The sequence below is a fragment of the Sturnira hondurensis genome, unplaced genomic scaffold, assembly GCF_014824575.4.
Source record: "Sturnira hondurensis isolate 20B ecotype Veracruz unplaced genomic scaffold, ASM1482457v3 Scaffold0016663, whole genome shotgun sequence".
NCBI classification, from domain to species: Eukaryota; Metazoa; Chordata; class Mammalia; order Chiroptera; family Phyllostomidae; genus Sturnira; species Sturnira hondurensis.
The window spans coordinates 3078995-3365940 of NW_028089294.1; the positions used below are offsets into that span (position 1 = coordinate 3078995).

At 40.6% G+C, this 286946-nt stretch overlaps 2 protein-coding genes and 1 long non-coding RNA gene across 3 annotated transcripts; 1 reads left to right on the forward strand and 2 right to left on the reverse strand.

Moving 5' to 3' along the window:
• The first annotated feature begins 55427 nt into the window (after positions 1-55427).
• EML4 (EMAP like 4) lies at positions 55428-205774 on the forward strand. Its single transcript, XM_037066486.1, is given in 24 exon segments — positions 55428-55730; positions 112543-112725; positions 131769-131898; positions 135291-135464; positions 137506-137634; positions 138290-138315; positions 154976-155099; positions 156379-156528; positions 159075-159144; positions 160276-160386; positions 164958-165053; positions 171868-172002; positions 172117-172252; positions 180928-181079; positions 182636-182761; positions 182847-182978; positions 183648-183715; positions 189928-190016; positions 191354-191451; positions 199152-199239; positions 199739-199837; positions 202043-202173; positions 202999-203453; positions 203455-205774. Coding segments are annotated over 24 exon segments (2946 nt in total). The 5' UTR covers positions 55428-55705; the 3' UTR covers positions 203474-205774.
• On the reverse strand, positions 200242-218662 carry LOC119001216 (uncharacterized). The gene is made up of 3 exons (XR_005069516.1): positions 218651-218662; positions 201785-201790; positions 200242-201103 (listed from the first exon to the last, which is right to left on the reverse strand). It is a non-coding gene; the product is annotated as an uncharacterized LOC119001216 (long non-coding RNA).
• Positions 218663-221143: 2481 nt separating this feature from the next.
• COX7A2L (cytochrome c oxidase subunit 7A2 like) lies at positions 221144-230572 on the reverse strand. Its single transcript, XM_037066794.1, has 3 exons — positions 230426-230572; positions 223082-223213; positions 221144-221824 (listed from the first exon to the last, which is right to left on the reverse strand). The coding sequence occupies exons 1-3, from the start codon at positions 230495-230497 to the stop codon at positions 221684-221686; spliced, it is 345 nt and encodes a 114-aa protein (XP_036922689.1). The 5' UTR covers positions 230498-230572; the 3' UTR covers positions 221144-221683.
• Positions 230573-286946: the final 56374 nt, after the last annotated feature.

Sequence of the window (286946 nt, forward strand, 5' to 3'; positions counted from 1 at the left end):
TCTTAATGCTGCCCAACAGTCATATTTCCCTGGTCCATTCACCCACCTATGCTCTTAGACAACAGTTTTATACCTTATTTCCTCTTCTCAAACCCTTAACATTTTCTTCCCATTCTTACGCTCAGCTGCTAATTGGATTCTTTTTCCACTTGGCAAATAGAAACAGCCGGAAGAGAACTGTGCAGATCCCTCCCATCACAACTGTCCCCTGGGTGGCGGTTGCGTTTTCATACTTTTTCTTTCTACCTGTTATCAGAGGTGACCCATCCAGCAACAGCACATTCCTCCACTGTGCACTCAACTGAATCCCTCTCACCTACTCAGGGACCCTACTTTATCAGGTCTCTCTTACGGCAAATCGTCACTCTCCACTGGAGCATTTCCATCAGCACACACATGCTATTATTTTTCACATCTTAAAAAAACAGCAAAGCCTTTTAACGACTGCATTTCCCATGGCAGCCTTTGTCCCATTTGTCTGTTCCCCTTTAGAGCAAACTTCTTGAAGGAGTCATCTGCACTTGTTCTGCCCAGTTCCTCTCCTCCAGTTCTCTCTTCACCAGGTCTCGAATCAGGCTCAGATGCCCATCACGCCACAGAAATTGTCCTTGTTGAAGTTACCGCGATTTGCACGTTGCTGAGTCCAATGGTCAGTTCTCAGTACACACCTCATTGATTAATAGCATCTGATGTAATTGACCACATCCTCCTCCTTGAAACACTTCCTTCACTGGGCTTCCAGACATCTCACTCTCTTGGTTTTTCCTCCTATCTCACTACTCCCACCATCTCGGTATCTTTTTCTGATTCCTTCTCTTTTTCCTGGCCCTGAAATGTCAAAGCGCCCAGGGCTGAGACCCCAGTCCTCTGTTCTTCCTCATCCATCTCATCGGATGTTTACAAATAGGTGGTTTTAAACACCATCAGTACCACTCATGACCCGTATTTGTATCTTAGCCCAGACCCTTTCCCTGAACTCTGGACTCATCTACCCAACTCCAAATTCAAGATGTTCAAAACTAAACCCTTGATATGCTCCCTCAAACTGGACCTACATATAGCCCTTCCCCATCACAGTTGATGGCAACTCTGTTCTTCCAGTTGCTCAGCCAAAATACTGAGTCATCCTCCTGTTTTCCTCTCACGTGCGGATCAGATCAGGCAGGAATTAACTGAGTCTTCGAAATACGCCCAAAATCAAACCACTTCTTTATTGCTGCCGTCCTAGTTGAAGTCATTGTTGCCCTCACCTTGATTACTACCGTAGCCTGTCAAGTCTTCCTGCTTCTACTCTTGTCTTCCACACAGCAGCCAGAGTGATCTTTTCCAAATATACCTTAGAGAGGTCCCGAACCTCCAGGCCATGGACCGCTACCAGTCCAGGCCTGTTAGGAACCGGGCTGTACAGCAGGAGGTGAGCTTGAATGTAATGCATTTGAATCATCCTGAAACCACCCCTACCCCACCCACCACCAGCCCTGGGTCAGCGGAAAAATCATCTTCCACAAAATTGATCCCTAGTGCCAAAAAGGTTGGGGACTGCTGCCTTAGATCATAACAATCCTCTAATTAAAAGCCATCAGTAGCCTTCCTCCCCCATTTCTTTTAGGCTTACTCTTCAATAGCTCCTCATTCCTTTCTCACAGTATAAAGACCAAAGTGTGTACAAGCGCCCAAAAGGTGCTGCATTGTCCACCCACTCTGCCTCTCATCTCTCTGTCTCTTTCTTCTGATCCTCTCTCTCACTCATAGTGGGACCCAGCCTCCTTGCTGACTCTCAAACACACTGAGTATGTTTTCACGTTGAGGTCTCTGCTCTGCCTGAACACTTTTGCCCCAGAGATCTACCTGACACACTGTTTCATTCACTTAATCTTCAGATCTCACTTTCTCAATGAGGCCAGCCCTGACCACCCTGTTTAATACCAAAATGTGCCCTTTTCCCTACACCCCAACACTCTTGATCACCCTTAACCTGCACAACCTTGTTCTTTTCTGACCCCACGGCAATTACTACCTTATAACAAACTATATAATTTGTATAAGTATTGCTTATTATCTGTCCTCCTTCTGCCCCCTTTAGTGCCTTCTCAGTAGAGGATATTGCAGCACCAGATACTTGAGGCAGTCGCCGGGTCCATTTCATCCGAATCCTGCAGTCCTTGGATGCAGAGGGGTTAACAGCTCTGCTTGCTTGTTCCTCACTGAGTTCACTGGTGACAGGCCTTCTGGAGCCAGGCCTTCTGGAGCCAGGCCTTCCGGAGCCAGGCCTTCGTTTCCCACAGGGATTGCAGCCTCAAGGCAGACTGCCAACATAGTCTGTCTCCAAAGATGCCAGTGTGATGCAAGGAGTCTCTCTGCACCCAGGATAAACCAAGTGAAAGTCTCCTAAGGCCTTGCAGACATTTTCATTAGAGACCCTGGAGTATCAGGGTCTGGCTGCCCCAGGGGCCTTAGGGCCAGAGTGGACGCTTAGGCCAAAGGCTTTACCTGTCCTGAGGAGAAATAGAATCCCAGAAGCCTTCACAGTCGAGGCTTTGCCTTACAACATGCCCAGATAAACCCAAGCATCTCTTAGTTTTCAAAGGGCTCTGGGCAGAAGCTCCAGATGATCCCTCTTGACCAAGACATGACCAAACACTCAAACCATCTTGCCCCGCCCTTTCCCAAAAAAGGTGTGCTCAGTCGTACCTTGTGTCGGAAGAAATGTGTGTTAGAGGAGTACACTGATGGTCGTTATCTAGTCCTGAGAGGGAGGCCAACGGGCATTGAAACAGGGTGAGCCTGTGTCCTTTTCTCCATAAAATGGATAAATTTGTTCATAAGGAAAGATTCACATGTGACATGTGAATAGGGACACCCTATGTGGTTCAGAGCAAGCACAAAACAATAGAAGAAACAGCACTCTTGTAGAAAAACATGACTTAAATGAGTTAAAATGTTTACCCAGCCTCATGAGAAAAAGTCAAAGGGAGTGAATAAATTCTCAACAGCCAGTCTAACACCTCTTTCGTCTACTCACAGCTCCCTCATTGTGTTCCTCTTCACTCTCTTCACCCTCTGCACGTCCCTCTCTCTCTTTCTCTCTCTGTCTCACTTTCTCTCACACACGCACTCTTGATGCCTTTCCTCTCTCCCTGGACCTTTTCTTTTCTCTGTTCTCAATATGATAATTCCTGGCCTGCTCTGGCTTCTTTCAAGTGTGGCTTTTCCTGGTTGTTACTCTGATTAGCAGAGCAGCAGACCAGCTAAACTGGAATCTTCCCTAGACAGCAGTCCGGGGATGCTGTACATGGGCCCGTGGAGCTATTGTGGGATCCTGGGCCTTCCAACCATGTCTCTTTCTAGCCTCCAGAAGGTGGTGGTTTTAATATCCACAGCCTTCAGCATATTCTTCTAGAGGGAAAGAGAGAGACAGGGAGACAGGAGTGAGAGGAATCAGAACATGTCTGGGGAAGGAAGAAGGCAGAGGTTATCTTGATCTGTACACTCAGCTCAGATGCCTACACTGGACAGTGCCCAGATTATCAATAGATTCTGGGACATTCCTATGTTAGAAAAAGAAAGCTGACCATAGCCAACAACAGGTTAAGGCACAAAGTCGAAATAGAGGGGATTTTCTGGACCTCTGGACCTGGCTTGAAACATTTAATGTGAACACAGGAACCGAGAGAAAAGAGAAAATGTGGGATTATATTTTGTATTTTTTCTGATTACAATCAATGATATATGTTCAATGTAGAAAACAGAAAAACAGAAAAATTCAAGAAGGGAAAGAAAAAAAAGGAAATATTTGTGATACCACTGCCCAGCTATAACCAAGGTTGACATGATAGTTTATTTTTCCAATGTGGTTCCAATGAATAAATATTTTTAAATCAAGTTATGAACATACTTTTAGAAAAATTTTTCATGTCACAATATATCATAAATATTTCCTGTCATTAAATATTATTCTATAATATAACTTGTTAAAGCTATTTATGATTTTTTGCTATCCTAGATTTTTAAAAAATATATTTTATTGATTATACCATTACAGTTGTTCTATTCCCCCCATTCAATCCCCTCCACCCACACCCTCCCTCCCCCACCATTCTCCCCCCCCTTAGTTTATAACCACGTGTCTCAAGTTCTTTGGATTCTATATTTCCCCCACTATTCTCGCCCTCCCCCCTATCTATTTTCTACCTACCATCTATGCTATTTTCTGTGCCTTCTCCCCTTTTCTCCCCCTCCCACCCCACTGTTTCTAACCCTCCATGTGTTCTTCATTTCTATGGTTCCACTCCTGATCTAGCTGTCTTCTTGGTTTGCTTTTGTTTTAGGTGTGGTTGTTAATAACTGTGTGTTTGCTGTCCTTTCACTGTTCATCTTTTTCATCTTCTTTTTCTTATATAAGTCCCTTTAGCATTTCATATAATAAGGGCTTGGTGATGATGAACTCCTTGAACTTGACCTTATCTGAGAAGCACTTTATCTGTCCTTCCATTCTAAATGAAAGTTTTGCTGGATAAAGCAATCTTGGCTGTAGGTCTTTGGATTTCATGACTTGGAATACTTCTTTCCAGCCCCTTCTTGCCTGTAAGGTCTCTTTTGAGAAATCCGCTGACAGTCTGATGGGTACTCCTTTGTAGGTGACTGTCCCCTTATCCCTTGCTGCTTCTAGGATTCTCTCCTTCATTTTGGTTTTGGCTAATGTAATTATGATGTGCCTTGGTGTGTTCCTTCTTGGGTCCAACTTCTTTGGGACTCTCTGAGCTTCCTGGATTTCCTGGAAGTCTATTTCCTTTTCCAGACTGGGGAAGTTCTCCTTTATTATTTGTTCAAATACGTTTTCCACTCGTGGCTGTTTCTTTCCCCCTTCTGGTACCCCTATAATTCGGATGTTGGAACATTTAAAGATGTCCTGGAGGTTCCTAAGCCTCTCCTCATTTTTTTGAATTCTCATTTCTTCATTCCTTTCTGGTCGGATGTTTTGTTCTTCCTTCTGGTCCATTCCATTGATTTGTGTCCCCGTTTCCTTTCCATCACTATTGGTTTTCTGTGCATCTCCCTTCATTTCAATCAGTCCAGCCCTCACACGTTCCTCTAAGTTGTAACTTTGTTCCTCTAATTTGTGACTATAATCAACCGGTTCTGTGAGCATCCTGATAAATAGTGTCCTGAATTGTGCTTCTGAAAGGCTGGCAATTTCTCGGTCGCTTAGAGTTATTGGCTCTGGGACTTTGAGTTTTTCTTTTGCCATCTTTCTGGTTGTTCGTGCCTGTTCCATAGCAGGATCAGAGCCCTAAAGTGTTCACTAGAACAGGGCAACTCAGTCGCTGGGTTGTGACGTTGTAGGTGGGGGCGGGGTCAAAGAGGGACTCTGGCGTCCTGTCCTACGCCTGCCGCCACGGCCCTCACCGGTGCTGAAGGGCAACTAAGTCGCTGGGTTGTGACTCTGTATGTGGGGGCGGGGTCAAAGAGGGACTATGGTGTCCTGTCCGCTGCCTGCCACCACGGCCCTCACCGGTGCCGCAGTTGCTGCCGTCACCGGGCCCACGCGTTTCGTCCCACTGCATGCGAGTGTGCCACCGCCGTCAGCCCTCGCCCCCTGGGGCCTGCGTGGTCTGTCTCACTGTGCGCGAATATGCGCCCGCGGTCTGCCCCGCACCCCAACTGGTTCCCGTCTGCCTGCGCGCCTGGGTCGGGGGCCCTGTCCAGCCCGACCCTGCTCGCTGCTGGCTCCGCCCCTCTTACCGTCCCTGTTGAACAGTTAGATGTAGTCGGACTTCCGTATAATTCAATTTTCTGTCCTTTGGTTGTGTCTTTGTTTCTCCAAACCTTTGTTGTATTCAAACTTGGTTGTGGGAGAAGGCACAGTGTTTCCACCTATGCCTCCATCTTGGCGGAAGTCCGCTATCCTAGATTTAACCAGTCTTGTAGAGATGAGCATGTAGGCTGTTTCTGTGCATAGAATTTTAACTGGTACAAGGTCATCTACACCACCCATGTTGAGACATGCTGCCCTCTATCCCTTACAAGCATATAAGGATCCCTTTAAAGTTCTACACCCAAGAAGAACTCTTCTGTCCTCGTGTTCTTCAGAGGAAGCCTGGCATGAGGTAGGCCTTGAGCATCCTTGCCTCTAGATGCCAATGACAGACCATTCTTGGGCAGGTGGAGAGAAAACTTTTTTTATTCTAAGTCAGAGATTTGGCTTCATTGATTCAATGCATTATTCTTGAATATAGACTTGAATATATTCTTGAATATATAGAATATATTCTATATTCTTGAATATAGCAGCATATAGACATATGCTGCTCCTGAAGTAGATATTATAGAAGAAAATATTCAGTTTCTACCTTTCAGAAACTTGCAATCTTTTGAAGTTGACAAACATAGCTATGAGAGAGTTAGGTATTAACATAGACTGTGTGTGCTAACTGCTAACTCTGGTTCAAATCACAGGGGCTTCAGGAAGTGGGAAAATTATAAGCACAATGTGGAATTGAGAAGATTAAAAAGACTTCATTGAGGGGGTGGAGCTTAGAGGCAGGGTGGGCAAGGAGTGTGCTATGAGGAAGACACCAGCAGAGGCAGAGTTGAGGAAGCACAGGAAGCAAGAGGGAGACTCCTGTGATTAGAGCTAAGGAAGAAATGTTCAATCAGATCAGATAACTCCCATGTGGGCACATAGGCAGAGGGCCAAAAAGATGTTTGATAATTCTTTTAAATATAAATATCAAAGGCTGTAGATATTTCCCCTTGTGTTGGAGGTGTTACACTGAGAAAGGAAACATGGAATCAAACAAATTCAAGCTGGGTTTTTTGTCTTGTTATATTTTGGTGGTGGTGGGCATGACTTATAAGCAGAATTTCTCAAGCCTTTCATATTGCTGGTATGTGTGGCAAAGTCGAGACAGAGAACTAAGATTTCCCAAGAGTCCTGGACCACAGAACTCATGGGACATCTCTGGGGGTACTCCATGAGACTCAGTCAGGAGTTAGGAAGCCACTAAGAATTTTTGAGCTGGAAAACAACACATGGGGAAAATAAACTTTTGGAAGATGGATCTCATGGTAAAATGCTAGGTGAACAGGAGAGAAACAAGCTTGGGTTCAGGTAGTATAACTCAATAATTGGATCAAGTCTCAGGATAAGTGGAGAGGGTAAGAGCATAGCAGAGCAGGAATGGAGAGCAAAAGCATTGATTGAAAGGAGACTTTTGTTGGACTCTGGGAAGATATAGAAGTGTCCTGGGTCTTACAGGAGTTTCAATGAGCATTAATCAGGATTTTGATTGCAAGGGACAGAAATCAACTTGGACCAGCTTAAACAAAAAGAGAGAGTTTTTAAGGAAATAGGGATGTTTCATAAAGCTGGATTCATCTGGAAAGCTGGCCAAAAGCTTCCTGTCTGTCTATCAGGTCACAGGTCCTCTTTGTGTCCGTTTTATATTCTTTGCATTTTATTTGTCTCCTTGCCTCTCCTCTTCCTTCTTCCCTCTCTCTCTTCTCTTCTCCTCTCCTCCTTTCCTCTCTCCCTGCTGCCATCTGTGGAAGAAGATGGCTTCCCTACAGTTCATGCGTTTTCCCGTTACTCTAGGTTTGCATGTCACAGTTCCAGCCACATTAGAAAGCGACCGTCCATCGCTCCTTCCCAATTTCAGATTTGTAGTAGAAAGAATCTTGGGGCTCATTCCACTCTGACTAGGAGCAAGTTTTAAAATACAAACATGGCTACAGAAGACTTACCCTCTAAATTAGTGTGGGGCCCAGTTACCAGGAAAAGGTGTCTGCTGCAGAGTGACACCATATTGAAAGTATGCCCCTGGCAGAGCTGAGCAGGAGCAGACTACTGTTGAATAAATGAGTGACTTTAAGTTTTAAGGCAATTCAATAGAAAGTCCACATCCTCGCCTCTTACCCAAACTCCTTTCGTTCCCAAATCCTGGGAGAATCTACAGATGAGGGAAGCAGCATCGACAGCGATTAAAATCATGTGTCTGGGGTTAAACCGTCTGTATTTTGGAGCCTGGCCTTGAGGACTTGAGCAAGTTATGCAACCTGCCCTAGTCTTAGGTTTCTCACGTGTAAAATGGGTGTCATGAGGATTAAACACTAAGCACAACACACTCAATAGTGTTAGCAACGTAATATTTTCATGAAAATTAACTCATGGGGCTGACATTTATATCAGCAGATCCAAATATCTTTGATAAACTGGGCGAAAGACAGATGAATTGGCAGGGGGGCCAGTGGTCAGCTTGGTTCTCCAGACAGCCCCGTGAAGGCTGCCTCTGGAATAGGAGGTTTGGGGGGAGAAAATAAGCCACAGAGTTCTTGAGGCGCCAACGGAGACTTTGAGATCACAGTTCGTTTGTGCCAGTCACACTCCCTTTTGTTCTCAGAGATTTAATATCTACCTTCCTATTAGATGGTCATGATTTGGAGGAGAGAAGACAGGAAAAAGAATTGCTTTCAGCTGGCCCTAGTTTTTAAATAACCCGGGTACAGCATTTTTTACACACAAAGGAGACCATGTGTAAAACATTAGTAAAATTCAGATATAAATCTAGTTTTTGACCAATCCAGAGCTAATCAATATGCTTTTTTTACTCACTTTGAACTCTGAGTTTGCTGGCAACAACAAAAATCCCAAACCCCATCCAAAACCATCGTCCAGACGGCCCAGCTTCTAGGCTTCCCTCCCCCGTGTCACACACTGTTGACAGAACTACTCTCATTACCACATTCATTCCAGTGGTGACTCAAATTCTTCTGCAGAAATGGACTTGAAAGACAGAAAATTGCTCTTGTAATCACTTAATAAGGGATCCTGGACATGGAATACAGAGCCATGAATATGGATTTACTCTTAGTTTTTATGGACATATTTTTCTCAGTTATTTTCATTGAAACTCACGATGAACTAATTTAAATAGCAAGGTAAACTGAGATGGAAAATTACCCATAATAAGAATTTTGGTGAAAACATAGACTGGCTTGGTTTTAAGTACATCAAGGACGCTTTGTTTAAATTGCAAGCTCACATATATCTGAAACATGTTTGTTTAAATGTGTCACTTTTAGACAAAACTAAATTACCTTATGCCTTGCCAAAAATCAAGAATTTGCTTTAGAAAAAAAAAATTGTGCAGTCTGATGTACAAAGCAGAGGGGGATGAAAAGTATGCAGTGGGTGAGAAAGACCCACCCAAGGGCTGCAGCCAGCTTTTCCAGAAGATTCATGGCCATGCCTCAATGTTGTCCTGCAGGTCTTTCCAACAGACTTTACTGTAACTCTCAATCATTAGAAGTGACTGCTGCTGTTACCAGGACTATCCTTGCCTCAAGAAAGAGGAAAATTCAGGACATGCAAGATAACCCCTCACGGCCTAAGAGAGAAACCAGCCCTTTTGTCCTAGGAACTGAAAGCGTCAGTTCTCAATATTATACATCTTTTGTAACCAAAAAATAAAACAGTGAGCACACACAAGAGAGATGTCTGGATGCCACCGTGATCACGTGACTTAGGCTGGGTTAACTAGAACCTAGGAAAACCATTCTGTCGATTGCAAATCGTTAGAACAAATTACTTCTGACCCTTACCAGATATGTAAGTATTTCTGTAGGGCAGGGGTTGGTTTTGTCACCTGGAGAAGGTCATCAAGGTAGTACTAAGAGTGTTCCTCCCTTTGACTTGACTGACCTCTTCCCTGCTAGGGTCAACATTGCCTCACAGTGTCCCAGGGATGAAAGGATTTTGAAAGGTCATTTGCCTTGTGACTCAACTAGCAGCATCTGCGTCACTAGGGAGACGCTGGTCAGAAATGCAGAATCTGGGTCCACCCTACATTTACTGACTCTGATCTTCATTTTGACAGGATCCTCAGGTGAGTTACATGCACCTGAAGGTTAAAATATGCCGCTCTGGGTCATTCCCTTGCCTATGAGCCAACTGGGCACAATGAAAAGTCAGGTCTCATTCAGCCAAAGCTTTCAGGTCCTTTATAGTTTGTCCTGTTTGAGTCATTGAGAGGAAAGGGGAAATATACTCATTTAAGGAAGTCTTGCGAAGCATAACAAAGTTAGCAACTTCTTAAATATGTTCAAGTGTTGAAGCCCTGCAGATTAGGTCAAAGGAAAGAGAAGCAGAAAATGGAATGGGTTCAAAAACAAACTCTCATAAAGTAAGGGTAGGACAGAAGCTGAGTTGCAGAAGGGATGGGAGGAGCAATTTCACCAAATTATCAGTTCCAAAAATCATTTCTGTGCTCTGAGTGATTTACAGCCCTGGGAGCTTAAATGCTTGAGTCTCTTGCTGTATTTCATTTCAGATTAGTAATTTTTTTATCTAGTACTTCCCTACAGCTTACAATGAAGGCCCTGGAACATCTAAAGTGAATTTATCTGGTGTTTCTGTTATCCCATAGTTTTCAGATTTGTAACATACCTGGAATCTGGACAATAGAGAACTCTGTGGGTTATTAGCAGCCCAATCTCTGCACCGAGGACTGAAGGACTTAGGGTAGTTATATATGTGCTCCAGTGGTCTTCAAACTTTGCTGCACATTAGAATCACGTGAAAAACATTTTTTAAAACAGTATTCTTTAAACATTTGTCTCATTCATTGATTAGAGAGAGAGAGAGAGAGAGAGAGAATATGATCTGTTGTTCTCCTTACTTACGCATTCATTGGTTGAGTCTTGTATGTGCCCCGGCTGGGGATCAAATCTGCAACTTGGTGTATCTGGATGATGCTCTAACCAGCTAAGCTACCTGGTCAGGGCTTAAACCATCATTCTCGAGTTATAATTGATATACAACAAGCTGTGCATATTTAAGTTGTATAGCTGGACAAGTTTTGATATATGTTACACCCCTGTGAATCTATCACCACAATCTAATCACACCCCAAATTTCCTCCTGCTCCTTTATAGTCCCTCCCCTCAGCCTACAATGACTTACCTATTTTCTGACCCTATACGTGATTTTGAATTTTCTAGAATTTTAGATAAATGGAACCATACTCTCTTTTTTTGTTTTCTGGTGTGGGGTGGTTTTCTTTTCAGTCTGACTTCTTTCATTCTCATAATTAATCATTATTCTGAGATTTATACATGTTGCTGCATGCGTTGATACTTTGTCCTTTTCGTTGCTGAATAATATTTCATTCTATGGATGTGCCGCAGTTTGTCTAACCATTCATCATTAAAAGACATTAGGGTTGCCTCTAGTTTTTGGCAATTAGAATAACACTGCAATAAACATTTATGTTCAAGTACGAGCATCTATGTTTTCATTTGTCTATGTAGATACTTAGAAGTGGGTATGATAAAAGCACATCTAACTTTCAAAGATGCTAGTAAATTGTTTTCCAAAGTGGTTGTACCATTTTGTTTGACCACCAGAAATGTACGAGTTCCAGTTTCTCCACATCTTCTCCAGCAATTGGTATTGTCAGTATTTGTCATTTTCGCCATTCTAGTAGATGTGTAATGGTATAGTATTCATTTTCTTTTTCCTAATGACTACCAATGTTGAGAATCTTTTCATGTGCATCTTTGCCATTTTTACATCTTTTCTTAGGGAAGGGTCTTTCAAATCTTTTATTTATTTTTAAAATTGGCTCTTGTTTCATTTTCTTAATTGTTGAGTTTTAAGGGTTTATTATATATTCTAGACACAAGTCCTTTGTCAGATATATAATTGGCAGATTTTTTTGCAATCTTTTTACTCCTTTAACAGTATCTGTCAAAAAGAAAAATAGGATTTTGATAAAAATTTATTAATTTTATGAGTTCTGCTTTTGGTGATATATCCAGGAAATCTTTTCCTAACCTAAGGTCACACAGAATTTTTCCTGTGCTTTCTTCTAAATGTTTTATAGTTTTAGGTTTTATATTTAGGACTATGATCCATTTTGAGTTCATTTTTATACATGATGCAAAGTTTGGGATGATGTTTGCTTTTTTGCATGTGGAATCCAGTAGTTCTAGCACCAGGTATGAAAAGACTGGTGTTTGTACCTTTTTGGAAAGTCGGTTGATCATATATATTTGTGGGTCTGTTCTAAATTCACTATTCTGCTCCATTGATCTAGTTGCCAATCTTTATTTTAACATAACATTGTCTTGATTACTCTAGCTTTATTATTAGTCTTGAAAACTAACTTGATTCTTTTACTAAGAAAAATGGGAATTTTAGAATAAGCTGGAAGTTTAGAATGTTTGTCAACTTCTAGGCTTAAAAATCCCAGTGAGATTTTGATTTGGATCTCACGAATCTGTAGACCTATTTGGAGAGAACTTCTAATCTGTGAACACAGAGTACCTCTCCATGCATTTAGGTCTTCCTTTAATTCTCTTTAGCCTTGTTTTTTGGTTTATAGCTCTTATACTTCTTTGGTGAGGTTTGTCTCTAAGTATTTGATATTTTTACGTTCTTGTAAATGCTAATATTTATATAATTTCAATTTCCAACTGTTAAAACTACTAGAAATACAGTTCATTTTTAATATTTATCTTGTATCCTATAGCCTCACTAAACTCATTTATTATTTCTGTAGCTTTTTTTGTAGATTTGATAGAATTTTCTACATAGATAATTATGCTGTCTGAAAATACAGTTTTACTTCTTCTTGTCCAGTCTGGAATCTTCTATAGTTTTTTTCTTGCATTACCGTACCGGCTAGAAGCAGTACAATGTTGAATAGAGACAGTGGACAACCTTGATTTGTTCCTGGAAAGCAATCAACCTTTTCCATTAAATATGATGTTAGCTCTAGGTTTTCCACTTGAGATGCCCTTTCTCAAATGAGAAGTTCCCTACTTTGTTGACAGATTGCTTTTTTAAAATCAGAGATGGAGCTTAGATTCTGTCAAATCCTTTTTCTGGTTCTGTCGAGTTATTTGTATGTTTTTTTTCTTCTAAGTCTGTTAATATGGTGAATTACTTTGGTTGATTTTCAATATCAAACCAGCCTTTCATTCCTGGGGTAAACTTTAGTTGATTATTATTTATTATCTTTTAAATATATTGTTAGGTTCTATTTGCTAAAATTTGCTTAAGAATTTTTGCATGGAGCCCCTGCCGATATGGCTCAGTTGGTTGGTCATCGTCCTGGGAACTGAAAGGCCACTGGTTCAATTCCTGGTCAGGACACATGCCTGGGTTGCAGGTTGGGTCCTCCAGGGCACATATGGAAGGCAACCAATTGATGTTTCTCTCTCACATCGATGTTTCTCACCCTCTCTTTCTCCTTTCCTTCCCCTCTTTCTAAAATCAAAAATAAAATAAATTTAAAAAATAAAAACAATTTTTGCATCTGTACTCATCTGTGGAGGATTATTGGTCTCTAGTTTCCTGTAATGTCTTTGTCTGGTTTTGGTATTAGAGTCATGCTGGTCTCATAGGATGAGTCCGGATATGTTCCCTCCTCTTTAATTTACATGAAGTGTTTGTGTAGAATCTCTCTTATTTCTTCCTTAAATATTTGGTAGGATTCACCATCTGGGTCTGAAGTGTTCTTGTGGGAAGATTTTTCACCACTGGATTCAATTTATTTAACAGAGGTAGAGCCGCCCAGGTTAGCTACATCTTCTTCGATAAGCTTTGCTGATCCCTGTCTATCAAATACCTTTTCCATTTCCTCTAAGCTGATCTTAATACTGCTTTATAATAATTCGAAAATCTATAGAATCTATAGTGATATCACTTCTCTCGTTTCTAATATTACTAATTTTTGTCTTCCGTCTCTTCTATTATTTTTAAGATTTTATTTATTTTTAGACAGAGAGGAAGGGAAGGAGGAAGAGAGGGGGGGAAACATCGATGTGAGAGGGAAGCACTGATCAATTGCCTCCTTCGTGCCACCACCCTGGGACCTGGCCCGCAACCCGGGCATGTGCTCTGCCCAGGAATCAACTGACCACCTTGCAGTTTGCAGGATGACACCCAACCCACTGACCCACGCCAGCCAGGGCTGTCTTCTCTTTCTTCTTTTCCTGACCAGTCTGGCTGGAGGTCTATCAAGTTCATTGATCTTCTCAAAGAAACTACTTTTGGTGTCCTTGATTTTTCTCTATTGTTTTTCTGTTTTCTATTCCACTGGTTTCTTCTCTAATCTTTATTATTTACATTCTTCAGCTTATTTACATTTAACTTGCTCTTTTTCTAGTTGTTTAAGATAGAATATTCGGTCACTGATTTGAGACCTTTCTTCTAAGTGTTTAGTGCTAAAAATTTTCCTGTAAATATGTATGTAGTTCCAAATATTTTATAATTTTCCTTTTGATTTCTTTGACCTGTGGGTTATATAAAAGTATGTAAACTTTTTCCCCAAATTATTGGATATTTCCCAGATATCTTTCTGTTATTAATATCTAGCTTCATTCCACTGTGGTCAAAGAATATACTTTGTCTGCTTTGAATATTTTAAATTTTCTTCAGGCTTATTTTATAGCCTCGAATATAGGCTATATCTTGAAGTTTTTTCGGTGCACACTTGAAAATAATGTGTACTCTGACATTAAGTGGAATGTTCTTAAAATGTCAATTAAGTTAAATTGGTTGATATATCCTCATTAATTTTTTTATCCACTTGTTCTAGCAATTCTTGAGAGAAGAGTATTGAAATCTCCAGCTACAATAATGGGTTTGTTTCTTTCTGTTTTACACTTCTAAACATCCACTGCCAAAGCCACACATGATACCAATTAATTTAGAATCCCTGGGCGTGTGGCTGGGGCATCCGTGTTTTCATGAACTCCCCGAGTGATGCCAGTATGCAGTCAAGTTTGAGAACCACCGACTTGTGTGGTCCACACAATGGGTTCCACAGGTTCTCAAATGCATTCTCTTTCTAAATCTTCATACCTGCCTTTGAAGTACTCATTCTTTTTTTAAATTAATTAATTTATTTAATTATTGTTCAAGTACAGTTTTCTGTCTTTTACTCCCATCCCAGCCCCGCGCCCCCCCCCGCCCCGAGAAGTAGTCATTCTTCCTTCCCATGTTGCATCTTGGACACTTGTCCATGATCACAGAATTGATCAAAGAATCAGTTCTAGCTAGGATTGAAACCCAGGTTTCCTAACTCCAAGTTTAATGCTTTTAAAATATCTTTTTCTGTAAACTATGTATATTGACTTGAAGTGTATCTGTATTTCTTCTATTTAATCCCCCTAATATACTATTTTGAGTTGTGGGCAGGAGCCATGTCTAATCACAACCTTGTAATTTTCACTGGACCTACCACAGTCTCTGCATCCTGGTGATGATTCTCAGGTTTTTCTTTTTTCTCTTGAAAGATGTAAGTATATGGGCTCATCTGACCACATAGTAGTCATCAGTCTGCCTTTTTCATGGTCCATCTACAACCTAAGCCTTAAATCAGGCTGTGATTAACTCTGTCACATAGGTTCTTCTCCAAAACCCTTCTCAGGCTGCAAATGATCATTCCAGTAATATATGATTCCAGCAGCTAGGGATCAGATTTTGCCATGAGCTACCCACATAGGTTTGGTGCAAGATTATGAGGAAAGAGCATTCTGGGGTAGATGCATCTCCTATGCGTAAAGGCTGTTTTGTCTGAGTGCTTGCAAATGTTGGTACATTATGGTTAATTAACTTGGCCTAGGATTAATATTTAAAAATAGAGAATGATTTTAATTATTCCTCCAAGTGAATGGTTTAGCCGCATTGAGGGAAAGGATCCATTAAAAAAATGGACCAAAAAGAGAGAAAACTCAAAAAAATGGACCATTAATGTTTTAAAACATGCGCCTTCCAAAAAAATTAACAGAAAGACTAAGGAAGTGCCTGTTTGTCCGTCTGTCTCTTTCTCTCTCTCTCTCTCTTTCATGTATATTTTCTTTTATTTCATTTTGTATTTTGGCCTCAGATGTCTTCTTCCTCAATATAGACTAAGGAATAGATGTTTGTTCCTTTTCATAAATATTCAACTATGCAAATCTTTTCCCCCAAACTGCCTCCTTGGACCTATTTTCTCTATCTGTTATCCTCAGATGCTCTCACCTAATTCATCTCATTATCAATAAGTCACATTCCGAGCTCAAGACTTGATAGTGGCTGATATGACTGCCTCTGTTTTGAATGTTTTCTCATGGTCCAAAGTAAAGAACAATTACAAGGTAGGGGGCATGCGCATTCTTTTTTGAAAAAAAAATTATTTGCTACTAGCACTGGTCTGCAATAACACTGAAGGTGTTTAAAAACAGAAACATCACTCATTTTCTCACCACTTACTACAACCGCTTTCTCTTCTCCCAGTCTTCTTCCTTCCACTCTTTGGTCAGATACAGAAATATTTTACATAATTAAAAATCCATATAATTTTTGTGTTCTTGTTTCACATCACTTAACATTTCCATTGATCTTGCATAGTCTCCCTTTTTAATTTTTTATTTATTGATTTTAAAGAGAGAGACACACAGAAAGAAGTATCAATTTGTTGTTTCACTCATTTTTGCATCCACTGGTTGACTCCTGCATGTGCCCTGACCAGAGAGCTCGAACCTGCAACCCTGGTGCAGCGGGACAGTGCTCTAACCCGCTGAGCTGCCCCGCCAGGGCATGTAGTCTTCCTAATTATTACTTTTTGTGGCCATAGTTTTCCCTAGACGTATCACCATTTGTGTAACCATTCCCTACTACTGTACAATCAAGTTATTTCCAGTTTTCACTGTCATAAGTGACTCTCCCATAAACATTTAAGTACGTATAAAGATATGTCCACTTCTTTTTAATTATTTCTTTTGTACAGATTTCCAGGAATACTATTACCATGTTGAAGGATTTGAATGAATTTTAAGGGATGATGAGCCCTTAAAAAGGGTACCACAAAGTTCATAGCCCATGCCGTATCATGATTTTTTAATTCATCGTGACACAGAAGAGCTAAGATACTTCCTAAAGCATCACTCACTGTGTCCAGTCTCATCTCACAGAGTGGTCCAAGCAGTGCACTTTGAATGTTTCTCCATTACCTTGTTCTTTAGTGCACTGAAGGCCACTAAAAAATCCAAAATGAAACCATTTCTCCCACATTTTAAGTGATGAGCTTTGGGAATCAGTCTTTAAAACTCCAGAACAAAACCATGGGGCAAATCAACAATGCACTTCCTGAGATAAATTCTGCCTTAGAAATTAAATGAAGGCATAGAGTGTGTGTGGCAGCAGGGTGGTGGGGAGGGGATGCAGGTCAGATATGATCGGCACGTCAATGGCACAGTTGTCCCTTGCAAACTGGTCTCTGGGAGCTGGGTCAAGGCAGCCGAGTTGAAAGCCAAACACAGACAGCAGCTGTTGAGGATGTAAAGTCTCTGGCCAGAGTGAATAGGGAGCTGGGTGTGGTCACCCAGAGGCGAGTTTCCACCCCACCCTCCAGGCCCAGTGACAGGCTGAGAAGAGAGAACTTCCCAGTGTTGCATTCCAGTCCTCCTTTCTGGGCTTAGTGGGAATGCCTGTATAAGGCTGGAGCCTGGCTACAACTGCCCACTTGCACTGCACACATCTCCCTCAAGGGTATCCACCCCTGGAAGACACCAAGGCTTCTGAGAATGTCATGCCCAGAGAGCCAGGATGGAGGACTGACAGTCTGCCTCACAGTTCCAGCTGTAGCCCTGGGTATAAAGTACATGTAAATCCCACCCCTGTGGTCCTCGGGGAACTGAGCCAAACTGCAGGAGCTTATGGGTCTTTCCTGCATTGCACAAGTAAGTGCCGAGCTGCATGGGCAACACCAGCCCAAAGACTTCCCAGAATGTTTGACAGGAGCCCACCCAGCTACATCACTGAGCAAGGAATCTGCATTATTCATTTCAACATCACTTTTCTTGGAAACCCTGACTGCTCTACTCTCCAGAAATAATCCATCAGACTTTTCTTTTTGTGGAAGTCATACTGTGAAAACTCCCATAATCAAATTTCCCACATTAGGATCCCTGCTGATAATTATGTAACAAAAGAGTCAAGAGGGGAAAGAGTGGATCAGATGCTGACATCTTTTTTTCCTTTCTGTCTTTTAACTTTTTTATTATAAAAATTTTCAAACACGCACACATTTAGAAAGGGTGACGTAACGAACCCCCATGTCCCCACTACCCAGCCTGGACAATCTCCACATGGGCAAGTCTTGTTCCATCTATCACTCTTCACCCCATTCTCATCCCCTGACAATTATGCACACTTTTTCATTCGCATTTTTAAAAGTGAGTCCCAGATACTGTCATTTCACTCATAAATACTTCAGCATGCATCTCTAGCTAAAAAGGACTTTCTTTTTTGACATAACCTCTGTTGGCACTAGTATTTGTGAACTACTGGTATTTGTTTAGCATTTAATATTTGGCACAAGGTATTATAGTAAGACTCTTCACACAGTTAATTTTATGAAATTTCAGCTCAGCAGTGAAACACCTTGGAAATTCACAAACCCCAGGAGAAAGAAATGCCCTGGCTTTAAGAACATTGCTATTTGCTCATGAAGAAAACTGCACAACCAAGTCAAGGTGATCTGCAGCAAGGCTGCGGTCTGGGAGCCAGCAGAGCTGGGAACAAGAGGCATGTTGGAGCCTCTCGGCTCCATGCCCATGTGTATTCAGGGTATTAAAAGAGTATTGTTTCCTCATCTGAAAGCTGCCCTTTTTTTTACTACCTTACACTTACCACTTGAAGTTACATTGTCAATAAAGAAACACCCCACTCCTTGAAAAGGTTATGCCTTCTATAAGACACCATTCAAAGCAAGAGTTTTGAACATTTAATTTACATTTCTACTCATTGGGTATATATGCATAGGGAGCACAGGGAAATGGTTTCAGGCAAAAGCAACCTCTGTAGAACTATTTCTGTTTGCTGTGTACTGTTCCTTCATGATCCCTGCACCTCATATAAATATCTAGGCTCAGGAGATGGAGGCCGAGTAGCTACATTGGGTTGACTTACTCCAGTAAAGGTGGGGACTGCATAAGCAGAGCCCCAGGGTGAGTCTTTGCCTAAAAGACAGGCTGATAAACCCCGTCAATTAGAAAGATCCCACGCAAACTTTGGGCTTCTGCCTGCAGCCAGACCTTCTAGCCCCAGTGTTGTGTACTTAAAACCCCAGGTCAGCCCTCAGAGACAGTCACAGCCGCTGCTTGCTGGTTTTCCCTTGCGGTTGCTCTCCTGCAGGTTCTCATCACTACACAAGATGACCACAACCACTTCTCTCTTGGACTCAGATTGTCCCAGTGTGGACGTGACGCCCTCTTCAGGTCCAGTCAAATGTGGCTGGAGATTGGTACACTCTCTTCAGAGAAGCTGCCAGGAGCTGCAGTTGTGGGTAAGGGCTACGCAAAAGGTAAGGGATGGATGTTGTGAGCCTGGCCAGCTCTGTACATAGTGCCCACTAAAAAAATGAGCTGTTTTTATACACTTTGACAGATGTTCCCTCCACCTGAACCACCCCTCAGATGTCTCTGTGACTTGCCCCTTTGTCACTTTCACTTCTTTCGGGTCTCTGCACATTATCATCAGGAAGGCCTTCTCTGACCAGAACACACACCCGCTGCCGCTCTCGAGCCCTTAAATCTGCCCCATGTGTCTCTGTACCCCTTATCACAGCCTTGACACATATTTGTCATTCGTTGTCTGTTGTAGTCACTACATTATCCCCTGAACCTAGAACGGTGCCAGGCATACAGCAAGGATTCACAACATTTGTGCAGAATGTATGATCCCTTAAGAACGACATCTTGTCTTCCTCTACCACACACGACTGATCAGAGCGGGCACTGATGACAGACGAATCGGGGCTCCCCAGGAAATTCACAGGGAGATACACAGCAGCTTCCCACTTTCCGGTGAGAGCCACCACTCACCCCACAAAGCCAGTGGTTCTAATAGGAATGTCTGTTCCTTAATTCTATATTCTCAGTGACTTCTGTAGAGATTGTGACCACCAGCTCATACTTTGCTCTTGCCCATCAAGGTCTATGCGGGCCTTCCCAATGGCTTGACCCTAAACTTTCAAACACGTACACTTTAAGAACATGTCCTTCTCAGAGCTACACCACTGGAAGGTGTGCCTTCAACAACAGAAAGGTTTATTACTTTCTTCCCCCACAGAAAAACCACAAAAATATTTCCTTCTTGACTGCAGCACTGAGTTCCAAGTATCATTAAAGAACTGGCCAGATGCTTCCTCCTAACTTGTGTGGGAAGAAGTTAAGATAAAGAGCATTTGAAACTCTACCTCTGCACACCTGCCTCATACCTTATTCCCTTCTGATAAGTCTTCCTGTTTTCCCATGTTCAGGAATATAAGGCTGTGTGTGACCTGCCTCCCCAGACAGCTGGGGCCCTGGAAGCCCCCTGGCCCCTCTCCCTCGGATGTTAATAATAGATGGCTCTTATTGAATTGTGCACCTGCCATAAGCCAGGCCCTGCACCATAGTAATTGTTTCAAAGTCTTCACCCCCAAGTGGGAAAAGAGCTGTAACCTGAGTGTCTGCTGCCTGGGTAGCCCCTGTATTCATAATAGCAGAATCTGTCTTTCTGCCTCTGACCCCAAGAAGCACTTTCCTCCAGTATGTTTGCAGAGAAGAAGTCAGTCTCATCTCCAAAGCCAGTCCAGGCTGCAGTCTGTTCCTCTGCTTTTACCTGCTCCTAAACTCCTCTCTCAGCCAAGGTCTCTGCTCTTGTAGTGTGTGCGGGCCCTGCCATGTCTCCTGCTACTGCCATGTGTTCTGCTACTGTGACCTGACACTGAGGCAGCCTCAGGGGTGCAGGAGGCAGAAAAATGGCCCCTAAGAATGTCCACAGCCTGAAACCCGTGAATCTGTTACCTTACAAAGGACTTTGAATGTGTGATTAAGTTAAGGACCTTGAGATGGGGAGATTATCCTGGATTATCTGGGTAATCGTGTGTTTTTATAAGGGGAAAGAAGGAGGCAGGAGAATACATATCAGATAAGATGTGGTGGTAGACCCAGAGGTCAGAGGGATATGAGAAGGGGCCAAGGAATGCAGGTAGTTTCTAGAAGCTGAAAAATACAAGAAAACAGATCTTGGCCTTGAGCCTTCAGAAGGAATTCTCACCTTCAGCCTTGCTGACACCTGGGTTTTAGGTCCTCTGGACTCTAAGCCAGTAAGACAGTAAGTCTGTGGTATCTTGAAGTCACTCAGTTTGTAGGAATTTATTACACCAGCAGCGGAAAACTAATACAAGAGATGATGCCAGAAAGCCGTGTTTTCATTTACTGTCTTACCCCTGGATTCCACACCTCTATCACAGATGTGTAAGCCCCTTCATTGAAAGTTTGGTGATAAGTAGAAGGCAGCAAAAGAGCTGGGTATTAAATATGATTGTTCCCAGAGTCCAAGAGAAGGAAAAACCTTTAGCAGGGTCTGTTTGTGGGCATACCCCATTTCCCAGCCTTGCTGACCGGCTCCAAAGCCCACCCTCTTTTTCTTCTTTTCCTCTGTGAGCCAGCTTTCTCTTCTGAAAGGCAAAATTCATTCATTCAACAAGCACAGTAGCTACTGTGTCCCAGGCATTGTTCTAGGTGCTGGAAATAGAGCAGTGAACACAAAAGAGAAATAATGCAAGCTATCACAATGCTTACATTTCCTGGTATTCCCATACTACCCTTACCCTCTACCCCAAATAGGATACTCTGTAAAATATGGATAGTCCACAGCCATACATTTCTCAATGTATGAGCTACTCACTTAGGAATCATGCCATGTAATTAGATGACTCCCAGAATAATCCCTGCAGGCTTCGTTTCTGCAGTTCTTATTCTTGTCTGGGTCCCCCTGCTAAAGCCAAATCGAGATGTGCCTTCTCATTCTTCCTATGGTCTTCTGATCTGTGAGTAATTCTTAGATCACACACACGAACACACCCCAAAGATAAATCACCGACCTCAGTCTAAATCCGGATTAAAGAGAGGAAGGAAGAATCTTCCTAAAGGCCACATAATCTGCCCAACTAAATCAAGGCAGGCCTTTATTTTTGTTATGCAGAGCAGTTCCAGTTCCCCTTTGCTCAGGCCCCACCCATGCACCGTGCTCAGGGCCCACCTGTGCACCAGGAACGCTACCCGCCACTGTCTGTGCAAGTAGAAGGGCCTCTGCTCTTGACCATCATACACTGCTACCCAGAAAACTGGGAGAAGTTGGGTAAACGTGCGTTTTTTGTTATATTGAGCCTCAGCAAATTCCTACCCATGGTTTTCTCTACTAACAGACTCCACCAGGAAGTGAGTCTGTGCCCTCTGTCCCTTATCCATGGCAAGCCCTCAAGAGTTAAGCGACTTTTCTTCTTCTAGTTATAAAAAAGGAACTCTCAAGGGTGAGTACCTCCTTTTAATCACTTAAAAATGATCCTCTCCTCCTCTAAACAGCCTCTTCCTAACAAAGAATGTGCAGGCACCAGCAAGCAAATATTTTTGATTAAAGCAAATGTTAACTCTCTGGGCAGCGGGGGATTTCAAAAAGCATAGCTGTTAGCTGTAGATTCTGATTAAGCTGACCACCATTTGCTATACTATAATGTTGTGGAATAATTATTAAAGTATAATAATATGTGATAATGCATTTAGTGGGTGCTAGGGATTTTATTAAATGTTTTTCTTGTATTAGCTCATTTAGTCCTCACCTGTGAGTTAGGGCTATTTTTAAAACTTTTTAAAATTTATTGATTTGATAGAGAAAGAGAGAGAGAGAGAAACACTGATTTATTGTTCCCCTTATTGATGCATTCATTGGTTGATTCCTGAATGTGCCCTGACTGGGGATTGAACCCATAATTTTGGCATATCGGGACAATGCTTTAACCAACCGAGATATCCCACCAGGGCAGAGGTTAGGACTGATTTTTACCAGTACTTTACAAATGAGGTAATTGAGGCTGTGGGGGTTAAGAAAATTACTCCAAGGTCACACCTCAAGTTAGTGGCAAAGGCAGGGCTTAAACATGGGTGCCTGCTGGTCAGAACCTAACCACTCTGCTATACTGTTGTGCTGTGTTTAGCAACCAACAGACTATTCAGGGCAGTACCTTCATCTCCATTTCCATTTTTAAATGAATATAATAAAAGAGGAAAGGAAGGAAAAAGCAGGTTTTGTGAAGCAAATTTGACCACCCTGAAAATTAGAGATAGATGAGAAGAAACCTGAAGCCAGAAACAATAAATACCTTTAAATTACAGCTAATTGAGCAATGGGTAGGTTTGGAATTTGTGGTTTAGAATCAAGAGTAGTGTAGAGACTGGTGGCAACATTTATTTTGAAAGTGTCAAGGGCTGCCACCTCCATTTAGATGCCTTTAATAAATGAGAGTCTAAAATACTCTAAAGAGAATCTCAGCAGAGACGACAAGCCAAGAATCCTTGGCTTACAAAAGAATGGGGGCTGCTTCTTCCCAAGTTACCATGCACAGAAGCAAAACTTGGCAGAATCTGAAACAAAGGGTTTTGATCTTGTTCCTACCATTGCTTTCACAGGAGGAAGCAAAAAAAAAAAAAAAAAGAAGGAAGGAAAAGAAAAGAAGACACTGGATTACATCTACTACCGCTTCTGAGCACCAAGACCCTGCCGAGCACTCTTGGGAGAGAATCCCACCCTGCCCTATGCCCGGGGAAATCAGCCCCTCTGGAGTCAACCCCCCAAAAGACCTAAGTGCAGGGCCGGATTTTTCTACCCCGACTTCTTTTCTGCAGAGTGTTGTTTCTTGAGGAAACTTTCCACATAGAATTGAGCCACTGCTCTGACAACATTTTCATTGAGTAGTTCCTGGTGATGTCACACCAGCCAGGCACTAGGGGAAGCCCTGCTTTTATGGGTTGGCTCTTAATTTAGAAATTTTTATATTCTGACTCTCCTCCCTTTTCTGCTGGACTCCACTGCTTTTGAGCAAGATGCCTGAGCAGTGAAGTGTTGCTTGCTTTTGCAAAAAGGAATTCCTGCCACTTGTTGAGAGGCAGATGGTTGAGTGAAGGCAAGATGTGTGTCCTGTAATAGTACATCTTAATTGGAGAGTTGGCAAAAGAGGAAGGATGTGTGGGCCTGGTGTGGGCTCTGTGGCTCCTAATGGGGGTTTATGGGGCTCCACTGAGAAGATGGACCGGGGACAGTAGGACTCACAACCTTTCTCCTTGGTGCCACAGTCACGGATACCTGAGGAGCCCACCACCTCCTGCATGACACCTAGACAACCACATCTAACCCACATCCCCACCTTCCTCCCACGCTTCTTGGCGGCTCTGGGCAGTGAGCCGGCAAAGGCCAGCTTGGCAAACCTCGCCTGTAAAAGCCTAATCCAAACAGCATGTCCGCTGAGCTCAGCGGGGTGACTCATGTGCAGGGATGTGTGAGGCCAGCAAGCAGAGATTAGGATCTGGCCCGCCCGCCAGCCTACCCTGCACTTCCTTTGATCAACTCTGATGGTTTTTAATTCTGCAGAAGCAGCTTCCTGCCAGCAACAAGTACCTCTCCGAGAGGCTGGAGCCATGTCTATGCTGACCTACTTGTCAGGGGGAGAGGCTGGTGTATCCTCATGGCATAAGGACTGACACCCTGGGCTCACAGCCCACGTGGAGCCACTTGCGCAGAGGTGCCCGTGGTGACATCAGAAGCTTGCTCCTCAGCCAACACCAGCAAGGCCACGAGTGTGAGCTGCCTGGGTTCTGAACCTGATGCTGGCATTGGCTAGAATCACGGTGTAGTAAAGAAAAATTGCACTCTCTCTAGGAGACTTCCTTTTTTTTTTTTTTTTTTTTTGGTAAGCTGGGGCATAAAGGACAGTGTCTGGCACAAAATGAAGCACTCTCTGAGTTCTTCAGAAGTTCGTTTTCACATCTGTTTTGCTCAAAATGGAACACATTCAGAGTATATTACTTTCTTGAACTTTTTTTCCCCCTGCATGAGTGGAATGTGTTTGGCTCCCAGTTCTTCCAAATCCCCTCAATGACCAATGCCAAGCAGAGCACCTGAAACCAGGTCTCATTCTCTCTCTTTCCCTCTCCTCTCCCATCTTGCTGTCTGCTTTCTCTCACTTTTCTCAGAGAGTAAAGGAATGATTCTCAACCTTGGCTGCACATTAGAATGACCCTGGGGGCCAGGGGAAGGGTAACAACACACTTTAAAGATCCCCATACCCGGGCTCCACCCCAGAATAAATTCACTCAGTCTCTGAGGGTAGGACCAGACATCAAAGCTCCCCACTGTACAGGCAAAGCTGTGAATCATTTAAGTTTTAGGGTCCCCTGGTATCGGCTGCTAGCCCTCAGAATGGTTCCTACTTCCCAGACTGCCCTCCCAACCACCGTTCAGTTTGAAGGCCTTCTGGAGAGCGTTGTGTACTTTAACCAGGTTAAGGTCAGATGCTGTCTGGGTGGGATAACTACACTATTTATTAAAAAGAATTTGTTCATCTGACTCAAACTCTTTACTGTACAGCTGAGACTTAGCGCAGAGAATGAACTTAAGGAACTGAAATGCAGACTAGACGAGTCTCCCAGGGAAGAAGCAGGGCTCGTTCAGCACACAGAACAATGACCAACTCCATGGGGACTGTGGGGAGGCACGGGTGTATGTGATGGTGATGGGTTGTGAGTAGAACTGCCAGATAAAATAAGGACCAGTGTTTATATTCGAATTCCTGACATACAACAAAGAATGCAATATCTGGGTCATACTTACACTAAAAATTATTCATTGCGTATTGGAAATTCAAATTTAACTGTGTGTTCCACATTTCATTTGCTAAATCTGGAAATCCCAGTTGTGGGTGGCAGGTGAGAGAGGAGCATCTCAGGTATTGAGGGAGTGGTGACTCTTGCCTGGGTGGTTACTGCCCCCCAGGCGGTATTGGGGAAAATGTGTAGGCACTGGGGGCTGTCCCGATGACTGGAGATCGCTACTGGTGATTATTGGGTGTGAACCAGGATGCAAAATTATTGCTGTAGGTGGAAGAGTTCCAATAAAGAATTCTCATCTAAAATGCCAAGATCACCCAGACCAGTCCCACCTACTTCACCATTTTACTGAGGACTGACTATCGCCTTCACATGGTTGCTCCCCAGAAGCAATGCACTGCCCACTCAGAGTTCAGAACCTGCCCCCAGGAAAGAGCCAGTCTCACAAAGTCCCAGGTGCTTTCCCCAATGATTCCTATAGCCCAACGAAACCATGTAGCTAGTCCAATGAAATGAGTGCCTGAAACTAACTGCAAGCCCCCCCAAATTTACCAAAAGTATTGCCTCCTTACGGAAGCTTTCCTTGACTGCTCCAGTCTTCACTGATCTGTCTCCTCAATTCCTAAAACCATTATACTTCTCATTTAAAAGCTGAATGTATTCTAAGCATTGCATGTATGCCAGCCTGTAAACTAGTCTCTCCAGCTAGCCTGGAAACATCAGGGAAGTGAGATCAAGTTCTGGGTGACTTTAGTCACATTGCTGATTTATTGATTGGTTTTGCTGCTTGTTACACTTTATCTGCTTCTTTAAAATTCTGGTGTGTAATTAATGCATAAATAGGTGGAACAACAAACTGATGTTTCTCTCTGTCCTTCTCTGCCTCTATCTCTCTCCCTTCCACTCTCTCTAAAATCAATTTAAAAATAAATAAATAGCCCTGGCGGTGTGGTTTAGTGGATTGAGCACCAGCCTGTGAACCCAACGGTCACTGGTTTGGTTCCCAGTCAGGACACATACCTAGGTTGTGGGCCAGGTCCCAAGTAGGGGGCACACAAGAGGCGACCACACATTGATATTTCTTTCCCTCTCTTTCTTCCTCCTTTCCCCCTCTCTAAAAATAAAACAAATCAAGTCTTTACAAATAAATAAATAAATAAAAATTAAAAAATACAACTCTGGTGCAGCTGAAATTAAATGTACAGATAAGTGAGGCAGTTAAAGTAAGGATAAAAGGGGAGATGAGCAATTACATAGAGGAAGGGGAAGACCAGGACCTAGAGATAAAGATAACTTTTTAAATGGATATTAAATTTAAGTCTGGACTGCCTGGCAGTCAAAGCAAAAAGGGAAACACAAGATTACATCACCCCGATTATCTTTTTTTAAAAAAGGAAGCAATATCAGCTCATGATGAAACAATCCTTTTCCTCTGCTAAATTCTAATCGACATTTATCACATAGATCCTCAAAGACAGGACTCTGAGAAACATAACGAGTCTTCAAGAGATACCAAAAAAAAATGTTTTTTTTCTTATGTCTTATGTTTGCTATGTGAAAAATTTGAAACTATAGTATTGAACCTTGGCTCCATGAAGGCATTTTTGATAAGAAGCTAAGCTAATATATTTTAAGTGTATTGGTTTCCAGTGACCTGATTACTAAAGAGGCACTCAAAGTTGTTAACGGCCGGGAGCTTTTATGAAGGCTCCATGTGAGTCTCCCCTAGGAGCTTCTGACAGCCTTAAGGAAAAGGTGGGGATGCTGTATAAAGTAGGTGCGTGGTGAAGGGTAGAGGAACACGGCTGGGAATAGCCACATTTCACTTCCCGTCCGACCTTCCTCCCCGAAGACTAGAAGCTGACAGTTGGATTTACCCACCCTGCCCAAAAGGCACTTCCCAGCCACATCCCCAGGAAAAGGATAAAGGAAAACAGTGTGTCACCAGGGGCCCACCCCAAAGGCAGGATTCTGAGAATTCCAAGTGACTGCCTGACCCTGCATGTCGCCCTTTCACGAGGGCTACACTTTGGTGTTTGCTTGCTCCTCTTCTAAAGGCAGGGAACAAATAATTAGATGACTCAAAAAGTTTCCTTTTTTTTGGTTTTAGAGCTATTTTTTTAAACCAACACCCGAAATGGGTGGGAGACTAAAACAAACAAAAAATAAACCGCAGCCCCCTCTCCACCCCAGCCCCGTGCTGGTCAACATCTGGGAGAGGAAACTGTGGCCTGGGGCACTGAGGGGTTGCTGATTGATGCACATTCCCTCTCTCTACCCCAACTCAGATGCCAGTCCTTGTGCCGGGTGGCTAGCAGTGACAAAACCCAGATGAATCACTACATGTCAATATCCATAACTATCATAAGTCTAAGCAGCAGGTCTGGGATGAGAGGTCAAGGCCAAAGGTAAAAATCTCTGACGGTGGCTTGGGTCTTTTGCTTTTAGATGGTGGCAGCCTCTCTGTCCTTTCAGCTGGTGCAAAAGGATGACTGGAGTGGGCAGAGCTGATCCAGGTGCTGGTGGAGGGACTGCTTCAGCAGGAGTGAGAGCTCCTCTCCCTTCCAGGGAGCTCCCCACCCCCTCCTCTCCTCACTGAGGTGAGGGGCACAGCCAGGGACAGGTCTTTCCCTCCTCCCCTGACTTGTGCTGACCTTGCTTACTTAGTGCTGGAATGTGTATACTGGATTCATTTTCAATTCTGTCAGGCCAGCAGTATTGACCCAGGCCCTTCTTTGCACATGGATTAGAGGAAAGGGATTTAATCAGAATCATTTTTGATCACCCAGCATCTAAACTCCCTTCCCATGTTTAGAATATCTACCGCTTTATGAATCTTCATGTCCTAAGAGAAAGCCCCAATGGCCAGATATCCTCTTGTGCAGTCTCCTTTTCGACTAGGACATGGACACACAACCAAGACTTGGCCAATCAGGTGCACCTGCTCCATGTGGAATCCAAAGTCACTGGTACAAAGAAACAAGGACAGTGGAGAATCGTTTCAAGAGGGAGGCTTGCAAGACAACACAATTGTGCAGGCTCCCAGGTGGTGGTTCTCATGGGGGTACCCAGTGTCCAGGGCTGAAGGTGGCAGTGCAGGCCTTGGTGCACGAAGCCCGGGGCAGCGGCTGCACTGGTGTCCTCCTCTCACCCTTTCTGAGCTCTGATGGATTGTGCCTGTGGCCTTGATGTGATCCTGAGTTCCTAGTTCTCGTGTTTTTCTGAGCCTGTTTCTCCAGCCTTCTCAGTGGTTCTATGAGTTACTCCATAGCCTTTCAACAAATTCCTTTTCTGCTTAACTCAAGTCAGAGTTGGTTTCTGTTGCTTGTAAATGAGACCCCTGACTTTGTCCAACTACAACTGGTTTCAGTCAATCGCTTGCAGATGCCTTTTTTTTTTTCTTCACTGCCTGCATTCTTTATGCCTCTGCCTTCCTGGCAGTTCCACAAGTAATCCAGAAAAGGAGGAATGAGCATGCAGAGAATCTGACCACAGCTGGGAGGTGAGCCAAGAGAACTCTGAAGGACTTGACTATTAGATCCCTCACTTTGTTAGATGGGGTGGATGCAGGATTAATGAGACAGAAGGCTGTGAGCTGTTCATCATATTTTATTTTTTTAATCTCTAACTTGATTATATGATGATTACCCGTGGCACGTTAAGATCCCATGAGGGCGTGGGCCAGATCTGCCTGTTTTCCCCAGTACCTGTGTTATACTGCATACTCAGTAAATACCAGGAAAGGAATGATGATGGAAGTTTGAGAAAGAGAATTCAGAGAAGTTTAATATATCCTTCGTGTCTCTTTAAAAAAATAATAGTCTCAACTATGTGGGAGCTAAAGATTAAGCCTGTGAGCCGAGCCAGCATTGCAGATATTTGGTGGTGTTGACTGAAGAGCAAAAGCCTGGAGCTTTAGCCATCAGACTATCAAAGACAGAGACGACACACTCCCAGGCAGCCAGAGCCTGACTTGGGTGTAGCCCAGACGGAGTGCCGATCCATTTCTACTTGGAAGGGGGCCCCGAGAGCGCCTGCAAGCTGAACTGAGATGGCTCTCCAGAAAGCATTTTGAATCAATTTCAAATGCATTGACAGTACTTTAGTGAAACCCCAGAACTGGAGTAGGGGGAGGTAGGCAACGTTCAGCTACCTTACCCATAAGAGAACTCTGGTGCATCTGTTGTAGCGAGGCTGGTTTTGAGCAACACTTGTACTTGGATTTGGGGTCACAAGGATGCACGTGCTACAAACTGAGTCTGGTCCTCATTCTTGTTTGCGGGTCGAACCCATGAAACCTTACATTAGGCCAGCCTCTTAACTAACTTGTCCAAGTTTTCATTTCCCAATTTTAAAACCCCTGGCTTTATAACAGAGGGTTTGGACTACCTCACCCACCTATTTCCTATCTAAAATGTGGTATTTCTGTGATTTTCCTTAAGGACAAGAATCACATGTTTTGTTTTTTTAATATACCCTTCCGTCCAAGCATAGAGCTGGACACTGCAGGCACAGACAGCCTGCAGTGTGGCAGTTTTCCGGAAAAGCCTGGGCCAGACGCCTCTGAGAACCTTCTCAAGCCAGGATGTAAGGCTAGAAGTGACAAAGTTAGAAGAGGGAGAATGCTGGCATCCTCTGACCTGCAACTGTGATCTGTAACCAGTTACAAGACCTTCTAAACTGCTTATCGTGCTTAGATTTCTGCTGGCACCCACTTCTAGCCCTGGCCTATCTTTAAATTCACATAGAGCAGTAGAAGATAAAGCAGACACTTCCAGCACAATCTGGGACTGGTAAAACAGAGAATTGTGAAATTTCATACACATGTACGAGTGTATATGTTTTAAACCTGTACTGTGCAACTCCGTTTTAAACTGTGGAATCTATGGACACTATTTTTGCTCGGTGAGGATAACTTCAACTCTTTCAGCTCAGGGCTTAGAATGATAAGTAGATTTGCAGGTTGTGACCTGATGGTCATTGGTCATGGTAATTCCTGTTTCCTCCCTTGGGGAGCAATGAAAGGGCTCCAGAGAAAAGAAAGATGGGAAGGAAAACAAGTAAATCCCAGCGGGGAGGAAAGAGAATGGCAATGTGGGCGCTCAACTGCCAGCAAAAATCTGATGCATTGATTGCTCCGAGGAGAGGAGGCAAGTCTTCCCAAATCCAGGTGCCCCAACATGATTGTGAAAGCCACACCCATCGGCCCACAGACTGCCAGCACTGCTGCAGAACCAGTGAGACACCTTGGGGAGCTGGCCAAGTTTCTGGAAGCATCGCTGAAAAAGCTGTCTTTCTCCCTGGTGGGTGTTGGAACACAAGCATGGGGAGGCTCAGAGCTGCCACACAGAGCTGCAGATCTGCTTTTTGTTTTTCTAAGGCAAAGTTAATTTCAGAAATTTGATCCTAGGGCTAACTAACAGCCCATTCCCTCGCCCACCAACCAGTAGCCTGCGGGTTGACAGAGCAAGTGCGTAGAGTTTTATCACAACAGAGGTGCGCAGGGCAGGCCTGGTGGAAAACTGTGAAGTCAGCGGTTATCTCCGGCACTCCTCCCTTCCCCCTAGCTTCCCCTTTCTCCACCCATTTCCCCCCTATCAGCTTCCAGATTCTCATTTCCCAGGGGACTGTGGCACATGTGAAAACCCACCTTCAGTCTGCTTTTTTCCTCCAGAGTCTAAAACAAACAAAGGCGTGTATTCCATACATTTCCTCAGAAGGGAGATTGCACACAGAAACCTGGGCTTTTGTGCTCTCTCCGTTGAATCCCAAGTTTCAAACTGTCTTCCTGCCTCCTGGGGTTTTACAAAGATTCAAAAGTGCCTCAGACCGATACAGCTGCTTGGTTTATGGCTCAAATTTAAACCACAAATTATAAAATGATAAATCTCTGCTTAAATCTCTTCCAGGAAAGACTATGTTGTCAAGATTAAGTTACAACCTCATGGACGTATGAGTGAGTCTAGCTGTGACTAACTCTCACACTCATTTTCCTGCTGGAGATGTTTTTTCTTCGTGAACTTTCACTGTTTCTGAACGACTTTAAACAAAGAAAATGACTGAAGGCAGAAAAAACATCGGGGACTTTTTAACCCGAGGAGCTTTTTACATGCTTTATTATGTAACGGCTGCTTTCGGTTTGTGAGAACCGAAGGGAGTTTAACAAGTATCTTTCTTCTCGAGCCCTGAACTGCCAGAGAACCCTGAGAAATGGCTTCACGTGGGCAGCTACACACTCTCTTCAACCTCTAGCTGGAACATGCAGCGTGTGCTAACTCAAAGCCGTTTTAAGGAATTTGGGTCTTAAAGTATTTGCTCAGTGATTTGGACAGGATTGCAACATGAATTACTGTATTTTGTTCCCATGAAAATCAATTCTTTAGAATCCTCTTACAGGGTCTGGTCTAGTGACAAATCATTAAGCCACACGCATGCTTTCCTGTAATGATGCTCCTCTCTGCCAGGCTTTGGCTGGCAGAAGGAGAGATGAAATAGTTGCTTGCGGCACCGATCTTGCCTCCCAGCAGGGTCTGTCACACTGACCTCATTTTGATGACCTGGGGCTGCAGGAAGAAACTCAATGGTCCATCCTGTTCCTCACATAATGCCTTGGTTACGCCACTCTGACAGGGTTTCTCCCAGGACACCCAAGTCTTGAGGACCATCAGACCATGAGTCAGAATCACTTTAGCATTTACTCCTAAACTCCCTGCTGTTTATTTCACACCTCAGGTCCTTCGAGCTGTGTCTTTCTCGGGGCCTTTGGGTTTTTGTGTTCTGATGTCATTTCATGTCATCACCCACACCAGCCACTGCAGGCCCTGCCATGGCCACTCTTGTCTCTGTTTTTCTGAAGTCAGCCCTGCTATCATTACTGCTGCTTTTTCTGGGATACTTCAAGTTGTGGAGAGAGTTCTTTTCCTGTGATTATAGCTCTTTCTTCCAATTTCGACTGGTCTGGCGTCTCTATGATTATAGCTCATTAGGACTCCAGAGGCTACAAGGCATTTTTTTCCCCAATGCAGCCTTGTTTTTATTTTTTTTTAAGTAACATGTATTATAACGTTTTTGCACAAGAATATAACGATGAAAACAATGATGGTTATTAATCCCACAGTCCAGATAACCCCGAAGAGTACTTTTAAGAAATAAAAGTCAAAAATACACACAGGAAGATAATGAAAACAATTAAAAGAGGCACAAAAAAGAAAATAAAGTCCTGGCTGGCGTGGCTCAGTGGATTGAGTGCCAGCCTGGGAACCAAAGGGTCCTCGGTTCTATTCCCAGTCAGGGCACATGCCTGGGTTGTGGGTCAGGTCCCTGGTGGAAGGCGCACAAGAGGCAGCCACACATTGATGTTTCTCTCCCTCTTTTTTACCCTCCCTCCCTTTCTCTAAAATAAAATAAAATAATAATGCTTTTTTAAAAAAGAGGAAATAAAAGTTTCCTTTTCCGCCCCTGAATCCCCTTCCAAAATGTAACCATTATTACTATTTTTGTGTGTACCTATTTATGTAAATCCTTTAACACAATTTTACATAAAAGAGATATTATACTAATTTTGCATTTGCTTTTTTCACTTTAAATGCTGTTTTAGAGATCTTTCCGTGTGTGCACGGCCGCTACAAGCCCTGCTTTTAATGTCTGCATTGTCTTTGTTAGAAGAGAGTGTGCCCTTCCAATGAGAGAGTCACTCTACGACAATTGCTGGCCGCTCTCTGTCCCTTTGCCTTCTCCCTGAGTCCAGAGTGACTCAGCTGACTGACAAGTCTGGAAGAATAACTTAGACAGGCTAGGTCAGCTCTGCCCTTTCTCCTTAGGACTTAGTCGCCATCTACTCCCCTAAAAGTGAGAACTGTGTGACTATCTGCCCAATTCTCAGTTTCAGTACTAGGAAACCTGTTTGTCTTCGGTTAATGTGAGCTAGCATATGGTACCTTGCCTTTTGTCAGGGGCATTCAGGTCTTTGTCTGCCACTCCTTTGTTTTATTTTTCAATTTGTTGAGAATCTGAGTAGGGAAAGAGGCTGCTGTTTGTTCATTGGGCCTACGCAGGGTCTCCCAGTATTGTTCCTTACTTGGAACATCAAAATTTATTTAATCAGTTTCCTAATGATGGATGTTTAGGTGATTCTAGCTTATTGCTTAAACAAACAACGCCTCTATGAACACCTTTATGCAGACAGCTGGGTGTACTTTTTGCAAGCACTTCAATGGGAAGGGCTGGATCAAAGGTATGTGCCTTTGTGCCCCAAATAAAGGTGGGTGGAAAAAGCCTACCCCCAACCTTAGTGGGAGTTGGAAAAGAGATGCCTAGATAATAAACTAATAATTATAATGGCTCTAAGTGACATGTTTCTTTCTTGTTGTATGCCAGGTTCTGTGCTAAACACTTCATCCTTATTACAGTCTTAAGAGGTAGTGATTATTATGCTGAGATCAAAATTGTTAAATAACTAACCCAAGGTCATAAAGCTAGTCACGAGGAGAGATGGAATTCAAGTCTAGGTTTGTGTGATTCCAGAGCCTATACTTCTGACCACTGGACTGGAGGGTGTTTCCATAGCATAGAGTGATGATGGTAGCCTGGTTTAGCATTCGAAAATGTGTAAGGACCATGAGTTTAGGACTTAGCTTTCACATGTGTACACGTATTATACAGTGACGAAAGAGCATAGTATCTGTAACCAGACTCTGTGATTTCAAATCCTCGCCTGGCCCTTTAACAATGTTGTGATGTATACCTCAGTTTCCTCATCTGCAAGATAAAGATTTTTAAGAGAATTAATAAGTTATTCAATATTTGTAAAGCCCTAAGGGCACTGCCTGGAATATAGTAAGTCCTTTATAGTTGCTTATTGAGTAAAACAAATTCATTTATTTCACAATTATTTTTAATTCCAAAAGCAATATATGAATTCATATTTGTACTGCACTAAACAACTCATATAAAACTGAAGTATATTTAATAAAATCTGAAAGCCCCCTTTCTCCTTAAGCATCTGCCTCTATTTGACCCCATTTAATTCCACTCCTCTCTTTAGGGGTTAATGACTAGTGTCTATGCTTACAGACCTTGATACATGTATATATACATATACACATATATTTATGTAAATACGTATAGGTATATGTATATAGTTTTATTTATACACAACTGGGATTATACCACTGGGAGAAAAGTTTAACATAGTGATTAGTTAACAGACATTGGAGCAAGACCATCTGAATTCAAATCCTAGCTGGGTGACCCTAGACAAATTATCTAACCTCTCCAAGACTCTGTTTTCCACAATGGGAAAAAACCCATTTTTTTGGTGGAAATTAGGTGAGTTTATGTACATAAAGCTCTTAAAACAATGCCTGATGCGTGAAAAATACTCAGTAAGTGCTGGTCTCTCCATGAGTCGACCTGGGCCTCGTTCTCTCCCTCACCCGTCAGTGTGTCCTGCGGAGTGTTCCACAGCAGTGTTCTGTACATGGACAGACTTTGTTTTAAAAGTGGCTGGTACGGTGTTTCATGAAACAATCACACTGTGGTTTGTTTAGATGTGCCCCATTTCGAGCCATTTCTAGCACCTGGCTCTTTCTAGTCTGAGAACACAGAGTTCTGGAGTCTGTCAACACAAGGTCCACCTGTCATCAGTGTATTCCACTTTATTTACCTAACAAACACATATACTGTTTACTGCCTGACACACAATGTCCTGATTACCTCTAAAATGTTAACTCATTTAATACACATATGACACTACTGTAGTCCGGGCTGTTTAATCCTCGAATGACAGATCAGGGAGTGGAGAAACAGAGAGATGAATTCACCCAAGATCACAGAGCCAGGAAAGGGAGTGCTGGTGGGTCCAGCTGGACTCCCAAGTCCATACTCTTAGCCTTTCAGTCCACACTCTGCACCTTTATTCTTTATTATAAGACCTGCGGCATCACTTCAACTAGACCCTGAGCCTCATCTTGTCCATTTTTACACCATGTTGTGAGTGGGGATTCAGCCTCTTTGGGAATATGCTTAGGTATACAGGTAAGCTAAAAGGCAACATGATTTGCTAAATCAGCCTGACTCCTTCAACTACCAAGAGCCAGCGTTTCCAAGCACTGTTCCTGACGCTAGCCACCCAGTGTTGAGAAAGCCCTTCAACAGAGAGCCCAGCGTTTGCCTTCAGAGGCTCCTAGTCTGGGTTCTCCACTCTGCCTCTCTGTGCCAGGCTGGCCCCTGAGCAAACTCACAATACAGGTCAGCAGGCAGCCCTAAACTCACAATACAGGTCAGCAGGCAGCCCTAAAATAAACAAACCTGGTCGTGTTTTGCCTGGTTATGGAACAGTGCATATCCAATTAGGTGGTGCTAAACGCATATAAATAGTCTCTCCTTTTCCTTATTTCTGCTGTGTACGAGTCTTTCACAAGTGGCTTGGCCAACTCAGATTCCTAAAATGCTAAGGTTCAGAAAGTCTAGTCAAAAGTTTGCTGGTTTTTAAAATATAAAACCCCAGCTTCTCTGTCCTCCTTTACGGCCTCATCCCTACCCTCAAGCTACTTTAGCTTTTAGACTTGTATGTTCTAAATGCCTTTTTCTTTAAAGATATGTGTGAGATATTTCTTTTGGAGTATATCCAGACAATCTGGCAAATCCACACTTGACATTAGCCACAGGGAAACACATTAAACACACACACACACACACACACACAGAGGAACAAGACATAAAATAGGGCAGACTGTGGGCCTACTCTCTTTAGAAATCAGAATATCTTTTTAGAATGAAAGGCTTCATAAAACGAAATGGGTTTTTAAAAAATGTTTTGCTTTATTAGTTAGAGTTTAACTTTTCATTTCAAAAGTTATTGCTCCCCCCTAACATACAAAAACCTGTATTCTTCCTTTTATAAGTAAACTTCTATCTGAGTTCTGTCCTTATAGAAAGAACATATGTAAGGCCAGTTTTCTACCCATCTCAAAGCTTCCGTTCTGGAGCAAGGAGCCTCATATCCTGTTCCAGCTGTGACATATTGAAAGTAGAGCTGGCAGTTGTGCACGGCTTGCTATACTTTTTGAGCTTTTGCTGTGGCTTTAGCTTTAAGTTTTAGGAAACTGGGTGGAAAGTAGGGAGAGAGTGGAGTTAGGGGCTAAGGAGCTCTGATGGGAACAGGAAATAGGGTCTTCCCAGGAACTCCTGTCCAGTGCTTTATTCTTCACACCGAATCTTTACTACATGTCTTGTCTAACTCTTCTCACGAGGGGGGAGGTGAGCAAGGAGTTGACTGGGTTGAGATGGAACCATGGGTTTGTCTTACCCTTAATTACAATACATAAAGCTGAAGATTAAGGACAGGAAATCACAGAGTGGGGCAAAAGTAGGTTTACAGTTGTGAGTACATGCAATAAGGGGTTTATTCTTGTATTATTTATTAATTATTGTATTATATTCTATACAAACAACTGTAAACCTACTTTTGCCCCAACCTGTATGTCCTGGCAGAATTGCTAAGACCAAAAACAGAAGCTGATTGGAAAAGAGGTGATCCCTTTTTCATTCACAATATCTATCGCGCACACAAAGATCAGTCACCGTGCCCTACTGTCCCAGGAGCATCCAGTGGCAACTGCTCTAAGCCCTGGTCCCTGGTCCCTGGTGGAGAAGTAGGTCCAGCACCACGTTTTGCGGCATGTGATCCAACTCTCTAATTTCTCATCTTCTCATGGCTGATTGGACCAGTGGTGGGCACCTGATTCAAGGGCAGTCAACACATAGATTGATCTGTGTGTTGACTGTCCCAACTGCATTCCCATGATTTGCAGTCAGATTTGAAAAGATATGCTGGTCCAATCAGAATCCATTCTCTCAGACAGGTGGCATAAAAGCAAAGAGAGAAGTTACCAGTTAGTATCAGAACAGAAGGGATCTGGCTGAACTATATTTATAATGATGAAATACCATGAACACCTATGAATTTCTACTGGTGAGGCCTGTAGAACCACCTCAAAGCGAGGATTAGATTTTAGCACCAAGTTTCTCTGAAGCCAGCCCCTTATGGTACCTGTACTTGGGTTTCTGAAAGCTTCCATTATCTTATCATGTGTTTCTTGAAGTTCTTATACTTGAGCTAACTACAATGGGTTCTTGATACTTGTAGCCAAAAAAAGCCAAACCAAAACATTATCGAATAGGTGGGCAAAAATAGAGCCAAAATAAAGGGGACTAAGGAATCAGGAAAGTCTAAAGCAGAAGCAACAGACATAGGTGACTTGGTTAAGCCTCTTGATGCTGCAAATAGTATTATTAAGACTAACTCAAGTTGATTAAAAAAGAAAAAAAAAGAAATTCATGTATTTAGTGAAGGATGTTAAAGTAGCTCAAGGACAGCCAGGATTCTTAAAAACTAGTGTTAGTTCCTCCAAATGTTAATCACAGAGTCATTACCATATGACCCAGCAATTTCATTTCTGTGAAAACATATATGTACACAAACACTTGTATACTAATGTTCATAGTGACATTATTCATACTAGCTAAAGAGTGGAACCAATTCAAATGTCCATTAGCTGCTGAATGGATAGACAGATAGGTATATCCATACAATAGAATATTATTTGGTCATAAAAAGAAATGAGCCCTGGCTCATTGGATTGAGCTCAGTGGATTGAGCATGGGCTGCAAACTAAAGGGTTGCTGGTTCAATACTCAGTCAGTAACATGCCTGGGTTGCGGGCCAGGTCCTCAGTGGAGGCCATGTGGGAGGCAACCACACATTGATGTTTCTCTCCCTCTTTCTCTCTCCCTCTTTCTTTCTCCCTTCTCCTCTCTCTAAAAATAAATAAATAAAAAATGTTAAAAAGAAATGAAGTTCTGATATATAGGACAAATGAAAAAATCTTGAATAAGTGAAAGAATGTAAACACAAAAGGCGATATATTGTCTGGTTCTATTTCTATGTAATGCCTGAAATAGACAAATCCACAGACACAGGAAATAGATCAGTGGTTGATAGGGGCTGGGCAGGATGCAGAATAGAGAATGACTGCCAATGGGCCTGAAATTTCTTCTGGCGGAGATCGAAATGTTTTGGAGTTAGACAGTGATGATGCTTGCACTACTCTGAATATACTAATAACCACTGGATATACTACAATATTGGATACTTTAAAGGTTGAATTTTATGATGCAAATTATCTCAGCAAAGCTGTTATTACAAAAATTATATGTATGAAAACAGAACGAAACAAAACAAAATTTTCAAAAAGTAGTGCCATAGTGCCCAGAGTAGGAAACCAGGAAGAAACCATATAATTCTCTGTCTCTTTCTCTCTCCCTCTCTCTCTCATCTGTGCTTTTCCTGTGGGCGTCTGCTTCATTCTTGTCTCTACAAATCAGCTTTCTTGACTTTTTCATGCTCGTAGTAAGCAGACTATGAAACCCACAGTTCAAAACTTAAATGTTGTGACAGAGACTAAATCAATGGTCATTTACCCATGCTCTCTTCTAGCTGGATGACATTTCCCAGCATGACATTTCCAAGCATCCTTTGTGGTTCCATAGGGTCAGGCAATGAGTTAGTGGAATGTGGGCAGAAGTGATGCATACCATTTCTAGGCCTAATTACATACTCTGAACCCTTCCATCCTCTCTCTCATCCTTTAACTAAGTACTCAGAGAATAGTTGAGCCCCTAGATGGAATGAGCCTGGGTACTTGATAAAATTTGTGGAGCACAGCATTTCCCCATCTCCAATGACCTACATTGCACTGTGATATGATTGAGAAATAAGCTTACGCTCCTGAAATTTGGGGATTGGTTGTTATAACATTTAATCTACTCTGACTATATATATCCTCAAGACTAACCCAGATTGATTACCTAGCTCTTCATTCAATTGAAATCTTCAGGTAAGAAAATTGTATTGGCCCAAAGTGAATTATGTGGTCTAGTAAGTTCAGTCAATTAAAGTCAGTGCATAAGGTCACAGAGCATACACGTAGTCCTCTCAGGCCCCACTCATGGAAGCCAGTGGCGTTTCTCAGGGAAAAGATGTCTACCATGGTGGTTAAATAGGAAAGGTCGGTGTGAATTAGGGAGATGAATGCATGGTGCCCAGAGCAGCTTTTTGTTTCTCTCCCCAACACATTCACAGATATATAGTCATGCGCTGCTTAACAATGGAGATACAGTCTGAGAAATAGGATGTTAGGCAATTCCTTCACTGTGCAAACATTGTAGAACACAAACAAATGTAGATGGTCTAGCCTACTCTACGCCTAGGCTACAAGCTTGTGTGGCATGTTACTGTATAAAACCACATGAGATCAACTCAAGTTCAGGTGCAAGAGAAAGTGATACAGCCAATAGGCATAAACATGAGATATATGAGGCCGCTTCTGGCATAACAGGGCATACTGCTTTATAGCAAACTTTTTTATAAGTAGAAAGAGTGCACTCTAAAATAACAGAAAAGTAAGTACATAAACAAGTACCATAGTTATTTGTTATAATGATCAAGTATTATGTACTGTACATAATTGTATGTGCTATATTTTTATAGAATATATACAAACACAGCCTTGTATATACACCAGCATCACCACAAACACATGATAATGTATTGTGCTGTGAAATTACATCAACCACAGTGTCATGGGGCAATAGGAATTTTTAAGCTCTATTACCATATATTCTTATGGGAATATAATCACATATGCATCTGTCATTAATCAAAATGTCATTATATGGTGCATGACTGTAGCCATGGATGTGGATATGAATATAGATTATATAGATATGGATATTCTAGTTCTTAATTCTAAAGATAAAGTTCCTTTTAGGCAATTTGAAAAACACACATGCACAAAATGAAGTCACCATTTTTCAATTCTTCTTTCCTTCCTTTACTTTACAGTTATGTCCTTCCTCCAATTCCAAGAGGCACTGTAATGTAATAACTAAGTGGTTAAATCTTTACAATGAGACTAGCTGGCTATGGCCTTGCTTCACCACTTCCTGGCTCTGTGACTTTGGGCAAATTATCTAACTGCTTTCTGTCTTAATTTTCTAATCCACTTGGAGATCTTAATGATAGTACTTACCATTGAGGGGTCTCATGAAGATTGATAAGGTAATAAATGTGTTCAGTGTTTAGTATAGGGACTGTACATGGTGTGAACTTGTTTACTATTTGTTGTTATTATGTATCTGAACCTGTATTCCAAATTTGTTGATTTTTTTCTTGAATGTTCTAAGGATGGAAAGTGGGCTTTGTCTTTAGTGACAACTGTTTTTTATGTTCTTGAGGACCCGAAAGAGGTGGCAACCAATTGTTTTGGGGGACATCCTGAACCGGCAGAAGAATCCAAATGCAGATGTTTTAGATGGAGGTGCTGAGGTTTCTGTTTAATGATGTAAACAGCCGCTTTGATTGGGGGTGGGTATACCTCTGTCCATATAAATTGCAATGCCCCGTTTCCTCTGTTGAAGGTCAGAAATGAGAAGTTGGGGGCCCGCAACTTGTGCCAAGAGTACAGAGGAGACTCCATTCAGGAGGGTAGGGCAGGTTCCAGCACCAGAGCAGCCAGCTGAAAGCTAAGGAGCGGGACTGTCAGGTCCCACTGGGAGGTCCTGGAGAGAGCCTTTCAAGGGAAATTTAGGGGTAGTGATATCAATACCCACTTTTAAAATTTCTTTTTCTGCACTGTAATTTTCTCATGTAATGTATAAGTCTTCCTAAAGTTTGTTAAAATTGCAGCCTCAGGTCAGCTGCTTCTTGGGAAATAGAAAGAAGGTTTTCACATTTCATATAAGGTAGATATTAGAGAGCGACAGTCACCTGGAAAAGCCATTATGAGCTGGCCAGAGGTGATTGGCAGAGAGCCCTGGAGCAGGCTTGCTGAGTGTGAGGCGACCACTGGAAACGAGTGTGGATTGCTGGATATGTAAACACTGCTGAAGGTGTTCAAAAAATATCTGGAGAGATGACTGAATACCTTGTGGTCATACAAGATGGAGCAATGAGTTATAGCATAGGCATATGAAAAGAAGGTAATCCAGGAAGGCTGGACAATCTAGTTGCTTATCTCTCTCAATAGATAGACAGATAAAGAGATAGAGAGATAAATATAAACAGCAAACACACATGTTTGTGTGTGTATATGGATGTTCCCTACTGTCTGAAAACAGTGTTCCTATGAAAACTTTTGAAGCCAAAATGGCATAAAGTGAAGAAACAATTACCATTAATTTATATGGAAAAAATTTTGAGCACTCCCAGACCCCCAAAATAATCTCCCAAATCATACCAAATGCGCTTAATAACATCCAGTTTTGAGCTAAGTGTAAACACTTTTATGAGCTCTCTTAGGCTTTCCTGATACCTTAAGACACATCTTGCTAACAGATGCACAAAATAAATCGAGATAAAGCGCAGATGGTCACAGCCACAGTTCAAAGCCGCGGCGCTCGCTCCCGGGGAAGGAGCTGGCAGGGCACTCGCCCTGCTCCGGTGGGCACTGCCCCGATAGCAGCTGTTGCAAAAGAAATGCTGAAAGCTATTTGTGCTTTTCACCTTTTCTTTTTAAGTGAAAATCCTTTTTGGATTTGTTTGGGTTATTGAAAACAGGTCCTAGAGTACGTCTCTCTTATAAAAGCAAAGTGGCGTAACTCAAGCCTTTGAAAAGTGAGGGTTACCCGTACATACACAGATGTGTGTTGTGTGTGTGCATGTGTACATAGAATATATATCCCTATTGGGTTTAGAGGATCTATTTTTTCACTTAATTTTATATTATGAGCCTTTCTTAGTGTTCTTACATATTATTCAAGTACATAATGAATAATGGCCTCTCAGTAACACATGGTTATGAGTACACTATGATCTATCTAACTAATTTCAATCATGGACTTTTTTCAGTTTTTCACTTTTGTAAATAACACTGCAATGAATATTCTTACATAGTCCTGGACCATTAAAATTATTTCTCAAGATAAGTTCTCAGAGTATTTTCCCTGGGACACAATATGAACGGTTTTAGAATTTTTATATAGATTGATAAATTGCCCACTGGAAAGATGGTAGCAGAAAAACACCATAATCACTATGGGTGTCTATTTCACTCCATCTTCATGGAGTAACATGCACATTTGGGAGATGAAGTGTGTTCATTTAAAGAGGCTGAAGGTGACCAACACAGGAAGGCATTTGCACGTTACCAAGGGACTTCACCAAGAAAATATGTCTCCATGTCAAAACAATTGCTTTTCTTTACCTCTACAATAGTCTTTTTTTAGCAGGTTTGGCTGTGAGGAAACATAAATATTCCTTACAGGAAGAACTCTCTAGCTTCCCTTAAAGGGAACTTATTCTTAATTCTCCCCTTTCTTCTTTGAAGGTAAAGTGAAGTGATCCATCTTCTGGTGACGTGATTGAGGAAAGCTTTGTCTCTGACTCAAAGTTACCCCTACAAGTAGGCATCCTGGTTCTCAGTATATGCCAGGTTACATAACACAGTGACTACGACTTTAAATATAATTATTGGGAATATTAACTGGAAATGTGATGGGGGCATGGAGACCACTTACAGGACCAGACTGACTTATTTAATGTCTGCTATAACTTGAAGTGTGTCAGGGTGGACACAACATCACAGCTGTAAGAGGAATGTTACAAGTGATGTGCTTACACCATCTGTCCTGGCTCTCCCTTAAGTGCACCCCTCAGTTCAAGGGTAACCATGAGCAACTAAAAGTCTCCAGCACCTAACACGGGCAAGAATGTGCAGGACACAGTCCACTCGGGAATATCTACCCTTTTGCTGGCCCTGTTCCATGTGGGTCAGGGAAGGCATCTATGCAAGCTGTTCAATTTCTCTGACTATTAATTTATGGGAAGTCATTCTCTTCACTAGAGCTCTGTTCTGCACTTTAAAAACTTGACATTGTAAATCCTCCACTGAGCAGATACGAACACCAAGCAAGAAGTTTAACTGCATCTCCTGAATTGCACTTGAATCATGAAAGAACACGGACCAGTGCTGTACATTTCTTTTTACTTGTTTTTCACAAGTAGCTGATGGCCAAAGTAATAATGTGCATTGTAGAGCATAAAAAAGTACAAAGATTAAAATAATAATCACCCAGAACGCCACAACCCAGAGATTGCCACTGTTAAAATTTTGGTGGATCCTCCCCCCTTACCCATAGATGTTTACAAACCATCTCTTTTGTACTACTGAGCTCATACAGCATTATTCTATAATTTTCTTTTTTGTGGTAGGTAGTATTTGATTTTGCACCATTAAAAACAATAGTGTGAGGAGACCTTTTAGTAGATATATCTTTGCACATTTGGGCTAACTTCTCAGAGTGAAGTTGCTAAGTTAAAGGTAGTCACATTTTAGAGCTTTTGGCAAATGAAGTGTTGACCATTTACACACCTATTGGCCTTATATAAAACTGCCTGTTTACCTGCCTCATCCTCTACATTAAAAAGTATTTTAAAAACAAAGCTTTCCCAATTTGACTTCTAGCAAGTAGATCTCCTCATTTTAATTTGTACTGCTTTTTAAATGTTTCTGTTATCATGCAGAATTGCCGGTGATTTGTGCATGTCCTTTGTCATGCCCACATTTCTTGACCCTCAGCGAGGCTAACGTGGCGAGGCTGGTTTTGAACAGATGACTGAGAGTGGCTATTGCTCCACGCTGGTGAGAAGATGCCTTTCCTGCACCTTTAGGCCTGAGAGGCCTCCGGCCTCTTCCAGCGGAATGACTTCGCACTTGTGGGTGAAAATGCCCATCTCACACCACAGACTGTCTGTACCTGGATCACGTCTCACCACACAGCCTGGTGCAAAAATGATGCCATTTGGAAAAAAAGGTTTCAGGTATGAGGTAATCTCACATCATTTTAGTTCATAGATTAACAAATCCATAGATCCTCCCAAAATTTCAACCATCACAATTTAAAATCCAGGGTGGCCCTACCTAGAAATGACTGCTTAATTAAAGACAAGTCCCCAGGTACCCGAGAATGGAAAACACCACCTGTGTCTCGGAGGGCTTTGCTGATGAACATCATCGGTCTATGCAACCAGAAACACTGTGCTATTACAGACTATTCACACCTTGATCAAGCACTCTGTGTGGGCAAAGCCAAGTTTTAGACTAGGAGGAGGGTGACGAAGGATACAAAATACTTCTTGACCACCTATCTGGAGACACACACACACACGTATGTGCGCATAAAATTACTAGGAAATTATTAAGAAACAAACCTCAAGGGAATGAGATGATCAAAAGCAAATGATGTATTTTATATTTCATCCTGTCTTTTTCTAAAAGTAATTTTAGACTGCCTGAAGGTAAATTAATACAGTAACGCCCAGATAGCTTACTCCTCTGATAAACCTATGATAGGCATGCAAGGGCTGCCTCCCTAAAGTTTGCAAGGAAAAAATATTGCTTCTTCAATCCACTAGAAAAGCTTTATGTGCTCTAATTATATCCATGAAGAAACTAGGGATGGGAAGCCTCCAGGTCTTTAATCTTTTTGTTATAGTCCAAGTATATTGCTGTTAAGAACCACTTACGACTTTTAAAAAAAGATTTTATTTATTTCTTTTTAGAAGAGAGGGGAAAGGAGGGAGAAAGAGGGAGAGAAACATCTCTTTGAGGTGGCCTCTCACATTCCCCCAACTGGGGACCTGGCCTGCAACCCAGGCATGTGCCCTGACCCACGGGGAATCGAAAGGGCAAACTTTCAGGGTGCGGGCAGGCTTTCAACCCACTGAGCCACACCAGTCAGGTCACCACTTCTGACTTCGTACATTTCCAGCTACAATTTATTTTTTAAATGCCTGTTCTTTATCCAAAGACTTCTGACATTTGGAGAGAGCAAGAATGAAAATAAAAAGAGTAAATCTTACATTTAATTATTATTTAAACCAGAGGCTATTTAAATGGTAAGCTTTTATGTGTTTATAATGTTTTGATACTTTATTTCATTATTTTGTTATTGGATTTAAAATTTGGCATTTTAAAGGACTATAGAATAGTGAATTTCTAAAAATGTGCAATTGAGCTATCACATAATGGTACACCTAAAATTCAGTTTTTGGTTAATCAGATTTTGTTTTATTGGGTCATCCACAATCCATTATTGAAATTCTACTGTGGTATGAACAAAATAAATATGGATGAAGAATATTTGACTTAACTCCGTGTGGGACATAAATTAGTAAAAGAAACAGAATATTCTGAGAATAAGAAAGAAATAAGAATGACAAATTATCTAAGGAATGGCAATTATATTAGCTTATAGTACAAACGAACTAAATAGTGGAGGGAGGGAGCCGTAGTGGGATGCGGTGGGGAACAAGGATAACTAGGGGAGAATCCAGGAAGTCAGGTTCCGCAGCCCAAGGAGGAAGTGGGAGAGAGGATGTGATAACCCTGGCTTGCAGGCATTGTCAGGTGCACCCAATTCTGAAAATTTGCTCCTTTACCATACTTTACCCAAGTTAATTTCCTGCTTCTGCTCTTCATTGTCCATTCACTTATCAAATATTTATTGAGAACTTGTCCTATGCCAGGTACTTTTCTAGGAGCTGGGAATATGGCAATGAGCAAGACAGACAAAATCCTGCCAAACTTCTTCAAGCTGTAGGCTATATTTTCTCCTTCCACTTTCACACCACCCTCTTAGTCATTACCCCCCTGCCTCTTGGTTTCTTTTCCCACCATCATGATAAAATAGGTCAGTGGCCTTCCAATCCCTGTATCGAGTGCTCCACTTTTTGTCCTCATCTTCCCTGGACCCCGGACCACTAAATAGCATCTGATTTCCACAATATTTTTTAAAGTCTTGGTTCCTTTGGCTTCTCTGATGTGCTACTGGCATGATTGGCCTCCTGCAACAGTTACTGGTTCTTTCTTGACCGGTTCTCTTGCTGCCTAAAGCTGGGCATTCCATCAGGTTCTATTCTCTACTCATTTCCATTTCCTCTCTCTCAACTCTTTTTGCTCGATGATTTCCCATAGCTTAAATCTTTGGCTCTAGATAGAAGTATCGTAAATCTACATTCCCAGACCCAACCCTCTCCTAAACTCTAACCCCCCATTTTGAATTGTGTGCTGGAGGCTTCCATCTGGGCATCTGGTCAGGATACCAGCACAGTCCGTTTCAAACTGAAAGCCGTTTTTATGCCACACAGGATTCTCCGCTGCAAACAACAGAAACCCACTCTGGTTAACTGAAGGAGAAAATGTATTCACCGGGAGGACATCAGGTGGTTCACTGGGTCCGCAGGGATCTCAGAGGACCGAGCACAGAAAATGGCAGGGGCCCAGGCAATGGAGGGCACAGAGAGCACCGCCAACTTCACCCCGTAGGAGGAGTTCGTTGAGGGTGCCGCTCTGGAGCTGATGGTCTCCCTTTACTCCCCAATCACTGCTCATCTGCAATTTTTCAAATACCGTCTAGTGTTGGTCCCTAATTGCTGGTGTTTTGTATTATTCCTCTGAGATTAAAAGACCTGGGCTGGGGCTTCCAATTGGTTAAGGTCATATGCCTGAGCCCCAGTTGCCAAAGATGACATCCGATTCCCTTCAGCTCCCCATTAAAGGAAAGGGGTTCTGATGCAGGCCAACAAAAAAATGGCCGTTACCCACTATATTTTCTTTCCTTTATCACCTACTTTTTTTTTAAAGTTCCCTTTTGCATGTAATGCTGCCATTATTTTCTTCATTACTAGGAGTTGCACCTTAAAAATCTCTCTTCCTCCTTCCCCTTAGTTTCTGAGGCAATCAGTCATCCACGTCTGCAAGGTTGTGGGTTTTTTTTTTTTTTAAGATTTTATTTTAGACAGAGGGGCAGGGAGGAAGAAAGAGAGGGAGAAAAACATCAGTGTGTGGTTGCCTCTTGCACACCCCCTCCTGGGGGACCTGGCCTGCAACCCAGTCATGTGCCCTGACTGGGAATCAAACTGGCGACCCTTTGGTTTGCAGGCCGGCACTTGATCCACTGAGCCACACCGGGCAGGGCCTGCAGGGGTTTTTGTTGTTGTTGCTCATTTATTGAGCAAAAGTTTCCCTTCGACTTTTTTCTTCTCGGACCTTTCTGCAGCTACCACTCCACTGTAGCAGCCTCCTGATTGCTTTCCCTACTCTCACTGCCCCCTCCAATTTATCCAGCCACAGGTTAATTTTTCTGTAGCAACACTTTGATCATATCATTTGTTGCTAAAACTACATTGTTGGTAGATGTCTCAAGAGCTTCCAGTGTTACTAATTTTCAGAGTTGAGTATTTGTGATTGTCTCCTTTCCACTATAACACTGCTCTTAACAGTAATTTTGTGAAAGGCTGCTATGAATTCCTTGTGGGGAAAAAGTACACAGTTACGGTGAAGAGATGAAAATTATCCGTTATTATTTTTAAGGCTTGCCCAACATCCAGTAAATGTGATGAAGCTCTAGCACATAGAAACTTTATTGCTTCTACAATCTTGATAAATTTAAGCCCCACATCATGTCATGCATTCTGGGTCAGCACTGGGAAAACACAGCTTCACAGCTCAGCTTCTTTTTACTAGTCATGAACAGCAGCATGAGAGCTACCAAAATTAACCGGGGTCCATATCCATTCACTCACTCATGCATCCACACAGCAAATCCCCCTAAATGAAGCATGGTTTGTGATTCCCAGGGGGTAGATTTCAGTCTCATAAGTTCTTGCCAAGAATTTACATACAGCACTGCTAATTGTTTGATTTTTTTCTGAGGTCCAGTAAGTCTAGAAAGTCTTAGTGAAAGATAACAATCACGCCAAGACTGGTAAAACAGTTATTTAATAACCATGATATTTTAAATCAGTCTCTAAAGATACAATTTGTGGGTATCTGAATGAATATGCTCTGCAACATATTTTGTTTTTGCACTTTAATAGTTTTTAGAAATGAATACCTTTATATCATTAAAATAATATAAAATTGAAACCCACTGTATATTATTTTATCCCTCCCCCCTTTTCTTTGTCTTTTCCCCACTCAATTTCATTTCCCAGAGGCAGCTACTTTTTTTTTTAACACTTTAGGATATGTCCTCTCATGCTCTTTTTTGTTTCTCTTCCAATAATTTTAAAATTACCCCCAGGCATTATTTATGGTTAGAAGGAGCTAGGTCATCATTGCCATATAGCCTCTTATACATTTTTGGAACTTTTTCATACACTGCTTATGTTACATGTAGAATAAAAGCAAAGAACCCTTTTCTTCCGCTCAGATGTTATTAATTTTTAATTTTAAAGACTAAAGAAAAACATTTCTGTTTTTTTCTCTATCATACTTATGCTTATGTGGACTATAGCTTTATGGAATCTACACAATTCCTTAACTATAGGATTTGGTTTTTAAAGTAACACTGAAAGACAATGAAATAAAAGGAGTGGAAAACCCTGCATAATTTTTTTTTAAAAAAACAACTTAATTACTCTTGATAACACTTTTAAAATGTCTGGGGGAGAGAAAGCCAAGAAGCCAAAAAGAGTTTATAGTTACCTTTCAAGGTGATCTAGCTAATAATGAGAGCAAACCAAAGAAATCAGTATAAGACCTTATTTTTCTCCAAATCTTAGGTCAGGGCTTTGGCAATAGGTGGTGTGTATCTTCACAAGCATTCTGAACTCCTCCCACAATAAACTCATTTGACATAAAGGGCAAGGTATTATGAAAAGGACATTTAGAATGTTTATTATTTGATATAACAATATTTAGCCTTTTGCAATAATTGGATTCTTAGAAAAATGGTACACATTAGCATGTACACTGACCCGAATTAAATTGCATTTGAAGGACCTGAAGTGAAGAGCCAGGGGAGTCCTGCATTGAAAGTAATCTAAAGATAAATCCTATGTCAGAGTGAAGAATGTGAACAACTACCCAGTAATTTGTAACTGGCTAGTATATTTGGATTTTTATGTGTTTGTTTGGTGATCACGTACAGTTACGTTTTCTTTTTGAGGGATTTATAGTAAACCTCCCATTTTATTATGGTACTAATTAAACAGTTTATAAGATCTAATTTTATAGATTTAAAGCAGAAAAAGTAATACTGACTGCTTTAAAAACAACTGGGCACTAGTTGAAATAATGTATACAAATTGACTAGTTTTCAGAGTTCTATGTTTGTTAAATACTCAGTAAATATTTACTGAACAGCTATTCTTTAATAGCCACAGAGTGGGCAAAAACAGACACCATGCAAGCCCGCTTATGATAATAACAACAGCTAATACTTACTGTCCTAGGGAATAAAGGGCCTTGTTCTGAGGGCTTTACATGTTACATCACAAACCCTCAGTAACTCTGGGAAATAGAATTGGTATCATCCTCATTTTACAGTTGAAAAAAATTAAGCACAGAGTGATTAGGCAATTTGTCCAATGTTCAATAGCCAGTAAGTAGAGAGTTGGGATTTGACTGTAGGCAGTATGAACCCAGAGTGTGTAGTCTTAACTGTTGAGATGTCCTTACTACCTAGCCTATCTTCTAAATTCTCCCCCTTGCAGTGTACTATATAGTGGGTAAGGCACATTAACTACTCACTTGAGGAAATGAAAAAAAACCTTTTTAAAACCTTTTTTTAGATTTTTATTTACTTATCTTTAGAGGGGAAGGGAAGGAGAGAAGGAGAGAAATATCAATGTATGGTTGCCTCTCATGAGTCCCCTGCTGGGAACTGGCCTGCAACCCAGGCATGTGCCCTGACTGGGAATCAAACCACGATCATGTGGTTCGCAGGCCTGAGTTCAATCCACTGAGCTACACCAGCCAGGGCTCAAGGAAATGAAATTTTATAATTCTCATAAGTGCCATGAAGAGGAGTATGGCAGAAACTATGATTTGGCTCATTGTCGCCAAAATGTTTCTCTTTCCTTCTAATTACAGAGTTTGAAAATGTATCTTAGCTTTACCTGCCATTAAATGTAGTCATGCAACTAAATTCTGGCCTATGGACTGTGGATAAAAGTGAGGTACACACCTCTGTGTCTAGGACAAAAATTTTCCTGATTGATTCTCCATGTTCTTCAACCACTACTTCTATTCATTGGCTGAAAAAGTGGAGTTCAAGACGCAAGAAACCTGGGTCCTTGAATGACTTCATGGAGCTGAGTGCCTTGATCATCTGCTCTGGGTACTGATAAGAATGAAAAAATATTCTTATATTAAACTAACGGAAAATTTGGCATTATTTGCAATAGCAGTCAGACTGTCTTGACTACTGAAGAAAAGGAAACCTTATAGAGAACAGGATGACAGTGACCAGAGGGGAGAGGGGAGGGAATTTCAGGGGAAATAAGGGAGGGATTTAGAGGAACCTATATAAAAGATACATGGACAACAACTGAGAAGGGTGGAAATGGGAGGGAGGGGGGAGGATGGGGGGTGGGATGGGATGGGAGTAATAGACAGAAAACTGTACTTGAAAAATAATTAAATAAAAAAATTGGAAAAAAAAAAGAAAAGGAAACCTTAAAGTTGAATGCTGTTATAAGGAAAATAGAACTAAAACCTGTGACCTTGAATTCCTCATTGGGTCAGGAATGGTGTGGGAACAGATTGGAGATTGAGTTACTGTTACGTCACGGCAAAGGATTTGTTACAACTGTTGCTTATAACAACTTAGAAGGTGGCACACTATCTGTGTAAGTAAGCCTATAGCTCTAGAGGAAGTTTTGGGAAAGAGAGTGGTAGTGTGTGTTGGCTACTGTTTGCTAACTTGAATAAAGCATTATAAGAAAGAGAAAAAGCTCAAACAAGAATGCACCGATTTGCAAGCAGAAATAAAAGAGAATTAAAGAGAAGTCCCGAAATCTGAGGGCTGAAAGATTAGAAAGCTGACTATTTCTAGATTCCCAAATATATAACAAAATATTAAAAACTTTGAGTAAGGTCCATTTAGATCCAGCCTCATAGCAACAACCTGATTAAGAGCATGGTCTCCTCATCCAAGTTGGTGGCCTGAAAACAGCCCCCTATTAGATGGAGAGAGACAAAGAGAGTAACTGGGGAAGGAAAGCAAAGATGTAAATCACGCTTGAGAATTATGTATAGGAGAGAACTTTGGGCGTGGTTATTGGCACATAGTGCTGACTGGAAGTAAACAAATCAGAGGCCTATACCTTTTTGAGGGATCACGTTGTCGAACAAATCCTTTCATTATCTGAGTTGGAAAGTAAGGTTTGGATCTCATATTTGTAACGGTAGGAAGTGAGTCGAGCAGTCTGTAGGGAAGGCACACTTCCCAACGCTCTTTTGCAGAACAACAAAGCCGAGGAGTAAAATGGACAAGGGAATCCTTGGAAAGAACAGTGAGATTTAAGTGAAGAACTTTCCTTACCCTTCATAATACCTATTCCCGCAGGATTCTGGAATTACTTTGGGCACACAACTGCTGTATTTCTCCATCTATTTGTTCTTTTTCTGATTGAGCTTTTATTTCACTGATGTCCTTGCCTTTAAATGAAAAACCTTTTGGTTGGCCTCACTAGTTAGAATGAGCATGGATTACTTTTGTAAAAATACAAGTGTCCAAAACAGGCATGTTTTATGAAATAAGCTCCAGGGGTTTCTTCCAAGGCTCTAGGCTAGGGTGCCTTTCCACTATAGTCTCACTTACACTTAAGTTATTGCTGTGTTTTCATTTAGCAGTAGATTCCAGGAATACTCTCATGACCCCTAAGAGCATGTCATGGAGGTGTGGGGCTAGAGGTTATAATGTGCTACAAACATATGGCTGGCACTTTAAGTATGTGGGTAGAGTGGGAGAAACAAGGCTTGAAACATGAGCCAGAAGGGAGTCTGGGAAAAACTCTTTTAATCATCAGATATGTATCACTGTTAAGTGAAGGGTAAGGAAATTTTGGTTCTCATTGATGTCAAACCACAATGGAAATTCTCTCCTGTTGGGAATATGCTTAATAATGCAGTATGTGCAATTTAAAATTTGCCTTTTTATTTCTTTTTAAAAATGGGCCTTATGTGAAATAGAATCAATCAGAATTTTCTGAAGCAATGCTACAAACAGCCTGTACCATACGTATGAAGTGACTTTATGCATCCAGCTATCAGTAACAAAGAGGAATTGAATAACCATGCTAGAAATGAAAAACTAAATTATCTTTTTATCCTATTAAAAAGTTGTTTTTACAATCATTGTCACATTCATAATACTCATTTCCTAGGCTTGCTGTGACATTGAAATGGGGTTACGTTTATAAAGCACTTGAGTCCAAAACTTGGCACATAGCAGGATTCTAGCAAAAGATAACTATTTAGAAAAAAAAATCACATTAAGAGATAATCAAAGAGTATACAGCCAAGAGATTTAGGAAAAAACACTGGGGATATGTTAGGCAGTTAATTAAATGTTGTATCTCTCAATTTTTGTGTCTGTAGCATTTACAGACTTCTTAAAATATGTAATTTATTCTCATTTCTCTTCTCAGTCTAAACAAATACTCCATCTAAGATAATTTGTATTTGTAATTTTTGTACTCATTTATCTCAAAAGAGCCCCACAAATTAGTAAAATCTTCAGGCCCCACAAAATGTGGATCTTTTTCTGAATTAAAAACAATACATATAGCCCTGGTTGTCCCTTACATCAAATGGTTGTGGGTTTGAGCCCTGGCTGGTGTAGCTCAGTGGATTGAGCACGGGCCTGTGAACCAGACGATCGTGGTTCGATTCCCAGTCAGGGCATATGCCTGGGTTGCAGGCCAGCCCCCAGCAGGGGACAGTTCCCAGCAGGGGATGCACGAGAAGCAACCATACATTGATGTTTCTCTTCCTTTCTCCTTCCCTTCCCCTCTAAAGATAAATAAATAAAATATTTTTTTTAAAAAGGTTGTGGGTTTGATTCCCAGTCAGGGCACATACCTATACTGAGGGTTTGATCACCAGCATGTGTGTGTGTGCGTGTGCGTGTGTGTGTGTGTGTGTGTACAGGAGGCAACTGATCAATGTTTCTCTCACATTGATGTTTCTTTCTCTTTTTCCCTTTCTCTCTAAAATCAATAAAAACATATCCTCAGGTGAGGATTAAAATACTACGACTAGCAATAATAATAATACATATCAGTATTATCAAGGCAAGTTCCTATTCTTTTAACTGACATGACAGAGAGGGTTACATGCAGACACAGGGCAGCAGGTGTCAGAATCAAGGCCTTCTTAAACATTAAGTGGTTAGACTTAACAGAAACTTACAGGAATGAAAAAGTCCATAGCAGGGAGAACTTTGAGTAAATAATTTCATTTTGAAACTTTAGGCACTATTTTTTCTGTAACTTAAATTTATCTTGGCTGTTTAATGGCCAGTCTCCACATAATATGGCACTCAGAAAACATGCAGGTCTTGTACCCAAAAAAGAAATGAAAAGCAATTTAGATTTTGAGAGAAGATTTTTAAAGAGGCATCTAAGGGGAAAAGTATACTGCAAGGCAGCAACAAAATGTTTAACAAGTCTTTCAACTACCTAATTCCTCTAAGTCCCTCCCATTATGACAGTTATCTTTTTAAAAGAATTTATTTACTTATTTAATTGTTCAAGCATCATTGTCTCCACTTCCCCCCACCAATTACTTATTTCTTATCTCCCTTCTTCTTTCTGTTCTTTCCTTCAACTTTCTGTAGAATATCTTATTCTCCCCTAATTCAGTTTTTTATTATTGTGTAGATAAATTTAATTCTTGAGCATCCTAAGTTCTCCTCTTCACTACTCTGATCCACATAACCAAGTCCCAGGAGGGACTTTGGAAACCACAGGAAGGTCTTTAAAAGGGTGGATGGGAGAGGGAGGAGGAAGATAAAGCCTGTGTGTACTTATTGTTTTGGTTGTTAAGTCCAGTCATTCCATGTGCAAATGAATAAAGTGAGGCCCAAATAAATTTAGTAGCTTGATAGTCACCTATTGAGCCACATGGAGTTGGGCCTAAATTTAGGTTTACTTCATTTCAATCCTTTGTTAATGTTCCCTAGTAGGCAACCCTATGATCCGCCCTACGGTATTGTCAAAAGAACACCAACAGGAGTTTAGAAGCCTGGGTTCTTGTTCTGCTTTTACCGAGCTCCATGACCTTGCGCAGGTCATGTCCTTTCTGAGGCTCAGTGTCCAACTTAAAGGGTAGTCAAGTTGAACTGTTGGGTCCTGTCCAGCCCTAATATTCCTTGCTTCTGGTTGTCTTGGGTCCTGTGGCTGCAGCTGTGGTGGCCTAGAGCTAGTCAAGAAGACTCGCCATTTGTCCTTCATCCAACCGGGTGGATGAAGGTTGGCGATCCTTTCCTGCACTCAGTTGCCTCTTTAGTGTCCTAGCAGTATTAAGGGAGTGACCATCTCCTGGTTGGGGCGGGGGTTGCTCCTGACTTTGTCTCCCTGCAGGATGTGAAGAGAGTGAATCCTTTCATGAGGATCAAAAGCCGGAGGCCCCTCCTTTATCCTCCCCCCCATTTGCAACCAGCTTCTGGACCCAAGTCGTAGTTCCTCAGCAGGCCCACCATGCAAACGTAGCCACCAGTCCAGCGTAAGACTGTAGGAATCTCCGACCGAGGCAAGGTGAGAAGGAAGGGTCGCCAAGACTCCGCCTCCGTATCGTCACGTGGGAGGCGGAGTCGGAAACGTGACGGCGTGCGCTGGGGCGGGGCTATCGCTGTGCGCGGGCGCGGGGGCGGGGCGGTGCGCGGCGCTCGCGGCTGCTGCCTGGGAGGGAGGTTGGCCAGGCGGCGGAGCGGCGCGGCTCTCAACCTGACGGGGAAGTGACCCTGGCGGCCGCGACTAACTACCCCGAGGCGGACGGACGGACCGACGGACAGGCGGGCGACGGGGGCGGAGGCTGGGAGCCGACCCGGGTGACTGAAAGAGCGAGCGGGTCAGGCTCAGCGTCGGTCACTCTGTCGGTCCGCTGAATGAAGTGCCCGCCCCGCTGAGCCCGGAGCCCGGCGCTTTCCCCGCAAGATGGACGGTTTCGCCGGCAGTCTCGGTGAGTACGGTAGGGAAATCGTCCCTCTCCTGCGCACGGTGGAAACCTTGTTCCTCCCACATACAGCCCAGGCCCTGTTCTCCACCCTGCCCCTCGGGATGCCAGGAGTCGTGCTGCACATGTTCCCCTCGAGGCTGCCGCCCCTGCTCAGGCTCCGGTGGATTCAGAGCCCCTCCCCCCTTGCCCCAGCCCTCCAGTGTAAGACCCTGCTTTCCTCTCCCCCCTTTCAGTTCCTGGCCCTCCTTTCCCAAAAGTGAGAACCCCTTCTCTCAGAGGGGCCCCAGTAGCTGGTACATTTCACCCCATACGCTCACGGCTCCCCCCACAGAACCACCTTCGTGGTTGGGACATCCCTTCTCAAACTCTGACCCCTCTTCACGGGACAATATTCCTCCCATTTTCCACACCCGAACTCTCTTTCAGAACGGGGATGCCCCTAACCTACGCAGAAGCTCCGTTTTAGTGTAGGGACCCCGTTCCTTCTCAGGAAGGGGGCACTCCGCCCCCCAAGTCTTCACTTTAAATTTGGAGACTTCTTGCATCTCTCAGTAACTGACAACTTCCCTTCACTTCTCTGAACATTTTGCAGTGGTGGAGAGAACCAGAAAAACTGAAGCATCATTTGCCTAATACAGAAAAGGAAGAGGTGTATCTGTGTTGGGGGACCCTCTTTAAGAGGAATGAAAGCAGAAGCATTTTCTGGCTCTGCAAGCGTGCTCGGGAGGAGTAATCCTGTCCAATGAATGCATAGGAAAGGGGGCCTCTATCAGGGAAAGAAAGGATTCTCCATTTTTGGAATATGTTGTGTTTGTGGAATGGAGAAAGGGAGAGGGTATTAAGTAGGCTCAAGTATCCTTTGTGTCCCCTTTCACCCAAATAAAGGTAGTAAATTTTGTAACTGGCTACGGGAATCAGAACTCGAGGCTGGTACTCGGGGCCCTATAACCTGAGTCTGGAATTATTGTTCTTTGAGGCCACTGAAATCTGGTTACTGTAAAGATTGAGCTCAGTTGTTAAGATGGTGAGAGAAACAGTTTCTGCTTTGGCTGATACTGCAGTTATGTGATACCTGCTGCTGGATTTGTATTTTGAGTATTATATTTGGAGGTAGCTTGTATTCAGACGCCTTTCTTTTTTTTGCGTTTCTTGGTAAGTAATCCTTAGTTGGTTCATGTTCATGGATCAGTACGTGATAAGGCCATGGACAATACTTTATTCAGACATGTGGGATTCGATGGATTTTTTAATCTAAAGTAAAAAAAAATAAATCCAAGGGTAACGGGCCCATCATAAGTATTAACTAGAAAAACAATATTTTTGGTCCTTTCTCTGGGGAGGGAAAAAAAGCACACATTAGAGTGTGTTGAGAGTGAAATCCTAAAATAGGCAACTGAGTGTTACTCTTTCCTCCCCAAAGGCACCTGTTGTCCATTATCTAACCTTTGATGTCTTACAATTCCTTACATAGTGAGGTTGTTTTCATCCTTGGGCTTCTTTTAAAGGGGCATCAACTTTTCACTGCCTCTTTTGGGGAGCGGGGGGCTCCTGTCCCAATCTATTTGCTAATTCTATTGGATTGAAAGACTTGTCTTATATAGTCACCAGTGGGTGGTCATGTGTAAGCCAAAATTGAATGCCTTTAGGGATGTTGGGGGAGGCAGGGAGACTGAGCGGTCTGCCCTGTTGGCTCCTTGGCCAATAGGAATGGTAGAGTCTCTGGTACTCACAGTAGAATTAGCTATTTTTCTACTCTCCTGTTGGTTCTGAGTACTTCTGGAAGTGTTTTGAGGAAGTCTTTCTCACCAGTTGGGGCACTAAGGTTTATTCTGACAAGATTTATTGTGGATATACCTTGTTAAGTAACTATCCCGTCTTACCCTTTCATGAGGCAACTTATGTGAGGGACTGAAAGATGATGGATTTCAGTTAGGGCTCCCATACGTCGTAAAGAGTGTTAGAGCTCACCCGAATATTGGATGTTTTCTTATTCATTTCATGCCATCCTTGGGGAGGTACATTGGTGCACCTTTTCCTTTCTTTCGCTGTAGTGTTTGTTGATCAGGAACAGGGGTGATGCTGGCCCCTAAAGAGAGGAACCTGTGTCAGCAGAGGGAGTATTTTTGGAGCTGCTCCTGATGAAGTTGCTTCTCAGTGGGAGCACTGTGCTTTCTCTTTCTGCCCCCCTTGCAAGAGTAAACTAGGCCCCATCTTAATTGAAACCTTTAAGGATTGGGGTGGGGGAGGGGTTGTGCTAGTATATTTTACTGGTAGCCTTTAAACAGAGCTTTGCTCAGCTCCTGCCAAATTGCTTGTTTCTGCAGTTCATTAGTCTAGAGCCGAGAGTTACATTGATCTTTATTTTATTAGGACAGACATGAATGTAAAGGCAAACACTTGTATTCTAGTAGATGTTTAAAAGCTTTTATTTAACCAAACAAGAATTCAAAACATGTGAAGTTTTTCTGAGGTCACAAGTATTGAGAGCGTTTATTTATTCTCAAGGAAGTGTATGTGCTAGATGGGTTCCTTAAAAAAATGTGAAAAAACTGTATTTTTATAAGTGGAAAAGTTAAGTGCTTTATAAGCAGAATGGTTCTAGAGAAACTGGTATTTAAGGGGAATCTTCTGATGAATCACTTTGTAAGTGAAAAACTTAAAATTAAAACTGTACCCTTGATTGTTGAGTGTTTAGATAAGGAAGACACATGTGCATTTTATAAAATATCTAATGGCAATTAAAAATGTGTGTGATGGTTTTTGAAATCATTGAGGTGGTTAATTGATTGGCTATGTTATATGCGCCACATTGAAAGCATAGACCGGTTGTATAACTTTAGTTTTATGCACGAACAGCTAAAGGATGCTTTTAATCTCTGCAGCTGATGAATTTCAGGCAGCTTGGCTGGCAGGTGCTTGTACTCTGGAATTTCCTTTAGGCTAGTATCCTTTAGTTTATGAATTATGGTAATTAAAAATGGCAACACTTTGGAAACAATTTTTAAAAAACTAGTGTGTAGGGGGACAAGTACCCTAAACTATCTTGATGTCCTGCTTGTAAATCACTATATACATATATATACACACATTTAAAAATTGTATATACAGTATAAATTTTAAATCTCAGGTATATGTTCAAAGGTGGGAAGCTGTTGACATGGCTTTTTTATTATTTTCGTAAGGCAGGGGATAGGTGCATTTCATGCCTAGTCTTTTTCACTTTTTTTTTTCGTAATAAAGGCTTTCATTTTAAGAGTTTTACCTTGGAATTTACTAGAGGTTAATAAGTGTTTATGGTTTAAAGACAACATACAGTTAGCTATGTTAGTTTTAACTGTTTCTGCTCCAAAGAATTAAAGAAAAAAATGGAACAAATTTCAAAAACTTTTTTAAAGAAAAATTGTAATGAATGAAATTGTAGGGTTAGTATATATAAGAAACATAACATTATGGGTACAGGGTATGTGAACAAATAGTAGCAGTATACTTCAGTTTATGAAAATTTTAAGAAAACAGTTCTTTTCCTATTACTGTGTTAGAACTATGATTATTTTCTCAATTACTCTTGCTTTCTTAAAGGAACAATGCAATCAATGATATTTACATACTAATCTAGTCTAAAGTATTCTTTATATATTTAGACACATAAAAATGTTTCTCATGTAATAACACGATCGGAAATTTTATTCTTAACATTTAATTACTTATTGGTTGTCTGTTGTAAGGTTGAAGATACAGGCTTGAGTTACTTATATCAGGTGACAGGAGTAGTAACTCTTACACGGTCCATACAACATCTGTAACACGAGTCAGAGTACATGTATGTAGGTTAACACCTATTTGGTGAGCAGAACTATGTTTGGTTGTTTTTATGGGAGAGACCATCTATGACAGGCTTCTTGCTTTTTAGGAGCTTACTATCTGGTTTTAAATAGATATTTAGAGATGTTTAAGTATAAGGAGGGAAGCACCATTTAGAATCCTGTGCCATTAATGTATCAAGCATGTAACTTCTGAGAGAACATTTGGAGATTGCTAAATTTCTCTCTACAGAACCTGGCTTTTTGAAACACTGAAGTAATTTATTTAGCCGTTCAAATATTAGGGAATAATATTACTAGGGTTTTTCTGCTTAACTTTGAATAGCAGATGGTAAAAGTACTCTGTTAATTTCATGTATATGAGTCCATTTCTATAACATGTAAAATTTCAGTGTGCATAAGAAATTTGAGAAGAAAATTTTGATTTTTTTAAAACAGATGAAATCTAAGACATTAAAAAAAGTAAGGAAATAGTTTACCTCATCAACTATTGCCTCAGTGTGGAAGATTCCCAGTCTACAATATATTTTCAAATCTGTGTATTATAGTTTTAGCTGTCTCAGACTATTGTAATGCCTTAACTTTGTTTATTGATGTGTAATTTTGTGGAAAGCTTTATCTCATCTAATTAACCTGGGGAGAGAAGAAATTTTCCTTACATAGGTGAGGAAACAGGTTTAGAGAGTTTACAATTTTTTAAAAAAAGACTATTTGAGTTCATCTTTTTTTTCTTCTACTTTACTGGGGGAATGTAGTGGTGGAGACTACTTTGTCAGGTTTGTTACTTTATTATTTTAAATAATGAAAACAGTACACAAGAATAAAGAAAAATGAATTCTAGCTTATCTCTGCATCTGACGTTACTATATTGATATAATTGTTTTTAGGTGTCTTCTATGTATACTTTTTTACATAATTAAAATCATACTATAGTTATAAGTTTGCTCTCTTGTTGTCCCCCCCCACCCATTGGATCCTGATAATTTATTTTTTTACTTGAATTCAGATTTTTCTGATGGAGTCCAGTATTCTTTTCTCTATCCCTTACTGACTTTTCTTAACTCACCTGTACATCAGATCTAATGGACATGAATTTGAACTGTTCTTCCTTTAGCTTCTTTTTCTTATTTTCCACTGTCTGTAAGTATCACCCAGGGTCGAAATCTCAGAATCATGTTTGATTCCCTACCATTTTTGCCTACCACTTTAAAATATCTTCTAAGATTGTCAATTCTTATTTTTTCCATCCCTTCCTTGCATTTTTCACCACCAACAATTCAAGTACTTATTATTCCATGTTTAGATTATTGATAGCCTCAAGAATCTCCACCTGTTCGATTTATTGTAGGGGATGGGGGTGGGAGGAGGGGAGCTTCAGATTAACTTTCCTAAAGCAGTGATTTGATTGTGCCATTCACTCTCGGTTTGCTTCACTGCCTTGATGACTAACTTTGAACACTCTAGCCTTGTTCTCAAGGTCCTCCATTATTTCTTTCTGCTGTCTTAATATATTCTGGCCAAAATGACGTATTTCTTGCTTCCCAAATTTGGTCAGTATATTTTCATCCTTGTAACTATTCTCAGTACCTATCAAGGCCCAACTCAGACACTCCTTCCTAAAAACCCTTCGTTATTTGTTCCTGTCGTTCCCAGCCAAAAGTTTTTACCCTTAAACTTTTAACGTAGGAGCATTCTTCAGGCACGTATCAGAGTATCTCCTTTCAAGGTATAAATAATTACTGCAAGTCTTAGAATTACTGTAAGTCTCATTTCTCCAGCCAAAGTATAAACCTGTTAAAGGCTGATACTCTCCTGTTGTCTTTGAAATCTCATAGCAGAGCAGTGGCGATTTCATGATCCAATAAAATCTGGGGAAGAAATTAGGGCACCAGTGTATAATTTGCAACTTATAGCCTTTACTATTATTTTATAAAAGAAATAATTTTGGCCCTGACTGGTGTAGCTCAGTGGATTGAGCATGGGCCTGTGAAGCAAAGGGTTGCTGGTTCAATTACCAGTTAGGGCACATGCCTGGGTTGCAGGCCAGATCCCCCAGTAGGGGACAGATGAGAGGGAACCACACATTGATGTTTCTCTCCCCCTCTTTCTCCTTCCCTTCCCCTCTCTCTAAAAATAGATAAATAAAATATTTTAAAAAAGAAATAATTTTGAAGGCTAAAAAGATTATCATATTATTATCATAAAAAGATTATCATAAATTCATATGATAATCTCAGAATTCAGTCCTTTAAAAACTCATTATGTTAAATATTAAATAACTCATTATATTGTTCTTGTTTTTCTCATTTCACCTAAAATGAGTGAAAACTTTGTTCCAGATTTTGTCGGCAGTCCGATAAAGAGCTCTGCAACAGGTTCTAGGGTGGTGGTTTTCAAGTGCAAATCTCGTGTATGACATATTATGAATTTAGAAGTTGATTTCTTTGGGGTCAAGACCAGCGCTAAAAAGGATGAGAAGGAGGAGGAAAGGAAAAGAGATTATAAAACATTGGTGATTCACATGATATTGCTTCAAGAAACTTTTCAGTTTCATATTTTTGCTTCTGAATTGCAATGTAAAATTTATTTCCTACTCTGGATAACAAAAGGAAAGATGCACTTCTAATGGCTGATCCCTATCTTTGAGAGGCAGGTGAGAGGCTGATCTAAACATGGAATGGGGGGTGAACAATCTGAAATAGTTACAATGAAATGTGTTCTCTGTTTTTGAAATTTTTAGAATCTGAATATAATAATTAGAATGTAGTTCATATCATAGCAGCAAAAAATATATCTGTAGTTCTAGCATCAGTTTAATTGAAGCAAACTCAGTATGCAGAAATGTGGTTTTATAAAAATGTATACAATGGGGTGTGTTGTTTACCTTTTTTTTTTTTTGCAAAATAATTCACTGTATAGTGTTTCTAGCTTTCCTGATGAAGTTTGTTTCTTGACTGGTTCTTCCCCTCATTAGCTACTTAAAATGTATGTAGTCTTTAAGGCATGGCTCAAGCACACTTTTTTTTTTCCTGGAAGCTGGGCCTGATTATTCTAGTCTTGTGCACATACCATTGCACTGTGGTGCTCCTCAAGTGCAGGAGACTGAGTGCTTACACCTAAGGGATCTGGGAGTGTAGCCAAAACTTAGAGTTTATTTAGCTTAAAAATTCATATGATAATTTTGCAGCCATTATAATAAGGATTGATTCAGATAGCAGTCATTGGTGCTAAATCTAGGGGATATTTTGATGAGTAAGACGTTTGCATGGTCTTAAGCATATCTCCCTATATATTGCTTATTAGTTGCAAGGGGGAAAATAGTAACATTATTCAGTGGTGAAATCAGATAACACCTTGAGTTCATGATCAAAATAAATAGCACCAGTGGACATTGTGTGCTTCTGAATGTGATGCCCTGAGAACAACACATCATTTATGTCGTTCTCCAGCCAGAAATGCATAGCCTGAATCTAATGAGGAAACATTGAATTCCAGTCAGGGAACATTCTATTTTTTATAAGGGTGAAGAGACTGTACCTTAAGAAAAATGTTAAGTCAAAGAAAGGCTGTGGAAATGCTCCAAATTAAAGGAGATTAAAGAGACATGACAACTACTTATAGTACCTGATCCTAGACTGAATCTTTTATTACATGGACTAATGCTGTAAAACATGGGTATCCAGCCCGTGGACCACATGTGGCCCAGGATGGCTATGAATGCGGCCCAATACAAAATCATAAATTTACTTAAAACATTACCTAGTGTTATTACTAAGGTTTATACTGAGTTTTATTACTTATATATGTCCATTTTCTATATTAGTGAACACAAACTTGGGACCTGCTCAACGATTTTAAGATTACCAAAAGGGCCACTGCATAATTATTGGAGTTGTTATGTAAGAACTTGGTCACTTATCTGTGATGATGGATATCACCAAAATTATGCATGGACTTTTTTTTTTTTTTTGCTCATCAGTTTTCGTTAGCGTTTGTGTATTTAATGTGTGGCCCAAGACAACTCTTCTTCCAATGTGTCCCAGAGACGCCAAAAGGTTGTACCTCCCTGCAAGGATCACTTAGCAAAACGAGAAAGAGGGTGGTAGATAAGTGAAATATTGCATCAATATTAAATTTACTGAAGTTGATAGCTGTCCTGAGGTATGTAAGAGAATATTTTTATTCTCAGGCGATACACACTGAAGTTTTTAGGGAAAAAGGGCCATGATATATGTAACTTACTCTCCAGTGGTTTAGGAAAAATTGTGTAATATGTGTATGTGTTTTATATATGTATGTATAAATGTATGTATGTATACATAGCCACATATAGAGAGGGAGTGAGCAAGAGAGGATGTTTGAATGCAAATAAAATGCATGAGTAAAATATTAAAAGTAGGTGAATTTGGTAATAACCATTGATATTCTTTGTACTATTCTTGTTCTTACAGCTTTTCTGTAAGCTTGAAACTACTCTCAACTGAAGTTCTAAAAAATATGAACTTTGCATTCTACTCTATAATGTAACATTTTAAAAAGATGGAAATAGAAATATTTCCCTGTCCCAGAAAATTCCAGGCAAACTCTTGGGATGAATTGTGGCTCCTAAGAATATGTTCCATGTATATCATGTGGTTTCCTTTTATCCCTAGGCCTCAGTTTGGGAAACATGCGTCTAGGCCAGAAGCAGCTGTGGTTCAAATTTAGCCGACAGACATATTTTGTTTGGCCCTTTTGAGTGTTTTAAAGATTGGGAAAATTCACATAAAAATCTTGATCCTTTGGTTTCTCTAGAAAAAAATGGAATGATCTTGACACTCTAGACTTGCATTCCATAGATGATGTATATACTCACTAAGTGGTGTGTCAGGTAAGCAGCCTCAGTCCCTATTTTACACATAAATTGTTTCAGGTATTTATCTTATTATATGGCTCCTATCAGCATATGTTTACAGCCTCTTCCTAGCACAGGAGGTGGTAGTGTCTATCCTCTTTCAAACCCATACAAGTTTTGCTAATTGTTGTAATAATGTCTTTTATAGCAAAATAATTCAGTTCAGAATCAATTGTTGCATTTAGTTGTCCTGTCTGTTGAGGTTGCTTCAATCCGGAACAGTTCTTTAGTCTTTCTCCTTGGGTTTCATGACCTTGCCACTTCACAAGATTATAGGCCAAATATTGTAGAATGTCCCTGAGTTTGATATTTCCTCCTAATTAGATACAAGTTATGTATCTTTAGCATAAATGCCACAGAAGTGAAGCTGTGTTTTGTCTCATTGTATCCTTTCATGTGGCATGCAATTTTGATTTGTCCCATTGTTAGCGATGTCTATTTTCATCATTGTATTAAGGTCGTGTCTATGAGGCTTTGCTACTATAAAATTACTATTTAATTTTTTTGTAATTAATATGTATTTTGTAGGCATTGCTCTGAAACTTTTGTAATTATTCTGTTTCTTATCGGACCCTCAGTTGATTGGCTTATTTATATCCGCATGGACTCACGTATTCTATTTTTTTCCAGTGGGTTATAATCCATTACAATTTATTTTGAAGCTCAAATTGGCTCCATTTTGGCTAGCGGGTGCCCATTTATGGCTTCTGCATTGTCTTGACATATTCCCATCATTCTTTGCATTGTCTTGACATATTCCCATCATTCTTTAAAGGACTTAATTGCTTTTAGACACTGAGGCAATTCATATGCACAATTCAGTCTATAATCACATATATACTTGGTACAATTTTAAGTAGTGTTTAAGTTTTAGATTAAATAATTTCAAGTTAGTGAACATTTTTTTGGTTTGTTTTGTAATTTTGTAACTATATAATGTATCTTATAGTTAAACATTGTGTTAAAGGCATGGATTAGATCATGAATGTAAATTAGTTTGAGGGTCAAATGCTTCTCATTTGCTGTCAATGAGAAGTCCTTCAGGATGTTTCTTATTACCCTGTTTCTATATTTAAACAATCAGCAATTATTTGAGAGAGCAAGGTACTGTTAGGCAAAATCAGCCATGTTTTTTCCCCACTTTAAGTATTGTGATTATTTTTTCTTTTCTGCAAATATAAATATAAACTTTAATACGTCATTATTTGAACATCTGGTCGTAAGCTGCATATATAGAACATAATTTAACTTATTCTTGATGACTAATGGTGGTTATTATGAGCATTAGACATTGGTCTGTGTTATTTGTGTAGGGCTGTTTGCTCAACATGCTGACTGGAGACAGCCTTCCTTGCTATTTGTCACATAGTGTCAGTGTGCTTTACCATTTTCTCTCTTTATTATTAAAAAAAACCTCATTCATAATATTCGAGCCTATATCTCTTGAAAGGTCAGATTCTTCTTTCATTATCAGGCCTAAAATTTAACAGTAATTTCTTTTTTAATTTATTTTTTTAAGATTTTATTTATCTTTAGAAGGGAAGGGAAGGAGAGAAGGAGAGAAATATCAATGTATAGTTGCCTCTCATGCGTCCCTGCTGGGAACTGGCCTGCAACCCAGACATGTGCCCTGACTGGGAATCGAACTGCCATCATGTGGTGTGCGGGCTTGCGCTCAACCCACTGAGCTACACCAGCCAGGGCTAACAGTAATTTCTTAATACCAAATATACAAGTATCCCTGACTTTCTCATAAGTGTCATTTTACAAACATTTGTTTAAGTAAGGATTTAAAAAGATTTCTACATTGTATTTGGTTGCTGTGTCTCTTAAGACTTTTAATCTATATTTATTTCCCTTCCCTTTTCTTTTTCTCTTTGCAGTTTGTTAAACTAGACATTTTGTCTTACAGGGTTTAACACAAGTACTAATTGTATCCTTTGGTGTTATTTAACATATTTCTTTCTCTTCTGTATATTCGATAAGGTGAACCTCATAGACTTTGATGTATTTGTATTTCTGTTTGCTGATATTGACTTTTTTTTTAATCCTCAGATTTTTCCATCTTTGGCCTTTGGGAGCATCTTCAAATTGACTTCTGAGTCTTGATCCTAGTGGTTTTGGTGGGCTTTCTTGCTTTCTGACATGACAGGATGTTCAGACTTTTCTTTTACACATGCTGGTCTAATTTTGCAATTGGCTGTTTCTCTAAGACGTTCTGGTTCCTTTTGGCACAAGATGGTATTCTAGACTCTAGAGGTGCTCGTTTTTACTGGATTGGTTATTGTTTCTAGATCTAGTCTCTCGTCTCTAGATCTGTTGTTACTAGTCTCTTTTTTAATTTCCAATTTTAAATCTGCAGTGGGCTGGGAAACCAGATAACAAAGCTGGTTTGACTTATGTAAGGATTGTTTTGAACTTCAAAAGGGAAGAACCCGAAGTTCAAGACCTATACGTATTTAAATTGTGGGTGTCACACCTACCTACAGGGACAGGATCATAACTAATAAATATTGCTAGTGTTGATGATTCTGTGAATAACAGGATACCAGATGTTCCTCAGAGTAAAATAATACATTTTGACATTTTGAATGAGGACCTTAGCATAAGTGCATCAGCTTTTAGTTCACAAACTTGATGATACATGTATGCTTTAAATTATAGACCACTTGTGCTCCTTGTATTTTCTTTTGTTAAGGTTATCTTTTTGTTTCTTTGTTAAGATAAATTCTTGGATCAGTGAGGTGTTAGTATGTTAGAGTCAAATTATACTGTACTTGCAGTATTCCACAATTAAGAATATAATTTTTCTTTAAAAACTATTTTTCTGAGATGTACTTTTTCTGACTTCCCAAAATTGATGACTTCCTGTTTTAGAACAGAACTATTTAGTGTTGATATCTGTTATTTTTCCGTAAATTATTTTTTTACTCTTGCATACTGATCTCAAAGTGACTGTCTTATGCTGATCTTTAAGTTAGCAGTAATAGCCTGGTCTTTGACACATCAAAGCAAATGATAAAATTTGCACTTTCTTTGAGCCATTTGTTCCAGAATAGTGTCATAACTGATTTCTGTTGATGAGTAAGTAGGAGGTTCTTTTTTTTTTTCTTTTAAAGTTTGAAGGATATCCTGTTTTCAGTTTAGTTGGGGCATCGCCTTTGATTTTCTTTGACTACTACCGTACCTCTTGGCATTCATCTTTAATTCTTTCAAATTGTGGTTAGTTTGGATGTTTTTTGCATAATTTCTTGATTTTAAAGGATCTGATATTATGCATTATATGAAATAATTGGGAGATAAAGTTTAGAATAGAGAGAGCTGATTAGGAAAGTAATCAATATTTGACTTGATATTTTTGTGAATGAGATTTAATGATTATATGCATGCTGAAATTTCTTGGTTCATTAGTGCATACTTTAATTGGGCAAAGGTTATATATAGGTTTGAGTCTTGTATAGGTCATAACTTTTTTTGTTTCTTGGTCATAAGTTCAATAAGTAAATGGTGTGTTTTTCTGTTTGTTTTTTTAAATATATTTTATTGATTATGCCATTACAGTTGTTCTATTCCCTGCTTCATTCCCCTCCACCCTGCACACCCCTCCCCCACCATTCCCCCCCTTTCGTTCATGTCCATGTGTCACAAGTTCTTTAGATTCTGTATTTCCCGTAGTATTCCTGCCCTCCCCCTGTCTATTTTCCACCTACCATCTATGCTACTTATTCTCTGTACCTTCTCCCCACCTTCTCCTCTTCCTGCTCCCCTGTTGCTAACCCTCCATGTGATCTCCATTTCTATGGTTCCACTCCTGATCTAGCTGTCCTCTTGGTTTGCTTTTGTTTTAGGTGTGGTTGTTGATAACTGAGTTTGCTGTCCTTTCACTGTTCATATTTTTCATCTTCTTTTTCTTATATAAGTCCCTTTAACATTTCATATAATAAGGGCTTGGTGATGATGAACTCCTTGAATTTGATCTTATCTGAGAAGCACTTTATCTGCCCTTCCATTCTAAGTGAAGACTTTGCTGGATAAAGCAATCTTGGCTGTAGGTCTTTGGATTTCATGACTTGGAATACTTGTTTCCAGCCCCTTCTTGCCTGTAAGGTCTCTTTTGAGAAATCCGCTGTCAGTCTGATGGGAAGTCCTTTGTAGGTGACTGTCCCCTTATCTCTTGCTGCTTCTAGGATTCTCTCCTTCATTTTAATCTTGGGTAATGTAGTGATGATGTGCCTTGGTGTGTTCCTTCTTGGTTCCAACTTCTTTGGGACTCTCTGAGCTTCCTGGATTTCCTGGAAGTCTATTTCCTTTGCCAGACTGGGGAAGTTCTCCTTTATTATTTATTCAAATAAGTTTCCACTTGTGGCTGTTCCTCTTCCCCTTCTGGTACCCCTATAATTTAGATGTTGGAACATTTAAAGATATCCCGGAGGTTCCTAAGCCTTTCCTAATATTTTCGAATTCTTGTTTCTTCATATTTTTCTGTTTGGTCATTTTTTTCTTCCTTCTGGTCCACTCCCTTGATTTGAGTCCCAGTTTCCTTTCCATCGCTATTGGTTTTCTGTGCATTTCCTTTCATTTCAGTTAGTTTAGCCTTCATTTGTTCCTCTAATTTGTGACTAAAATCAACCAGTTCTGTGAGCATCCTGATCACCAGAGTTTGGAACTGTACGTCTGAGAGGTTGGCTATTTCTTGGTTGCTTAGAGTTATTGGCTCTGGGGCTTTGAGTTCTTGAGCCATATTTTGGTCTGTTCGTGCCTGTTACGTGTGAGGAGTGGAGCCCTAGGTGTTCACCAGGGTGGGGCGACCCAAGTCGCTGGGTTGTGATGCTGGAATTGTGGAATACTGTATGTGGGGGCGGGGCCAAAGAGGGGCAATGGCGGTCCCCTCTGCTGCTTCCTGCCCCTGGGGCTTGCGTGGTCTGTGTCACTGCTTGCTCCTTCGCTGGTTTATCTGTGCGTGAATGTGTTACTATGGTCAGCCTGCCACCTTGCACCCACTGCTACCCCACACCTGGGATCTACCCACGGCTGCCTGAGCGCCTGGGTGGTGGGATCTTTCCTGCCTGTCCCGGCTCCGCCGCTGGCTCCGCCCCTCTTACCAGTCCCAGTTGATCGTTCGTTCGTTGTTGCTGGACTTCTGTATAGTTCAATTTTCTGTGTTTTGGCTGTGTTTTTGTTACTAAAACTTTGTTGTCTTTAAACTTGGTTTTGGGAGAAGGCAGTGTTTTCACCTATGCCTCCATGTTGGCGGAAGTCCTAGTAAATGAGTTTTGATTAGCTTCTTTGGATCACACTACACACTAAGTGCAGTGGTACATTGGTGAATGAGACACTTGTAATTCCTGCTCTTATGAAGCTTATAATTTTGTGGGGGATTCAGGCAATATTTCTTCAGGAAATATTTATTGAATGCTTGGTATTTGCTCAGCAGTTTTCCAGCTATAAACAAAGCTCTTGTGGAGCTTATAATGTAGGTTTTTAAAATAAAGGGTAATGAGAATTGTGATGGTGAAGTATAGGAAGTTTTGGAAAGATGGAGGGCTACCTTAAACCTCCACCATTTAGCCTTTTGTGTTTTTTCAAATTTGTGTGTTTGTTTAGGGTCTAAGAAAAATAAAAGTTCGCAGTGGTCCTCTCAGCTCTTGGAAACAGTTTAAAAGAATGACATTTACTTTTCCCGTTGCTCCTGTAGACCTGAGAAAATGACAAACTGTCTATACCTATAGAGTTCACTTTGGTTTTTTTTTCCCAACCCATGGGGGGCTGTTGTCATTATGTACCCTCCTAATGTCATCATGTATTAAGGTAGTGAATTCAGTGACTTCTGTCTTCTCTGTTGCCTGTTTAAGTGTTAGTTTTCTAAGATACTTGTTTTTCTTTTGTCTTTGATGGATTACGAGTCCTGTGATTGTTTAGTCTGTGATGTATAGTATATGTACTTGCTTTAGAACATAGTAGTCATTGATGCTGTAGTTTGTGGACATATCAGGAAGTCTGCTTTACATGGATAACTTTTTGAAAAGGGATAGCAAGGCAAAAGGACCCAACAGTTATTCAGCTATGACTTCAGGAACCATGTCAGCAGTTTATGTAAATTAATGGTAATAATTTTCTAAAGGACTAAAACATCTTAATTTCAGCTTAAAAAATACTCTCAGAGGTAACTGTTAAGTAGATAAGTAGATGGAATAAGACTGAACGTGTTATTATAACCTGTCATGGGGATGATTGTAGTAATATCTGTGACAGCTTTTTGGTGACTGAAATTAACTATAGCTCCTCAAATTAAAATTTGATCAACAAATATTTATTCAGCAACTGCTACACACCAGGAATTGTTTTCATATGGGGACTATATCAGTGAACAAAAGAAAGAAAAATATCTGCTCTACTAAAGCTTACATTATAGTGAAGAGAGAGAGACAATAAATAATCTTCATTAAATTATTCACTCTTATGATGTCAATGACTCCAGTTTAAACATGATATATAAAACATACTGTCCTTTTTGTCATAGCATAGGTGGTGATGGAACCTGTGTGAGGTTTGGTTGTATTCACATAAGCTTACAGAAAAGTAGTCTTGAGGACACAAAAGCAGGTAGGTAAAACATTGACAATTGTGCTAAGGCTACTTCGTTATCATACATCTTAGTCACTGTGTGTGATCTTACAAGGTTTGGGAATTTATATATTTTCTTAGGTGTTCATTCTCAGATTCTTGATTTGTCATTTTATCATTTACATATAAGATTGATTGTTGTTTATTAGTACTGTTGTATGTTTGGACATGTATTTTTTTTTCTGGTGGAATAATTTATTGCATTTCTGTAAAATCGTATTTTTTTGTAGGTTAATTACTGTAGGTCACTGTTTGTCAACCTGCATTCAGGGCCCTATTCAGTTACTAAGGAGAATTCCCAGGATGCTGTGGAGATCTCCAAACAGCTGTTTGTGGGTGGTGGTGATGGTAGAGGCAAACAGTGGGTTGTGTGGCTAGGGTGAGGTCACCTTTTTCACCTTCTGGCCCTCTTTCTTTCCGGGCCTTAACACCTACTTTGGTACTTAAAGCAGTTCAAGCTATTTGCTGTGCTCTGAACAGCTGTTTTGCAGTAGCACTTATAAGATGATGTTAGATGTTTTTGGATAAGACCTATAAGATGATGTTAGATGTTTTTTGGATAAGACTCAGCAACAACAAAGAAGTTGTTTCAGTAGTTTGAAAACCATTGATTTAAAACAGTTTTTAAAATTTTTTATGGTTCTTTCAAGTGTTTTAAGTGTTTTAATTGACCTACCTTAGGCAATTATTTTAAGTGTCTAGAAATTAATGTGAGAGGGAGAGAAACATCGATGTGAGAAAGAAACATTGATTGGTTGCCTATCACACGCCCCCACCTGGAGACCTGGCCCGCAACCTAGTCATGTGCCCTGATTGGCAATAGAACCAGGGACCTTTCAGTTTGAAGGCTGGCATGCAATCCACTGAGCCACACCAGCCAGGGCTAATTTTTGGAATCTTATGTGGATCCTCTCACTATCCTTTTTCTTGCCTCATTTATTGTTATCTTTTTTCTTATATCCTTGTTACATTATGTGTTATGTGTATATAAGGTATTGACAGAATTGCAATATACCCTAGGGAAATGAGGGAATTTTAAAACCAACAGATAAGATAAAGACACGTTTCTAAGAGTTGTATGAGAAAGTGTCTTTAGAGCATGATTTTGAACATTGTTTTCTTCATCTGCCTTTTGTCTACTTAACTATTCTTACCTTTCATCACTGATGTTTTCTGTATCTCTGGATGAGTCCCTCTGCTATTTTGTATTAGTGGACTTCTTAAAACTTGGGGTATTCTATTCCTTTGGGAATTTGTCTGGCATTTTTGTCATCAAATGAAATGCATTCTTGATAGCAGATTCTCACAGTCATTTGTCTTAAGACATCACAGAACATCTCATTACCTTATCTTGATTTTATTGAAAAAGAATATAACTACAGAGTAGTTTTGAGATTTCAAATGTTTAAAATCAGCTTTATTGAGCCATGCTTTTCCTTTAATAATAACATATAGCAAATTTAAGTGTATAATGGGGGTGTTGAAAATTTTATGTAGTTGTGTATCTAGTACCACAATCAAGATATAGAACATTTTTCCATTATCCCCAAAAGTTTCCTTGTGTCTCTTTCCAGTCAGTCCCCTGTCTTTACCCCTAATTATTGGCAGCCACTAATGTGCTTTCTGTTACTACATTTTGTCTTTCATAGAATTTCATATAGTTGAAATGTTAAAAATCTTTTGTGATTTTTCACATAGTGTAATGCTTTTGAGAGTCATTCATGTTTTGCATTTCATTTTTTATTGCTAAGTAACATTTTGTTAGTTTGTTTATCGACCAGATCATGGACATTTGGGTATTTGAAATCAAGCTGCTATGAACATTCACATTCACATTCATGTCTCCTCACAATCACTAACCTTCTTTCTAACTCTATGGATTTGCCTATTTGGTGCTTTTTTTTTAAATTGCGTTGTTTGTCATAAGTTTTGAGAGTTCTTGATAATACTCTTGATATCAGTCCTTTATCATGTGTTTTGTAAACATGTTTTTCTGCAGTGTTGTTTGAAGAGTAAAAGTATTTTATTTTGATGAAATCCAGTTTTATCAATTTATTTTAATAAAGTTTATCTTTTTTTTCTTTTTATAGTAGGTACTTTTGTGTCCTGTTTAAGAAATGTTTGCCTAACTCAAGCTCACAAAAATTCTAAGAGAAAACCATTTTTTCTGCTCATAACACTTTTGACACCAAATGATTGGGTTTTCTACACCAGGCAATTCTTACACTGCCTGGAGTTGATGTCAATCTTACAGGATAAGGGTTCAGTCCCACGAGACTGCCTCCCAACTCCAGATGCCAATTTCAAATCCAGGCCTCACGTACTTCTGACTGACCAGTTATAAATGGGATATTGCCGCCACCCCTTCCTTGGGTTTGTTAATTTGCTAAAATGGCTCACAGACTCAGGAAGAACACTTTATTTATTATATTACTGAGTAATTATAAAGAATACAACACAGAAATACACAGATGGAAGAGATGCACTGGACAATGTACATGGGAAGGGATGTGGTGCTTCCAGGCCCTTGCTGGGCATGTCACTGTCCCAGCACCTCGATGTGCTCATTACCGTGGTAGGTCCCTGAACCCCATCATGCAGGGTTCTTGTGGAGGTTCTGTTACATGGGCCTGATTGATTAAATCATGGCTAATGGTGATCAAGTCAATCTCCAGTTCCTCTGAGGGATAGGTTTGAAAGTTCCAACTCTCTAATGTGATTGGTTCCTCTGGCAACCAGCTCCCATCCTCCGAAAGTCATTGATTAGTCATTGATTAGCATTGATTCAGGCATGGTTGAAAGGGGCTCCTCTAATCCCCGTGACTCAGAAATTCTAAGGGTTTTAGGAGTTTTATGCGAGAAATAGGGGTAGAAATGAAATATGTGTTTCCTATGTTAGAGTTTTTCTCCTGTTTCTTCTAGAAGTTTATAGTTGTAGCTCCTTTTTAAGGTCTTTGATCCCTTTAGAGTTAATTTTTATGGTATGAGGTAAGAATCAAGGTTCATTCATTTGCACATTGATACTTATTTTTCCAGCACCATTTGTTGAAAAGATTAGCCTTTCTCTATTGAATTGCCTTCACATCTTTGCTGAAAATTAGCAGACCACATGTGTTGATCTGTTTCTGGAGTCTGTATTTTGTTTCATAGATTGTCTGGTTTATCATTATGCAAATAGCACACTGTCTTCATTACTATACTGTGTAGTAAAGATTTCAGTTTAGCCCTGGCTGGTGTAGCTCAGTGGATTGAGCACAGGCCTGTGAACCAGAGGATCGCGGTTCAATTCCCAGTCAGGGCACATGCCTGGGTTGCAGGCCAGTTCCCTGCAGGCCAACTCCCAGCAGGGGATGCACAAAAAGAAACCATACATTGATGTTTCTCTCCTTCTCTCCTTCCCCTCTAAAGGTAAATAAATAAATAAAATCTTAAAAAAAAGATTTCAGTTTAATTTTCAGTTTAATTTTTTTTATAACTGAAAAATAATTTACAGGGAATAAATTTGACTTTAAAACTGTATATACACTGACAGAAAAGTTATTTCAGTAATTGTTAACATTTTATATTTCTATTTTAGAGTTTGCTTTTTAAATTACTTTAAAGAACACAATCTTGATTCACTAACAATGAATCAAGGAGTTAGAGCAGGTGTTAATATTTCATAAGAGGAAACTTTAAGATTTAAGAGAACTATGTTTAAGATTGTACAATTGGTGTGATGAAATAAGAACTAAAGCCTGAGTATCATGTTGTCAGAAATCTAGGACGCTCCTCTGCTGCACCACACTGTTTCCATTTGCTCCTGTTCTCTAAAGCTGAATACTGGGGAAGGAGTGTTTTGTGAAAAATTCAGTCACTGAACTTTGTTTAGAGTACACAGCTATAGGAGAACCATGGATTCCCTTTTTTGGTCACCAACATCACAAGACACATTAAGAAGTTGAAATTATTTTATTTTTTTGGTGGTGTGTTTTACAACCAGAAAAGGTATTCATGTTTTCATTTTAAGTTTAGAAGTGTAGGAAAAAGGTAACAAGATTTGTTAAATGAAAGTTGAAAGATTCTTTTTTAAAAATCTGTTTTTAGAATTGAGGATATTCTTTTCAAAATGAGAAAAAGAATAAAAAAACTTAACTTTTATACTATTTGAGTGAGTTATCTATATTCTCTTGTAATGCCAAACTTCTACCTTAAGTTTCTTCTCCCCTAAGCCCCAACAACCTGAGATCATAGTTAGGGTTTCTTGCAGGACTAGTAGTGAAAGCTGGTGACAACTGGGGTCTGGTAGTCCTGCTGAAAGAAGTGGTGACATTTGTAATATATTTTGAAGAGTCTATGGATGTGCTGTTGGGTACATGTAAGGGACAAAGAAAGGGAATGAACCACAGATAAGGACTAGTTTTTTAGCCTGACCAATTTGGTACTGTTATTTACTTGGTGTGGGGAAGACTTATGAATTAGAAGTGCTACACACGGAGGAAGGGAAGCCAGAAAGAAGCAATTACTGCCTTTTTTTTATGTTTTATTTTATTTTTTTAATTTTCACCCGAGATTATGTTTATTGTTTTAGGGAGAGAGGAAGTGGGTGGGGAGGGTGGGGGAGAGAGCACGAACACTGATGTGAGAGGGAAACATTGATTAGCTGCCGTCCGTATTTGCCCTGGGAATCAACCTGGCAACCTTTTGCTTTGTGGTACGATGCCCATTCAACTGAGCTACACAGTCTGGGGCTAAAGTTTTCTTTTTAGAGAAAGTAAAATCATATCTCAAGAGTTGGAGGATAGAGACAAGATGAAATTACTCATGATCCTACCTTTCTGAACAATAACTTCAGTATTTTGATGTGTGTGTTTACAGTGTTGTAGAGGGAGTGGCAAGTGTTCTTTAAAGGCAAGCACTCAACTCTTGCAGCGTAAGAGCCACCATACATGGTCTGCGTATAATAAATGAGTGTGCTTGTATTTTATGTCATTGTTTTTAGGGGTTTTTTCCATCCTTATTAGAGACCCTGAGATTCTGGGTATATCTGTACAAACATTAAGGGTTTTGCTAATCAAGAGGAGCGATAGGTGAATCCCAGCAATAGTACAGTTATTTTCCAGGTCCTAACATAGTGGACAGTATGGCCAGGAGGCTGTGGGAGGTGAAGTGTTTGGCTGGTGAGATCCATTAGCTACACATTAGTCCTTACCTACCTGACAGCATGCTTCTTAGTAAATATTACATAGTGTGCACACAATTTATTCTAATGAAAAATATTAATAAAAGGTACTTTGGGAATGAAGAATACAAAGAAGAAAAGTATTTAGAGTTAATGTCTGTTGTGTAAGTGTTTAGATTGACAGTGGAGAAATTTCTTAGGGAAGATTGTTCCAATTTTATTTCTTAGGACCAAACCCAATTTAATGCTGATATAACTAAAATGGTTTAAATTCTTCTGAGTTTTGACCTTTTTTCATCTCTGAATTTTCTTAAGGGGATATTGTAGGTATACTTTGTTTAGCTTTTTGCCTGTCCTTAATTGGGTAAGAGCCATTGGGTGCACTCTTATCTTTACATGTGCTGATCTTTATTGTCAGATGGTTGTAGGATTTCCCTTCTGCCATTTTTTTCTTTTTTTTAAATATATTTTATTGATTATACCATTACAGTTGTTGTTCTAGTCCCCCCTTCATTCTCCTCCACCCTGCACACCCCCTCCCCCACCATTCCCCACCTTTGGTTTATGACCACGTGTCTCAAGTTCATTAGATTCTATATTTCCCCTGCAATTCTTGCCCTCCCCCCTATCTATTTTCTACCTACTGTCTATGCTATTTTCTTTACCTTCTCCCCCCTTCTCCTCCTCCCACTCCCCTGTTGCTAACCCTCCACATGATCTTCATTTCTATGGTTTTACTCCTGATCTAGCTGTCCTCTTGGTTTGCTTTTGTTTTAGGTGTATTTGTTAATAACTGTGAGTTTACTGTCCTTTCACTGTTCATGTTTTTGATCTTCTTTTTCTTAGATAAGTCCCTTTAACATTTCATATAATAAGGGCTTGGTGATGATGAACTCCTTAAATTTGATCTTATCTGAGAAGCACTTTATCTGTCCTTCCATTCTAAATGAAAACTTTGCTGGATAGAGCAATCTTGGATGTAGGTCTTTGGATTTCATGACTTGGAATACTTGTTTCCAGCCCCTTCTTGCCTGTAAAGTCTCTTTTGAGAAATCAGCTGACAGTCTGATGGGAAATCCTTTGTAGGTGACTGTCCCCTTATCTCTTGCTGCTTCTAGGATTCTCTCCTTCATTTTAATCTTGGGTAATGCAATTATGATGTGCCTTGGTGTGTTCCTTCTTGGTTCCAACTTCTTTGGGACTCTCTGAGCTTCCTGGATTTCCTGAAAGTCTATTTCCTTTGCCAGACTGGGGAAGTTCTCCTTTATTATTTATTCAAATAAGTTTCCACTCGTGGCTGTTCCTCTTCCCCTTCTGGTACCCCTATAATTCAGATGTTGGAACATTTAAGGATGTCCTGGAGGTTCCCAAGCCTCTCCTCATTTTTTTGAATTCTCATTTCTTCATTCCTTTCTGGTTGATGTTTTGTTCTTCCTTCTGGTCCACTCCCTTGATTTGAGTCCCAGTTTCCTTTCCATCACTATTGGTTTCCTGTGCATTTCCTTTCATTTCAGTTAGCTTAGCCTTCATATGTTCCTCTAATTTGTGACTATAATCAACCAGTTCTGTGAGCATCCTGAGGACCAGTGTTTTGAACTGTGCATCTGAGAGGCTGGCTATTTCCTGGTCATTTAGAGTTATCGGCTCTGGGGCTTTGAATCCTTCTTGCGCTGTCTTTTGGGCTGTTTGTGCCTGCTACGTAGCAGGATCGGAGCCCTAGGTGTTCACCAGAGCAGGGCAACTCAGTTGCTGAGTTGTGACACTGTATGTGAGAGCGTGGTCAAAGAGGAGCAATGTCAGTCCCTTCTGCTGCCTCCTGCCTCTGCGGCCACAGCTGCCACTGTCACCAGGGCCCTCGCATTTCTTCTCACTGCACTCCAGTGTGCCACCACTGTCAGTCCTCCACCACTGGGTTCGCCCTTTGGGGCCTGCGTGGTCTGTCTCACTGCGCGAATGTGCGACCGAGGTCAGTCTGCCCCGCACCCTGACTGGATCTGTGCCTGGGTCGGGGGATTTTTCCTGCCCGACCCAGCTCTGCTAATGGCTCCGCCCCTCTTACCGTCCCGATTGAACTGTTCGTTGTTGTCGGACTTCCGTATAATTCCATTTTCTGTTCTTTGGCTGTGTCTTTGTTCTCCAAACCTTTGTTGTATTCAAACTTGGTTGTGGGAGAAGGCACAGTGTCTCCACCTATGCCTCCATCTTGGCGGAAGTCCCTCTTCATTGTTTTTTGTTTGATCGTTTTTTTTCTTCCGTTTGGACCAATCTATTGATTTGAGTCCCAGTTTCCTTCCCGTCACTGTTGTTTCCCTGTGCATTTTGCTTCATTTCACTTAGTGAAGCCTTCATTTTTTCATCTAATTTGTGACTATAATCAACTAGTTCTGTGAGCATCCTGATCACCAGCATTTTCAACTGTGCATCTAATAGTTTGACTAAGTCTTTGTCGCCTAGAGGTGTTGGCTCTGGGGCTTTGAGCTGTTCTTCTTCTTGAGCCATAATTTTTAGTCTGTTCCAGCCTGTTATGTATGAGGGGCGGAGCCTTGTGTGTTTACCAGAGTTGGGGGACCCAGGTCACTGGGTTGTGACGCTGTATGTGGGGGTGGGGTCAGAGAGGGGCAATGGTGTTTGTTCTGCTGTCTTTTGGATTTCGGTCCCCTCTGCTGCTTCCTGCAAGCAAATTGGGCCCTTCTGGTGCTGGTTCCTGGGTGTGTGGGTTTGTGCACCCACCAGGACCCTGTGGGTCTCTCCAGTGAACTCTCTGTGAGCTTGGGAACCTCTTCCAGTACCTCAACCCCTGAAAGTTTTTTCCAATTGGTGCTTTTAGGCTTTAATTGCCGTCTCTGGGGCCCTGGTTTGTGCAGTCTGTCTCACTGCTTGCTCCTTTGCCTGGTTTATCTGAGTGTGAATGTGTGACCTTGGTCAGCCAGCCGCCTTGTGCCCTCACTGGGTCCACCTATTGCCACCCCACACCTGGGATCTGCCAACTGCCGCCTGTGCGCCTGGGTCTGTCTGGCCACTTTTTCCCGTGCAACCCCACTCCAACAGCCACTGACTCCGCCCCTCTTACTGGTCTGGATTGTTTCTTTGTTGTCACACTTTGGTACAGTTCAATTTTCTCTCTGTTCTGGTTGCGTTTTTGTTACTAAAACTTTGTTGTCTTTAAACTTAGTTGTGCGAGGAGGCACAGTGTTTCCACCTATGCCTCCATCTTGGCTGGAATAAACTCCTCCAATCTTTATTGCACCAAGTGTTACTAAAGTTAGCTTTTTTCAATAACTGAATTCTCTGTAGAACCTAGTATTTCATTAACCAAATGTTACCGGATCAGTTATTCATTTTTTATGGTAGACAATGTTTCTTTGGTGATTGTTTAAATATTGAATATACTTTATATCATGTTTTGATTTTATTTAGATGAATTTTTTGTTTTTGTTAAGTCGAATGTCATAATTGAGAATTTTGGAATTACAGAGATTTGAGATTGAATCTTACAAAATTTATTAGCTTTGGAAGCCTAGGCAAATTACTTAACTTCTCTGAGCCTTAGTTTTCTCATAAATGAATTTGGATAAAAATAGTTATCTGGCAAGATTCAGAATTAAAATGACATAAAATATCTGACACTTAATACGCACTTAATTCAGCTTAGTATTATGGTGGTCACCACCTGCTGACACCAGTTTATACTAAATAATGAGGTGTTAGGGGTAGCAGTCATTCATATCCCTCCTCTTTCCAGTTTCTAACAGATAAAAAATGGACATTGTGTAAGGCAGATGCCCCCATCTTTCTAAAATTTAGGCTCTCTGGTAATACGGGACTTTGAAACTACAACATGGATTTATGGTCAACTTGGGATTCGGCTGCTATCCTTGACAAATCCTTCCCTATGCAGAGAGTTCAGTCTGTTAGGCCTCTCTGAGTACACTTGCCTGGCAGCCAGGCTGGAAGATCACAGTCTTGCTTTACACACCTTGTTAGCAGCCCAAGGGAGGGCCTGAGCAAGACTAAGCCTCAGAAACAGGGTGATGGCCTTGCTTTCTAGGCAGTAACTTCATTTCTTTTTGTCAAACATGAAATCTAAAGAAAGCTTTGGACTCTAACCCATCAAATTAGTAGCGTTCTCTCTTCCTTCCCAGGATGAAGCACAAGTTCGTGGCATAGGGAGAAACTGGAAGTTTTCTGTAATACCTGATATATTAACCACCCCTGCCTGCTGCCCCCCTATCCCTGTGGGAAAGAGAAGGGAAATCCCATTCATTATCTTTATTTACAGTGTGAGATTAGTATAAAAGTACCTTCCTACTTTGAACAAATAAATTTTATTTATTTATGTATAGTGCTTTTGTGGACTATAGAATAAATCCATACAGGAACTCTGCACAAATGAAAAGCAGCCGCCCTAGAAGAATGTAAGGAAATGTTGGCCTAAGGAAGTAAATTGTGTCTCTGTACTTACTAGTAGAAAATTATAGATAAACATAGGCAATAAAATAGTTATCTATTGCACACATGTGATAAAATAGTTCTGTTTGCAAAGATACATTTAGGACATCTACTTAACCAAATAATGTTTTTTTAAATGAAAATTCCCATTAGTAAATAAAAACCAGCAGTCTTTAGAAATAAAGGAAGGTAAGCAGTGTAAATGCAACATAAATCCTTTAAATAAATGAGTAATTCCAAATAAGAACTATATCATATTGAATATTTTATCTTAAAAAAAGAAAAAATTGAAAGTAATTGTTTTCTGGTACTTTAGAAGAAACTGTGAACATGTAACAGAATAGTGAAAAATTGTCAGTTAAGGCATTAAGTGTATAAGATCTTTGACCTGTTGACAAAGATCACAGTTAATGGAAGTAATTTAAAAGGTGCCAACCCCCCTGCCCCACTCCCCTAGCCAGAATTTATAAGATAGACTTAGAAGAATAATATATGTGTGTATAATTTAAATGTATGCTTGTATGTACTTGTAAGTTAGTGATTAAGAATCTGGGCTTTTGTGAGAGTCACATTGCCTGAGTGTAAATTACTAGTTTATATCTTCAGGTGAATTATTTAATCTTTCTGTGCCTCATTTTTAAATCGGGGGCAATACAGGTATCTAGTTCATAGTGTTGTGTGGATATAATTAGATTATTAGTGACTGTAATGGAACCATAAAGACCAATTTGCTACAGACTAGGTGGTAAATGGAAAATGAAAATGGGGAAACAACTGTAGGTTACTCCTAACAGAGCCTTCTTGTGAAAGTGGGAGAAGGGAGTCTGGCTTAAAACTGAGCATAAATTATTTTGAGTTAATAGAGATGTGAATATGTGTGTGTATGCATGCTGTTGACATAATGTTGGGCCGAGCATGTATGATGGATGTGTAGTGGTAGGGGGTGTGCTGCAGAGGACTGGGGGAAGGATTCGTACTTAACCGAACTGTTTCATTGAGTTTGGAGAAAAGGAGGTAAGGATGCTAATTTTGGGAGGGGTATTTCTATCTGAAGTCTGCTATTTTTTCCTTTTTGAGAGGAGTTGAGGACACATTCTGAGAGTGAGTGTGAGATAGAAGTGGTAGAGTTGAAAGCTGGAAGAGAAATGTGGAGGTTTGAAACAGTTACTGAGGCTGGTGGCAGTGGGAATTTACTTGGGATATGCACAGGGACGTGGATGAGTTTGAGGGCCATGGATTTTGTAGTGGCCCCTCGTGGTTCCCAGCTCTCTCTGCAGTGCTCTGGGATGAGAGGGACAAGACGAGAGAAAGAAGGATGATGATATGAGAAAAATCAGGAATAGTTGAAGGTATTGTGGTGACAGAGGTTAAATGGGTTTATCTTGGGGCCTTCGCTGGACAGGGAAAGAAGTGAAGCCAATGCTGAAAGGTAGGGAGAAAATGGAGAAGCATACTGTCAGTAGTTTCCATTAGATAAAGAATGAAGTGTCCTGGGGAAAAGTGAAAGGATGAGAATTGGTGGTTATAGGCTAAAGTAAAGAATGTTAAGGCTTCAGAAGAATATTCTTGGTGATAAGGTCTAGAGTGGTCATAGAGGTGGATTATTGGATTGTGTGTTGGAGGTAAAGATCATTGTGATTGACTGTCTCCTTAGTGAGATAGTAAGACAGGCTTCTGTGTATGTTGAGGCTTGACTGGGGAGTTGGCTGATCATAACGATAAGGGTTAGGTAGAACCTAATTACAGGTAAAGAAGAAAGGTTGTAACAGGAGACTTGGAGTAATCAACATGTGTGCCACCGTAAGGAAAATAAGAACTTGCTGATATCTCCCATTCTGTGGTATGAGAGGTATGGAGAAAGAGTGAGGTTCTGTAAAGTATCCAGAGAAGTTTGTTTATAAAAGAAGCATTGCAAAGGGCCCAGTGGCGGGGGTGGGGGGTGGGGGGGGTGGAGTTGGAAAGGAAAGTAACCTATTACAAGAGAGGGTGAGTTGAAAAGAGAAGGTACCAAGCTTCACAGAAATTCAAGGTCTGTCATTTACTAGTCAGATGGTGAATGCATTAGGGGAAAAAAAGTGATCTGTGTGTTCCTGTGCAAGCATGGAAGGAGGGGACTATTTGCTATGAGGTGGTGACAAGTGTATATGGACCATCATTTGTGCCAGTCTAAAAAAAAAACACCCAATTTTGACATGGTAGCCTTCTTTAATGAGATGAACAATGGCTGGGTATATAAGATTGCCAAGATTTAGAATACAAATATTAATACTGTGTAGAAATGAGTAAGGAAGTAAGAATTTCAAAGGGAATTAATTGTGGCCTTTGCTATACATATGGCTACAGACAACAGTCTTGTGAATTCAGTGTAAATGCATATATAAATGCTAATTTGTGGTTGCAAAGCAAATTTAATTCATTTAACAAAAATACATCGAATTTTTGTTTGCTGGTCATCGGGATCAGAAGCTGTCGCTGTAGCCCTGGCTGGTATGGCTCATTGGATTGCATGCTGGCCTATGAAACAAAAGGTCATGAGTTCAGTTCTGGTCAGGGCACATGCCTGGGTTGAGGGCCAGGTTCCCAATTGGGGGCCTTCGGGAGGCAGCCAATCTACATTTCTCTCACATGTTAGTGTTTCTTTCCCTTCCTTTGTCTCTCCCTTCTATTCTCTCTAATAATCAGTCTTTCAAAAAAAGCTAGCTCTAAATTGAAAAGAGTTTCAGAAATTCTGTCACTAATTCAGGCTCAGATTTTCTCTGTAGAAACAATAATCTTCAAGTTCTGCACTTTGGCTCTAAACATCATAACAATTCTAAATTCAGACCTAAAGGAATGTTTTAAATATTTTTTGGCATTTTAAGAGTTTTTGCAGACACTCATATGATAATATTAGCATATCTTTGTTTGAATTTTTGGTGGGAGAAAATAATACATAAAGCAAACAACTGAAATTTCCAGTGCTTTGCAAGGGAGTGTAGGGGAAACAGGCAGGAAATGAGGGCCTTCCCACAAACTACCACAGCATAGTTTCAGGTCTTCACTGATAGATACCACCTCCCCTATTCTTGGATTGCCTGCTCTTTTTTCCTAGGGATAACACAGATCGGTGAAATGAATTGCATCCTCTAATTGGTGACTGCAGCACCAGCATGGCAGTGGTATAGTATTATACTTCCCAAAGTTTCCAAGTCTAGAAGATGACAGTCTTTAGATTTATGACTTAAAGTTTGAAGTCCATATAATTTCTTTTAAGTGGAGGATACCTGTATTGTATTATAATTTCCATCAAGAGAATTGAATTTCTGAAGATTCTATGAAGCATTAATTTTCAGAGTTTTTCTTGCCTACATGCTAGGTAGGAGTTATAACTGAGAGCATTCCCCCCAAATCTAGCTATTTAATTAAATGAATATATAGTAATAATTAACATTTATTGAGTACCACTGTGTGTCAGTTTCTGTTTCAATACATGTTACAATACAACATGTATTGACTCAGTCCTCACAATATGTTTATAAAGGAGTTATAAACATATTTCTTTATCCCCATTTTACAGAAGAGGAAACTAAGGCTTGGGTTAAAAATAACTTGCCCAAGGTCACCCAGCTAGGTTTAGTGTGTGTCAGTTTTTAACTTGATTTATGAAGTTGAACTTAAGACCATTACACTTTTAAAAACTTAAAACCAAGTTATAAATAACTATAACAACATTTTTCATAAATAATATTTAAAGGTAAGTTTATTTTTTTCATAATCCAATAGACATAGTTTATCTTTCCATGTGTGGTAGGTAGCCTTTTTTTCTTTATCATAGGATCTGAAATTAAAACGTTTTAAATCTGTATTCGATAAGTATAGTTTTTCTGAACTTAAATACATTTATATAAATTTATATAAATTTAAATAAATTTGGTTTGTCATTTATTAAGCAAATTGTCTTGACATAGCTGTTATATAAAGTTAGTATAACAGTTCACTTGAACGTGATACAGATTTTATTTATAGTACAATGATGGTATCGCTACCTGTGGAGGTAGTTGTACAGGGTGGCTCTAAAGTCTGGAATCACAGGTTAATATTATGAGTCATTTATATATATTCATCTATGTTTCCAGATTTTATAGCCACCCTGTATTTTAAATAGGCCTTTTCAACATGTTTTTTAGTGTGAGTGTTAGTTGCCTAGAAAGAAAGAGAAAAAATTATATACACATGGCACAAAGATAGGTACTATACTTCTGTGCCATGTGTATAGTTGGAAGGAGGCCTGGCACTCAACAATTTGAGAGGGAAAGATTCCCCTTTAAATATATGATGATGGTAATAATAAAAATAAATAACGGTATTTAATGTTTAGTTCTTACTATGTATTAGGTAAAATCTAAGCACTTTATATGTGTTTATCATTTTTAATCCTCAAATAGTAGGTAGATAATACTGTCTGTTTTTTCTAAAAAAAAATTAGAAATCTGGGTTTAGAGCCATTAAATGTTGGAAAAGCTACGTAATTAGTGACATAGGTTTTGAACCCAGGTTGGTCTGAATCCCTTGTCTACTCTGCTATATGTCAGGGATTGGCACACTTTCTCTGCTAAGTGTGGCCAGGTAGTAAATATTTTAGGCTTTGTGGGAAGAATTGCTCAACTTTGCTGTTTCTGTAAAACAACCTTAGACAATACCTAGAAGAGTGGGTGGTGGTGTGTTCTGATAAAACTTTTATTTATGGACACCAGATTTCATACAATTTTTATGAAATACTATTCTTTTTTCCCCCAGCTGTTGTAAGATGTAAACACTCATTCTTACTTTTTCTGACCCTACAAAAACAGGCGATGGGATCAGATTTGGCTTCTGGGTGGCAGATTGCTGACCCCTGCCAAATAGCTTGCTGCAATTGTTCTCTCTGCCAACAAGGATAATTAATGTAAATGAAGGATTCTTCTAACAGTTTTTTAGAATAAACTAGTGTATTGTTAGCCACAGTTATAGGTTAGTAGTGAGTCTAGATAAATGTTTTTTTGGGCTAAGATATTCTTGAAATGCTAAGAATATTTTAATATTCTTAATATTTTATCCTTTAATATTTTAATTCTTCCCATTACCACACCATATGCTTTGAGAAAGTATAAATATTCAACTCTTAGTTATTCCTATTAAATTGACATTTGTTCTGGAATCATCATAAAACTTTGAATCTAGGTCTTTTTGTATATAAGGTACTGAGGTAATTTGATTCTTCTGGTAAGGGAGAAAGGGTGTTGGAGATATAATGAAGGGTTCTCAAAAAAGATGATTCATGCAGAATTTAAAAATTGGCATCTTGGGTTACATTTTGTCATTTATAAACTTGACTTTGTAGAGTGAATTTTATATAAATTTGGCTTATGTGCAACAAAAAATACTTCCAGATGTGATCACTGATACATGATTCTGAATTAAAGTGCTTAATGAAACCTTATAGTGTTAACAGATGAACACTAATAAAAAAAACTGTTCCTATACGTAGTGAAATTTATCAGCAAACATTTACATTTTAGTATTTAGTAAGGAAAAGAGATACACAAAAACTAAGTTCACTTTGACCCCTAACAACTATAGCTATAGATGGTGTCGAATTAAACAGCCCCTTGTAAGGACTATATGGGTGATGCTGAGTCAGCTTTTCTAGTTTGCCTAACCCACAGTAAGCACTTAATATATGTTTGTGTTAAATTCCGTGTGATGTGACCTGAAAAAGCAGGCACTCAAATGGAGCAATGAAAAGGTCTTATTAGCATGAAAGGAAAGGTTCTTTCTTTTTAGGAAGTGTCAAACTGAGTGAATCAGTCAGATTCTAGACAAATGAAATTATTTGTATTAATAACAGTGTGTCAGAATCATTTAGTGGTTGGCCATTGTCTGTAGTATGAAATCCAATTTTCTTTGGGGTAGGATTCAAAACCCTTTTTAATTTGGCTTGGCCTTCTTTTCCAGCCTTGATTTTCATTCTCCAGTGGTAACAGATTGTAGTCAGTCTTGACTGTTCACTCATTTATCCACAAATATTTTCCCCCTTGAGAATGTTACTTCTTTTTTTCTGCCTAGCCAGGTTTTGCTTAGACTTCAAGACCTAAATCAAAACTCTTTTCTTTCAGTAGGACTACTTTTGTCCATTGTGAGCTTTTATTTCATCTAAATTTCAAGTGTTTAACACTTGTCGCTTCTTTGGTAGTTACTGTTGTACTGCTTTGTGATATTTCTTATAAAAATATTTGCTTTTATCACCCCAGCTAGATGTACAACTTCTTAAGAATAGAGACCATATCTTGTACTTGTTTTGATATTTCTTAGACCTTGGGAGAAATTGAAAATTATGAATTCCATGGTTATGATGTGGAAATTTATTCCTATAATGCATTATTTCTCTTTTCTTTTTCTTAACTTTTTGAAATGGTTTCAGAGATATAGAAAAGTTATAAGACTAACACAAAGAACTGAATATTCTTTGCTCAGACGTATAGTTGGTAACATTTTGCTACATTGTAAGGGTGGACCCCCCAAAAACTGGAATTTATTTATAAAAAATTATATCTTTTAAATAAAATAGTCAATTTTATTTATAAAAATGGAATGCGTATGATATGCATTCTTACTTGTTTAAACTTCAGTCACCTTCAAAGTGCTCACCATTTGATGCAGTATATCCTATCGAGACTTCCCATTGCTCAAAACAGCTTTTGAACTCGTTGCTCTTTGATGCCTTTTAGTGTTTCTGCCATTTTTTTGTTTCACCTCTTGCCCATCAGCAAAATGTTTCCCTTTGAGAATTTTTTCATCTTCCATCCCAGGGGGCCAGATGGGTGAGTAGGGAAGGTGGGACAATGGAGTCAGGTGGGTTCTTTAGTTAAAAACTGCTGAACACTCAGCATGGTGTGGGCAAGTGTGCTCATAAATCACTCTTCATAAAATGGACAAATGTGTTGAAAGAGTCTCCAAAAAAAAATTTCAGTGAAGCTGAACACAGCCTCTCACAACAGTGCCATCTGGTACAGTGATACACATGAATTCCTAGAACTCTTTCCTAGCTGGGGAAGGCCACACTACAAGACTCCAGAAGATAATTCTGAGTGTTTTTTTTTGGTGGGGGCGGGGATTGGTCCCCCTTGTATAACTTATTCATTCTCTACATACATTTCTTTCCTGCTGAACCATTTGAGAGTAAGTTCAAATATAATACCCATTTATCCCTAAATACTTAAGTGTACATTTCCTAAGAATAAGGGCATTCACTCATACAACTGTTATACAATAATCAAAATCAGGAAATAACCATTTGTATAAAACTATTTTAAAATCTTTAGGCATTATTTAAAATTCACCCGTTTGTCTCCTGTATCATTCTTTTTCCTTTTTTAAGTATTGCATTTAGTTTTTATATTGCTTTAGTCTTCTTGCTTTCTTTAATCTGTAACCAAACCATTCCTGAATCTTTTTCCTCTTTACGGGATTAATATTTTTGAAGATTACCAGCCATTTTTGTAGACTGTTTCTCAAATTTAGCCTGTGTGATGTTTCATTATTAGATGTAGGCTATGCATTTTTAGCATGTATATAAGTGATGTTGTGTCCTTAGAGTGCATCATACAAGGGAGATGCGTAACAGAAAAAAAATGTTTGTTCTATTATTTGTGATTTTTTAAAATTACTTGGTTAAAGTGGTTCTTTTTCTTAACCAATCCTATTGGCTCTCCTACAGTGGGGTCATTTAGTTTATAAGAAATATTTGAGGCCATTACCTGCATTGACTTGAGGGATATCAACTGCTGTTAAATTTAGAAAATAATAAAATTTGAATCATTATAGTGAGTTATAATACTCACTGGTGAGTTTGAATACCACAGTGATCAAGACAGGCCTGGGCATGTATCCAAACACATTAAAGACTACTATAAAGCTACAGTAATCAAAAAAAATTGTGGTGTTGGCAGCTGAATAAACTGGAAAAAAATTTTTAAAAAAGCAAACTCAAATATATAAAGTAGTTGACATATAATGAAGGTTATACTTCAACTTAGTGCAAAGAGGGACGGATTGGTTAATGTATCTGGGGGGCAGGGGACCTGAACCATTATGTGTCTGTCACACACAGGTGCGAAAACCCAGTCTTCTCTAGCTAGTTTGACAGAAAGGAGCTTACTACATGGCACTAAATGGCTTCCAGAATCATTTGAGAAGAATTGTGGGAGGTGAGAGTGGGAGCTATAGGCTCCCACTCTTTCCTTAATTCTTCCAGGAATTAAGAAAAAGAAAAGATTGGCCTGGGTTCAAATTCTGAACCTATTATCCATTGCTTATATAACTTTTGGCTTAACCTCTCTTTTGTTAATTTCTGTATTTCTAATAATACAAATAATAAAGAACAGAAGAACTAAAACAAAACAATAAAATGGCAATAACTATACCTATCAGTAATTACTTTAAATGGATTAAATGCTCCAATGAAAAGATGAATGGATAAAGAAGATAGGTATATATACAAGGGACTGTTTGTTACTCGGCCTTAAAAATAGAATGAAATCTTAACCATTTGCGAAAACATGGATGGACCTAGGGGATAGATGTTATGCTAAATGAAGTAGGTCAGTCAGAGAGACAATAACATGATTTCACTTAATGTGTGGAATCTTAAAAAAAAAAAAAAGGTAAACAAACCCAACAGAAGCAAACTCAGCGCTGGCTAGTGTGGCTCAGTGGATTGAGTGCCGACCTGGGAACCAAAGGGTCACTAGTTTGAGTCCCAGTCAGGGTACACGCGTGTGTTGTGGGCCAGGTCACTGCCTGCGGGCGCGTGAGAGGTGGCCACACACTGTTTCTCTCCCTTTCTTCCTCCCTTCCTCTCTGTCTAAAAAGAAATAAATAAAATATTTTGAAAAATGTTATTAGAGCCCTGGCTGGTATAGCTCAGTGGATTGAGCATGGGCCTGCGAACCACACGATCGAGGTTCGATTCCCAGTCAGGGCACATGCCTGGGTTGCTAGGCCAGTTCCCGGCAGGGGACGCACAAGAGACAACCATACATTGATATTTCTCTCCCTCTCCCCTTCCCTTCCCCTCTAAAGATAAAAAAATAAAATCTCAAAAAAATGTTATTAGAGACATTGAAATCTTTATTCCTCCAGGAAGGTTATATACTTTTTCATTGAAACATGAAATTTAAGTTGTATAACTGTTCCTGTTACTTCGTAGTGTATTGCCAGTGTTCTGAGTAGGGTAAGACTTACACTTAACGGTAGTGTTAGACTTAGGCTGGCAGCAAACAGTAATGTTTTCTTCCCAGATGTGTAATAACCTACTTAAAAATGGTATGTGTTAGGTTGGCTGAAAAGTTGATTTGGTTTTTTTCCATAAGATGGCTCTAATAGTGCCTAGTTGTCTTTAACTGCATTCAAAACAATTTCATTAGATTCTATTGTGACAGCTGTCATGTCAGCATGCATTAAAAAACATCAAAATTGGTGAATTTTTGTGTAGCCATTTTAAAATTGAAGATGGAAGAAAATACACAACTTTTTGGCATATTATGCTTTATTATTTCAAGAAAGGTAAAAACACAATTGAAATGCAAAAAAATGATTTGTGCAGTGTATGGAGAAGGTGTTGTGATCAATTGAACTTGTCAGAAGTGGTTTGCGAAGTTTTATGCTGGGGATTTCTTGACCGATGATGCTCCATGGTCAGGTAGACCATTTGAAGTTGATATAAAACTAGAATGTTTTTGTTGTTGGTTTTAGTTTCTTAAAACTTTTATTGTATATTTTACTTACAAAGTATATTTTACTTCAAAGTAAGTTGAAATATGAGCTGGAGTATATTTAACATCCCTTTAATGAATTAAATATTAGACTTCCAAATCGACCTTTCAGTATCATTAAAAATTTTTCATTAACTGGTTCACATTAAAGGGAAGTAAGGGAAATATATTAAAAATAGACTCTGTAACAAATGTTTTGGGCTACATATGTTTTATAATAAGAAATCAGAATGTTAAAAATGTTTGAATGTTTGGGGGGTCATTTTTAGAAAGCTTCCATTTCCCAGCAAGTTGTTGCTAAAATTCTCTTATTTCTCATTAGAACTTTTTTCTTTCCAGTTTACAGGTGTATGGACATGACGTTGGCAGCTACATTTATTTACCTTATGTGTGCATTACTTAGTACCATAGTAAGGCAGATTTATTATTCCTTGCATGCACTTCTGTGTAACATTTTCCAGTGTTTCTTTTAGAGCAGCACTGTATTGGCACAATTGTATTCTTTAGAACTTGGGAATAGGAAAGCGTATCTGCAAGTATTTTTAAAGTAGCCGCTAGAGAAAGAGGAGTTGGCAATATTGTATAGTAGTAAGGCACAATAGGACTTTGGAGGCCTGTGTGCTAGTCCTGGTTGTGCCCTGTGTTATGTAACCTTGAAAGTCAGTGCATTCTCATTTGGCTTACGTGATCTCCAAGTCACCTTCTATAATTATATCATTTTGCGCCATGGTTCTGCAAACAAGTGAGCATATTAGTGTAAAAGTATCAAGAACAAAGTTTCGGAATACCTCTGCTTCAGAGGTACAAATTTAAAATCTTATAGCTTCCCCCCTTTTAATATAAACTTTAACTGAAGTATAGTATAAATGCAGAAAAGCACACGGATATCAAAATATTATCAGAATCCTAGAAGCCCCTTTGTGACTAGTTATACCTTTTCCTCCCCAGTCTCTGGGTAACCACTCTCTTGACATCTAACACCATAGATTAATTTTAGCTGTTTTCGAAATCATTTAATATAGCTTCTTATGTCTGGCTTCCCCCCGCCTCAACATTGTATTTGTAAGATTTACAGAGTTGTAGTTCGTTCATTTTCATTGCTGTGTGGAATTCCTTTGTATAAATATACAATTGATTAATCCGGTCTCCTGTTGGACTAGTCATAAAGGAGAAAAAAAGGGAAATTGAAGCATATTAAAACTAAGAACTTTTGGTAGTTTTTTAATCTCCAGGAATTGACTCTTTCCAATTTATACTTTTATATACTGTTTAAATGACTCTTCAAGGTTCAAGTGGGTACTTCAAATTACTTAAATTAGTCTAATGTCTCCCCTTTTTTTCTTTTTCACAGCAGGCATATGAATATTGCCTTGCCACCTTTAATGGAAGAAAGGAATAGTTTGATCATTGTTTCATGAAAACATGACAAAATTCTAGAAGCATACATACAAGAAAATTAAAGATTATATGGACAATAATTTAATAACCTTCTAAATTATTTTCAGTTCCAGGACAGATATAACAATTGCAGTTTTAATTAGTATTTTACAACTAATTAGAAGATACTTTTGTATTTTCTTTTTTAAGATTTTATTTATTTATCTTTAGAGGGGAAGGGAAGGAGAGAAATATCAATGTATGGTTGCCTCTCGTGAGTTCCCTGCTGGGAACTGACCTGCAACCCAGGGATGTGCCCTGACTGGGAATCGAACCGCGATTGTGTGGTTCGCAGGCCCGCACTCAATCCACTGAGCTACACCAGCCAGGGCTGTATTTTCTTAAAACTATAAAATTTAAGGGTGTTAATGACTGAGTTATTATTTAGATACATTAGCATAGGTTAATGTTTATAACATTCTCTCAATTATATAAGCTGACTGTGTAGGATTTTTATATTCATTTCATCAGTATTTATCAAGCAACTATTATGTGTATAGACATAGAACTTTGTTTTATTGCCTATATCAAGTATTATTTAAGTGGTAGATAACACATACAAGTTTGTGGTCCCTAAAATTTTTTCCAGCATGTCAGTGAAAACAATAGTAGAAGATGACATTATAACATTTTAAATTCAATTAATTCTCTATTAACTCTCTATTAAGGGAGCAACTTTGGTGGGAGTCACAGACCACTGACAGAATGTCAGGTAATGGATTCTGTATGAACTTAAAGCAAAAATTATATCTAACACCTTTATTCTCCTATAAATATCACCCCAAATGGAAATATTTTAAAAGAAATGTTCTGTCATTTGTTGCTTAGCTGAGTTTTTAATATATAGTGAAGTTTGTATATTCGGGTAGGCAGAGATATTTCTAACTACATAGGCTTTTCCTTTATCTTTTTACTGTCACCTGTTTAGCCTAGAATTTTACAGTTCATTGAGAATGGATGAGTTCATAAAAGTGAAGGATTTGGACTAATTTATTGTTTAAGGGGCCTTGTTTATTCTGGTTTAAAAAAAATCACTGAGAACCTGGTAGCTTAAAACAACATTCATGTTGTTATATCTCACATTATTGTGGGTCATGAATTTGGGCAGAGCTTAACTAGGAATTTCTTCTCTATTAAGGTCACTTGATGATATTCGACTACAAAGTTAGTTTCATTTACAAGTCTCCTGTGTATCTGGATGGCTGGCAGGCTAGGCTTAACTGGAACTGTCAAATGAAGCATGTATATGTATGTGGCTTCTCTAACATGGTCTAACTGCACTGTTCAAAGTAGTTAGACTTCTTAAGTGTCAGCTCAGTACTCCTGGAGAAAGAAACCAGAGTCTTGCAATCTGTAAGACTTATTAATACCTAGTCCTGAAAGTTATGCAACTTCTGTTAGTCAAATGCAAACTACAGGGCCAGCCCAGATTCAAAGGAGAGGACTACACAAGGGCATGAATACTGGAAGGTGTTGTTTATTTATTTTGGGGGAGGGTCGTTTTTGGAAACTAGCTGTACTATAGGATCTAAGAATCTATACCTCTGCATAGTATATATAAAACTTACTTATTAACAGAATGGTATTGGGATCATACAATCCAAGCTGATTTTTGTAAAATTCTACTACCTTAATATTTATATTTTCCCGTAAAATCTTACAGAGTACTCTGTAATTTATTTGTATTTTCCCCTAGAATGTGTCTTCCTCAGATACAGTTTTTTTCCATTTTATTGCAAAAAATATTTAATATGCAGAAAAGATCAAAGATTTACAGTGAACACCTGTATATCTACCATTTAGATTCTATAATTAACTTTTTGCTAGTCCTGGCTGGTGTGGCTCAGTGGATTGAGTGCCAGCCTGCAAACTGAAGTGTTGCTGGTTCGATCTGATCAGGGCATATTACTGGGTTGTGGGCCAGGACCCCAGGTGGGGGACATACGAGAGGCATCCAGTCAATGTATCTCTTGCACATCAGTGTTTCTCTCCTTTTTCTTCCTCACTTCCCCTCTTTTTAAAAATAAATTTAGAATGTGAGCCCTGTGTTAGTTGTGTGTTCCAACTACTTTTCCCTATTCTGGCTTTCCTACTCTTTTTTTTTTAAGCTTTTTTTAGAGAGGGAAAGAGAGAAGGAGAGGGAGAGAAACATCAATGTGTGGTTGTCTCTGGAGCGCCCCACACTGAGGACCTGGCCTGCAACTCAGGCATGTGCCCTGACTGGGAATCAAACCAGCAACCCTTTGGTTCACAGGCCAGTGCTCAAACCACTGAGCCACATTAGCCAGGGCATGGCTTTCCTACTATTGGTAATTTTCTATGAATAGGCGTTCTCACTTTTAAGAATGGTCTTGCTGTCAATCTTTTCCTTTTACAATAGTGATTTCTGTGTTTTAACTCTCTTTAAAAACTTTTTTTGTCTTTCACATTTAGATCTACAGTCCATCTGAAATTGATTTTTTGTATGTTCTGTGAATGAAGGGTGAAGTTACTCTTCCTTCCCTCCCTCTCCATATGGAGAACCAACCATTGGACCCATCATGATATATTGGTGTGACTCGTTCCCCAGATCTCTGAAGTGCCACCTTCAGTCTTTATATGACTGAAGACAGTAAACCACAACCAAGTTTATTTGGGTTTATCTTTGGGTTCTCTTTTCAGTTCTGTGAGTCCATTTGTCTGTCTTTGTCTTATACTAAAATTTTGTAAGTCATGGTATCTAATAGATCAGGTGCGCCTCCTTTTTCCTTTTCTTCAAGAGGGTTTCAGTTATTCTTGACCATTTGCTTTTCCATATAGACTTCAAATAAACTTATCAAGTGCCACATGTGCACACACCAAATGTTGGAATTTTTTTTATATTGCATTAAATTTCCAGATCAGTTCAGGTTAAAGTGGCATACTTTTATTGAGTCTTCGATCCACATAGTATATTTATATAATTATTTAGGCCTTTCATTTCTCTTGACAAAATTTACTACTTCTATGTGTAGAGGCTTGAACATTGTTTATTATTTTTACTCCTAAATATTTATTATTTGTTAGTACTATTATGAATAGTTTTTTTAAATTTTATTTTTCTGTTCATTGCTAAAGTAGAGTAATACAGTTGATTTTGTGTATTGACCTATGTTTATCCGCCTTGCTAAACTTGGTATTAATTCTAATAACTCTAATAAGCCACCTACATATTTTTTGTCTGTGAAATGATAGTTACACTCTTTTCTAATCTTTATTTGTCTTGTCTTATTGAGCCGAGTACGACTGCAACACAGAATGGAAGTGGTGAGGGTTTTCTTTTACTTTTTCTTTTTTTTTTTTACTTTTTATCTCAAAAGGAAAGCTTTCAGTATTTCAACATTAAATAGGATGTGATTTTTTTTGTATTTTGGTATATGGCTGTTCTGTTTACTATGGCTGCATAACCAATTAAGAATTTAGTAGTATAAAGCATCCATTTGTTATGATCATGATTCTGTGGATTAGGGATTTAGGTAAGGCACATCATGAAAGGCTTGTCTGCTGTGTTGTCTGAGGGCTTGGCTGAAGGCTCATTTACTCAAAGGTCTGGTTGTCAATGCTGGCTCTTGGCAGGGAGCCTCATTTCCTCTCCACGTGAGCCCTTCCATATGGTCTCTGCTTGTAGGCTAGTGTGAGCTTCTTCACAGCATGGTTCTGGTTTCTGCTAAAGCAAGCATTCCCAAAGAGAGTGAAGATCAGATAGAAGCTTTTTATCCTTTTACAAACTTGCCTAAGAAGTCATACATGTATCACTTTTGCTGTACCCTGATTGGGACAGTCAGAAGCCCCCATCCAGATACAAGAGGAGGGAACATAGAGTCTGCTTTTTGGTGAAAGCAGTGTCTGTCAGACACATTGTGAGAAGAGCACTTGGGATGGCATACATACATACGAGCATACTTATATGTACGTATTTTTACATGTGTCTAGCTAGACAGATAAATGCAGAGAATATGATCTATGATGCTTTTTTATCAGATTAAAAATGCTCCCTTCTTTTTGTGATACAATGTTTTTTTATTTTTTAATATGTTTTATTGATTATACCATTACAGTTGTTGTTCTATTCCCCCCCTTCATTCTCCTCCACCCCGCACACCCCCTCCCCCACCATTCCCCCCTTTAGTTTATGACCACATGTCTCAAGTTCATTAGATTCTATATTTCCCCCACTATTCTTGCCCTCCCCCTATCTATTTTCTACCTATTGTCTATGCTATTTTCTGTGCCTTCTCCCCCTTCTCCTCCTCCCACTCCCCTGTTGCTAACCCTCCATGTGATCTTCATTTCTGTGGTTCTGCTCCTGATCTAGCTGTCCTCTTGGTTTGCTTTTCTTTTAGGTGTGGTTGTTGATAACTGTGAGTTTGCTGTCCTTTCACTGTTCATATTTTTCATCATCTTTTTCTTATATAAGTCCCTGCAGCATTTCATATAATAAGGGCTTGTTAATGATGAACTCCTTGAACTTGACCTTATCTGAGAAGCACTTTATCTGTCCTTCCATTCTAAATGAAAGTTTTGCTGGATAGAGCAATCTTGGATGTAGGTCTTTGGATTTCATGACTTGGAATACTTGTTTCCAGCCTCTTCTTGCCTGTAAGGTCTCTTTTGAGAAATCCGCTGACAGTCTGATGGGCACTCCTTTGTAGGTGACTGTCCCCTTATCTCTTGCTGCTTCTAGGATTCTCTCCTTCATTTTAATCTTGGCTAATGTAATTATGATGTGTTCCTTGGTGTGTTCCTTCTTGGGTCCAACTTCTTTGGGGCTCTCTGAGCTTCCTGGATTTCCTGGAAGTTTATTTCCTTTATCAGACTGGGGAAGTTCTCCTTTATTATTTGTTCAAATAAGTTTTCCACTCGTGGCTGTTCCTCTTCCCCTTCTGGTACCCCTATAATTCAGATGTTGGAAAGTTTAAAGATGTCCTGGAGGTTCCCAAGCCTCTCCTCATTTTTTTGAATTCTTGTTTCTTTATTCTCTTCTGGTTGGATGTTTCATTCTTCCTTCGGGTCCACTCCCTTGATTTGAGTCCCAGTTTCCTTTCCATCACTATTGGTTTCCTGTGCATTTCCCTTCATTTCAATCAGTTTAGCCTTCATATGTTCCTCTAATTTGTGACTATAATCAACCAGTTCTGTGAGCATCCTGATGACCAGTGTTTTGAACTGTGCATCTGAGAGGCTGGCTATTTCCTGGTCACTTAGAGTTATCGGCTCTGGGGCTTTGAGTTCTTCTTGAGCCATATTTTGGACTGTTCGTGCCTGTTACTGTTAGGTATGAGGAGCGGAGCCCTAGGTGTTTACCAGGGCAGGGCCACTCAGTTGCTGGGTTGTGACGCTGTATGTGGGGGCGAGGTCAAAGGAAATCAATGGCTGTCCCCTCTGCCTCCTCCCACCGGGGGCTGCGTGGTCAGTCTCACTGCTCACTCCTTTGCTGGGTTTATCTGCGCACGCGAATATGCAACCGCGCTCAGCCTGCCCCGCACTCTCACTGGGTCTTCGATGCTACCCTGGCTGCCTGGGTCACCTGGGTCGCCTGGGTCAGGGGATCCTTCCTGGCCAACCCTGCTCTGCTGCTGGCTCCGCCCCTCTTACTGGTCCTGGTTGAATGGTTCGTTGTTGTCGGACTTACGTATAGTTCAGTTTTCTGTACTTTGGCTGCGTCTTTGTTGTATTCAAACTTGGTTGTAGGAGAAGGCACAGTGTTTCCACCTACGCCTCCATCTTGGCGGAAGTGATATAACGTTTTTGTTTTGAATATTTAGTTTTATAGAATGCCTTTTTTGGTTGAAATAAACATGATTTTATTTCTGTTAATATAATAAATTTTATTGATGATAATAAGTTCAACTTGGTTGTGGTTTACTGTCTTTTTACTATGTTACTGCATTTGGTTTGCTAATACTTTTTTTGGGTGGGGGAGGATTTTTGCATCTTTGATAGCTCCTTGAGAGTAAGCACCAAATTTTACTCTTTGGCTCTTATGAATAATGCTACTTCGAACATTCAAGTATAAGTTTTTGCATGGACATATGCTTTCATTTCTCTTGGATATATACCTAGAATTTGAAATCCTTCCTAGTCCGTGGCTGATATACCATCACATTTCTTTTGTATCATTATATTTCCCATTATGGCTGCTTTTATTTTGCCTATGTGGACTCACTTGAATGTCCATATTTCAGAGTCCTTATTGCACACTCCCCAGCCCACTTCTGTTGATCTTTCAAATGGCTCCTAGCCCTTGATAAATCTGTACCAAGTATTCATTGAAAGAGAAATATTTTCCCTAGTCTTACTTGGGGAAACACACTTTTGTCATAAGGCTTTCTGTTAATATTAATCTAGATCATTTTACTTCATTCCCTTTTACTAGCTTTGCTATCAGTTTATCCTTATCTCAGTCTTTGTAGCACACCTTTTAATGTTCAATTTTGGTTTAGATTTCATCCATTTCATAGTATTTGGGGGCATGTATATTTATAGCAGTTGCATTGTTTCTGTTTTACTTTGGATTGGTTTAAATAGCTTGCCTTAATTACAAAGCTTAAAAGCAACAAGTTCAAGAATTTGTTCTTTGATTAGCCTTAGGTGTGGCTTTAGAAGTAGTTATCAAAAGAATAAATACATGTTGCATTCATTAACTTTCACCTGGTTTTACATGATTTTGTAAGATAATAAAGATATTTATAATTTGAACTTTATACATTTACATTAGTGTAAGCATGAGTGGTTTAAAATTGGAATATCTGACCAGTTGTAAATTGTTTATTGTTATATGTTACTAGTATTGTTGTATTATTTTAAAATATTTTGGAAAGTTAGTCAAATAAAAAAATGGCTCTTCTCATTGTTAATTACATTCATTATCTTTAGTGAGATGGTGGTGATAAATCAGCCATGTTAGCCTTAACGCTTAGGTTTGAAAAATCAATGGAGAATGATCATTCTTTCTGTTTCTTTACAGTTCATGTGGATTTCATTTTATTTTAAACAAAAGCCAAAGGAAAAAGGAAATGTGACTTGCCACTTTGCACACACATTGTTTCTTTCATTTCCTACTAGAGAAAATACTTTGGGGGCTTTAACCATGTATTTATAGAAACCATTTAGTTTGTTTTGTGTTTTGTTTTCAGAATATTTTAAGCAACTGTGCATTAATCTTACCCAAGTAAAAGAAGATCAGAAAAGTAGTGCCCCCAGGACAAACAAATTAATGTAGTGAATTTTCATGTGGTGCATTAACTCATGTGTTTCTGCCTAAGCCTGGAGTTTAGCCACTCCCCGAAGCAGTGCAAGTTTTTTTGTCAGTATCCTACCCCCTTTTGCCTGCGTACTCTGTCTCTCTCTCTCTCCTTCAGTTCCTTTGTCTCTCTTTCTAAACAAGTAGAAAACGTTTCTTTAGTTCAGAGAGCAGAGGTCCAGGAGAAGAGCAATCTTAAAATGTTTTTATTTGTGCCAACTAGAAGCGCTTTGTGGTAGGCCATCTGGACTGGAGGATTTCCTCAGAATGTAAAGTATGTCGTGAGGTTTAGAAAGCTGGGATTTGCTCTGGAACTATCTGGGAAGGCAGCCGGAAATGTAGACAGAACTGGCTTATATCGCTTGTAACGTAGGTGGCGAAAAGGGAAGACAGCTTGTTTGGCCTCACTTCAGTGTGTGGTTCCTCTGCACTTACAACCTTCTGCATTGGTAACCTCTCTCTCCTTTCCTAGGAATTCAGACCTTCTCATAAGCTTTACTACTTGTCACAAAAGAAGTCTAAGGACTTTGGAATAAATCTCCATGCTTTACTTGTTTTTTTTTTTCTCTTCCCTTTAGCATTGTGTGTTAATAATGTGATATTAAAGTGTTTAAGACTGTAACCACTTTATAAACAAATGTACTTGTGTTATGAGGGCAGACTGGGCTTTGCTCAACTTGTTCTTTCCCTCTCTCTCCCAGAAAGATGGTCATTATATTCTTGAGGGGGGAAAATTAAGATAGCAAATTTTATTGGAATATAATTAAAAAGTGCTTCAAATAATAGCAAAATGGAAATTTTATAATTAAGTAGGATGTTTACTTCTATGAAGTATAACCAAAAACTTCATCAAAAGTGTCAGTTATCTAAATATCTGTTTTTAATTCCATGTTAAATTAAGACTTTGAAAAAAGAACATTTTAATTGTGAATGAATTCTGGTGATACAAGGAAGTAAAGTCCTTTCCTAAGAACAGTGGTTGTGCTCAAAGTACTGTAGCAGAATGGGATTTTTTTTTAACTTAACACAAACTCTCTTAAATTTATGCTAGAAGGTAAATTTTTAGTAAGAATATCTTACAAGGAAAATACAAACTTAGTTTTTAAAAATAGAAAAACAAATGAGCAACAATTATTTGTGTTACTTCATTGAAACCAGAAATTAGGTAGTCTTTTTCTTTCATAAAATGTCGCTGATGAAGGTGATTAATCTTGTCATTTTACTAAAGAAATAAAATGTCCAAGCTTTAACAGTTTAAATGCCTTATATAATTTAAACTTCTTTGAGCGAAAAATGTGATTAGAAAACATTAATTCCTGCATAAATATGAAATGCTGCTTTTGTGAATATATTTTCTTATGGTTTATTTCCAAAAATAAATTTTAGCTGTTTTAGAGTACATAGTGCATAACTTCTTGGTATAGTACTTAAATATTTCTGTCCTTTTGTGGTAATATTTGAAGACAAATTCCATTTTAGAACAAAACTAAAAAATCATTTAAATGCTAAATGCTTTAAACAATTTTTTAATGATTTTATCTATTTATTTTTTAGAAAGAGGGGAAGGGAGGTAGAAAGAGAGGGAGAGAAACATCAATTACTTGCCTCTCACAGACCCCAGCCCTGGACCTGTCCTGCAGCCCAGGCGTGTGCCCTGAGTGGGAATTGAACCAGTGGCCTTTCAGTTAGCAGGTCAGTGCTTGATCCACTGAGCCACACCAGCCAGGGCTACATTGCTAAATGCTTTTAGCAACTTAATTGATTTTAATTTACTAATATGACATATCAGTTATATATTATTTCTTCATTTTGAAGAAATAATATTTGAAGACTAGGTCTTCCTTTGGATGCATTATATTGATTTTTCTGTCTTTAATTGCCTGAGAATATGCCTATTTAACATCAGGATTCTTATATTTGTATTTTTACAAAAACATTTTTATTCATTATGCATAAAAATCTACAATATAACCAAACTTATAAATTTGGGTTCATTACCAAATCATTTCAATCACAATCTAAGTTAGCTCTGCTTATTTTTTTTACTGAGAAAACAATTTAAATATTTTAAATTGATTTTAAAGAGACAAAGGGAGAAAGAGAAAGAAACATTGATTTATTGTTCCACTTATTTATGCATTCATTAGTTGATCGTTATATGTGCCCTGATCTGGGAACAAATCCACAACCTTGACATACTGGGATAATGCTCTAATCAACTTAGCTACCTGGCCCGGGTAAAAATAATTTAAGTTTTGTTTATAAAGAATTTTCTTTTGTAGTAAATTTATCGTAAAGAGTAGAAGGAAGGAAAATTTCCTCTGACATCCTTCTTTCCAGAGACATGCCTCCGTCCTCTCTTTGCATCTGCATATGTATGTATGTCCATGAATACACAGTTATACACAGACACGGAATACACTATAAATGTTGCCCTGCAATTTTTTTCTTTTCATAGTATATTGTCACTGCTACAAAATTTACTTATGATATTGAGTACACTTTGTTTTTAAAGACGTACATAGTATACCATAGTACAACCATTTATTTAATCAATTGCCTATTAACAGCCCTTTAAGCTAGTGCTTTCTTCTTTTCTTTTTTAACTACAAACAGTTCATGGTTTTGTTATTTTTTTCTCATAGTTCACCCACATTGGCTTTTTTTAATCTTCTAATCTTCTGCCATTACTATTCTACACAATAAGATCTGCTCAGTGTCTAATGTAAGTGCTTTAGGAAGGGGAGACTGAGGCAATTCTTAATTTTTTTTATATTTGTTTTTTGGATGGAATTTTACATCTTTTTTAAAATGGACTTTCCCCTCCCAAAGGTTCATTGGCAACAACTAAACTTAGGGTCATACTGTTGGCCCTCAACCCATCATAAAATCTGTCTAGTTGTTTTTATGACACAAAACCTCAATATATTTTTGGAAGTGCAACTCCATTTTTATCTGTTTCAAAATTTACTTTGCAAAAAGTGGTTTTATTTCTCAAAAAAATAAGGTAACCCTATAATTTATGTAGTCTAGTCATCCTTATCCCCCATTCTATTTCAAAAGAGGAAAACATCACTCAATTTTCCTCGCCCCCCCAAAAAAGTATGATACAATATATGTTTTAATTTTTATGACATAGGTGTTCTATAATCTGTGGATGCCTGCATATACTATCCCCTGTCCTGTATTATCAGAAGTAACTCTCATAAATTTTGTGTGTTAATCCCATGCTTTATTGTGTTATTCTATAAACAATGTTATTTACTTTTATATTTTTAACTTTATATAAAGCCCATCTGACTTGCTTTTTACACTCATCATTATATTCCTGAGATTCATACATGATGTTACATGTAGCCATAGTTTACTTTTATCACTCTGTAATATTCTGTTGAATGTTTATATCAATTTATTTGTATAGTTTACAGTTGGACATCTGAGTTGTTTCCACTTTGTTTCTATTATGAATTATGCTATTGTCAACATTGCTAAACATGTTTCTTTTTTTTAAGATTTTATTAATTTATCTTTAGAGGGTAAGGGAAGGAGAGAGGGAGAGAAATATCAATGTATGGTTGCCTCTTGTGTGTCCTTCGCTGGGAGCTAGCCTGCAACCCAGGAATGTGCCCTGACTGGGAATTGAACTGCAATCCCTTAGTTTGCAGGCCCGCGCTCAATCCACTGAGCTACACCATCCAGGGCAGAACATGTTTTTTGATATATGTGTGTGCAAAAACACAGATGGGGAAACTGCCTGGCAGGCCACCTGTTGTGTTAATAAAGTTTTATTGGAATATAGCCACACCCAGTGATTTACATATTTATCTACAACCGTTTTATGTTATAAAGACATCTCAGTAGTTGCTACAGAGACTATATGGTTTGCAAAGCCTAAAATATTTACTATTTGATCATTTACAGAAGTTTGTTAAACCTGCTGTAGGTAAGAATATATACTCCTAGGAATGGAATGGCCCTGCCATAGGTCAGGGTATTTATACCTAAAAATGGAATTTCTGGGTCATAGGATATGTGTATCTTCCAGTTATTATCAATTATACCAGGTAATGCCAAAGTGTTTTTTCCCCCTGAAGTCATTGAAACAGTTTACCGCCTACCAGTAATATATGAGAATGACTTCAAGTTACTCTCTATCCTTGGGAACACTTGGCACTGTCAGGCTTTAATTTTAATTTTAATTTTAATTTTTTTACCACTTTGGTGAGCATAAATGGCATTTCATAATGGTTTTAATTTTCCTTCCCAAGATTATTAAGGTACTTGAGCCTCATTTCATATGCTCATTGGCCGTTTACGCTCACTTTTCTAACACCATGAGGTGTTAGACAAGGCTTTTGCCAATTTTCCCATAGAATTGTTTGTCTGTCTAACTGATTTGTAGGAATTCTTTATTCAGGAGATTGATTCTTTACCAGTTATAGGTGCTACCACTATCTTTTCCCAGTTTATGAATTACTTTTTCTCTGTATTGTGACTTTTAGTGAGCATACACTCTGAATTCTTTATCTTATTTATAGGAACCTCCTCTCTACTTGCAGGGTATGAAAATATTCTCTATTATTTCTAAAGGCTTTATAATTTTGCCTTTAGTTCTTTAATTTGATTCTTAATGTGTGTGTCTGGAGATAGGGATTTCAATACATACTTAATTATAATGAATTTGTAAATTTTAATTTAGCTTCGAAGTTCAGCCATTATTTCCTCACTGTTTTACCCCCAGCAAGAATCTTTTTCTCCTCTCTGTCTGGGACTCTTATGACACAAATATTAGGTGAGGCTGTGTTCATTTTTCCCTTCTCTAATTCGGTTGTTATAAATCATATATATATGATGTATGTGTATATAATATACATACAAAGTATACTTCTTTCAATAGAAAATATCCTAATTTTAGAGGTTATTTTTCTCTTCTTAAAAACAATTCAAAAAGCTTGGTATCCTGTATTTCAAAAGTAGGCAGTTGATCCAGAAAGGATTGTTGCTGGTTACTCCTAACTCAAAGAAGGAAGCAAGAAAAGTATTATGAAAGATGAAAAATTTGAAAGTATAGTACTTTCAGTTATATAATTAGAAATATTACAGCCTCTAGGGCATTGTTTCATCATAGTGCTTGCAGCACAAAGTAATTAATATTCTCAGTGAAAACAGAGTCATCTAGAAGTGTCTACATTATAGTGTCATGCCCATGTTAGGAAGACAAGAAAGTAAGTATTCCATTTTAAAATGATTTACATAAAATCATTAATATCCATAATTGTTAGAATGTTATAGGCATATCTCATTCTACTATACTGGATTGCCAATTTTTGCATATTTAGAATACAATATATCTCTGCAAAGCTAACACATCTTTTTGGCAGTTCAGAAGACAAATTAGCTATGGTTCACTTTAGTGAAAGCATAATGAATAGGTGTCATTATAGTTTTAAAACTATATTGAGGACTTTTGGCCAAGACGGAGGCATAGGTAGATAAACTTTGCCTCCTCGCACAACGAAAAGAAAGACAACAAATTTAAAAACAAAAAAAAAACCAGAACTGCCAGAAAATCAAACTGTATGGAAGTCTGACAGCCAAGGAGTTAAAGAAGAAACATACATTCAGACTGGTAGGAGGGACAGAGATGGGAAGCCGGGCAGGCTAGCGAGGAGGCTGGTGGAGCAAGTGGTCCCACATTTGTGTGTGGATGAACTGGAAGGAACAACTAGGGAGTGAGAGAGATTGCACAACCCAGTGTTCCAGTGTGGGAAAAGAAAGCCTCAAAACCTCTGGTTGTGAAAATCTGTGGGGGTTGCAGCAGCAGGAGAAACTCCCAGCTGAACAGGTCTCACTTAAGAGACCCACGGGGTTCTAGAATATATACAAACCCACCCACTGGAAAATCAGCACCTGAAGGGCCCAGTTTGCTTGTGGGTAGCTGAGGGAAGTAACTGAAAGCAGGAGGAGAGCCGAGAAAGTGAACAAACGGCATTGTTCCACTCTGACCCCTCTCCTACACACAGCGCCACAATGCAGCCCTGGTGAATACCTAGGGCTCCGCCCCTTAAAGCATAACAACTGCGCCAAGACAAAGAAATATGACCCAGTGAAAGACAAGATGAAAACTCCAGGAAAACAACTAAGTGATGAGGAGATAGCCACTCTATCAGATGCAGAGTTCAAAACACTGGACGTCACAGAAATGGTTGAGTATGGTTGCAAAATAGAGGAAGAAGTGAAGGCTATGCAAAGTGAAATAAAGAAAAATATACAGGGAACAGACAGTGAAGGGGAGGAAACTGGGACCCACATCAAAGATTTGGAACAGAAGGAAGAAAGAAACATTCAACCAGAACAGAATGAAACAATTCAAAAAAATGAGAGGCTTTGGGACTACTTTAAACATTCCAAGCTCTTAATTGTAGGGGTGCCAGAAGGAAAAGAGGAAGAGCAAGAAATTGGAACCTAATTTGAGCCCTGGCTGGTGTAGCTCAGTTAATTGAGCACGGGCCTGCAAACTAAGGGATTGCAGTTCGATTCCCAGTCAGGGCACATGCCTGGGTTGCAGGCCAGTTCCCAGCAGGGGACTCACAAGAGGCAACCATACATTGATATTTCTCTCCCTCTCTCCTTCCCTTCCCCTCTAAAGATACATAAATAAAAATTAAAAAAAAAAAGAAATTGAAACCTAATTTGAAAAAAAAAATGAAGGAGAACTTCCCCAACCTGACAAAGGAAATAGACTTCCAGGTTGTCCAGGGTGCTCAGAGAGTCCCAAAGAAGTTGGACCCAAGGAGGAACACACCAAGGCACATCATAATTACGTTGCCTGAGATTAAAGATAAGGAGAGAATCCTAAAAGCAGCCAGAGAAAATGAAACAGTTACCTACAAGGAGTTCCCATAAGGCTATCAGCTGATTTCTCAAAAGTAACTTTGCAGTCCAGGAAGGGGCTGGAAAGTAGTATTCCAAGTCATGAAGGCACAGACCCACATCCAAGATTATCCCATCTAGCAAAGCTATCATTTAGAATAGAAAGGCAGATAAAGTGCCTCCCAGATAAGGTCAAGTTAAAGGAGTTCATCATCACTATGCCCTTATTATATGAAATGTTAAAGGGATTTATCTAAGAAAAAGAATGCAATCAAAACTATGAACAGGGAGACTTCCGCCAAGATGGAGGCATAGGTGGAAACACTGTGCCTTCTCCCACAACGAAGTTTGAATACAACAAAGGTTTGGAGAACAAAGACACAGCCAAAGAACAGAAGATTGAATTATATGGAAGTCCTACCACAACTAACCGTTCAACCCAGACGGTAAGAGGGGCGGAGCCAGCAGCAGAGCAGGGTCGGGCAGGACAGATCCCCCGACCTAGGCGCGCAAGTGGCCCAGACCCAGTCAGGGTATGGGGCAGACCTCGGTCGCACATTCGTGCACAGTGAGATGGACCACGCAGGCCCCAGGGGGCGAGGGCTGACAGCGGTGGCACATTTGCATGCAGTGGGACGCAACGCGTGGGCCCGGTGACGGTGGCAGCTGCCGCACCTGTGGGGGCCGCGGTGGGAGGCGGCAGATGGGACGCCATTGCTCCTCTTTGACCCCCCCCTCCCCCACACACACACATACAGCGTCACAACCCAGTGACTGAGTTGCCCTGCTCTGGTGAACACCTAGGGCTCCAATCCTGCTACATACCAGGCACTAACAGCCCAAAAGATGGCGCAAGAAGAACTCAGAGTCCCAGAGCTGATAACTCTCAGCGACCAACAGATTGCCAGCCTCTCAGAAGCACAATTCAAGACACTGTTTATCAGGATGCTCACAGAACTGGTTGATTATAGTCACAAATTAGAGGAACATATGAAGGCTAAACTAATTGAAATGAAGGGAGATGCACAGGAAACCAATAGCGATGGAAAGGAAACTGGGATTCAAATCAATGGAATGGACCAGAAGGAAGAAAGAAACATCCAACCAGAAAGGAATGAAGAAATGAGAATTCAAAAAAATGAGAGGCTTGGGAACCTCCAGGACATCCTTAAATGTTCCAACATCTGAATTATAGGGGTACCAGAAGGGGAAGAGGAACAGCCACGAGTGGAAACTTATTTGAACAAATAATAAAGGAGAACTTCCCCAGTTTGGCAAAGGAAATAGACTTCCAGGAAATCCAGGAAGCTCAGAGAGTGCCAAAGAAGTTGGACCCAAGAAGGAACATACCAAGGCACATCATAATTACATTAGCCAAGACCAAAATGAAGGAGAGAATCCTAGAAGCATCAAGGGATAAGGGGACAGTCACCTACAAAGGAGTACCCATCAGACTGTCAGCGGATTTCTCAAAAGAGACCTTACAGGCAAGAAGGGGCTGGAAAGAAGTATTCCAAGTCATGAAATCCAAAGACCTACAGCCAAGATTGCTTTATCCAGCAAAACTTTCATTTAGAATGGAAGGACAGATAAAGTGCTTCTCAGATAAGGTCAAGTTCAAGGAGTTCATCATCACCAAGCCCTTATTATATGAAATGCTAAAGGGACTTATATAAGAAAAAGAAGATGAAAAATATGAACAGTGAAAGGACAGCAAACACACAGTTATTAACAACCACACCTAAAACAAAAGCAAACCAAGAGGACAGCTAGATCAGGAGTGGAACCATAGAAATGAAGAACACATGGAGGGTTAGCAACAGGGGAGTGGGAGGAGGAGAAGGGGGGAGAAGGTACAGAAAATAGCATAGATGGTAGGTAGAAAATAGATAGGGGGGAGGGCAAGAATAGTGGGGGAAATATAGAATCTAAAGAACTTGAGACGTTATAAACTAAGGGGAGCAGAATGGTGGGTGAGGGAGTGTGCGGGTGGAGGGGAATGAAGGGGGGGAATAGAACAACTGTAATGGTATAATCAATAAAATATATTTTAAAAATATGAACAGTAAAATGACAACAAACTAAGCAAACAAGTAGAACAGGAACAGAATCACAGAAATGGAGATCACATGGAGGGTTATCAGCAGGGAGAAGGTGGACAGTGGAGAATAGGGGGAAAGGTACAGGGAATAAGAAACATAAATGGTAGATACAAAATAGACAGGGGAGGTTAAGAATAGTAAGGGAAATGGAGAAGCCAAAGAACTTCATATGTATGATCCATGGACATGAACTGGGGTGGGGGGGCAGGGAATGCTGGCGGGAGTGGGAGTACAGGGTGGAAGGGAATAAAGGTGAGAAAAAAGGAGATACTATAATAGCATAACAATCGAATATACTTAAAAACTATAATATTGAATGTTAAAGTTACTAGTTATATACAAATTTGCTTGCACCTCTAATAAAAGATACTTATTTATGCTCTGGCTGGTGTAGCTCAGTGGATCGAATGTGGGCCTGCGAACCAAGGGTTGTGGTTTGATTCCCACTCAGGGCACATCCCTGGGTTTCAGGCCAGGTCCCCAGCAGGGGCGCATAAGAGGCAACTATACATTGATGTTTCTCTCTCTACCCTTCCCTTCCCCTCTCTCTAAAAATTAATAAAGAAACTCTTTTTAAAAAAGATATATATTTATGCCAATAAATATAATAGACTGGTGGATAAAGGTTTATGGACTCCCTTCCCCCACAACCCCCACGAATTTAAGAACCCTTGAGAATTCATTTGCATTTTGTATTTTAACCTCCAAGGCTAGAAACTTCTATTTTTAGAGGGAGCAAAGAAATAAGAGACTACTATAGTATGAGGAAAAGGAACTTAATATAGTTGGATTAAGAAAAAGAAGTGTAAACCCCCCGCCCCTGGAAATAGATATTCTCTTTACTGAACACATGTATTCCTAAAAACTTGATTGTGAATGAGAGTGCATTACATTAGAGACTGGAAGGCAAATAACAATTTTCAAACTGGAAAGGGTAAGAGTGATGAATTCTTCAGTCTTGAGGAGGGAACTCTAATTCCCACTTGCTGTGTGAGCATGAATAAGTCAGCTAATTTCCCAGTCTTAGTTTACATCTGTAGGTTCAGGAGGGGTTGTTGGTGTTTAGGATGATTTCTTTTCTAGCTTTAGTAATCGAGAAGTGCAAAGTTAATTTTTACACTTGAATGTATTCTCACAGGGGTGTCCAACCCACGGCCACAGGCCTCATGTGGCCCATCCAGGAGGGTAGGCCACTATGAATGCGGTCCAACACAAAATTGTAAATTTACTCAAAACTGGGTGGTTTTTTTTTGTTTTTTGCTCATCAGTTTTTGTTAGTGTTTCTGTATTTAGTGTGTGGCCCAAGACAACCCTTCTTCCAGTGTGGCCCAGAGACACCAAAGAAAGGTTGGACACCCCTGCCCAATAAAATTAGAAATCTTTGCCTAAAGGAAACTTGCTTTTGAAAAATGAGGCTTAGAAACAATTTATTTTAGCATAAATGTAAGTTTAAGTAGCATATGGTACATTTTTGTTTGCTGTTCAAATGATATAGAAATACTTATACTAAAAAGCAAACTTTTCCGTTGACCCCTGTGCTTCTAATCTTGCTCTTCTAGTCAGAAGTAACCCAAAGACCAGTTTAATGTGTGTGTACTTCTAGAGTTTTTTCTATGTTTATGTTATATACATAGGAAGTTTTTCCTTACATTTTAGAAGTATGTTTTTTGGGGGGCGTGTGTATTTTAATAAATTATTCAGTACATATTTTTTGCAGTTTGCTTTTTCCACTTAAATTGTTTTGTGGATCTTTCAGATTTTTAGCATGTATACCAACCATATTGTTTTTTAATTGTTGCATGGTATTTTTTGTGTGAACATTAGCTTATTAACTCCGTTCATGAACTTTAGGTTAAATTTTCAATTTTGTGTCAGTAATAAACATTACAGTAAAGAACATGTTATATAGGATAATAACTTATCGAACCCTCAGTATATGATAGTGTTGTGCATTATTTCATCAAATCCCAAGTTTGAGATAAGTACTCACTAGCATGAAGAAATTACAGATGAGGAAACCAGTCACAGCACTGTTAAGTAACATTTACTCAAGCAGTGTAACTCCAGAGCTCATGCACAATTTCTGCCACAGCTTTTATTGGACTCCCCAAGAGATTCTGGCTCCTGAAAAGGTGAAAAGCCAAGATTTTAGAAGGAAGGTGTTCTAGGATTTTAGAGCTATAAGAAACTGTAGAAATCAACTGCCATACACCTTTGCATCTCCATTGTGACCCTGTAATTGATTGTGTAATTGATTATCCAACTGGGAAACTTGAGAACAAAAGAAAGAGCATTACAATAATATTTATAGGAGATAGCAGACGTGTTTTTTCTGAACAAATTGAGTCACCGGACACTTTAACCTTAGCCTAGGCCACCATCACCCTTCACACAGGTTACTGCTGTAGCACCCTGCCTGGTCTCCTAGCATTTACTCCTATCCTATTTCAGTCCATACTCATGCAGCCGCCATAATGACCTTTTAAAACAAAAACCTGATTAGATCACTTGATAGTTTAAACTCCTTCTTCAGTGGCTTTGTGGGGGGGAGGGGGAAACAAAACGTTTATTTTAGTTCTCCTGTGATTATTGTTAGAATGCAGCGTGAAATAAAGGGCACTTAAATGTGAGTCGAGTTGTGTTTTTGAGTCTCAGATATCGACTAGTTTGGTGACCTTGGGCAAATTATTTAACTCGAATTGTTCTCTCAAATACAAAGTATAGATAGTATTAGAAGGGGGATGAGGTGATAAATATGAAAGGTGTAGTATAACTGCAAGACATTGTTAATAGTTAACTTTGTGTTTACTATGCCCTTTGAAAAGTTGTCCTTGTATCTTATCTAGCAGGTAATGGTAGGATTTTTACAAGCTGAAACACCTTTCATGTAACTAAGTTTCACAAACTAAAAATCTTAGTAATTTTTTAAAAAGTTTATAAAAGTTAAGTGACTTGCCAAAAGTGAAAGCTAATTACCATGTCAGTATGAAGGCTCAGGGTTATAACACTGTCATTATAGTAAGCTTTCCACCAGGCCCTGTTGCCTTCCCAGAATGATTAAGAAGGTTATTTGTGTATTAGAATCACATAAATATTTTATCTGTGATTTTAATTTAAATATGTAATTCATCCTTTGTAAATTGAGAATAATTTACAAAAGCATGTTCATATAATTTACTGATTTATGACCTTTGGCTTACAAGTGATGGCTTGAAAAGGGAATGCGTTAGGATATAATAATTAAGTAGGAGGAATATTAGAGCAGCTCTCAGAATTGTTGCTCCAGGGCTTTAGAGACTAGAACTGGAGCTTAGGGTAATCAAGACTTACATGGTACAGCTTTAGGTTTGGCAAACAAAGAAGGATAGGTCACCAGGTGTGTCCAACCTACTGCCTGTGGGCCTCATGCAGCCCAACACAAAATTGTAAATTTACTTAAAACATTGTTAGATTTTTATTGTGATTACATGTTACAGTGTATTTAATGCGTGGCCTAAGACAACTTTTCTTCTTCCAGTGTGGCACCAAAGGTGGTACACCCCCCTTTCTTATGGGGAAATTTGGGAGAATCCCATTTGGCCTAGCCCATATCTCACAACCATCCCTGTGGTATTAGGTTGAACTTTATGAAATTACTGTTAGTCAGTCATATTTTTATCTTCCTGTACACGTGGATTCCGATTGACCCAATAGTGTACTCTAAAGTTGCATAGCTTTGGAAGTAGTTTGTAATTGCTGTATTATAGGGACACTTTATTTAAATGGTCTTTTTGGTTGTTGTTGTTGTTACATACTTAAGGCAGATGTTAGCTATGTGCTTTATGGAGACCATACTTCTTCTTCAAAGGTTGATATGTTGGGGGAAAGAAAGAATAACAAAGAGTCTTTTGCTGATTACACAGCAGTGTTTTGTGGGTAGGGCTTGGAGCCTCTGAGTACTACAGAGTGCTTTCTGGTCATTGATGCTGAAGGAGAGTGATCTGATAGGTAAGGCAAAACTGAAGTGATTTGTACTGTTTATTTTATTTTCATAGAGAAGTATGATAATGATGTGGTAATTAAAAAGGATGCTTTGAATACTTTGCTCTCTTGCAAGTTTCCAAAACTCTATAAAGTGATATATTTAGGGAACATTTTGGTGGAAAAAAAAAACAGGTAAGGTAATAGAATAAATTGGAAAAATTTGACCTCAGGGAAATTTTTAATAATTTTAATTTTTGTCAGAAGTATTAAGTTCAAATAGCTATAAAAAGTTTTGTACAAGTTACTCTATAATAAAAACGAGGGTTTTCTACCCGCAATTTTTCTCATCTTTTAAAAGACTTACCTGGTATGGTTCTTATTTGTCAGTAGATTCTTTCTTAGGCACTTTTTTAAAAAGTATTACATATTTTCTTTATAGATGATAGTATATCTGCTGCAAGTACTTCTGATGTTCAAGATCGCCTCTCAGCACTTGAGTTACGAGTTCAACAACAAGAAGATGAAATCACTGTGCTAAAGGCTGCTTTGGCAGATGTTTTGAGGCGTCTTGCAAGCTCCGAAGATCATGTAGCCTCAGTGAAGAAATCAGTCCCAAGTAAAGGTAATAATTGTGTTGTAAAGTAGAAAGAGTCTTGCTTTTTCCAACACTTTCTTTGCAGTAATATGTAAAACTCTAGTTTCTCTTTTGGATTACTTGTGATACATTTTGTTTTCTATTTCCTCTTTCTTTATTCCCAGAAATTCTGAAAGTTTATTATTATTTTAAATTGCAATTTTTGTGTAATACCACTAATTGTATGTGTAGGCTTTTATGCCATAGTATTTGTGTGAATTTAGTATTTCACCAAGAGCAGAAACTGAATCTTCTTTTGCGTTTCACATTGTTATTGGCATTGTATCTTGAACATAGCAGGTAGGCACTCACATGTACTGTTTGAATCAGTCTTCTTATTACAGAAGTTATAAAAATTATTATAGTTTAAATACTTCTCTCTAAGCCTTCTGTGGTCATTAGTTGGCAGAATACTGAAGAATTTAAGCTCTGAAACTTACTGCTAACTCCACAATACAATGGAAATTTTCACTTTTAGTCATGGAAAGTTCTCACAGGTTGAGAGAAAGCATTAAGACCTTGCTGCTCCGAGTTTAGAGGAAATGTACTGTGGCCTTTCCCTTTCTCCAGTCACCCAGAAAGAATGTAAAATTTCTTTCACATTAATTGAACAATTAAACATATTGTTTCATATATCTTACTGATTTCTTGGTAGAGTAGGTGAACATACTCATGATTGATCATCCCCATTTTGGCAGAAAGAAAAGTGAGGATATTCATTGGCTTATTACCTCTATTGTAATATGTTAGTGCAAATTATTAACCTAGAGAAGAATCTTACTAGACTCCTAGTAAGTCCTATTAGATTCTAGGCCACATAGAAGATAATTAACCAGTATATGAGGAGCAAATTTGTCAGAAAAATTACAAATTTAGTTTCTGAATGTTGAGTTTGAGGTATATACACTGTATATAGATAGATAACTTAGATAACTGAATTATAGGTCTGGTGCTGATTTTAGTCAGGGCTAGAATAAGATTTAGGAAGCATTCATTTTATGGATGATAATTGAAGCCATAGAAAAAGGATGTAAAATGAGAATAAAGCTCAGGATAGCTCTGTTGAGAGCTCCAGTATTTCATCATAACAAAAAAAGTTGCCAGCTGCAACAGAGATGTCAAAGAAAACAATGACTGAGGGCTGATCCCTTGATTTGACATTTTCGAGATTATTAGAAACTTCTCTAAAAGCGATTTAAATGGAATGATAGGATTGTAAATCAAATTGCAGTATTTTTGAGAAGCAGCAGTTGAGGAGAATTATGGGGTTGAGAGCCCCAACTTTCAAAAAATTTGTCTGAGAGGTGATAGTAGTTAGAAGAAGGTGCTAGTAGTTGATAGGAAGTGATAGTAGTTAAATGTTATGACTTGAGCACAAAGATACATTGAGGACAAAAAAGCATCAGAAAGGAAGGTGGTATTATTAGCGAAGGAAGGGTGATGGTAATTGATGAGACAAAGTTTGAGAAAAGATCTTAGATCAGGTAAGAAACTATTAGTCTTAGAAAGAAAACATCTCGTCCCATGAGATAGCATGAAAAAGATACAACTAAGTGAACTTTGCTATATATCACAGTTGTCAGGGCTGGAGCTTCCCTTCCTTATCTCTTTCTCCTCATGGGACAGTGGGGTCCTTTAAGAAAATAAAACAGTTCCTAGGGGATAGAAAAAAGAAGTTAATACTTGGAATGGTTACAGTAGAAAATGGAAGGCTATAGACCTATGGAAGAGATGCCGAATGACCTTGAGAGCATTGAGGTGGGAGACTTTGGGGGAGAGGCATTTATTCTGCCTGGTTTTGTGATTCCCATTCTTATACTTCCCACACTCAAGCACACTGGGCCTAGGAGTGGGATAAAAGACTTGAGAGTTTGGCAGAAGACTTGGAAGAAACTACTTTAGCTAATAATGTTATATTGTGGTTTTTTAATTTTTTTAATTTTTTTTCTAGATTTTATTTATTTATCTTTAGAGGGGAAAGGAAGGAGAGAGAGAGAGAAATATCAGTATATGGCTGCCTCTGGTGTGTCCCCTGCCGGGAACTGGCCCACAACCCAGGCATGTGCCCTGACTGGGAATCGAACTGTGATCGTGTGGTTCGCAGGCCTGCGCTCAATCCACTGAGCTACGCCAGCCAGGGCTGGTTTTTTAATTTTTTGAGAGCCAACTTTGATTATTGCTAGGATCACACCAGGTAAAATTGATTTTTACAAGAGGATTCTGGGCTTAGAGTAGAATGAGAAGATCAGTTAATGCATGTGAGCTTTACAGAAAAGGTAGACTTGGCATAAAGAACAAGTTTCCCATCTATAATTGGTCTGTGTGCCCTCAGTTTCTAAATCTGTATAATAAGTATTTTAAACCCTGTAACAGAAAATGATATGCTTGTTTTTTTATCCATATATTTTTTAAAGGCTTGTTTCAAATAGTTTACAAATCTGAAAAGCTAAAAAATGTTGATTATGGTTAAACAGTAGTACATTGTAATCTTGCGTTGAAAATTTCTAAATGTTTTCTCTTTATTTATCAAGGTATTTCAGTAAAGGAATATTTACAAGGAAATTTAGAGGCCACTTTTTTAAAATTCGGTAGATGAACGATATTTTATATGACACATCAGTTAGTTAGCGCCTACCTGTTTCAGTGCCATACCATATAAATACAATTAAACAGCTGTAATTACTATTTCCCAGGCACATGGCTTTTGTAAGTTGTCCTTTCTAGACTTTTTTCTAGGTGTCCGTATTTGTAATTCCTTTGTCTTCCAAGTGAAGTTCAGATCATTTTGTTAAGGCTCTTAAGTGGAGAGCTAGCCAGTTCTGGAACGACAGAGCCACCTACAGCTGCTACACTGGAATTTTTTTTCATGTAGTACAAACTCTTTAATTCTTACTAATAACTTTATTAGAGAGATACTGGGTTCCTTTCCGATAATTCTACTTCATAAGTTTACTTGGACTGCTATTAATATATGCTAACATGGTTACCGATACATCCTGAAATGGGATCCAATAGTGTTTATTCTTTTTTTTTAATCCTTACCTGAGGATATTTTTTATTATTGATTTGAGAAAGAGAGTGAAATCATTGTGAAAAAGGAACATTGATTGGTTGCCACCTGTATGTGCCCCCACAGGGAATCAAACTCGTAACCTAGGTATGTGCTCTGACCAGGAATCAAACCCACAACCCTTTGGTGTACGAGACAACACCCCAACCAACTGAACCACCCTGCCAGGGCCACTAGTGATTATCTTTTTTTAAAATATATTTTATTGATTATGCTATTACAGTTGTCCCATTTCTCCCCCTTCATTCCCCTCCACCATGCACATCCCCTCCCACTCACATTCCCCCCTTTAGTTCACATCCATGTGTCATAAGTTCTTTAGTTTCTACATTTTCCATGCTATGCTTGCCCTCCCCCTATTTTCTCCCTGTCGTTTATGCTACTTATTCTCTGTACCTTTCCCCTCCTTTTTCTCCTCCCACTCCCCTGTTGCTAACCCTCCATGTGATCTCCATTTCTGTGGTTCTATTCCTGTTCTAGTTGTTTGCTTGGTTTGCTTTTGTTTTAGGTGTGGTTGCTAATAACTGTGAGTTTGCTATCCTTTCACTGTTCATATTTTTTATCTTCTTTTTCTTAGATAAGTCCCTTTAACATTTCATATAATAAGGGCTTGGTGATGATGAACTCCTTGAATTTGACCTTATCTGGGAAGCACTTTATTTGCCCTTCCATTCTAAATGAAAGCTTTGCTGGATAGAGCAGTCTTGGATGTACGTCTTTGGATTTCATGAGTTGGAATACTTGTTTCCAGCCCCTTCTTGCCTGCAAGGTCTCTTTTGAGAAATCAGCTGAGAGTCTGATGGGTACTTCTTTGTAGGTGACTGTCCCCTTATCTCTTGCTGCTTCTAGGATTCTCTCCTTCATTTTAGTCTTGGCTAATGTAATTATGATGTACCTTGATGTGTTGCTCCTTGGGTCCAACTTCTTTGGGACTGTCTGAGCTTCCTGGATTTCCTGGAAGTCTATTTCCTTTGCCAGATTGGGGAAGTTCTCCTTTATTATTTGTTCAAATAAGTTTTCCACTTGTTGCTCTTCCTCTTCTCCTTCTGGTACCCCTATAATTTGGATGTTGGAACATTTAAAGATGTCCTGGAGGTTCCTGAGCCTCTCCTCATTCTGTTGAATTCTTATTTCTTCATTCTTTTCTGATTGGATGTTTCTTTCTTCCTTCCTTCTGGTCCATGCCATTAATTTGAGTTCCAGTTTTCTTCCCATCACTATTGGTTCCCTGTGTATTTTCCTTCATTTCACTTAGTGTAGCCTTCATTTTTTTTTATCTAATTTGTGACTAAAATCAAACAGTTCTGTGAGCATCTGGATCACCAGTGTTTTGAACTGTGCATCTGATAGGTTGGTTATCTCTTGGTCACTTAGTTGTATTTTTTCTGGAGCTTTGATCTGTTCTTTCATTTGGGCCATACTTTTTTTGGGGTGGGGGTCTTGTCGCACTTGTTATGTACCTTAGGTGTTCACCAGGGCAGGGTAACCCCCGTGGCTGGATTGTGATGCTGAGGGTGGGGGTCAGAGAGGGAACAGTGGCACTTGCTCCACTCTCTCTCGGATTTCAGCCCCTCTGCCTCTTCCCAAAAGCAAATTGGGCCCTTCTGGTGCTGATTCCCATGTGGGTGGGCTTGTGTATATTCTGGGACCCTATGGGTCTCTCCAACGAACTCTCCTGTGAGACTGGGAGTCTCTCCCAGCACCTCAACCACCACAGGTGTTTCCAGTTGGTGCTTTTAGGCTTTATGTCCCAGCACTGGGGCCCTGCGTTGCACAGTCTATCTCGCTGCCCTTTTTCACCTGGTTTATCTGCACGCAAATGTGTGACCACAGTCAGCCAGCTGCCTTGGGCCCTCACTGGATCTGCTCATTTCCTCCCCGTGCCTGGGTCTGCTAGCCACTGCCTGCATGCCCCTGGTTTGCCAACCACTGCTTTTTCCTGCCGTGACCCCTCTCCATTGGCCGCTGACTCTGCCCCTCTTACTGGTCTGGATGAATGGTTGTTGGACTTCTGTACAGTTCAAATTTTTGTCTGTTGGTTGTTTTTTTGTTTCTAAATTTTTGTTGTCCTTAATTTTGGTTATGTGAGGAGGTACAGTGTGTCCACCTATGCTTCCATCTTGGCTGGGAGTCACTGTGCTCCACTAGTGATTATTCTTAAAGTCACTTTGTCACCCTAGACATAGGCTTTGAATTGCTGTCTATAAAATGTATTTGATGGGGTGGAGTTGATTATATCTAGTAATTTGGGGAACTGTTGTTTTAGAGGTAAACATAATTCATTGTTGAGAATTACTCTATTTCCCTTCAGTGGAAATTTGACTAAGCAATTATGTTTTCCAATGTTGATATTAAAACAGTAAGAAAGATACATATTTAAAGTTTCAGTGACTTTATTATTGGTGATTCTGAACAGCTTTATTTTAGAGTTTATACATATTATGCTATAGAAAGTAATTGAAGCCCTGGCTTATGTGACTCAGTTGATTGAGTGCCGGCCTGTAAACCAAAAGGTCACAGGTTCAGTTCCCCATCAGGGCCCAGTTCCCTAGTTGGGGGCATGTGAGAGACAACCAGTTAATGTATCTCCCACACATTGATTTTTCTCTCCCTTTCTTTTCTTCCTCCCTTCCCCTCTCTCTAAGAAGTAAATAAATAAAATTTTTAAAAAAGTAATTGGAAAACATATTAAGTGCTTCTTCATTATTGGTATTTGTCTATAGTCTGATAGAGGTCAGCTGTCAATTTTGAGTTAAACAGGATTAAGATATTAATGATATGATTATTTTATGAAGTTTTCAACAGTGAAATTATTTTGTAGGAATTTGTAATTTTTTCTTCAATTAATAAGTGAAGTCATTTCTGATAGTGTGGAAAATTTTACCTTACGAATTTTTAAGGCCCTTATAAAATTAGAATTTAAAATTAGAATATTTATAATATTCTCTTTTATATAAACTTGACAGGACAGTAATCATTAAATGCAGCATATTCATAAGGTAATTACATTTTCTGGAGGATTTTTCTCTAGAGGTAGGACTAAACTATGGATAAATAGGGTGGAATTCTTTTAAGAAGCTGTGGTTAAAAGTATAAGTCAGCTTCCGTATTAATGAAAGCAACTATTGTATAGTTTTGCTATAGTTTTTTGTGGTGATATGAGAGATGTAAATTGGCTTCAGGTGTGGCTAAAACTAAATGTTAATAGCTTATAGACTTTCTGCTATGTCACTTCATAGTAGTATTGCCATTCAGTAAATGTCACAATCAGAAATACCCCTAACTGGTTGTTTTAATATTTTTAGTTATTTCAGTATCCTCTCTGGTTTGCCAGCAGTACAGTAGTCCTCCCTAGTGCACAGGGAGTATGCTCCAGGACCCGCAGTGGGTGCCTGAAACGGCCAATAGAACCCTGTGTATTTACTGTTTTTTCCTGTACATGCATACATTAAGTACCTGTGATAAAGTTTAATGTATACATTCGTCACAGTAAGGGATTAATAATGACTAATAAATAAAAACAGTTGTAACAGTGTACTGTATTAACAGTTATGTGGATGCAGTCTTTTTCTCTCCCAAAACACCTTACTGTGCTCTGCTCACCCTTCTTGTGATGATGTGAGATGGCACAATGCCTACATGATGAGATGAAGTGAGGTACTCAGAGCGGCGTGCAGTTTAAAACGTAAAAGTTGTTTATTTCTGGAATTTTTCATTTAATATTTTTGGATCATGGTTGACTGCAGGTTACTACGATCTTGGAAAGCAAAACTGCAGATAAAGGGAAGAGCATTAAAAGTTTAGCTTCGTTTTTTTTTTCCTTGAGTATATACCAGGTAGAAAGTTTTCCCAGTAGTTTTTAAGGTGCCAGTCATTTAAATTTCTCATATACCTTCTGTTGGAGAATTCTTTCCTTTTGACGGCATGTGTTAATAATATATGCACCAGTTGCAAATGAATCCCTGCCAAAAGAAAAAAAAATTACCTGTAGTTTGCAGCAAAATGGAAGGCCAAGGGAACACTTTGGCAGTTTTAACTGCTGGGAAGACAAATTATGTCACAGCTGGTGCCTGGGAAACCTATTAAGACATTTTGAGGTGACCAAATGAATGTAATTTGAGAATACGGCCCAGTGGCATTATGTGAAGACAAGCTATTAGTACACAATGGTATAAAAGCAAAGGAATCAAATTTATCTGAGGGTGGGAATCAGTCATTTTAAACCAGGAAACTGCTGGCAAACCAAAAGTATCAGGCATTGTAATTGCCACTTGAGAAATGAGAGAACCCAGAGGCAAAATTGGATTGAAGAGGATATCAGTTCTCCAAAAGAAACATTCCTAATGATGTTAGAATCTGGGATGGTGTGTTATCAGCACAGATCTGTATCATTTGGCTCGTACTCCAAATTACATTTAGGAGAAGACAGGGATTGTCATGGGTTTTCTGTAAGTGTTGTTGATAATTAGATACATTAATCTGGTTGGAAGCTGTGAATTTCCTTTGTGGGGCCCTTGGGCTAAAATGACTCATAACTGTGGTAGAAGATGGGAGAGTGTCTTATTATTTTGACAACAGATCAAAGACTTCTAAGCTGCTCTTTGTATATAGAAGTGTTTGGGTGGATATTACCTCAGATCAGGCAGCAGTTGCCATTTATAGAGCTTCACTTCTCTATGAGAGTCAAATTCTCCTTTGATCATTTCTATTCAAAATGTACATACATGAAATTAGTGGCCAGGAGTTACCAGGACTAAAGTACACCTTCCTTGGAGATAAGAGTAAAGGAGAAATGTACAGATAAAATTCCAAAGGCAAAAGGTAAAATTTGATGGAGTATATGTAGTCCTCAATCATCTCAAAGAATGAGGAGATTGAAACAAGGTGGCAGGGAGCTTGAGAATGTGTAGAGAGAGAGGAAGAGGTTTGCTGTTGGAGCTGTGGCGCCTGTGATGGGGAGTCTGAGATAAAGATGTTGAGTACCAACTAGAGTTCTTGCTCCATAGACCATATTTACCTTTCTCCTAATCAATTTTTTTCCATCGTAAGGGCCTCAAATTATTTCCTGAAACCGATCTTTTCATTTTTTTGTTTCTTACTGGAATTGTGTTAAATTTTTTTGTCTGTCTCTTTTGGTATATTTGTTATTTCTGCTAGGTTATAAACTATTTTGAAGGCAGGGACAGTTTCTTACTAACACAGCCAGCCTCGGAATGACTTAATAACTACTTGTTAAGTTGAATGTGGGAAGAAGAAAATTATTGAAATAGGAAGTTGTGTTTTTAAAAATTACTGCTTTAGAAGGAGGAATTGGGATAGGTGCAAGAATAAGAAGATACTATGGATGAGGCTGCAAGAATTTTAGATTTTGAGATTTTGAATATGTAACAGTTCCTGGTGATAACTTTACTGTGTAAGTCTTACAGTACAATGAAATTTATTAGTATTAATGAACTGTCAGGCTAAGGTATCAGAAAGGTCATCTGCTTAGGCATGTCATCAAGGAATATAAACCATTTGTGTCTTGATAAAGTATAAAAATTATTATTGGCTTCCAGCCCTGGGATTATGATGTTTTCCACTGTGATTAAAACTAAATTGGTATATTCCTGGTTCTGGGTCGCCGCTCAGAAATAGAACTACCAGTGTGTCTTTGGGTACTAGAGGTCACTATTACTTCTAAATTTGTAGGCTAATCTTTGAGAGGGTTGTGGCTCAACCTTTATAATACCTAAGCACTGGGGGAGAAGGATGCATATATACACATGGCATACATATATATGGCTAACAATCAATGTATTCCAGTCATGAATTTTTATAACTGTAATAATCACTTTTATGTTCCTTCCAGTAATCTAATTAATGTTCTCAGTTTCAAAGAATACAGTTTAGACTTCTCAGTTAAAAAACAAGCATTCACTCACAGTCTCTTTTTGTTCTGCCTCTGCTTATTTTCTCTACCTGAGGTGATCAGTCATTCTTTTATTCAAATACTAAGGATTCCCAGCACTGAGAGTTATCTCAAATTAAGCCATAGGATTGAAAGTGGCCATGAAAATCTTCTGGGCTTTCTTGCTGTTTATATAAGTACCTGGGGACCTTGATGATTGCTTAGATATTTACTTGTTCTGAACTCCCTCTGATAAATTACTATTTATCATCTTAGCACAGCTCAAAATGTTACTCTCTCCTAGGCAGAATTACTCTTTTCTCCTTAACTGTAATTCTTCTTCCTGGACTCAAGTCTTGATTTCATTGCCTACTACAATATAAACAAGCACATTTATAATCTCTCTAGGCTTTAGTTTCTTCATCAGCATGATAATAGGACATCCCTTTTAAGGCTATGGTAAAGGTTAAAGGATATAAAAGTTATAAAGTACTTAGGAGAATGCCTTGCACATAGCAGGTGCTTGATAACTAATACTACTCCACACCATTTACTGTATGAATAGTTGTCTGTTTCCTCCATCTTTTCAGTGTGCTAGGCACTGTTTTAGGTGCTGGAGATGAAAGAAATATTAGATACTGTATTTGCCCCCAAAGGACTTCAGAATAAGTAAGAAAACAGTTAAGTCAAATACAATATTATCTGATAATTGGTATTAAAAGGTAAGTTTAGGGTGCTGTGGGAACACCTAGGAAAAATACCTAACTTCAACTGAAGTCGAAGGTTTATTGTGGGAGGTGACTTTAGCACTCATCTGCCTTCATGGTCTTAACAGCTACTTATTGGTGCTGATTTCCAAATTGTTGTCTATATTTAGCACCTCAGAATTAACTGTTCTATGGTGTTCTGCATGGTATGCTCCTCAAAATTCATAAATTTAAAATTTCCCCAAATGACTTCACCCTCATTTAGGCCCTAAGTAGTTCTTAAAATGACTTCCTCCTTTCCATTCATGCTACTTGGCTCTCCTTTCAGGTTCCCATTATCTCACACTTAGACAGTTGCCCTGAAATTGGCTCTTCTTTTAGCCTCTGCAGCAGGGGTGTGCATGCCATGGCTCACAGGTTACATACGATCCAGGCTACAAATGCGGCCCAACACAAAATTATATATTTACTTAAAAACCTTTTTTTGCTTATCAGTTTTTGTTAGTGTTTGTGTATTTAATGTGTGGCTCAAGACAACTGTTCTTACCTTGTGGCCCAGAGATGCCCAAAGGGTGGACACCCCTGCTAGAGTGTTTTTCTATAAAATGTAAATTGACCTAAGTCCTTTTTTCAGCTTAAAACCCTTTAGTAAAATCTGTCCTCATAAGATAAAGTCTCTGTCATCTAAATCCTGTTTACCTCTCCCGTCTGGACTCACCTCTCCCATTTGGACTCTGCCCTCACTTATGCTACAATCTCACTACATAAAGAGGTTTTTGTCTGCCACTCTTGCCACCCCATACACACCCCACTTTACTGTTCCTTTATACTAGAATCGGATCTCAGTATCTTATCTACATTTTACCTGATTACCTATTATCCTTTAAGACTTTGTTCTGCATTTTTTCTGTGAAGCCTTTCTTGAGCTCTGTGTCCCTAAGTCATCCTTACAGAGTTACATGTCTTGTCTTTGTACTTCCACCATACTCAGTTACTGTACTTACTAAGTTTTCATTGCCAGTGTGATTCTTTTGCAGGATTCTGAACTCCTTGATGCTAGTGGCTGCCTTGTGTTCTTTTGTAAACATAAAGCTACAATCATAATAGGCCCTGAGTAAACATTTGATAAGAACATATTAATTTAGGCATGCAGGGTGACTAGCATATGCCAAAGAGAAGGACCATGCAGGTGCAAAAGCACAGAATGAAAGTACTTTAAAAAGGTAGAGGAGTTCAGAATAAACTGAAGCATGAGGTGTAAGTTTGGGAGTGTCAAGAAATGAGCCTCGACTAGTAGATAGACCCAGAGTGAAAGGTTTTCTTCTGCCTTACTAAGGAATTTAATTTCTATCCTGAGGACACTGAAGAACCATTTAAGGATTTTAAACTGAGGAGTGATAGGTAGATTTACACTAATCCATTAATTCTAAGAGGCCTGCATTTCTTGGATTTTAACATCTCTGAAATTACAGTTCATCTTACAAATGATTATGTTTTACAGTTCTCAGGCAACACTTCTTCCTAGTGGTATTCAAGATAATGGTGCATATTATAATTGATGGTATATTAAATTTAAAGACATGCAGCATGCAGCATAGAAACATACTGGCACAGTGTAGAAAATACCTTAAAAGCAGGATAATACTGCAAAAAGTTAGTATAGAGAAACTTATGAACATAATCCAGAAGAAAAATTTGAGGCAGTAGTGGTGAAGATGCATTCATTTAGCCATTTAGATATTAAGTGCTTTGTACGTGCCATGCATGCACAGTGCTAAGAATGGTGAAATATATATACAGGAATCACAAAGGAAGTAAGGTTTCCGTGTAGAGTTAAGAATCATTATAAATGGTGATGAGGACTGTGAAAGAAGTAAAGAATGTAGTGAGAGAGTAAACTAGGAGAGGCACTTCAGATGAGGAGATCATAGAAGCTTTCTTTGAGGAAGTAGTATTGAGTTGTAATTTAAAAGATACGGATGAACCTTCCACGTGAAGAACTTCCCAAGTAGAAGAGCAAATGAAAAAATGTTGGTGCAAGAAAGGGTAGGGAGGAAAAGGATTCAAGATTTTGGTCATATGCTCAAAAAACAAATCCACCTTGATTCTTACACTATATACAAAAATTAAGTCAGAATGGGTTATAGTTAGTACAAGGGCTAAAGCCATAAAACTTTTATTTAAAAAATATAGGAGAAAATCTTAGAGACCTTGGGTTTGGCAAAGATGCTTTGAATAGGACACAAGTACAAATAATAGAAAAATCAATTAATTGAACTTCATCAAAATTTTAAAATCTTATTCTAATCTGTTTTGAAAATACACTGACAAACTACAGAACAGGAGAAAATATTTACAAAACATAACGTTTGTCAGAGAATTTTTATCTAGGATATATGAACAACTCTTATGGCTTAGTAGTTAAGACAGCACGTTCAGGCAGAAGAATTTGAAGACATCACCAAAGACATATGAGCGTCAAATGAGCACATGAGAAAATATTTAATATCTTTCGATATTAAGGAAATGCAAACTAAAAACACAATGAGATACCACTACAAGCTCATCAGCATAACGAAAAATAAAAATATTGGTCATTCCAAGTATTTTCAAGGATGTGGAGCAACCTGAAACTCACGCAACGCAGGTTGGAATGTAAAATGGTATAACCACTTTGGAAACAAGTTGGCAGTTTTTTAAAAAGTTAAACATTCACCTATTGTATGACCCAGGTTATCTGCCTTTAATGAATGAAAACATATGTCCACACAAAGACTTATGCACTTAGTTTATTGCAACTTTATTTATAATGTTAAAAAACTGGAAACAACCCAAATGTCAGCAGGTAAATGAATAAAACATGGTAGTATATTCATACAACCCAGGTTATTTACCTTTAATAAATGAAAGCATATATCCACACAAAGACTTGAACACTTAGTTTATCACAGCTTAATTACAATAGTAAAAAACTAGAAATGACTAAACATAAAACATGGTGGTGTAGTCATTTAACCAGGTAGTTGGGGATCTGTCTTGGCGGTAAGAAGACAAGCCTGATCTTCAACAAAGAAGATGAATAGGTGTAACCAAGGTGTAAAGGTGAGTCAGGGTCAGATAATGAGCACTGCATCAGATAATGAACTTAAGTTCTACAGAAACTACCATGAATATCTGACTTAATTTTTAAAATAGCTTTTTATCCCTGGCTGATGTAGTTCAGTGGATTGAGCGAGGGCCTGTGAACCAAACGATCACGGTTCGATTCCCGGTCAGGGCGCATGTCGGGGTGCAGGCTGGTTCCTGGCAGGGGACTCATGGGAGGCAGCCATACATCAGTGTTTCTCTCCTTCTCTTCTTCCCTTCCTCTCTAAAGATAAATAAATAAAATCTTAAAAAAAGATCACTTAAAATAGCTTTTTAATATTAATGAGATAATTTAACAACATTGAAGAAGTTTTTAAAAAAAGTTACCCACAATTTTACTATAACAATTTAGGTTTCTGTTTTTCACACTTTCATCAAAGTCTTTAACTTGAGGGAGTACACATTTGATCACTTACATGATCAAATGTAAGTCTCAGAAAAAGGAATCTGCTAGAGGGGGAGGAGGAGCAAGGCAAGGGTTATGGATGAAGGTGAGCCATGGTAGTGTAGAACTGAAAGGTGGAGACCGACACAGAGGAAGAGGAACCACTGAATTTGGGGATAGAAGGGAGAGAATATGAAGCAATTGGTTTATAACTTGAGTGGCAGGATACTTAGATGCAATTTATCTTGTTAACTGATACAACTAATCAGTGCTCATCTCATCCTGACTCGCCTTTGTATCTTAGGAGTGCTGAGGCCTGCCTGCTTCCTTCCTGCCTCTGAAGAAACCTTGTTTCACCAGCTATTCCTTTCCCTTCTTCTAACCATTTTTCAGACTCTTCCTCTGCAGTGGCTAAAAACTGCTTATTGTAGCTAAGTAGTATTCAGAAAGGTATTCTCCTTGTTTGGTGGCTTTATTATTGTAAATCAGAAGCACCTCTAGGAGAGAGGGAGTAGAGCAATCAATCTGCATCCAATTTTGCATTGTTTGAACATTCCTCCATGGAAACTATTTAGGTGATTCAGAAGGCTGCAATTCTGAGCAACTGGTGATTGGCAGCTTCATCCTGACAGTGTGCCCACTCATACATCATGTCTAGTGCAAAGTTTTTTGGTTAAACATCAAATCATCCAGGTGACTCAGCCTCCCTACAGCCCAGATATGGTGCCCTGCAACTTCTGGGCTTTTCCCAAAACTAAAAACACTTTGAAAGAGAAGGGATTTCAGACTGTCGATGACATTCAGAAAAATACAATGAGGCAGCTGTTGGTGATTGGGAGAACTGGGTGAGGTCCCAAGGAGCCTACTTTGAAGGGAACTGAGGCGTCATTGTCCTACGTACAATGTTTCTTGTATCTTCTTCAATAAATGTCTCTATTTTCATATTAACATGGCTGGATACCTTCTGGACCAACCTCGTATACTACATTTGCTCATCTGGTCAGTGGACTTTTCAGTGGCTTCAACTTTTTGGCCATTGTGAATAATGCTGCTGTGTGAACCTGGATGTACAGATAATCTGCTTGACTTCCTGCTTTCATTTCTTTTGCTATATATACAGAAGTGGTATTGCTAGATCATATGGTAAATTCCTTGTTTAATGTTTTGAGGAATAGCCAATACAGTTTTTTTTTCATTGATTATACCATTACAGTTGTTCTATTCCCCCCTTCATTCCCTTCCACCCGCACACTCCCTCCCCCACCATTCCCCCCCCTTAGTTTATAACCACGTGTCTCAAGTTCTTTAGATTCTATATTTCCCCCACTATTCTTGCCCTCCCCCCTATCTATTTTCTACCTACTGTCTATGCTATTTTCTGTGCCTTCTCCCCCCTTCTCCTCCCCCCCCCACACTGTTGCTAACCCTCCATGTGTTCTTCATTTCTATGGTTCCACTCCTGATCTAGCTGTCCTCTTGGTTTGCTTTTGTTTTAGGTGTGGTTGTTAATAACTGTGTGTTTGCTGTCCTTTCACTGTTAATATTTTTCATCTTCTTTTTCTTAGATAAGTCCCTTCAGCATTTCATATAATAAGGGCTTGGTGATGATGAACTCCTTGAAATTGACCTTATCTGAGAAGCACTTTATCTGTCCTTCCATTCTAAATGAAAGTTTTGCTGGATAGAGCAATCTTGGCTGTAGGTCTTTGGATTTCATGACTTGGAATACTTGTTTCCAGCCCCTTCTTGCCTGTAAGGTCTCTTTTGAGAAATCCACTGACAGTCTGATGGGTACTCCTTTGTAGGTGAGTGTCCCCTTATCTCTTGCTACTTCTAGGATTCTCTCCTTCATTTTAGTCTTGGCTAATGTAATGATGATGTGCTTTGGTGTGTTCCTTCTTGGTTCCAACTTCTTTGGCACTCTCTGAGCTTCCTGGATTTCCTGGAAGTCTATTTCCTTTATCAGACTGGGGAAGTTCTCCTTTATTATTTGTTCAAATAAGTTTTCCACTCATGGCTATTTCTTTCCCCCTTCTGGTACCTCTATAATCCGGATGTTGGAATGTTTAAAGATGTCCTGGAGGTTCCTAAGCCTCTCCTCATTGTTTTGAATTCTCATTTCTTTTTTTTTTTTTTTGAATTCTCATTTCTTCATTCCTTTCTGGTTGGATGTTTCTTTCTTCCTTCTGGTCCATTCCATTGATTTGAGTCCCGGTTTCTTTTCCATCGGTATTGGTTTCCTGGACATCTCCCTTCATTTCAATTAGTTTAGCCTTCATATGTTCCTCTAATTTGTGACTATAATCAACCAGTTCTGTGAGCATCCTGATAAATAGTGTCTTGAATTGTGCTTCTGAGAGGCTGGCAATCTGTTGGTCGCTGAGAGTTATCAGCTCTGGGACTTTGAGTTCTTCTTGCGCCATCTTTTGGGCTGTTCGTGCCTGTTACGTAGCAGGATTGGAGCCCTAGGTGTTCACCAGAGCAGTGCAACTAAGTCGCTGGGTTGTGACGCTGTATGTGGGGGCGGGGTCAAAAAGGAGCAGTGGCGTCCCGTCTGCCGTCTCCTGTCGTGGCCCCCACAGGTGCGGCAGCTGCCACCGTCACCGGGTCCACGAGTTTCATCCCACTGCATGCAAGTGTGCCACTGCCGTCAGCCCTTGCCCCCTGGGGCCTGCGTGGTCCGTCTCACTGTGCGCGAATGTGGGACCTTGGTCAGTCTGCCCCACACCCTGACTGGGTCCGGGCCACTTGCACAACTCGGTCTGAGGATCTTTCCTGCCCGACCCTGCTCTGCTGTCCCTCTTGCCGTCCCCGTTGAATGGTTCGTAGTCGTCGGACTTCCGTATAATTCAATTTTCTGGTCTTTGGGTGTGTCTTTCTTCTCCAAACCTTTGTTGTATTCAAACTTGGCTGTGGGAGAAGGCACAGTGTTTCCACCTATGCCTCTATCTTGGCGGAAGTCGCCAATACAGTTTTACACAGGACCTGCACCATTTTTAATTCCTACCAGAAATACACAAAGATTCACTTTCTCCGCATCCTCACCAACACTTGTTTTTGTTTGTGTGTGATAGTTGTTTTTGTGTTTTACTTTTTTCTTTTTTAACTCTTTAAAAGATTTTACTTAATTTTTTTTATAGGGGAAGGGAAGGAGAAAGAGAGGGAGAGAAACATCAATGTGTGGTTGCCTCTCACACACCACCTTACTAGGGACCTTTTGAGACTTTTTCCCTCAGCTGGAACACAGGGTTGCACAGTGTGTCTCACTCCCCAGTTGTGTTTCCCAGTTTATCTGCACATGAACGTGGGACCACCTGGTCTACCAGCCACTGTCCTGCTGCCTGCCTTCCCGTCTCTGCCCCTCCTATCAGTCTGAATGAATGTTTCTTCTTGAACTCCTTGATTGTTGGACTTGCATGCAGTTTGATTTTCTGGCAGTTCTGGTTATTCTTTGTTTTTAAATTTGGTTGTTATCCTTCTTTTGGTTGTGCGAGGAGGCAAAGTATATCTACCTATGCCTCCATCTTGGCCGGAAGTGTGTTTTTTCTTCTTTTGAATAGTAGCTGTCCTAATGAATGTGATTGATCTCTTTTGAGATGAGGCTTGGGAAATTGAAAGAGAGCATGGGAAGTGGATGACTGACCGTGTGTGGTTTTTTTACAGTGGTTAATGTGTTTGTGTGCGTATAACAGAAAGTAAAGAAACAAATTTATATTTCAAAAACCAGCTGTGGACACAGGAAAAACAGTGCTTAGAGGAAAATTTATAGTTGTAAATGCCCATGTTAACAAAAAAATCTTGCCCTGACTGGTATAGCTCAGTGGATTGAGCATGGGCCTGCGAACCAAAGGAATGCCGTTCGATTCCCAGTCAGGGCACATGCCTGGGTTGCAGGCCGGTTCCCAGCAAGGGATGCACGAGAGGCAACCATACGTTGATATTTCTCTTCCTCTCTCCTTCCCTTCCCCTCCAAAGATAAATGAATAAAATCTTTTTTAAAAATCTCAATCAGTAATCTAACATTAACCTTAAGGAAATAAAAAAAGAAAAAATAAACTAAATCCAAAACTAATCAAAACCACAGTGAGAGAGCACTAAATACTCATTGAGAAGGCTGTAATTTTTTTTAAAAAACTGAAAGTAGCAAGTGTTGGCAAGGAAGTGTTAAAATTGAAACTCTCACGCGTTGCTGGTGGGATTGTAAAATGGTACAGCTACTGTGTTTGTTAGTTCCTCAGTAAGTTAAACATAAAATTACCATGTTATGTGGCAGTTCTACTAGTTACATACCTAAAATAATGGAAAAGAAGTGTTTAAACAAAAAATTGTACACAATTGTTTATATGGCAGCACTACTCAAAATAGTCAAAAGATGGAAACAACCAGATGTGCATGATGGATAAATTGAATAAACAAAATGTGGTGTATTCATATATACAGTGGAATGTTTTTTAGCCATAAAAAAGAATAAACTACTCATACATGCTGCCATGTGGATGAACCGTGAAAACACTGTCCTAAGTGAAATAAGCTGGACACAAAGGAGTGTACGTACGTTGTTTGACTCCATGTATATGAAATATTTGGAACAGGCACATCTACAGAGATAATACAGGTTAATGGTTGGCAAGGGCTGGGGGAGGGAAGGAAGGAACGAATGGGGAGTAAGTACAGGATTTCTTCTTGGGGTGATGAAAGTGTTGAGTGACTGAATAACAGTGATAGGTTGCACAACATTGTAAATATACTGAATAGTACCTTTAACATTAAATGGTTAAATTGGTCAATTTTATGAGTATTTTCCACAATATTTTTTAAAGCTATAAAACAACAAGAAGTCACCTGTTTGGCAGACTAGCACTAGATCCGATGACCAGTGATATTAGCACAATTTGGGTTGGGGGCGGGGAAGGGTAGTGTACCTTATAATATGTGAAAAACTTCCCAAGAAGGTTCAAAAAATTAAATAGAGTAGGTCTCCACATTCCTCTCTTCAGAGTCATTTGGTCTCAGGTACGGTCTAGGAATCTCTGTATTAAGGAAACAGTTCATAGAATTATGATACAGGTGCCCCTATTTCCTTATTCATGTCAAAATGCAATGTTACACCATCGTGTATGGAACACTTTAGGGTGCCAGATAGTTTAGGCTCTGTACGTAAAAGTCTTTTACTATGTGTTTTTATGAAGAGAAGCAAACAAATATGAGATTGGCCATGTTGAAAAATTAGATTTTGTTGTGTGTATGTGAGAAAACTGGGTCCAAAAATTCAAAACTATTCTCTATTTCCAAATCTGAATAACCTGAGCCCTTGAGTATATGGGGCTGTTTTATCTAGTGACTTCTAATCTTCCTGACCACTCTAACATACCCATAATGTTTATTCCAGTCCTACTATATAAATTAAAAAAGCAGAAGTTACTTTGTATACTCATGATTTATTAATATGGAATAACATTCTAACATTTAACATTTATGATTTTGAGATTTCTAATTAAATTTCAGCACAACCTGAACTATGTCTGAAAATCAGTGACATGAGGGATTTGTGGTTTAATTTAAAGCGCAACTTAAAATTGTGCTTTAAAGCTGCTATGTGTGGAAAGCAAACCATGTAGGCTAGAGTGATCTAGCTACAATTTAGCAACTTAGCATATAGCTTCTCTGTAAATTTGTTCTGATGAGATTAAATTTTGAGACAGGAATGTTGTTACGGTGTATATCAGAGGGAGCAGTTTGCTTACTAGTTCCAGACACTAATTATTTAATTTTTTAAATTATAGTCTTTGAGAAATATTTTGATACAAAAATTTTTTTCTTAACCACCTCCAGGTCAACCAGGTATTCGAGAAGCTATTTCCATGTCCTGTATAACCAATGGGAGTGGAGCAAACAGAAAACCAAGTCATATGAGCTCTGTCTCAATTGCCAGAAAAGAAACACTTTCATCTGCTGCTAAAAGGTATCCATTTATAAGTGGGGTGGGAGGTGGAGGGAGTTGTGAGGGAGAGCTAACATTTTTAAATGGTTGAATGTGATAACTCAGTCTACTTCTGAAACAAATATGAAATAGAGATGAAATTCAAAGGAGTATGTCCTTTGAATTCTTTAACTCTGAATATAGAGACATGTACCCAATACTCAGTTTGCATTTATTGTACCTGTGGAGTTGTGGGAGACAGCTTTTGGTTTTTCCTAAAAAAAGAAAGCAGTTGTGTTTTCTGGGTTTTTTTAAAATTTCTTTTTAACAAGCATTTGTGATGAGATAAGCATCTCTGTGTTTAATGTAGTTACATAAGTGAATTTTCCATAGCAAATGATACATTGGATACTGCAACTTATTTATGTATTTAGCAGTATGTGGACATACAGTTTATTAGTTTCACCTGTATGACATAACAATTCAGCATTTATATACCTTAGGACACATGATCACCATGATAAGTCTAATAAACATCTGTGACTGTACAAACTTATTAAGGTATTAATGACTATATTCCCTATACTCTATATTACATCTCTGTAACATATTTTACAACTGGAAGTTTGTGCTTTTTTCACCCAACCTTGCACTCAGCCTTCTTCCTTCTAGCAGCCATCAGATTGTTCTCTGTATCTGAATTTGTTTTGTCTGGTTTTTTTTTTTTAGTTCCACATAAAATGAAATCATACAGTATTTGTCATTCTCTGATACATCTTTTTTTAAAGGAGAAATAGAATCTTTGCTATGTATCCACATTAGCTGACACTGTTACAACATTTATTCTTTAACCATGACTATAAAATTAAGGCTTAATTCAAAATATTATAGTAGTATGTGGTGTGTATGTTTGTGTGTGAGAGGGCAGTGGAAGTACTGCAATATAAAAGTTTCTGTGGGTTACAGATTGACATTCTGTATGTTCTTTTCATCAACTAATCTGTTGTTTCAACAAAATTGCTTTTGCGTAATTCCTAGCAAATTATTCCATATAGAGTTTGGAGAGACCACAAAAGATCACTTATATACTGTTAGAGCTGTTTTCTTGAAAGAATGATTGCAGAGCTTAAGTAATAGAATGATATTTTAAATGTACTGATAAAAAATTATTGCCTTATATAAAACAGAAAACTGTACTTAAATAAGAACTAAATTAAAAAAGAAGAAAATTATTGCCTTAATAAACTAATGCTGGTGACTAAATTACTCACCAGTATGGCTAAAAGGTACCCATTTGTAAGCAGAGTGGGAGGTAGAGGGAGTTGGTGGGCGGTGTGAAGCTAGCACCATTCCCGTTGACCAGGAACTGTGAAGCAATGGCAAGAAGATCCTTTAGGCCTTTCAAAAGTCCCTTCTGTAATGACAATGAAGTCATTGTCATTACAGAATCTAGACTTTCTCTTCCAAAGCATGCGCCAAAATTTACTACCTGTGCTCCACTTTCAGGAAAGAAAAAGCCAAATTATAAGAAAAACAAACGCAGAGTAGAAATTTTAATAAAATTTTTTATGCAAGATAGGCTGACTCTAAACTATTACTGGGTACAACTGGTACCTATTTTCTTACACAGCTGTGTAAGTGATCAGTATTACACATGATAGTGATTTAGCAGCCTAAGACTGAGTTTGTTACTTTATGGTGCAGAGGTTCTGTAATACAGACGACATACCGTGGTACTCGTTAACTTCAGAACTCATCAAAGCCTGTGCTTGTTGCATTTTGATGAGAAAAAAAATTGTTTCATCACTTGGCACTAGCTTGGGACTTGCTAGAACTTGTATGAGTCACCACACCTCCCCTCAAGAGAAAGTGCCTCATTATTTCAGTACTCATAGGTTTCAGCACTTGTCAAGAGTTCCAGAATGATTTAATGAGTACCAAGGTACCACTGTATTTTGCTCTTAAATAACCCAGGAGGAAAATATTTTTTAGGTTGTACCGGGCCCACATAAGAGTAGTGACCTGTGCATTCAGGATAGTTTGAAGAACAAGAAAGAAGCAGTTTCTAACCCACATGTAAATTTCAAAGTTAGTCTGATATTTTTGAGGTTGAATTGTATTTCTCAGCACATACTTTAAAAAAACTGAACGTGGAATAGACAGTCAAGGGCCAGTCTGAAGATACTAGAACTGAATCAGATTAAGAAATGTTACTATCAAAATTATATTTTTAACATTTTAAACTACTATAATGTAATAAATTATATATGCTATGTATATTTGTTCAAAATGTTCTTAAACATGCTTTCTTGTACATTATGTACCTTATAGTCAAATTACAAAATGTCCTCTGATTTAGATGTGTAGAGAGTTGATGGTTTCCTACCTTTTCAATTCTGGAATTCAAGCTTTTGACTCTATCTGTTTTGTAGTATCGTTAAAGTGTGCAATATAAAGATTCTTATCCCGGGTGATTGGGAATGGGAGATGCTTCATTAATCAAGAGTCAAGAGTGCAGAGTTTATACATGTTTTATTTTAACATGAAATATGTTCACATTTATTGTCAATTTGAATGAGCTTCGCATCCCTTTCTTTCTATGTATGCGTCTCATTAGATTCCTTGATGATCTTGAATAAAGTATAACCATAAATCATTTTTTATATTTTTTAGTTTCATTTTTTTAAAGCAATGAAATTTAAAACTCTAGAAAACAGTATGACTAATAACCCATATCTTTGTGATTTTTTTCCCTCATGATCTTTTTTATAATTGTCTCACTTACATAAAACATAAGGACAAGTTTTTTAGTAACTCGTTTTTATGAAGTCTTTCCAGAGCATTTAACTTAGTGTTCATAGAAATTACAATTTTCTTTTTGATGTATATTTTGTCAGTTTTCTTTGTATTTAATTACAATTAAAATAACATACAACTGGTGTAAACAGATTCCAGGGGGAAAGCACAGTAGACTCTTGGTAAGCTTAAAACTCAACTGGCAGGAGTAGAAGTATACAGAAGCAGTGGGAATTAGAGAATAACCTATTAAACGTGATCATTCGTGTTCTTGGGTGTCAGTATATATTACAGAGGTAATGGAAAGTGTCACTAATGCTCTCATTTGGGTAAGTTGAGTCAGATCTTCTGTTGTTCCCCCAAATCTGCTAGGATGGCAAATACCTTAGAGGTCATTTTGGTCCAAATGGACAGTCTTCATAGATATATTACCCTATTATTCTTAAATTCTTCACTGCAGATTTTAATAGCTTCCAGAATTTTTAAAGAAACATCTCCATGATTAAATGAAACCAGTGTAAATTGTATTAGCTATTTGATTTAGGATTTCTAATTATATAGTAATCACTTTTCCCATCATTTGATATATCTTTTTTTGTTTAAATTTGTGTTGTTCCATGTTATACTTTATTTTACAGTGGTACAGAAAAAAAGAAAGAAAAACCACAAGGACAGAGAGAAAAAAAAGAGGAATCTCATTCTAATGATCAAAGTCCACAAATTCGAGCATCACCTTCTCCCCAGCCCTCTGCACAGCCTCTCCAAATACCCAGACAAACTCAAGAAAGCAAGAATTCTGCTCCCACCAAAAGGTTTTAATTGTCCCTGAGTTCAGAGATAGGGCATGGTTGTAATGATACCTAAATTCTATGACATGAGGAAAAGCTGACTATCCATGGGTTCCAGGAGAAAGCCTGATGCCTTTTATTTTCCCTTCTTTGTTGCTATCATCTATCTGTATTTTTTAGCACATTGGGAAATGAAGATTTAAGGTCAAAATTTCTCAGTTAAAACTGAGGAAAAAAACTAAGTTTTAAACAGTTCGATGAAAGGAAGGTAGAAATAACCTACTCTAAGATCCAAACATATTTTCCTAGTAAAATTAAAATTATAGATTATTTTTATATTTTATATGACTGTGCATAAGTTTATAGCCATGGATAGAAAATTGCAATATGTAATTATCCTCTTCATATTTTGGCATCATTACAACCTTTGATTTTCAAGGGACCCTGTCAACACATGGCTCTTAATTGTGACTGCATCTCAGTTTTAGTTTTGGGTTTTAGGAGGATAAGTTCTTGCTTGAGTACAGAAATGAATCCATTTCACTTGGTCTTTTCTATGCTAAAGGCTTGCTTGAGGGCTTCTCTCTGTGCCTGTAATAATTAATATTTTAAAGTTATGAGAGGGGGAGAATGGCAAATCATTCTAACAATGTGTGTAAGCCTAAATTGGGGATCTAAACCTGCATGCTGGGAGTTCAGTGCTACAGCTGCCTTGTAATCAAGTATTTAGACCAACTTAATGAAGTCTGCCTGCTTTAGAAATGCTGATTTCAGCTGTATGAATAGGTATAGTTATATGGGGTGGGCCAAAGGAGGTTTACAGGTGTTCATATGGAAAATAACACAATAATTAATAAGTAATAATGCAAGAATAAACTGTTTCGCATACTCACAACTGTAAACTTACTTTTGTGCACCCTTGAGTTTTATCGTACTGATACTTGGAAATCTTAGGAAAATATTAAACCATTCCCAGAAATGGCTAGAATTTTGGTAAAATAAATAATAACTATTCCTAAAAGATTTATGTCTTTTATTTAATCAGTTTAATATTTTGTCTCAAATCACTAATGGAAATTTGGGAAAACAAAAATCCTTCATTTGATGCATGTTTAACATTTTAAAATGCTTTGTCTGTATTGCTCACACAAATTCTTCTGCCTGGTCTCATGTGGACTTTTTCTTGGATATAGCTTATTAATGTTACGCATCTTTGAAGTGTGTGTGGTTGAGGTGGCCTGTTTTTTATAATCAATTTCTTAAAGGTTCTGATTTGACTTGGTACCTTCTTTGTCCCAGATCTTTTTTTCAGCTAGTTAAGATCTCTTGGAAATGTGCTTGCCATTCTAAATTGCTCTTTGGATATGCTATTGCGAGAAGTCTTGAAGACTGGATGAGTTATAGGATTATTAGCAATGCATCCAAAAACTCATTCATAAATCAAAACATTTCAGTTACAAATAAATGAAATTAGTGTTGGTAATATGACATTTTTCTCTTACATGGTGTTTATTTCTGGTCATGGGTAAAATTGCCTCTAAAAGATATAAACCAGAGTTTTACTTTTAGTCCTGTAGTTTATTTAGAAATTGTCATCTGTACCATATATGAGACCACAAAAATGAAAATAACAGCTTTATGATTTATGTAAAAGCACAGGTTTGGTTTTTCCCCCCACAAATTCACAGTTTCGCAAACTACTGTGAGTGCACAATAGCGCTAAATAGGACTGGCTACTTGGAGAAATATTGCTAGCTACTTGGAGATTCAAACAAATGGGGTGTTTTCAGTTAACAAAAAGATACAAGTTTTTAAAAATCAAGTAGTATTTGTTCTAATGAATCTTCTGAATAATAGTGACAACTATAAAACAGACTTGGTGCAATGGCCTTGCTTAACTCCTTCACTCATCCAGACAGGACCTTTCAACTAATCCTTCCTTCTCTCTTCTGGATTAGCTTTAAGGAAATGTTAATTGCTGATTTTGTGTTCCATGTAAACTGTCAATTACCTGTCATTGCTACTTACAGAATTTTTCTCTAAGAAAACAATATGTTTCTTCCAGCATAAAACGACCACCAACAGCTGAAAAGTCACATAATTCATGGGAAAATTCAGATGATAATCGTAATAAATTATTGAAGGCAGTTTCAACCTCAAAAATAATATCAAAAGTTATAAAAAATACAGACAAGTAAGTATTATACTTTCTCAGTTATATCTGAAAATTAATTATGTGGCTTATCATGTTTGCATGTCCAACTAAGTGCCTTGTCTGAATTATTTTTTGAAAAAACCTATGTTACAGAGACAGACAATGTAGTGATGACCAGAGTCAGGAGGGTTGGGGATGCATAAGAGAGTATAGGCAAGATGAATGGTGATGGAAGAAGACTTGACTTGGGGTGTGAACCCAATACTGTATACAGATGATACAGACTTGTACACCTGAAACCTGTATAATTTTATTAACCAATGTCACCCCAATAAATTCAATTAAAAAATAAAAACTCATGTTAAAGTGTTCTAAAAAGGGCTACATTTTCATGTAAATGCTCCTCAACTAAAATAATTTGTAAATCTAATGATCCCATAAAATTTGAAAATTTTTGTAAGTTGTTTCTAATGCTTTCACTATTTAGTTGACTTTATGAAATATCCATTGTTTTATAAAATAGTGGTTCAGACCAGTGAGAAGATTTTTAAAATGCTGATGCCTGAATTTCACTTCTAGAGATTTAACTGGGGTGTGGCCTTGGTGTTGAAGCTTTTACAGTTTATTCAGGTGGTTCTAATAATGGTCAGCCAAATACAATTGTAAAATGAATGTCTTTGAATTTCTTTTGCAGGCATAAAGATGTCATCGTCAACCAAGGTAAATTAAAAATCCTGTTAAAATATTTATGTTGCTTTTCTATATCAGTTAAGTTTTTGCTAGTTAATAAGTATGTTGACTATTTCATTTATTATACTTTATCAGAGCATGGTGATTAAAGAGAAGTGCATTACTAATAGTCATTTAAGAAAATGCCCAATTTGTATTGTAAAATAGGTCACTTTTCTCTCAACCAGCAAAAATGTCAACCCATGGGGGGAAAAAACAGCCAAGGTAAAAATGAGCTACGCAGTCAGTCACCTTCTGGATTAATTTCTTCCTAGATCTCATATTTGGCTTTTCATTATTTATACTACCTGTCTTTCCTCTTAATAAAGGAAATACCAGTATGGTCATTTGAACTAGTGAATCCAACTACTTTTCTAAAAATCCATCTTATTTCTGTGAGTTCTGAAGGCTCAAGGTTTACAGTAGAAATAAATACATCATTACAAAAAGGTATAAAATACTAAAGGGAATTTACCCTTTTAAAAACAATAAAAATTGTACTTAGAAAAGTCACTTAAGAAATTGATAAATTTTGCCCTGGCTGATGTGACTCTGTGGATTGAGTGCTGAACTGTGAACCAAAATGTCACTGGTTTTATTCCCAATCATGGCAAATGCCTGGGTTGCAGGCCAGGACCCCAGTTGGGGACATATGAGAGGCAACTGATCAATGTAACTCTCATGCATCAATGTTTCTCTCCCTCCCTTTCTTCCTTCCTTCCCCTCTCAGATAGATTAACAGGTAGGTAGATAGATTTTAAAAACTGATAAATTTTAATTCAATTTTCTGTTGCCAACTTTATTGCAAATAATCGCTCATTTCTTGAGGCTCAGACTGAAAATATGAGTCTAGCAAATCCATTTCCTCTTAAATTTTTTATATTAATTGTAATTTCTGGCTACTTGCTGCTGTTGGCTTGTTCTGACCAAAAAAGGAGAGCCTTTCTGTAAATGTGTATTGAATTTAATTGCAAAATGGTAAGTTATATATATAAGTTTTATATTCTTCTTAGATTGACTGCAAGTTTAGTTAAAGTGTGCTCTCTAAATGAAAGCACGTCATCCTTTTTGTGCATGCTTTTTGCTGGTCATTTCTATGTATCATAATTATCTTTATTTTTTGGCTATTTATATGAACAAGATACAACACAGTTAAAATTTTTGTTAGAGATTTAACCTGATTCCTATGGACTTTTACTTTCTTTTTTTTTTTAAAGATTTTATTTATTTGTCTTTAGAGGGAAGGGAAGGAGAGAGGGAGAGAAATATCAATGTATGGTTGCCTCTTGTGCATCCCCTGCTGGGAACTGGCCTGCAACCCAGGCATGTGCCCTGACTGGGAATTGAACCGTGATCCTCTGGTGCACAGGTCCATGCTCAGTTCATTGAGCTACACCAGCCAGGGTACTTTCTTTGATTTTAGTAAGAAAAGAAATAATTATTTGTAATCTTCTTTGGATTATTTGTTTTCACATAGAAATATTAAATGAAGTTGATTGTAGCTGGCATTCTTCATCTTCAGTTAAGTCTTCTTTCATAATTAAGTATATAGACTAAATAATGGTTGAAGTGGTTTAAGGAAAAACAATATCTTATTTACCAAGACAATTCTTGTTACTGTATATCAGAATATTTTTTAAAAACAAAAGTAGTGGTTCCCTGGCTGGTGTGGCTCGGTTGGTTGGAGCATCATCACGTAGACCAAGAAGTCACGGGTTGGATTCCCTGTCGTTGCATACCTAGGTTGTGGGTTTGATGTTTCCCTCTCACACATCTCTTTCTCTCTCTGTTCCCCCCCACCCCCCAAAAGCGATGAAAAAATGTCCTTGGGTGAGGGTGTTAAAAATAAATCGAAGCCGCCCTGGCTGGTGTAGTTCAGTGGATTGAGCTAGGGCCTGCAAACCAGAGGATCTCGGTTCGATTCCAGGTCAGGGCACGTGCCTGGGTTGCAGGCCAGTTCCCAGCAGGGGATGCAGTTCCTGGCAGGGGGCACACGAGAGGCAACCATACATTGATATTTCTCTCCCGCTCCCCTTTCCCTCTAAAGATAAATGAATAAAATCTTTAAAAAAAATAGAAGCCGTGATATGTAGTGAAAAGAGCAGTGAATGGAGAATCTCTATGTTTAGTGTTTGTTTTCGGCTCTTCTAAATAATGGCCTTGTGACTTAGGCAAAATGACAGTGTCTCTTCGAGTTTTCTAATCTGAGAATAGTAACTATAAAGCAGGGGTGTCCAACCTTTTAGTGTCCCTGGGCCACACTGAAAGAAGAGGAATTGCCTTGGGCCACCCATTAAATACACAAGCACTAATGAAGACAAAAATATTTCATCATGTTTTAAGTAAATGTATGATTTTGTGTTGGGCCTCACGCATAGGGATACCCTGCTAGTCAAAGCTTACGTCGCATGGCTGCTGAAGGATCACACTGTATATGTGTATGTAGTGTGTATGAATGTACCTTAAAAATAGAAGAGCCTCTAATTATAGAAAATTGTTATTATTACACATTTTTCTAAAGAGCTTATAAGTCTTTCTGGGGTAAATGAGAAAGGTCTACCTGCCTCTTTCTCATGTTCTGCTATGTTCCTTGAAAGGAAAAGGAACTTACGATTCATGTATGATAAGTGAGTGGTTTGAATTGGTGACAGTTTTCAATACTGTGTGGGCACACAGGTAAATAAATGTATTTAAAAGGGACAGATTTTGTTATGGAAGCATCTCTAAGCAGGGTTTTAATGCCAGTGTCTGGAAAAAAGGATAGAATGAAAAGCGGGGAAAAGATGTAGAAATATAAGTTAAATTCTCATAAGAATTTTAACTCAAAAGGATTGTCCCAGATGGTTGAACTTAGTAATATCAATTGTTGCTTGCAGTTAGCTTTGTTTTTGGAATTTGAATCTATTCCTTTGCCAATTTAATGAGCTGTAGTCTATCTGCTGTATACTCTTAACACTAGCGTGTATCTTCAGAGATAACTCTTATGCTTAGCCTATTAGGTAATTCAGGCCTGACTGAAATTGAGACAAAGTCTATAGAAAGAAGTGAATGAATTCTAGTAAATGGTTTTGGAATAGGTAGCGTGCAAGAGATAAGGAACAGGGAATTTATGAAAGCTAGCTTGAGCAACTAGGTGAGAGATGTCTACTAAAGTAAGGAACATTTGAGGGAGGAGTAGATATAGAGAAAAGAAAAAGTTTGGTTTTGGACAGTTACACTTGAGTTGTCTATAAGACTTAATCTACTATGTAGCAAGCAAAATAGTGTAGATGTTTAAACACATGTATTTTGGAGTCCAGAGACTGGATTCACCATTACTTAGCTGTGTGAACTTGTGGTAACTTCATCTTCCATCTTCTTAAGTTTTTTGTTTTCTCATCTATAATTGAGACAGTAATAAACCCTCAAAGGTAATAAAGTGCTTAAACATAGTACCTGACACATAGTACCAAGTAAAGTTTAGTTATTAGTATATGAATCTGGCTGTAAATCTTTGCACTCAAATGTGTAAAAGTAAGATGAAAAGATGGCCATGAAATAGATGACCTTCATTTACATAGCACATTTTACAACACATTTACTTACACTTTAGGTATTGATCCAAAATACATGTAATTTGTGAACAATCTTTTTTTTAAAGATTTTATTCATTGATTTTTAGACCGGGGAGTGGAGAAAGAGAGAGAAAAGGGAAATTTCAATGTGTGGTTTCCTCTCTCACACCCCCTACTGAGGGAGGACCTGGCCTGCAACCCAGGCATGTGCCCTGACTGGGAATTGAACTGGGAACCTTTTGGTTCACAGGCCAGTGCTCAATCCACTGAGCCACACCAGCCAGGGCTGTGTGATCAGTCTTTTATAAATATGATTTATTGATTTGTTTACCTCTTTTTGGGTGGGCGGGATGACAAGTATGACATGCTCCAAATCACCTGCTTTGATTTGGGGAAAAGCCTATTTACATTTGGTATATTTAGGTGAGTGGTAGCAGGGAAAACTTTAACTCAAAGGTCTGTGTCCTGCAACCACAACAGGGTAGAATAGCTGTAAATTGCTGATCATCATTTGGGCAAAAGGAAGGAAACCTGAGTGAAAGCAGTTAAAGGTGGAAAGGGAAGTACATGGGACAATTTTCTAGGCTAAGTGTAGGTAGAAGGACAGGTTATACCACTAAAAGAGGCTCTTACTAACTTAGGTCTTTATCTGCATTCAAATCCCAGAAGCCAAAACTCTTTTCATTATTATTCTCCCCCTTTCTTGGTGGATTCTGCTCCCATCTCAAGAGAAATAAACACTTAGCACGTCAAGTTAAACTGAACAAGTTCTTCTGTGGGAGCATTTATTGTTAAATGTAGCAGTTAGGTTCAAGTACAAAACAAATCATTTGGTAATTTATTGATTGGGAAGTTTTTTGAGCTGGACAATAAACATTTTATAAAATTATCTATTGGGGAAAATAGATAATAGTCTGACAAATTTTGTAATAATCAAAATGAGTACAACTTATAAGCTCATCCTTATAATAGTTATCAAGTATATGACATTTTTGAAATATGTAAAGTGTTACATGTCCTAATTTTAGGGCAGAACCTGAATGCCCTCAAGTTACTGCACGTTACCTTTTTTTTGAGGTTTGAATCAAGAGTTTAAATGATAAAATCTTGAATAATCTTTTATAATTTCTCCATTGTAACATCTTAAATTTGTGCTGTTTAGAATTAGCACATAATTGTCCTGGCTGGGGTGGCTCAGTGGGTTGAGTGCTGGTCTGTGAACCGAAAGGTCACCAGTTTGATTCCCAGTCAGGGTACTTGCAGGCCAGGTCCCCACTTGGGGACGTGCAAGAGACAACCAATCAGTATATCTCTCACGCATCAGTGTTTCTCTCCATCTCTTTGTCCCTCCCTTCCCTCTGTCTAAAGTCTTAAAAAAGAAAGAATTCACACATAATTAATTGCCTGATCATGTTGAGAACCTGCATGACTCAGTTAGACTCTACTGGAGAGAAATCTGCTTAATTGAGGAAAGTGGAACTCAGCAATCACCAAATCATTATCTTCTTAGAGAGTGGGTTTCACTGCTCTGAGAGTAGATTCTTGCTTAACTATCAAATTGATGCAGTAATATTCTAACTACAGGTATGTTTAGAGGGAAGAATAGTTATTATAATTTCTTAGAAAATTGAGACTATTTCTTATTAGCTACCTAAATACCTGTCTAAAAATGACTTCAGTTGAAAAATACTTTACAAGTCATTTTGAAATACATACTCTCTAAAATTCTTTGGCAATTTGTTGTAGCCAGACAGTTATTCAAATAATCTAAAAATGTAAAATATAAAATTATTTATAAAATTGGAGAAAGAAAACTCTATAATCTTGTAATTTTAAAAGCTATTCCAGTTCTGATGTGTTTATTATCAGATACACTTTTTTTTTTGCTTTTATTTTTTTTATTTTTTCCCTTTTATTGATTTATTTTTTTAAATATATTTTATTGATTATACCATTACAGTTGTTCTATTCCCCCCCTTCATTCCCCTCCACCCGCACACTCCCTTCCCCACCATTCTCCCCCCCTTAGTTTATTACCACATGTCTCAAGTTCTTTAGATTCTATATTTCCCCCGCTATTCTCCCCCTCCCCCCTATTTACTACCTACCATCTATGCTATTTTCTGTGCCTTCTGCCCCCTTCTCCTCCTCCCACCCCCCTGTTTCTAACCCTCCATGTGTTCTTCATTTCTATGGTTCCACTCCTGATCTAGCTGTCCTCTTGGTTCGCTTTTGTTTTAGGTGTGGTTGTTAATAACTGTGTGTTTGCTGTCCTTTCACTGTTAATATTTTTCATCATCTTTTCCTTATATAAGTCCCTTTAGCATTTCATATAATAAGGGCTTGGTGATGATGAACTCCTTGAAATTGACCTTATCTGAGAAGCACTTTATCTGTCCTTCCATTCTAAATGAAAGTTTTGCTGGATAAAGCAATCTTGGCTGTAGGTCTTTGGATTTCATGACTTGGAATACTTCTTTCCAGCCCCTTCTTGCCTGTAAGGTCTCTTTTGAGAAATCAGCTGACAGTCTGATGGGTACTCCTTTGTAGGTGACTGTCCCCTTATCCCTTGCTGCTTCTAGGATTCTCTCCTTCATTTTAGTCTTGGCTAATGTAATTATGATGTGCCTTGGTGTGTTCCTTCTTGGGTCCAACTTCTTTGGCACTCTCTGAGCTTCCTGGATTTCCTGGAAGTCTATTTCCTTTGCCAGACTGGGGAAGTTCTCCTTTATTATTTGTTCAAATAAGTTTTCCACTCGTGACTGTTTCTTTCCCCCTTCTGGTACCCCTATAATCCGGATGTTGGAACGTTTAAAGATGTCCTGGAGGTTCCTAAGCCTCTCCTCATTGTTTTGAATTCTCATTTCTTCATTCCTTTCTGGTTGGATGTTTCTTTCTTCCTTCTGGTCCATTCCATTGATTTGAATCCCAGTTTCCTTTCCGTCGGTATTGGTTTCCTGGACATCTCCCTTCATTTCAATCAGTTTAGCCTTCATATGTTTCTCTAATTTGTGACTGTAGTCTACCAATTCTGTGAGCATCCTGATAAATAGTGTCTTAAATTGGGCTTCTGAGAGGCTGGCAATTTCCTGGTCACTTAGGGTTATTGGCTCTGGGACTTTGAGTTCCTCTTGCTCCATCTTTTGGGCTGTTCGTGCCTGTTAAGTAGCAGGATCGGAGCCCTAGGTTTTCACCAGAGCAGGGCAACTCAGTGGCTGGGTGGTGACATTGTATGTGGGGGCGGGGTCAATGAGGGACAATGGCTTCCCTTCGCCGCCTGCTGCTGCGACCCCCAGCGGCACTGCAGCCACCACTGTCACCAGGCCCATGCGTTTCGTTCCACTGCACTCGAGTGTGCCACCGCTGTCAGCCCTCCACCACTGGGTTCGTCCCCTGGGGCCTCCGTGGTCCGTCTCACTGTGCGCGAATGTGCGACCTTGGTCAGTCTGCCCCGCACCCCGACTGGCTTTGGACTGCCCGCGCGCCTAGCGTCTAGGTCGGGGGATCTGTCCTGCCCGACCCAGCTCCGTTGCTGGTTCCACCTCTCTTACCATCCCCGTTGAATGGTTTGTAGCTGTCGGACTTCCATATAATTCCGTGTTCTGGTCTTTGGATGTGTTCTAGTTCTCCAAAACTTTTGTTGTAGTCAAACTTGGTTGTGGGAGAAGGCACAGTGTTTCCACCTATGCCTCCATCTTGGTGGAAGTCTCCAGATACACATTTTAAACATTCATTTAACAAATACTTATTGAGTGTTTATTTAATCAGAACCTGTTACAGGCACCCAGTGATTTGGCAGTTACAGTGTCTGAGCTTTGTGGAGTTTATATTCTGTGTATAAGCAGATAATAAATACTTAGTATGTCAGGGAGTAAATTATATTGGAAAAGAATGAGAAGAGTAGAGGAATTACTATTTTATAGAGAGTAGTTAGGGAAGACGTTTTTAAAAAATATTTATTTATCTTTAGAGGGAAAGGGAAGGAGAGAGGAAGAGAAACATCAATGTATGGTTGCTTCTTGTGCATCCCCTGCTGGGAAATGGCCCCTGCTGGGAACTGGCCTGAAACCCAGGAATGTGCCCGGACTGGGAATCGAACCGTGATCCTCTGGTTTGCAAGCCCGCAAATTGGTTTGCTCAATCCACTGAGCTACACCAGCCAGGGGAAGACATTTTTGATAAACCAATATTTAAGCTTCCTGAAGGAAGTGAGTGAAATATGTAGCTATCTGGAGAAAAGAAATGTGGAAGTACATGAACCCCTCAAGGCATGAGCTTTCTTGCTATGTTAAGGAACAGCGAAGAGGTCACCAATCATAGTGTGCAGAGAATTTTGTGTTTGTTAACATTACACCTATAAAATACAGATTTATTCTAAGGAATAGAAGCTTCATGAGGCACCTCACTTAAGAAAGGGAAACAAAGTGGTATAGTGGGAAGAACATAAGCAGGAGACTTAGTTAGGGGTAAAGTGACCTGTACTGCAGAAGTTTGAAGAATCAGAATTCTATAATGATCAAAATTATGAATGTAAGTTGGGGAGAACTTCACACTTTCATTTGGTGAAAAATTATGATAAAAGGGGAAACATTGTTCATATGTTAATTTTTTTCCTGTGACTCAGACGTTGGACCTCAGTTTCCTCATGTATATTTGGACTTACACTAGCCAGCACTGAGGGCCTCTTTAGTAACTTTTGAAAGCTCTTTCTTGCAGCAAATTGAAGGTGGAGAGCAGTCCCCCATTCCTTTACTAACATGTTTTTATCTACCTTTTAAAGAATTGAATGCAGGTGCTTTTTTTTAAAAGATTTTATTTATTTATTGGTGGGGGTGAAGAGAGGAAGAAAGAGGGGGAGAGAAACATCAATGTGTGGTTGCCTCTCATGTGCCCCCCCCCCAACTGAGGATCTGGCCCGCAACCCAGGCATGTGCCCTGACTGGGAATCAAACTGGCAACCCTTTAGTTCACAGATGGCACTCACTTCACTGATCCACACCAGCCAGGGCTGCAGGTGCTTTTATTCAGTGCCTTATGTTGTCTGATCTGTTGGATCCAGACATGTTCTGTCCAAAAACCTGATCATACCTGTGCAAACAGCACCTTATATCTGAAAGAATAACTAACAAAATTTACCTGTAAGGTGTATAAGCTAGCATTCCTACTGATACTGTCCATATATTGTTGCCTATTAAGAGGGAGCATATTCTCACCTGCTAAGAAGGTGTGCAGTATGAAACAGACCAAAAAAATGTTAAAAACCCTTTCTTAATTGAGCTATAGGTAGTATCTTTCCTTGTTAATGAGATGGTACCCAAAACATGGCAATTTCAGAATTTAGGACAAAGGGTGCTTGGTTTAAGTCTATTTTAGTGTGAAGAGCAGGAAGGGCAGGAAACCAAATATTGCATTAAAAAAAAAAACTTAGGTGTTGGGTCTTTTAAAATGGGCTATATAAACATTAGTTACATCCCTAGTTCTTGGCTTGTCCAAGTATTCACACAAGAATTTTTTAAAAATTCTTAAGAATTTTAAAATACTCAAAAAAATTCGAGTGTCTTTAATTATTATTAATTCTCACCCAAGAATATTTTTTATTATTGGTTTTAGAGAGGGAAGGGAGAGAAAAAGAGAGACATCAATCAGTTGCCTCCTGTAAGCACCCTCACTGGGATCAGTTCCCATTCAGGGCACAACCTAGGTATGTGCCCTGAGTGGGAACCGAACCTGCACCCTTTTGGCGTAGGGCATCACGTTCCAACCAACTGAACCTTCTGGCCAGGGCCAGATATTTTCTTTATTTTAAAGGGAGACCAAAAAGGACATGCTTATTGAAGGTAAAGCTAAAGCCTCTTTTTAGTCCTGTTTAGTTAGAATTTCATATGTAAGTCTTTATTGTTCACCTGGGGGCTTCTCTCTTTCTACTGTAGTTGAGAAGGAGCTAGAAAGAAATATTTTAATATCTGAAATTTATTTCTTGAATTTCTTACTTTCAGAAAATTAAATGCAACTTGGTATGTGCAGATGAAATGAACATTTTTCCCACTTATTTAGTGCTTAAAATAAGTTTTTCTGTATCTTACATTGTTGAAGAAATACACATCTTTTCTCTTTGCCCAAAGAAAGACTTTTCCAGGGAGTAAAAATAATCTAAAAAGTATTTAAGCATGCCTTGACTGGTGTAGCTTAGTGGATTAAGTGCAGGCTGCAAACCAAAGGGTTGCTGGTTTGATTCCCAGTCAGGGCATATGCCTTGGTTGCAGGCCAGTTTTCCAGTGGGGGCCACATGAGAGGCAGCCACACACTGATGTTTCTGTCCCTTCCTCTCTCCCTCCCTTCCCCTCTCTCTAAAAATAAATAAAATCTTTAAAAAATTTTTTTAAATGTTTAAGCAACTTCTATAGCTGATATTTTCAAGTAATTTAACAATCACAGTTGTGAACAAAACAGCAAAGCGAAAACTGATTTTAAAAGGTTTAGGTTCAAGAAAGTAGTAACTGCACCTTGGCTTATTACAGTAATTAGTATAAGAATTGGTTAGCAGATGTGTAAGACTTGGTTATGTCTCTGTTGTAATCTCCTAAGTGGTGAGGCTCACAGCTTTTATATCTCCATGGTGCACCCTCACTGCCCACCCCCATGTAATTAAGAATTCAGTAAAATTTACCAGCCGGTAGAACTCTGCCTATAGAACAAAGAAAATTAAGGTAGTACTTTAGTACTTGGTCAAAATTTTCAAACCTGGGTTCTTGTTCTAGCCAATAAAACTAACTGCATAATATTTGTCAAGCACCACAACTAGAAATTTTTTCATCTGTGAAATGAGATTAGTTTATGTTCTTTATATATATATATTTTTTGTTGTTGATTATACCATTACACTTGTCCCATTTCCCCCCTTGATTCCCCTCCACCCTGCACACCCCCTCCCCCACCATTCCCTGCCTTTAGTTTATGTCCATGTGTCTCAAGTTCTTTAGATTCTATATTTCCCCTACTATTCTTGCCCTCCCCCTGTCTATTTTTTACCTACTGTCTATGCTACTTATTTTCTCACCCCTTCTCCTCCTCCCACTCCCCTGTTGCTAACCCTCCATGTGATCTCCATTCTATGGTTCCACTCCTGATCTAGCTGTCCTCTTAGTTTGCTTTTGTTTTAGGTGTGGTTGTTAATAACTGTGAGTTTGCTGTCCTTTCACTGTTCATCTATTTATCTTCTTTTTCTTAGATAAGTCCCTTGAACATTTCATGTAGTAAGGGCTTGATGATGATGAACTCCTTGAATTTGACCTTATCTGAGAAGCACTTTATCTGCCCTTCCATTCTAAATGAAAGCTTTGCTGGATAGAGCAATCTTGGCTGTAGGTCTTTGGATTTCATGACTTGGAATACTTCTTTCCAGCCCCTTCTTGCCTCCAAGGTCTCCTTTAAGAAATCAGCTGACAGTCTGATGGGCACTCCTTTGTAGGTGACTGTCCCCTTATCTCTTGCTGCTTCTAGGATTCTCTCCTTCATTTGAGTCTTGGCTAATGGAATTATGATGTGCTTTGGTGTGTTCCTTCTTGGGTCCAACTTCTCTGGGTTGGTCTGGCTGCTTTTTCCTGCCTGACCCCACTCCGGCAGCCACTGACTCTGCCTCTCTTACTGGTCTGGAAGAATGGTTCGTTGTTGTCGGACTTCTGTACAGTTCAGTTTTCTGTGTGTTTTGGTTGTGTTTTTGTTACTAAAACTTTGTTGTCTTTAAACTTGGATGTGTGAGGAGGCACAGTGTTTCCACCTATGCCTCCATCTTGGCTGGAAGTCTCTAGTTTATATTCTTATTAATTCAACCCCCCCTTTTTAATTTGGGGATCTACGTATTTTCTCATCTGTTTTTACAGTTAGACCTTTCAGTTAGACTTTATGATAGTACAAATCAAATTACTTGTTCAAAGTCCAAAGACCCTTACAGATTACATTGTTTCATTGGAATTTTAAAATATATCATTACCGCAGTACAGCTGGGTCATTAATTGGGGTTTCAAATCTTATGAAAATTAATTGTTTTTAAGAAAAGGTTTAGCCTGCCTACAATGTTCTTTGTTGCTTGCTACTGTAAGCTGTATTGTAATCAATATTTCTAACATCTTGTTTATAAGTCTGTTGTTTAGCTATCTGATTTGGGGGGGCTAGAATTGTTAATATCAAAGAAAAAGCTCACACTGAGTAAAGATTCTTTAATTTTCTGTCTATTTGCTGGAATTAGGTAGCATTGCACTGCAGCTAGACTTTAGTTCAAGGTAAAGTGCAAATTCCAGTTTTGATGGGCTTTTTAGTTCTAAGAATTGGAAAATTATTTTAGAAAATGAGTTCTGAAAGTAAAAAATATGAGGAGAAAGATGCTTTAACATATAAGCTTTCTCAGAGTTTAGAGGGCTTTCTGCGGGCAGTAGTAGTACCCATTACACAAATCAGGAGAGTTGTGGCCCAAACCCCTGATGCTCTGCTGTTGCTTTTAAAATGCTGTTTTTTGTTGTTGTTGCTTTGTTTTTTGATGTCTAAGTCCAGAAATAGAGAGAGGTGAGAAGAGAAGAACTGGAGAAACTGATCCCGGAGCAGAATTACCCAGTGGTAACTTCCTTTTCCACTCTGTCTGAAGTTTTCCTTTCACTTTCTTACAACCTGTGAAAGATTAATAAATTTTGATAATTTTATCAAAATTAGTCTAAAGACTTTAGTCTAAAGACTAAAGATCTTTAGATCTTTAATCTAAAAGATTAAAGATCTTTTAAATGTATAAACAACTTTAATAGTTATGTACATCAGTATGAATCATTTTGGCAATATTTCTGTTCCCAGAACACCTGCAATAACTATCCCACAAAGTTTGAAGATCATTTCACAACTTAGAGCACTTTGGAGGCAGGACCACTTCTGGGAGATGCTGATTAGAAGGTTAACAAAACCTAAGGAGACTGAAGAGGAAGTGCCAGGAGGTGTGTGAGAAGGACATAGAAAAGAAAGTGTAGCATCAAGTATTTCAAAGTTTGTAGTAGCATTCTCTCTTCTCAAAGATAATAGAGCAGGAACATCATCTTCCACTTCTACGTCCCACTGTTGGGATGCAGAGCTCAAGCTAGTGTGTTTTGGATTGTAATAAGTAAGCTTTATTGTCAGGTCATTGGACTTCCGTGGATTTGCCTGAGGACCTCACCACCTGCCTGACAATACTGTCTAATAGAAATATAATGTATAGCACAGTCTAATGTAAAATGTTCTAGTGGTCACAATTTAAAAAGTAAAAAGAACACAGGTAAGATTAAGTTAATATATTTAACTCAGCCTGTCATTTATCCAGAATATCATTTCAGTGTGTGTTCAATATAAAAGATCATTACTGTGTAGATGTTTTACCTTTTTCTGTGCTAAGTATTCCAAATCTGGTTTGTGTTTTACACTTAACGGCATATCTCAGTTAAGACTAGCCACATTCCAAGTGTTCAAAAACCAGTGGCTGTCATTTTGGACAGTATGGATATGAAACATAGTTTTAGAATGAAAATGTTTCCCAAGTTCTAAATAATAGAAAAATTTTTGTAATACAGTCTAAAAATTCATTGACCTTTCTGAGTCTTGGTTTTCTCTCCTGTAAAGTGGAGCATTGGAGTAGGTGAGCTCTAAGATTTCTTTTGGTTCCAGTATTATGTGTGTCTAGAGAAACTAACTAATGATATTTTTGTAACAATATCCCACAAAATTTCTTCTTCTCTAGTTAAGCTGTCTTTGATCAGATTCAATTGAGAATATTTTATTGGACCATAAGCTAGTAAGTGGTAAAGCTGGGTTCAAACCACAGTCAGTCTTTATCACTAAGCTTGTGTTCTCTCCACTATACTGTATAGTCTCCTCAGTCCCAGGAATGTTTATGGTGCCAGGGTAGGAGATAAAATGTTGAGATCAATTACATTTCAGGAAGCAGCAGCTTTATTATTGAAACTGATGGCTTTTTATGCTGTGTTTACTAATTGTTATGAGATAGTTTAATTTCTTTTCCTTCCTTCTTTATCCAGGCCACCAGGCTTTGTTTTAATATTATAAATCATACTCTTTGACCAGTCGCATGGACTTTCTATCCCCTTGACTTTCATGGTATTTTACAGTAAGGATAGCCAGAAAGAAGCAGTGGGGTAAAACAAGCTAATTAAAACAAGTTAATTAACTGTGAAGACCTTTGACTATAAGATCAAGAAGCCTGACAGCCTCAGAATAAAGTCTGCAGTGAGAATTTGACTCATCGTGATTGAGGATAAAAGAGGCCCCAGTTCCTTTAAGTATTGTACCTAATCCCCAGGGTAGAAGGCTGTCTGTCTTCTTTTAAAAAGAGGTTGCAAACTAGTGACCTCTGTGCTGTATGCAGGCCAAAGGTGTGTTTTCACATGGTATTTTCTTTTCTTCTGGCAAAGGAGTAAATATTTTAAAATTGGGAAATTTCTCAATGAGGTATACATTTCCTCGCTCCTGGAAGATGAGAAAATCGAGCAACACTGGGCCCACTTCTTCCATGGAGTTGACTAACTCGGCCTTCCTGAGATGAGGCGTGGGGTATGCCAGTCCTCCCCCACCCGCAGTCATCCTGTCTTCTCCCACTGCTCTCATTTTGCATTTCCTGCCTGGGCCTGTGGATATGTGTGACCTCTGTTTTAGAGTGCACATGATAGAGTTAGGGGACTCTAGCATATTTGCCTATACTTACTGTTTTCAGGACAGTCACTCTAAAGCGGATGAAGAGATCTTACGGTGTGTTGAATCTTGCATTATAAACAGTTCTAGACAGTGTTTAGAATGGTCAAAAATCCTTCTCAAAGGGAAGGTAATGCATATTTGTTGAGGATTTCCTTTTTTAATTTACATTGTGATGTCTTCTTTGATCAATAATAATCTGAGAATAGTAGTATTTTATGTATTAGAAAAAATGATGGCAAGTCACACAGCTAGCAGGGGTCCCAGTCGGTCTTTTCCCAAAGCTCTTGTTCTTTCTACTGTCGTGTATGTATTGCTCCCCTCTCAATCCCAGAAATTATTTGCAGTGCCTAGGTTACAGACTTGGTCTCCAAAATATATACTACCAGTTTACAGGCAGGGAAAGCATTTTTATCCTAACAAGCGTTGCCATTTTTACATTAGAAAAGTTGACAAGCACTAGATAGGAAGGTAGTTCCTTTACTTTTACTTTAGTCGCATGCTCTGCTTGTCAGCTGAGGAAAAAAAAATCAGTATAGTATTCTCCTATTAGCAACAGAAAGCTTTTTTTTTCCCTTTGATACTATCCATAACCTATTCCCTTTGCTGGACATGCAGTCTCCTGTAAATGGTGATAGAAGCATCAATTAAAGGTTTTATTTTTCATTCAGAAAAGATTTATGATATGCTTCTGTGATCAGAGTTTCCAAATGACAGGATATCTGCCTTTAAGAATTTATGTTCTTAAAAAAAACTAAGAATTTATGAACAAATTCACATCGGTAAGAAAGTAAACTTAAAAAAAAAAAGACAAGACACAGATAAAGATGATTGCGGAAGGGAAATAGTTGCAGCTGGTAATCACTGAGTTATCAAAGTTCAGCTATTCTAAAATTCATCAGGAAGGAGAGCCCACTGAGATTCAGAAGTAATCAAGACATACATCATGTGGTGTTGAAATCATGGCGTGGGAGGTGTTAGCCTGTTCTTAGATCTTAGAGACTGAGCACACTATGAGTAATAATAATAAAAATAACTTGAACTTCTCACCCATAATAAGCACAATTTTTAAATCTGACTCTGAAGAAATACTTGCAGGCATTTAGAAAAGTTAATGTGTCTTCCCTTCTTTCAGAGTTTGCATTATATAGACTATTGAAATTATTATGCACCTCTCCTCCTTAGCAGCTTAGGTCATTATTAGAGGTCCTCAGGTTGCATCAGCTTCCAGTTAATGACCACATTTTCAGTCTGTTTCTGATGCTGTTTTTGTGTTGCATCAGGCAAGTTGGCAAGTGCTAGACTCTTCCTGTGCTTTGTATTCAGTCCCTTGTTTTCTCCTTCTCTGTTAGGTTGTTTTATAACCATTTCACAACCACTATCAACATTTATTAAACCTGTCTGTGCATAGGTGGGGATAGTGGGGCCAGGGATGGGTTGCCTTTTTTTTTTTTTAAGGCATAAGAAACAATCTCATCTGTTATGCGAGGTATTGCTTCCATTTGTAAAAGGTGTATAATAAATACTTATTTGTTCCCAGTCAGGACACATGCCTGGGTTGCAGGCCAGTTCCCAGCAGGGGACTCACGAGAGGCAACCATACATTGATATTTCTCTCCCTCTCTCCTTCCCTTCTTCTCTAAAGATAAATAAATAAAATCTTTAAAAAAAATAAAAATAAAAAATAAAATAAATAAATTCTGATTTGATTCTAGAGTTGTCTTTTTGGCATTTTTAGTTTTAAACTATTGCAGATCTTACAAAGAACTATTGGTTATGTAAATAAAAAATGTTTTAGAACCTATTCTGCTAACTAGAAATTGTTTTGTAGCACTGTCTTTATTATTGAATTTAATTGCTTAGCTCCAAGGCTGATTGTAGGCACAACTGTGAAGTAAAGGACATTGTCCTCTATCCCTCTCAGCCCTGTTCACAACCAGGGGTAGCAGGGCTCATAGTCTCTCCCTCTGTCCTGACTTACAAGGGTAGTGGACTCCTCTCTTTGTGGTAGGTAACTCATTAAACATCAGTAGGTCGATCAGGTATGTGGTAGAATGGTTGTTGTCTGCCCTGATGATCTCTTCTTTTTAACTGTTAGAGAAACTTCCATGACAAAATTTATTTTCTTTTTATTTTTCTACTTCAACCTTCCTGGCTTTGTTGAAATGTGTCAACTTAAACAGACAAATTCTGTTTTGGTTATGAAAATAGTTATTCTCATTTAAGGAAATGACCATTCATTTTTTCCTACAGCATTTTGGACTAGAGCTTTATACAAAAAGACAATGATATATAGATTTTATTGTATCACAATAATCCACTTTTCTGTATTGTTCAGAAAAGACATCTGATTTAATTTTTGTCTTGTGTTTCAACAGAAGGAGAATATGTTAAAATGTTTATGCGAGGTCGACCAATTACAATGTGTTTTCCCTCTGATGTTGACAACTATGATGACATCAGAACAGAACTGCCTCCTGAGAAGCTCAAACTGGAGTGGGCGTATCCTTTTCTACCATGACAGTAAATTTTTTGCTTTGTTTGAGAAAAATGAGTTTGCCTAACCTCTGCCCAAATGATTTTTATCCCAGAAAAGTAAATGTGGTAAGCATAACATCCACTTGAGAAAGCAAGGAGATGTCAGCTCTGATCCTATCACATATTTTATATATTATGCTATTAAGCAATTAAAATTGCCAAAATTAATGTCTTCGAATAGGGCAAACAGTATTCTGTTTGCTGATCATCACAGCAGGTGTTTGTGATATAGTAGAAAAGTCACTGGACTGGAATTGAAAGACTGGGGTTTGAGTTTCTGCTCTGCCACTTACTGCCAGTGAACCTGACTTTCTTCATTTATAAAGGAGTTAATAACCCCTACCTCACAGGTCTGTCGTAAGACTTAAATAAGAAAGCATCAGTTTTAAGTATTTTGTAACCTCTGAAGTAGTGTGAACTACTAAGAGCTCAAACTAACAAGATTGCTATTAATTCCACAATTAACTTTTGTTCTCAGCTAGACTTTTTAAAGAAATGACTGTAAAATGGAACACTCACCCTAGCTGGGTAGCTAAGTTGGTTATAGCATTGTTTTGCTATGCCAAGGCTGTGGGTTTGATCACTAGGTAAGGCACATACAAGAATCAACCAATGAATGCATGAATAAGTAGAACAACAAATGGGGGGGGGCGGTGTGTCTTTGTCTCTCTCTCCCTTTCCCTCACTCCTCCTTTCTCTTTCTCTCTAAAATCAATTAAAAATATGTTTTTTAAATAGACATTCTCCCTACCAAACTTTTTAATTGATACTCGGCCTATCAAACTGTGCCTGGCTATCTCTGATTTATCATTTAGGTCAAGCATAAATGTCACTTTCTCATGTAGTCCTTTTTTTGATCCCTGTTTTTCTCTCCATTTACATGAGGTCCTCTTTTTATAATGTGATTCTTCTAGCATCCTCTTATTTTTCTTTCCACAGTTTCTAATGATATAATTGGCCTTTATTTTGGTCAACTCTGCCAGGGTATAAGCTCCAGGGACACTGGCCCCACACTGGTTTTGATGTTTAGCTCTGTGCCTGACACATCAGGAACTCGGTGTGTGTTTTGTTTGGTGAGTGGGGGAAACTAAGATCCAAACACAGTGGCAGGCATGAGTTTTCGAGTTCCAGTCCAGTCCTCTTTACATTGTACCTTTCTGATTCCCTTAAGTATCCTTCACAAATTGTTAATTTAACACCTTAAAAAATTTGTTTGTTGAAAAACTTGACTCTTTCTTTTAAGATACGGCTATCGAGGAAAAGACTGTCGAGCTAATGTTTACCTTCTTCCTACTGGGGAAATAGTTTATTTCATAGCATCAGTAGTAGTACTATTTAATTACGAGGAGAGAACTCAGCGACACTACCTGGGTCATACAGACTGTGTGAAATGGTTGGTATCATTTAACGTTGCTCTTTTTTTAAATTTCATACCCTTTTTTGTTTTTAGGGTTTTGTAAAAATTATGGTTTTGTTGGAAATTTCTTATGGAGAGCTCAGAATTTAAGGTATTACAGGCATTTTGTAGAATATATTTTGAAAAGAAAAAAGGACTTACAGGCCTCCAAAATAGTTGGTGTGATATCAGCAGCCATAAAACACATCACCTATAATTCTCGATTGGGACCTCTTCTGCTTTCTCAGATCTCTCCTGGTCCTTTTCTTCCAGCCTGTAGTATCAAGTGTATATGAGGCTCACTAGACCTTTAAAGCTATCTGAGAGTGATTATTAGTTACTGAATATCATTGACTAAAATCCTTTGTCTATGTAGGTAAATATTTGGACTTGATTTTCTTTTTAGGAGGAAAAAATCATAATTGAATAAGGATCACAAGTATCCCATAGGGTGTCAAACTGTAAAAATGTGAGAACTAAATATTTAGGCCTGTTTTAAAATTACTCAATTAATTTTACTACTTTTTAATTAAGTTCAGTAATTTATTGCTTGAATTTATTACTTTGCAACATTTAAAAGCTCCTCTGTGTTCATACTATTCTTGCAACTGTATCTTTATCAGAAAGAAATTAATATATAACTATTAGAATATTATATGGACATTGTTAAACTTTTAGAGATGATTAAAATACTGCCTTTTACACTGGAAGAATAACATAGAATTATATATTACAATAGTAAAAATTGCAAACAGCCTGTCACTTAGCTGGGGACCAGTGAAGTTGTAAAGTACCCATAGGTTTCCATGCAGCTATTAAAAAGGCATGAGGAAGCTCTTTATGTACTCGTATTAATATAGAAAGACCCCTAATATGTACCGGTACTCTAAATTACAAAGTTACAAAGTGCACAATGTTTTACCATGTGTGAAAGGGGTGTGCAAAATAAACACTTACCTTGGCTTCCATATATGTGAAAATTTTCCAGAATCAATAAAAAGAAGCTGATTAAGATGGGGCAGGGTAGGAAAGAGACTTTTCTCAGTATGTCCTTTTATACCTTTTTATATTTGAACCATGCAATTATATTACCTAATCCAGAAATTTTACTTGAGTGTGTGTCCCACTAGAAACTATAATTGTCATTAGGCAGTCTCCACAAAGCTTCTTTATATCCTTAATTATAGGAGTTCCATTCAGCTAAGTCCTCCGATGGCTCTCATGGTGCTTGTTCTGTAGTAACTTCGCTGTGATTTTGACATGGCTGTGGGAGGGTGTGAGCGCAGCACTGACCTCCTCCACCACCTGGACTGGAACTCCAGAAACCTTACTTTTAAAAATGTGTTTTAAAAGATATTCCCACTGTTAATGTGTTAGATTTTTAGTTACTTTTAATGCAGTTCACCTGAATAAAGGACATAAACTAGTACGAAGAAATAGTGTTAGTTAAAGAAACGTTATTAATAAACTCTATCCTCCTTAGTAATCAGAGAATTTTAAACAAGTTATTATTTATACCAGTCAGGTTATCAAGTCATCATAAGAGATATAATTCTTAAGGGGAAATTATGATGAAACTTTTAAAACATACTTATTTCTTGTGATAGTTCATATTTCTTAAGAACAGTATCTTATTGGTACTGTTCTTCTGGAAAGCAATGAGCAATACATATGAACAAAAAATGTATATTCTCAGGTTGAGCTTGCCCCTTGGTTGCAAGATGTAGAAAGACTCTACACATGAACATGAAGACATCTTTTTAAATTTTTTAGTAGTTATGTATTTATCATGAGGAATGTGGGCATATATACTGTACTATTTTCCATTTGTACTTAAAAATTTCTTGTCCTAAGTTTGACCTATAAGAATGTAGCCTTAAGAGCTAATTAAAAGGTTAGAGGCACTAGATGTGAAGATGTTCACCCTTGTGTTCCTTTGTAGAAAAGTAGAAATAATAGAAGAGCTGTTAGGTTAATAATATGTATAAAATTGTGTAGCAAAATGGAAAAATGCTTGTTTTAATAGATTAAAATTATAATGTAATATTGCATCTTTGTTGTAATAAGACCACATGAATAGGTATATGAACATATAGGTGCAGGACTAGAAAGGAACCTGAACAAATGAAAATAGTTTAGGTGAAGGGATCAAGTAAAAACAGGTAAAAAGTAACCTCATAACCATAGACAACAACATGGTGGTTACCAGAAAGGAAGCAGAGGGAGGTAGAAGAAAAAGTAAAACAACAACAACAAAAAAAACCAGCTTAATTTATTATGTCACAATTATGAATAAGTATTTTCTTCAGATTTAGTGTTTGATAAATTTGTTAAGTTTAGAAGAAAGAAGTACGGCTGAAAACTTAGAAAAGAAAGTCTTTGATAATTGGTGTTTCTTTGATTTGCTAAAGAAAATAAGTCACGATGAGATCTTCTTAATGATTGAAAAACAATTTTTAAAATGTTCATAGATACTAAGGCATATTTCTGCTGTTTCACATGCTCTTCCTGTTTTTAAAATTGTCGTTAATACTGCTTTTTAGCCTTGCCGTGCACCCTGACAAAATTAGGATTGCAACTGGACAGATAGCTGGCGTGGATAAAGATGGAAGGGTGAGTGTGTGGCTTTATGTCTTTTGTACCTGGTGACATTGCTATTGGAATGGATTTGATGGTACGTCTTATTATATCTCATTTTTATTCTTCTAAAACTTAACTACGGAGATTTTTAGTATAAACAAGGAAAAAAATATTAGATTATAAGAACATTCCAAAAAACAAAAGAGAATCATATTAAAAGATTTTTTTCTAAAAAAGAAGTGTTCTCTCTAAGGAAACTATTTTCTCTATAAAATGGGAAGACTGATAAGGTTGCTATTTATTTATTTTTTACATGGAATAAGTTATCAGTGCATGTCAGCAGTACTGCAGTTTCCCTAAATTGAAGGACCCCTGGATTTTATGTATGAGTATCACTGATAACACTTAAAATTTTTTTAGTTACTATTCAGTAACACTAAATAAGCTTAAGTTACAAATCTCTTATTTGTAAGGCTCAGCAGTGAAAATTAGCAGTGAGTGACTAGCAGTATGTGGCTGTACTCACGGCATTCTCTGGCTTCAGTTTCTTTAACAAAAAAGAGTTGGAGGGGTAATATTGGATGACTTACAAGACCACTTCCATGTCCAGATTCTGTTTTAAGAGCTGTTTGCTTAGCAATTTATTGAACACTAATTTTTTTAAGTATTATTTTCCTAGAAATAAAGGTAATGCTATAAAACCAGGGTCTCCACAGCAAGTTTTTCTGGGTTGGAATCCTGGCTCCACCTTTTACTGCTGTATAACTTTGGACACGTTATTTTAGTCTTTGTATCTCAGTTTCCTCATCTGTTAAATGGTGATTATAATAGTACATAGCTCATAGAATTATGAAGATTAAATAAGTTAATTCGTGTGATGTACTTAGAATGATGTGTGTGGCACTTAGAAATTACACAGATCATCTCCTACTGCTACTGTTACCACTGTTGTTACATGGTTATTTTCAAGGTATGAGGAGAAAATACCTGCTCAGGATTGTTAGGGGGCATATCTAAATGTAGTAGGTATTTTTACTAGATATTTATTCATCCCCATTACTTTTTAAAGATAGCAAATAGTTCTGTGCTTTAGTGGTATTTATTGGCATCCACCCATGTACCAATGAGTTCTGCTGTCTTGTGTTTCTCCCCTTGGTTTTGCAGCCTCTGCAGCCCCATGTCAGAGTGTGGGATTCGGTTAGTCTGTCCACACTGCAGATTATTGGACTTGGGACTTTTGAGCGTGGAGTAGGATGCCTGGATTTTTCAAAAGCAGTAAGTAACAATTTTTAAAGAAGTAAGCAGGTGGTGGTATAGAGAAGCTGAAAAGAAGTTAAGCTCAGTTTTGTGTGTGTGTGTGTGTGTGTGCGCGCGCGCATGTTCACAGAAAGTGATAACTGAATTGAAATACAAGGTGTGAGCCAGCATCAGTACTTACTGAAGTACCTTGGTTTAGACAGGATCCAAGATATTACACTTATACTTAATTCTGTTCTCTCCTGAAATAGAATTCTAGTGCACTATCAGGAAATCACTAGAGGAATACATGCTAGTTTTAATTGTGAAATTAAAACAAGCAGTAAGATGTGCTTTTGTTTAGTTTGAATGATGGAGCTCTCTGTTTTATGTAGAAAATTCTCAGACATGTAACTTGGCCGATTATGCACAAATATTGTCTTTTCTTAATGTCATGTTGTAGTAAGAGAACAATCAGACCTTTGTATTTATTCACAAAAGTCATGAATTATCTTCGTTCTGAATTGATGACAACATGAGTTTAAAATTCAGGGCTTAGCAGTCTTACTTTACCCTTGAGGCTTTATTCTGAGGGGAAAATAAAACAATGTTACTCATTTAAACATTCTATTTACTCTTGAATTATATGTAATTACTACAAAGTATATAGGAGACTTGCATGTTAAGATCCATAATTTTTAATTTTAGATATAAATATTCCTCCAGATTTTATTTGGTCTCATTTATACTTTAGAATATATTTATGTATTCATATCATCTCTTCAGTTCCTATCAGCAGCTGTGTTTGGATTATGGGAGTTTTGTAGAGGACATGGAGGAGGAAGGGACATTTTTAGAACAGAAAGACAAATTTGGGTGGATATAGTAATGTTGCTAGCGTGAAGGCACTGTGAATGTCAAGAATCAGATGAGTCAGGAATTAGGGGAAGGCGTATAGAAAAGGAGATAAAAGGACAGAAAGGAAATACTTTTGTGCTATCTTATTTTTCTCTCCCTAAACTCTTTGTAGCAGGAACTGTAGTCATCTCATTGATAGCACTGCTACAAGTTAAGACAATCTTGGATTGCCTCCTACTCTAACTTTTCCTGGGTTAGGTCATCCTTCCAGTACAAGGAAAAGATCTGGAGGAGAGAGTAAGCTCTGCCCTTCCTTGGTATTTCTCTTCGCCACAGTATTTCTTTGTTCCATAGACATCTAAGGCATATGCTGCAGATGCTAGTAGGAAAAGAATAATTTATAAAATGACAGCAAATTCACAATTATTAACAGCCACACCTAAAACAAAAACAAACCAAGCAAACAACTAGAACAGGAACAGAACCACAGAAGTGGAGATCACATGGAGGGTTAGCAACAGGGGAGTGGGAAGAGGAGAGAGGGGGAAAATGTATAGACAATAAGTAGCATAGATAGTAAGAAAATAGAGACTTCCACCAAGATGGAGGCATAGGTGGAAACACTGTGCCTTCTCCCACAACCAAGTTTGACTACAACAAAAGTTTTGGAGAACTAGGACACACCCAAAGACCAGAAAATGGAATTATACAGAAGTCCGACAGCTACGAACCGTTCAACGGGGACGGTAAGAGAGGGGGAACCAGCAACGGAGCTGGGTCGGGCAGGACAGATCCCCCGACCTAGGTGCTAGGTGCGCGGGCAGCCCAAAGCCAGTCGGGGTGCGGGGCAGACTGACCAAGGTCGCACATTCGCGCACAGTGAGACGGACCACGCAGGCCCCAGGGGACGAACCCAGTGGTGGAGGGCTGACAGCGGTGGCACACTCGAGTGCAGTGGAGCGAAACGCGTGGGCCTGGTGACAGTGGTGGCTGCGGCCCGGGTGGGGGTCACGGCAGCGGGCGGCAGAGGGAAGCCATTGTACCTCTTTGACCCCGCCCCCACATACAATGTCACCACCCAGTGACTGAGTTGCCCTGCTCTCAGGGCAACTAGGTGAAAACCTAGGTGAAAACCTAGGTCTCCGATCCTGCTACTTAACAGGCACGAACAGCCCAAACGATGGCGCAAGAAGAACTCAAAGTCCCAGAGCTGATAACTCTCAGCGACCAACAGATTGCCAGCCTCTCAGAAGCCCAATTTAAAACACTATTTATCAGGATGCTCACAGAATTGGTAGATTACAGCCACAAATTAGAGGAACGTATGAAGGCTAAACTAATTGAAATGAAGGGAGATGTCCAGGAAACCAATAGCGATGGAAAGGAAACTGGGACTCAAATCAATGGAATGGACCAGAAGGAAGAACAAAACATCCCACCAGAAAGGAATGAAGGAATGAGAATTCAAAGCAATGAGGAGAAAATTAGGAACCTCCAGGACATCTTTAAACGTTCCAACATCCGGATTATAGGGGTACCAGAAGGGGGAAAGAAACAGTCACGAGTGGAAAACTTATTTGAACAAATAATAAAGGAGAACTTCCCCAGTCTGGCAAAGGAAATAGACTTCCAGGAAATCCAGGAAGCTCAGAGAGTGCCAAAGAAGTTGGAACCAAGAAGGAACACACCAAGGCACATCATCATTACATTAGCCAAGACCAAAATGAAGGAGAGAATCCTAGAAGCAGCAAGGGATAAGGGGAAAGTGACCTACAAAGGAGTACCCATCAGACTGTCAGCGGACTTCTCAAAAGGGACCTTACAGGCAAGAAGGGGCTGGAAAGAAGTATTCCAAGTCATGAAATCCAAAGACCTACAGCCAAGATTGCTCTATCCAGCAAAGTTTTCATTTAGAATGGAAGGGCAGATAAAGTGCTTCTCAGATAAGATCAAATTCAAGGAGTTCATCATCATCAAGCCCTTACTACATGAAATGCTAAAGGGACTTATATAAGAAAAAGATGATGAAAAATATGAACAGTGAAAGGACAGCAAACACACAGTTATTAACAACCACACCTAAAACAAAAGCAAACCAAGAGGACAGCTAGATCAGGAGTGGAACCATAGAAATGAAGAACACATGGAGGGTTAGAAACGGGGGTGGGAGGAGGAGAAGAGGGGAGAAGGCACAGAAAATAGCATAGATGGTAGGTAGAAAATAGATAGGGGGGAGGGGGAGAATAGTGGGGGAAATATAGAATCTAAAGAACTTGAGACACGTGGTCATAAACTAAGGGGGGGATGGTGGGGGGTGGAGTGCGGGTGGAGGGGAATGAAGGGGGGGAATAGAACAACTGTAATGGTATAATCAATAAAATATATATATAAAAAAAGAAAATAGAAAGGGGGAGGGCAAGAATGGTATGGGAAATGTAGAAGCTAAAGAACTTAAGACACATGGACATGAACTACGCGGGGGAATGTGGGTGAGAGAGGGTGTGCAGGGTAGAGGAGGATGAAGGGAAAATGGGACAACTATAATAGCATAATCAATAAAATATATTTAAAAATTAAAATAATTTTTATGCCCTGGCTGATGTAGCTCGGTGGATTGAGCATGGGCGTGTAGCTCAGTGGATTGAGCATGGGCCTGTGAAGTAAAGGGTCACCAGTTCGATTCCCAGTCAGGGCACATGCCTGGGTTACAGGCCAGGTCCCCAGTAGGGGACACATGGGAGGCAACCACACATTGATGTTTCTCTCCCACTCTTTCTCCTTCCCTTCCCCTCTCTCTAAAAATAAATAAAATATTTTTTTAAATAATAATAATTTTTAAATGTCACCCACAGTTGCTTTTCTTAAACTGGGAAGCTTAAATTATGTGAATGAAAATCATTTTGGAAAAATAAATAGAAAGGATTTTAGTTACACTTTTATTTTGTTTATTCATATTAATGTATAGCATGGAAACCCAAAATTGGCAAACTTTAGCCATTAATTTTAGCTTGTTCCATCAAACTATCAAAACTTAGAAGCAAAGTTATAAAATTATGTACTTTTCACTCCTGTTTCAAGGGAATATGCTTTAAATACAACAAGACAACAGGGAAGCATAAGATGCAGAAGAGACTAGCAGTCTTCAAAATGAATTATTTGCTTTCTCTGAATAATAGAAGTGACTAGATGGCAAGTAGAAATCAACTTAGGGGGGAAAAGTTTTAAAAGAAAATATTTTTTAGCCCTGGCTGGTATAGCTCAGTGGATTGAGCACGAGCCTGCAAACCAAAGTGTCGCCTGTTCAGTTCCCAGTCAGGGCACGTGCCTGGGCTGCAGGCCAGGTCCCCAGTAAAGGGCACGTGAGAGGCAACCACATTTTGTTGTTTCTCTTTCTCTCTCTTCCCCCTCCCTTCCCTTCTCTCTAAAGATAAACAAAATCTAAAAAAAAAATTTTAAGAATATTTATTGTATTTCTGAAGAAAACATAGTCTTAGTAAGTAGTATATTCAGTATATTCCAAGGACTTATAAGTTTCAAGGATTTGGGATTATCTTAATGTTGGCAGTTTTAATAATGTGGTATTTTTGCTTAGAAAGTCAGTCTTATATGAAAAATTTTGGGGGGAGGATGGGGGGTGGGATGGGATGGGAGTAATAGACAGAAAACTATACTTGAAAAATAATTAAATAAAAAAATTGAAAAAAAAGGAAAAAAAAGAAAAATTTTAAATGCCTTTAATTGACTCTCATTAGGACTCAGGTGTTCATCTGTGTGTTATTGATGACTCCAATGAGCACATGCTTACCGTGTGGGATTGGCAGAAAAAGTCAAAAGCAGCAGAAATAAAGGTAAGTCGAAATTTTTTCAATTACTATCTTTTAGATTACATTATTTGTTTTGCACATTTTTGGAAGTATATTGCATATTTTCTGTTTGCAAGACCTTACCAAATGGCCAGATCCATCAGATTTACTGATTTGTCATCATTTTATGGTATTTAGGGCACCATTCTTATGGTATTCTTAAGATAAAATATTAGGGATATTTCAAACACATTGCATTTGCTACTGAAATGCAAAGTAGATGGATGTCTGATCTCAAAATTAATACTGACTACTACTCGACTACTACTTTTTAAACAAAATGTGTTATTTCATTCAATGTTTAAAGCTTTAAACATCTAAAGGAAAATTTCATTCATAGGAGTATGGCTGATGTAACTGAAAAGCATGTGTAACGACAGCTTTTTGGTCTTAATTATGTTTGTTGGATTATTATAGCATACTTTATAGTAGCTATTGAATAGTGTCAATTCTTTGTGTGGACCAGGCTATAACTTCTAAAAGAGAAATGTAAGGTTAGCATTGCAACCGCATTCACATGGGTCAGAAATGGCCTCCCTCTGACAGGCTTTCAAAGGGATTCAGAGTGACAGGATGACTAAAAAAAGCCTGTGACATATTTGCTGTACTCTTAAATAACATCACATTCCTCTTTAGTTTCGAGCCTCTCTCTCTCTCTCTCTCTCTCTCTGTCTCAGCAGTTTTGTTCTGTATGAGCTTCCAGCTTTCAGCTTGTTGGTTGAAAAGAGGTCATGTTTTTCAAATAGTGTAAGTTAATCTTTTGAAAGAAATAGAGTAGATTTGATTGTACTGGAGAGAACTATAAGACATCAGGAAATATCAGACTTTAAAAAGTATAAAGAACTCATGGACACAGACAACAGTGCAGTGATTGCCTCCGTGGAGGTTGTGGAGGGAGGTGGAGGAAGGTGCAGGGGCTAAATGGTGAAGGACGGAGACTTGTCTCGGGGTGGTGAGCATACGGTACTGTGCACAGATGAGGTACAGTGGGGCTGTGCACTTGAAACCTATATAACTTTGTTAACCAGTGCCATCCCAATAAATTTAATAAAAAGGGAAAGTAAAATAAAAATATAAAGATATAGGTAATCTTTCAGTGGTTATTTAGAATAATTTGAATTATTCAGAATAATAACATTGAAACATAGGGAAGTTACAGCAAATCGCACTCTGTGAATTTTGATCCTTTGTAATAAAGGTTACCAGATGAAGTCTTGTGGTTTTCCCCCTACTGGTTATTCCTTGGTCTGCTTTCCAGGACCTTACATGTTTGTGTTACTCAGAGTTATATCTTATGTCCTCCACTGACATCATATACTGATACCATGGCCTTAGTTACTATCTGCTGTGTCCCACATCATTTACTTACAGCACACATCTCTCTCACAGATTTAAACCTACATTTCTTCCTGCCTGCTAGGCATCTTTATTTGAATGTCCTATCCCACAAGTCAAAATTGACATAGCCACATCTGTACTAATCATCTTTCTTTCTTTTTTAAAAATATTTTATTGATTATGCTATTACAGTTGTCCCATTTTTTTCCTCCCCTTTACTCCCCTCCACCCAGCACTGCTCTCACACTAGCATCCCCCACCCCCTCTTCTTGGTTCATGACCATAGGTCAGACATATAAGTTCTTTGGCTTATCCATTTCCTGTACTATTCCTAACCTCCCCCTGTCTGTTTTGTACCTACCATTTATGCTTCTTATTCCCTGTACCTTTTCCCCTACTCTCCCTCCTCCCCCTCCCTGCTAATAACCCTCCATGTGATCTCCATTTCTGTGATCCTGTTGAAGTTGATTAGTTTGTTTCTGTTTCTATTGTTTTCTTTGGGGGGGGGGGGTCCAGTCATTGATAGTTGTGAGCTTGTTGTCATTTTACTGTTCATATTTTTGATCATCATCTTTTTCTTAGATAAGTCCCTTTAACATTTCATATAATAAGGGCTTGGTGATGATGAACTCCTTGAACTTGACCTTATCTGGGAGGCACTTTATTTGCCCTTCCATTCTAAATGAAAGCTTTGCTGGATGGAGTAATTGTGGATGTAGGTCCTTGCCTTTCATGACTTTGAATACTTCTTTCCAGCCCCTTCCTGGCCTGCAAGGTTTCTTTTGAGAAATCAGCTGATATCCTTATGGGAACTCCTTTGTAGGTAACTGTCTCCTTTTCTCTGGCTGTTTTTAGGATTCTCTCTTATCTTTACTCTTGGGCAGTGTGATTCTTGGTGTGTACTTCCTTGGGTCCAACTTCTCTGGGACTCTCTGAGCTTCATGGACTTACTGGAAGTCTGTTTCCTTTGCCAGATTGGGGAAGTTCTCCATTATTTTTTCAAATAAGGTTTTAATATCTTGCTCTTCCTTTTCTCCTTCTGGCTAACCATCTTTCTTAGCTCCCAGCCAGTTTCACTTGTCAGTGATTAACACCACATTCTACTTAGTTGCCCAAGATAGATATGGCTCCTTGTCCCTTGCTTCTCATACCCAATCATGTAGCAGGTTCTCTAAACTCTATTCCAAATGTCTGTATTAGAACTCTTTCCGGTGCAAGTGACTGCAAAATAAGTAAAGCTATCCAAAAAAGAATCTATCAATGAATTTTTAATATATTTATTGATTATACCATTACAGTTGTTGTTCTATTCCCCCCTTCATTCTCATCCACCCTGTACACCCCCTCCACCACCCTTCCTCCCCTTTAGTTTATGACCATGTGTCTCAAGTTCATTAGAGTCTATATTTCCCCTACTATTCTTGCCCTCCCCCCTATCTATTTTCTGCCTATTTTCTATGCTATTTTCTGTACCTTCTCCTCCCTTCTCCTCCTCCCACCCCCCTGTTTCTAACCCTCCACATGATCTTCATTTCTATGGTTCCACTCCTGATCTAGCTGTCCTCTTAGTTTGCTTTTGTTTTAGGTGTGGTTGTTGATAACTGTGAGTTTGCTGTCCTTTCACTGTTCATATTTTTATCTTCTTTTTCTTATATAAGTTCCTTTAGCATTTCATATAATGAGGGCTTGGTAATGATGAACTCCTTGAATTTGATCTTATCTGAGAAGCACTTTATCTGTCCTTCCATTCTAAATGAAAGCTTTGCTGGATAAAGCATTCTTGGATGTAGGTCTTTGGATTTCATGACTTGGAATACTTGTTTCCAGCCCCTTCTTGCCTGCAAGGTCTCTTTTGAGAAATCAGCTGACAGTCTGATGGGAAGTCCTTTGTAGGTGACTGTCCCCTTATCTCTTGCTGCTTCTAGGATTCTCTCCTTCATTTTAATCTTGGGCAATGTAATTATGATGTGCCTTGGTGTGTTCCTTCTTGGGTCCACCTTCTTTGGGACTCTCTGAGCTTCCTGGATTTCCTGGAAGACTATTTCCTTTGCCAGACTGGGGAAGTTCTCCTTTATTATTTGTTCAAATAAGTTTTCCACTCGTGACTGTTTCTTTACCCCTTCTGGTACCCCTATAATTCAGATGTTGGAACGTTTAAAGATGTCCTGGAGGTTCCTAAGCCTCTTCTCAATTTTTTTGAATGCTTGTTTCTTTATTCTTTTCTGGTTGGATGTTTCGTTTTTCCTTCTGGTCCACTCCCTTGATTTGAGTCCCAGTTTCCTTTCCATCACTATTGGTTGCCTGTGCATTTCCCTTCATTTCAATTAGTTTAGCCTTCATATGTTCCTCTAATTTGTGACTATAATCAACCAGTTCTGTGAGCATCCTGATCACCAGTGTTTCGAACTGTGCATCTGAGAGGTTGGCTATTCCTTGGTCACTTAGAGTTATTGGCTCTGGGGCTTTGAGTTCTTCTTGAGCCATATTTTGGACTGTTCATGCCTGTTACGTATGAGGAGCGGAGCCCTAGGTGTTCACCAGGGTGGGGCAACTCAGTCGCTGGGTTGTGACGCTGTATGTGGGGGCGGGATCAAAGGAAATCAATGGCGGTCCCCTCTGCCTCCTCCCGCCGCCGGGACTGGGTGGTCCATCTCACTGCTCACTCCTTTACTGGTTTATCTGTGCGCGTGAATGTGCAACCATGGTCAGCCTGCCCTGAACCCTCACTGGGTTCACCACTGGGGCCTGTGCAGTCCGCCACTGGGGCCTGCAGGGGTCCATCTCACTGCTCACATCTCTGCTGGTTTATCTGCGCGCGAATGTGTGACCTCGCTCAGCCTGCCCCGCACCGTCACTGGGTCTGTGATGCTACCCCAGCTGCCTGCCTGCCTGGGTTGCCTGGGTCGCCTGGGTCGCGGGATCCTTCCTGCCTGACCCTGCTCCACTGCTGGCTCTGCCCCTCTTACCGGTCGGATTGAATGGTTCGTTGTTGTCGGACTTCCGTATAGTTTGGTTTTCTGTACTTTGGCTGCGTCTTTGTTTACTAAACCTTTGTTGTATTCAAACTTGGTTGTGGAGAAGGCACAGTGTTTCCACCTACACCTCCATCTTGGTGGAAGTCCTCTCTATCAATTAATATTTAAGGAAGAAAAAAATGCCCTCTAGTGAAAGTCATGGGAATTTTGCCTTAGGAATGACTTGATTCAGGGGCTGGGTCACTGGTTCCTGTCTTTCCTCTTAGCTTCTCCCTGTGTGTTGACCTTACTCTGTTCTGTAGGTGAGCTCTATCCTTGCTTAAGTCACAAGGATTTGGGGAGTTGTGTTACATAACTTGTTGATTTATATAAGTTTAAAATTCAGTAAGGCAACTTCAAAACCTTATTGGCAGAAGTTAAAGGCGACCCAAGTAAATGGAGAAATAATACAATAAAAACAGATAGAAGACAGTGTTATATAAAAATGTTACTTTTCTGCATATTGATCTATATTGTTCAACAGTCAAAATCCCAGCAGTGATTTTTGTGGGTTCTGTGTGATTCCAGTTACATAAAACATACAAAGCCTAATCTGTGGTCTTACAAATTAGGATCATGGTTACTTGAGCCAGGGGGAGGGGATAATGACTAGAAAGGGGATCTGAGGTGTTTCTGAAATGTTAGTAATACTCTCCTTTTTGTTCTAGATGCTATACAAGGGTATTCCAATTTCTGAAAATCTGTCAAGCTTTGTACTTAGGATTTGCAAACTTTTCTAGATAATATAGGTCAATAAAAAGTTAAAATTTCATAGATCACTTCAATTTGTATCTCGAATATCTTTTTCACTAGCATTATATGTTTATATACTAGGAATATTTATAGTTAATTTTATAATCCTTGATTAATCAGTTTGTCATAAGACTCAGCTGTCAAGGAGTTTTGATTTTATTTAAGTAAAAACTAAGGACTGTTCAGGCTGGTTTTAAAAAACAACATCATCCTGGAAGAGAGCTGGTTAATTTTACTTTGTTAAGTAACACATTGTCTTTAAATTTTACTTTAACTCGCTAGGTATATATAGTTCTATTCCAAACATTGTGGAAAACTATAACAGAAAAGGTTATATCGTTGTTGTTGTTTTTTCCTTCATTTTATAACTCGTAAGAGGAGAAGCATTCAGATTAAATTGTTTGGGTCTCATTTATTTGTCTATACAAGGCTGTAGAGCCCAATTGTTAGTAGTAGAAAAGTAAAATTTGTGGAAATATTGGGGCCATGGGGAATTTTTTTAATTAGCTTAGTTTCTTTAATTATCATTTTATTAGTATTAGAAGATGTTTAGCATTATATTTAACTACTTTGTTTATAAGATTAGCATGTTTACCATGTTGGATTGCAATGAAGAAATGCTTCTACACACATGAACTTCTTTGCTAAGTTAAAAGAAAAAGAACTTTAAAGATTACCCTGCAGGTGGACACCATCTACCAGTAAATAGCTTTACAAGCATATAGATTTCACCTTACTGTTAAGTTTGAGTAGGTGCTTTTACCATAAAACATCAATTTAGTGAGAATTGAATATGATTTACTGAGCATACTGAAATATAGTGTTTTTAATCATCCTCAATTCAGAAATTTCCATGAAAAAACTACTTGTAATTCCTTTAGACTCTCATGCCTATTTTCTTTTTTTTACTCTAGTTTTTAAAAATTTTCAACTTCTGACTTTTCTGAGGTTTTTGTTTTTAAGGAAATGGCATAAAAGCTCTTTGTTTTTAACTTTTTATTTCTATATGAATTGGTAGTGACCAGTTTTAAGTCTGAGGACAGATCTCTAAATCAGTAATATTTTCTTAAATGATCAAACTCTTTTAATGAGCGAGTGGTCAATAATAAAGTAAAAGAAAGATAAGACTTTTTTTAAAAATCAGAATGTTACTGTCTTTAAGACAAATATACATTGCTCTCGCATTTGATAGTTTTAGTGTACTTTCCCCTAAACGTACAAGAACTGAAATACCCTAAAACTAATTCATATAAATGTCTTGCTAATGCAGTTATTATATATAAATAGTACAAGAGATGACATAGTAGTATAAATACATTACATTTAAATCATTATTATAAAAATTTATTGTTAAAGATGTTGAGAAAAATAGATGTTGGAAGAAAGGGCATTTCCTAAAAGCATGTTCCTGTCTTTGATTATCAGTAGCTATAATTGGTACTTGATAGAGAAAAGAATATACATTCAACTAAGGTAGGGGTGTCAAGTTCATTTTCGCCAGGGGCCACATTAGGCTTGTGGTAGCCTTCAAAGGGCCAAATGTAATTTTAGGACTGTATAAATGTAACTACTCCTTAACAGTTAAGCAAGAGCTCCGCACTGCCACCGGGTAGAAACAAGGTGGAGGGCTGGATTCGGCCCTTGGGCCTTGTGTTTGCCACCTGTGATCTAAGGCTTCATTTCTCTTTCCACAGACAACAAATGAAGTTGTTTTGGCTGTGGAATTCCATCCAACAGATGCAAATACCATAATAACATGTGGTAAATCGCATATTTTTTTCTGGACCTGGAGTGGCAATTCACTAACAAGGAAACAGGGAATTTTTGGGGTAAGGATCATAATGTTATAAGTTCATTATGACACTTTAATTTTTTGATTGATGAGTGAGCATGAAGTCATCATGCCAAAGGGAAAACTGAAAATTTTTATTGTTTCTTTGTAGAAATACGAAAAACCAAAATTTGTTCAGTGTTTAGCATTTTTGGGGAATGGAGATGTTCTAACTGGAGACTCTGGTGGAGTCTTACTTATATGGAGCAAAACTACTGTAGAACCCACACCTGGGAAAGGACCTAAAGGTACAGTACTCCAATATTAAGTAACGTCATTCCTTTTTAATTTGCACATACTGCTTGCTATTGCAGTGCCATCTCATACCCAGTCCAGAAGAGAATTGCATCAAAACCATATGAGAACCACTAACATGCCTCATGTGTTTAAGGTTCTTCATGATGACCTTTCTTAAATTAAAATACTCAGTTATTAAGTACCTATAACCTAATACAAAATAATTAGGAAGAAATGATATAGATATATGTTATATTTAAACAGTATAAAGATTAAGAGACAAATGATCTCTGATCTTCTGAGTTCTCTGATACCTTCACAGAAGAAATGATGTTTAAGATTAATCCAAAAGAATGTACAAGATCACAAAAGTTATGGAACTTTGATCCCAGTTTAGAGAAACAGTGCTAGCAAAAGTAGAAAGATTGGAATGTGAGGCATTCAGGGTAGTGTGAATAAATCTGTCATGTGAAAGCAGTAACAGAAAAAAGAGCCCTGGCTGGTGTAGCTCAGTGGATTGAATGCGGACATGGCGAACCAAACGATTGTGGTTCAATTCCCAGTCAGGGCACATGCCTGTGGGTTGCAGGCCAGGTCCCAGCAGGGGATGCATGAGGGGCAACCATACATTGATATTTCCTCCCTTTCTCCTTCCCTCCCTCTCTAAAGATAAATAAATAGAAATCTTTTAAAAAAAGAAAAGAAAAAAGAGCCAAGTTGAATGAAATGCGATTTTAAAAATACTAGTGTTTTATAGTTCTTCTCAGGAGTTTAATATACACTAAACCATTGAAAATTTATGTAGGAATTAGGGGTACAGGTTTTCTCAGTTTATAGGCCCACCCAAACTGTTAACCAGAACTGTTCCATGTAAATGGCTGGTCTTGGCTCTGTTTCACAGCTTCCTAAATCCTATCAAACAAGCAACGGCCAGCTACTCTCCCCACCCCCCACCTCATGCTAAGTGGCCCCAGGCCCGACACTAGAAGCAGCCAGCCTGACTTCACAACTTGGCTTCCTTGGGAATCTCCAAGTCCAGCACAAGTACCAGCCATCTCAGATGGTTGCTATATGTGGGGAGAGTGTGGAGGAACAGGTGAAGAGGTGAGGGGATTAAGGAGGACAAATTGGTGGTCACAGAATAGCCGTGGGATGTAGAGTGCAATAGAGGAAATGGAGTAGCCACAGAATTTATATACGTGACCCATGGACGAGAACAGTGGTGGGAGGATGGCCTGAGGGGAGATGGGGGGTGCTGGGTGGAGGGGGACAAAGGGGAAAAATTGAGACAACTGTAATTGCATAATCTATAAAATATAATTTAAAAAAATAAAATACTTCTCTAGTTGGTCAGAGCCACTGCTCCAAGTACCAACTTTTGTCCCAGTGCCATCTCCTGTTCCTCATGTCTCAGCAAATAAATAGGGTGATCCTTGGCTTCGTCTCTGGAGTCTCTGAATCAGACTGTGGAAATCACCACGTGTGATTTACACTTCTATAAGGGAATCCTTATTCCCCTGCTCAGAAGGGAAGACCCAATTTACATGTTTGACTTTCCTAATGGATTTCCTCAGGACTAACACAGTGTTGGGCATATGTTCTTAACTATTGAAAATTATTTGTTAAACATTTCCTTAAGGAAATGACTTTAATCTTACTTTTGGGTGTCAGTGTAGAAGTTGAGTGGTACTGACTGAAGCACTACTTTCACTGAATTGTGGAATTGGAGTATAGCATCGTAGGTATCTTATCATAAATATTTTTTAAATCTTTTTTCTTTATTTATTTTTAGAGAAGGGGGGAGGGAGGGCAAGAAAAGGAGGAGAAACATTAGTATGTGGTTGACTCTCAGGTGCCCCTTACTGGGGACCTGGCCTGTAGCCCAGGCATGTGCCCTGACTGGGAGTTGAACCAGCAACCTTTTCGTTACAGGTTGGCACTCAGTCCACTGAACCACACCAGCCAGGGCGACTGTGAAGATTTTCATTGTGTATTTTGTAGGAGTTACCATCATTGGTGTTTTCCATATCCATTCACCTGAATTTCTAAGTTTTGCAGTTGAGTTGAATTAGATGTATTCAGAAGCTTTAAAAAAATCCATAAATTGTACTATTAGTGACCCTGATCTCAATGATTGGCCATGTATTTGTAGTCTCTTTCATTTACTTTATGTTCAAAACTCACATATGACAAGGATGGCAGTGAGTTGAAGATTTTTAATAGAAAAGAGAGAACATCAGTATTTATCAACTACCTTTCCCACTTTTCAGAATCTGAAATGCTCAGAACATTGTATTTCAAAACTGTGACTTGAATTGTTGACGTTATCCTCTGATACAGAGCACAGTTTGGGTGTAAACGTACCCTTTATTAGCTTAATGTGTGTGTCAAGATAGAGGTAGGGAAAGGTCCAGAGGTGGCTTTTATTACAGTTTTTGTCTGAAAAAAATGTGCAATGAAAATCTGCAAATGTAGACAGAGGAAATGGGAAATCTAATGTTGTAAACTGTTGGGGACGTGAAATGGCCTGTGTTGTGCTCTGCTGCAAAACTGACCCTACTGTAGGCAAACTCGCTAAGAATGTTGTTTCTTCATTTATATACTTGGGGTTTTCAGTATGGCTGGGAAGAATTTGGTGCATACAGTGAAATAAATGTGTAAACCCAGATCACAGCAGAGTGTACTGTTTCCACTTTAAAAGTTTTGCCAAAAATTTAATAAATTGATCAAATTTGTATATTCCCCAATAGGACATTTCTGTACCCATTGCGATCTTACAACTAAAATTTGAGTGTATTGTGCTATCATGTTCCGTAAGGGACATTTTTGGATGGCACAAACATAATTCCATAGCTGTTCCTTTTATTCTAGTATGAGACACAAGGCAGAACTGTGTTCTGTGCCTTGTAAGCTCTCCTGTATAATTTCTTGCTTTCCTATCTTAAATATGTATTAACAGAAATCTTCAAAGTAATTAGTATGTTCTGTTTCTTTTTTCCCAGTTTCATTGATCTATAACACTGTATATTTAAGGTATACAACATAATGATTTGATACATACTGCAAAATGATTAACGTAAGTTAATATCCATCACCTCACATAGTTTTTCGTGTGTGTGATGAGAACTTTGAATATCCCCTTAGCATCCTTCGAATACATGGTGCCGTGCTGTTAACTTCAGTCACCGTGCCACTCGTTACCTCTCAGAACTTACTCATTTCGTCACTGAGAGTTCGTACCTGTTGACCACTTCCATCCCTTTCCCCCACCCTGGCCTCACAACCACTAGTCTGTTCGGTTCCTGTGGTTTTTTTCTTAGATCCCACGGGTAAGTGAGATCATACAGTATTTGTATTTCACTCTTACTTTAGTTTAACATCATATCCTTGGGACTATTTATGTTGTTGAAAATGGCAGAATTTCCTTCTTTTTTATTCCATTGTGTGTGTATGGGTGTGTATGTGTATACACACGCACACTGCATTTTCTTTATTCATTTCTCTGTCAGTGGACACAGGTTTCAGTATTTTTTCATTTCTTGCGGGGCACAAGGGATTTGTTATTTCCTACATACATGAAATAGTCCAATTTTTCTTATATTAAATAATACATAAATTTTAAGTGGGGGATGGGAAGTTGATGGTATCTACTACACCATAAAAATGTTCATTATTCTCACATCTAAGTTCCTTTTAGGAACTAAGGAACACACCACCATTTTACCTACTCTCCAAATAATTGACATGGGCCTATTTGCTCAGTTGCTAAGAATATAACATAAGTTTCAAAGTCTCCTTGGCATTCGATTGTTGTTAGGCACAGAAAGCCCTCCAAATGTCTTTATTTAGCAGTCCAGGTAAACTTGTTTTTATGGAAGCTTCGCTCTGTTAGAGATGAGAGGAAAGGGGCAGCTGGCAGCGACGTTTGCATAGACGTGGCAGTGATTGCGCCCGGAGATGCGATGGACTTGTAAGTTTAAGCATAATTTTTTTGGCCTCTTTTTAAAACATTACTTGGCTTGAATTGAAATGTCAGAAATACAGGCTCCAGGAAGCATTTATTCTTTAGTTATATTTTCTATTTGGTAACATTCCATCATTCTAGGAAGATCTTAGGTGTTTAGCAAGGTTTTTGTCATGTTTAAAAGTTTGGAAACCTGAATTAAAAGTGGAAAAACTATTTCATTTTCCCACCTTCTGATGCAGACCTGTGAACCTCCACACCTCTGCTTTTTGCAATTTTACATGGTAGCTTAAAAGACTACTCTTGTTAATTTAACCATGTGTGAGAAAATACAACCCCCCCCCCCAACCAAAGGCTCGAATAAAGCCAACAGAGCTCAGAAAATTCACGTCTCGGATGCCCTTTCTCTCTTAGTCACGCATTGCAGGTGACCGGCTAGCTGTCCTGCTAGACACAGTTACATCGTTCAGTGTTTATAGTATTTCTACATGATGAGTGTTGGTACGAGCTGAAGCAGTCACCCTCAACAGCAAGTTTGCTGGAGTTCTGCTTTCCTTCTGCTAGGTGGGGCAAGCTTTCCTCCAAACCAGCCAGGCTCTTTCTTTCCTCCCTATCAGACCTACCCATCTATTAAGTATCTGTACCACTAGCACCCTCACACTCAGTGATTTTTAGTCAGCTGTAGCTTTTTTTCTTTTTTAAGGATACTGAAGCCCTACAAATTTTAGTTAATCTTTAAAATATAATTGTCAGCTCAAATATTATAAAAAGATCAAAAGTGAACAATCTCAATAACAAGTTTATGGAGATATATAAAGAATTCCCCCTTTTAAAATATACAATTCAGTGGTTTTTACTCTATCCACAGAGTGTGCCCCCATCACCACTATTTAATTTCAGGACATTTTTTCGCCCTGAGAAGACGCACTTAGCAATCCCTTTCCATCCCTCCCTTCCCTCAGCCCCTAACAGCCATTTGTCTGCTTTTGCTCTCTGTGGATTTACCTATTTTGGACAGTTCATATCAGTGGAATCATGTATGTGGTCTTCTGTGATGGGCTTCTTTCACTTGAACCTTAACGTTTTCAAGGTTCATCCACGTTCATAGCATGTATCATACTTTCCTTTTTGTGGCTGAATAAAAAGTTCCATTTTGTGGACATGTCACATTTTGTTTATCTATTCATCAGCTGATGAACAGTTTTAGAAAATGAGCGTTTTCCCCGCTCTACTGAGATGCATTTGATATATAACATTGTATAAGTTTAAGGTATACAACATAATTATTTAACCACAAGTTTAGTTAATGTCCATCACCTCACGGAGTTAAAGTTTTTTCTCCTGTGATGAGAACTATGAAGATCTGGCATCAGCAACTTTCACATACACAACACAGCATTGTTCACTGCGGCCATCAGACTCCCAGAGCTCACTTACCTTATCACTGGGAGTGTGTGTCTTTGGACCTCGTTCATCCATTTCCCCCACTGAACAATTTTTAAACTTGCACTTTTATTTTTCTAAAAGATGTAGGCTCTACCTTTCCATTTTGAATTTGATAACTAATTCTGCCAGATAATTAGTGTCCAGAAAGCTTTACTGTCTTTCTCTATCAATCTCACTAGCCAGATAAAGCTTCTCTGAGTAAGGCATGATAAATAACAAAGAAAAGGATTTATATACTAAAATCTTGTCCTTACCTTTAAGAAAGTGTATTTCATTATATTCTTTCTCTGTGTATGTGTGTGTTAATCTGCACATGGATTTAAAATATTTTTAATGTATGTGCCTTGTCCCTCCCTGGGTACTTGTAAAGCATTATCAGTATATAAGAAAGGTAGCCTGTCATTCAGCTATCACATTCATATGGTTCTTTAAATACTAAAATAGAGGACTTCCGGCCAAGATGGAGGCATAGGTGGAAACACCGTGTCCCCTCCCACAACTAAATTTGGAGACAGCTAAGTTTTAGAAACAAAAGCGCAGCCAAAACAGTGAAAATTGAATTGTACAGAAGTCTGACAACAACAAACCACTCAGCCAGACTGGTGAGAGGGGCAGAAGCAGCAGCGGAGCAGGGTCAGACTGGAAAGACCGTTCCCTCCGACCACCCCAGGAGCAAAGGCGGAGGCAGTTTGGTGGATCCCAGGTGTGGGGTGGCAACAGGCGGACCCAGTGACGGCCCAGGGCCGCTGGCTGACCACGGTCACACATTCACGCGCAGATAAACCAAGCGAAGGAGTGAACAGTGAGACAAACCGCTCAGGCCAGGGCCCCAGTGGGAATTAGAGCCTGAAAGCACCAACTGGAAAGACTTTCTTGGGGTCGAGGGACCGGGAGAGGCCCCCAGGCTCACAGAGAGGTTGTTGGAGAGACGCACAGGGTCCTGGAGGGTACATGGGCCCACACACTCAGGAACTAGCACCAGAGGGGCCCAATTTGCTTGTGAGAAGCCGCAGAGGGGACAGAAATCTGAGAGAGAGAGCAGAGTGGAGCAAAGTGCCATTTTTTTCCCTCTCTGACCCCGCTCCCACCTACAGCTTCACAATCCAGCGACCTGGGTTGCCCGGCCCTGGTGAACACCTAAGGCTCCGCCCCTCAAACATAACAGGTGCTAACAGACCAAGCATTATGACTCAAGAACAGCTCAAAGCCGCAGGGCCTATAATTCAAAGTGACCAAGAAATAGCCAGCCTTTCAGATGCACAGTTCAAAACACTGGTGATCAGGATGCTCACAGAATTGGTCGATTTTAGCCACAAATTAGAGGAACATGGAGGCTAAACTGATTGAAATGAAGGGAAATGCACAGGAAACCAATAGTAATAGAAAGGAAACTGGGACTCAAATCAAGGGAGTGGACCAGAGGAAGAAAAAAATGACCAAACAGAAAAATATGAAGTAACAGAATTCAAATAAATGAGGAGAGGCTTAGGAACCTCCAGGACATCTTTAAACATTCCAACATCTGAATTATAGGGGTACCAGAAGGGGAAGAGGAACAACCACGAGTGGAAAACTTATTTGAACAAATAATAAAGGAGATCTTCCCCAGTCTGGCAAAGGAAATAGATTTCCAGGAAATCCAGGAAGCTCAGAGAGTTCCAAAGAAGTTGGACCCAAGAAGGAACACACCAAGGCACATCATCATTACATTAGCCAAGACTAAAATGAAGGAGAGAATCCTAGAAGCAGCAAGAGATAAGGAGAAAGTGACCTACAAAGGAGTTCCCATCAGACTATCAGCTGATTTCTCAAAAGGGACCTTACAGGCAAGAAGGGGCTGGAAACAAGTATTCCAAGTCATGAAATCCAAAGACCTACAGCCAAGGTTGCTCTATCCAGCAAAGCTGTCATTTAGAATGGAAGGGCAGATAAAGTGCTTCTCAGATAAGGTCAAGTTCAAGGAGCTCATCATCACCAAGCCCTTATATGAAATGTTAAAGGAACTTATCTAAAAAAAAGAAAATAAAAAATATGAACAGTGAAAGGACAGCAAACTCACAGTTATTAACAACCACACCTAAAACAAAAGCAAACTAAGAGGACAGCTAGATCAGGAGTGGAAACATAGAAATGGAGATCACATGGAGGGTTAGCAACAGGGGGGTGGGAGGAGGAGAAGGGAGGAGAAGGTACAGAGAATAAGTAGCATAGATGGTAGGTAGAAAGTAGATGGGGGGGGTGGGAATACTATGGGAAACATAGAATCTAAAGAACTTGTGACACATGGACATGAACTAAAGGGGGGGAATGGTGGGGGAGGGTTGTGCAGGGTTGAGGAGAGTGAAGGGGGGATGGGACAACTGTGATGGCATAATCAATAAAATATATTTAAATAAATACTAAAATACTTCTCTGGTCTGTGGAAAGCCACTATTCCAAGCCTCCAGTGCCTTTCCCAGGCCCCTATATCATAACAAATAAAGGGGTAGACCTTGACAGAGCAGGTAGGTCACCAGTGGTTGCTAATTATTAAATATTATTTAATAACTGTACCTCAGTGGGGAGTGAAATTTTTTTTGCAAATTTAAGGGAACTTTGCGTGAAGAGACGAGTCCTACACACAACTTTGCCACTAGCGAACTCTGTGTGGTATTGGTTAAGCCACTTCTGGTGACTTCAGCTCTAAGACTTCAGCTGAAGTCTGGTGACTTCAGCTCTAAGCCACTCTGTGTCCTCAGTTCTAAAGTCAGAAAAGTGAGACCACCCTAACTACTATATAAGATGATTATAAGAGATTGTAAAGTTCCGAATATCCTCTATAGTCTATGGAATTATTACCTCTACTTTTTCGTAAGAATGTACTTTGAAATATTTTCAGAGTAACTAAATATTGACATAAATGCAAAAGATCGTATGAAGCTTTATTACCAGCCTTGTACAACTTGCTGAAATAGGTTTTGATTGTTGAGTCATAAGCACTTTTGATTATTTGCTCTATGCAAATGGTCCCCAGCTTACTGTGGTTTGACTGACAGTTTTTCAGCTTTACAGTGGTGCCAAAACATGCCTACCAGTAGGAACTGGCTAAACTAAGCTATGACGTTCGGTAGGTTAGGTATGTCAAGTGCATTTTCAACTTAGAGTGGATTTATTGGAATGTAGCGCATCTTAGGTCAAGGAACATCTGTAGTTCTGCTCAACTTTCCTTCTAGAAAGCCACTCAAGTTCGATGGAAATGTTATCACTCGTGTTTCTGTTTTTTCCTCTTCACATTAGGTGTTTATCAGATCAGCAAACAGATCAAAGCTCATGATGGTAGTGTGTTCACACTTTGTCAGATGAGAAATGGGATGTTGTTAACTGGAGGAGGGAAGGACAGAAAAGTGCTTCTGTGGGATCATGATCTGAACGTGGAGAGAGAAATTGAGGTAAGGATGAGAAAATGGAAACTGTAAAATGTTAAACCCTCTAAACTAATGTCTTCTGTCTCATGTTAAGATAACTTTTCCAGGAAATTGGTGCCCATCCTTGACATTTAATTCCCTCAAAAAGAAAAGAAAAAAGGGACCAAACATTAAACAAAATAGTTTGAAAAAAATAAAAAGATTGAGCAGAATAACTATTTATTTCTGAGATTATTTATTTATTTAGGACAAAAAGTTGATTTGTTGTTCCACTTGTTTACTCACTCACTGGTTGCTTCTTGAACGTGCCCTGACCACAGATCAAACCCACCAACCTTGGCGTATTGGGACGACGCCCTAACCAACTGACCTCCTGGCCAGGGCCTGACATGATTTTTTTTGGTGACCCAAAATAGAACCAGGGTGTACAAAATGGCCAGTTTAGTTCTAAAACTTGAAAATAGTTCAACAGTGGGCTTAATGATAATAACTAATTTCTGTGTATGTGTCCGCTTCATGGCATGGACCCAAGTGTGTCCATAAAACCTGACGGCATTTTGTGCTCATGGAGAGAGATTATGCCAACCGAATTGAGGTTTCAGGATCGGAGCAGCTGAGAACCGTGTTCCAGATCAGTGATTCTCAAAGCAAAGGCAGAGCTCAGAGTTCAGTATTGCCTCTCTTGGTGACTTAAATTTCAAACTTACGCTCAGTGTTTTCTACACATAACGTGCTTTCAGACAAAATCTTAAAAACTATTAGGATCCTAATAGTACTGCTTTTGAGTTTTATTTCTAAGATGGATAAGAATTGTTTTATGTTCATGCTGTTTCTTTACAGATAATTCATACCCTCTAATCTAAAGCTGTACTATCTGGTTCAGCTTCCCTTTACCATTTCTAACACAAATTTGGATACTCTTAGAATTCAGTTCTTTGTGCTCTTAGGAGTATTTTTAGATCCCACTTCATAAAGAAGAAAGAATTGCATTATTTCAGAGTCATTCTTTGGGCTTACTGTATTGATACAACATTCACTGTGAGTGTAACATGTAGTGGATTAAATGAAATTGATCTCCCAAAGAGTCCTGTTAATAAGGTATAACACTTTACAATGTATTGCTTTTTAGTTTACAGAGAAATCTCACATGTACTGCACTTATATTTTGATCCTTACAATAGTTACGAGTAGGTGGGGCTTGTATTCACCATCCCCATATTCATGTAAAGAAATTTGTCTTAGGCTAAGTGACCTTATCCAAAGTAACATAACTAGTAAGTAACAAAACAAGACCTCATTCTTAATGTAATCCAATTTCTTGTCCTCCCCTCCTAACCCTGAACGTTTAAAATCTTATAAAATATAAATTAAAATGACCTGAAGCAAAGTCTGTTAACATGTTATAACTTCTGTGTAATAAAATGTAATTGAATACGTTATTAGCATAAGATTACCATATTACTTTCAAACTTGGAATTCTGTCTTTAATTGCTTTCAGCTGTAAATGTAGCCTCCATGAAGGTAGTAATTAGTGGATGGTAGTGTGTGTGTGTGGTGACACTACAATTTTTTTTTTTTAGGTTCCTGATCAGTATGGAACAATCCGAGCTGTAGCAGAAGGAAAGGCAGATCAATTTTTAGTAGGCACATCACGAAACTTTATTTTACGGGGAACATTTAACGATGGCTTCCAAATAGAAGTCCAGGTAAACTGTGTGATTTTAACCATTAACTGAATATTTTTTGCGATTTTCTTTGTTTCATATAACAGTAGGTATATTTTATCTTCAGGGTCATACAGATGAGCTTTGGGGTCTTGCCACACATCCCTTCAAAGATTTGCTCTTAACATGTGCTCAGGATAGACAGGTGTGCATGTGGAATTCAGCGGAACACAAGCTGGAATGGACAAGACTCGTGGATGTGAGTAAAGCAAAATGTGATGGTACCCTCCCCATGGAGACTCCCCAGACTAGCATTTGGGAGCAGCAAAGGAGAAAGGACTCAGCATTGGTTAAAACAAAGTGTTTGGTAACCGCGAGAGTATAACATGAACCCACCCTGAAGAAGCAAACTAGTGCAGAAAGCTCAATGTTTCCATCAGTTTCTGTAGTAAAAGCAAGGTTTCGCATATCCATGGAGCATTGTTACAGAAACGTGTGGGCCTCTGGTGGTGTTGCAGTTGGACTCACTAAGTGCTGCTCACTGACAGACTCTGTCTTCTTTTTGAGTTGGCCTCCTACTGTGTTTTCTCCCTACCCCACTGAGATACCCACCTTTTCTAGCCCAAAGGGTATAAACATGTTCTTGGCAGACTGAAGAGCTGTACAGATGTTTGTTGTTTTACCTTACGATTATCCCAGTGCCTCGCCCGCCACCAGCTGGTTGTCCTTCCCCTCCCCACTCTGCCAGCATATCCCTTCCTGCTCTCAGATTCCTCTTCCTCTCATATCCAGATGGCTACAAGGAAGTTCATTAGAACTTCACATTTTTATGAAACAAGTTATTTTCAAATGCATTTTTGCCACTATTCGCATAGATCTAGGGAGACTTTCTCATGTTCTCCCCAACAGCTGTCTGTCTCTCTTCTAGGAACCAGGACACTGTGCAGATTTTCATCCAAGTGGCACAGTGGTGGCCATAGGAACGCACTCAGGCAGGTAGGGTCTCTAAGGGAAATGCAAGTTGAGTAATTTGAAGTGGTGGGGTGTTTAATCATTGTGTAGGAATGTTGTCAATCTGATCTGGGGAATTAATCTTTTAAATGGCACACTAATATGCTTATTGCTCTTACCTGTTACATTTACTTTAGTCACAGAAATTATTGAGCTCTTTCTTAGACACTGTTGTGGGTGTCTAGGCTGCATCAGGGTGCAAAACAAAAATTTCTACCCTTGTGCAGCCCACGTTATAGTGTAAGTTAGGGATGGAGGAGAATAAAAAAATAAACATTATAACTAAATTAGAAAATGTTAAGAGCTGTGCTGGGGAAGGGTTTAACATGAAGTTGTTTGTTCTGTACCTTTGTCATCCTGTCTTCATGAATGCTACACAGAGAGGTAATGAAGGTGTATTTCCTGAAATTGTTGTTAATTACTTGTCTTTGCAGACCTTATATAGTACCTTTCTAAGGGTAGTAAGTAATACATATTTATGAGCTGTATATTTTTGAGTCATTTATATTGACTCTGCTAATAAGCTCTCATCACAAATAATTTATTTTTTTTAAAGATGCAGGAAAAATATGAAGTCAGTTAAAAAAGTTAAAAGTCATTAACGTTTCCAAAAGTTAGACCTCTAGAAAATGCGGAATGCTGATTCTTAATGAGGTGAAGCTATTGTGAACACACTTATAAATATTTTTGTTTATATAACAAATATTTCAAATCAGCCAGCTCATTTGGCTCTAATTAAATTTAGTCATTTAGAGTTTCGTTTTTTTGTTTTGACGCAACCCCCCCCCCCCCCCGCCGACTTTGGAAAGTCAAAACATTAAAATTGCTTCTTAGAAACAGTGCTGCAGTCTTTCAGAATCATGAAAGAACAGGTCATTGAAGTAAAGATGAAACTTTGAAAAGTGGTAGTATGTAATTATAGATGCTGTATCAGTGATTCTGAAATAATTGAATTATAGAATTAGGCTGCTTGGAAGGTAATTGATGATAGCTGGCAAATACAGATGGCTCTACTATCTCAGATTTCTCCAATTACATGTCTGTACTAGATTATTACTTAGACTTGGACTAAATAGGTATGTGTAAGGCCACTTTGTAGGAAATTATTTTCTGTTGTACCCCCCAAAATTAGTTGAGCATGCGGGAAACAGCTTGAGCTGTTGTACTGAACTAGTTTTCCGAAAACCCTTGAAGGAGTTCACTTCAGACCTATTTTTTGAGCAGCCGAACAGACATCCCAAATGCTAGATAAACTCAGTGAAATAATAAAAGTAAGAATTACTTACCATTTATCTAGTATCTAATGCCAGACCTTGTACTGAATTTTTTTATATATTACTTTAAATCTTCACAAGAGGACAACAGAATATTTATTTGTTTCTCCATTGCATAGACAGAAAACTAAGATCCACAGAGTTTCAGTCACTTGTAACTGAGTTTGGATTTGAACTCAGGTTCTGTGTGGTTCCAAAGCTTGTCTCTCCACTATTCCACCAGTACTCTTTGAGATGTGCTTTAGTAGGGTGGTTTTAGCATACTTAGAAATATTTTAAGAAATGTTTATCTTTGAAGGTTAAATCACTGGCTGACATTTAAAAAGCATTTACCATGTATATGAAGGAGTTAAACATTGAATGGATTATGAGGGTTAGAGGGGTTTGAATCATTAAGACACACCAGTTGGCCCTGGCTGATGTGGCTCAGTTGATTGAGTGCCAGGCTTTGAAGCAAAGGGTCACCAGTTTGATTCCCAGTCAGTGCACATGCCTGGGGTGCAGGCCAGGTCCCCAGTGGGTGGTGTGCAAGAGGCAACCACACATTGATGTTTCTCTTCCTCTCTTTCTCCCTCCCTTCCCCTCTCTCTAAAAATAAATAAATAAAATCTTTAAAAAAAAAAGACACCCCACTCGATTAGATGTGTGTATATATACAATATTTACCATGGGTACAGAGCCCTCAATTTTAAGGAAAAACTGATCTGCTTTAAACTCACTGAAATTACTTTCTAACATTTGTGTAGCTGTCAAGTCGTAATTAACAAGCTTAAATTGAAGGCACTTAATTTAAGTGCCTTAAAGCAGTGTTAAACCAGGAGTTGTGAGTAGAAGATGGCAGTGAGAGCGATTGACAGCTAGATAAAAAGTACTGGTTGGCTGTCCTTTCTGGAGTGATGATGGGGTTAGTTAGCATCTGGAGGACATGCAGGTATTGGCGTTCATTTTATACATGGATCCTGTGTTTAGTTTCACGTCTGGTTAGATTCTGTTGATTCTTGTAGAACGTTCTCACTTATTTTCATTTTTTACACTGGTCTGTGAATACCTGGCTATTATATGTAAAACTGAAACTTCCTCAGGTTAGCCATTCAGATTATTATCACTAACTCGAAGCCTGGGGGAAAAAAGTGACATTTAGGGCAAAGAAAAAAATTTTAAATATAGCCCTGGCTGGTGTAGCTCAGTGGATTGAGCGTGGACCTGTGAACCAGAGGATCTTGGTTCGATTCCCAGTCAGGGCACATTCCTGGGTTGCAGGACGGTTCCTTGCAGGCCAACTACCAGCAGGGGATGCATGAAAAGCAACCATACATTGATGTTTCTCTCCCTCTCTCCTTCCCCTCTAAATATAAATAAATAAATAAAGTCTTTAAAAAAATGTTTAAATAAAAAAAAAATTTTAAGTATAAATTAAGCAACACACATCCAATTGTGCATGATCCAGAAAAAGTGAATAACCTTTTCCCTCTGTAATTTGAAGCTTCTTAACTTGGCCCGTGGGCACTCCTGAGCTCATTTCCCAAGTTGTACAGTGTTTTTAAACTCTGTCAACGTGAATTCCTCTCGGTTCTGCCTTGTTGCAACTCTGGTTCTGAGTCCCTCTTCAGATGCTCATTGAGCTCCTGCAACTTACAAAGCACTGATCCAGGTGCAGCGAGCGGCCCCGAGAAATAGGAGGAGACACGGTCCCTGCCCCAAGTAGATTGTGTATGCGCATAAAAAGGTAAGGGTGCATTAGTAGTTCAGTATTACTTGATTAAAGAAACAGGCACCAGTGCTGGGACACAACAGAGAAATTCCCATGAGCCTGAGTTTGTCAGAGAATGCTGTACGCAGGAGGGGGGACCAGACCTGCCTCAATGGCACTCTTGTGTCTGGAAGGGGCAGTGAAGAGCGGAGAGCTCATATCAGGCAAGAGGAATGAACTGAGCAAATTTAGGAAACTGGATTCGGGACAAGAACATTTCTGAAGTCTTCTTGACACAACAACAGTAGAATACAAAAATCCTGGCCTTTTAAAACCTATTTAAAGATTTTAAAAATCTTTCCCTCATTTCTCCAGCCAGAATGGTCAAATCGTTGTCATTTATATATACTCCAGCCCTTTTGTACTTTTTATCTACTCCTCGCCACCTAAAAATCGACATCCCACCTATCCTTGCCACATTTGGTGTGATGAGAGAGTTTCTCTATCTCATTGTTCTTAGGTGCATCTGTTTAATCTGAGTTGGTATTTGTTCCCTTAATCTGAAAGGGCAGTTCACTTGGCCTCAGCTTTGGCTTTGCTTGGCTTAGAGGAGCATCACAGTGATAGCTATAAAAGTTGATTAATGAAATATGTTCTCAGAAGAAACCCATGATCTACAACTACTGTCCAGTTGCAATAAAGTGTGTTTCTTACCTGCCTTTTGAAATGGGAATGTTTAATGAACACACAGCATAGGCTTAAAAGTGCCAGTTTCCTGCGTTTAAATCAAGTATTCACAAAGGGAAGCTGTTTCTGTTAGTTGGATAGAATACAGAATTTATGAATTAGGTTAGCTACCTAGGGGTTTCAACTCATAGCTCACAAGTTACTAAAATTCATTTACAAACATATTTAGAGAGGGATGTCATTGATAGGTAAACAGTTGAGATCTTTTAGTTTTTCATCTCCTTCCTTGAATATACTGGCATATGAAATAACATCACTACATATTTTTTTCTAATTTAAAGCACTTTTCTCTCTTGAACAGTATTTTGTTTAATCTGAAAAAAGAAGTTTTCCCCTTCCAGATATTAGTTATATAATTAGCTTTAAAATTAAAAAGAACTGTCATTATGATTTCTGTTACTGGTATAATAAATGCAGATTTGCAGTGTTTTTAGTTTACTGGTGGAATTTCCCCACGTGAATAATTAAAAACAAAACTTGGCTGCTCTTGTCCCATCCTGTCCTAGGAGATTGAGGTAGTGATTTTATTTTTCTAGTCTTGTTCCATTTCCCCACCCTAACCATTTCTCCCAGCACACTGCACTACCACCAAGTAATTCTTGCTAAAACCTGGGTTTTGTCATGTTCAAGACTTATTTTATATTTAGTTTGTTTATTCATTTTACAAATAGTTTTAGTGCCTGATCAGAGCCAGGCAGTTCCCTGATCTGCACTCCTACAACCAGCAGAGCCTACTACCTGTGACCTGCCTCCTCTCTCTCATCCCGTCTTTGGTTCCCGTCTTTTCTTTATAACCCCATCTCACCGTGCTTGCTCTTCTGAAACACCATTCCTTCGCGTGTTCTCAGAAAAAGGTCTGATGAGAGTCACGTATTATGTAGTTGGATTTAAGTCATCGGTTTACCTCTCAAGAGTCTTTTATACTTTGACTTTTCCTATAAGTGTGAGTGAAAAATTGTCTCAAATTTAGTTTCCATGTGCAAATGTTAGAAATATTAGAGAGGCAGAGTGCCCCCTGCTGGTTACAAATGATGGCCCTCTGCTTTTCTCTCTGATTTTAACTGTGTGCGCTCCCTCCCATCTCCATAGCTATGCAGCTTTCGCACCTCCTGCTCCTCCTTCCTGTACTTCTTCCCTCTGAGTTCAGCTTAACCCACTCTTCCATCTGGTTCTCCCTAAAGGTTTTTCTGTGTCTACTGCCATTCATTTTCCTAATGAGAGTTCCTCTGCCATACAGGGTGGGGCAAAAGTAGGTTTACATTTATATGCAAAGAATTTATTCTTGTGTTATTATTTATTAATTATTGTATTTTCCATGTGAACAAATGTAAACCTACTTTTGTCCCACCCTGTGCATAGTCACAATTACTAAGATTGGTACTTAAAGATTTATTTTTTTTTAAGATTTTATTTATTTATCTTTAGAGGGGAAGGGAAGGAGAGGAGGAGAGAAATATCAGTGTATGGTTGCCTCTCGTGAGTCCCCTGCTAGGAACTGGCCTGCAACCCAGGCATGTGCCCTGACTGGGAATCGAACCGCGATTGTGTGGTTCACAGCCCTGTGCTCAATCCACTGAGCTACACCAGGCAGGGCTGGTACTTAAATATTGATACATAATACCAGGCACATAGGTTCAAGGTCATGACTAACTGCTCATTTGTATGTGAATAATGTCAAGCCATAACATTTAAGCCATAGATACAGCTCCTTCAACAAGCAGAAAAAGGAAAAGGTGTTAGGTGCTGTGCATCCCAAACAAGTCGCTACCAAAATAACTCTACGAGTGCTGTGAAAAGAGTGTGCACCTTGGGCACAGCAGTATCGTGGCAATGACCATTACCGACGTTTTGCAGAGCCGAGTAAAGACTCTTTTTTTGGTCATATTTTTTAGCAATATCTATGTTTCTATTATATGAAAATGAAAATATTCTTTATGTTTTTATATTTCTTTGTTTAATAATTTCTAGACTAACTGAAAATAAGTTAACAATCATGTATTATATAAATATAATACATGCAGATTTGCGATGTTTCTAATTTTTTTTGCATTTCAGCACATACTAGTAATGACTGTATTTCTCAGATACATGCAACCTATGCTGTGATTTTTTTTTTACCACCACCTCTGCAAGTTTATTTTGTTTTAATAGGCTCATCTCCATTTTCCAAACTCTAGTATAATCTTTAAGAATACTGATCCTGCCATCTTACTCTATTTAAACAGCGCCTAGGCAAAGACACCCTGTAGGCATTCAGCGAATACCTAAATAGAAATGAAGAACATGCCTGGCCCATATAGGTGTATTTATATTGTATCTAGCAGCATTTTGCAAAATGAATTCATCCTTCATTAGAAGAAGGAAACATGTCGTACTTAAGGGCATTAATAAACTTTCTTAATTTTTAAAAATTGAAAAGATAAGCAACCATTTTTCCCCCATAAGTGTTAATATCTGAACTTTTTTTTATTTTTACTTCTCAACAGGTGGTTTGTTCTGGATGCAGAAACCAGAGATCTTGTCTCTATCCACACAGATGGGAATGAACAGCTCTCTGTGATGCGCTACTCAGTAGGTGGGTAGACGTGCCCCAACTCTGGCACTCACGGTGTTTCTCTGTAACTGCGTGTTTCCACTTCCAATAAAGTTGTCTTTTCTCTCTGTAATCTTTAGAGTTAAGTCTTAAGTATGTCCCCCCCAACGTCAAATTAAATTCTGCTGCAGAAAACTGCAAAAGATCTTCTAAACAACATTGTAAACCATCAAGCAAACATACATTTATAGCAAACAACCGTATGTGCAATTGAAAGCAGACAACAGTGCACAAACTCCCCCTCTTTTGGGGGGGGGAACTATACATACTTAGAATATGAATAGCTACTAGGCTGAATGTTACATCTATTTAGCAACCTCTTCTTTGTATATGGAGAATATAAAAGAAATTATGGTAATACTAAAATTACACAAATTTTACAGGCCCTTCAAGTTCTTTAAAATTGGGTTTCAGTTACCAGTTACATAGTAACAATTGTTTTGTTGATTAAGTAAAATGCTCAGCACCTCATAAGTATTTGATACATTTGTTCAGCTCTGTTTGAGTAATTGTACCTCATTCAGTATGTTAAGTTTCTGAAGTATTCTATTTCCTTGTCCCCTTATTCTGGTTTTGATTCATATCATTCTCCCCTTGGATTTATAGTGACATTCACCTATGTTCAAAGATATATTCCAGTAGTTGTTGGGTCAGTGTGGGTCCCAAGGGATCCTTTTGGTTGCTGTTGTTTTAAAGGAAGCACTGAATACTATTCTCTGAGTTGAAAAAGGAAGGAAACGTTATTTCCTGCAGTCTATAAGTGGCAAAACTTGAAGCAGCAAAGGTTTTCTGGTTTGGATTGGCTTGGTTTCAGCACTGTAGTAACACGTAAACTACTGCAGGTGTAGCAACTAAAAGCCAAGGATCAGTTGGACTTTACTGACCATCTGCTACGTAACAAGTACAGGAGAGGAGACCATAGAGAAGAGAACTTGGTCCCTCCCAACAAAACAACCCTGTATTTGGAGAGGTGTGCTCAGCTGAAATGAGCAGTTGTACACTCAGCCTTGCAGCAGTAAGAGCACTGTGACCTAGACCCGTCAAAGCAGGTTCACTTCCCTGGGGCCAGATTGTACCTACCTAGGAGGACATGAGGCTGGAGTGTGTGGAGTCCAAAGCCTGGGAGTGTCTCCTAGAAGGGACGATGTGTATGGGACTAGTGTGTTCAGTGTGTGTGTTCAGTGACTATTTGTTTTCCAAGTGTGCTCAGTGATAGAAGGATTAGTTCATCAAATGACAGTTAAACTGATGGTAAAATGACAGTAAATAACTCTATCAGTCTATTTCTCTAGTCAACACTTTTTCCTGTTTCATTCTAGATGGCACCTTCCTGGCTGTAGGATCTCACGACAACTTTATTTACCTCTACGTAGTCTCTGAAAATGGAAGAAAATACAGCAGATATGGAAAGTGCACTGTAAGTAATGAAGCAGAATTAAGTTGTGAAACTGTTGGAAATTTAATTTGTTAAAAAGAGAGTTAAATGTTTACACTGGTGTATCTGTCCCTCAGCTGCTTTAAAACTTTCACCTCTCGTGGCTGGTGTAGCTCAGTGGATTGAGCACGGGCCTGTGAACCACACAATCGAAGTTCGATTCCCAGTCAGGGCACATGCCTGGGTTGCAGGCCAGTTCCTAGCAGGGGACTCACGAGAGGCAACCATACATTGATATTTCTCCTTTTCTCCTTCCCTTTCCCCTCTAAAGATAAATAAATAAAGTCCTTTTAAAAAATCCTAAAAAAAAAACCTTTCACCTCTCACTCTGGAAACTGAGACTGCCCAACAGCAGAACATCACAGTCCCCTGCATGCCATGGAGAGCTTTCTCCTTTGACAGGAGTTGAATATTGTCTGTCTCTGACCGACTGACTGTAGGCTGGTTTCCTAAGCAATTGCCATCAGAATCCCTTAGACTAACACGTTTTGAAAATGGAATGAAAGGGAAACTCACTTTTAATCCCAATGTCCCCTGTTCCTGCCCACCCTGACACCCTGCAATTTCCTGTGTCACCTGTCTGCCACTAAAATAATTTATATAGATACTTGTCTAAATTAAGAGATTTAACAAACATTTTCTTTAATTCGTGCCCATTTCAGATTGACTAGGTTATCACTTTAAAGTGAACATTAGATTCAGCTCTGGAGATACACTGGTCCTTCCCGTATGGCAGGTACTCTGCCGACTAGAGCCGTGTTCTGGGCCCTGTGACGCCCTCCTCAGGCACACCCCTGACGGGCCAGCTGCCCGCCGCCAGCGGGAGCGCCTCCTTCGTGTGCTGGGGTGGTGGCACCCATCTTCCCACCCGACGTTTCCACAGAAAGTGGTGCTGTGAAGGGGGACAAGCTCCAGCTGTTTGGTTGCAGTTTAATTACTAGAGGGGCATCTTGTAAAGTTCTGAACACGCTTCTACAGCTACCGTAGTCACCAGAAAATACTGGAAATAAAACTGCATTCGTACTTGGAACTCTAAGAGAAGTTCCGGTAGCCACATTTTAACAAAGACCTAATCTTTAAGTAGCACTACGGCGATCACAAATTCCATGGAAAAGTGTAAATCTTGTTATCTAAAAAAGCAGTCCAAATTAGATAATAGAGCACAGCTCAGTATTTGCTGCTTACANAAGGGGGACAAGCTCCAGCTGTTTGGTTGCAGTTTAATTACTAGAGGGGCATCTTGTAAAGTTCTGAACGCGCTTCTACAGCTACCGTAGTCACCAGAAAATACTGGAAATAAAACTGCATTCGTACTTGGAACTCTAAGAGAAGTGTTCCGGTAGCCACATTTTAACAAAGACCTAATCTTTAAGTAGCACTACGGCGATCACAAATTCCATGGAAAAGTGTAAATCTTGTTATCTAAAAAAGCAGTCCAAATTAGATAATAGAGCACAGCTCAGTATTTGCTGCTTACAGATGGTGCTCACATGTGCCTGCCTCAAGATCTATGTGAAGAAGAGCGAGTGAACATGGTTCTTCTGCTGAGACTGTGCTGTTAGGTGGCAGACACCTCAGGTGTGTGCACCGTGCAGGACCAGTCCTGGCCCACCTCTTTGAAGGAGGCCCAATGATCTTCCAAGAAATAAGTTGCTCTTCATGAGCCTGACTTCTTGGGGCCAGCTGAGGAACTGAGGGGGAGAGAGGTGACTGGAGTCCACCGTCCGCACTGGTCGTCCGCAGCAGCCTTTCTGTCCCCTCCTGTGGCCCGGCGCTGCCCTCACACTCCCCGTCTGCGCCCTGCGAGCACGCTGTCCTGCTGCCTTTGGGTTCTCCAGGTCTCCCTCCTGCGCACTCTGCAAACCCCTCGGCCTCATCTGTGGCAGTTTGTTCCTCTTTTTAGATCAGATGATTTAGAAGGACCTTTTTTGTTTTTTACTTCCCGGGAGAGCTTCCATCTTAGTGTTCAGTAAATATTTGTAAAATACTTGGTTTGCCTAAATTACAGGACTCGTGGGTTCGTGTTTGTATCATATTCACTGTGTAAGCAGTTTGATTTTGTAGCTGCTGCCGCAGAAAACATTTTCAGGCTTTGAATTCAGAAGCTCTTTCTGTCTCCTACAAAGCCCTAGGATTTGAGGCTGGGGGTGGTGCTGGCCTGGATCTGATTTTCTTTGCTTTACATATTGGACTTCTCAGGTGAAATTTAACATGACAGAAGGATTTTATAGCTAAAAAGAGTTTTAAAGTTGGTTGGTTTTCTCCAAGATTCCTGCATTATGTGCATTTTTAGTGTTGTTAAGTTCTTAACCTCCTCCTCTCCTGTACTGTTTTGAGAATGTACTGAAAAGGTCCTTGATGTACTTAGAAAGTCCTTTTTTTAAAATTCTACTTTTAAATAGCTTTCTGCTCATCTTCAGTGTTACAGAAATGAGTAAAAGACAAGCATGATTTAAATGCTCTGTTTAATTTGGCCCAGAATCATCTGACCTGGGTTTGAACTCTGGCTCTACCAATTCTTTGTGTGATTTCAGCAGTTACTTAATCTCTCTCTGCCTCCTAAATTTCTTTACCCCACTAAAGTGGGCATCCTCAGTCAAGGTCGCTGTGAGAATTAGAGTGGATAGTGTATGTCAAGTACTTAAACTTAATGCTCTCTACATAGAAAGTACTCAGTATGTGTTAGGTGTTAATAGGAGTGGGACTAGTAGTATTCTCAGTAACTAGATGAACGCTGGGTTGTACCTAGGGGTGTTGTTAACATGAATTTAACCTAAGTCTATGAAAGTTCAAAATTATTTTCTAATTATGGACAGTTGCATATTTTCCTTGAAAAAGTTGAAATGTTCGGATTGACCTAAAGGTTCTATTCTGTGTGCAATAGAACTAAGGTTATTTTATTGTGCACCTCATTGTAACATAATGGCTTTCTGTTTGACTCAAAGTCCTGTGTACCTTTTAACACTGGTACTCAAAAGATCTTAGCCTAGGAGATACAGTGTTTTATAATTGCAGCAATGTACTAAAAATCAAAAGCATTACAAAGTCAGGATAGGCAAGAAGTGCCAGTAAAGTTTTGGTAGTTGAAAATACATATCCAAAAGAAAAGAAGAGGAAAAGACTTTAACTGTCTACCTAGACATCTGCAAAAAATAATCCATAAAACTGATGCAGTATTTCAAGGCGGCAGTAGGATTCACTATTACTATAAGAGTTTGGAAACTTAATAGATGGATATATTCTCATTTAAAAAGAGTCATCAGGGACTCCGGATCCTTCCTTTTTTCTACTCCATCATCCTCAATAAGATGCTGCTGGGATTCCAGTCATCACGTTTCAGTTCCAGGAAGATAGGAATGGCACAAAGAGGGTGAGGCACCACTCCTGCTAAGTTCTCGCAGGTTTTCCTGGAAACTCCACCCAGTGACATCTGCCACCCCTAGCTGCAAAAGATTTTGGAAAATAGTCTTAGCTGGGCACTTAACCAAGGGGCAGAATGTGGATTAAAATAGGCAATAGCAGTCTACACTCTAAAGATCAGTTCTCTCTCAAACCAGCAAAAGCACATCAAAACTTCAGTGGGAAAAAAAGTCTTATTTGCAAGAATAAGACATGCAAATAAACATAGCAAGAAAAAATACAGGAAGCTTAAGTGAAACATGGCTAAAAGAAGAACTAAACTAAAAAATATAGAGGCGTGAAATGTTTCTCAATGAAAAGACAATAGATCTGTTCTCTGCAAATTATTCTCTAAATTTGATGCACTCACACTTAGGTTTTTAACGTGGTGTTTATGAGCTTGATAAAATGGTCCTGAAGTTTATCTGAAATTTTCTGCATACCACAAAACTCTCACTTCTGGCTGGTATTAGGCAAGTAAACTAATGGAATAGAAAGGAGAATCCAGAGCTCTGCATATATGGAAATTTACTAGGTAATAAAAGAGGTATTTGAAATCAGTAGAGAATGAATGAACTGTTTTCCACCTGTGTTATCTAGAATCACAGCTACTAACCACAATTTGGGATTATGAAATTAAATACAATCCAGTTTCCTGGAGGACTAGCCTTGTTTTGAGCACCCAGAAGCAATGGGTGGCCAGTTGCTGCTGCACTCAACTGTGTGTGCGCGCACGCACGATTTTCATCACCGCAGAAACTCACTGGGCAACACTGCTGGTGAGGGTGAGGGGACACCTGGATACTTCCTGAGGAAAACAGACCCCTAACTCTGGGCTTTTGTACTTTTAAAAACAGCCAGGGTTGCAACCACTGACATAGATGATTGTCCATGCAGTTGACAGATTTAGTTAAAACATTGTGATTTTTCCAAAGTAGTATTTTGGGGCTTCATCATTTGTGACTGTTATAGTTACACAATGAACCTACTTAATGACAGTAATGAAGGTGCCAGCTTAGAATACTTTTCCTGTTTGTTTGTTTTTTTAAGAAGGTGTGCTAGGTTTTGCTCCCACTGTGTCTCTTACCTTGGGGTAATGTCTGAGGCTGTGTTCCCTCAAGCTGTGCATGTACCTTCCATGGCCTATGAGTTGGGTGGGGCAAGCATGCTCTGAGGTGGTGTCTGGAGAGGTAGCATTATAGACCCTAAGCAGTTGCATTTCTTTTTCTTTCTTTCTTTCTTTTTTTTTTTTTTTTTCTTAGATGCTGGATTCCATACCAGGGAAAAAAATACTTCACTTTACAATATGTACTGACAAGTTCCCCAAGGACACTGCTGCTTTTCCTACTCAAGAGTCTTTATTATTTTTTGGTTTAGATACTATTTATTTTTAGAAAGAGGGGAAGGGAGGGGAAACAGAGAGAAACATCCATGTGTGGTTGCCTCTTGCCCACCCCCTACTGGGGACCCGGCCTACAACCCAGGCATGTGCCCTGATTGGGAATGGAACCAGTGACCTTTTGGTTTGCAGGCTGGCACTCAATCCACTAAGCCACAGCAGCCAGGGCTCAAGAGTCTTTTAAGAATACTTTATATTGATTTGCCTTCTAAATATGTTTTGTCCAAAACAGATGTGAGTTACATGAATATTATGTATACATACAGTGCTTTTCATATTCTAACTAATGCTATTAAAGGCTTTCACAGATATTTCAGATAATTTTATACACTTCTACATTAGGACGAATACTTTTTGGATGACTATACTTGCCATGACTAATCTGGTTAAATCCTTCACTCAAGTAGCAGAAGTTTTCTTTATCTTAGAAGCATGGCTTCCACATACACCAGAGCCAGGCATCAAATTCATGTAAACTATGGAAAGGATTTGTGTGAACCCATCCTGAATTTAGACAATATCCAGTGACCACGTGTGTCTTTCTGGCCTGAAAACTGATTTCTTACTGAGTTGGTAGGTCTGTGTGCCTAGCCTGTTTCCAAGTGATTGCCAACCTGTTTTCCAGCACACCACCTAATGTCTGGTCGTTTCAGAAAGCTTCAGTTCTCACATTCATCTCATTTAAATGCGTAAGTGTATGTATGTGCCTTACAGCACTGTGGGGGAGGTCGTGGCTTCAGAGAGGTGGTAAGACTTCAGAAGGGTAATAGGATAATTGGGATACTTTGTATAAACCATTAAAACTGCACCTAAGGTATTTTGAATTTCTCAACCTAAAAAAGAAAACCACATGCACAGAAAACTAGTAATTCAAAATATGTTAGAAATTAAATGTTTTACCACAGACTCGAGGACATAAAAAGTGATTTTGAGTCTCCATTGATTTTGGTAAACCAGTAATGGTCAATCTGTGTCATTTATTTGAAATGGTTGGAAATCATCAACTCCTTACATGTGCCACCAACAAAATACAGCATTTAGGAGTTTTTTAATTCCCATAGTGTTAGTAAATCTAAGTGGGAAAAGATCACTGCCTTCCTGTTTAAGGGGTGTTTTAAGGCGCAGGTCCAGCCTTTTGGCACCTCTACACCACACCGGAAGAAGAGTTATCTTGGACCACATACTAAATGCATTGTAACATGTAATCACAAAATACCTTGTTTTAAGTAAATTTATGGTTTTGTGTTCAGCAAAAGGTTGGAATAAGGAGTCAGGTGATTGTATTGGACCCAGCTGGAGTACACTATTGAGTGACTCTCCTAGAATATTCTTTGGAGATAGTTTTCCTAGAAAACCTGCATATGATTGTTGTACAAGGTCTGTCCAGAAAGAGTCAGCCATTGTTCATATAATGAAAACGGTTTGTGCAACATCCATGTGACCCGGCAGCCAGGGAGTGTGCACTGGAATGCGCATATGCATGAACAGTGATGACTTCACTAAACAGTGGGGGCAGCAGACATCGTTGAGTGAGCACGTGTACTGTGTGGCTGTCACATTCAAAATGACTGAGAGTAGAGCAACCAATCTGCATCAAATTCTGTGTTAAGCTTGAACATTCCTCCTCAGAAACTATCGCGATGATTCAGAAGACCATAGCTATGAGCAGCTGTGATTGGCAGCTTCATCACGACAATGCACCTGCCTGTGCATCATGTCTCGTGCAGTTTTTTGTTGTGGTGGTGTTTTGGGGGGGTGTCATTCATTCATCATTCATTCATTTAGTGAAACACCAAATCACCCAGGTGACTCAGACCCCCTACAGCCCAGATTTGGCGTCCTGCAACTTCTGCTTTTCCCAAAGCTAAAATCACATTTGAAAGGGAAAAAGATTTCAGACTGTTGATGACATTGAGGAAAACACAGTGGGACAGCTGTTGGCAACTGGGAGAACTGTGAGGTCCCAAGGTGCCTGCTTTGAAGGGAACTGAGGTGCCATTGTCCTATTTACACTGTTTCTTAGGTCTTCTTTGGTAAATGTCTCTTCGTATTACATGGCTGGATACCTTCTGGACAGACCTTGTATGTGTGCCGTGTTCCTCAGCCTCTGGGGTATTCCTTGGCTACTCAAGAAGCACCCAGGATAACTGTACTTTGTGAACAACCTGGAGCCAATATTTCATTCTCAAAAATGAAGTCACTCCATGCCTCGGCCGGTGTGGTTCAGTGGATTAAGTGCTGGCCTGCAAACCAAAGGGTTGCTGGTTTGATTCCCAGTCAAGGCAATGCCTGGATTGCGGGCCAGGTCCCCAGTAGCAGGTGTGAAAGGCAACCACACATTGATGTTTCTTTCCCTCTTTCTCCCTCCTTTCCCCTCTCCCTAAAAATAAATAAACCTTTTTTTTTAAATATGAAGTCACTCTAACAGGGACACCAATGATTTGAAATACAGCCTGAAAGTATGGTTCCTGTGACAGTGTCCTTTAAGGCACACATTTAAAAACGAGACTCTCTTTCTTGGAAGTCTCTAACAGATAGTAGGTGCTCATTCCTGATGTCTAAGTGGAGAGGCCAGCACGATACTCCCAAGTTCCACGTGCTGCTTATTTCCACTGCAGTGAGACCTCTTTAGCTCCAAAGTTCTGCTTGAACTCATCATATACTGGCATCCTCGCGTGCCTGCACCTTCGACTCCCCACAAGGTGGAGCAGGAAAGGACTGAAGACCTGCAATGGCTCTGCCGCTGTATGGGTTGTGATACTGCTCCTTACACATTAGAGATTCGAGATGAATGGCTGCTCGGAGTGCAGTGTTGGCTAATTGTTAACTGTCTATACAAAACTCTACATGCTTTCTAATAGTCGATCCATCTGTTGTTTCCTAGGGACATTCCAGCTATATCACACACCTTGATTGGTCCCCAGACAACAAGTACATAATGTCTAACTCGGGAGACTACGAAATACTGTACTGTAAGTATGAATGACCACGAATGGCTGAGATGTGTCTGCCAGGGGCACCAGTGAGCAGGCTGTGTAGAGTCTGAATTGTGCAGGGCACCATGTTGGCCTCTCAAGACCGGACAGTGTGTGTTACTCTGAGCTAAGGCATGAGAATCTCAAATCTGCTTCACTTCTCCAAGAAAGTAATGAGCCAGTTTTTAAATGTGTGGACTTGTAGTCATAAGAAATTAACTCGGAGATTGATACTGTTCTGAATGGTTTTGTATTCAACAGCTTTTCCTGGAGGCAGGAAAAAGTATGGGCATTTATGCTTCTTAAAGAAAAAAGAACAACTTCAGTGGGTAGTTCCATAAACCCTGTTAAACTTTTCCTTTTTAAATGTGTCTTAATGTTTTTCAGTGTATGGATTATAAATACAAGTAAACGTGGCTAGTTTGAATCAAGATGCATGTTCACATACATTTATACACAAGCACTAAGATTATATTTCCTGTTTTTAAATTTAAAGGGGACATTCCAAGTGGCTGCAAACTAATCAGGAATCGATCGGAGTGTAAAGACATTGACTGGACGACATACACCTGTGTACTGGGCTTTCACGTCTTTGGTAAGGACATGAGCACCCAATGGGGAAATGTTGTTTGTGTGTTTCTATACATAATAACTTCCATTCCTTAATGAAATAGTCTGTATGTGTTCTTTAGTGTTATCACTGTAAATGCCAGATTCAGAAAAATTAAACCCCAATATGAGGTTTGTTCTCTGCAGAGTCCAGTCTTTTGATCCCCAATAAATATGAAAGACAAAAGGCACTTAATAATAGCTTGCCTTTCCATTTTTTTCTTGAAGTAAAAATTGAAACTTTAAAATTTGTAAAGACATTTTAAAAACAGCTTTATTGAGATACCATTCACATACTCAAGTGCACAGTGCAGCAGTTTGAGTATATTCAGAGCTGTGCCTCCGTCACCAATTTTAGAGCATTTTCATCCCCCACCGAGAAACGCCTCACCCATCCACAGTCCCTCTCACCCTGTGCCCTAGCAACCACCACAGTCTCCTTTCTTCCTCCAATGACTGGTCTGTTCTGGACAGTTCCTTTAAATGGAGCCATACAGCATGTGGTCCGCTGAGGCTGGCATCTTAAGCATGTTTTCAAGGTTCGTCCATGTGGTGCCATGGATCAGCACTTCATTTTACAGCTAAATAATATCCCAGTGTATAGATACACCACATTTTGTTTTTCCATTCAGCACAGACACTTGAGTTGCTTCCACTGTTAGCTTTTGTAAATAATGCTGCTGTGAATGAGGTAAGTTTCTGCGTAGGCATGTTTTCATTTCTCTTGGGTGTATACCTGGAAGTGGAATCAGAAGGTCAAATGGCAACTCGTAACCTTTTGAGGAACCTCCAGACTGCTTCCCAAAGTAGCCGCACCATTTACACTCCTACCAATGTAGGAGGGTTCAGTTTCTCCACATTCTCATCAGCAGTTTTTATTGTTAGTCTTTTGCATGCAGCTGTCCAGTTGTCCGAGCACCTTTTGCTGAAATATAAAGGCATTTTTAATAGACATTATTGAAAGATAAAATTGGGAGATCAGTCCTGTGAAATCTGCCTTTGGTGACAGTTTTCTAAGCCTTTCCTGATCTGTAGGTATCCTTCTGAAAAAGTTAGAGAATAAATGGAAAAGTTAAAATAATAAAGCCCTGTTTGCCAAGAATTAAAAAAAGATGTTATACTAAGTAGACTAATTATAAGAGCATGTGGCACCGATACCTAAAGCAATACTTGTCCTTTACCAATATACCTCTGCCCTGCAAGAGCTGGGCTGCACCTCCAGCCCAGGGAGAGATTTGTACATTTCTTTATGCTGTGCGCGTTAGAAGAATAACTCACTGTAGGAGTTTGTTCCAAACACAACTGCTATACAGCTGGAGAAGGCTCCTAGGCTAGGAAGAAATTAAAAACAAAATAACCCTGACTAATCCATAAACAATTTCATTATTCTGGGTGCAACTGAAGCAGTGGCCAGTAGCTGATAACTTATCTAGTTATTTTAATGAAGCAATATACAATATTCATTATTAAGAGAGGTCATTTCACAAGTGTCTTGATTTGTTTTAGCGTATTTACCAAACACATATTTGTTCCCTAGAATAGCATTGAACAGGTGGAGGCCAGCATCTCAACTCTTATGTATTCCATAGTTGTAATCTAGTCTAATAGAATTTTGTGCTATGTTAAACATAATCACTAGTGCCTCATAATGATTCAGAATAATTAAATTTGCTATTCTTTATGTCTTATCTTTGGACGTAAATAATAGTTACAAGAAAATTTTATGGGATAACAGGTAGACGAGGTTTTCTTTGAGGTGCCTGCCTGAAAGGGAGCAGTGAAAAAGTACATTTTACACAGTGTCCCCAGTTTGCAGAGTTAGTGCTGTGGCTTTACACAGGTAACTGCGAGCTTCCCCTCTAACTAGAAACTTGAACAAGTAAACACTTACAAGCTGAGGTGTTAAGGCTTAAAACTAAAATTACTTTAGCACCACCTGCTGGTTACTAGTGAGTACTTTGGGGTCAAACTTTCCATCTTGAGGCTATTTTGATGTATAATTTTATTATTAGACTTTGGCTAAGACTTCATTTGAATAAAGTGTTGGGCCAGTAAGAGATTTGGAAGGGAACATGTTAGCAGTTAAGAGTTTGAACACATCAAAACAAGATTCTAAAATTCAGTGAACCTATGTAGCATGGCAGTTACATTTTTCAGGCTAATCTTCTACACCCATGTTCCCATGTGAAAGGTGTCTGGCCAGAAGGATCTGATGGGACAGATATCAACGCGCTGGTGCGATCCCACAACAGGAAGGTGATAGCTGTTGCTGATGACTTTTGCAAAGTCCATCTATTTCAGTATCCCTGCTCCAAAGCAAAGGTAAACTCGATGTAATAAAAGTTAGCATCGCCGGGCATTTTGTTTGGGGATCATTTGTGTCAGTGGCACGAAAACATGTAAGGTGACTGATTACTGTCCATGAGGACTGCAGTGCCCGGGGTAGACAGGGCCATCTCTAAGCATCCCAGCAGACATTGCTTGTCTTCTCTTCCCTCAGTAAGGTCGAAGAGAAGATAATTCTACAAGGTAGCTGGTGATGTTTTACTCATTTTTATTTATTGTCCATTTGTTTATTTTTATTTTCTGGCTGTTTCAGATTTCTCCTAAATATATTAAAGTATTCTGTTACACATATAATCAGCATTATAAAACTCATGGAATTGTTTCCTCAATTACCTATAATCCTGCTAACCTAGTAAATTCTTTCCTGGCATCCCAACAGAATAATTACTAAGTGCTCCAACCTGATACCCAGGAGAAATGGACTTCAGAAAAGTTTTTATTAATTTTAGAGAGGGGGAAGAAGGTTGCGAGAAAGAGGGAGAAACATCAGTTTGTTGTTCCACTTACTTATGCTCTGATTGGTTGCTTCTTGAATGTGCTCTGAGTGGGGATCAAACCCACAACCTTGGCATATCAGGATGATGCTCTAACCAAGTGAGCTACCCGGCCAGCACCTTATTATTTTTTTTTTTAGCATATAGTCTAAAGTATACATGTCTTAATTATTATGTTTTGTTTTCCCATATAAATAGGTATTAAAAGGAAATTACTGCTAGTTTTATTGATGACTTATGGCTTTGATTTGAATTACCTTAAAGCAGTTATGTAAATGAGTTTAATTTTCCTGTCTATTTCACATAGGCTCCCAGTCACAAGTACAGTGCCCACAGCAGTCATGTCACCAATGTCAGTTTTACTCATAATGACAGTCACCTGATTTCAACTGGTGGAAAAGACATGAGCATCATTCAGTGGAAACTTGTGGAAAAGTTGTCTTTGCCTCAAAACGAGATTGTAGCAGATACTGCTCTAACCAAAGGCCCCATCTCTTCCACTGAAAGTGCCATGCAGTCTAGCACTCCCACACCGCCTCCTTCCCAGCCCCTGAATGAGGCAGCTGAGGAAGGGAGAAGGAGCAGTTCTCCCACACTTCTGGAGAACAGCCTGGAACACACTGTGGAGCCCAGCGAAGACCATAGTGAGGAGCAGAGTGAAGGGGGCAGCGAAGACCTTGGTGGGCCTGCTGATGAAGAGCTGTCCAGTGAGATGAGTGCAGAGCGGGGTGAAGCCGCTCTTACTGGGGACCAGCAAGACCCTCCACCTCTATCCTAACTAACACCAGGGCTTGAATGCTCGTGACCTCGAGCTAGAGTTCAGACAACAGGCCAGGAAGTGATGGAGAATCACTGTCGACCGAGATTTTGGTTTCCGTGTGACCGGTTTTCTTCAGGAGTCTTATCCTCAGTCACATGCAGCCAACTTAAAGGTGCAGTTTGGTGTGTGTTGAAGATTAACCAAACCTAATAGTGGGAAAGACTGAAACATCGATTATGTCTCAGAAAGTACTGTGTAAGTAAGTGATAAGATGTAAATACTGGAAGCAAACACAGCAGTTGGATCGATTTACAACAGACCCCTTGGTATCTGAACGTGTTTTCTTCAGGAACAGCCGGAGGCATCACAAACACTGTTACTCAGCTACTGGCTCAGACTGTGCTACTTCTTTCCTGATGCAGAAAAAGAAATCAAAAGGAAAAAAATGCTTTCTTACTGAGATACCCTCCTACCCTAAACCTACCCTAAATATCTAGAGGAAATTTTTTAGTTACGAAAAACTCCAGTATTGCCACAGGCAGTGGTGTTGCCTTCTTGAATAATGATGCCATTTCCCACACTACTGGTAGCTGCCAGGTGTGCTTGTTAGTCTGCTACGTAGGTGCTGCCTTTCTGAAGACTCATAGTAATGAACAGTCTCTTAATTTCTTGTGTGCAAATCTATTTTATCTTAGGACTCAGCAGTGGTTTGTTAGAGAGCTTTTAAATGTATATTAAATAACCATTGATACTCAGAAATAATGGAGTCCCCCAAGGATTCCTGTACCAGCCTGAACATCCTTAAATGTTTGGCATTCAAGGAAAAAGCCGCATGCCTTTAAAACAACTGTAATGATTACTAAGCTAATTTTAGCTCAGCCTTCAACATAATGTGTTCCCTTAATAATAGGAGAAAAATAAGTACAGAATTGGTGCTTGAAGTTCATTGCTTAGTTGTTAATTTTTATACAGATTAATTACATTGAGGGATAAGATACTCAGCAAACTGCAAATTCTTTTTTACAGAAGTGTGAATAACAGTCATAGTAATTAAAATCTGTATACATTGTGTACTTAACAGACTCACTATATATGGTAGTTTTTCTCTGGTGGACTTCCTGTAAGCTTTGCAGTTCTAATGTGGTTATCCTCTGCTATTTGGAACAATGCATGTGTTATTATGCATTGGATAGTAGTTTTTTGTTTGTTTTTTAAAGTTTTGTCACATGACTTTTTCTTAAGTACATGTTTCCTACTTTAAAAACATTTACTGACAAAATATGCATTTCCTATGTTTATACTTGGATTATAAAAAAACTTCGTCTTGATTTATTTTTTAACTTGCTGCATTGTTTTGATATCTTTTTTGTTTGTTAGGTTATGTTTAGAAACTTTGGATGAGTTCAGAAGTCTTAAGTATGCAAGTGTTTACGTGACTGTGCCATTCCAAAGTGCATCAAAACTGTCATTCCCGTCTAGTACCTTCTCAGGAGTAACACAGATCAGGTATTTCATCACCATTGGTAACATACAAACTCCAGTGAACTCCCAAGGACCCTCACCACATTTGTGTTCCTGTGCTGTGTGTAAGGGTGTGGGTATGTGTGAAGGGGTGAGTGTGGACACTCACTCTGTTTGTGTGTATCTCTGTATAAGCAGGTATACGCCACACTGAAAATATTCAGTGTATATCTCTAACTATGTAGATAGATAAGTGTCTGTGTATATCTCTTTCCTTTTGTTTACAACTGCTCAAAAAAAAGGAACACCTCAAAATAGCTCTCTTCAAAAGAAGAGATACAGATTCCAAGCAACCCGTCTATTTTTAGTATGTTCTGTACATAGTTATCAGAGAGTAAGTATCAGGCACTTACATCTGCCTGTTCGCAGCGGTGACTAAATCATCCCCGTGAGAACAGTACTGAGACGAACAAGTAGTCTGAGAGTAGGAAGCGCGTTTCTTCGGGCTCTCCGCGGTAAGCGGGGAGTTGACGTGAGGACATGGGTCGTGACCTTTGGCGTTGCTGTGTACAGTGAGATTCGTAACCATGATACTCTTGGGTGGTAGTTTCAAAAGACACTACTAATACGCAGAAAGCGTTCCAGCTCTGTTGCTGGCAACTACTGTTTAACAGGCAAGTCAAATCTGTGATAATGGTTGGAAGTGGGTGGGACTGTGGAATTACAGATGTTTTTAGAAAAACTTGTGAATGAAAATTAATCCAAGTGTTTCATGTGAAGATGTTGAGCCATTTCTATCATGCATTCCTGTCTAATGGCAGAAAATTTTGAAGATTAAAAATAAAATCATCAAAATGTTTCATTTGTCTCTCTAAATGTGCCTTAACTCTTCCTTCACATGTATAGCTGGTTCCCATGACTATCTGTTTATTAGGAAACATGACAGTTCTCAGTTCATTACAGTTGCTTGTTACGGATACAGCCATTCCAGCAGTAACAGACTCCATCTCATAGTGGTAAAGGAAACTACTTGAGATTTATGCCTCCATTTAATAGAGAAATAGCTTTATTTTATTTCATGTGTACATCTTCTCTAATGTTTAACATTAGATAATCCTAGTGACCCAACTGCCTGCCTGCCCCAACTCCACTGGCTGCCGCCGCCTCCCTGGTGTTAACCTTTGTTAACTCCTCGAACTCAGCAGGACACTGTATTCCCTGCCTTCTCCATCTCTGGCTTAGGGACAAGGATTCTGTGTACACTTCAACCATGACTTGGCTGCTATGCGGCTTTCTGTACGAAGAGGCAGACTGAGAGTACTCCATACCTTCCCCAGCTTTAAAATCATGGAAATGACGGGGTGTTCATTATGACCGTACCCTCTTCGGTGATTGAAGATAGGGTCACAGCCACTCATATACACAACCATGGCTCACTTCACAGATTTGTTTTTTTAACAAATGGAAGATTTGGCAACCCTACACCAAGCAGGTCTATCCGTGCCATTTAACAGGTTCAGATGATGGTTAGCAATTTTTAGCAACAGGGTATTTTTTTAATAAGGTGTGTATTTTTATTGTATACTTTACAGGCTACAGTACAGTATGAACATAACTTTTATCTGTACTGAGGAACCAAAAAACGTGTGTGACTTGCTTGGTCACAGCGTCCCCCAGGTCTGCCTGTACTGACCAAGCTGGGAGAGGCTGTCCCATGGGAGAACTTCAGCAATCCTGAGACAAAACGGCTTGTGAGCACCAGAACAAGGCCACTAAACCGTGTGATTTTTACTCTTAACACAAAGGAGATCCAGCCCTGGCCAGTGTGGCTCAGTTATTTAGTTGGAGTGTCATCCTGTACATCTAAAGGTTGTGGGTTCGACTCCCAGTCAGGGCACATACTAGGTTGCAGGTTCAATTGCCGGTCAGGGCACAGACAAGAGAAATCTGATTGATGTTGCTCTCTGAAAAATGAGTACGTATTTTGCAGGTATAAATTATTTTTCAATATAAAGGAGATCCAAAAAAAAACTTGTTTATGGGGAACTATAATAGTTAGATTTTGGACACACTGGTGTTGATATAACTTCTAGAAGAAACTAGGTGTCCAGCTTAAAAGCTGGAACTGAAATGAAGAGGAGTGAAGACACATGTTTCGGGACAAAGAAGGCCAGCTGAGGAGCAGCTACACAGGACGTGGAGCAAAAAGAACTGCCACCGGAGGAACAACCGTGCAGCCCAACACCCTGGCCCTGTCCATTTACCTAGATAAGGGTGTTACAGGACGCCATGCTTTGTCATCTCGAAGCTCGCACTTCTCCCACTTACACTAGGAGAAAGATGTTCTTCAGAAATGGAGCAAGTGGGAAAGGATGACAGTAAAGATTCACAGGGATTTGGGAAATCAGGAACGGAAGAGGGCCTGTGTCAGTCTCAAACCTCGGTCCAGGAGTGGGTAAAGTCACTGTGTGTCTGCGTCACTGTCGCAGAAACCGGGCTCTGCTGGAGAAGCCTGCCTTGTCTAGGGTGCCCAGGCCTAGTCTTCAAGGAACACAGAAAGGTCCCCAGCCATTTCCCTCCCCCCCAAAAAATTACATGCAGCCCTGCTTACGTAAGGGGCAGCTCCTGCTCTCAGGGTCTCAGATAATCTGTTCACACCTGGCTAATCCCTTCACCTTTTCCTTGTGGGCAGCGTCCTCAAGAGACCTGGCTTACTGAACACATTTTTGTTGGGGGTTTTCCTCCTAATTTACCAATCCAGAAGTCTGGCAGAAAAACTTAATAGCACCACTTCTATATCTCAAACGACAAAAACATAAACGGGCAAAAACAAACACCCTAAGTGCTCAATGACTCAAATATAGCACATCCATATGACTAAAAGCTATTCAGTAACAGCTAATGCAAAATAAGTGCTTTACTTGCATTAACTCGTTCCATCCTTTCATAATCCTAAATTTGATCACCCCCGTTTTACAGACAGATCTGAAGAACAGAAGCCAGAAGAACAGAGAAGCCAGGTAGGCACACTACTAGCAGGTAGCTGCACCGAGATTTGAAGCCTGGTCCTACCTCCAGAGCCCCCGTGGCTGGGGCACTGGAGATGTTTACTCTCAAACAACTGATTCTTACTAACATGAGACAATGAAATGAAGTGGGTTGAACTTCTGGTAGGAGGGATTTAAGACCAGCGTAAAGAAAAACTACAGAAAGTGGTTAGGGCAATGAACAGTGACAGTGTTGAAGGGATCCTTGTCATGCACAAGTCTCCTGCCTGCCACCCCTACAATTGGGAGGAGCCCAGAGCAGAAGAGCTTTGGGGTTCTAAGGTCAATGCAACATCTGCCGGCAACTGCCTACTCCTGCCTTTGTTGGCCATAGTCAAGGCACCGTCCCTACTGTTCAGTTTAAACCTATTTGTATGGTGATGGTGCTTCCTTATTTTCCAACCCTTGAGCAATTTTCATTTCACCAAAAAAGAAGCGTGGCCGCTCCTTTCTGTCACTGGCCAAGTGCTCTTTCCACGTTGCCTCAGTCCACATCCCACACTTCCCGAGGCAAGCCTGGAGGTTCTGCCAGCTCCGTGCCAAGCCACCGGGCTTTGCTCTGCATCTCTGCTTCCTCAGCAGTGTAAACACATGGTCCTGAAAACAGGTTTCACTAAGGAGCCACTCGCTGACAGAGCCGAATACGGGGCCTTTGCTGGAGCTGATGACAGCATCCCAGCGGGGTTACTCAGAACTGGCTCCAGAGGCCAATTCCAACTCCCCCCCAACTTGCACCAGATCGCACTAGTGGGGGTGTCCAACCTTCGGCANGCAAGCCTGGAGCTTCTGCCAGCCCCGTGCCAAGCCACCGGGCTTTGCTCTGCATCTCCGCTTCCTCAGCAGTGTAAACACATGGTCCTGAAAACAGGTTTCACTAAGGAGCCACTCGCTGACAGAGCCGAATACGGGGCCTTTGCTGGAGCTGATGACAGCATCCCAGCGGGGTTACTCAGAACTGGCTCCAGAGGCCAATTCCAACTCCCCCCCAACTTGCACCAGATCGCACTAGTGGGGGTGTCCAACCTTCGGCATCTCTGGGCCACACGTTAAACACACGAACACTAACAAACACTGAGGAGTAAAACAGGTTTCAAGCACACTTGGGATTTTGTGTTGGCTTCACAGCTGTCCTGGGCCACCCTGCAGGAACCGAAAGCAGAAGGTGCTAAAAGAAATGGCCTCAGGGAGGAAAATTAACTGCTTAATAAGCAAAGCCTTCACACCTGGTCATCCCGTTTCACTCTCGATGTTCACAGAAGCCACCAAGCCAGAATGCGTCCTGAGGAAGGTCACAGGATACTGGAGCTTGCCTCTGCACAGTGATGTCTACGAAGCTGACACTGACTTGGAAACCTGGGTGGGAGCAAAGAAGCAGAAGCTGACTCTCACTGGGCCAGAACTAACTCTCAGTTAACACAGCTTGCGGGTGAGACGCCCGGACACGGTAGGTCCTCTTTCTTCTGCAGATGTCAGTCTCCACAGCAGAGATGCACTGCTCCCACACGTCCAAAGTGGCAGCAGGCCGAACCCCAGGGAGTTTCTGTGGGACGAGGACCCAGAGAAGTTGTCCACTGAACAGGTGTCTACTACAAACCCACCTCATGCCAGGAACTGGGCTTGGGGAGTCCGACCACGGCAAACATACAGCCCCTGCCCTCAGGGCACGTACCTGGAAAGGTGGTAAAGACGACCTTTCCAGCTTCCCTCAATACTATAGTCCTTGCCGTGGCTATGAAGTGTATGGTTTGAAGCAGGAAAAGGACATATTCCTATTAAGGAATCTTGGACTGGTCACCTACTGAAACCACCTACCCACTGCTCAAATCCTACAACATCCAAAAGGGTTAAACTTTGATATTTAAAAAATAATGTAGAACTCATAAGATGGACTCACACTTAATAAAAACAAGCAAACTATTAGTGCAGGCACATTTGGATGGAGCTCAAGGGCACTATACACAGTAAAAAAAAGTCAATCTTGAAAAGTTTACCAACCTTTAATTTCTGTTACGTAACATTCTCAAAATGCCAAAACCGGAGAGATGGAAACAGTCACTGCCAGGGGGCAGCATGGGAGGCGGGACGGGGTGGGGGGGAGGTGCGGCACTGCAACGAGGTAGCCCAAGGGGTTCCTTTGTCGCAGTGAAGTCTGTCTCTCCGTTGGGATGGTGGTTATGTGAATATACACATGGGATTAAATTCACAGAAGCACATACGGGAATGCATGCAAAAAAGGAGGAAATTGAGAGAGTCCTGTAGTGTGGGTTACTGTACTGTGTCAACATCGATTTCCTAGTCTTAACTATTACAGGTTACAGAAGATGTCACCATTGGGGAAGCTGAGGGAGGGGCTTACCAGACTCTACTTTTTCTCAGACTTCCTTTGAGTCTCTGTATTTCAAAATTAAAATTTAAAAAGTAGCCCTGGCTGGTGTAGCTCATTGGATTGAGCACAAGCCTGAGAGCCAGACAATCATGGTTTGATTCCCAGTCAGGGCACATGCCTGGGTTGCAGGCCAGTTCCCAGGAGAGGACCCACAAGAGGCAACCATACATTGATATTTCTCTCCCTCTCTCCTTCCCTTCTCTAAAGATAAATAAATAAAATCTTTTTAAAAAAAAGTTTAAAAAGTAAAGGGGTAGAACTTTACCTTCCCTTTACGTTTCTGACGAGATTGTGGACAAGAACATGGGTCCTACTACAACAAAGAAATTTCAACATGATTTCTGTCCTCGTGCCCTTGAGGGTCCTCCCCCTGCGGGCCAAAGCAGACCCTACAGACTGTGAACCTGGGTGCTCTCTGCAGCCTTTCCTGCCACCCCTCTGCTCCCGGGGGGCCTGTGGGGCGACCCCTGGCTCTGCTGTGGGCATGAAGGAGCTGCAGGCATGGGTCTGCTGCTCGGAGCTGGGGTTCTCAAGCTCAGCTCCTAGAGAGCAGGGCAAAGACAACTGGGGGCAACTCACCTGCTGGCCCCCTTTCCTGCTAAGAGGCACCTATTGTATAACCACCTGTGGCAGGAGGTGGCCTCTTCGTGTCCTCTTCCTTTGTGTGGCAGTTGCCCTCTACCTCCTCGTTTTTCTGGCACTCACTCCCTTTCTTGGAAACTCTTGCAGAAGCCAACCCTGCAGCTGCCTTCCCTCGTGTGCTTGGGTGAATCATCTTCCCTTCTTCAGAATTCATAAAATGGTAAGAAAAAGAATCCCATTCTCTAGCAGGGCCCTTGTGAAACTGCTACAGAACTGAGATTAGGTGATCAGGCTTTCTCCCACGAGACTGACAGGCCCCAGGCTTCATCGGCAAAATCTATTTTCGTGTGGCCTACTGTTTGGCAGGCTTTGACATTTCCATTTGGGAAACGAATTAATTTTGAGCTGAGCCAAGAGTTCTCTCTCTTGGAAGAATGCGTTAGGACTCAGGCCCTCTTAGGACCCTGGAGCATCCATGAAACCCAACCCCTTTCCCCCATGATAAGGGGCAAGCCTTCCTCAGGGGGCAAGTGAGGAATCTGACATAAACTATGGGCTGTGATGGGAAAGGCAGCATCGAGGGCTTAGGTATTACCTGTGCTGTCCCCAGGCCTCTCTCCCTGGTCTCAGTCTTAAAGAAAAGAATAAAGGCCTTGCTCCCCCAGGGAATCTCAGCCACATGGGAGACCACCTGGTGAGCTCACGGGCTCAGCACCCCCTGCGCCATGAAGGCCCAGCATTGAAGCAGCTGGAGAAAGAGATTCGCTGTCCCTGCATCAGGGCGCAGGAAGGGCTGAGCCTCCATCCCAATAAACACTGTTTGCACTGGAAGCCATGAGCAATGCGACAGATTGTTAGGAAAGCTTGCAGATGGCTGCACTAATAAAGGTGCCATTCACAGCCACCAAAGCTGAAGTGGTTTCTATGGGAAACCCTCTCACATTAAAATAGAAGGAAGTTCTTTTAAATTATAGTAGTTAATTACATTTTTTTATTGAACATTAGCAGAGTTAAACACGGGGATTCATCTGAGAGAGCACTCAGAAAACCACACACGTGGCTACTTGCACTGTTGGGCGATTTCTCAGGCAGGTCCTGAACCCACGGGTCTTTGCCTTCCATGCTCTCATTCAGTGTCAGCATCCCTGCGATGCCGCTCACTCAGCAGCCCGGGGACACACCCTCGTGAACGTGGGAGGGCTGGTCTCTACTGTCAGCACAGACCCCAACACAGATTTCAGGGCGGGTGGTGTGTGCCCCAAGGGTTACCGAAGGCGAAGATGGGGCAAAGTCCCAGTCTGATAAGGAGACAGGGTGCCTCTCCTCAGGTAACCCCAGACCCTGCTAGTCCATAAGGGAAGACAGTGAACCTTGCAGGAAGCCTGAGATGGCCCGGGCACTAGGGAATCCTAGGGAAAGGTACGAGCCATTAGGACTTCCAGACCCAGATCAGAAGTGGCCAGGTTGTGGTCAGCACTGGGCAAGCCCAGGCCCAAACTGCCCTTGGGAACAAAGCTTGAGGCAGGACTGTCTTCACAAGGGGTCATTCTGCCCTGTTTTAGCGGCATCTGGCCCGGGTCCCAACCCACAGTGAGGTGTTTCCAGACCCGGAGCAGAGCACAGAACTCTGCAAGGGCCAGCACGTGTCCCCACCACACACCCGCATTCCCGAGACACACAAGTATGGGTGCAGTCGGCTCTGCTGACCTCTGTCCGGACCCAGAGCTGAAGCAAGCCCACCTCCCCTCCCCACGTCTGGGTTCCGGAACAGTCCACCTGGAGGAAACGTACATTGGATTCTTTCTCGGTCACAACACATCACATCCATAATCACTCCAGAAAATAAAGAGAAATATGCTGGCTGACAAGGCATAGTGTGTCCTGGAGCAGGAACAGAGCTTTATCCCCCGACTGGGGCCGCTACACAGAAACCCGGGAGCGCTCTTTCAGGAGACGGAGGCTGCCCACAGGCCCGGACGAGGCAGAAGGCAGGCCTCCCAGCCCAAAGGCATACGGCTCAGGCACAGCTGGGTCAGGACAGCACAAAGGGCAGCACATTCACCTCCAGACCGACAAGGCCCTTCCGAGGACCATGCCTCAGCTCCCCCAACCAGCCCTAGCGGGCCTGGGCTGGGTGGGTGACCTTAGCTGCTCCTTAGCTTTACTCCCACGGCCATAGGGCGTGTTTTTGCAAGTTACACCCCCCACCTCCCCCAAAGCAGTGACTGCTTACCCCATCCCTCTCGCTGCAGCCCCAGCCGGCTTCCTCAGCCCCGCCTAAGGGAGGCGATGGGCAGACACATACAGGTATAAACCAGTCTCCCACACGACCGTTCTTCAAGAGGACATAATTCCAGGAGAAAACGGGACACCACGTGTAAACAAAGGCTCTTCTGTGCGACTCTACTGTAATTAGAATGACACCTAACGGAAAGCAATTTAATGTTGGTTCATGAAAGGTTAATGAAATTCATGTTTTGGAGATGCAGAATGCAACGTAGGCTTAGCCAGAAACACAAATCTAACCTTCATTCTCTTTAATTATTCGGTCAGAATAATTTCCTGAGAGCAGGTTTAGTCTCTAGATGGCTTTAATTAAACACCGCTGAACTTTGAAGTTAATGTCCACTCATCCGGCTACAACTCAATTTCCAAATTAACCTGCTGTCTAACACGGAGGTTCTGTGGCCTAAGCAGGGTGAGAAGGGGGCGGGGAAAGTGGCTGTGGAGCCCGGCAGGCACTAACCAGCTCTGAAACGCTTTCTAGCTTTCCCTAACCCTCTCCAGCATCCAGGAACTTCCATAACCTGTCCCAGGCCTCCCTGCGCAACCAAGCTGCCTCCTTTCTTGGCTTTCCCTCCTCAAATGGATGCAGACGCCTCCCCAAGAGCCCTCTCCTCTCGCCTACCTGCTTCTTCCTACCTCTCCCCCTCTCCTGGGGGGGTGTGCAGCAAAGTGTGGAGGGCCCTGGCTCAGCACCACTCCTGCCTGGCTAGGTGCCTTCAGGAAACGCCCCTATTCCCTGAGCTGACTTCCAGCACGTCACCTGAGGGCACACCTGCCTTACTCCTTCCCTGCCTTTGAAAACCAAGGTCCCTGATTTTGTTAGCTGTACTTTGTAGTCCTGCCAAGGCCCTTCTGCAGTGAGTTTCGGCTTCTTTCTAAATCTTTTTCCCTGCAGACTAAGAGGCTGACACACCACACCACACCACTTCTTACAGCCTGGGGCAGCGTCAGCCAGCCTCCCTCAGAATGTGCCACCGGGGCCGGCTGAGTCCCGTCTGGCGAGTACATGTCGGGCAGTGTGAAGAACCTGAGGAAGAGCCATGCAACCATGACAAAGCCCCGTGTCATAGACAAGATTGGGGGCACAAGAAGGCATGATGTCGCAAGAGGGCTGTGAAGTACTCATGGAAGGAAGCATCATCTAAAGAATGCCACTCCCAGCCACGCTGCTTGACCTTCTCCATTAGTACCTTGCACAGCGTGCTGAGCAACAAGCAGCATCTGGTCTCAATCTGCCCATCCCAAGCCATCCTGCAGTAGCACGGCACCCTGTGCACCCTGGAGCTACACCAGGGTCAGGACTCCCGATTCAGGCTTCTGCAAGTGACAGCTGCTGACGGCCGAGGAGACTGCAGATGCCCCATGAGCTCCAATACTACCTTGGGGGTGGCTGGGCCCGGCTGCCCCAGTTGCTCTGGTTTATGCAGAGAGAACAAGGTCAGCAATGCTGCCCTCACAACCGTGAGGGCCAACTTGCTATCGCCAAGGTGCTACCCACTTCCCTGAAGAGAAGCCGCAGCCAGGCTCCCCAACCACAGCCCCCCCACCCGGGGGGCAGCCTGTCCTAAAGTATTCAAACCCACCAGTCCCAAGGAGCTCCCTGGTCGGCACAGGTGAGGGGTAATTCTGGAATTCTTCCATAATTCATTCATGGAATGACCCTCAGTAGCCGATGGTTTACTGACCCAAAGAGAGGAGGGACACCCTAAAAAAAGACTTAAAAATAAATTTCAGCCCTGGCTGGTGTGGCTCAATGGATTGAGCCTGGGCTGCGAACCAAAGGGTCGCTGGTTCAATTCCCAGTCAGGGCACATGCCTAGGTTGCTGGCCAGGTCCCCAGTGGGGACCATGTGAGAGGCAACCACACATTGATGTTTCTCTCCCTCTCTTTCTCCTTCCCTTCCACTCTCTCTCTAAAAAATAAATAATTTAAATAAATAAATAAAATTCAAACTTGAAAAATACTTAATTTTGAAATGAAAGCTCACTTACAAAGGCAAAGGTATCTGATTCATCTTCGGATCCCTGGCACCCAACAGAATGTTTTTTGCACACTAATTAAACACCTGCGCGAGGCAGAGGATTAGTGCAACTCCTTGATGACCGTGGATCAGAGGAGGCCCTGGACAACCAAGGATGACAACAACGTACCTGACGAGAGGCGCACTAAGGACAGGACCCCACCTCCCAAGCGGACATGGGCAGTCTTTGGTTATAGACTAGAGTGACCCCAACCCGATATGTGCGGTCAAATGCACTAAGTCGCTGGGACCAGAGACTACCAGAATCGCTAAGCCATCAATCACCACTGCCCCTGGTGTATCCTGTAGCTACTGAAGATCAATGAGCCAGAAAGCCGGGCAGCCTGCCCAGAGCCACACTCATAAAGGGGAGAAAAAGTCCATAAATCAAAAAAGTCAGCCGGGGTTACCAAAGTCACTCCCACCTTCACATTGACGGCTTCAGGCCAGAGCCCTCTGGGTGAGGGGCTGAAAAATAAAGGAAAGCCAGTCAGAACCTAGAAGGGCATCCGGCTGGCAGAGAGAGCAAAGCAGGATAAGTGGGCCCTTCTTTGAAAGAACTGTAAAGTAGCCATTGGCAACCTTTCTTGCTTTTGTGTACCCTAAAGAATTTTGAAAATTTATGTGTACCCTGTTGCATATGTAAGTTCAACATCTAAAATTTTTCACTGTAAGTTAAAATAGTTGCAAAGAGTACAGTTTCTAGTTATAAGCAATTGCTTAAACTATTAAGTCACTCATAAATGTGACTTCATAGTTTGGAATGCAAACCCCATTGCAATTAGACACCTAACTGCATCTAGTTAAAAACGCAAATGTCTACTAAAGTCAGAAATTTCTTCTTGAACTTGTATTTCCCTTTTACTCCTCCAACTAGAATTTTACTACCCAAATTTTACCCTAATGTCACATATTTTTAGTCTTGAAAATCTCTTATAATTCTCTACATAATTCTCTTATAATTCTCACTTATAATTCTCTATAATATTTATAAATTTGGCTAAATTTTCTGTGACCATAAAGCTCTAAGTGTTAAAAAATATTTTGTTCTGGCCCTGGCTGGTGTAGCTCAGTGGATTGAGCGCGGGCCTGCGAACCACACGATCGCGGTTCGATTCCCAGTTAGGGCACATGCCTGGGTTGCAGACCAGTTCCAGGTTCCCGGTTCCCGGTTCCCGGCAGGGGACGAATGAGAGGCAACCATACATTGATATTTCTCTCTCCCTCTCTCTCTCTCTCCTTCCCTTCCCCTCTAATATAAATAAATAAAATCTTTAAAAATATATATATATTTTGTTCTGAACTGCATTACAATTAGTATGCATTTGATCAAAACAGAATAGAAATATTGATGATTATTAAATATGAGCAAAATTCGATTTGAAATGCATCCCAGTTAGAGGTGAGGGAGCTGGCTCACATTTCCACGGATGCATCTTGGTAACTGTCAGGCAGTTTCAGCACCAATTCCATCCCTTTTTAAACTTTCTACAGGTATGAGGCACTGAGAAACGGTGTTTGCATAAACAAACATGGGGGTGGAAGCTTTGTAACAGCGGGACTTCTGAATTCTATGAACTCCTGAATTATGCACCAAAAGTAGTATCGTGACCTATTACCACAATTATTTTTAATGACCAACAACTCAACTGTTTCCTCCTTCAACCTGGTTAAAATAAAGACTCAGAAAACTGGTAACTTGCAAAAGAGACTTGAGTTGTCACCCAGTCACTGGAGTCACAGTCACAACATCACACCCAGAGGCGGTTTCTCCCCCAAGCACAGCGGTCCGCAGTCTGACTAGAACGGCTGGGCACTTCCCTTCCTTCCAGTGGAAAAAGGTTCGAGGGCGTCCCTGAGTCAATTATGTCCTCAGGCTGCTCGACTGCAGAAGTGTCAGGAAGCCCAGGAGCTAACAAATGATTGCCTTCAAACTATTAAGTGGGCTGCCGCCCCACGGGACCTTCCTGCCCCAGGGTAGGTGAGCTGGGACCCCTGCTGTGCAGCTAGCTGTACAGACTAAGATGACCCAGTTTACAGCCCCTCATCCGGACAGCACGAACAAGGAGGATGGCACCCCTCTGTGTAAACAAGCCAGCCTGGCAAGAGTCAAATTAAGTGCTCAGATGGAATGACCCTCTGAGAGCTCAGAGCCATCTGGTCGGATCCAGGAACAGACCCCTCCAAGCTCTTTCTCTGCGTGCTCCCACAGCCCGGGGGACGCCTGACCCAGAAGTGGGGCCAACGATACTCTCTCCCCTAAAATCTGGGGCTGATTTCCAGGGGCTGCACAGCCGTTCCCTACCACATGCAAGGAGAAACAGAAAAAGCTGGGCCACAGAAACAGAGAAACAGCTACACAGCCAACAATGACAAAAAGGACAACCACCTCGGTCCCAAAGGTAGTCCTTGTGAGGCCCAACCGCGCGTGGGCCCTGGAAAATGCCCCTTTCTGCAGAGGCGGGAGGGAATGAGTTTCGGGGACCTGCAGTGGGCAGAGCGGCGGCTCTGGCGGGAGGCGGCAGAGGTGGCTCCCGAGGAGGCCAGCCTGAGGGACCCGTGACCTCAAGGGCATCATCGAAAAGGACCTGGACACAAGTGGGCAGAGTACATGAACAGACAGTCCCCCTCCAACCAAAATATACCAAACTTACCTTTAAAGATAAAAAAGATTAATAAATTAAAAATAAAATGTTAAAAACTAAGAATAAGTTTTAAATAAAAGAAAGATATCCAATATCAGTAATTACAATGAAAAGGCAATTTAAACCAAAGACATGTTATCACTTGCCAGGCTGGCAAAAGAGAGGGGGACGGGCAGCGTCCTCGGGGCAGGTGGGACTCCGGCAGCACCGGCAGCGCCGTCCCTCTGGGAGAGGAGCGGCTATCAAAGTGCAGGGGTGGTCTCTCTGCCTCTTGTAGGTCTCACTTCTACACATTACCCTACAAATATACTCGATAATATAAAAGACGACGTGAGATTACACATTAAGGCAGTGTTTGTAAAAGCAAATCATGTAAGACTAAACAATCACCAGAAGATTAGTTAAATAAACCATGGCGGGTTCATAGAACGGAACACAGGCAGAGCAATGGAGCAGAGCCCACTCTCCATCCACACTGTGAGCAGTGAGAAGGTACAGCACCGCTCAGGCAAAAGTAAAACGCACCTACCTGTGCAAACAGAACACACCTCGGAGCGAACAGAGGAATGTGGGATGGGGAAACTACAAGGCCGGCACGGAGGGCCTCGAGTGCCGGAACGTGAAGAAATGCCCAGAGACCGACAGGGTTGTCGACAGGCCCCAGAATCCAACTGCGGGCTGGCCTGGGGCATCAGAATGAATGAGAGACGGTTATGCACTGCACGAGAAAATTACACTGTAATGTCTTAAAAGGGGGGTACTCATCTGCACAGAAAAATGTCCATATTGTAGAAGAAATTATAGAAGAGAAAATCATTTTACAATCACCTTAGAAATAAATGATTCAAAAAACAAAATCACCAATGGACACTAACACTGGGTGCAAAACTATTGAAGACAGGATATTCCCAGTCTCAAACATCACCCCACAGTTACTCACTAATTACAAAGGGGAAGAGGTATCTTTCCAAGGGAGAAATCTGACAGTTAGCATCTTAATTATTTAATTCAAATCACCAATAATGGGACAAACTGGTACCAAATACCACCTAATAAACAATAAGGATATGACACAATATATGAAGAATTTCTGACAAGTTTAACTTGAATCCAATCATAAGGAGACAATGAGACAAGTCCATGTTGAAGGACATCTGGCACAACACTGGCCTAAACTCTTCAAACAGGTCAGTGTCATGAAGGACACTGGGAACCATTCTGGACGACAGACTATAAAGAATGTCACGGCTAAATGCAATATGTGACCCTTGAGTGGATCCTGAATCCAAAACAAAACCAAAAACCAACTGCTGCTAAGAATGGTGGATCTGATTTACAGTCTGCAGGTTCCTCAAAAGTTAAAATACGTAGGTACCACATAACCCAGGATTTCCACTCGTAGATATACAACCAAGAAAAATAAAAACACATGCCCACACAAAAACTTGTATACCAACATCCACGAAAGCATTATTCATGAGAACCAAAAAGTGGAACTAACCCAATGTCCATCAAGTGATAAACAGATAAACAAAGTGTGGTATATCTGTCCTGGCTGCTGTGGCTCAGTGGACTGAACGATGGACTGTGAACCAATGGGTCGCAGGTTTGATTCCCAGTCAGGGCACATGCCTGGGTTTTGGGCCAGGTCCCCAGGAGGGGGCACAAAAGAGGCAACCACACATTGGTGTTACTCTCCCTCTCTCTCCCCCCCTACCCCTTCTAAAAATAAATAAATAAAATCTTTTAAGTGGGATATCCATATAATGAAATACTATTCACCTATAAAAAGGAATGAAGTACTGATATATACAACATGGGTTAATAATATCGCACATTGTGATTATTTTATATGAAATACCCAGAAGAAAACAAACCTGTAGAGACAGAAACCAGTGGTTGCCTAGGGCCAGGAAGTAGGGTAGGGAAGAGGAGTGACTGCTAATGGGGCACAGGGTTTCCTCTTTTGGCAATAAAAATGTTTTAAAACTGATGCGTAGCGTCAGGGGGTGGAGGCATTGAGCAAAAAGGAAGATGGACTCATGGGCAGTGTGGTGATCGTTGGGGGAGGAGACTACATGGTAATGTAAAAAAAAACACAGTGAAGATTTTTAAAAAGAAATAAATGTTTTGTGACAATGGTGGAATCACTCTGAATATAGTAAAAACTGCTGAATTATACACTTTAAACAGGTGAATTATGTGCCATGTGAAATTATACCACAATAAAGCTGTTAATTTTAAAAAACAAAACTTCAAACACATTATCAGGACACCCGGGGAGAATTAAGCACAGACTATATATTACATATTAGTAATGTTATCAGTTAAACTGGGTGTGAAAATGACATTGTCCTTGTCCTTGGGAGATGCTGACTGAAGTACTTACGGCTGAATCATAACTCTACAGCTTGATCATAAATGATGCAGCAAAAACCCAATGTGTACGTGCACACACATCGTGTGCCTGTGTTTGTGAGGGAGCAGGAACGAGCAAAGGTGGAAATATACTGATCGATAACTGGAGATCTAAGTAGAGGATGTACAGGTGCATTTTGTACTATTCTTACAATGCTTCTGGGGTCTGACATTTTTCAAAATAAAAACTTGGGGGGAAATACCAAAGACTAAAGTTGAGACTTGCACAGACCAATAATGGCTCCCCAGCCTGTAAGGATACTATTGCTTCAAACACAATTTTACCCTCAGTAAGAAATCACTATTCTTTGCCATGGCACGATACAGACCACCGCTTTGTACATAATAAAATTACACTGCTTTTCAGCATTAATTCAGGGTATGTGAGTCTACCAACTGTGACAGCACCAGAAATGAATGACTAAATGAACTGTGCGTTGCAGACACATTTCACTAAGGGGCAAGCAGGTTTCCTGTAAGGAACCATATGCTAATATTACATCAATATGCCATTAGCCTCCTGTTACTTGACTTTGAGGAACCATTTTGTAAAGATTATGTGGTACCAAATTAAAAAGAAAGAAATTAGACTCAGGCTTAAAATGCTCCTAGTATTCTGAAATTATTCTGAAAGATCATTTAAAAAAACTCCAAACTTGAAATTTTCCATTCATGTATTTATTCCACAATCAAAATAAATCATCATTTCAAAGTCATAACATTTTTAAAAGGTAAAGGAGACTTCCTGTCACAGCTTCATTAATAAAACAGACATCGGTCTACAGCGCAACACTAAGCAGGTGTTCTGTTCCCATGGTGGAATAAATACATAATAATGACACATAAAATTTACTCAAGATCTGAGATGAGGCAAGTAACCCTTTGAAACAAACTGCCCAATGAATAGAAGCACGCTGCAAATAACTTCTGCTAACGTTTTATGGCAAGATGGGAAAATCCCCAAGGTAACTATAAACTCAAGCCCCTTGTTTCATGCACCTGGCCTTGGCTTTTGTCTTCCTTCCTCAGACACATCCCCACCAGAAAGGCTCCTGCACCGCATGCTCAAAAAGGCTGCCCTGAGTCCCCAAGGACCTTGGCACAGGCTGCCATTAGCGAGCCTGTGTGCAGCCTCTGCCTGGAGCCTCCAGGGGACCTGAGGGCGCAAACTCAAAGAGCGGCAGCATTTCTTTAAACAACACTTTTAACTGCTGAATGAGCTCTCACAGGCCATGTGCATTTCATAAACAAACCAAGCATTGTCTTATTACCATTCTATTTTTTTTCTTGCAAAATGTTAAGGTCATTCAAGTAAAAAAAAATTTTTAACAGAAACAATAAAAATTCAAAGGGTTTCTGCCAAAAACCAGTCCTCTGCAGCCTGACTCATTTGTTCCTGGGCTGTGAAGCCATGTAGAGGGCGATGAGGCAGTAGATGGTGCCCCCCACCGTCAGCGCCATGGTGGTCCGGTAGAGCATCTGGTCGGGCAGGCCCCGTTTCAGGTGGACCGGCACGCCGTCGGATTTCTGGAAAGAAAGAATTACCAAGGATAGAGTTGGTAAGAAAAGGATTTATAATTTAGGCTAAATAAAGAACTAATATTTTTGCTTTATAACTAATCAACACATCACAGTGGAAAAAGCCCTAATCCACTAAAATGCTAATGAAAATACTAGTGTATTTTCTTATAAATGCAACTAAAGCTTCTAAGTCCAAAGTCATTCTCCAAAACATAGCCTCAGTAACTTGCATACAACGGATTTCAGATTTCTAAGGAATTTATCGTACTGTTGAACTAGGAAGGAAGCACTGATGAATTCCTTTCAATGTAAAGGTAACCAGCAGCCAACCAAAGAATTACAGGCACAAGAAATGCTCTGCATTTAGTGTGAATTCCTGATCACTGGCAGACGGCGTCTGAGCAGACCAGGTCAGCTAACAGGGTCTAACCCATTTTTATATTTAGGGCCTTCTCTCCATTAAACTGTTAAACCCCTATTTAACAGTGAGACTCCATAGAATGCTTAGTCCATTATTCGGCACAGTCTCCAAAATCCCTCCCTACGGCAACTCCAGACCCCAGGTGCCCAATGGAGACTGACCTGCCAGCTAATAAGGGATAAACTGATCACAAGTCCCCAGGCCAGTCCTGAACCTGGAAAAGGCCCAGCAACAACGGGAACAGGCACTGCCTCCCCCAGGGCACGGGAGACACAGCTGGGTCACTGACCTTTCAGCTATCTGTATGTAGATTAGTGTTCACAGTATTTTTAAATCCAAGTTTGGCCTCTCTCTGTTGATCAGCAAACCCAAGAGAGCCTCTTCCACTTCTAGCAACAGCTCAGTGGATGTTAATAGATGGATGGATGTTAATATCAAAGAGGATATTAACATCCTCTTTGTGGATGTTAATATCAAAGAGGCAAAAAACTAGAGAGAAAACCCGATGCCAAAAGTCACTGCCTGTGTCACGAAGCCAAATACATATTAGATTATTCACGGTGTTCACACACGTTACACGTGCTGTTGCTTCCTCCAGCTGATACGGGCATGTGAAAAGCTGCGCGTCCCTCACATCCCGATGAGGAAATTACCCACCCTCTCTCTCAGTTTCTACCTACATAGGTTTCTACTAGTTTATGGCCCAAACTAAAATCAAGAGAATTCTATTAAAGGAAAAAGAGAGAAAGTGGGTAGTGAATTAGATTAAGACTTGGTTTCAAAGGGTTTTTTAAAACCTATTTATTTCACAGGCGTCTCTGTTCTAGGGTGTCTTCTCTCACCTGGAAGAACTTCTGCAGTTCTGGAACTTTGTTTTTCCCAGCATAGTCATATGCGGTGTAATCAGAGGTCAGTTTGGTTGGTGTGGCAAATATGACAGGCGGTGCTTCTGTGGAAACCAAAGGCTTTAATCCCTGCAGGAAAAAAGGGAAATGTCAAGTTGAAAGTATGTCTGGCCATCTGAACAAGGCTTCCAAGGAGCAGGCTGTCTGGAATAGTGGAGGCAGTCCTATCTGACCGCGTGAGGGAAGGAAAGTCTCTCCGACTCCGCATTACAACGCCTTTGATTTTTTAAGTTTAAGGTTTAAAGTCTGTAAACTTTCAAAACAAGCACTCTAGTCCACTGTCCCAGAGCCACCCTAGCAAGAACTCCTTGCAGCTGAGGACGAGGAAGGTGAGCTTATAGGAAGAGAGTAGCAAACAAAGGCCCAATCTGAGCTAGAAATAACCCGTGTCTATCTTCTTCTCGAACCGGTAGAATATTTTAATCTGTATGAACTCTGGTTTGATTTCAGAAGAGCTGGCTGTCCCTTTTCTTCTCTTGGTGATGCGGGACTAACGTGGAGCCTCTAACGAGACGACTTCAGATTCCTTCCAGACACACAGTGAAGAAATAACCCAATCTGGAAGAGCCTGTAATGGTAAAAGACTTGTCTTTCCAAACCAGCCCAAATTAATAAATACAGTAGTCAGCCCTCTGGTTCCTGATCTCTTCAAAGGAATCCAAATTTACCTATGATTGACCAAGCCTTTTCTAAAACTCAAATACTGAAAACCTCAATGTTACTCTCACTAGGCAGGCATTAGGATCAACAGGGCAACAAGAAGGTATTCAAGTAAACTTGGCATCTGTTTCTTCAGACACAGTCCCGTAAATGGGGCTGAATCACAGCCTTTATTCTGTACTGCATTTACTCATTCACGCATATTACCAAGCACTTACTCTACACTGAAAACACACAATGAATAAGACAGACACAATCTCTGCTATTATGAATATTATGATAGAGTAACAGAAGCTAATGTCTGAGCTCTCGTCCAGTATCATGTTAATTTAAGCATTTCACACAATTATCTCATTTAATCCTGACAGCAACCCTAAGGAGATACTCCGATTCCCTTTTACAGAGGAGAGAACTGGAATGGAGAGGGTACCTTACCTGAGATCGCACGGCAAAGACAGAGAGTGTAATGTCAAAACTCAAGCCTCTCTGAAGTCCAGAGCCTTGGCTTCTAAATATCTCACCATTGCCCCCAGGTCGCTGCCCCTCAACTATGGCCTAAAAGCAATCCATTTAAAGAGAAGGACTGGTCAGCAGGGTGTGAGCCCACCGTTGGCATATAACATGCAAACAGAGTCACAGGAGAAGACTGGGATGGGAGGAGGGGGCCCCAGGTACTGAGATAACAAGGCTTAAAAGGGCCTCTCTTTGAACTAGAGAACTTTACATACTTCCTTATTCTGTAAGCAATTTGTATTTTCTAATAATCATTTCCCCTTGAATGAAAAAATTTAAAAACCCTACCAAGCATCTCCAAAAATGGTTTGAAATTAAATTCATGTTTTGACAGGACTAATGTGAAAGTATTTTTAGACAGCCATTATACCTAACTGCTTTGTGTCTATTCACCCACTAAGTGATTCAAAACTACAGCAAAGGTTTTGAACAATATCATCTCAAAACAGCAGTATCAACCACCTTAACAAGTGTTAAATAATTTCATATTTCCATTTATAATACTGTAAAAGTTTAGAATATAGAATTGTAAAAGTATCTATCATCCCATGACCTTATCCCATCAATTATTATAAATTGTATATTCTCCAATCTTTTTTCATAGGCATATTTTATTATCTTTAGAGTCTTAATGTAAAACCCTACATTCTGCTTTCTTTCATTTCTATCTAACAAGCAATTTTTTCAGGTTCTTATACAATCTTCATAACTAAATTTACTCTTCACATCAACCCTGTAAATGAGGTATTATCAGCCCACATTACAGACGATTAAAAGAAAGTTCAGAGATTCCATAAGGAAGATGGGATTCAAACCCACACATTTTCATTACACCACAGTATCAATAACTCAGCTGTCTGCCAAGATAGAGCTAAAAGGAGTGTCTGTGATGGAAAGGTATTTCACCTACTCATCATTAAATCTAACAACTTTGAAAACTTTTTCTTCATTATTTTCTTTTTATTTTATTCTTTTAAGAGAGGGAGAGAAACACCAATTGTTGTCCCACTTACTTATTCATTCTTTGGCTGATTCATTGGTGTGTGCCCTACTCGGGGCGCATACACAACCTTGGTATATCGTGATGATGCTCTAACCAACTTGAGCTACCAGGCCAGGGCTTACATCTAACAATTTAAGAGCAGGGGATTTTTCCCATGTTCCAAGGCAGCTGGACAGAACTAGCACTAGGGTTCTCAAGAGTGGACCTGACCAGGAAGCTGTAATTACAAGAGGGGTGTCAAACTCATTTTCACCGGGGGCCACGTCAGCCTCAGAGTTGCCTTCAAAGGGCCAAATGTAATTTTAGCACTTTATAAATGTAACTACTCCTTAACTAGGGGCAAGGAGTTCCATGCTGCCGCTGGATAAAACAAGGTGGAGGGCCGGATTCAGCCCGCAGGCCTTGTTTTTACCACCTGCAATTTACAAGAAGGGACCTAGTACAAAATCCAGGGCTATGCCTGTTCCAACCCAGCAAAATTAAGAGCCTCAAATACACTTCTCCCCATCTCAATAAATGACAATGCCATCCTTCCAGGTACTCACGCCAAATACCTTGGAATTACTCTTAATACCTCTTGCTCACACATCTGCAAATCCCTTTGACTCTACCTTCAAAATATATTCAGAATCTGACCAGTTCTCACCCATCTCCACCAATCCACACTCTGGTACAAAGCCCTGGATTTCTACAACTGGTCACCCTGCTTCCCACATTGCTGCCTTACAGTCTACTTTAAATGCAGGAAGCAATGATTGTGTTAAAACATACGATGTCACTACTCAGCTCAAATCCTCTCAAAAGGCCTCCTATCTCACTGAGCAAAACTCTTAAGTTCTTTCAATGGCTGGCAGGGCCTAAGATGCACTCCTCAAACCCCTTCCGCCCTCACATCATCCCTTCCTCTGCCCCAGCCCCTGGACGAGCCCCTTAAATCTCCCAAGCACTAAGCATGCTCCCTCTGCTTAGCACGCTCATCCCCAGGTATGCACGAGGCTCCCTCACCTTATCTACTCTTTGTCCACAGGTCAACTTCTTGGTGAGAACTTCCCTAAACCACCCTTTAAAAATGTCCTCCCCCTTAACCTGCTAACCATCTATCCCCCTTTTCTGCTTTATTTTTCTCCACTCTACTTATCACCATCAACATACTATTTTCTACTTCATTTGCTGTGCCTCCCCTACCACAATGAAAGTCCCATGAGAGCAGGATTTCACCGTTTTCTTCCATGCTCTTATTTCCCAGGACTTAGAAAAACAACTCACACAGTGACTGCATTTAGTAAATGTTTGTTGCATGTATAAATAAGTTAAGGAAGTCTGTAGCTTCACCAGTGTAAACAAATACTTCAGAACTAAATCTTGTAAATCAGCCCTGGATGGCCAATGAGAAAACAACTGAATGTTGTTCTTAAAATAAGTGGTCTATGAACCGAACAGAGTTTGCTTATTAGCAAAACACAGGTTTTGCTTATTAGCATCAATGGCCTCCCCCGGCTGTGGACACAAAGAGCCATTCACCTGTAACCTCCTTTAGCAGTTGTGCTCTTCCTCCCTTTCAGTTGCTCCAAATTTTTTTAGAGAAAAGTAAACATGATTTTTTCCCCATCAAAGTTGACAAAGAAAAGTTTTCCTTTTCTCTTACTTCTTAGGTCTGGGGAGGAGGAAGACAGGTGGAGAAATAAAACTTATTCCCAAAATTGTTCATTTTTAAATGACAGAAACCTATGAATTGTTGCACCGTGATTTAGGACTGGAAACAAGTTCAACCCTTGGTGGCTGAAGTCCTTCATTTCTAACTGCGAGCCAGACAGACAGTACCGCCTCCATGTTTCCCTGACGTCTCACACTCGGCCTGTCCCAGATTCAGCCAGTTTCTCACATGTCCACTCAGGAGCTTTTTTCCTGTGGAAAAAGCATCAGCACCCTTCCACTTCCCAGTCACCTTGAATTCCTTTCTTCATCCCTGAAATCTCCCTCCTCAGTCACTAAGTCCTTAACTCCCAGAACCGACTCTGCATTCCTACTCAGAAGACCCTGAATGATTTCATGGGTCTAACAGGCATCCCTGGCAGTGGTCTCTCGCAGTTAGATTCATGTTTTCAAAGAATAGCTTCATAAACCTTTCATGAAACTGAGGATAAAAAGCACGTCCTTCTCGCAACCTCTGGACAAGACCCTGCCACAACTTTCCGCATTACATTTTTAGCAGGTGTAAACCAGTATCTCATTGGGGTTTTGGTTTGCATTTCCCTAATGACTGACTTAATCACCTCCTCACATGTTTATTAGCTCCAATTTGATAGCACCACATGTAAAGATAAGGAAAATGCTTTTCAATCAACCACTTGAAAATACCCCCCAAATTACTTGCCATCAGTTGATTTATAAATCTCTATGTACACTGTTTTTAATATATTTTATTGATTATGCCATTATAGTGGTCCCAATTCCCCCCTTCATTCCCCTCCACCCTGCACACACCCATCCCCCCCATTTAGTTTATGTCCATGTCCAAAGTTCTTTCCATTCTATATTTCCCATACTATTCTTGCCCTCCCCTCTGTCTATTTTTTACCTGTCTATGCTACTTATTCTCTGTACCTTCTCCCCCCTTCTCCTCTTCCCACTCCCCTGTTGCTAACCCTCCATGTGATCTCCATTTCTGTGGTTCGGTTCCTGATCTAGCTGTCCTCTTAGTTTGCTTTTGTTTTAGGTGTGGTTGTTAATAACTGAGTTTGCTGTCCTTTCACTGTTCATATCTTTTATCTTCTTTTTCTAAGTCCCTTTAACATTTCATATAATAAGGGCTTGGTGATGATGAATTCCTTGAATATGTACACTACTGTTAAAGAACTAGCTTTTCCATATAAGGTTAGTCCATGTGTGTTCAGTTATTCAATGTACTTTGCATAATACTGAAAGTTACAAATGTCTACATTTTCCAGTGTGCTAATGTTTCCAAGAAAGGAAAAAACTGAAACACTTCAAATTACCAAAGTCAGAACACCTGGTTGGCAGGATGCCGGGTCACAGTCACTCCAAAAATCGACGATTTGTATGAAGGCTGCTTGTTATCACTTCATTCAACATAAGAAATCCGTAAGTAACTAAAAAGTTCAAATTCTCAAGAGCAACAAAATTCAAGAAATGCTAGAGACTTGAAAGCCCTAGCTGTACCAAACACTTCTCAGGGTAATCTCTGCTCTGACTGCCAATTCAATTTCAGTATGTTTGTTCTAGTCCAAAACTTCACCTTTTTCTCATTAACTAAACCTAAGTGCTGCTAAAAGAACATCTACAACCACCAATACAATAGATCGGTTGTGATATATTTGTGTAATAAATCCTATACAACAATAAAAGAAACTGATTACTAATACATGTAACATGAATGAACTTCAAAAATACTGAGAAAAAGAAGCCTTACACGAAGAATACTTTGTGGTTCCATCTACAGGGAATTCAAAAATAGGCAAAACTATTCATAGTGATAAATGTAATAGGGAGATGGAAGGGATTGGCAAGGCAAAAGAGGGAAACTTCTTAAGGGTGATGTGTGTTAAAACTCATCAAACTGTAACATTTACGATCCGTACACTGAAAAATGTTTTCTTTACAGTAGAAGCAGATACGATAGAAACAGCTGTTATCCGTAAAAGGAGTCACTGCAAACAATCCCTTCTTTAAACCTAGTTATCAATTTGGTTTCAGTGGCACCACACTGACTTCCGCTTGAATCCTGGATTGTTCTGTGAGTAAATTTTCCTACTCCACCCTCCTTTCATGTGTCTGTAACTCTACCTATATCGCCACCGTTCTTCCCTATATACTATCCAACACCCCCCGATTCTATTACCACCTATTCACTGGAGATACCCAGATCTATTAAATTCCATATTCACAAAGCCGGCTGCCACCAGGCAGATCACAAGATCAACATTTATAAACTTAGACCCTTTCTCCCCAACCCCACGCCCCCCTCAAAAAACCTTGCCCTTCTTCTTGCCCTCCCTATGCTAGTTAATAGCACATCTAACCTTAGATTGAAATCATTCCTAAACATCCTCCTTTTAGGGGAAGTTGCAAGGTCCCGCAGAAAAAAAGTTAACAACGAACGAAACAGGATAGGACAGCGTCTATCCTTTAGACGCTAGCTGGGCCCCTTACTATTCCAGTCCATTTTTCAAACTACCTTATCAACCCTTCCCACACCACTCTACGAGGATGAGAAAGGAATACGGTGGTGGCTGAGGCTCGGCTTCTGGAGAACAGCTACCACTTAGCCAGGACCAAGCACCCACCAAAGACTGCTGGTCACTTGACACACCCCTCGCGTAACTCCAGTTGCCCTAGATGAAACTGACCTCACAATAACCTAAGTAACTTGCTCAAGGTCATGAAGTAAAGCAGCGAGGCCAGGATTTGCGTACTAATAAGTCCTTCATCTCTATAACACAAGCTGGAGACTGAAACTCTTAATTGGCAAAGTCTGAGTGAAATCGGAACACTTTTCAGGCCACTCCAATAATAGGCGTCTGTCAACCATTTTAAAGTTGGGAAAGTGCAAGCTCATTGCATGTAACTACCGAGAATCACCCAAACATTTCAAGGAACCCGTTAAGTCTCCCAATTCCAATCGTACAGCCTCTCCTGGCTCTACAGATTCCCCAGTGGCGTCATTCCAGCTCTCCAATCTCGTGCTTGCATGAGGCTCTTTTGGACTGCGGCAGAGGGTGACAGTGTGACACTAATAAGAGTGAAAGCAGGACCTCCTTTAAAAGGACCGGGCAGAACTTCGGACTTGGTCGGGACACATTCTGGGTGCCGCCGACCCCACGAACACACCACAAGCAACGAGTCCGAGGGTCACCTTGACCCCTGCTGACTGCCAGGCCCAACTTCCGGCCAAGCTAGCTCCACTGGGGGAGCAACTAGAGTACTAGGAACCCCCTTGGCCGCCGCCAAGTGGGCGCGGAAAGGCGCCGGGAGAACTAACCCAAACATTTAGCAGAAGCCTCGCGCAGCTCCGGCGCCCCGACTGCCTGGCGCAGAGGCTCGGGCCACCATTTCTCCAGTCTCAGCCGGCGCAGTGAAACCCATACCTGCGGGTTATAGGCATCGGAAGCCCCTGCTCCCACCAATTTCTGCGTGAAGCCACTGAACTTGTAGTACATCGCGCCCTGTGTCCGGCTACTTGCAGCCGCTCCCTGCGCGACTGCCCCAAGAAAGGACCCTGCCTTCCCCGTAGTGGCCCCAATGCTCAACCTGAAGGACCCTGAGCCAAAAGACGGACTATCCGGAGATCGCCCAACTTAAAATAAGTAGTTTTAAACCACATAGAAGAATCTAAGTCCCCAGTTCCAAGAAAGGAAAAATCATCTGTACGAGACAGCGGACAGTCGCTATAGCGCGTGCTGTAGAAAATACGAGTTGCTTCTTTCCCCACATTTGGATTCGGGCAAGTGCCAAGACGACCTAAGAAGTACGCAAGCGCCCTGAGGCCCAGGCCGAGGCTGAGGGACCTACAAGGGTAGAGTAGGGCAGACTCTGGGCAGGGCCTAACACGGCAGGGGCGGGGTCTAAGCAGGATGACAGCTCTCTCTTTGAAGGGGACAGCCGGTACCGCGAGGCTTCCACCTCCACCTGGTCCGTTGGGTTGAAGGCTTCTCAAGCTAAAATCTTTACGATTTTAACTTGCTTGTAGTCTCATTTCTTCCCTCCCCTACCTGCCGCCTGCCCAGGAGTAGATACTCATCAGCCAGACTTCTGCAACCTGGGAGTGGGATGCAAATAAAATTTAGAAGCACCTGCCGAGAGCTGTTTGGTTAAGTGTTTCGCCCCAGTAATATAAAGATAGCTTCCTGGGCTTTATGTAGAAATGATGCATAGTGACCTAAATTTCAGGCACCAAAACGTAAATGTTGCAGTTTTGCAGCACTAGTGTTTACTCTTAGTTCAGTTTTATGCGAACTGGTTACTCATCCTTCTCCTGACCTCTGCCCTTTGAATAAATGAGGCGAAGAGTGGGGGGAAGTGGACCAGAAATACTGGGCCTTGAGCTTGAATGATTCAGGACCACAACTTTCCATTCTGGCAGAATTGACTTTTGTTCAATTTAAGCACGTTTTTTGAGCCTCCACTATGTGCAAGGTACTGTATAAAAGAAGTATACTAGTTTTCTACCTACAGGGGTGGAGCAAGACTTTTAGCTTTTAATCTAGCCAGAGTTTTTCATAAGCCTATTCTGGGTTCATTTATAGTGCACTTACGAAAGCATGTAGCAAACTTGATGGGTGGTACCCCTGTATAATATTCCCCATATTATAAGCTCATTTAATCTTTACAACAATCCTACGAGGTAGATGCTATTGGCATCGCCATTTACAGTGGAGGAAAATGAGGCCCAGGAAAGTCGAGCATCTTGCCCAGTGCAGCTGTTTGTTAGTGGCAGAGCTGGCCATCTAACTTGAGCCTGTGCTCTCTGGCACTACATTGTGGATAAATAGGTATAAATCCATTCTGAGGAAAGGGGGATGAAGGCCAAGTACTCCAGGGCTAGGGCCTACACCAGCATCCCAGCTTCGGCAAGTGTACGCCCAAGGGTCCCACATGTTCCGCAACGCCAATGCTCTGGAAAGCAAAGGTCTCGGCTTCTTCATGTGATCAGCCAATCCAGTCGCTGCTCTAGTCACTGCTTTTACAAAGCAGCATTATGATATAATGGAAAGAAAATGGCAGTTTGGGTTTGAGTCACCATTTTTTCAGGGCTGAGTGACGTACAACTAGTCCTATCCATTTCCTGAGCCTCACTTGCCTCTTGTGTAAGAAGGAGTCGTTATCATAATATTGTCCCCTGATAGTGTTCTGCCGACCAACAGTTCAGTGGGTGTTAAAGCTTACACAAATGTTATGTTGCAGATCTTAACTTTGAGTCATTTTACTTTTTCATAGTTCTTGGGTATATACAAGGATCTTAGTTCTCTTCTTGGTTACTCTCATTTTAATTGATTGATTGATTGATTGATTGATCGAATATCAGAGTCACTCATACCAAGAAAGGGGAATGAATGAGCTTGCTATGAATGAGTGGAAGAAAAGGGTCTCTCATAGAGTTTAGATTGAAAAGAGAAATTAAATGACCTAGTACAGCTCCCTATCTCCATCCCACCATCTCCTAGACATATTTTGAAAGAAGAAAGCAGGGAATATTCCCAACTCTTCGCAGCACTGAGGTGTAGCAGCTTCTTGAGGTACAAAAGTGTCTGTCAATGCTGGTTATTTTCTTAAAGTTTCTGCCATCTGATTTTAGATCCTGCAAGACATAAATTAAGAATCCTGAAAATGTTACAACAGCCGGGCTGTTCAGTGGGAGATAAAATGTCAGTAGCAGAGTGTGGGTTGGGATGTCACATGGAGTGGCTGATCAGAGGAAGATTTTGTTTCATTTCCCAAATAAAACCCAGCACACTCTGACAGCACTAAAGCACCCTTTTCTCATTCTTATTTGCATACCCTACCCAGCACCAAAGCATGATCTGCCTTTATATCATGATCCCTTCAGGTTGGACCCCTGATTCTATTCTGAAGGAAAGCGACCATAATTCACAGGGCAGAGAAGCTTGTCAATCACCAAGCAGTTTCTGTGAGTGCAAATGCCAGCCTGGCTCCGGTGAAGCTGCACGCTGCTGTGGCTCCATTTGGGAGGGCTGTGAGCTAATGGCCTCTGGCAGGCCACTCTGTGAAAGCACTTGGGGATGGAAGACCAATATAAATTTTAAATTGGGTTGTACTGAGTGTAGATGGGAACTGCCTCCTTGTGAAATAGTTTTTAATTTTTTTAATTCTCCAATTTTCTCAGAATCGACTTTTTTAAAAAACCGATGTTTGGTGTGTCTGGCAGAGTTAAAGCTCGGAGGCCCTGTGGCAGTTGACATCATCGTGGTGGGCTCCGCTACTTCTTCCAATCCTTCCCTGTCTTCAGAAGGACTCACGTATCGCCTGGCTTCAGTGTCTCCAGTGGGGAGCAGCAATATGAGTGATGAGCATTTGTTCTGTGCTGTTTTATCACGGGACGGGTCTCTCCAGGAAATACGGCTCCAGGAAGCCCTGCTTCCCCCTCTCACTCTGTTTGCTGCCAAATCTGCAGACTGAAGACCCTTTCTAACCTGGGGTAGCATGTTGATGCGTGTGGATTTTGCCCATTCTAAGGGCGATTCCCTGATGGAAACGAGACTATAATACTGTCACATTATAGTGCAGTGTGATCTTTTTTTTTTTATCATGGCTTGTGTCTACCCTCTTTTTGGCAAAAAATAAGGTAAAGGGAAGATACTTTCCTCAACATTTAAAACTGCTAGTGACATCCCCGATAAAACACTGGAAAACAAAATGGAGAGCTTCACGCACTTTGTGACCCTCAGAACAATCTCACCTGTCGTGCAATTACTCAGAAATTTTCATGCGGCAGAATTAGAAACCTCAGCTGTCATCTCCTATTCTTTTTGTCACACGAAGCCCTATCTGGTGTGGAAATTCTAAGTTTATCTTTGAAACCTGCAATCTAGAGTGTGTCAATATTATTGAAAAATAATTAAACCTTTGTTAAAGCACGGTATTTTTATAGCAAAGGAGTTGAGGGCCTGAATGGCGCATGTCTCAGTCACAAGAGGGGGGGTGGCAGCTGGGACTGCAGTCTCTGGGACAGCTTTATTGCAGTACGTGCTGAACATATTGACATCAACTCTCGGCTGTGACCTTCTCATTGTTGAATGTCAATATGGTGCGTGAAGCTGCCTCACTTCTGCCTGCCTACTTTTTGTTGTGTGCAAGTCAAAAGCACATCCAGAGAGATCATGGATTTAACTCAATTTTGACACGTCGCATTTCATTCCACTGGTTAGGAAAGGCTGAGGTATGAGTCATAATTTATTTTAAATCATTTCAAATACACTTAATTATGCTTTAAAAATTTTGAGATCCAGAACAAGAGTCATGCAATTTTACACTGACATTATGTACAAAAAATACAGTATATACAATGCAGACGGAGCGGATTAGCAGTGGCTTTCTCCAGTCTGGGGTCAAAGGGTGGTGCCTCATTCCTGGAAAGTCCCACTTTCTGCATCATACATGCCTGAAACATTAGAATGTTTTGCAATGTGTGACTTTTGTAAGCCCATATACACACAAATAATATAAAATCCCCAAAAGGCATAAAAATTAGAATTTAAAAAATGTTTCAACATACTTACAACACAAATTACCAATTAATTTAGAATGTTTTTAATCACCCCCTGTGCAGATGTAAGGAGACTATTGAGTGGTAGTTTCCAAGTGGTAAGCCACAGGGAGAGTCACGCAAGGGCCCTTCTGCTCATTGTCGTTAACACTACAGTGCTTCTTCACCAGGCTGTCGAAGAAATGAGGGAATGAACTAATGAACGAACAGCGAAGGAACATCGTCTCTACACATTACTGTGGGAGATGAACAACCATCCTGGGTAGTTATTTACCTAGTCCTTTGAAACTGGGCGGTAAAATGGAAAAGCAGATTAAGAACCATACACCGGGGTCTCAAGAAAGTGAATGTTGCTGGATCATTTTCTTTTGAGGCAGAACTTTTTGTCTTTGAAAAAATCTGACCCTATCCAGTATCAAAACATGGGCCACTCCACAGCCATTGAACGTCAACATGTCCAGGTCTCAGGCCTGCACAAGGCCTGTGACTGTGGGCTGCTTTCTTAACCTCTTTCGGCCACAGAATAAAAAGGTCAGCTTAATGTGGTGATTGCAAGGATTAAATAAGGTAAAAGAAAATCTGTAAATATATAAATGTCTACATGGGAAATAATATTCAGGAAAATAGTAAAGGGGTCAAATACATGGTGACAGAAGATGACAACTTTGGGTGGTGGGCACACAATGCTGTATACAGATTTGTATAAGCGTAATGTACACTTGGAAATTATATAATCTTATTAACCAATGTCATCCCAATAAATTTTATTAACAACTAGATCTATAGTCACTGATAGAAACCCAAAATTAATTTAGCATGATAAAAAGCATTAGAATTGTAAGTCTATTCAATTCTGTATTCATGTAATGCAGCAGATTATAATAAAAATTGTAACCTAAAAATCTTGCCATCTTCTCACCTTAGTCCCTTCTGCTCTTCCTTCTCCCTGTCTCCTTTTGGCAGAAGTAGTAAATATTAGTTAAGGTGAGAGCTGTCAGGTGGGACCCAGTATGAAAGCAGCCCCCAAAGACTTGGAATTTATCTTGAAAGCTCGAAGACCAAAGACAGGAATTGAGTGTCCCACTAAAATAATAGCCAACCTTTCAGCATCTGCATTAAAATAAAAAATGATATCAGTTTCAAATGCCAAATCAATAATTTTACTAGCCTCCCCTTCTGCCTCAGGTTCTTAAGCAGTAGAGGTTTGACATTTCCTTCGCTCTGCTGCCTAGAGACCCAAAGTCACAGCCCTGCTTCCAGACCACCTTCTGAAAAGGGTGACAGGCACATAGTCTGTAACCTCAGCCCAGCCTGAATTTGAATCCCAGCTCTTCCTACTGACAACCTCAGCTACCTTTGCAAAGTTACTTCCCCACTCAGCATCTCAGAGGTGAACTGAAGGTTCTAAATCACGGGGTTATCGGTATATTACTGGGCAGCAAAGGTACCAGCCTGTATGTTCATTAAGTACCTGAGCTCAGCCTGGAAGGTGATTTCAGAATGGCTGTCTGGGGAAAGAAGGATGGCAAGATCAGCCTGGGTCCTCTTCCAAAAATTGGACAGGCCCGTGACGATCACCCTTAGAGCCTGGGAAGCGAGGCCACGGAAAAAGGAGTCGAAGGAAGTTGCAAATATGGGGAAGTGTCTAATGGGAGGCAAATTCCACACACAACCCCCCTTAAAAGCAAGGGGACTGGAGAGAGGATAACATTCCCCAAAGCACAGCCGAGAAACTCAGAAAGCCCAGGTCAAGTGGCCTGGCAGCCGGCAGCGGAGCCCCTGCCCCACACTGGCCCTCACCCAGGAGAGGGATTGCCAGAACATCAACCCAAACAGCCTAAAGGTTTCCAGTATGAGGCTTACATTGAAGCCCAGCTTTGTGACCATGGGGACAGCCGGAAGAAGACACTCTGGCTGGCGCTGAACTGTGCGATCCTCGCCCGTCCTGCAGCCCCCAAACTTCCAGCCTTCCCTGTCCTCTTTCCTGGTGCCCGCTCTCATGTCCTCACAGCCCATGGACGCATCCTGGAGAATGGCTGCCTCCACGTTCACTTGAGTCACGGTAAAGGGAGAAATCGAATCAAGGTGTTAGCGTTCTCTCCCTGAGCAAAAGCAAGCGCTCTGCAAACACACGTAGCCTTGTTTCGGCACAGATGTCAGAAACGCGGCGCCTGTAAATCTGCCCAGGCAGTTCTGTTCTTGAATCATTAAGAACAACCCAGTGGGTGGAACGAGAACATGAAATTGCTGTGTGCACTCATGTTTTGTTTATGAAGCCATCATTTCTAGATGTGTTTTCTTTTTTTAAGAAGGATCTTTTCTGTGTTTGCCGTTCAACACCCCACCTTCCTTCCTGTCCCCAGCTCTCCCACACTCAATAAAAACAAACAGAGAGCTTTACAAAAATGTCCACAAATTTAAAGGACAGGTTGCAGTAAGTGTCTTCCTAAACCAATTCCATTTACTCAACCGAAATAAATGATTTGGTACTAGGAATCACACAGGAGAATTCCAGATTGTTCAAACAGCTCCTAACTAGAGCTCCCAAATCAGAAAAAATGCTTTCCTTTTTCCATCACTGGGCAATGGGGACCTTGCTCACCCAGTGAATTCAAAGTTCTGTGGTGCCAGGGATGGAAAGTACAGACAGGAAATACAGTCGGTAATATTGTAACACCGATGTGCAGGGCCAGGTGGGAATTCGGCTTCTCCAGGGGATCACTTGGTAAAGTCACATAAATGTTTAACCCCTGTGCTATACACCTGTGACTGATATAATACTGAATATCCACTGTAACCAAAATTTTTGCTTAAAATTAAAGAAAGTTCTGTGGTGCTAATTATCAGCAGGATTTAATTAGTGGTTTATGCTCCTGGCACTGGATTCTTCACTTAACTTCACTGGGCCTCAGTTTCTTTATCCATAAAATGGGCATAATACCCACTTTGTGAGGACTGAGTGAGTAGAACATAGTAAGCACTCATTAAACTATAACCATTACTATTATTACTAACAGTTGCGGCCATTAGGCTGACAGGACAGTAGGCTTTTGCCGAATCCCGTGAATCCTTTTCTCTGATACACCCCTCCCCCAGCCTTGGCACAAAGCCGACACCCAACAAACGATGGCTCTCAGACTTCTCCTGGCGATAAGAACCCCAGTTTAATGTTCCAGGCTTCCAGAACCCCCCACAGTGCCCGCCCCTGCCTAGACTGACCTGCCGAGTTGCCCCCCACCACTCTGTCCACCCTGGGAGGGGGCGTGGCTTTGGTGAGCTCTGATGTTACGATTACCATCTGGCTGCATCTTCCTTTATTGTTTTCTCTCTCCTTGTTGTTGGCTTCTGGGCATTGTCCTGTCGGGCACTCACCCCCAGGTGCATTTTCTGAGGCCCCGTGCCATGGTATCCCCTTGTTTCAGGCAGCTGGCTCGCTGCTAGAGGGAAGGAATAGGGGCACCAGGTGCTTTAGAAGACAGAGGGAGCGAGTGCATTAAATTTCCTCTCAGGAAAATGAGCGTGGTTTTTAAAAAATGTTCCATGGAACAGATCTAATAACTTAGTCCCATAATAATTTCTCCTCTGTCTGCTCTACTTGCAGAGATTCTTTCGGAAACAAGAGAATATTGCTGCTCTTCAATAGGCCAATGAGACCACATTTCCAGAGTGCCTTCATCCTGAGCAGGGTGCCCCAGACTTTACTGGCTACACTAACAAGTACAGGGAAGCCTCCCAGCCTGGAACCGGGTGGGGTCGCAGGGGTGGGGTGATGCAAGAACACGGCCAGTGCTAAGAAGGCGTGGGAGGCCCCGTAAAGGGCCGTGAGCCACCAAATCCTTCCCTCCCCGGGGGGCTCCACAGAGGTACAGTATCGCCTTTTGACTGAGAGCGTGCCCAGCGGATAGTCTGTGTCCAGGAGAAGGTCTGAACAACAGGAGTGCTAACCATGCCAGCAGTCCCACCTCCTTCAAGCTCTGGGAGGGGGGGGGGGGGGGGGGGGGGGGGGTTGGGCCACAACCCCNGGGGGGGGGGGCGGGGGGGGGTGGTTCGTCCTCAGCCCAGCCCACTCCAGGAGCAGATCGAATTAGAGCACTGAGAGCAGCAGCCACAGACTTTTCCAGGAGAGCTGTAATGCTGTCAGTCAACTAGCACTTAATTTCCGGTGGGTTGTAAAACTGCCATTTATCCTTGTGAGCTTCAAGGCCAGCAGCCCAGTAGAATTCTCAGTTAAATGATGCCAAAGTAACTACTCTCAGTGAGGATTTTGTGCATCAGAATGAAAAACAAAGCAAAAAAAAGAAAGACTAAGCTTATCTTTATACCGATTGCAAATATTGCAGCAAAGGACTTCCTGTCCATTACATTTCCACGATGAAGCCACGGGTAACCTGAGTTGGCCACTGGAAGCTGGCAGCCATTTAGCAGCACCTCGTGGGTGGGTGCAAATGGAGCTCCGCCCTTATGACCTGAGCAGGCTGCTTGGACCAAGTTTTAGCCACTTAGACACGGCCCCACCCATCACGGGGGGGGAGGGGAGGATGGCAGGGAATATGGGTGGGGTCAGGCTGAGAAGTATCTGCAGTGGCCCCAGTTGGAAGGAGGCAGCAGCAGTGGCCCTGACAAGGGAGGCAGTTGCCCGAGGGACAGCCCGATACTGGTCTGCTGCCACTGGGCATTTATACCCTCTCCTGGTCTTGGAGACCTCTGATTTAGGAAACTGTGGGGAACCTGTCATTTCTAAGAGGAGTCACCTAAGAAAGAAACAACACGTCGCCATATAGCCCATATAGCCGGGGCATTGGGGCGGTGGGGTCTCTGTGTGGTAGGGTTTGGGGAGGGAGCAATTTAGGGGAAAAACTACAGTGTTTGATCGACTCATTATTTAAATTACTTAAAGGATACAAAAATGCTGATCAATAAATATGACCCCCAAATGCACAAACTAACTGCAATAATAAAGGTACGTAGCAGTTCAATAGAACTTTCTGCAGCGATGATAATGTTCCGTCTGTGCTGGCCACATGCGGTGACTAAGCACTGGAAATGTGGCTGTCCGGACTGAAGGCCTTAATTTGTAATTTTATATCATTATAATTCTTTTATTTAGATGGCCACATACAGCTCATGGCTTTGGTTTTGCATTGCCCAGGCTTAAGGGAACCAAAGCGGGAAAGAGAAAGGAGTCATAAGGACAACTTCTCTGTCTGTCTAAGTCCTGAAAGAAGGAAATCCAACTCATTTGCTACTCATTTCAGACCACAGGAGTGAAAAAAAAATCAATTTGAACTGAAAGTGCTTTAATGCCTGTCTAAATTCTGAACCGTAATAGCTCCTCTTCTGTATAATTTCAGTGGGACAAATACTGTTTTATGCTTCTGAACAATGGCAGTGTTGTTCTTGGTATGTGCCCACCATTCCTAGCCATCTTCCGGCCATGCAGAGCTTTGCCTCTGGAGGCTTCGAACATTGTGATGATTTTTACAGCCCAAAGCATAATGTTATTCTCCTGCTAATGGCAGGTGAGGTCCCTGGCCCTGAGTTAGACAACCATGCCATCCAACAGTTCACTGCTTTCCACCATTTCTGCTTGTGACGTGACTGTTGAGGGCAAGGGGAACTAGCCAGAACATAGCTGTAAGGAAGCAAAAGGTGTTTTACTAACTAACGCAAAGAGGCTCCGGGACACACCCGAAGAGCAGGGTGTGTTCCAGGATGTGGTTTAAGAGCAAAGGTTAGTCAGGCAGATAGCCATCTGGACAGTCACTAGGGAGGGAAATTTTGCCCCTTTGCACGAGCTCAACTGACCAATCAGGTAAAGGAGCACGAGCCAGTGCACGAGTTAACTCACCAATAATCAGTAACCCTATTGTGCCCCTGAGCCAACTGCTAACCGCCACATCTGCTTCTGTATCCAGCTTGCTTGCGCGCCTCCTTAAAACCCTAAGCCTGTAAGCCTTTGGCGTGACTCTCATTTGCAGCCCTTGCGGGCACAGTGTCTCTGGACACTTTGGAGAGTTCGCCCCTGCGCAGGTTAAACGTGGCCAATAAAGTAACATCTTTGGAACCCCGAAAGTCTCCGACATTTGTTCTCGCAGTTGGTGAATGCAACAGTGACAACTGACTCCACTGAGAAATCTGCACATGCTGCTGATTGGGGTTGGGTAACCAGCTCATGTCCCACATTTGAGCCACACCCCTGGGCCTGGGCAAAGGCCCTGAGGATGCAGTGGCCTCTGTCCACAGACAGCTGGCACCAGGGAAAAGACAGGACACAGGACTCCTTACCTCCTCCCCATGGCCCAAGGCCCAGCAGCCCCTGTGGAGCAAGCCGGAGCAAAAGGTGAAGAAGAGGGGACGTGAGTGAGTCAGAAAAAAGACTCTCAAGCAGGGCACAGGCTGGGACGCAGGAGAGAAAGAGGGCGTGAGGGCTTCTGGTTAAAAACAAACTACTGAAAGATCCAGGAAGCCAGCAGCTTGGAGCCCGGTGTCTGGGCCAGACAATAAGCTTTTAAAAATCCATGAAGTACAAACACCACACAGCAACACCCTCTGATGTCAGAGCCCTGCCCTGGTCTGGTGAAAAGCACCAGGGCCCCTGAGTGGTGGGGAGGGGCCAGGGATGTCCCAGCCAGCTCTCCCCTGGGAAGAGTGTGAAGAGGCCAGGTCTGGGCAGGCAGCTCAGCCAGGCCTGCTTAATTGATACAGGCTCCTAATGAGCAGGATAAACACCATTCGGGGCCATTTGCTGTGAAATGAACTGAGGTGTATGAGAAATCAGCCTCATATGAGCAGAAAACACACACGTTGGCAGAAAATAATGTGCTGGAAAAAGTTTTAAATTGAAGACGTGCCGTTCTGAGTCTGCAGGGGCGTTAATGCTTATGTAATTAATCATTTCATATTCGAAGATTGGGATTTTTCCCTTTTAATTAATTAGCCAGTAGACTCATTATAGTACATTTTTCATGTCAAAAAGGCAGTGGGATCTACGAGAAGGGAGGGGGCCGTGGCGGCAGCAGTAGTGACACAACGGGCTGTGAAAAGTACAGGGAACCACCGTCACCTCTGCCCCCAAATTCCCTGTGGAGCAGAACCGGTCGGAAGGCTCGGGATTTACCCAGTCTCACGGATGCAAGACAGGTCGGTGCTCTCAGAAGCTTTTTTTATCCCCTTACCGAGTCGTGTCCTGCTCCACCAGTGGGTTTCTCTTTCATGAGAAAGAGGGACGGCATAAGGGCCAGAGATCGGGCTCTGAAGCCAACCACTGAGGGCTCCCGCCCTGACTGTACCTTCTTAGCGGAAGGAAGCCTTCGAGCAAATCACTCAAGCCTCTTTGTGCCTCGGTTTCCAGCTCTGTACCTCAGGGTTGTGAGGGAGAAAAGGAACCATGCGTCTGAATGTCTTCCTTAAGTGCCCAGCAAATACCGAAGATGCACAAATGATTGTTTTATTACTAGAAGAGTACTTCTTTACAAAACTCTGTGTGTGTGAGTGTGTGTGTGTGTGTGTGTGTGTGTGCGTGCGCACGTGAATACCCATGTGTGGCACAGTATACATAATGTAAAAAAATTTTAATTATTTATCTGAAATTTCCGGAGGTTGGAAGTCCAAAGTCAGTTTCACTGGACGACAGTCCAGGCATCATTGGCAGGGCTGGTGCCTTTTCCAGACTCCCGAGGATGCCTTCATCCTCCGGTTCAGGGCCCCTTCCTCTGTCTCCAAAGCTGGCGGCACAGCAGCGTCTTCATAGCTCTCTCTGGGCCCGTGTTCTGCCTCCCTTCTCTAAGGGCTCTTGGGATTATCTTGGGCCCACTTGGGTGATCCAGGAGAAATATCCTACCTCAAAATCTGTACTTAAATCACATCTAATGTCTCTTATCAAGTGAAGTAACATAGTCACAGGTTCTGGGATTAGGACATGGACATCTCGGGGTGGGGAGGCCATTACAACCTATTACACCCACCTGACAACCATCATGCATCACGTTGCTTCCATTGCAAAGGGAATTCTGAGTTCCAGGTCTTTACGCACCGGCTAATGGCTGCCGCTGGTCTGGCCGCCTCCGTCCTTACTCGAGTCCCTGAGACCCCAAGGACTTCTAGCTGTCTGGTTTGTCACTATCTCTGGTCTCTTATTTTCATAAATGCTGGGGAATTGTTGGTTGGGGAATTGATTGCGCTGTTCTTCTGTAAATCTGCCAGGATTTTCCCCCAGGTGTAGGAGAACTGCAGTCGCTCCGTCCTACTCCGCCGCCGTTTTCTCCTCCCAGGAATTCTGAGTTCTAAACTCCAACATTCTTCTTCCGTGTGTGTAACAAATAGCATTTGGCATACTATGTTGTGACGATGTCACAAATGTCTACCTCTGTCTCCCTCCTCCCTCGCTTCAAGGCTAGAGATAGTCTGCCCTGTGCTTGACACAATGATGATTGACACATGAGCTTGAGCAAATGATGACTGAATACGTACTGAATTGTAAATCAAGTGTGCTTCTAAAATGAATTTGCATTATGGAAATAAACAAGAAGAGCCGTGCTGGGTGGAAATGTGACCCATTCAGAAGAGAACTGGGCTCTGGACCAGAGAGCCGCGCAGCTAATGGAGCACGATGATCAGAGAGGCCTGGGTAGGAGAGAATAGACTGAGGCGGAAGGGCGGGAGTCCCCCACCTCCTGGCCCCTCTCTGGGTCCCAGGTACAGACAAGGTAAATCCAGGAGGATGTTATGAGTGTGGGAAGGCCTCCCAAGCACACCCAGAGGCAAGGATTTGGGGGTAAGCACTTCATCTGGGAGACGATCCAGGAAGCACGAAGAGGGAGTGGAGTGATGAGACTGGAAGGGAGGAAGCCAGCTAAGGGTGTGTGGATGGGCACCTCCAGCTCAGCCTCCTCAGTTGCCTCAGACAGATGGAGATGCAGGGCCCTTCACTGCCCCGAGCCAGGGCCCGGAGGGATTTGGTGGGTGCCGGCGCTGCCTGATGGACATGGTTAGGACTGTGTGTACCTGCAGCTTTCTTACTTTGTAATACTCTAAAGTTTTATGAAAGAAGAAATATTTCCCTTTTATAAAAAATATAGATAATTATAGAAAATAAACATTCTCCATCCTTTAAGGGCCTGCTCTGTCACCTCAAGAGTGACTGGTTTTCAGCCTCCAAAGGCAGCTGCCATCTTGATTCACCTAGTCTGATATTTGTACCAAAAAAGAGTCCACTGACTTTTTTTGGCACATGGCTTTCATCCACTGGAGTTCTCCTTTGTGTCCCCTACCCACCCCTTGCCGTGATCCTCACACCGTCTTTGGTTCCCGTCACAGTTCATCAGAGTCCATCTCTGATAATTAGTCGTCACCCCTCAAAAGAAAATAAATCTCAGTGATTATAAATTCATGGAGTTCATTTTGTTAGGATGAACTTTTTTCCCTTTTATTTTCTTGTTATAATTAATTTTTTGAAATCTGACTGCTTTCACACGATGAACCCCGCCCCCACTGGGACTTGTCTGCTCGAGTCTCTGCGTTCACGCCTTGGTTCTTGATTGCAGACCATGAATAGAAAGGCTATCAAACTAGCCGTCCTAAGTGACAGGGCTCTTCTGAGTGTGGAGAACTCAAGTGAACTGCCAGGCCCTGTGGCAGCGGAACACCACGCCTTGGGGTCCTCGAGGACAGGAAAGCTGCCAGCAGTCCCTGTTCCCAGGTGCAACACAGAAATGACAGCTCTTCCTGAGACACCCCAGTTTGGGTGGGTGAAGGTTCCACGGATCAAACTGGAAGCTCCACAATCCTGAAGGCATTGGAGTCATCTCTCCTGACTAGTTTCTGGAAGAAAAAGAAAAAAAAATATGGAGAACTTTTTTTTACTTCTTCATTCCAGAAATTCTTGTTCGGCATCTGTTTGGGGCCAGGCACTGTGCTAAGGATTCAATCAATGATCACATGTGAATTAATTTTCCCAGGTGAAGTGACATGTGTGATGCTTGGATTGTTAGCTGGTGGGCTCTGAAATGGAACACATAAGGGTGGGGAGGAAAGAGAGGGGAAAGGAGAGAGAGAGAAACAATCCCCACCCAAGAGAAACACTGGGGTCACAGCCGAAGCTGACTGCTGATGGCTGGTGACTGACAAAGTCCAGAAATACACGATGCTACCTAGAAATACATCGCATACTATCTAAAACCTTAAGTGTTTCCAGAAATAAGCATCACACACACATTCCAGAACATTCTACCATCCTGTCACATACAGTGGGAAAGGAGGGTTGAGTTTTTGTTTACTCTGGCAAATCTAAATTTAGACTTCAAGCCCCATCATCACTAAGCTAGCTTTGCTGACCCCTGGTCCCTGTCACGCGTGTGTCTCACATGCGGCAGGCCCTGGGAGAGGAGGAAGCAGGTCACCCCACCAAGACATCTAGAGCCCAGGCCTGGGGTTGGTCCCCTGCCAGTTGTCCTCAAACTGCCCGCCATTCTGCCCTTCAACCGCACAATCTGTCTTTGCAGAAACCACTGGAATTCGGTTTTCCGGGGATGAGCACTAAGTGCAAAATATTTACCGTCCAGAAGTTAAGCTTTGGCACAAAACTGATCGCCTCCTCGGTGAATTAAATTCAATTAGCTGTCTCCTTATCTTAGCTGTACATTGCCATAAACAGCGATGCCCCCCTCTACCCATAGCTCTTGAAGGCGGGGCAAGGTGGACATTGGGTAGGATTCGCCACCATTGGCAGAACATTGCTGTAGGACAAGCATCTCCTCAGGGGCCAGGAATAGTCGGCTCTGCCTCCACATTTACTTCCACTGAGGATCTTGTCCCCTTCGCCCTCCCAGGCATCAACACTCAGCATCTGAAGAGCAGCGGGAGACCACTCTGCTCTGACAACTTTCTCTGCCACTGACATTATCTCCTAATTATCTTCTCAGCGGTGATGGCTGGCTACCCGTCCTCCGCTGGTGCGAGATGATTGTAACACTACCTGGTTTGATTGGGCGGAAGAGAAAGCCTGTCACCCTTTGGGCTCCTTGGACCCTTCCTGCTTTCCCAAAGGAGCCCAGATAATACTCACGACAATCGGAAGGAAAAAACACACATTACTTCCAACGACCATTACTCAGAAAACAATAGCACACGTTTTTCAGCCAGATGAATATGTCTGTGGGACGGGGTAACGCTTGTCCTCGGCAGAACTTCCAACAACCAGAGCCGTTAAGCTAATGGCCTGAAACAGAACCCAAACCACCTGCGTTTGTTCCGTGACACGCACCCTGGGTGGTGGAATGAACTGCAGTCTTCAACAAAGGATCTTTATATTTTTAGAACAAACAGTCTGGAGGTATGCAGCTACTGTCTGTGCCGAGCTTTGTGAAGGACTGGAAATCAAGAGGTGGTGTTTAAAGGTTGACTTCAGGGGGCCTGTCATTGCCCTGTGTCTATCCATAGAGAAGACAGTCTGGAAGCCGCACCCTAAGTCCCCTCCCCAGCCTCAAGGTCCTTCTCTGGTCTCTGGTGACTCTGGTCACCTCTCGTACCCTAAGATGGTTTCTGCAACCTAAGTCCCTTTGGCTTCTCCACTGCCAGTATGGAGCCAAGTGGTTGGATAAATGGAGCCTCAAACCCGCATCTTGGTTAGCTCCCCTTGGTTTCATAAACCCAGAATCCCGGCCACCAAGTTGGTCATATGGGGGGAACCACCAAAGGGCTGGGAATGGACCGGTGCTTCCACACCAGTGGAAGTACCACCCTAAGTGTCTGTAGGCCTGAGGGTAAGGACAGCACGCAGAGTTCCATTGCAGGCTGGTCAGCTGCCCTCCTGGACTCTCCTCTCTGGAGACAGCCCCAAGGCACAGCGAAGGCCTGAGGACTGGGTACCAGGCACACCACGAGGCTTCTCAGTTCATAAACACACGGCAGCGCCTCTCAGACCTCCAGAGCACAGCCGCCTCGCAGGTTTCCTACCACGGCGTGCGTGTTGGAGTTGAATCCAGTTCCAGTGTGACCCTGAACCTGCTGTGCAGTTGTCTAAACACCCCCTAGTTCTTGGGGGCTGATTTCTTTCATTGTGCAAAAAAATGAAGTTACTAGAACAACCTTCTCACCCCCAAGCCATCCATCTGCTCACTAGTCATGTAACCTCAGAATTGCTCAGGTGAAAGTGACGGTCTGGATGGAAAACCATCATTAATGATTTTATTACTGGCTTTATGAGAGGAAATATTGGAAGAGGGCATCATAAACTTCACACTGAAAAGCTTCCCTTCCCAAAGTCCAGCAGCCAGATGCCTCTCCCGGTCTCCCCACTGCCCTCCTGCCCCCCTCCCCTCCCAGCTCTGCAGAATGTCGGCTTTGCCAGCGTTGGGGTTTCTGGAGTGGGGTCCTGAGCAAGGCTGAAGCTGCCTTGCCAGAACGCTGGGACACACAGGCCATCAGCTGGGCTGCCAGTTGTCATTTATAACTTCAGTCCTCTGCTATTTCTTGTAAATAATTGGGGGAACAAATGCCTCCCTAATGCTTGTCTTTCCTCATTCTTTCCTCAAATCAATTCAACAGAGATTTCTTGGCGAGTTACTAAGTGTCACCCAGTGGAGGAGAGAAAAATGTGATACCAGGGAAGAAATACTCATCTTTACCGAGGCTACGCAAGGCCCCGAGGTAAGCCCTGAGGATGCCAAAATGAATGTCACAAGAACTATGCTTGAGGTGCTGACTGAAGACACAGTCCTTTCCCTCAACATGTAGCCCCAGAGACAAGTGGCAGGTGCTAGACATCCCACTGAGACACAGGTGGAACTGGCAGGACCCCAGCCACGGCAGGGATGGAGGAAAGCTTCAGGGAGGCTGAGGCACCTGAGCCAAACTGAGAAAGGGGCCCAGGATTTCAGCGGGGAAGTGCTGACACAGGAACAGGAGGCAGAAAGTCCCAGGGTCAGCAACTGTGCAGGAGGGTTTCAGGAAAAGCCAGCAGGGAGTGTGGAGAGGAGCAAGGAGACACAAGCTACGTCTGCAGGTCTGGCCGTTCAGGGAGGGTCCGGAAGCTACTGGGAATCTGATTCTGCTGTACGGAGCAGCCAAGGGGCTCTTCAGAACAGGGAAGGAAAGATCTTTCTGGCTCCGTCTCACTGACCCCTCCCTTCCCTTCTTGATGAGGGCCTCCGCCTTCCACCAGTGGGAAGGAAGGTCAAGGGGAAAGACCAGAAATGTCCTCTCACAGCCGCTGACATGCCTGTATGCCAACCTACACCAGTTCGCACATTTATGGTTAGTTGTATTGGCCAGCAGCTCGTAGTGGTAGCTATAGCAACCAATAAACCCAAAGCCGCAATTAACAACCACTGTTTACTGGGCCTGTGAAATGAGTGCTGGGCATTTTACATACATTATGTCTCATTCAAACCTTAGAACAATTTGCATGCTAGGTATTTTGCAGATGAGACAATCAAGGCCAAACGAGGTAAAGGAAAGCTGCCCAAAGTCACAGCCCCTGGAGGTGATGGAGTAGACTCCTCTGCCCCATCTGAACCATAAAAGTCTTAGAAGGAAAGATAGGCAGTAAGTGCCTGCCATTAGTCTTGGGGATGATTTTGGATTTGACCCAAGAAGAAAAGCAACAAAAGCAAATATCACTAATGAGTCCTGGCTGGTGTGGCTCAGTGGATTGAGTGCCAGCCTGTGAACCAAAGGGTCACCAGTTCAGTTCCCAGTCAGTGCACATGCATGGGTTTCGAGCCAGGTCCCCAATAGGGGGTGTGAGGCAGGGCACCACACATTGATGTTTCTCTCCCTCTCTTCCTCCCTTCCACTCTTTAAACAAATAAATGAATAAAATCTAAGAACTAAATAAATAAATAAACTAATGAGACTATGTCAAACTAAAAGGCTTCTGCACAGCAAAGGACACCATCAACAAAAAGAAAAGGTAACCTACTGAGTGAGAGAGAATAATTGCAAATCTTACATCTGCTGAGGAGTTCATACTCCAAATAAATAAAGAACTCATATGACTCAATAGCAAAAAAAAGAAAGAAAGAAAAACAATCCAATTTCAAAAGGGGCAGAGGATCTGGATCTGAATAGACATTTTCCAAAGAAGACGTAGAGATGGCCAACAGGTACATGAAAAAAAAGATGCTCAACATCACTAGTCATCAAGGAAATATACATCAAAACTACAATGAGGTACTAACTCACATCTGCTATAATGACTATCGTCAAGAAGACACGAAATTAGAGGTGTTGGCAAGGATGTGGAGAAGAGAGATGTTTGTGTATTATTTGTGGAAACATAAATTGATGTAGCTACTATGGAAAACAGTATGGAGGGTCTTTAAAAAATTTAAAAAATGAACTACCATATAACTCAGCAATTCCATTTCTAAGCATTTATCCGAAGAAAATGAAACACTAACTTGAAAAGATACACACCCCTATGTTCATTGCAGCATTATTTACAACAGCTAAGATATGATGCAACCTAAGTGTCCACCAATGAGCAAATGAATAAAGAAGATGGGGTGTGTAGATGTGATATTTCATTACATATATAATGAAATGTTATCTGGGCATAAAAAAAGAATGAAACCTTGCCATTTGGGATAAAATGGTTGAAATTTGAGGGCATCATGCTAAGTAAAATAAGCCAGAAAGAGAAAGACAAACACCATATAATCTCACTCATACGTGACATCTGAACACAAACAAAGAGAACTGAAGCACCTGAGCTCACAGATACAGAGAACAGACTGGTGGTTGCTGGAGGCAGTGAGTGGAGGGTGAGCAAAGTGAGTGAATAGGGTCGGAAGGTACAAGTGTCCAGCTCTAAAGTAAGTCACGGGGATGTACTGTGCAGCATGGTGACTGTACTTAATGAAGCTGTGCTGCAAATTCAAAGTTGCCATGACAGTGATCTTAAAAGCTCTCATCACAAGGCAACAGTCTGTTTCTAACTACCGAGGGTGACTGATATCAACTGGCCTTATCGTGGTGGTCCTGTCACAATATGCATTGATGTCAAATCATTATTCTGAGCACCTGAAATGAATATAATGTTAGGTCAGTTATACCTCAATTTTTCAAAATCTCATGTAAAAGGAAAGAAAATCATTGCCCTCACCTCTTCAGCCATGTTTTGGGATCAGAAACCTGGCTGCCATGGGTGATGACATTGTGTGCCCGTGTCTGGCAGCCGACTGTATGCACCTGGAGGGCAGGTGTTATTTTGGGGTTCAGCTTTGCATCTTCTCTAAGCCTGGCACGATCTCGCACAGTTCAAGCATAGATATGTCTGTTGAATGTACATGTAGTGCAATGAATGCTCTTTCTGTTTTCCTACAGTATAAGTAAACTGATTTTTCTAACTTCCACAGTCAAAGTGAGAAGTGGCATTCCCTGTGCCAATACAAACTCTTCCTGATTCTTCCACTTAGTCACCTAAATTTTTACTTAACTCTCTGAACATTAAGTGATCTAGCAGAGTACTGGTGTCTGCAATTGCTCTCATTCACTAATGCAAAAACTGCATAATCCCTAAGAGACTTTAAAAATGTTTATCCAAGCTCAGACTTGCCGATGCTGAATCAATACATAAACATATCAGAAGCTAGATCCCAGCACTGACAGACCCTAGCTTTTTCCAGCTCCAGCAGAGCCCTTCTAAGAAAATGCCATCTTCCTTGTGGGGCCCAGGGTCCAGGCTTCACCTCCCAGCCAGGGTGAAGGCGCAGGATAAGTGAAGGTTGGCTGCTTAAGGCCATCAAAGCCTACATAGCCTTTGAGGTTCCAAGAAGCACATGACCCAGGGACAGCTCGTGATTGGCATGGATGCTGGAGAATGGAAAATCTTTCTCTTTCCAATATGAACTATATGAGGACCAGCATTTGCCCGGGGTGGCGCATCTGGAGGACTGGGACAGCTCTCTGCACCTCATTCATGATGCGGCTCAGGACGGCTACAAAAGAGAGGGCCAGGCAGGCAGTCACTGGTAGCAGAGACGGGCACTGGTCTTGGAGTCGAGAGGCCTGGCTCCACCACCACAAGGCGTGCAGCCCTGAGCAAGTCTCATACCTCCCCAGACCTCGCTCTTGAGGAGCTATATTACCTGCCTTGCTTACTGCCTATGGTAATCAACTAAATTAATAGATACATATGTGTGTCTTAAACTGTAAGTCCCATACAAACTGAACTATAAATTACTGACCGTGACAGCAATGAAGGAAGGGGTCCATGCCCCCTGAGGACCTGGGCAGAAGGAGCCCAAGAGCAGGCCAACTCTATGGGGGACGTGACCTTGGAGATTTTACTACCTCCTCTCAAAGACTGTTCCCAAAGGAGACTAGGCAATTGTGTTTCTTTCCACCAACAGTAAAGTGAAACTCTAAGAATAAAATTTTCACATTTATTGTTCTTCAAATAATAAGGTGATTCACATGCACTGTAGAAAAGCAAGACAGCCAAAACACGGAAATTTAAAATAGCCACTGTCTTAGTCAGCGCAGGCTGTCATTACAAAATACTCTACCCAGGGTGGCTTAAACAACAGAAATTTATTTTCTCTCGCAGTTCTGGGGGCTGAAAATCTGAGATCATGGTGCCTGCATGGTCTGGAGCTGGTGACAGCTCTCTTCTTGGCTTGCAGATGGCTGTCCCCCAGCTGTGTGCTCACAAGGACTTTTCTTTGCTTATAAGGCCGTCAGTCCTTTAGGATTAGGATCTCATCCTTCTGGCCTCACTGAACTTAATCACCTCCCTATAGACCCTCTCTCTAAGGAGACAGTCACATTGGGAATGAGGGCTTCAACATAAGAATCCGAGGGGGACACAATTCAGTCCATGGCACCCACAGTCTCACCCAACTAGAGAAAACCACTCACTATACTTTGTTATATCCCCTCCTTTTCTTCTAAGCACACAGATTTAAGAAAGAGATCATACTGTGCACAATACTTTGCAAGCTGACTTTTTCACGCAACAATACATGGTGTCAGACTTCAGAACACCATCAAATTTACTTCTCCGACACTGCTGTTAGTGACTTCAGGGGTTCCCTGGTGTGGCTGCATCAAGGCTCCTTTAGCCCCTAATTCTGGCCTTGGAGTTCACAGCCAGCGTCCCCCATGACAGACAGCTGGCATGAGCACCCCTGACTATTTCCTCAGGACAAGTTCCTGGGAGTGAAATTACAGGCCAGTGGGTGTGCATACTTCTAAAACCCTTCATGAGTCATGTCCAAACATTCATACCCATTTATTCTCCCACATGGAACAAATAAACTTGTGGCCTTTTTAAAGAAAATTAACTTTTTGTTTGGAAAAAAATGTATTATCTACAGGAAAGTTGCAACGACAGTACTAAATACAGAGAGTGCCTGCATGCCTTCCACCCAGTTTCTCCGAATGTTAACATACCACCCTGCCCCCGTGCGTTGGTCAAAACTTAAAAATTGACAGGGGCACCTTATTATGAACTAAACTGCAGACTACTTACTTTTGACAACGCTTCCCACCGAGCTCCTCTTACTCTGTGGGGCTCCATCCAGGATACCATGTTGTGTTTTGCGTGGCATAGCTTTTTAAATCTTCTATTTTATCAACCACAGGAGAGTCCCTTGTGTTTTGGGAGGCTAGACGTCTCTAATGCTAACAAGTGGTTATTGCTTGTTGCTTCAGGGTATGACTTGTTCCATCAGTGAAGTTACTGTCCTGTAGAGCGGTGAGGGTAATTTAGAGAGACTGACCATTGTGGTTTATTTCCCCAAACTTGTGAAGAGCCAAGAGGAAAGCTCTATGAAGCAAAGGTCGTGCCCGTGTTCCTTCGGGGTCTCTTGTGCCAGTGTGATGAAGCAGCATAAACAGACCCGCAATTGGATTTTGCTCTATATTTGGACAATTTGGCCCTTCATTATAAAGCAGGCTGACGCTATCTTATTTAGTTCATTCTTTTGCTCATCTCCTGTAATTATTAAATTATAGAGCCGTATTTCCAAAGCTCCGGGGGGAAAAACCAGAATAGGAATAAAATCTTTTAAACTGCTACAGAAAGGCTCTGGGTTCATTTACGAATAGTGGGCGCAGAGCTCGGGGAATGATCTGTTCTGAGCCGTCCTAGGTGAATGATTTGTTTCATTTTCCACGGCTCTACGACGTCCTCCCCTTAATGCGGAACAGCGATCTGTTCCTGGATATATCCCAGATTGCTTCTTCGTGATGCTGTCCCCAGGGCAGGAGTCAATGAAGGGACGAGAAGTCAGGAAATACAGAATGATCAGGAGGGCGAAGATAAAAGCCGAGAAGAAAAGGCTTCGGGGTGTTTATCAAGCTCCCTGCAAAAGGCTGCGCTGATCTGGTGGCACAGCTCTGCACCTTCGTCAGACTGCCCGTTTAGGAATCTTCATTCTTTCCTGAGGATGGCCCGTTTCTCTTCAATGATTCAAACACTTAAGTATTTAGTGAGTTGTGACAAGTCTTGGGCTAGCATTTGTGTATGCCTAGTTATCTCCTAAGCTCCAAGTCTGTCTGAAACCACGACCGATTCCATTTTCCTTTCCTCTCGTTTTTCTCCTTGAGGACGCCTACTTGTTTCTCCGGGAAGTCCAGTTTGGGCTTAGGACTTTCCCCAGGCCGCTGCCATCCCCCTCATTCAGAGAAGTGTTGTGGGCCGAGCTCCTGGTCCTCCTGGGGAATCTTCTAGAAAGACTCTTCTGGGGACGGCTGCTACAGCTGTTTTCTCTCAGGGCAGCTGTACCAGATGCGGCTCCGCAGGCCAAACTTGCATTCCACATGCAGGCAGGGCTCATTTGCTTCACCATATTGGTGTTTTTATTAAGAATGAGTGGGGAGCCCTGGCCAGGTTGCTCAGGTGGTTGGAGCATCGTCCTGTGCACCAAAAACAGTGTGGGTTCCGTCTCCAGTCAGGGCACATACCTAGATTGTGAGTGTGATCCCCGGTCGGGGTTTGTATGGGAGGCAACTGAACAATATTTGTCACAGTGATATTTCTCTCTCTGTCTTAAAAAACATCAATTAAAAAACCCATATCCTCGGTGAGGATTTTTTTAAAAAGAAGAATAAGAGGGAACAAATCAGAGTAGGATGGTGTTATTAATCCTGTGTCCTCCTCATGGCATTGCCACACGGAACCTGCCTGGCTCCACTCTCCTCTGTGACCGGGGGTGAGCCCCCGAGAGCTGCCAAAGGACCCAGAGCAAACTGAGTCACCTGGCTCTGCCCCCACAACTCACAGTTTAACAAGGCTGAGCTCAAACTCAGCCCCAAGCACCTTCTAGCTTACAAAGGTGTCCTCACGGTTGGCCTGCTTGCAGTCAGCTTGGTGACTCAGGACTGGGACTTATGCCCAAGTATTGGAAGTTTCAGAGAGACAAGGCAGCGACAGGAACAGCTCGTCTCTAACTACAGCTTTCAGAGAAAGCTGTACCCCTGGGCCTCCTCGCTAATCAAAGGAGTGAACATCTCTTTTTAACATTTATAGCTCTCATCTTTGGTTAAGTCGATCAATAAAGTTGGCTTTATGAAGCCAGACACTTTAACTAGTAAATCTGGCCCCTAATTTTACTTACCAGGGGTAATATAGCAGAATCTGTGGGGATCACTTTATTCAGAATGAGTAGAGCATCTAAAATTGGCTACAGAATTCTTTCATCAATTTGATTCAAATGAAGTCAAGATGTACCAAAGCCCACGCCTGGGAATCAGTCCTGAGGAAATGATGTTAAATGTTGGAAATGCTTCAGGGGCATGAGCGCAAGCATCTCTCTCTGCTGCCTTCCTCTCATGTGTTTAGGGAGGTCTGCTCCTGGCCCATGCCGCAGCCCACATCTCCCTGGCTTTCCAAGTCACCTGGTTCCTTCCTGCAGTTTCTGCTTCTCCTTGGGCCTTTGCTCACACCACCACTGGTCACAGCCTGAAGCTCCAGGATCTCCTTCCTTCCCATCAGCCAGTGTCAAGGGACAGGTGACTGAAGAGGTTGAGGAACTGGGTGGGAATAGGCTTGCTGCCTTGTGTCATGTACATCATTCACCAGAAACCCTGAGATTCACCAACAGGATGGGACTGTGCTGGGTGGTAGGCTCTGAGGTCGTGTGGCACAACTGTACCCATGAGATGTGGGTTTGGCCACTTTCATGCGGTAAAGCACAGGGTTACAAGCCCAGACTGCCTAGCTTACAAGCCTTTACTGGCTACATGACTCTAAGCAAGTTAGTTAATCTCTTTGTGCCTCACTGCTCCTCTGTAAAACAGAAAATAATAGTACCTGCCTCATAGAGTTATCAAGATTAGTTACTATATAAGCCATGCACTTTGAACCCTACTTGGCTCGTGGTATGTGATTATTATAACACAGGGGTTGGAAGAGCCTAAAGAATTTTATTCCTCTTTTACATAAAAAGAGTCCATAAACTTCCGGCCAAGATGGAGGTATAAGTAGAGGAAGTTTTGCTTTCCACACAACCAAAAGAAGGACCACAACAAATTTAAAAACAAAAAACAACCAGACCTTCCAGAAATTTGAACTGTATGGAAATCCGACAGCCAAGAAGTTAAAGAAGAAACATTCATTCAGACCGGTAGGAGGAGTGGAGACAGGCAGCTGGGGAGGAGAGGATGTGGGGCAAGGAGGCAGACCTAGCCAGGCAAGGCAGTGGCTGACGGACCATATGGTCCCAAATTTGTGTGTGGGTAAGCTGGGAGGAACAACTGGGGAGTGAGACAGACCATGCAACCCAGGGTTCCAGAGTGAAAAACTAAAGCCTCAAAACCTATGGCTGTAAAACCTGTGGGGGTTGAGGCAGCAGCAGGAGAAACTCCCAGCCTCACAGGAGAGTTCATTGGAGAGACCCACAGGGTCCTAGAATATACATAAACCCACCCACACCAGAATCAGCACCAGAAGGGCCCACTTGGCTTGTGGGTAGTGGGGAAAATGACTGGAATCCAGCAGAGAGCCAAGCAAGTAGCCCTGTTCCCTCTGGACCCCTCCCCCACATACAGCATCACAACACAGCTACGTGGATTGCCCTGTCTTGGTGAACACCTAAGGATCCACCCCTTACTACATAACAGGCACACCCAGACCAAAAAATATGGTCCAAATAAAAGAACAGATCAAAACTCCAGAAAAAAGAACTAAGTGACTAGGAGATAGCCAACCTATCAGATGTAGAGTTCAAAACACTGGTAATCAGGATACTCACAGGAATGGTTGGGTATGGTCACAAAATAGAGGAAGAAGTGAAGGCTATGCAAAGTGAAACGAAGGAAAACATACGGGGAACCAACAGCAAAAGAAAGAAAACCAGGACTCAAGTCAACAATTTGAAGCAGAAGGAAGAAATAAACATTCGACTGGAACAGAATGAAGAAACAAGAATTCAAAAAAAATGAGAAGAGGCTCAAGAACCTCTGGGACAACTTTAAATGTTCCAACATCTTAATCATAGGGGTGCCAGAAGGAGAAGAAGAAGAGCAAGAAATTGAAAACTTAGTTGAAAAAGCAATGAAGGAGAACGTCCCCAATCTGGCAAAGGAAATAGACTTCTAGGAAGTCCAGTAAGCCCAGAGAGTCTCAAAGAAGTTGGAACCAGGGAGGAATACACCAAAGCACATCATAATTAAATTACCGAAGATTAAACAGAAGGAGACAATCTTAAAAGCAACAAGAGGAAAGGAGGCAATTATCTACAAAGAAGTTTCCATAAGACTATCAACTGATCTCTCAAAAGAAACCTTACAGGCAAGAAGAGGCTGGAAAGAAGTATTTGAAGTCATGAAAGTCAAGGACCTACATCCAAGATTACTCTATCCAGCAAAGCTATCATTTAGAATGGAAGGGCAGATAAAGTGCTTCCCAGATAAGGTCAAGTTAATAAAGAAGCTCATCATCACCAAGCCCTTATTATATGAAATATTAAAAGGACTTATCTAAGAAAAAGAAGGTGATCAAAACTATGAACAGTAAAATGACAACAAATTCACAACTATCAACAACCGAACCTAAAGAACAAAACAAACTAAGCCAACAACTAGAACAGGGATAGATTCACAGAAATAGAGATCACATGGAGGGTTATCAGTGGGGAGGGGAAGTGGGGAGAATGGGGGAAAAGGTACAGGGAATAAGAAGCATAAATGGTAAGTACAAAATAGGCAGGGGAGGTTAAGAATAGTATAGGAAATGCAGAAGCCAAAGAACTTATATGTATGACCCATGCACATAAATTAAGGGGGGTGGGGATGCTGGCAGAGGGGGTGTACAGGGTGGAGGGGATTAAACGGGAGAAAAATACTGGGATAACTGTAATAGCATAATCAATGAAAGATACTTTTAAAAAAAGTCCAGAGGTAAGTAGTCCAGACCTTTAAGGTATGGCAGCTTTAAGGTATTATTAGACCCAAACTCTCATCTTTACAGTCCCTCCTGAAGATTACCTCATAACACAAGATGACTGCAGGAACTCCAATGATTGCATCCAAATTTCAGTGTGGAAGAAGAAGGGGCGGCAGATGGGCAAAAAGAGGTTATCTCAGCTGAGTGAGCTCCCCTTTAATTAGCCTGCCTAGGATTCCAACCTAGAACTTCAGCTTACATTTATTGGCTTGGACTTGGTCACACTTCTGATGATAGCTTATGAATTAGAACTGGGTAATATGACCACCCCCAGCTGCAAGGGGAGCTGGGAAATATGCTCATTATTCCAGATGATAATGCGCCAACTAAATACTATGAAAAAGAAAGGGAAGAGTAACCATAGGGATCATCATCTCTGCTACCACACCACAGCACAGCAAACAACCTAAAGTTGGATAGTAAGCCTGTTTCTTCCAAAGCTCCACAGCCAGCCCCTCCCTCGGGAAAGTTTTCATTAGGTCTGGTTCTCTTTAAGGCACTAACTTACTGGCATCACTTTAGTTCCTGCCTCCCTCTAGACCTTCGTCACACCTGCACCTGTCTCACATCATCCACTTTCTTGCTGGTCTCAGACCACTCACTTCTCTCTAGAAATTAAAAATTGTCTTCAGTGTGATGCTGAGCAACTCAGCTTCCCCTCGTGATTGCCCTCACCTGTATCTGAATGTCCTGGGGGCCCTGCTATGGCTGGGGCAAGTCCTTCTCTCCCACAATGCCCGTCAGACCAGTCAGAGTATTCTTTTAAATCAAAGAATGGATACAACTGGTGCATAAATACATGTATTACTCCTGCTCCCTCCTCACACTCCTCTAAGGTATCAGTAAAGGAGCTTGTAAAGAATACAAACCTGCAAGGACCAAGAAGCTAGGGAAAAACATAACTGCAACAATACTTTGGAAGCTGTAAAGTAGATGGACAAATGGTGAGTGGTTTAGACAGTTCCAAGAGAGCCAAATTATAAACTGGCAGGCAGAAAAACAAACAGGAATCCCTTTCACAGCGCACCCCAAATGGTAGGGAATTGGCAGAACAGATACTGTGGGTCATAACAGTGAAGGCGGAGCCAAAAGCAGGCAGATTGGTGGAAAGGCTGTTTAAGAAGCAGTTAGGCCCTGGCCAGGTAGCTCAGTTGGTTAGAGTGTCATCCTGATACACCAAAGATGCAGATTCAATTTCCAGTCAGGGCACGTACAAGAAGCAACCAATAACTGCATAAATAAGTGAAACAGTAAATTGATGTTTCTCTCTATCTCCCTTCCTCTCTCAGTCTAAAATCAATCTAAAAAGAAGGAGGAGGAGAACGAGGAAGAGGGAGAGGGAAAGGGGAGGAGGGAGAGAGTGGGGAGACGGAAGCAGAAGGTGGAGGAGGAGGAAAAGCAGTCCGACCCCCAGATCTCCAGCAGAAGACTAGAGGTTTACTCTGCGGAGAAGAGAGGGTCTCTGAGGAGCACATTTTTAGTTGGAATACAGGGGACTGAAGGTCATTTATATGTCGCATGTTGAAGGTTCCAAACTCTTCCCCATTGGCTCCCAGGTGCATACACTCCGGGCAGAAAATCAGATGCACCTTTTTGGGGAATTAGACTTACTGACATCGGGGACATCGAAGGACAGGACCCAGCCAGCAACGGGGGCCCCACGCTATGGTAAACAACCAGTAGGGGTCATTGGAGAAAAACTTCTCATGGGGAAGAGATTACAACAAAGCAACAGAGACCATGTTGGGTGAACAAAACCTAAAAAGAAGGTCAGTGACACCGTGAGAACATAATCAGACAAATCCAAGATGTGGGACACGTCTCGAGACAACTGGCCAGGTCCCTTCGGCATGACAATTCGACAAAAATTTTTAAAAGGCGTGAGGGATGCTTGCTGTAAATAAAAAGAGACATAACCAAATGCAATCTGTGGTACTTGATTGAATCCTGGTTTCAAAAATAAGTTATAAGAGATATTTTTAGAATAACCAGGGATAGTTGGATATAGACTGGGTATTAGGAACTAGGGAATTAGTTTACTTTTTTTGTTGTTTATTATGGATAGAGTGATAATGGTGTTTACATGGGGGAATGTTCTTTTTTACCTTTTATTTATTGATTTGAGAAAGAGAGAGGAAAGGAGAGAGGAACATCAATTTCTTGTTGCACTCACTTATGCATTCATTGGTTGCTTCTTGTCTGTGCCCTGACCAGGGATTGAACCCACAACCTTGGTGTATGGGGACAGTGCTCTAACCAAGTGAGTACACAACCAGGGCTTATTTTTTAATTGTATGCAGAAGTATTTACATACGAAGCATCATGATGTCTATAATTTTCTTGAAAATGGCTCAGGAAAAAATAAATAAAGATGAATCCAATATGGTAAAATGTTAACAATTTTTAATTTAGGTGGTGGAAGATATTGGATTTTTAATTTTATTTCTTCTGTTTTTGTGTGTGTTCAAAATTTTCATAATAAAAAAGTAAACCAAGCCAAGCAAAAAACAATCCAGGAATGACAAAATAAACAGTGGTGTAACCTCTTCAAATTCCTCTGGAAAGAAGCTGGGTGGGAGATGGGGGTGAGCATGGGTGGGCTCCTGTAGGCATTTCTATCCCTGTCCACAGAGGGTAGTGAGAGCTGAGGAATTGCCAGCTGGAGACCTGGAGACCCCTGAGAAAGTCAAGATTCTAATCCTGGAGAACCCATGTCTGAATCTCAAGTTCAGGGCAGACGAGGCTGAGATTGGTTGTCACCAAAGTCGGATTAAGAACCTGGCAGAGAGAATTCAGAGCTGGAGGACACTGGGTGGGATTTTAGGCAACTGCTTTGAAAACTGATGGACAGGTGAGGTTAGGCACATTCCGTAGCCATTCAAAATCACATGTATACAGGGTCATTCACTGTGGCATTATTTGTGATAGCATAAGATTTAAAGGGATCTAAATGTTCATTGTTCAGGGAACTGGTTGAATAAACTAAAATACAGCCATACCATAGAGTCCTGGGCATTGGTTTTCCTCATAAAAAACAATGAGGACAATCTGTAGCTGCTGATGTGGGATGGTCACAGTGATATACTGTTCAGTGAAAAAAACAAGGTACAGTATATAGAGCATGCTCCTTTTCATGTGGGAGGGAGGGGAAAGTGCTAACATATATTATATAAGCACTGGAAAGACAATTCAGAGACAAATATAAATGGCTGCCCACGGGGGAAGGAGGGAACAGAGTGGGAGTGGGGAGGGATTGCTGCTCATATATGCACGCCTATTACATAGTTTCCACTCGGAATCGCAGTTTACATAATCAACACATTCAACTGAAAAGAAAAAATAGATTTACAGAGAGTGAAGTAATATGAAAAAGCATTGTGAGCTTAGGTATAAGGGTGACATACAGCATCTTCTGTTCCATATGTTTACAACAGTCTGAGAAACAGAATAACATTATCCTGAGGCTGTGCACAGAATAACGAACGAAGGACATGTTATGTGGCTACTCTAGACGGTAGGACTGAGTGTTCTCCTCTTTCTGCTAGCTTGTATTTTCAAAACTCTCTTTCGTGAATCTGAATGGACTTAGCAATGGAAAAAAAAGAGAATCTATTTTTAAGAAGACATGGCCAACTATGCTATGTGTCAGAAAACGTTGCACTCACACGGCCCTTTTGGTGTCTGCAGTTTGCGCAGGTGCATATCTCATCATTTAATGCTCATGACAATTCTAACAGGCAGATTTTGTCTTTAAAATTAAGGCAAGATAATAACGCTTGGACTCTGAGATCATTGTTCTTCACCATGGCTGCCTCTGTTCTTCCGGCATTCTGGAGGCCTTTGTTTTGCAAAGCCCAGACTTCTGAGACTCTATCCCCACCTTGGGCCAGGGATGAGCTGACAGCCCCACAGGAAAAGCCTGGGAACTGGGATTTTGTTCTGCCACCCAAGACAAATCTTAAGTCCCACCATGAGTTTTTGAGACACACAACATTGTATGGAAGACTCAGAGTAGCTTTGAGCCCTGGCTGGGTAGCTCAGTTGGTTAGAGCATCAGCCTTACATGCCAAAGCTGTAGGTTTGATCCCCAGTCAGGGCACACACAAGAATCAACCAGTGAATGTGTCAATGTGTGGAACAACAAACGAATGTTCCTGTCTTTCTCCCTAAAATCAATTAAAAAATTTTTTTTAAAGAATGGCTTTAATACTTATTATAACCTTCCAAATTAGATAAACAATCTTCCAGCAGAAGTCAATCCTTTAGGGACAAAGAACAAAGAAAAAAAAGGCTGAGAAATGTAGCAGCTGTTTTCAAAGGAAACCCTATTGCAATGTAAAACACTGGGTATTTTTGACACATGTAATCTGGTCACTAACCCTGAAATGGCCTGGGAACAATACCCTCTACCACAGTAGAAGGTTTGTCCCTTATGCTCTGCAAATGAGGCAACTCACAAGATGCCAACAAGCTGCAGACGTGCCCACAAGATGGGAAGTGGAGCGGGGAAAGTTCCCATGTGTCCTGGGGCAGAAGAGGGGACTTATTCTGGGGATTCATGGCCAACAAGACAGACCCACAGGACTCCGGCTTGAAGTAGGGTCCCAGAGGTCCTCGGAGGAATGGGAAAGGAGCCCTGACTGGGAACTGAATCAACAATCCTTTGGTTCACAGGCCCAGCACTCAATCCACTGAGCCATACCAGCCAGGCAGAATAGGGACTTTTTTTAACTTTTTACAGAAAACCAATTTTCCTACTACCATTTATTAAACACCCACCCTTTACCACCGATTAGTGAGACCACACCTATCTCATATTGAGATCCCATATTACTTCAGCTCTTTTTTTATGGGCTCTCCATTCTGTTCCACTCATCTATTGGTTTATTCCTGTATCCACATCCACCATTTAAATTACATTAGACATATATTGCCTTGACTTCTGGTATTTATTCTTTTTTATTAGAATTGAGTTTGGATTGTCATAATCATTAATCTACGTTAATTTAAGAAATATCTGTCAAAGGGCCACAAAAAATCTATTGGGAATTTTTGTTAGGGTTACATTGAATGTATAGATCGATCTAGGCAGAATAGCTATTTTGAGATTACTTGAGTCTTCCTTCTCATAAACATGATTTATTCATTTATTATCATATGTCCTTAAAATGCCTTTATATGGTTTTTTAATAGGAGTTTTCAATTCATGTCTAAGTATCTTATTTATCTTGTTAATGGTCATGGTATCTCTCTTTTTTTTACACGTTCTAATTGGTTGTTTCTCGTGCAAAGAAACATTATCGCTTCTTTTATGTTGAGCTTAAATGCAGCCACCTTGCAAATAGCTGTATCAGTTCTACTATTTTCCTGGTGTGGGGGGTTTCTGGTAATACTGTGTGAGGAGGCCCACGAGCACAGTGCTATCTCTATACTAGTCATGATCGCAGCTGTCCTTGTCCCGACTTCGGTGGAAATGCTTCTAAAATTTAACCACTGGGAGTGACGTTGGCTGTCAGCTTTTGGTAGACAGCTTTTTATCAAGTTAAGAAGGCCCCTTTGATCCCTAGTTTGCCAAGAAATGTGATCACGAATGAGTGTTAAAATTTGCTAACTGCCTTTTCTGAATCTATTTAAATCATATGGCTTCTCCATTCGGAAGACATTGCGCGTATGGTTCAGGAAGTTGAAAAGTACAAAGCTGAAGATGAGAAGCAGCGGGACAGTGTGTCTTCCAAGAACTCATTTAATCCTATATATGCAACATGAAAGGAACTGTTGAAGATGAAACACTTCAAGGCAAGATCAACTGTGAAGCCAAACAGAAGATTCTTGACAAGTGTAATGAAATTATCAACTGGCTTGATAAAAACCAGACTGCAGAGAAGCAAGAATTTGAACATCTGCAGGAAAAGCTGGAGAAATCCTGCAGCCCCGTCAACACCAAGCCGTAAGGAGTGCAAGCAGGAGGCCTGCCAGGAGGACGGAGGCGAGGCTGCCCCGGGGGTGGATCCCCGGTCCGGTGGCGCCTCCCCTGGGCCCACCATTGAAGAGGTTGACTAAGCCGCGCTGGGCAGAGGTTTGCGCATGCCTCCACACAAGAAAACACCGAAGAACCCAAATCTGTAGCATAGGCAACGGCAGGTTTAAAGCTGAGCTGTTCTAGAATAACCGGGCATTCCTGCCACTTGACTAAGGAGTCCGTGCACAGAAAAATAAAGTGCCATTTACAAGCACTGCATTGTAGGCAGAAAATGCAGTGTCTTAGGGGTAACACTGTATTTACATTTGGCACCAAAGAATGCTGCTCATTTTAACCTTTTTTATTAATTTACTTAATACATTTTCTAATGTTATCCTGAAATAAACCTTGCATGGCCATGATGAGTTTTTAAATACAAGACTAGGTCTCAAGGACTACAGTTAAATCAGAATCTCTGCATCTCAGCTCTTGAGATTGGATATTAACTTTTGTTTCTTGGCCCCTCCTTCTCCAGACTGGACTCTCTTCACAAAACAAGTTGAAGTAACTTTCCCTGTTTTTCTATTCTCTAGAGCAATTTGCGTGACACAAGGGTTAGCTTTTTCTTGGAAATCTGGCCCCTAAAACTGCTGAGACCTAGTAGCCTTGGTGTGAGTTGAGAGGGGAGCCGGCAGTTTTGACACCCCGCTCATTTAGTATTATCATCTATTTAAGTTTTCATTGTTTCTAGGGTCCACTTTAGTAATTTATGGTTTTTTTAGGAAATTATTCATTCACTAGTTTTCAAATTTCTCAGCATGGAATTGTTGATAGTTCTCTTTTCATCTGTCATACTCAACGCAAGGACTAGGAACCGTGAATTTAATACCAGAAACTGCGTGCTTACAAAATTAAGAGTGCTCTGGAGGAGTAAGCTCTGGGTGGGGCTCTCAGAAATGTCTCCCAGAACAACCTAGAACTGGCCCACCTGGGGAATTGCCCACTGTGCTATCATTAGGAAGGTGAGAGCCCGATGCTGCCATAGGAAAATGGAATTCAAGGGCACACAATACTGGTAGCAACCCAGGCTCAAGAGACCAAGACTATCCCTGGCTGGTGTGGCTCAGTGGATTGAGGGCCGGTCTGCAAAACAAAGGGTATTTGGTTCGATTCCCAGTCAGGGCACATGCCTGGACTGCATGCCAGGTCCTCGGTGCGGGGTGCACAAGAGGCAACCACACATTGATATTTTCTCCCTCTTTGTCTCCCTCCCTTCCCATCTAAAAGTATATATATATACTTTCCTCAACAATGCCATGCTGAGAAAATATATATATATTTTTTAAGAAGCCAAGACTAAAACAGAATCCCAACCCTTAAGCTGTGACTAGCTCGAGACATCCGACTTCAGCTTCTGCCATGGCTACAATGAATTCTGACACTCTCTCAAAGCTGTGTCCTGAGCTGGGAGTCTCCACAACCTTGTTTGGCAGCAAAAATAAAATAAAATAAATTGAGTCAATCTAGGTGAAAAAGGTAAAGGGATTGAGAAGTACAAACTGGTAGTTCATGGGGATGTAAAGTGCAGCACAGGGAATAAAGTCAATAACGAGTAATAACTATGTGTGGTGCCAGGTGGGTACTGGAAATATCAGACGGAACGCTTTGCAAAGTATATGATTGTTTAAGCATTATGCTGTGCACCTGAAACTAATACAAAGTTATATTGAATGTAAACTATAATTGAAAAAAATTAAAAATAAAATGAAATAAGGCTCCCAGATTATGGCCTCTGCTTTCCTTCTCCAACAAAATCCCGCCCAAGTGCTGCTATGGCAAAACCTAACCGTCATCTAGAAACCTGGCTGCAACGTGGTTTTCAGCTTTCCAGCCCCGGCAGTCAGGAAGATGCACCTGAGGAAGGTGAAAAGCACTGCTGAGCGCTAATCACTTGTATCTAATACGTGTCATGATTTTTAAAAGTCTCTGCTATCCATGCATTTACATGTGCTCTGCTATCCTAATGCTGTTTGTCTCTGACTCCTCTCCTTGCTCAACTGGTTTGCTAGACATGTGCCTATTTTATCTTTTCAACACCCTGCTTTTGGTTTTATTGAGTTTTTGTGTGTTCTATTTCAACTTGTGCTTTTATCTTTATCTTCTCATCCGTTCTGCATTCTGCCTTTTCATTCTCTAGCCTTAAGGTGAACACTAAATAACATTTTCAATCTTTTCTGTTTCTGAAGCACACTGCTTTATCTGCATACCTCAGGGTTTGATCCTTCGCTAGTGTGATTCACAGGGGTTTGTTGTCACTCTGTGCTTTATCTTAGTTTCTCATTTGTCTTTTGACTTTCATTTGCTTATATGGGCCTCTCTCTCCCTCTACACTGCACAGAACTTTGCGGCCAAATTCTGAAAGGCCTTCTTCGCTCTACAGTTACGGAGGAATTTTTGTATGTTTCCTTCTAGTACTTTTATGTTTTTGTGTTGGACATTTATCTTTCATCTTTAACTACTTTGAAGCTTTTGTGGTGTATGCTCTGTAGTAGGGATTCAGCTTGTTCTTCCGGATGGCTCCCTGGTTGTTCTCAATCCAATTTATCGAATCATCTTTTTCCCCACTGATTTGTGGCAGTCCTTTGAACATACACAAATATTTTCTTATGTATTTTAATCTTTTCATTTTTTATTCTATTTTAGTGCTTTGTGTCTACTCACCCAGGACTCCTCTGTTGTTTTCGCTTTGAAGAGTTTGTTGTGTGTATTAACGTCTGGAGGGTTAGCTTCCAGTCACTGAGGTACTTTTCAGTTTTCCATACTGTTCTTATTTGTTCATTTTTCTGTGTGAAGCATAGCATCAGCGCTGCGGGTCCTAAATAAGCGTTAGCATTTTTATTGCTTCCGCATTACTTTTATAAATTAACTTAAGAGACTTGACCTCCTTATGATGCTGACACTTATGATCTAAAAACATGGCATGTTTTTCATTCATTCAGGTCTCCTATGATGTTCCTCAGCAATGGTTTAAAGTTTTCTCCGTAAAGATATAATATATTCCTTAATAAGGCAATTCCTAGATCCTTGTGCTTTGTGCTTGATACAGGTCAGTTGGCGCTTAACGTTCAATCTCATCTACTTTGCTGTTCCCCCTCTGAACTGAAGGGGCTGAAGGGCAAAAAATAAAACAAACGGCACCAGCCAGACTGTGACCGCGAGAGTTCTGGATGTGACTTGGCTTTGACTCAGTCGCATGTATGCGTGCAAAAGCAGGAAGGTGGACACAGGTGGAGAGCCTGCTGCTGCTGGGGGGGCCAGCAGGTGAGGTCGGCCTGACACAGGGTTCAGCCCCTTGACTCAACATGTCAGTATCTAGTCACCACCCATGTGGGCATGAGGGGATTGTGGTGGTGGTGGCTGCAGCCACGGCTTCCTGACCTCTGAATTATGGCTCTGGTGACTTAACTTAGAAATTACTAGCCTCATGACAGTCCTCAACTGTATACATCTTTTAAAAATTTATGCAATACTCATGCAACATATACTATCTGCAGAAGGTGATACAGCAATTTTTAAAAATTAGAAGTGATTATTTACATTGGCAATGATTTGGGAAGCACCCAGTTCCTTGTATTCCTTTGTGCTTAAAATACTCAGCAGTGACTTTGGTTTCCTGAACAGAACCCTGATTCATTCAGTATTTTATCTTTTGTGTGACTATTGAATAATAGGGTCTCCTATTGTTATGATGGCTTCTGTTGTGTTTGTAAACACAAAGACCTGGCAATTCTTCAGACAGCTGTGTTAACACCTCCCATTATGATTACAAACATGTCAAATTCGACTAGCTTTGCTTCATATATTTTAAATGCTTTTTTGTGGGGTATAAAGTACATGGTTATTATTATTTCTTGGTATATTGTTTCTTTCAGTAGTATAAAATAACCTTTGTGTATATTAATTCCTTCCTTTATCCTTAAATGATATTGGGTCTACCATTATTATATTGTTACATGCAATTTATATATTTTTTAAGAGAGAGAGGAAGGGAGATGGAAAGAGAGCAAGAGAGAAACACCAATCAGTCCCCTCCTGGACGCACCTCAGCAGAAGACCAAACCTGCAACGTGGGCCTTTGCTCCAACTGGGAATCAAACCCGCGGCCTCTTGGTTTACAGGACAAGGGTTCAACCAACTGAGCCACAACAGCCAGGGCAATGTAATATTATATCGTTATGCTGAGTTTCTTTAGGCTAGCAACTGAAGTTTTTTTTTTAAGGAAGCAAAACATTTATGTGGCTGAAAATTTGAGAGTATACAGTGATGTCTTCCATCCTTGACCTCAGCTACCTGGTCCCCACCCCCCTCAGTGGCATCTGGATTCTTTCGCATTCCTTTATTTTGAATTTTTCCATGTCATGTTTTAAAGCAGTATTTCTTACAAACAGTATGTAGCTGGATTTTTAAAAATCCAGTAAAAGTCTCTGCTCTTAAGAGAATTTAACCTCCTGATACTGTGATTACTAATTTATTTGGATGTATAGTGGCCATCTTGCTTTCTCTATTTATTATAGTTTTTCTTTTCTTTTTAAAATGATTTTATGGTATTTTTTTCTATCATTATTTAGTCCCTTATATTCCCCTTCTCTGTCACATCACCACACTGTTGTCCATGTCTGCAAGTCCTTTTTCCTTTGTGCTCAATCCCTCCACCCCCCCCTTCTCCACTCCATAGCTGTCTTCCTACTCTCCATGAGTCTGTCTCTATTTTGGTTATTAGCTCAGTTTGTTCATTAGATTCCACATGAGTGAAACCATATGGTGTTTGTCTTTCTCTGACTGGCTAATTGCACTTAACATAATGTTCTCCAGGTCCATCCATACTCTCTTGCAAAAGTAAAACTTTCTTCTCTTTTTACAGCCAAGTAATATTCCATTATGTAAATGCCCCATAGTTATTTTATCCACTCATCTACAGCGGGACACTTGGGCTGTTTCTACATCTTGGCAATGGTAACTAACACAGTGATGAACATAGGGATGCTTCCATTCTTTCAAATTTGTGTTTTGGGAATATACTTTTTCTTTTCTTTCTCTTGCCTTCTACTGAACTGATGAAAATGTATTCTATTTTCTACTTCTAGTGATTAAGAAGTTATATATTCTATTTTTATTCTAGTGAAGTATTACCAGATCCAGTTTTTAGAGATTTTATTTATTTTTAAAGAGATGGGGAGGGAGAGAGTGAAAGACACATTGATGTGTGAGAGAAACATTCATCAGTTGCCTCCCGCATGACCCCAACCAGCCACTTGGCCCACAACCTAGGCATGTGCCCCAACCGGGAATTGAACAGGCAACCTTTTGGTCCATGGGACGACGCCCTACCCACCGCCCGACACCAGTAGAGCAACCAGATTGATTTTAAACACACACAGACATTCGCACGCAAAAAAAGTTTTTGCAAAATAGTAATTGTTACATTCAAGATTTGCCAACATGCTTTGCCAGTTTCTTTCTTTCTCTTTTCTTTGTGAGATCATGCTTTTTCCTTTGGATTCATTTTTATCCCTGCTGAAATAGTTTTTAGCTGTCCTAGTGAGGGTATAGAAATTTTCAGTCTTAGTTATAAGTTCTCTTGGTCTTTGTGTGTCTTGAAATATCTCTATTTTACACATATTACTGATAGGTTAGTTAAGTATAAAATTCTATGTCTTAAATTATTTTTCCTCAGTACTTTAAAAGTGTTATTTCATTTTTTGGCAACTATTTGTACTAATAAGAAGCATATTTTTGTTCTGATTATCATTCTAGATAATCTGTCTCTTCTTTCTGGTAGCTTTTAAAATGATTCTCTTTGTTCCTAGTAGTTTGTAATTTAACTGCAATGTTTTAAGGGTAATTTCTTTTCTTTTTCTTCTTTTGCTCTTCTTTATATTTTTTATCATCTGCCTAAGGATGCAATAGCATTTTCAATCTGACAACTTGTGTCCTTGAACCTTGGAAAATTCTTACCTGTTTTGCTTTCAGATGTCGCCTCTTCTTCACCCTTCACAGTCCCTCCATCTGAAACTGTTGGTTCACATAAGCTGAGAGGCACCTCAATCCACCATCCCTGTCACCAGCCAGCGCCTTCTGTTCCACACTCTAAGAGGTTTCCTCAGTTCCATCTTCCAGTTTACTAATTCTCTCTTTAAAGATGTGTCCAGGCCAGCTTTTCATTCCAATGACTATCTTTTCCACATCTAGCTGTCCTTACCTCATTGCCTCTCATCTCACTTCACAGATACTATTCCCTCTATTATAGTTAAGCTTTTTATTTTTATTTTTTTAATTTTTTTATTTAATTATTTTTCAAGTACAGTTTTCTGTCTATTACTCCCATCCCATCCCACCCCCCATATAGTTAAGCTTTTTAAATGTACTTTTTATTTTAAAGTCTTTTGGATTGGCCTGTGATTTCTATTTCCTAATACAAATTCCCCATGTCTTTAGATTTGTTGATTCTCTTCCAAAGGGCTTTGTAATTTATCTTGGGGACCATATCTTAGGAGTTTCATCCTGCTCGCACCCCTTCCCGTTGAGTGCTGTACTTGGTGATACAATCCAGCCCACACAGGTGCAGGGATCTGAGCTGACTCAGGGCTCCAGCCCATTCAGTGTGACTCCAGGCCCCGCACCAAGTTAGCTCGGCCTCACCCGTGGAAGCCTATTCCCTGCCTCCCGTGGCCCAGACCAGCGTTGCATTCCTGGTCACAGCCCTACAGTGATGTAATATTGCTCCCAGATGTTTACTTCCTCTTCCCACAGGAGGGTTATGTCTGCTCACCCCAGTAATGTTAGGTGAGGTCATGTCTCTAGTTTTGTCAATAGAATGCCAATATAAAGGAAGTGTGACATCTTCCAGTAGAAACTTTAAAAGTCTGCATCCCAGATAAAAGCAGCTCCATCGTGGACCCCGAAATGAAGAGGATGTGGCATAGAATCACAGCAAACCTGTGGAAGACATATAATGTGAGCAAGAAATAAACTTCAGTGATCATAAGAAATTAAGATGTGTGGGTTGTTGGTTGTCACTGTGTAACTTAGTTCAAGGTGACATACATATTTCTAGCTGTCAGGGATAACTACATTTAAAATTTTAACTATATTTTTATGTCATTTCTAAGTGTTCAGAATAGATGCTAAAGTTACATATTGTGCTTTCCTTTGTAGCATGGTAAAAATATATATATAATTTACCACTTTAGTCTTTTTAAGTGTACAATTTAGTGGCTTTAAGTACAAAGTGGTGGGCATCTGTGCCCACTATCCATTTCCAGAACTTTCTCATCATTACACACAGAAACTCTATACCCATTAAACGATAATTACCCACTTTCTCTCTCCCCCCTCCCAGCCCCTGGTAACCATTATTCTACTCTCTATCCTTACAAATTTGACAATTTTTGGTACCTTATATAAATGGAATCAGACACTATTTGTCCTTTTGTGTCTGACTTACTTCACTTGGTGTGATATTTTCAGGGTTCATACATGTCGTAGCACATATCAGCCTTTTTAAAGCCGAGTAATATTCTGCGGTGTGTGTACCACACTTGGTTTACCCAGCCATGTACCCATAGACATTTGAGTTGTTCCCACCACCATTCTGACTGTTGTCTTGCGTTTTCTTGATCAAATAGTAGCCAGATGCAGGCTGTCACAGAGAAGGTCCTCAGTACTACACAGCCAACCACTGCCAGTGGGTGCCTACTAGGTTGAATTTGAAACAGAAAATTTTACCCTTCACTTTATATATTCCTGTATTATTTAAATGTTATAATTCCTATATAATTTTTAAACAAATAGAGCATTTTAAAAATAAATGCTTCCTTTTGATAAGAAGGGGGATGAATGCCAGATCTAAAAATATAGTTGCAAATGTATTTTTAAACATTATTAGTAAAAGCTTAGGGTGGCTGCCCCAATGAGCCAGCCGTGGACTCTCCAAAACTGAAGAGCATTTACTGAAAATTAAAATCACACTGCAGAAAGCTGTATAAACTCAATGAAGACTCTTGCACCTAAGGTATCCCTTTTTCCCTCCTTTAATCCTCCTATTCTTTTGTATAAGATTTTATGGCTCATAATGATTCATGATTGTTAGTAAAACAGTTCTTTTGGAGCAAAGCGTAAGCTATTACAGTGCCACATTCCCTGAGTCTAAATGTGGTTAAGAACACACTCAGTTTCAGCTTCATCATTTGTAGTAAAATGCTACCCGTGGGTAACTGCCCTTGGTATTTAACTGAAAATGTGACTGTGATTTTAGCTGTGCAAACGACATAACATTGCTCCTGGCAGGCCCAGGGTAAGTTCCCAAGTGATCAGAGTAAAGTTCAAACGGTGCTGCTTAATATCCTTGGCAAAGGTTAGACTCCAGGAAATGGAAACTCTGGATCAAAGGTTTGCTAAATCGGAGTTGAAAAGCCTGGCCTTAGCACTCAGCTACCTTCCTCTTTCACTCCACACAACTTGAACTTTCAGCCCTTTGGTTATAAGGCTCACTACTTTATTTCCTGTTCTGGGCTTGTTAGGCACGGCCTCAGCACTATCAATAAGTGTTCACAACCAACCGACAGCAGCACTGAGCAGATGAGTCACGAGCTTCGGGGCTATGTCCCAGAACAGGTTTGTATGGTAGCCTGCTGGCCTGCAAACATGAGTCAGTGAACCCTGGCTGGTGTGGCTCAGTTGGTTGGGCATCAGCCCACAAAGCAATGGGTCACCAGTTTGGTTCCCAGTCAGTTGGTTGGGCATCAGCCCACAAAGCAATGGGTCACCAGTTTGGTTCCCAGTCAGGGCATGTGCTTAGGTTGCAGTCCAGGTCCCCCGCTGGGGAGCGTGCGAGAGGCAACTGATCAAGGATCCTCTCACATATCAATGTTTCTCTCCCTCTCTTCCTCCCTTCCTTCCTCTCTAAATAAATACCATCTTTTTTTTTTAATGACTCAATGGGAGTAAAAAACAAACAACACGGTAGTATAAACTGATCTCACTTTTGGAAGGAAGAGTCATCTTGGTATATAGATATATAAACAGAAAAGACAATAAAAGAAAGCATGCCATGGGGAGCATTTATGATCTTGCTCCCTGACACATGTCATCAGTCTTGGCTTAAATAAACTCATAAAGATTCTGTTAAAAAAAAAAGCCACAATATTTTTTAAAAGGGATTGTCTGAGTTTCTGCACTCATCAAATACTGAGCACCAAACATGTGCTAGCCTCGGTGCCATGCACTGGTGATACAGGAATTAATGATCCATGCAAGGTCACGGCTCTAATGAAGTGGATATAGTTCAGAAGTGATTATAGTAAAGGAACTCCAGTGGGATGACAGCACATCTAGTGAGCCTACTCTACTGCAACGAGGTCAACAGGGCCCTCTGGGAAAAGGACATTTACACTGAGACCTGAAAGGGTAAGTGGGGGTTCGCTGGGGAGCAGGGTACAAGTATAGTAACAAGATAGATTTTTATTTTCTTCTTTTTGATTATCTCTATTTTTTTAATGAACATAAGAGTTCACATCTTTATTCTTCTATTGATAATATCTTCACACTCCAAGGCAAAGTGTTTTCCAGTCATACCCCAAATTAGTTAACTTCCTGCTGTTCACATGGGGCCAGCGGTAGGCCTCACACTCTTAGGCACTGGAAGAGGCAAGGGGAGAACAAAGCTAAATGGCCCAGAATCTTACTTAGAATTGGAAAAACCCTTAGAAAACACCAACTGATTTTCTCAGTTCAGAAACCGGCCTACCAACATTAAGCACGTAGGCAGGAGCAGCCAGCCCCACTGCGCCGGTCTGCACGGTTTGACAAGTTCACTTTTTATTTTAAAATCTCCAAGCTTCCAAGATGTGGGTTTTGATCTGGCTGGCTAGGGACTGAAAGTGACCGTGAGACATGGCTATTGGCAACCAGAGGTGTTACTGCAGCCGACACAGGGAGAAACCACTGCTCATCGGGTGCATTAGGAAAATAATGAGGGGAAATCCAGGGCTGACAAGGGTGTGGTGACACCATCAGTTCACTGCTGATGACACCGCAAAGCAGTACACCCCAAGGAGAATCAGCATGACAGTGGATTTCAAAAGCCATCAAAGGAAGATTCTTTGGTCCAGTAATTCCATTTCTGGCAATCATCTTAAGGAAGTAAGTTCTGGTACATCCCTAAGGAGATATTAAAAGTAATGGCTGTAGAGATTTGACAATAACGGGAAGGTTTAGAGAAATTCTGTATGTCTATCACATTTATAACTGTTTTCAGGAAGAAGCCTATATAACCTGCATCAGTGACGTAAGCCACCAGAGTGGCTTTTTCCAAAGTCCCCTAGAATTCCTGGTTGCTGAACCTAATGACACATTTCAGTCCACTCATCGGAGTGCGGGGAGGCAGTTAACATCCCCACCTCCCTGCTGGGTCCCTCAGCCTCCTTTCCTCCTTTTGCCGTTTGGTAATCCCCTGAGGCCAAGCTCAATTTACTTCATCTCTTCCCTCAGCATTCTCTTTCAGAGGAATTTTTCATGTCCTATTCCAAACTAGCTTCTCTTCCCACCTATGTGCCAAGGATTCCCAAATCCTGGCCACTTGGGTAACTCTAGATTGCCCCCTCCCCGAGCTCGAGGCCGAGTCACTAGCCTGCTGGCTATTTCCATTTGGATGCTGCCCAGACTCCTCACACCTACTGTCTTCCACAGAACTATTAACTTTCCCACCGAAAGATGCTCGCTCCTTCCCTGTGTCTCTTGTCTGTGCTACTGGATCCTCTCTCACCACTCCCTCTTCCCAGGATGACAACCACAAGAGTTTTTTAAGAGGCCCCACTCTCCCCAGTGTCTCTCCACCTTTAACGTAGCTGAAAGAGTGATTCCCCTAAAGGACAAATCCCTGGAGGGCATGCCCCTGACTGAGGTCCTGCGGGGGCTCTCTGCCTGCGGCATAAAACCCACCTCCTTGGCTGACACGGGGGGGCCTCTCCTACTCCAGCCTCTGCCCACCCAGAAGCGCCACTCGCTCTTCTCTGTGGACTTGCCTGACCAAGCGCAACTGCCAGAACCAGCCACGTTCTCTTGCTCTGGTACACACTGAACTCTGTGTCACAAATCCTTGTCTGCCTCCCTCAACTGAAATTAAGAATCACTCCTCCACGAAGCCTGCCTTGACTCCTGAGCTAAATGAGGTGACGGCCCTCTGGGATCCAGAGCAGCCATTTCCCAACCTTTTCCTTACGCCTAGACCTCTTGAATGTTTTGTTCCTGGTCTCTTTCCCCACCAGGACCTCTGTAAGGACAAGGAGTGTGTCTTCTAAATGTGGGCCCAGAGCCCAGCAGAGAGAAATGAGGCAAGAGGAAGAAAGCCAAGTGGTGAGACAGCAACTTGTTACACCAGTAGGGACGTATGTGCTTATTTTTTCTCTTCCTGTTTTCTATATTCTCCTGCATGTGGATTCTACTATTTTTACCCATTTTAAAAGAACGTTCATTTTTAAGATGGGTCCAACGTCTCCTACAGAGCTCTAATAAAAGCACTCACTGCCTAAGTTCAGTTCCTCTTTCCCCAGACCTCTCTGGCTCCTAGAAACCCCCACCTCAAGCTCCACAAATTCTTTAGAACTTAGCAAAGTAGAAACACTTACTTCACCCTTCTCAGCAGACAGAAGGACCACCCACACACACAAAAATTCCTTGGCCTTGAAAAGGTTGCATTGCTCCCCTAGCTCAGTGCCAAAACCCATTCTCGGCCAAACACTCGTCAGAACCTCACTGTGCTCACAGCCTAACACAGTGAAGAGAACCTGCCTGAGATTTATCAAGAATGGAAAGGATGGAACTTGAGTGGCGGATCTCTCACTTTGCCAACCTGAGACATCAATAAAAGATGGGAGGGAGGACCTGTGAAACTCCCCCCCACCCCCGCTTCTTTTTAAACCAAAACATTAATTACCTTGGGTATCAAAATTTTCAATCATACACATTAGTTTGTAGTTCTTTTAAATTTGGGAAAAACAATCCAACCATGTAATTGCCAGTCTGACATTGCTATTATTTTTCTTTAAAAGAAAACAAAAACCTGATTAGTTTAAAAAAAAATAAAAACAAAAACAAACCCTCTGTTGAGAAGCAAAGCCTGTGGCTTAGAAATCATTGTTCTGATTAATAGCCCATAAGTGTTACCTGACAAATGGATTCCTATCATAAATGCAATTAACACACATTTCCTGTGATCCCCACTGTTTTCAGAAAAGTTTATGCCCAGCTCTTGAAGCAGTAACTTGAACAGCTATAAATCAAAGGAAATCTCACCTCAGCACACGAGCAGTAGACTAGACTGTTGTCCACCTCAGTCAGCGGAGAACCCCCAGTGAAGCACTGGACCCTGACTCAACATCTATCCAAGGAGGTCCCCACCCCTCCACCCTCAGAAGACTTGCTTCTACTCTTAGACGGGTGCTGTCAACAACGAGACCCATTGTCAGGCTCCCCTGAGACAATCAGCACAGGCAGGGCCTCTGCCCCCAGGAAATCCCTGCCTGAGGCCCTGTGGGCCTCCACGTGGGGATGGTACCTCACTGTCAGGCGTTTCCAGCCTGGAGGAGGAAATACCATCCAAATTCAAAGACCACTGAGTATAAGAAAGTCAAGTCTGAACTCACTTCCTGCAGGAATCAGGGGTGTGAAGGACCGTGAGAGGTGAAGGGAAGGATGGAGGGCCATCCTTCCAGGAGGATGGCCCTTTCTCCTTTTCAGGAGGAGAAACTGATGCGTCAGGCAGGTATGTATGTTACTGAGAACATTTTGCAGCATTTAGAAGATACAATTTCCGAGGGTCTTGACTCAACACATGTTACATGCCTATGGGTACCTATGTTCATCGCCTGGAAACTTACCTCGTGGAGATGATTTATGTTCTTACGACAGAGAAGAGGAGTATTGAAACGAAGAAAGAGAATGTGAAAGCAGGTCATGGGACGATGAAAGGACTGAGTCAAAGCCACATGACCATCAGAGGCACGGTCACAGCCAGGAGACACCTGTTGTGCTTCGGCCACCATTGGTTTATTGCAAAGTGAGGTTTAGGCAGAACAAAGAGCAAATAAGTCCACGAAGAATGAACCACACTACTTAGTGAAGTTAACAGACAGTACACATACTTTGTATCAGCTACAGGTGGTCCTCGAAGTCCAAATTTATTAACTATTCAAATGTTCAAGCTGTACAGATTTTTCCAGATGTACACAGAACATATTTATATCATAACAAAGTTCGCTTTTTATAAAATCTTTCCTTTAAGGACTAAAGATGCTAAAAAACTCCAACCACCAATTGGCTATACATGCGGCATACATTTACAGGCACTGTGAAAGGTCTGACATGGGCACACACGCTAAGTCACGCAGCTGAAAGAGAAAAGCCACAGTTCCTGTGATCGCACACTTGGCTCATCCCGTACTAAAGCAGAGAACAGATTTAGGCCACATAAATTGATTTTAAGAACCTTTTTATTAGACGATAAAAGTTATGTCCATTTAAACCATCATTCCTAGAAGAGCTACCAAACAATGAAATTGTTACTTTAAATTGCAAACTACAATACAATCTTTACTGTTCCGATTACCTTCCCTATTGGTTGGTACAGTACCTCTGACCCCTCCATGACATATGTGGTGGTGACCAACGATGGCAATTAGCAGGAGTTATGTGTATGTAGTGGAAGCAGAGTAGAACTGATCATATATCCAACTGAATGCCCCCTCCCACTGAGAACAGGGTCAGTAAAATAATGGTTGAAAGCAAGACACATTTCTTCTGTCCAATCACTTTGGCCACCTTTAGCAGTAAATGCCACTCCATACACACATGATTTGTTCCACAAAATCTTTACACATCATAAATACTCTTTAATCCAGGTTCAGATTACTAACAATAAAGACACTCATCTCCTTTCTTACCTCCATGGACTTTCACAGGCCCGCATCCACCAGGTACATAGAAAGATGGGTGACTGAATGGGACAATTTGACCGCAGACTGTTCTTGAAACAGAAATGCTCTTTTTTTAAGGCAAGTGTCTTTATACACACACAGCAATTTATCCATTGGTGAATTTGGTCACATGACAGTACAAAATTCAGCAAAAAACTGAGGTTTATTGTTCCCATAAACACAAATGGCAGAAAGCGCTAAGACATTCTCAATGAACTTAACATATTTTATGCCTAAGTAGAGAACACTTCTCAGAGTTCTTGTATGTCCAGAAATATATGAGATTCTAAATTTTTTTTAAAAATGCTAGAAACTAAATACTCTTAAAATCTTTGCAATAAGGCTCTCTACATAGGCTAACCCTTGCTATAAGGCTACGTCAACTTGGTTCCTGAAAACAGCAAAATGTGCTCCAGAATTCAAGCTATTCTGAACTAAACAAAGAGGAATTAGTCTCATGAGAGATAATGAGGTGATGAGTTTATTGAACAAAAGTAAACAGGGAATAAGCAAATTTTAAAATACACCCAATAAAAACTTTTCCTATCACATTTCACCGTAAAACTGGCCAATGGCATTAATAAAGATGGTTGAATATGTAAGGTACTTTTTAAATGTGAAACAGACATAGAGTTACCTCTACCTAAATAATTTAAATGGAATTAAATCCATAATTTTATATATATATATATGTATATTTTAATCTACACTCTATGACCTTTACAAAAGTAGATCTATTCTTTACTTTCAAGTTAGAAATAGTTTAACAGTTTATCTTTGGGTACGTCCAGGCAATGGCTACCTAAAATGAAAGGGAACGCTAACCTAAGTCACCACCATTGGGAGCATCCACGTGTGAGCCAGCATCAGCTCGGGGCCTTGACACTGAAAAATGACCGACCCCACACAGCGTGGAGCAAATAAACGCCAGACTTCTGCTCTAGCCCAGAAACTTACAGTCCCTGTGTATTTCTAGTTACTGAATAGTGGGATGCAGTGACATTCGGTTCCCTGATTACTAATTATACTCAGGTTAAAAACATTTTCCTTAAAATTAAAACACAGTATTCATTATACCTAAATACAAAAGTAAACTAATGACAAGGCAGTTTTTTTTTTTAAAGTTCGGCAATTACCGCACTCATTTCCTCTGCCAAACTCCCAGTGACGTGGGGAGAGAAAAAAATCCAATTACGTTCACCTAATAATTTAATCAAGTATGCTGAAAAATATTGTTCTGAGCAGAAGTTAATCAGAAATTGCTCATTAAATTTCCATCTTAAATCAAAATAAGGGAAACAAAATGGCATTCAAAAGACTATGTAATGGAATAAATTAGAATGACAGAGACAAATGCTATGCAAAATCTGGAAAATTCAAGAGCAAACATTTTGATAACCTCCTTCTTGACTGTACATGATAAAAAGGAATTTAAATTGCAGATGGGTGAATGGAAGTTTCCATTCAGACAACTGTACACAGAGTAACCAGACAGATCCACCATCCAAATTCCACCTCCAGAGTGATGTCAGGTGTCACATGGTCATGGCTGTGGGGTTTCCACCTGACTCCTACAGAACAGGCACGGAGCACCTTCCAGTTTTCAGTCACCAAAGTCAGGTAGTTGCTCCTTTACAGAAATGTCCTAATATTGGTTAACAGTAGGGAAAATGAACCAATTCAATGTAAATACCTAAGTCCTCCTTCATTTCAAGGGGTCTAGAAATCTGCTTATTTAGTAATTAACCAAACATACCACTGACTTCAAATACCCGCCCTCCTGGAGAGAGCCGCAAATCAGCCACAGCTGCTGCCCACACAACGTGCCACTCGTGCTGTGACTGTGACTGATCGCAACAGCAAAGCGAGCTCCGGGTGAGATCAGTTTTCTACTTGGAGTGCACCAGAGAAAGCCGATCACGGAGCACTTGCTTCTGCCTGCTCCCCCTGTCTAACCAGCAAACGCCCGCCACAAACGCAGGCGCCCACGGTGTGGTTCTGTACAGTATCTCTACAGGCAACCTACGGCAGTTCCAAGATTTCCTTCTAAAGGGAACCGTCCGGCCCACAACCATCTCCCCACCTCAGAGAGGTCTCTTCCCCTCAGCCAGGAGGACTGGCTCCGAAAACTCTTCCCCCCAACCTCAAGATGCTAAGGCTAAGCTAATGCTACTCTGGAATTTGAACAGGGAAAGAAGAAAGAGAATGGACCAGGGGATACCAAGGGGAGAAGATCCCAGAGGAGGTGCAGAGGTGCCACGCTGCTGACAGGGGCTGCCACCCCTGAGTCAGACCCACAGGCGCAAGCAGACAGCTGCTGCTGTATCTTTACAACAAACGCCCATTGCCTCTGGGGGCCTCCCGTTCCTGTATGGACCTATAAATGGACCTATAAATGCAGGAACAGTGACCTATTTTTGAGTTATTGCTAGTTACACATTTTTTTCTCAGCAAATTTTGGGTTTTAACCAACGACGGTCATGTTTATTTTCAGAACGCTTAATGAAAGTAGTAAGCAAAAATAAAAGAATTATAAAACACCAGCACGTCGCTTTTGGTAAAGAAGTTGCCATAATTTTCATTACTCTATAAAATTCAGGAATCGTAACCATTATTCAAGCATTTCAATGACTACTAATTGGGAATCCTATTTCTAAGAATAGTTGCTGTGAGCACACCGAATACATTTATTTTACATCTATAACAAACTATCCCTCTCTTGGAAACTCTTCCTAAATATCTGCAGTATAAATGTAACGCTCCAAATGTAGCATTCCCCCAAATTTTGGGTCATAACTCCGTTAGGCTTGAAGGTTATTAACATTTGTATTGAAGATTATTAACATTCCCCTGCACATCCATGCGATTTATTTAAGATGTAGCCATTAGCCAAGGCCTTCGGGGCATATGTACAAAATTAGAGAACTGTAAGTATTTAGTCAAGTATGACACGAACAGTATTACTCAAGGAAAAATTGCCAGTGGGGCCCTATCATTAAGTTAGTCAGACTGGAAAACCCAGTCGTGCAGGGCATCACCCAAGCTGTTTGGGGAAGCACCATTCACAGATAACTTAGAATTTTCCTCCAATTATTTTACTGACATCGTTTCCTGGAGGAATTTCAGCATGATTATTTTCATGGTGAGGGATTACATAAAATATCTGGGCTTAGTATTTGTGCAAAAAACCCTCAGGCTAAACCAAAGAATGGATGTTTTGCACAGAACGAAAGGAGTTTTTCAAAGGGCGTCTGCCAGGGCGAGACCAGCTGACAGTCATCTCCATGCGCCCCCTCAGGGCATGGTACAGCAGAGGCATTGATTCAATAAATGCTCCTACTGTGTGCACACAAAGGATTTTTTAAAATATTCTTTTTCCTACAGCAATACTACAGGATAATCAGTTACCAAGTCTTGTTTTTGAGACAAATGGCTTCTCCTCCCAGAAATCCAGTGATACCTGCACTTTCTGGAAAGACGCAACTTTAAAACACTAGGAAACCCAATTCCAGGAACTCAGACAAGCCCTCTGTTTCTCCAGTTTTCCTACTAAGGTATCCCCAAGACAGGCGGAGGTTGAGAACCAAAAGGGGTCCAGCACTGGCTGTTGGGGAGACAGAGCCTGCCTCTTCCCACGCTGCCCGGGACCCTCCCCGTACTCCTGGGGGACCCGAGTACCCAGCAGCACAAGGCCAGGCAATAAAGAGGAATTAAATGAACAAACAGAAACAAATGATCTCCTTTGTGTCCGTGTGTCTCTGTATCTTTAGACAAGTGAACACAAACTCGAATTAACCTGGGTTAATGAAGAGGATCCGTTTAATAGTCTTAAAATCCATTAAATGTATTTCAGCTGACAAACTGTGAAAACCATCCATGAGCATCTATGGCTTCAATCTGATTTTGTACCTTGTACAGCTCTGGAAACTCTCTTCAACAAAGTTTACCTCCTGACACAGCGCAACAACTCGATGCAGGACAAAATCTGTCCGCCTCTCCACTGAAACCTATCGCTGACATGGTATCGCTAGAATCCAGCATCCTTTCATGAGGAAAACACCCAACAAACCGGCACACAAGAAAAATTCCACAACCTGATCAAGGGCATCCGTGAAAAGCCCACGGCCAGCATCACACTCAGTGGGGAAGACTGGAAGCTTCACCCCTAAGATCAGGAACGAGTCAGGATGTCCACTCTCACTACTTGTAGTTGACATTGTCCCGGAAGTGCTAGCCAGGGTCATATTAATTGGGCAAGATAAATAAAGAAAAGGAAGGAAGAAGTAAAACCATCTCTCTTTGCGGATGACATCACCTTATATATAGAAAACTGTAAAAATCTCGCAACAAAATTAAATTAAAAAGCAATTCCATTTGCAATACCATCAAAAACAAACAAAATACTTAAAAATAACCTAATGACGTGAAAGGCTTGTACACCGAAAACTGTAAAACACTGGAAGAAATTAATGAGGACTTAAGAAAATTAGAGCACAAACTGTGCCCGTGGATTGGAAGGCTTAATATTGCTAACACGGTGAAACTTTCCTAATTGATTTCCAATTCCTACCAAAATCAAAGCTGTCCCTATAAAAATTCCAAGTGTTTTTTTTTTCTCAAAGTGGATAAGCCTGTTCTAAAATTCACATATAAGTGCAAAGGACCCAGAATAGTGAAAACAACCTTACAAAATAAGAGGAACTCACATTTTCTGATTTCCAAACTGACTACAAAGCCATACAGTCTTCTGTGTGGTTCTGGTATGAGAACAGACGTACAGATCAATGGGCGAGGACTGAGTCCGGAAATAAACCCATACCTTCAGGGCCATTTGATTTTTGACAATTCTGTTCAATGGTAAAAAAAGAACCATCTTTAGCCCTGGCTGGTGTGGCTCAGTGGATTGAGCACGGGCCTGTGAAGCAAAGGGTTGCCGGTTTGGTTCCCAGTCAGGGCACATGCCTGGGTTGCAGGCCAGGTCCCCAGTAGGGGACACATGAGAGGCAACCGCACATTGATGTTTCTCTCCCTCTCTTTCTCCTTCCCTTCCCCTCTCTGTAAAAACAAATAAATAAAATATTTTTTAAAAAAGAACTATCTTTTCAACAAACGGCGTCGGGACAATGGGATTACCACCTCCACAAGAATGACGTTGGACCCCTACCTCACCCTATACCGCAGACCTGAAAGTCAGAGCAAATACTGTAACGTTTTTATGAGCAAACGTAAGAATTAATCTTGAGTTTCTTAGGTATATCACCAAAGCACAGAGAAAATATATATTGGATTACATAAAAAATTAAAACTTGTGTGCTACAATTAATATCACTAAGAAAGTGAAAAAACCTTCAAACTGAAAGAAAAATATTTGCAAACCACATATCTACTAAGGGTCTAGCCTCCAGAATATAAAAAGCATTTTTTACAAATCAACAATGAAAAGACAAATAACCCATTTTTTTAAATGGGCGAAGGATTTGAATAGACATTTTTCCCAAAAGGGTATACAAATAATCAATAAGCACATGAAAAATATGCTCACTACCATTAGTCATGAGGGAAATGCAAATCAAAATCACAATGAGATACCTGCACACCCACCAGGATGGCTATTATACCCCTCAAAAGGGAAATGGGGGGGGGCGCACAGAGAAACTGTAATCCTCACCTACTGCTACTGGGAACGTTAAGTGTTCAGCTACTTTGGAAAATGATATGGCACTTCCATAAAAATTAAACTTATTGCTACCCTGAGACCCAGCAGTTCTATTCCTAGATACAGACACAAGGGGATGTAAAAGATGTTCACACAATTACCTGTACATGCATGTTCATAGCAGCATTGGTCAAAACATCCAAGAAATGGAAATAACCTGAATGCCCAACACCAGAGAAATAAAATGTGGCATATCCACACCGTAGACTATTGTTCGGCAATAAAATGAATGAAAGACCGACACAAGCTACAACATGGATGAACCTGGAAAACCCACTAGGTGAAGGACGCCAGACACAAAAGTCCTTGGGTTTCCATTTCTGTGCAACGTCTACAGGCGAATCCACAGAGACAGGAAGAAGATTAGTGGTTCCCAAGGTGATGATGGGTGAGGGGGATGGGGAGTGACTACTAATGAGTTCAGTTGACAGGAAAACATTCTGGAGTTCAAGGTGGTGATGGTGGCTCCACTCTGTGAATCTACTGAAAACCACAGAACTGCACGCTTCAAAATAATACGTGCCTTTTATCTCAATTTTTTAAAAGAAACTCACTGCTGGGACCACCTCTCGTTTATTTAGTTCCGCTTTTTTAACTTCCCTAACTAGTCTTCCACAATAGCCTAAAGCTTATCAACAACACAACTACTTCCCCACTCCCTCCCCCAGCGGCTCACCTTTTGGCCTGGTGACCACACACTTAACCTCACTTGGGTGGTCTTCCACAGACGAGGCTGTGGGTCACTCAGGTGAGGGAGAGAAAAGATTTAACACAGGTAATAAAGGGAAGACATCCACCTACCATCCCCAGCCACCCCTCAGAACACTTTTGTGGGGACCAGAAAACGATGCCTTTTATTATTAATAGTTGATAAAAGTCTTCATTATGAAGTCACGTGTTATTATAATCTGATATCATACATAGTAGATTTTGAATAGTTTGATCTGATTCTGATCCTCATGCGGGTATGCCCTTCCCCAGAAACCTCATGCTCATGTATGAAAAATCAAAGAGAAAAACACACACTTCAGGGGATCATAACAGAACAGAAGGAGGAGTCACAGGTTGGAAGAATTCCCTGAGTTCCTGTATATGAAATATTATGTTTCACATCTTTTTCTTTTCACCCAAATGATTGGAAACCTATTTATTACGAAAAGTGGGATGCCCCTAAGTATTTCTTGCCACTGTTCTTATCTCTCTGCCTTGCACTGCAGCACAGAAAAAAAAATCACAAATTTTAAAATGTTAAGAAAAAGACACAAACATACATATGCTCAATTTCTACCTGATCTTTTTAAACTGAGTGGACTGGAAGGTAATAAAAGGTGACTTCCCTTAAATTACTATAAGCAAGATATCACTTGTATTATTTTTAAAAAACTTGCAAGTGGTAACAGTTTCTCGATACATACATTTACAAAATTAGGCAGTTTATCTCAAAGTAAAAAAATCTAAACTTTCCAATTCTGTCCTATGAACAAAAAATAAACCGCTGTCACATCGGCCTGGAAGCAAAGCCTTACAGCAATTTCGTAACGTCGCATTTTACTTCTGAGTGTTTCCAATGAAAGAGCAGCCATGGCTGAAGAAAGAAGACAAATACACACATAGCTTTGGACACAGACACACACAAACACACACAGAGACATCTCTCCAGCTCAGAGTTCCAGATTTAGAACTCAGATACTGCTCCCTACTCCGGAAGTGGAATGCCCCTGCCCTCTGTACTGCAGAGGCCATGGAACTCCATCCAAGCTGCAAGATCAAGCTTGTAAACATCCAGTAAAAACCAATGTGTAAGTGAAGCAAATCCTTGTATATTAATACAGAAAAAAATACCTGTCATTACTTATACTTCCTTAAAAAAACACAACAATAGACCCTACAGACGTCCTCTACTGTGTTGTGGGCAGAGCCACAGGATTATTTCAAAACAATTGAAATAACTGAAATCTAAGGGGGAAAAATACCCTATACAAAATTATGGAAAATTTTAGTTTCAGTTTTAATACAATGTTGCATAAAGAAAGAGCAACACCTCAGATATAAACGACCTAGCATTATTTAGTAGTAGTAGGTGAAACCCAAATCATACTTATTCCCCCAGCTTTCATCCACTCAATGTCAGTAATACTTTCACTGTACTTGCCACTTTTTAATATAAATCAAAGGTTTCTCACCAAAGTTACTTAAAATTAGTTTGTTTAAATTATAGAATAATGCAGACTGTCGAATTCAATCACCTAAATAGTTAACTGGCAATTGCACCAACATTGATGATCAAAACTTCAAGTGCTTATTATGCCCTGGCTGGTGTAGCTCAGTGGATTGAATGCTGGCCTGCAAACCAGAGGGTCATTGGTTCAATTCCCAGTCAGGGCACATGCTTGAGTTGAGGGCCAGGCCCCCAGGGGAGGGGCACATGAGAGGCAACCACACCATGATATTTCTCTCCCTCTCCTTCTCTCTCCCTTCCCTTCTCTCTTAAAAATAAGTAAACAACATTTTTTTTAAAAAATTGGGAATGTCTAAATGTTTAGGCAAGAGTGGGGAATTGCTAAAAGGAAACAATGTTAATCACAGAACAGAACCATGTAATCATGCTTGCAGATGACACTGCACCCGCCTTGGGAAGGCTCCACAGAGCAGTAAATCATTAATTTACTTTCGGGGCAGAACTGATACGCCATCCTCTGAGTGCAGATGGGTCTGAAAAGGCAGGAAGCAAAACACCATACGGAAGGCATGCTGAACAAACAGGGAAGTGTGTGCAAGCTTCCCTGACCAAAATGGCACTTCTCCAGAACATTCCATTAAAGCTTCAACCCAGGTTACTTCCTATCCGGCTATGACATTTCTCAACCTGCACCTTCTAAATACTGCAGTGATAACGATGAACTGCACTTCTTTGTGTATACCTGAGTAGGTGCATAACTGAAGTTTTGCAATTTAAAAACTCTATGGAAAACGTGAGTTCCCTATACATTGGTCCCAAGCCCTCCTTCCTGACACCTTGAGTGTCTAAAGAAATGCTTGCTTTTTATTTGACCTATAAAAAGAAGCCCCCAAGAAAATATTTGTACAAGAAATCACTCACGCCTTCTGATGTCACAAAACAAACAAGCAGCCTGTCCAGAGAGCACGGAACCAGAAGGCTGAGAACAGGGTTCCTGGGTCCCGGCCCTGTCCGCCTTAGGCTAAGGGACTTCCCAGGGTTTCCATGCTAAAGCTCTGTTCGTTCTTAGTAACTAATGGGTAGCTGAACTGTCTTTAGAATTTATCCAACATGCTCTTTTATGAAAAGTCTGGCGTCTCCAACAAGAGAGTTCTTCCTTGCTACTCGAGGGCAGCCTCACAGTCTGAGTGTGTATTCACCCATGTGGTGATACAGGTACACGTGTAGGAATTTGCTTCCCCTGCCTCGGCACCCCAAATCTGTGAATAGTTTCTGCCCCAATATGCCATAGACTCTGTGGGAATATGAAAGGTGTGTGCAAAAATGGGCATCCCAGTCCTCAAGGTATTTATAAGTTATTTGGGAAAGGAAAAGACATAGTATTCCTGCCCTGGCTGAAGTGGCTCAGTGGACTGAGCGCCAGACTGTGAACCAAAGGGTCAACTGTTCGGTTCCCAGTGAGGGCACATGCCTGGGTTGCGGGCCAGGCCCTCAGTTGGGGGTGCATGAGAAGCAACCACACATTGATGTTTCTCTTCCTCTCTTTCTCTCTCCCTTCCCCTCTCTAAAAATAAATAAATAAAGTATTTTTTAAAAAAGACATAGTATTCCCATGAAGAGTTCCCTGTGTCAGCAAAATGGATGGCTATTGTATCTTAATTAGTAACATCGGGATGCTGTCATCTACATATTATTTGCATGTATCACAAAGCCTTAATCCAAATAGGCAAGAAAAAAAATAAATCCATGCTATCGATTTCAAATATATTAAAATACAATAAATGTTCAATAAATAATATAATTTATTTTGAGTATGTAATGGGTAGCATACCACTGTGCAATAGTAGGAAAGATGGGGTGAGATTCTTAATGGCCAAAATATCACATAAATCAGGAAACTGGGGAAAAGGAAAAGTTTTGGTATTATCACCTCCACAATGGCAATGGCAATGGCAGAGAAGTGTGTCTTCTGGAAACCCAGAGGTTCGTGAAGAACGACCTGCTAGACTCCACCTTTAAAGACCCAGGTGTTAGCCCTTGCTCCTTCACAATCATACCATCCCTTCCCTGGTTTTCTACCTGTACCAGCTGAGGTCTGAACTTGACAATGG

Excerpts from the sequence above, each read along its gene's own strand:
- COX7A2L (XM_037066794.1), bottom strand. The coding sequence starts at position 230,497 with ATGTACTACAAGTTCAGTGGCTTCACGCAGAAATTGGTGGGAGCAGGG. Across the intron at positions 223,214-230,425 it reads CCGATGCCTATAACCCGCAG|GGATTAAAGCCTTTGGTTTC; the intron begins GTATGGGTTTCA and ends TTTTTCCTGCAG. Across the intron at positions 221,825-223,081 it reads AACTGCAGAAGTTCTTCCAG|AAATCCGACGGCGTGCCGGT; the intron begins GTGAGAGAAGAC and ends CTTTCTTTCCAG.